A 202,087-nucleotide genomic window follows, 5' to 3' on the forward strand; every position below is an offset into this window, starting at 1 on the left:
TGCCAACAAAGGTCTGTCTAGTCAAAGCTATGGTTTTTCCAGTTGTCATGTATGGTTGTGAGAGTTGGAGTATAAAGAAAGCTGAGTGCCGAAGAACGATACTTTTGAACTGTGGTGTTGGAGAAGACTGAGAGTGCCTTGGACTGCAAGGAGATCCAACCAGTCCAACCTAAAGGAAATCAGTCCTGAATATTCATTGGAAGGACTGACGCTGAAGCTCAAACTCCAATACTTTGGCCACCTGATGTGAAGAACTGAGTCATTTGAAAAGACCCTGATGCCGGGAAAGATTGAAGGCAGGAGGAGAAGGGGACAACAGAGGATGAGATGGTTGGATGGCATCATCACCGACTTGATGGACATGAGTTTGAGTAAACTCCAGGAGTTGGTGATGGACAGGGAGGCCTGGCGTGCTGCAGTCCATGGGTCGCAAAGAGTCGGACACGACTGAGTGACTGAACTGAACAGAACTGATAAGAGCAAACAGCTTTGAGCTTAGACGTACAAAGTGAGTCCTGAGTCCCTTCACCTGCCTTTAGGTGCCGCTGCTCTCCTGAATTGCCAGGTACTCGGTTTACGCAGGCGCATTACCCTCCTCGTGCGCCCGCGCCGAGCTCTGCCAAGTGCGCTTGCGCGTAAACTTGGCGGGAACAGTGCTGTCGCGGTAGAACGCGTGTCGAAGGATGGCTGTGAGGGAGGCGGCGGCAGGCCTTTCCGGGCCCGGGAGGGACGAAGAGGCGGCGCTGCTCTTCGAGAACGCCCATTACCGGCACGACTCGCGCTGGCTGCTGCCCGTGTCCCCACGCTGCTGCCTGGCCTGCGCGCTGGAGCTGCTGCCGGAGCCCGGCGTGTCGGTGCGAACTGGGTCCCAGCATTTCCCTCACCAACCAGGCCCTCCCCTCAACGGAACAGGTCGCCTGAACCTGACGCACCTCCGGGGAAACTAAGCCGGGCCCCCGCCTGGTTAAATCTGGCTCCTACGCAGACCCGCCCCTCACCCTACCCCGCAGGCCGCCCAGCAGCCTCTTTCATAACGAGGCCCTGAGCTTGGCTCTGCGCCTCCTGTGGGCCCACGCTCTCCGCACTAAATCCAGGGCTCTCAGGGCCCTCCAAGACTCATTGGCACGCGTTGCCAGCTTTCCCTCTGCCCTCCTCTCAGCCGTCCCGCCCTTTGCTGTCCCTCCCCTTCTCGGGGGTCCAGCCTTCGCTCGGGCTGCCTCCCGCGCGAGCGCCCGCGCAGCCTGTGGGCCGGGCGCACACACCGCGGGGCCTTACTCCCTTCAGGTTTCTGAGGGAAATGTGAGGCGGGGGCGCCTTGGGCTCTGTGGCAGCAGGAACGACGAGTGGATGTTATGGGCGGGCGGGAGTGGGGTGAGGGGAAGACCTTTCTGAGAGGCAGAGCCGGCTGGAGCATGATCTGCCCGCTCCCTCAATGTCTGCCCACTTATGCTATGAGTTTTTTTGTCCGTGGACACCTCCAAGTAGAGTTCGGGAGATAACTTGTTTTTCAGATTCTCAGGAGCAGAATTCTTACCATGGGGTGGGTGGGGAATCAGCTAGATCAGCGGTCCTCAAGGTTTTGCTCTGGGGGTACCGTTCCACTTTTTAAAAGTGTTGAGGACCCCAGAGAGCTTTTGTTTATTTACTGTGTTGAAAGTAACAAAGTTTAAGATACTCATTTAAAAATAATAGTAAATCCATTACATATTAATGCAATTCTTTTTATTTTGACAAAAAAATAGGTAACATCCCATTTACCATTTTGACTCTTAAATGTACAGTTCTGTGGCATACATGATTTTCAAAATGAAAATAACTACTTTCAAAACAAAGCAGATAATGGAAGGAATGTCTGTTTCACATTTTTGCAAATTTTGTTAATGGCTGATTTAATAGAGGACGGCTAGATTTTTGCATTTTATCTGTTGTGATATATCTCCTTGGAAAAACTCTACTGTACACTCAGTAGAATAAGTGAAAAAGTCAAATAGCATCTCAGTATTATATGGAAATAATTTTCGTCTTGTGGATCTTCTGAAAGGATTTTGGGCATGCTCAGGGTCCAAAGACTATACTCTGAGAACCGCTGGACTATCTGATAACATCTATAATATCACTGAGGCTAAAGTTCTGAGACTGCCATTCTTGGACAGTGAGAGGTACAAAGATGAATAAGACAGTGAGGTATGGGAGAAAATAAGAGAACACATTTCTGGGAATTTAGAAGCTGGACATGTTTATAGTAAGTGCTGTTTGGTGGGATAAGGAGCGAAATTAAGGAAGTTTTTTTTAAGAGGAGGAAGCATTTGAATTACACTTGAAAAGATGGGTGATATTTGGGCCAGAGGAAATGGGGGAGCTTTTTCCAGGAGGTGGGATTAGCAAGGATGAGTTTGGGGAGGTCATCAGAATGTGTTTGAAGGGCAATTGAGGGAGGTGATATTGGAGAGCCAGGGTTGAGATCAGTTCCTTTAAGAGTTTGAATCCAAGCTAAGGCTTGGATTTAATCTAGCAGATGAAGGAATGTCATTGAAATTTTTTGAATAACTTATTTAGGTCACTAGCTTAATTATGTGGGAAGAACTGGTGAAGTTCACGAATAAGAGACTTGTAATAGCACAGGTTAGAGGCAGTAAGAGATGCAACTTCACCTTTTATTGAACGTACTTGTCTTAGCTTCATTTTTCACCAGCTGAAGGGGTTAATGTAGTCGGTTGTACCTGTGTTCATGTTCTATCCTCAGTACACCCTTTTTTTGATCTATCTTTTGTTACTGTCTTGAACACTTTGCACAGCTGCTCCCCAGTTCCCTGTACAGGGAGGCAAATTGAGTGTGAAGATTTATGTCTACACTGAATGGAAGGATGCATTTTTCTCTACCTACTTCAGTGAGACTTATGAGGGTCTGCAGTATCATTCTCATAGACTGTGGAAAGAGCCTTGGACAAGACCTGGTTGGATACTTAGATTTGAGTCCTTGGCAAAGTCTCTGACCCTCAGTTTTCTCATCTCCAAAACAGCAATAGTAGTACCTTTTCCTGCTTGCTTTACCAACTCAATTAGGCTTAAATGAGCTAGTAGACAAAAGAGTGATTTGTGAACAGTAAAGTGCTCTGTAAATATATTGTATTAGAAACCTTAGTTCTTGTATCATCCTTTGTTTGAACATGTGGATTCCTGTGTGTAAATGATGCCTCTTTTCATACTCCATAGTTCAGATGATCCCACTGGTGTAATCTTGTAGTTATATTTGGGAATTATACTTGTTTGGGTTCAAAACAACTGAGACTTGGTTGCTATTGAATATTTATTTCATCTGCCCCTAGTTGGTGCGCAAGAAGCACGTGCTGTCCGGCTTCCGAGATGCTCTAATGAAGCATGCCTCCCTGGTTGTGCAGCTGGTGGCTCAGGATCAGAGAGTCTGTATCCACTTCGTAAGCATGCTTTTCGGTGAGACTGAAAAGGAAACCTGGAGTGAATTTTGCCTGTATACTTTGTACATTTGTTTTTGGGGTCTTGGAGAAATGGTCTTGGAATGATAGTTTCCACTGTTTGCAATGTAAAAGTTTAACTTACTAACAAATTATTTTGTTATAATGGTGAAGAAATGTCCCCTTCCTAAGATACACGATGCATTGTATTGTAACTGGCTTTACTATAGCTCAGGTGTTATTAAAAGTGTGAAGGTGGATGTGTTCTTTTAAAAAATCTAGACTGTCTGGTCTTTGAACAGGATTAATAGTCAGATCTGGAGTCTGCTGATCTGACTGTGACCTTGATTGAGTGACTTCTTTTCTGTACCTTTAGTTTCTTCATGTATAAAATAAGATGAATTAAAAAGTCCCTTCTCTTAATACAGTTATAATGTCCTATGGAATGAGCCCTTTCAGGGAGGAAAGGAGCCAACTTAAATTGAATGCTTTTCTCTGCTAGAGGCTTTTCAGGCTTTCAACTGCCAAAATATTCTTTTAAGGGAGAGAGGATGATCCCCAAGGCTCAGGCAGGCCTTAGCTAACAGCTGGTGGAACTGGGATTTTACCCCAGGTCTGTTACAGACTCCAGAACACACAGTTTTTATACTGTGCCACACTGACTATTTTTATCCTTTTAAAGCCAGAGAGCTGTTATTGAAAATCTGGGGTTTGGTGCTGAGGATAGAATTTAGCTGGGACATTGCTTAAAGCTGCTATTAGTCTTAGAATTCATAGTGTGCCTTTCTGGATTTGTTTCTCTTTTAACTGTTAACCATCCCCCTCTTCCTTCTGCTCTAAGGACTGTTATGTAATGTAGAGGATGGGAGCATAACAGACCTCTGTATTGAAGGTAAGGTAAAACTCTGTGTTCTCAGCATTTGAAGCCGGGAATATTACCCTGAATTGCAGCTCTGACTATTTGAGACCTGGATGAAATTTTCCATTTTACAGACAGATAAAGAAAACTCAGTTTTTAATCATTAATTCTGCTTTTTTTTTTTCTTGGCACCTACTCTGTGTCAAGTACTGCATTAGATACTAGTGATATATCTGACATAATTCCTGCCATGTAAGAGTTTACAGTCTGGAGGAGAGGTTGGCTGGTAAATAGCAACGGCTGATAAGTGCTATTACAAAGACACGTACAAACTCTGCTTTTTTTTACATTAGTGTTGGGTGATTGGAAGTTGTCTGCACATAGATGGTATTTAAAGCTGTGGAAGTATCTGAATTTACCTGTAAGACTCAAGAAGAAGGAAGACGAGCATTGGGATGAAAGGATTCTTGCAGAAAGAACAAAGAACTGTATCAGTTAGGAGTCTAGTGAGGAAACACAAACCACTCAAGTTATTTGAACAGAAAAAAGAACTTTAAAGAATTATTAACTAGGTACCTAAAGGCAAAAAGAGAACCAAGTTTTCACCAAGGTAGCAATTTCTGAAAACAGCTGCCACCCCTGGGACTAGGGAAGCAAAGGGAGAGGTTGAAATTATTAAAACTTACAAGTTTGGAGGAAGGACCCCATATATGAAACTCAGACCACTGAGGAGAGGATGCTGCTTGGCTGCCGCTGGCTCCATGACCATACAGCCATAGAGTTAGCAGCTGTAACAGCTAGCAGTTGTAACAAATAAGTCAATATGATCTGTGTGTACTTTTGACCATCTCTCAGTATAGAGAGTGTGGATAAACAAATGTCTCACTTGAAGTTCTGACGGCATGGGTGGGGAGATCTCCCTTTGCCATTTTCCTCAAGGCTGCCCTGTTGTTATTATTTAGTCACTAAGTCATGTCCGACTCTTTGCGACCCCATGGACTATAGCCTGCCAGGCTCCTCTGTCCATGGGATTATCCAGGCAAGAATACTGGAGTGGGGTGCCATTTCCTCCTCTAGGAGATCATCCTGACCCAGGGATTCAACCCATGTCTCTTGTTTGGCAGGTAGATTCTTTACCGGTGAAAGTGAAAGTCGCTCAGTTGTGTCTGACTCTTTGTGACCCTTTGGATGGTACAGTCCCTGGAATTCTCTAGGCCAGAATGCTGGAATGGGTAGCCTTTCCTTTCTCCAGGGGATTTTCCCAACCCAGGGATCAAACCCAGGTCTCCCACACTGCAGGTGGATTTTTTACCAGCTGAGCCACAAGGGAAGCCCCAAGACCACTCTAGAGTGGAGCTATAATCCTAAAGCCATCTGCTTCTGGTAGATGCCAGCATAGCTTGGAATCCTCTGGAAACTTCATGAGGTGGTGAGCACTAGATGGATATTGCAAAGCTAGAGGGAGAAGGACTTGCTCCTTCCTCACTATTTGCTGTTTACTTCCTGCCTTCTTTCTGTTTCTCTCAAGTGTTGTTCTAGAATGCTTCTTTACTCTGGGAGTGGTAGAGTCTTCCCTCAGCAGCAGCCAAATCTAGTTTGCCACTTCCCCCACACTTGCAGAGCAAGCCTCTTCACTCCTCATCAAAGACACCAGCAGAAGCACACAAATGATTGTATAGAAGGATAGGTTTGGGGTTGAGTGATAATATTATTGCCAATTATCAGCACAATAATTAACTCATAACTCTTTTTTAGTATATGAAGTAGCAAATTCTAAGGAAGGAAAAAAGTGGAAATAATATAATGATAGTAGTTTTCAACCTTGGTTTCACAATAGACTTACCTGGGAAACTTAAAAAATATCCAAATGCTTAGACTCTTTCTGTAGAAATTCTAATTTAATTGATCTGGGATGGAATTGAGCAGTAGTTTTTATTTTTTTTAAAGCTTCCTAGATTATTGTAATGTATTGCCTTGTTTTGAACCATTGATGATAAAACAGTTAAGAATGGAGGAGATAGAAAAGACTAATGCCAATTAACACAAGCAGATGACTTTGATTAGAAGTCTGGGCCTGGGGTTGTCTTCTGGTAAGTAATGGTATTGTGTCTGTTCAGTCCTTATCCAGCTTACGACTCAGCTGAAGTTGGAGCAGACGATTCATTGCCTTCTGGATGAATGTCACAAAGAGGTCAGTAAGTATCCGTGGGTTCTTGAGTACCTCTTGGAATCCTCAGATGTCAGAGCTGGGACAGCCCTTCTTTGGATAGATTGGAAGATTGAATCTGGAGAGGAAAAGGGACTTGCCTGAGGTCACTGAATCAGTGGCAGAACCAGAGCTGGGGCCTGGGTCTTCTGCTCCAGTACTCTTTGTAGCTTCCTCCCTTTCACTTTTAGTCTCCCAAAGTCTACCTCCATGTTGGTGAAGTCCATTTTCTGGCATAGTCATCCCGTGGACATTCTCTTAAATATGAACAGATTTCCTTCAAAAATTTTTTAAGGAAATATGTTCACTATGTCTTGGCTTAGTATTTTTGTTTGGTTTAAGTTGTATACAATATTTTGTATTGAAGGCATTTGTTTGTATCAGCATGTAAAGTAAGCACTGAATAGTTATATTTAACCTGCTTTCTTCAATGTAGTCAAAAATATCAGTTAAACAAGCAGCTTTTATAGGAATAATATCAGAATCTTTTTTTTGCAAGAGAAAGACAGATGTTTATTCAACACCATTAAGAGCAACATTTAATTAAAAAGTGTTAAATTATCGTGTCATTATAATTGCTCTGCATGTGATTAATATATAAGATTACATTTATAAATTATATTTATAAATATCAATGCATCGTTATGTTGATGCCCCTTTATATACTGTAGGCATTGTGTTGGTGCTTCACATGTAATATCTCGTTCAATCTTCTCAGCAACCCATTGAAGTTGGTACTATTACTAAGTCCCATCAGAAGAGTTAAGAATTTTACTTAAGGTGCTATAGCTAGTCAATAGAAAAGGTGAAATAAATACTATTGACTCTCTCTGAAAAGCATCAAGCATGTATGCATGCTCAGTTGCTTCAGTCATGTCTGACTCTGCAACCCTATGGACTATAGCCCATCAGGCTCCTCTGTCCATGGGATTCTCCAGGCAAGAATCCTGGAGTAGGTTGCCATGCCCTCCTCCAGGGGTCTTTTCAATCTGGGGATCAAACTCATATCTCCTGTGCCTCCTGCATTGCAGGCGGCTTCCTTACCCCTGAGCCACTAGGGAAGCCCCAGGCATCAAGCATAGTACCTGACAAATAGAATGTTCAGTAATAGTAGCTATAATAATGATAATAATAATAATTTTTTGCAATGAACTAGAATTCCATTTTTATGATGTGTCCAACTTTCGCCCCTCCAGTTTCTGGCTCCAGAGGGGGCAAAATACGCTAATTTTAATTTAGTTTAACAAACACGTACTGAGCTATGTACTGAGGATTCTAAGAGAAATCTGATTCGGTCCCTTTCCTCTGGGGTTTCCCAGTCCAATAGGGGCAATTGATACTTAGCTAAAGAGGCTGGTTACTAACTATTGTGAGAGACACAGGCAGTACAGGCTTTGGTGTGGATAGGGCAAGATGAACTTTGGTGGGAGATCTGTTCTCATCCTAACTTATAGAAAGGAATGTGTTCACTTTCTGTAGCTGTGTAGCATGCCCTCCATGCGAGGCAGCCTGGCCACCCTGACCCTTCTTGGCAAGTTGGTAGATGCTGTCCCTGCTCTGGCAGACAAACTTGTGATGGAACATGGTGAGTGACCTCTGGGGAAGAGCTGCTTCTACACTTTAAAGAGCTGCTTTGATCACACTTCCATCTGGGAGGAACATTCACTGTGTACACCTGGAAAGACATTACTTTCCTTCCCTAGGCTTCAGTTTCCTCATCTGCAAAATATGCTTTATATTGGCTAATTGGGGAAAAAAAGTGTTGCTCAACTCTGGTCTTGGGCTGTTTCTATTCACTATTTTAACACAAAATAATTAAGTATCTACTATGAGTCTTTCAGATGGGAGGAGGAATTAATTCTGGAATGCACAAGCACTTTATCAGTAAAAGGAAATAAGTATCTCATAGAGGATTTATCCAAGGGTAAATCACTTAACTTCTTTATGCCTTGGTTTTCTCTTTTAGATTCCCAGAAATCATGTATTGTGGGGGATTATAGGGATTACCATGACTACCCCATTCAGGGCAGTAGTTTGGAGTGTCATTTAGCAGTTGACTTGTGAGGTTCCCTTGATCCCTTGGTTGTTTTCTGGATAGGTGACCTGATGGAGCATCTGTTGAGAGGTTTAGTGTACCCCAATGAGGGGGTGCAGGCTTCTGTCTGCTACCTTTATGGGAAGCTGTACTCCTCCCCAGTTGCTGCTGAGATGCTTTTGGGCCATTTCCGGGAGAAGCTGTGTCCTCTCTTCCTTTCCACCATGGATGGTGCCCAGACAAAGGAGCTACAGATCAACTGCTTGGGTAAGATGTGGGACTGGAGAGAAAAGAGAAAGCTTTTGAGATTTTTTTTTTTTTTTTGAGGATTTGAGATGCAGACTCATTAGCGGTGGGGAGGTTTGCTGCTTTGCACAGGGTAGAAGTCATGGATTTGGGAGATAAGAGGCACAGACTGTGAAAGATGCCTCATGTTGGTGTGGTATCTTAACAACGTCACCTTTGGAAGGAGAAGAGGAGGAAAAGTGGGACAGCAGTTTTTTTGCCTCTGGTCTTTACTGCCTGCCCTGGTGCATCCTGTACTTGCTGCCAAATTAATCTTCATACTGCATAGCTCGCGTCCCGTCAGTTTCCTATTTGGAAAATCATCTATGGCTTCTTCTGGCCTCCAGGGTGAAGTCCAAATTTCTCTTGTTATTTGAGGCTCAGTGTACCCTTTCAACCTCTCCTGTCAACTTCCTTACATAAATACACAAAATCTATCAAATGCTTTTGAGCAGGGAGCTTTCGTATTTTGGATAGAGGAAACGGGCACTGGTGATTGGGTGCAGACCTGTTTCAGAGCAGGGGCTACAGGGAAAAGCATAGTCTGGGCAACAACAATTTATTTACAGTTTGGGCCAAGAGCTCTGTTTTGAACAGCTCAGCCATACATAGTGTTCATTCTGATCCAGGACCCCTTCTGGGTTTGTACAGATGATTAAACCCATGCTCTAATCTGGAAATTCATAGTCCATTGTGGAGGGCAGATGTGGACAATTAGAATTAATTGTGATGTGCGCTGTCATGGAGATTGCAAAGAAAAAGGTGGGATTCTATTCAACGTAGTACTCTAAATCCTGCCAGAACAATTAGGCAAGAAAAAGAAATAAAAGGCAGAAGTAAAGGAAGGAAGTAGTAAAATTGTCTCTGTTTTCAGATGATATTACCTTATAGGTAGAAACCCCTAAAAACTACACTGAAAGAAAAGTGAAGTCGCTCAGTTGTGTGTGATTCTTTGTGACCCCATGTACTGTAGCCTACGAGGTTCCTCTGACCATGGGACTTTTCAGGCAAGAATACTGGAGTGGGTTGCCATTTCTCCCTCCAGGAGATCGTCCCAACCCAGGGATTGAACCCGGGTCTCCCGCATTGTAGGCAGACGCTTTACCGTCTGAACCACCAAGGAAGTCCAAAAAACTACACCAAAAACTGTTAAAACTATTAAATGAATTTAGTAAAATTGTAGGATACAAAATCAGTTGAATTTCTATATGGTAGCAGCAAACTATCTCAAAAATAAATTAAGAAAACTCTATCTACAGTAGCGTTAAAAATAATAAAATGCTTAGGAACATCTATGGAAAGATGAAGAAACTTCTAGCAGATGTGTGAGGAGCCACCTTGGGTGTGTCCTTGTACCCATGCTGCTCTTGCCTCACTTCCCCACCCCTTTGTTGTCTAGGTTTGCTAAAGCAGCTGCTGAAGTATGATCTCTTTGTGTCCATGCTCATGAACAAGTCTGCGCTGGTGGAAAGTGCTGAGAGTGTTGAGGGGCCACCAGGAGAGACCCCACTGCCTTTGGTGCTCAAAAAGGTAGTTGTCCTGTGACTCCTGGTCTCTGGCTTCAGGAACCTGAATCTCCTGGGGCTTTTTCCTTATCCTTCTACCTAGGATTTCCTAAGTACTTTCTCACTGGCCAAAACAACATGCTATTGGAAGACTCAACATTGGTTTTCTTTCAGTCGTGAATCTTTATGTTTGTATCCTCCCCTTTACATCTGGGTTGTCTGAGAATGGAGAATACACGCAGCTGTGGAAACAAAGCCACCTCGGTTGTTTTGGGGATTATTCAAGCTTCTCAGCTTGGTACGTGGAGCCCTCTTTCTCTGGGCCCAGCTTATCCCTTCAGCCTTACTTGCCTGTCTCTTCTGTCCCACAACCCAGCACTCCAGCCAGATGCAACTTCTCCCTGGTCCTGTATATTCTAGGACCTCCTGTCTCTGTGCCTGTGCAGATGCTCTTCCCCTTTGCCTTTAAAGCCTTTCCCCTCTCCTTGGTCTGATTCAGCCTTCAAGGCCTATAGAGCTCCCCTGTCCCCTGGCTCCTTTAGGTAGAATGTGCCCTTTTCACAGTGCTTACCTCACCATGTTGTGGTTGATCAACTGGGAGCTTCTTTAGAGCAGGACCTGAGTATGACTGTCTCTGTCCACAGTGCTCAGCACAGGGCTTGGCAGAGCTGCTTATCCTCATCTGATACCAGGGATATCACTCACTGACTAGACTGTGGGACTGCTTCTGTGGAAAGGAGGAGGTACCTTGGTTAGAAACGGGAAAGGGACAGTTAGGATTAGGTAAGGTAGGAATAAAAAAACCAGAGCAAACTGCCCCTCCTAACCTCCCTGGGACGCCTCTGGAATGGTCCACGCGGGGCCTTTGAACTCTCAAGAGCAAGTCTTGTGTCTTTGAACCACAAAATCTCATAGTGGGTTAATTTCTGTGTTCACTTAATTGCTGCTGTCCTGGAGTCCTTGGTGGTGTCTGGTTAGAACATTGCTGCTGGACTTAGCAGGAGCACAGTGTCTCGTGTCCTCACAGTGCACCAAGGCAGCATGAGAGTGGCGGGGACAGAGACTGGAGAGCACCTCCCTAGGGAGAGAGAGCTTCGTGGAGACAGGAATCTTGGTATGGAGCTCCTGTCCTCCATCCATACCTGGAGACTGTTTCTCTCTTAGCCATTTTGGATGATTAGTGTTTTATTTACTACAAGAATCAGCAAGTTTGGAACTTGGGTGAGGTGAGAAGGCACTTGCCTTAGGTGGAAAACTTAAGGGGGTGCTAAAAACTCAGCAATCAAAAAAAAAGTAAGAAAACCTCAGCAATCAAGATAAATAGTATTTTAATGCAGAATTTTAAAAAATCAAAGTTAATGCAAAAAATTAATGATGAACAAAATATCAAAATTTTAAATAAAGACTGGTCTGTATTCTTCTACTTCCATTCTTCTGTTTGGTTTTTTTTTTTGGTCAGTCTAATCCCAACACAGTAAGGAATATACGTTTTAAGCCAAGAATCATTGCTTTGCTTAATGGTTACATATCATTTTTCTAAGGCACTTTTAAAATACTGTAACAGCTCTCAAACTGGGAGACATTTTACCATTAATGGTATGTCATAGTTTAATTATAGCTCTTCTTAGTGGTACGTAAAATAATGGTTTGCCTTTTATCACTAGGCGTGACTGAAATACATGTCATTTCCTATATAAAAGAGAACAAGATAAAGATTAATATCTAGAAACTCCTTTATATGCAAATAGAAAGGCTGTTTATGTATCCATTTTTAAGTCTAACATAACTGAGATGGGTTTAAGTTTGTAGTCCTCAAGAAATGTGCAGCTTGGTCCTTTTCCTTTGAAGCTCTAAAATCATGCAGTGTCTCTTCTGTCTTGTGCTATGTTTTGCTTGTCATTTCCCCCCCCAGAAGGCCAGTTTCTTCTATACTTAAAATCTCTGGTTGCATTTAACTCTTTCCTTGATTTCTGAAAGTGTTGTTCAGTTCAATTCTGTCACTCAGTCATATCCGACCCTCTGCAACCCCATGGAAAGTGTTTTAGGGACTCCTAATAGCTATGGTGTCTAGTAGGAGTTTGGATGTTATTCAGAGTTCAATGGAAATTCATTGAAATATTTTAATTAGAGGAGTAACCTGATTTAAAATTTTGATGAGGGAGGCATCTCAGTTGTGGAAAGACTCCTAGATTTGGATGTGGCTGACCTGAGTGTCTGCCTGAGCTTTGCCACTTACCAGCTGTGTGGCCTAGCATAGGTAACTTAACTTTAATGAGCTTTCGTTCCTTCCTCTGTGTGTTAAGGGTCCCCGAGACCACTCTAGGTTCAATGACTCACTAGGAAGACTCACAGGATTCAGTGTACAGTTATATCCACAGCCGTGATCTATTACAGCAAAAGAATACCAAGCAAAATCAGAAAAGGGAAAGGTGTATGGGATGAGGTCTAGGGGAAAACCAGGCACAAGTTTCCAAGAGTCCTCTCCTAGTGGGGTCACACCAGATGCACTCTATTCCTCTGCCAATGAACTGTGACAGCACGTATGAAATGTTTAGCAGGAAAGCTCTTTAGAGGCTCAGTGCCCAAGGTTTTAATTGGGAGCTATCTGATTATGTAGGTATCCTCTGCCTAGCACATACCAAAATCCCAGATTCCCAGAAAGAAAGCAGGTGTGCAGCATAAACTGCATTGCTTGAACAAATGGTTTAGTAACAATGAGCCACTCTTATCAGTTCTGGGAGAATTGGGAACCCTCCTGAAATTCAGCTTCCCAGACTCAGTGCAGACAGGACTTTCTAAGGGTACAGTCTCAGGTCTGCAGTATTAACTCTTTCCTGCACACTCTGTAAAGTGAGGCTAATAGTAGAACCTTGCCTTGACACATCCCAGGTTTGTTACAAACATCAAAACTGGACGAGGGCTGTGAAAATACTTTTGTCAGTGAAGGCCAGAGCATTCTTGGGGACAGGTTTAGTGTTCTTGGAATGCCACTGTGTTCTTTTGTTCTATTTCACACCTGCTTCTGTTCATAGAGACTCTTTTCCATAATCCACAGCTGCTCTCCTTGAGTATCATGATTACACCTGATGCCAGTAGTGTGGGAGGGATTCAGAGACAATCAGGCTCTTGCCCTGAGGCACCCAGGTGCCTCCCTCTGGTCCTGTCTGTGTTGTAACTGGCACATTTTGCTGCCTGTTTCTCCAGCTTCTTCTCTCCAGAGATGAGACCCTGCAGGTGGCCAGTGCCCAATGTATAACTGCAGTATTAGTCCACTCACCAGCGAAGCACGCCCTGGCCTTCATCCACGCTGATATCCCAGGTGGGAGTCCCCTTCTAACTTTCTCCTCTGAGAACCCCAGAATTCTGACTGGAGATTTTCACGTAGCAGCGGCAGCAGCAGTTCTGTTGGGATTCTTTGTTATGCATACTGAAGGGACCAGCTGGTGGCATATTCATTATATATGACAGAGTCTAGGAAATACACCTCAGGAAATCTGAATCCTCTTTCGACAGATTTCTAACTGACCTTGAACAATTTGTTACTGATTTTTAGACCAGTCTAGGAATAAACCATCTAGAAATAAACATCTAGTGTGGGGTAGTAGAAAGACCTGTAGAAAAAAAGGAATTAATGTGTCTTGAAAGTTTGTGATGAGCCAGGAAATATGCCCTGAGGTGCATTGTAAATGTTGCCACATTTAGGTCCTCATCTTTGCTATTTTATGAATAAGGAAATTGAACTAGAGAAGGGAAAGTGAGCGAGTGAAGTCGCTCAGTCATGTCTGACTCTTTGCGACTCCATGGACTATAGCCTGCCAGGCTCCTCCATCTGTGGGATTCTCCAGGCAAGAATACTGGAGTGGTTGCCATTTCCTTCTCCAGGAGATCTTCCCAACCCAGGGATCGAACCCGGGTCTCCCGCGTTGCAGGCAGACGCTTCACCGTCCGAGCCACCAGGGAAGTTAGAGAAGGGAAACAGCTGGTTTAAATCAACAAGGCTCGGCATTGGCAGAGAAGGGATACAAAATCAAGCTCTCTGGCTCTAAAACCTCTTTTCTCTGCATCATGTTGCTGCCCATCCTGAGAATCAGGGGACCTAGGTTCTAGTCCCTCTTCTACCACCAGCTGTCTCTCTCTGGACCTCAGTTTCCCCATCTGTAAAAAGAAGAAGTTAGACAATAAGCTAGAGGGCATTTTCCAGGTTTATGTGTGAATTAATGATTACGTCTTAGGGCGAGGGTGTATGAACAGATGAAGTGACAGGTATGAGATGCTTAATAAATCTAAACCCTAGTATTAGTGAAGGGAGCATTATCACACAGTTTTCATATTGCTTCCTCCCTCTCTCCCTGGCCAGAGTTCCTCTTTGAGCATCTTTCCTCTTCCAGTGAAGTGCTCGTCTGGTCCTGCTACAACTGTTTGATACTCCTGGCAGAAGAGCCACTCTTCTTTTCCAAGTGCCACACGGTGTATGGTTGGTACTGTGGGTCCTGCACTAGCTCTGGCTTGGGTGGACAGCACCTTGAAGTTAGGTGGCAGCAGCAGTGATGGGCAGGCTGGCCTGTACTTTGGAGGAAGGTGCTGGTCTGGTCATTTCCATCAGCCCCAACTTGTCACCAGATTCCACAGGCAAGCAGTGATATCCAAACAGTTCTGCTCTCCATTAATTGGCGGAAGTATATGTTTAGCGAGAAAAGGACACTCCTGTCAGCCACGAGATGAATTCCTGTTGTACCTCAAGAACAACCTTACTCAGCCTTGGAGTAGTCTTCCTGTGAAATCTCCCCATCTAATTAGTCCCCCAACTTTGATTTAACCTTTCAAAGTTTTGTTGAAACTATCCCTTCTTCTTTCCTGGTGATACCTTCCTTGTCTGGAACTTTTTATATCACATCTAGATTTTTAGACTGGGGACATTCAATTATTCATATTCTGTGTTCCTATGCTATGCCAGGCATCAGGCTGGGAGCTAGAGATTTAGACATATAACATGGGACATATAAAATATAACAGGGACATATAACATGGTCCCTGTCCTCTGGAAGGGGAGGGAGATATAAACAAGGTGGTTAGGGTTATGCTCGAGGGGATGGACAAGAGGTGTAGGAGGCCAGAGGAGGCCCATACCTCTGCCTGAGTGGACCAGAGAAGGCTTCCTGGAGAGTGGAGGTCTGCGCTGATTCTTTGAGGAGAAATGGGAGTGTATGTAGTAGAGAAGGTATAGTAGCCCAGCCAGTAGGCATTGATGAAATACCTCAAATGCCAGGGCCTGTGCTGTGGGTTGTGCTGGGTTTGGGGAGACAGAGGTGAATCATACAAGGGCCTGCCCTCAAAGATCTCACAGCCCTGTCCCATCAGCTCAACTTGTCAGGACTGCTCCAGGAGGGCTGCCAGCAACTGTGTGCTGTCCAGAGACTCTCCCCTCTCCTGGGAAGGCAGGAAGGAGACTACTGGGCACTGATCCCTGGCCTCTGCTGTGTCATTTTGAGGCAGGGATCGAGTCGGTGGTGAGGAGCCTACAGGGAAACCTGAGGATGAACAACACCGAGCTGCACAAGCAGGGCCTGCTGCTCTTTGCTGAGATCCTGACTCGGTGAGCTAAGTGGCGGAGCATCAAGCCTGCAGGGGCCAGACTGGAGAAGCAAAGAACTGGAGGTATTTATTCCTGACGGGGTCAGTGATAGGAATCCACACGCTTATTCTTCATTTATAATTTCTCAGGCAGCCAGAAGAGATCAAGCTGTTCACAAGCTCAGCCATGTGCAGAGATGCTGGCCGTGCCCTCCGAGAGGCAGTGAGCAGCCCTGTGCTGGAGGTGGCTGCTGAGGCACTGAAGGCCATTTCTGCCTTTCTGAGGTGAGAGACCCAGACAGACTGAACTTTCTACCTCTGCGTGTACCCAAAGGCCTGTCAAGGCCAGAGTAGCTTCCAGAGGATACTTGTCCTTTAGGTCAGGGAAATTTCGTTGAATTATTTCTTTCCATTATCCTGCTTACTCTGTTGTGCCTTTATGAAACTGCCATTTGGATGTTGGGCATCCTGGATTGGTCATCTGATTTTTTTTCTTTTGTTTATTTTCTTTGTCTGACAGTTTTTCATCTTTTTGTCATTATGTACTAGTTTCCAGGAGATTTTCTTGACTTTATTTTTCAACCCTACTATTGAGTATTTTACTTCTACTTTCATATTTTAATTTGGAAGAGTTCCTTCCGATTCTTTGCATGTCTTTTAAAATAAGATTTTATTCTGTATTTATTTTGTGGATATAACTTTTTGAAACTCAGTCTTTTTTTTTTAGTCTGGACTTTGCTCCCACTTCCTTTCTACTAATTTTTCCTTTTGCCTAAAATACTGTTCCCCTTAAATCTTTGCATGACTGGCCTCTTTCCATCATTGAGGTCTCATTCAGAGTATCCTTTCCTAACTGACCCATTTGGCTATTGCAGCACCTACTTGAAAGTTCTTGTTTATTCATCTGTTTTGTGTCTTCTCCACAATATAACATGATCTCCAAGAATTAAGAGATCATGTCATTTTTTTTAAACTGCTATATATCTCACTCCTAATAGTCAGTATATGAATGATGTTAAAATGGATGGTGAGACTAAATGAGCCTAGGGTCAAATGGGAAATCATTCCTTAGTAGGGTGCTTGATCTTGAAAAAACTAATGGAGGAAACCAATATTTACTTATATAGAAAATTTTACTTTGTTTCTACATTCTCCCTTTTAAAAATCTAACAAAGTAATATATTTAAGCAATAAAAAATAAAACATGCACAAGTTTTATAATGAAAAGAAAAAGTCCTCTGTTCCTACTTTCTAAAGGAAACTAATTTTAACTCATTTTGTCCTCATTAAGTTCTGGTGACTTATTTCCCTAACTCTAAACAATAAGAGTGCAATGCTATTTCTTTGTCCATTTAGAACATTTCATTGACTTACCAATAGGAAAGACCAAGACTTAGCTGTTTTGCCTTCTCTACATTTCCTTGACATTTTTACTAGTTAATATTTTGTTTTCAAGCTTTTAAATAATATGCTTAAAACTTGTATTTCTTGTTCCCTCAACTTAAGGCAGTATCTCTTAACACCCTACTTGGTTAGCTAGGTATATTCACACCCCAACTCTTCCTTAGCTTTCTCTTTACCTTCTACTTCTCAATATCAGCTGTACCTTTAATTTTGTATTATACTTTTAATTTATATTGTAAAGGTTGTTAACATTTATAGTCTCATCTGTAACCATAATTAAGTCTTTGTCACTTGCATAAAATTGCTTCTAAAAATTGAAGAATAGCATTTATATTATAATGGCTTCAGATTGTCTCTTTTCCCCTTTTGTCCTTTCCTGGATTTGAATGTCTAAATCTGGGACATGAATCCTAACAAGAGTGAGATGAGTAAAACAACAGGGTAACAAAGGCCTAGAGTAAGAGCAAGAGTCAATCAGAAGTTCCCAGGCAGAGCTGCAAGTCTCCCAGGAGGTCAGTGTTATGGGGGACTGATAGCACCTTTCAGGCAGGAGGCAGGGTTTGAGCTGTGCTACGCGGGCTTCCCTGGTGGCTCAGATGGTAAAGAATCTGCCTGCAGTGCAGGAAACCCAGTTTTGATCTCTGGGTTGGGAAGATCCCCTGGAGAAGGGAATGGCTACCCACTCCAGTATTCTTGCCTGGAGAATCCTATGGACAGAGGAGCCTGGTGGGCTACAGTCCAAGGGGTTACAAAGGATTAATAACCTTATATTATTAACATTATAAATGTTAATTTTATTTTGTATACTAACATATACATACACAAGGGATGAGAGAGATAGATTTGTGGAAGGACTAGGATTGGTCAAAACATGTAGGTGGGAAAATTTAGGGATTACTAAGGGTACCGTAGTCAGTCTGGCCAGCAGGTTGTGTGAGGGTAAGTAGTACTTGAAGAAGCCAGAAAGCTGGTTGGATCAGAATTATGGAGAATTATGGGTAGGGAGCTTATTAGGTTATTAAGGTTGTTAATATAAGTTTATATTTATAAAGTTAATATAAGGTATTTAATTATAAGGTTATTAATCCTTAGATGCTTTTATTTTTGACTTTAATTTTCCTGAATGTTTAGTGAGGTGATCCCTCTGAGGTGGAGTGTTTCAGAAGGTCTCTGGGAAGCCCAACCAGAAGAGGGAATGAGGAGTGAGAACTGTTGAAAGAATTTAAAGATGGCAGAGCCAGACCTTGGCTATCAATGTAGGATAGAAAGTTAGAGCTTCCATTCAATATTGTTCACTAATTGTAACAGATGTGCCACAGTAATGCAGTGTGTTAATAGTAGGGGAAATTGCAGTAGGGCTGGGGGAGTATGGGAACACTGCACTATCTACTGTATTTGTTTCTGTAGATCTAAAACTGTTGTAAAAAATAAAGTCTAAAAAGGGGGGGGGGGAATGAAAGAGCTTCCAGAAGGGAAAGGGGAAATCAAGCCTTCACTATATACGGTTAACTGAGCAATTAGAAGGCCCAACAGATTGCTCTCAGAGTTCAAAAACAGCCCAGAGATGAGGGTTAACATAGGTTTCTTCTTAGTTACTGCATTGGGTTGAATTAGCATCCCTCTAAAATCCATGCCCTTGTTTGGAAATAGGGCCTTTGTAGATACAATTGAGTTAAGATGAGGCCATCAGTGTGGGCTCCTGAATCCAGTGGCTGATGCCCTTAGAAGGAGAAGGGAGTTTGGACACAGGCACACACAGAGGGCCATGTGAAGACTGAGGCAGAAATTGGAATCATGCATTTATAAGCCAGGGAATGATGAGGATTGCCAGCAACCACCAGAAGCTAAGAAGCAAGGCAGGATTCTTCCCTAGAGCCTTTGGAGGGGCTGACACCTTGACTGCAGACTTCTAGCCCCCAGAATGTGAGGATAAATTTCTGTTGTTTTAAGCAACACAGTTTATGGTAACTTATCATAGCATTTCTAGGAAATCAATACAGCAAACTATACCCTGTCAAGTAGTCAGTCCTTCATTTCTTTAACTTTTTTTTTTTTTAATTTAGCATCAATTTACAATGCATCTAGTTCTGTTAGGTAAAGTGAAAAGGCAGAACTGGCCCCTGGCCTCTTGGAGCTCACATTTAGACTAATCATGACTCTTGCCTCCTCTGAGTCTATACAAATATGAGACGCTAAGTATTACTTTTCACATTGTTGCACATTCTCATATTAATTGATTCTCCAAACATAGTTTCCAGTCTCTGTTTATAATCTCCAAGAGAGCTCACTTCCTCCTAGATACTCTTGTCTACCTCTATAGAGATTTTTTCAGCTCTAAAAAAATTTTATTGACATATAGTTAATTTACAGTGTTGTGTGCCTCTATAGCGTTTTGACTCTTAGAAAGTTCTTCCTTATATTAATTCCTTAAATAAAATCTGGGTCCTTGATAACATTTACCTATTGATCATGATTTTCCTCATCAAGGTAGCAGAAATCAAACTTGATTTCTCTTCTCTAAGAGAGCTTGGGATAGGGTGGGGAGGGAAGTGGGAGGGGGGTTCAGGATGAGAGGACACATGTATACCTGTGACTGATTCATGTTGGTGTATGGCAAAAACCATCATGATCAGATCAGATCAGTTGCTCAGTCGTGTCTGACTCTTTGCGACCCCATGAATTGCAGCACACCAGGCCTCCGTGTCCCTCACCAACTCCCGGAGTTCACTCAGATGATATTGTATAGCAATTATCCTCCAATTAAAATAAATTAAATGAAAAAATAAGAGAGCTTATCAGTTATTTGAGAATAGTGGCCATATACATCTCTTGATATACCTTCTGTTCTAGGTAGTACTTCTTTAATTGGGAGGTCTTTTTCAGTGAGAAAACCCTCTGTATCCTTAATAACAATAACCATAGTCATGTGTGTGCGTGCATGTGTGCTAAGTCACTTCAGTCGTGTGTGACTCTATGCAACCCTATGGACTGTAGCCTGCCAGGCTCCTCTGTTCGTGGGGATTCTCCAGACAAGAATACTGGAGTGGGTTGCCATGCCCTCCTCCAGGGGATCTTCCCTATCTAGGGATTGAATCCACATCTCTTACATCTCCTGTATTGGCAAGTGGGTTCTTTACCACTGGCGCCACCTGGGAAGCCCAGTCATAGTCATAGCTGTCATTTGTAAGGACTTACTATCTAGTAAGCACTGTCCTGAGCACTGTCCTGAGTTCTTTGTATACATTATCCAATTTGGTCCTCAGCATAATTCTATGAGGACAGTACTGTTGCCTTTCACTTACTAGATGAGGAAACTGAGGGCTGGAGAGGATGAGGAATGTGCATAAAGTCACGCAGCAGACAAGTGCTGGACCTGGGATTTTTGTCAGATCAGTTCCTGGACCCAAGTTCGGATCCACCATATGCCCCCTCATTGCCTGAGAACCTGGGGCTATCTTGGGGTACCCTGACCTCACCATAGGCCTACCTTTGTCTCCCTGCATGCAGGAAGGATCATCAGAGTGCGCTACCTGTGCTGTACAAGGAGCTGCAGGGCTTGGTCAAAGCCATGCTGAGCCGGTGTGCAGATCTGTCCCAGACGCCGCTGAACTGGAGGCCCCTGGTCAGTGCACAGCAGCTGCTGCTTCTGGAGATCATGCTGTTCTGTGTTTTTAGAAGATAATTAGTACATTGCATTATCTTTATATGCCACTTTGTAGCTTTTTCTCATGCACACACACCTACAACAAGATGTTATTTTTTTTTACCATAACTGCAGAGCTGTGAGGCTTAATGATTGTTATCCTCATTAGGAAACCAAAGCCACAGGGGTTAAGCAGTTTTTCTCTTAGGTCCAAAGTAGCAAGGACCTGAGTTTAGGTAGTAAATCCCAGGGCCTACTACATGCTTTGTCTTTTATACCATCCAAGTGGGTATGGTAAACATGCTCACAAAATTATTTAAGGCTGGATTCACTAGAATCTTAGAATCTGACGAGTGTGCAGTGTGTCATAATTGTTAGCTTTTAGTGGTCCAATCGGAGAAGGTGATGACACCCCACTCCAGTACTCTTGCCTGGAAAATCCCATGGATGGAGGAGCCTGGTGGGCTGCAGTCCATGGGGTCTCGAAGAGTCGGACACGACTGAGCGACTTCACTTTCACTTTTCACTTTCACGCATTGGAGAAAGTAATGGTAACCCACTCCAGTGTTCTTGCCTGGAGAATCCCAAGGACGGGGGAGCCTGGTGGGCTGCCGTCTCTGGGGTCCCACAGAGTCGGACATGACTGAAGTGACTTAGCAGCAGCAGCAAGCTTAAAATATCAGAGGATATATTATTAATATGAGTGCTTTATTAACTTTGGAAACTAAGCTCTTTGCACATGATACGGTGGGGGAATTTGTGTGTTTTGGAGCAACTAATATGGGTGTTACAGCCAGTGAGGCTAATGTCGACTAGCCTGTGACAGCTTTCTGCATATAATAGAACAAGAACCAGTCCTGTGCTTCATGGGGAGACAAGGGGTTAAGGTTCCCCTTTGTACCATTTTTTTAAAGGAGCTACTAGATGTCTGAATTTTTGAGGATATCCATAAGACCCCCTGGAAAGTGTTAGGTGTGTGGGAATGCCAGACTCCAGTGCAGGAGGAAGAGGTCTGTAGTCCTCTAAGCAAAGACTGGAATACAGAGTATGTACTTGACTAGTAGTTTCCCTCTTTCCTTCTCACTTCAGGGCCATGCCTCCAACAGAAATTCGGAGAGGGCCATTCTTCGAAGAGGGAAGTTCCTCTTGAACACTCTGGAGGGATTTAGAAATGCCTGCAGGTAAGGAGCTCTTTATGATCTGATGAGGTAGTAGTATGGAGGGTGGGTACAGAGAGGAATGGACAAAGGGTGAAGTTCTAGAAGCAACACTTGATTTCTGATGCTTTGCTGCATAGTGAGAGGACTTTGGCTGGGGTGGAGAATGGGGATGTTTGAGTTTGGAGTGAGTATGTGGAGGAGGTCTCTAAAGGTTCCCTTCTAGTGAAGTTTTTGTTGCTGTGCAATGAAGTTGTATCTCATTCAGCTTTGTGCCTCATCCCAAGTAACCTAGCTCTCCATGTGTTCACTGACTGCTTGTTGGATTAATTCAGTTCTCATCAACAAACATTTGTTGTACCTACTGTGTACCTACTGTGCCAGCCCTGATGCTAGATAGTGAAAGTAGAAAGATAACTCAGATCAGCTCTTGCCTAAAAGGAGCTCACAGTCTCTTGGGAACCCAGACAGTTTTGTGTATATGTGTGCAATCCGTTACATTGTCACGAACCTGGGGAAGGCCTTCCAAACAGATAGAGCAGCACACATAAAGGCAAAGAGATGTGAAGCAGCAGACAGCATGGTATGTTGAGGGAAGTATTAACACATATAGTTGGGTGGAGTGTCACGTGTTATGGGAGAGAGGGCAGGGAGCTCGAAGCTGGAGGGGGCGCCCAAGACCAGGTTCTCCCTCACTGAGGCCTCCGGAGTTTTCTCCAGGTCCGCTGGTGGGGATGCTTGCCCTGAGCCCTGAACTCAGAAATCCCTTTAAGAGGATGAATCTGACCTTGTTGCATAGACAGTAGTAAATATACTCATATTTATTTCTCAGGTTGGCTATGGAATTCCAGAGGGAGCCTTCAGCCCAGGAGAATCCATTCACAGCTCCCAGTGCTGAGAAAGAAGACACCTTGGAGGCCTTCTCAGAATTTCTCCTCAGTGCCTGTGACTCCCTGTGTATCCCCATGGTGATGGTGGGTTGGGCAGCAAGGATCTTGGGGAGGAGAAAGACGTGAAAGCAAGCCAGGCTGAGAGGCACAGGACAGTGACTCAACACTCAACTAGATCTCCTGAGGGTCTTAGCAGTGTTGTTCTTGCAGCTACTTTTCCTTTGGTTTTAAAATCACAGTACAGTGTTTTTTTGTAAACAATAGATTAATAGATGCCTCTTAAAAAGTAGAAAGTAGTAGCAATAAAATAATAAATCGGTAATGTTTCAGTTCAGTTCAGTTGCTCAGTAGTGTCTGACTCTTTGTGACCCCATGAACTACAGCATGCCAGGCCTCCCTGTCCATCACCAACTTCCAGAGCTTGCTCAAACTCATGTCCATCGAGTCAGTGATGCCATCCAACCATCTCATCCTCTGTCGTTCCCTTCTCCTCCTGCCCTCAATCTTTCCCAGCATCAGGGTCTTTTCCAATGAGTCAGTTCTTCGCATCAGGTGACCAAAGTATTGGAACTTCCTGTGAATATTCAGGACTGATTTCCTTTAGGACTGACTGGTTGGATCTCCTTGCAGTCCAAGGGACTCTCAAGAGTCTTCTCCAGCACCACAGATCAAAAGCATCAATTCTTTGGCGCATGTTAATGAAGTGATAAATGCCTTATATTCAGAACTTAATTTAACCCTCCCATTGACCCTGTGAAATAGGTCCTATAATTTCCCCCAACTTAAAGGTGATTTTTCTATGGCTGTAAAGCAAGTATATGACAGTGCTGAGGTTTGAACCCATGTATTTTGTCTGCCTAGTAAAAACGGCTGATGTTCTTGCCTAAAAAATCCCATGGACAGAGGAGCCTGGTGGGCTGTGGTCCAGGGGGGTCACAAAAGAGTTGGACATGACTGAGTGACTAAGCATGCAAAGAGCAAGTCAATGTAATTTAGGCTTCAGTAAGTAGCACATATGTGAGTTCTGTAACATGAGAGATGGCTACTCTCAAGAGACCTGGTTTTGAGCTGACTTGAGACAAAGATGGTAGGAAGAGCAGGGTCCATAGTGTTGACTGCCTGACCCTGGGTGAGTCTTGTCCTGTTTGAGTTTTGGACATCCTATGAACAGTCTGTTAGTTGGGAAAGGAAACCTCCAAAACACCCACTGGAGACAGTAGGTGGCAGCAGGGGAGCATCCTCTGGTTATGACAGGAGAGCCTCTTTTCCTTGAAGAAGCCTTTGAGCCAGCACACCAGGGTCTTCAGGAGGGTAACTCTCAGGGACCATGGGTTACAACCCTGATTGGCACACACTAACAGTAATAGTTGGGCCATTCACTTTGGTTTCTTTCCCTTCTCTGCCTTCCTCCTAGATTTATGAAGTATTAGAGCTAGATCTAGAATTAGATTATAGAATTGTGGCGTTATTCTTGCTTTCTACTTTTTGGCATTTTATACATTTTCTTTAATGATCTTGTATTACTTTTATAGTTGAAAAAAAACTTGGTTTGAAAACCAAATGAAAAGTATCTGTAAGAACCACATCCCTGAGGCCCTGGCTATTTATACATGAGGAACCGAAACAGTGAAAGGGGAGGGGGGTGACTGACCCAGGGCACACAGCGACCTTGTGCAAAGCTTGAAATAGAACCCAAGTTTCTCTACTCTGTCTACCACGTCAGGCTGCCTTGTGATTCTATTCAAAGATCACATGAAAAATAAACATGAAGGAAGTTTGTGAACCGTGTTATTATATGTTAGAAACATGAGTGTCATTCATGTCACTATAATGCATAGTTTAGAAAGTGCTTTTTACACGTGAGATGTCATTTGTTTCTGGGAGGTAGGGCTTGTGGTTATTCCTGGTTTACTCTTTGGTAGATGCCCAGAGCAGTAACGAATCTTGCACAGTTTATTAAGTGGCAGATGTAAGCCTTGGATGTAGGCTTGTGACTTCAGGTCTCTGAGCTTTTTTTTGTGTCCATCAGATGAAAGAATTTAGACTGTTACTGCTAGATGATGCAGTTTTTGCTGATGCTCTTTCTTCTTCAGAGGTTCAGTCCTAGTGGACTATGCGTTCCCTCTTGGTTCTTTGCAGAGGTACTGGGAGCAGGCCACTCACCCAGCCGTGATGGAGGTTTTCCTCTCGGTTCTGCACAGCCTTTTTGTCATCGTCCCTCACATGAAGGAGAAATTCTCCAAGAAGCTCGGTAGGCCGCAAGCAAGTATGGAAGTTGGAAGAGGGGCTGGGGCCTTAGGCAGTTGCTCAGGGTACTCAGAGAGAGTACAACCTGTGGGTGGAGGGTTACTCATTCGTTCAGAATCAACATCCACACTCTGCCTAGTGTTGAGTGGAAGGATATATCATCCAGCAATCAAAAGTCTTTAAAGGCAGTTCTCAAATTAATTGATACTTCTCTGAGTCAAGAAGGTTCCAGTTCAGAGCCATGGGTTAAACTGCTGTCTCAGAAAGTTGCTGTGAAACTCTGAGAAGTTAATTCCCTACCAAAAGCCTAGGAGAGAATACAGATTATCCTCAACACTAGCTGGGGCAGTGGTAGCTCTTGTCTAGAATCCTGCTCTTACAGAAGCCCGGGATGGGCAGGACAGTGGTCACTTTTAAGCAGGGTGGAGTGGGAGGGGGGAGACTGGGAGAGTCAGGCAATGCAGGGGACTGGGCCAAGGTCACCAGCTAATGCGGAAAGTTCATCAGAAAAGAAGATGAACTTTTATTCAGCACTTGCTCTGAGCTAAATATTTGTTAGATCTTCTATATACATATATCTTACTTAGTTTCGCAGCAGGCTTTGAGGTATAGATATCGAAACTGAATCTCAGAGAAGGTAAGTGTCTCAGGGTCACGTTACTAGTTAGCGATGGAGCATATTTGAACCGAGGTCTGTGTGACTCCAAAAATAGTACCACTCAGACTTGGGAATCCCTGTAACAAGCCTGGCTTAAACCACTCTCTGCTTTCTTCCCAATTCTTGCAAGCTGCCTCATCCTTCATACGACTGGCCCTGGAACTGAAGGCTAGGTTCTGCAGTGGCCTGAGGTATGTATTGTCCCAAGGGGCCAAGTGTCCTTCTTGACTGGACAAGTGGAAATTTCTGACTGGTGTGGTTTAGTTATAGGACTGTGGAGGGATTGACACAGTGTCAGAATTGCTCAGCACCTGATGGTATGAGGTGGATGGGCTTCTCTAGCTTTTACTTATCTGGTTCTGATAAGACTCTCATTCCATGCGATACTCAGAAGGGCACCTTTTAGCAGCGAAACTGGAAGGGCTCTTAGAGATCATTTGTCTAACTCTCATTTTACAGACCAGGAAGCTGAGGCCCTCACAGGGTAACTGATGCCGTGCCCATCAAGAGGGTCATGTCCTGTTTGCTGCCAGGCCAGCAATTCCAGAGGAGAAGCTCTCTTATACAGAGTAGAGAGGTTGCTGCTTTAATCTCTCTCATTAGGTTTCTGGAGCAGCCTTCTCATTTCTGACTTGCTACCTGTTTCTGCATTTGCTTGGCAGATTCCACTTGTTACTGCCTACAGTCCTCAAGGTAACCTCAGTGGAGTATCTAGCCCTCCTTCCATATCTCTGGATAGAACAACTGATGTTCAGGAGAGAATACAGGGATCCACCTGGGTTCAGATTCACAGTTTTGGATGTTTGTAATTCTCCTGAATCACCCATTTTGGGTTCAACAGTTTCCCCTTTTTCTAGTACTTGCTAGCCCCTTCCTGATCCAGGAGCACATTCTGTTTATATGTTTTATTAATTTGGAGCTTAGTAGCTCACTTTGACTTATTTTTTTCAGGAAATTTTTCGTGAATACCTATATGGGCCAAGTGACTAAGTTACACCTGTGGGCAGCAGGTTCCATATTTACTTTTCACAGCCACCTCCAGACCTTCGACCTTCTCTACCAGGGCCATGGTTAGAATTTCCTTGGTCTCTGGTACAAAGCAGTGGTGCCTCAGTACCTGGCAGAGATAATGCTGTCCCAGCCAGAGTAGCAATGTCCTCTCTCTTTTTCTGCCTTCCTCTCCTCCCACTAAGTCACTCAGCCCTGAATCAGGTGTGTTCCAGTTTCCTGTACTACATGTGCATCAGCCTCTTCTCAGCTCCAGAGAAGACAGGACCACCTTCCCAAGAAGGTAAGATGCTGTAGTTTGACCACTTATGACGTCCATGGTAGTGTCTTAGTGTCTGGATGTCTTGCTGATTGGCTGAGTCATAAGTCAGTACAGTAATAAGAAATCTTTGCCTAAAGCTACCCAGAAGAACCATGGAATCATGGAACGATGGACCTATAAGCTGCTTCCTAGGGAGGGAGGTGAGATAATAGATCAGCTCTCTGCCTATCCAGGTGTGGTCTGGCCTGCATAGGGAATGGCGTGATGACTTCTGCCCTGGTGGCAGCCACATCACAGCAGCCTCTTGTGCTTACCAGCACCAGTCCCCTGCTGCTGGCCAGTTCTCTCTCTTGACTGGATAGGAGGAGCCCCACTTCTGCCTCCTCAGACCCTGAGACCCAGATATCTTGTTATATCTCGGGGCACCAGGAAGAGCAGCCAACCTTACTTACATGCAGACTGCATCTTTCTTTTACATTTCAGGAGAAAGGGCAGGTGGGTGTGCGAGGCTCAAGGATATTAATTTTGTTATGATCACAATGATCATAGTGTGCTTTGGTGGGAAAAGCAATAAACTTAGAATTAGGAAACCTGACCTGATTGCTGCCATGTCTCAGTGGCACATTCCATCTCACGCTCTACTTGGCTATAGGCGCATTGCATTGGCAGGATGGACCCTTTCATGTGACCTCTAACTTGGCCCCCTGCTTTCAGTTTCTCATCCTCCAACCAGTCTTCACCGACTGCTGGAGGGTCTATCCAAAAGCCAAGTCGACGTCTCAACTCCCCATGTCAACATCTCAACTCCCCTGGCCTTCAGCAGTCATCTCCAATCAGCAGTCTATCAGGCATTGTTTGACAGTGATGGAGTTTTCTCTGGTCTGTCTGTGGTGAAATTTGGAAAATAGGGTAATGTAGTGAATTTTCCATGAAGTTGAGTTTATTCAAAACTTAAGCTCTTGAGGTCCTTTTCTTTCATATTCTTTTGGTATTCAAATGTTCTTTCTTGTAAGAAACAGAAGTTTCATAAGAAATGTAGGAATCTGCCCTCAGGTTAAAATCCACATTCTATACTCCTTGTTCAAGGTCTTTCACAGGCTACCTACAAATTACATCACCCAGTTCCTAAACCCTTGATACTCCACATCTTTTCACTGATGGTCCAGTCACATTGAACTCCTTGCCGCCCCCTAAACATGACGTCCTCTTGTGCTTCCAGGCTGCTGAACACCTTGCTTCCTGGCTTGGCAAACCTCTTCTCTCCTTTCTCTGCCTGATTTCTGTTCACCGTTCACGGTTCCCTCCTCTTTGAGCTTGCCCTCCCCATCACAGGTGGCATGAGTCACTCTCTTCCACACTTGAACATGGCACTGATCACATGTCCTGCAATTATCTGTCTCATTATCTATTTTTTTCCCACCAGCTGCCAGCTCCAGGAGGTAGGGCCTGTGTGTCATAGCCTGGCCTAGAATAGCCACTCAGTGGACATTGTCAAGTGGATGAATGTGTCCCAAGTCCTTCCACATGTTACCTTCAGTCTTTCCTGAGAGACTAAGAGAGGGAGAAGAGACTGATTGCCTTTTCTCCTGTGTGTATCCTTGCTGTCCTGTGCAGTACTCTGTATGTACAGACACGCATGTGACCGTTACCTGCTCTCCTCTGTCCTTTGTGTGATTTTCTCCGGCCTGTTCCCTCCCCAGAGCTCTGTGCAGTGTCTGAGCTCCTGCAGCACGGGCTGCCCCAGATAAGCAGCAGGGGCCCTGAAAGCCTTGCTCTCCTGTCGGATCGCCAGTACGTGGAGGAAGCTGCTCGCCAGAGACAGTACTGCATCCTGCTCCTCTTCTACCTGGCCTACATTCACGAGGACAGGTCAGTGCTCAGAGCTGGTGACTGACAGTTGGTTCTGGAAGCTACATCTGTAGCCAGGTTCAGTTCAATAACTATTTACAGAGGCATCCTCTCCAGGCCTGGTGCTGAGCACTGGGGACATGGAGATAAGTGAAAAATGGCATGTATTCCTGAGGGGCTCACAGTTTGGAGAGACAGGTAGTCTCAGGAGTGAAGGACAGAGCCTCGAATGCTGATGAGAATTCCTTGATATCCCTGAGGGTGTTGTTTATGCACCAAAAAAAAAAAGTCACTAGTTTACTTTGATTTTAAGAATTACTATACAATTTATTAAAATTTAAAATCAAAGTACTATTTTTCATTAAGCTTTTAAAAAATTATTGAGGTAAAGTTTACATAGCTAAGTTAACCATTTTAAAGGGGACAACTCAGTGGCATTGCGTATATTCACAGTGTTGTGCAACCACCATCTCTGTCTAGTTCCAAAACATTTCCATCACTCCAAAGTAAAGCCTCTTATCCTTTAAGCAGTCACTCCCCTTTCCTTCTGCTCAGCTTCTGGCAACTTGCATTCTGTCTCTATGGACTTATCTATTCTGAACATTTCTGGTAGATGTGGTCGTATGTATGTGATCTTTTGCACCTGCTCCTTCCACTGAGCATAATGTTTTCAAGATTCATCCAGTAAACGTAATGTTTGCAGCAGGAATTGGTACTTCATTCTTTTTCATGGCTGAATACCATTGTGTGTATACACTACAGTTTGTTTATTCCTTCATTCATTGATGGGCATTTGGGCTGTTTCTACCTTTTGGTTATTATGAATAGTAATGCTGTGAATATGTGTGTACATGTGTTTGTTTGAGTACTTGTTTTCTATTCCTTTTCTGTATACACCAGGTTTAGAATTGAGGAGTCATATGGTAATACTATGGGTAACATTTTGAGGAACTTGCAAACTGTTTTCCAGAGGAGCTGCAGCCCCACCAGCAATGTTTGAGCAAGGGTTCCGGTTTCTCCATGTCCTTGTCAAGACTTGTCCATCTTTTTGATTATAGCCATCCTAGTGGTTATGAAGTGGTTTTTGCATTGTGGTTTTGATTTTGTTCCGTCCAGTCGCTCAGTCATGTCCAACTCTTTGTGACCTCATGGACTGCAGCACGCCAGGCTTCCCTGTCCATCACCAAATCCTGCAGCTTGCTCAAACTCATGTCCATTGAGTCGGTGATACCATCCAACCATCTTATCCTCTGTCATCCCCTTCTCCTGCCTGCAGTCTTTCCCAGCATCAGGGTCTTTTCCAATGAGTCAGTTCTTCACATCAGGCAGCCAAAGTATTGGAGCTTCAACTTCAGCATCAGTCGTTCCAGTGATCAAGGTTGATTTCCTTTAGGATTGACTGATTTGATCTCCTTGCAGTCCAAGGCACTCTCAAGAGTCTTCTCCAACACCACAGTTCAAAAGCATCAATTCTCTGGCACTCAGATTTCTTTATGGTCCAACTCTCAAAACCATACATGACTACTGGAAAAACCATAGCTTTGATTATACAGACCTTTGTTGGCAAAGTAATGTCTCTGCTTTGAATACACTGTCTAGGTTTGTCATAGATTTTCTTTCAAGGAGCAAGTGTCTTTTAATTTAAATTTTGATTAAATCTAATTAAAGAAATTTTGGGGGGATGAAATTTGTCTATTTTTTCTGTTGTCATTTGTTGTTGAGCATCTTCATGTGCTTGTTGGCCATTTGTATATCTTCTTTGGAGAAATGTCTGTTCAAATCTTTTGTCTAGTTTTGATTCAGATTGTTTGAGTGTTTTTGTTGTTGAGTTTTAGGAGTTATCTATATATTCTGGATATTATTCTTTATTAGATTTGCAAATAATTTCTACCATTCTGTGGGTTGCCTTTTTACTCTGTTGATAGTGGTTTTGGATGCACAAACTTTTAAAACTTTCATAAAGTCCAGTTTATTTTTTTCTTTTATTGCCTGTGTTTTTGGTGTCATAACCAATAATTCATTGCCAAATTCAATGTCATGAAACTTTTGCCTTATGTTTTGTTCTAAAATTTTTTTTATAGGTTTAAGTCTTTCATTTAAGTGTGTTTATATTTGGGGTTAATTTTTTTCTATCATGTTAGGTAAGATTCTAACTTCATTCTTTTGTATGTGGAAATCCAGTTTTCCCAGTGCCATTTGTTGAAAAGACTGTCCTTTCCCCACTGAATGGTGTTGGCACCCTTGTTGAAAATCATTTGACCATATGTATGATGGTACAATACTATTAACTAAACTTTATTCAGATTTCACCAGTTTTCGTGTACTGTCCCTTTTCTGTTCTAGGATACAATCCAGGATACCACATTGCATTTAGTATTACCTATTTTAAAATGTTTATCAGAGTCTTAATCTGGTAGGTGAGACATACCCATGGTAGAAAATTTAAAAAGCATAAAAGGACATGTAGTGAAGTTGGTCTCCTCCTCATCCCCATCTTCCTTGCATGTACAAGTGTAGAAATCTCCCTTCCCCAGAAAGGAGCCCATTGAACACACAAATGTTTAGTGATAAATATGAGAAGAGAAGGGTGAACTGGCGTCAGAGCAGGGCCTTCTGAACCCCCAAAGTAGCACCCTTCTTTTTAACACTGCTGGTCCAGCTGCCTGATGCTTTACCTTCTAGGTGTGAGTGAGGAGTCTCTGTCCTCTAACAGATCCTTGCACAAAGCAGAGAACTACGTGCTGTGCATGTGTGACAGTGCTTTGTTAAGTATGTACAGCACCCTCTTTGCGCAAGATGTCATTAGGCTGTGGACATGCTGGGACAGAAGGGCAGAGGGAGGGTGTGGCCAGGCGGGACAGCCATCTCTGCCTTTTTCACTCAGACTGTCCTTGGTTGACAGGTTTGTCTCAAAGACGAAGTTATTCATGGCTGTGCAAAGCTTCCTCCTATCTCTGCAGGACCAGGGTGAACGCCCTCCACTCGTGGTCTTCAGAGCTTCTATCTATCTGCTTGCAATCTGCCAGGACAAAGATGATGCCTTAGATGAGGTATGGACCAAAACACCTGGGGCTTTTCCTCCTTCTCATGCTCCTCTTCATCATGGTTCCTCGGAAGACTGTTTTGGTGTATATATAGAGATGCTGGGTGGCAGAGAGACAGTGTGTGTTAGGGGACTAGAGGGAGACAAAGTGCTGACACATACAGAGCTCGTGTAACTTAGTCAGTTCTCTCATCAGTTCTGGGAGGTAGAGATTACTGTTTTTATTTTATTGATAAGAAAATCAAAACTTAAGGACTTCCCCCAAAGTCCAGTGGTCAAGACTCCATGCTTCCACTAAAGGGGGTATAGGTTTGATCCCTAGTTAGAAAAGAAGGATCCTGCATGCTGTGGACCTAAGTTAATTAGGTCCTAATTAACCTAAGTTATAAAGGTCAATTAGGTTAAAGGCTGTTTTCTTAGTACTGCCTCTGGTTTGTGCAAGAGGAAAAAGGTGTGAGATGTCTACAGATAACAGTTTATGAAACAAAATGTATTGCTGAAACCTACATCATTGTTAGCCAGGCTGCTCTTGGATTACTTTGATAAGGTTATATGTTACAGGTTTTCTCCCTCCAGCTTGTTTATAAACTCTTAGGGCTGGAGCAATCATTTCACAATATATACATTTATCAGATGATTATGTTGTATCTCTTAAACTTGAAAGTCCCTCAGTCGTGTCCGACTGTTTGTGACTGGACTATACAAGCTGGAATTCTGGAGTGGGTATCTGTTCCCTTCTCCTGGGGATCTTTCCAACTCAGGGATTGAACCCAGGTCTTGCGCATTGCAGGAGGATTCTTAACCAGCTGAGCCACAAGGGAAGCCCATACCTGAGCTATCAGGGAAACCTTAAACTTATACAATATTATATGTTAATAATGTCTCAATCCTGGAATGTGAAGTCAAGTGGGCCTTAGAAAGCATCACTACGAACAAAGCTAGTGGAGGTGATGGAATTCCAGTTGAGCTATTTCAAATCCTAAAAGATGATGCTGTGAAAGTGCTTCAGTCAATATGTCAGCAAATTTGGAAAACTCAGCAGTGGCCACAGGACTCGAAAAGGTCAGTTTTCATTCCAATCCCAAAGAAAGGCAATGCCAAAGAATGCTCAAACTACCGCACAATTGCACTCATCTCACATGCTAGTGAAGTAATGCTCAAAATTCTCCAAGCCAGGCTTCAGCAATACATGAACTGTGAACTTCCAGATGTTCAAGCTGGTTTTAAAAAAGGCAGAGGAACCAGAGATCAAATTGCCAACATCCGCTGGATCATCGAAAAAGCAAGAGAGTTCCAGAAAAATGTCTATTTCTGCTTTATAGACTATGCCAAAGCCTTTGACTGTGTGGATCACAATAAACTGTGGAAAATTCTGGAAGAGATGGGAATACCAGACCACCTGACCTGCCTTTTGAGAAACCTATATGCAGATCAGGAAACAACAGTTAGAACTGGACATGGAACAACAGACTGGTTCCAAATAGGAAAAGGAGTACGTCAAGGCTGTATATTGTCACCCTGCTTATTTAACTTCTATGCAGAGTACATCATGAGAAATGCTGGGCTGGAAGAAGCACAAGCTGGAATCAAGATTGCCAGGAGAAATGTCAATAACCTCAGATATGCAGATGATACCACCCTTATGGCAGAAAGTGAAGAGGAACTAAAAAGCCTCTTGATGAAAGTGAAAGAGGAGAGTGAAAAAGTTGGCTTAAAGTTCAACATTCAGAAAACGAAGATCATGGCATCCGGTCCCATCACTTCATGGGAAATAGATGGGGAAACAGTGGAAACAGTGTCAGTCTTTTATTTTGGGGGGCTCCAAAATCACTGCAGATGGTGATTGCAGCCGTGAAATTAAAAGACGCTTACTCCTTGGAAGGAAAGTTATGACCAACCTAGATAGCATATTCAAAAGCAGAGACATTACTTTGCCAACAAAGGTCCGTCTAGTCAAGGCTATGGCTTTTCCAGTGGTCATGTATGGATGTGAGAGTTGAACTGTGAAGAAAGCTGAGCGCCAAAGAATTGATGCTTTTGAACTGTGGTGTTGGAGAAGACTCTCGAGAGTCCCTTGGACTGCAAGGAGATCCAACCAGTCCGTTCTAAAGGAGATCAGCCCTGGGATTTCTTTGGAAGGAATGATGCTAAAGCTGAAACTCCAGTACTCTGGCCACCTCATGTGACGAGTTGGACTCATTGGAGAAGACTGATGCTTGGAGGGGTTGGGGGCAGGAGGAGAAGGGGATGACAGAGGATGAGATGGCTGGATAGCATCAGCGACTCGATGGACATGAGTTTGGGTGAACTCTGGGAGTTGGTGATGGACAGGGAGGCCTGGAGTGCTGCAATTCATGAAGTCGCAAAGAGCTGGACACGACTGAGAGACTGAACTGAACTGAAAACTAGGTAAAAAGACTTAATAGTGTTTAAATGGCAATACTCAAATTGTTCTATAGATTCAATATAATCTTGATCAAAATTCTAGTTGCCTTCTTTTTTTTTTCCTTGTCTTGAAATGGACAAGCTGATCCTAAAATTTATTTGGAAATGAAAGGGACCCAAAGTAGCCAAAATAATTTTGAAAAAGAAGATCAGGTTTGGAGGACTCACACTTCTTCATTTCAAACTTACTACAAAGATAGAGTAATCAAGACAGTGTGGTTCTAAATATGTCTAGGAGAGACATCCAGATCAACCGAATAGAGTTGAGAGTCCAAAAATAAACCCAGAGGGGATTCCCTGTCTGTTCAGTGGTTAGAACTCAGCATTTTCACTGCCGGGACCTGGGTTCCATCTCTGGTGGAAGAATTAAGGTCCCTCAGGTCAAAATTGAAAACAAACAAAAACCCCGAAAATAAACCCATATATTTTTATAAGAACAACAAGACAATTCAGCACAGGAAAAACTGCCTTTTTAATAAATAGTGTTGGAATCAGTTGCATATCTACATGCAACAGAATGGAGCTGGACCGTTAGCTCATATCATACACAGAAATGAACTCAAAATGGATGAAAGACCCAAGTGAAGAGTCAAAACTATGGAGCGTAAAATCAGGAGAGTAACACGCTCAGGAATTTGAGCTTTGTTATATGTGCAGCAGGGAAGAGAGAGGTTTAGTAAATGGTTTAACACACCTGCTCTTTGCTGTCTCTGTGCCAGGCCCTGTGCCCTCAGACAGCTGAAGTCTAGTGTGGTAGGTAGACACATCCACGCTGACAGTTGTGACACACTGTGCTAAGTGTCATTATAGAGTGGGGTTTCTCAGCCACGGCACTGGTGACATTTTGCACAGTCTTTTCTGTGGGAGGCTGTTCTGTGCATTGCAGGATATTTAGCAGGATTCCTGTTTTCTCACACTAGGTGCCACTAGCACTCTCCCAATCAAGACAGTCAACAATCTAGACAGTCTAGACATTTTTACATGTCCCTTGGGGAGTGAAATCACCCGAGTTGAGGGCCACTGTTACAGGGTAAGCACAGTGAGGTTTTCTTTTCGCTGGAGGGTGCCAGTGAAAATAACCTGGACCCCTGAGAAGCCAGTACATTTTTTCCCAGTTACATCTTGGCTGTCTCTATTTGTTGGGGATTGGAGTCTCTTGGGCCCTCTACAAGGTGTATTTATACTCTTTATTCTTTGCCTCCAGGCTGTGGTTGGTGCCATCAGAAAATTCCTAGAGGACACCCCAGACCTGCACCGAGTCTACACCCACCATCCGCTCCTGCTCAGGTTGTTCCTGCTGCATCCAGAGCTGATGAGGAGGTTTGGGCACCGTGTCCTGGAACTTTGGTTCTCCTGGGAAGAGAGCAGCTATGAGGAGCTGGACGGTGTCCCGTCTGCCGGGCAGCCCACCCTTCCCGCCAGCGTAGCAGCCCTGTTTCACATATTTAGGAGCAGCCCCAGCATCCTACTCATTTTGCTAGTAGGTGACCACTTGCTCATTTCTACAGTCAGAGGTGGTGGGAGCTGGGAGCTGGTTTCCTGAGGTCAGGAGGCCCTTGAAGCTGCTTCTACCCAACTCTGGACTTATCACTGTTTCCATGTTAGTAGGAGGTCTTTTCAGCTGGCAGGTGCCTGGTAAATCCATACCCTTTCCTAAGTCTGATGGATGTCTGCTCACTGAGAGATATGTGCCCCTCTAGTCCCCAGAGGATATACCTCTGAAATGCTGACCTTTGTCACCATTCCCTCTCACCTCCCTGTCTTAAGTATATTCTGTTAGCAAGGGTTTGATGTCACAGGGGACCCCTGGGGCATGTAGTGGCAGATGTCTGATTGGCAAAGGGACTCAGCCTCTTTTCTGTCATAACTCTCAAGATAATGTTAAACGTGCAACACTCTTCTTTGGGCATACCCAGAATTTTTTTTACCAGGAGTTTATTGCATATTCCAATGATTTTTTTGTGTGAAGTAAGACATTCCTATAATTTCTGTCAGGTTCATCAGTTAGATAAGGAAGCTACTTGTTTGCAGTTTCTCACACACTGGCTTTAATTCCATCTATTTTTCTTTATTATTATAGAGATAACTGCTATAATATATATTTTTTAAAAGTAAATTATTTACACAGTTGACAATTTGTATATAGTGACCAATTAATGTGACTAGTGGCAGATCCCAAACTGCCACTGTGGTTTAGAACCCCTGCCTTCAATGCCAGTTCACTTACTTGCCCCCTGTCCCTTAGTCCTAGAAGAATGACACAGCCCTTTAGAGGAGAGTGGGTGTTCTTTTGATATTCTTATCATCAATAAATATGATTTCCTAATTTTATTGGAGTGACTATGGTGGAAATAACACCTGCATATTGTATATCTCACATCCTTAGTCACCTTCTGTCCATATTCACACTCACACGTACACACCCCCACTCAGACTTAAATCTTCACCCTCTGTCCCTGAGATCTGTCATTTTGTGAAATCTCACATGTGTTGATTTGATAGGGGCCACATTCATGCTTTGGCTCAAATTCTTCCTTGGATAGGAAGAAAAGAGAATAAGGAATGGGTTAAAAATAAACCATTAATGCATAAGGAAAGAAAACAAGATAGGACACAGAGTAGCCATGGACAGAGCTAAGATGCTGGATTTTCTGTGCCAGATAAAGTATTCAGGGTCAGTTCCTCACACATAAGTATTTATAAACCTTTGCTGACCTGTTGAGTTAGGGATCTGAATAGATCTAAGTCTTTCAAAAAAGAAAAAATTCAGATCTTCTGAGGAAGATACTAATCATAGTATCTTATTTTTTTCTTTTTAAACAGATTAAGAAATAGTTTTGGAAAGATTTGCCCAAGGTCACAAGAGCTAAGATTAAAACCTAGGTTTTGATTCCCTATTGTTTTTTCCAGTAAACTGAGCTAAATCTAAGGACAAGAGAGAAACCAGCCCTGACTCAGGGTTTCATCTAATAGGAGAGCTGTTTGTTTGAGCACAGGGAAGAATTAGACCTAGTTCCTGGCCCATGGGCCAGTGAGGGACTCAGATATAACAAACACCTAACAACTGAAAGAAGTCTTCTCTAAGCTTTGGTTTCTTCATGTCTAAAATGGAGATAACATGGGGATAAATGAAAGAATATATAGGAGCACTCGTGGTATGCTGTACACAGTAGACTATCATTCACTGATTCCTGACTGACTCTGAACCAGATAAAGAATCTTAATCTCAGAAAGGCTTATTGAGGGTCTTCCCTTGTAGTCCATTGGTTAAGAATCTGCCTTCCAATGCAAGGGACACAGGTTTGAACCCTGCTTGAGCAACTAAAATCCCACATTCCACCTGACAACTAAGCCACAACAAAGACATGACACAGCCTAATAAATAAACAGTTTTTTAAAAAAGAAGGAAGACTTATTGAATTCTGAAGGTCATATAGCTAACAAAGGTCATGACCATGACCGGAGCCTAAATTAATGAGTTTTTTACTAAATTATATCCTAGAAACATCAGTGTTAAGAAAGAAGAACAAGGAACAACTTTGTTGTTTGTTCACATGTATAATTCCTACCATTGCTTCCCAGCTTCTAGCTGCAGGAGGGGAATGAGTCTAAAAATATGTGTTGGTACCAATTTCTGTTTCTGATGTGGGTAATTAACAGCTGAAAACAAAGCTGTTAATTGCCACTCTTACCAACGGGTGGTCTTTCACGTGGGTTGTTTGTATGTAAAAAACAGTGATGTCATAGAAGCTCTGTTTGTTCCCTGCTTGGGCCGTGTCCCTCTGGTCAGCCCAGTCCCAGAGAGTTCTGGACGACTCTGGACAGGAGAGGCTTCAGAGGGGGCCATGCTCCACCCAGAGCCTCCTCACTCACCTATAGGGTGGGGTGCACCCTTTCCCCTGGCATTCATCACAGCTGCCAAATATCTAAGTAGCCCCCTTCCTTTGGCACTTTTAACATTCACTAACTTAGGTTTCTAAGAGACCAGCTTTGGCAGTCAGGCAGCCATGTGCTGGTGAAGGAGCAGAACTAGGAAACTAGTTTGGCTGTGGGTCCTGTGACCTTAGACAAATCACACCTCATCTGGCTTCAGCCTCATACTCTATAAAGTAAAAAGGTTGATGGAAATGAACTGAAATTCCCTTTAGCCTTATTCTGAGAGCCTCTCCTTCCAGAGATGTTTTCTGAGTCTCTGTGTGTATGTGTATGTGCATGCTATGTCCAACTCTTTGCAACCCCATGGACAAGCTCCTCTGTCCGTGGAATTTTCTAGACAGTAATACTGGAGTGGGTTGCCATTTCCTACTCCAGGGGATCTTCCCAACCAAATCCCTACAAGGTAACAAAGATGAAGCCAACCTCATCCCTGCCCTTCCTTAAATCATAGTGGCTATAGAATTTATAATGCCCCTGCTTTCTTGACTGGCAAACTAGTTAATCTGTCCCAGTTTGCTGCTTTGAATAACTGGAGTGACACCTACTAGGAAGAGTTATGAAGATACAGATAATGTATAAACATGTAACTACAGTTTAAACACAGAACAATACCTGACATTATTAGGTCCTGATTGAGTGATTGCTATTGATGTTGTCAATAAAAATTAATCAACAGTCTATCTCAGAAGGAAATGGCAAATTTATTTGAGCCAACCCGAGAATTATAATCTGCTAGACAGTCTTTCAGAAATCTCTGAGGGGAATTCCCTGGCAGTCCAGTGGTTAGGACTCGGCTTCCACTGTAGGGAGCACAGGTTCCATGCCTGGTCCAGGAACTAAGATCTTGAAAACCATGTGGTGTGGCCAAAAAGATAAATTAAGAAAGTAAAATAAAAAGCTCCAAGGACTGTCCTGCCCATAAGAGGTCAAAGCACAGTGATTTAAGTTTTTGAGACAAATGGTTAAATGACATATTATTGATCATTTACACAATTTAAATCTATACATGCAAAGGTAGTAGTGGATCACAGGTCATCATGGTCCCTTGCAGAGTTAGGAAGGAAGTTATCCCCTAAAGACTTACGAGTTGTGACCCTTGATGAGATTGAGAAAGAATGTTATCTCCTAAAGAGGTCTGGTTAATTCAGATGCACAATACACACTAAAAGGGGAGGAAGAGGCCCAAGCTAGCAAAGAAAAATTTTATGTTCAAATGTTTCTCATTGTACCATAAAATATGAATTATTTCATCAGTATTATAGTTGTTTCTCTGGCAGCTGTGGGGGTTTTTAGAGAGCCAAGCACAGACACCCCCGTGCTACCCAGTGATCAGCACATCTGGGTTTGTCTGGCCGGTAGCCTGTAATCATGGTTCTGTGTGTCAGGAGCTAGGAGTCTGTGTGTGACACTGGTTTCGTGGCACCCAGCCCCCTCTGCCCTTTCAAAAGGAATTGGCCTGTTTGAGCTGGAAGGTGACAGGAACTCTCAATGGGATAGTCTCTGGTGTAGCTTTTGCTGATTTCCCCTTTAACATATACTTATTAACTCTGAAAGCAAATAAAAAGCAATGTTCTTTCCAGCCTTCTGAAACCAAGGCCTTTACTCCTTGGGGCAGAAATAGCCAGATGCCATGGTGGAGACGGGGCCTGATCTGGTCCTTGCTTCTCTTCCTGTGTCCTGAATCTGTCCTAACCCATCCTGTGCTTGCCCTGTGACATCTCCACCCCCACCCCCTTAGTAGAAAGATCTCTGGGCTTGGGGTTGGGAGTATGTTAGTCACTCAGTCATGTCTGACTCTTTGTGATCCAAGTCCTATCCTTGGGACTGTAGCCTGTCAAGTTCCTCTGTCCATTGGATTCTCCAGGCAATGATACTGAAGTGGGTAGCCATTCCCTTCTCCAGGGGAATCTTCCTGACCCAGGGTCTTCTGCATTGTAGGCAGATTCTTTACCATCTGAGCCACCAGGGATTCAAATCCTAATTGTGCCACTTACTAGTTTATGTGGGCTTTGGCACATCACACAATCTCTCTGAGCCTCTGTTTTTTTCCATTTAGGATGGACTTGTTTGACAGGATGATGTATGGTAGGTCCTGAGTAAGTGCTTCCTTCCCCAGGTTCTGTGACAGCATCATTTGGGGCCCTTCTCCAGCCCCTCTTCTTCACTGCTCAACTGTCCCCAACTATAATGCCCTCTGAGCTCTGGCTTCCTTCTCTCCTTCTCAGGACCTCATCTGTTCCAGTCCCATGGACATAGCCCGCAAGGTACTGATCGTCCTGAAGACCTTTCTGAGGAGGAATGAAGATGTCCAAGTGGGCGGTCTCATCCGAGGCCACTTCCTGATGATCCTACAGCATCTGCTGGTGGAGCATGGGTCCTCCCCCTCAGGAGGTCAGCCTGTAGCTGCTGGAGGCATGTTTAGACCTGAGGGAAGGTCATGCAGGAATGGGCAGCTCTACTGTGATGAGGTCTGCTCTGGGAGAGAGAATTGGCGTTTTCTCTGCAAAAGAAAAGTCAGGCCAATGGGGCATTAAGCGAGAAATTTTTATCTCCTTCCTCTTGTGGGAGAGTGGGTACTCAACATACTTGTTTGTGTGTGTCTGTGTGTGTGTCTGTGGTTTGAGTGTGCTTATGTTTCATGTCTGCATGGGTGGGTGTGTTTGATGCATGCATGCCTATCCCCACCCTGCGAAGCATGTGCTCAGAGCTATTTGTCACAAGAATGGCAGCCCCTAGTTGGGAAGAAAGAAGCGGTAAATGTTGGGGAGGTGTAGGATGCAGCAACAGCCAGCAGGGGCAAGGGAGGGGGCGGATCTGTGATGGATTGGAGCTCCTGGTGAGATCTAAAAGGATGGTTTCCAAATCCGGAATGGGACTCCCTGGAGTCACAGAAGCTTGATATTTGGTATAGTGTGAAAGGCTGGGATTAGTCTGTTTTTTTTCCTACTCTTAGAAAGTTGAACTTTTAAATTTTCAAGCAATTAAGAGGAAGTGGGTGGAGAACTATGGCTCATTTGGTTCATTTCTGTTGAGGACGGGGTTTTGGAGGCATGTTTAAGGGGATCTCAGTTCAGTTCAGTTCAGTCGCTCAGTCGTGTCCGACTCTTTGCGACCTCATGAACCACAGCATGCCAGGCCTCCCTGTCTATCACCAACTCCCAGAGTTTACCCAAACTCATGTCCGTTGAGTTGGTGATGCCATCCAACCATCTCATCCTCTGTCATCCCCTTCTCCTCCTGCCCTCAATCTTTCCCAGCATCAGGGTCTTTTCCAATGAGTCAGCTCTTCACATCAGGTGGCCAAAGTACTGGAGTTTCAGCTTCAACATCAGTCCTTCCAGTAAACACCCAGGACTGATCTCCTTTAGGATGGACTGGTTGGATCTCCTTGCAGTCCAAGGGACTCTCAAGAGTCTTCTCCAACACCACAGTTCAAAAGCATCAATTCTTCTGCGCTCAGCTTTCTTTATAGTCCAACTCTTACATCCATACATGACTATTGGAAAAACCATAGCCTTGACTAGACGGACTTTTGTTGACAAAGTAATGTCTCTGCTTTTTAATATACTGTCTAGGTTGGTCATAACTTTCCTTCCAAGGAGTAAGAGTCTTTTAATTTCATGGCTACAGTCACCATCTGCAGTGATTTTGGAGTCCAAAAAAATAAAGACTGACACTGTTTCCACTGTTTCCCCATCTACTTGCCGTGAAGTGATGGGACCAGATGCCATGATCTTAGTTTTCTGAATGTTGAGCTTTAAGCCAACTTTTTCACTCTCTTCTTTCACTTTCATCGAGAGGCTCTTTAGTTCTTCTTCACTTTCTGCCATAAGATTGGTGTCATCTGCATATCTGAGGTTATTGATATTTCTCCCAGCAATCTTGATTCCAGCTTGTGCTTCATCCAGTCTGGCATTTCACATGATATGTATTCTGCATAGAAGTTAAATAAGCAGGGTGACAATATACAGCTTTGACATACTCCTTTTCCTATTTGGAACCAGTCTGTTGTTCATGTCCAGTTCTAACTGTTGCTTCCTGACCTGCATACAGTTATCTCAAGAGGCAGGTCACGTGGTCTGGTATTCCCATCTCTTCCAGAATTTTCCACAGTTTACTGTGATCCACACAGTCGAAGGCTTTGACATAGTCAATAAAGCAGAAATAGATGTTTTTCTGGAACTCTTGCTTTTTCGATGATCCAGTGGTTATTGGCAATTTGATCTCTGGTTCCTCTGCCTTTTCTAAAACCAGCTTGAACATCTGGAAGTTCACAGTTCATGTATTGCTGAAGCCTGGCTTGGAGAATTTTGAACAGTACTTTATTACTGTATGAGATGAGTGCAATTGTGCAGTAGTTTGAGCGTTCTTTGGCATTGCCTTTCTTTGGGATTGGAATGAAAACTGACCTTTTCGAGTCCTGTGGCCACTGCTGAGTTTTCCAAATTTGCTGGCATATTGAGTACAGCACTTTCACAGCATCATCTTTTAGGATTTGAAATAGCTCAACTGGAATTCCATCCCCATCCACTAGCTTTGTTTGTAGTGATGCTTCCTAAGGCCCACTTGACTTCACATTCCAGGATGTCTGGCTCTAGATGAGTGATCACACCATCGTGATTATCTGGGCCGTGAAGATCTTTTTTGTATAGTTCTTCTGTGTATTCTCTTCTCTGTGCCACCTCTTCTTAATATCTTCTGCTAAGGGGATCTGGAGGAGCTGAATCCTTCCTTTTCAGGGAAGGAGAAGCCACAACTAACTGATAATAGTGTTTAAGAATCATGAGAAAAAAAAAAAGAATCATGAGATATCTTGGAAACCCATAGTGGAAAGACTTTGAGCCTTGGATTCAGATTTGAGTTCAAGTCCTGGCCCTGCCAGTGGCTGTGGGACCTGGGAGATGTCATTTAGCCTCTCTGGGCCTCAGTTTTCTTAACTATAAAATAGAAATGACAGTCCCTGCTTCCCATGATTTTAAAGAGGATTAAGTGAGATAATGAATTCTCTTACCCAACCCAGAGTTGGCACTCAGTCTGTCAGTTGCCCCTTTTCCAAATAAAGAAGACAGGAAATAGGGGTAAAGCCCAATGAACTATTTACCGCTGGTTGGGTGGTGGTGGTGATCTGTCTGTAAGTTCCCCTGACCAGCTCTCCTTGTTCCTAACAGCCTCTGGGAACTTGCCTTTGCTGTTGAACCTCCTCTCCTTAGTGCAGCTGAGGAACGAGTCAGAGCAAGAACTGGACAGCATGGCCATGAAGCTGCTTCACCAAGGTGCTCTGGTTGCTTGGAACAGTGCCTGAGGGCCCAGGGCTGGGTGGGCTGTGGGTCGGCCCTCATAGCACTGGCCTTGCTCCTTTCTTCCACCCTTTCACCTTTTGGAAGAAGCTGGTGGGTCAGTCTATTCCTGTGGGCTTCTCTCTCTTTTTTTGAGTAAGAAGGTTTATTGCAGGGCCATGCAAGAATGGGGACTCATGCCCCCCACAACCCCAGACTCCCCGAAGGATTTCAACATAGCATTTTTAAAGGCAACGTGAGGGAGGAGGGTTGCAGGGTATGTAATCAACTAACGCACAGTCCTCTGACTGGTTGATTGCCTATGGGCTTCTTGATAAAGGACCTTCCAGATCTTCTGCTCGTTCTCTGGGAATGTTAGGAAAACAAAAACCAAAACAAATCACTGCGACAAGCTCCAGAATCAAGAAGGCCTGATTTTGTTCTCAGCTTAGTCACTAGGTATGCAACCTTGGGCAACCTCTAGCCTTTGTGAGCCTTTGGTTCCTCAGAAGTAAGATAACAGTGTGTACTGATTTAGGGTTGATGTAAGGAGTAACTTTAAATGTAGAATGCCACAAGGTGCTTGACACAGAGTAGGCCTTCAGTGGGTACTGTCTGTGTATCCTTCATTTTTCCTGGCACAAGCTCTGTTCTCCACCTCACCCTGCAGCTGACTCAGGATCTAATGATCCAGTTCACAGATCTCTAGGCCTTTTTTCTCCCCATACCCCAACGCTTATTAGGATCTTTTATTGCTCGCTGATGCAGCCACCAGTTCATAGGCAGCACCCTCAGGAAGATTTGTTGAGGAAAGCTTGAAATTATTAGGAAAAATGATGTGTCTCCAGTCCCTGTGGAGTGTCGTGTCCTCTGGCCACAGGGTAGTATGGTTTTTCCCTGCCTGGAGCCCAGATCTCCTCATGAGAAGATCAGTGTCCAGCCTGGCCTGGTGCTGGTCATTGCCTGCCTGTCTTATCAGGCGGCACTCAGCCAGGAGGGAGGTTTGTGTGTGACAAAAACAGCTGTCAAAAGGGCCTCTAATAGGAAGACATAACAGACTGAAACATATATGTGAAATGAGTATATATTTACATATAACCCTTGAATAGTTTTATTTGAGAGCATTGAGAGTAGAAGACTGTGGTTCAAGGGTGGGGCTATGGTTGGGAGGGGCCTGGTTGTCTGGTTGATCATGAGCCATGTAAAGTCAAGTGTGATATGGCTGCCAAAAAAGTGAATGGAGACTTAGGTAGGTTTATATCTAGGATGGTGGGGGCAGGGGAGCAAGGTCTGGTAATTCCCAGGAGGAAAGGGTTGTGCTCTGTAGATGTCTACCCCACAGTGTTGTAACCACTCTGATGAGGCAGGCGGAGTAGAGGAGGCATTTAACCTTGCTTTGAGAGATTAAGGGAGAATTCATGAGGGAGGTGAACTTTGAGCTGAATCTTGATTGCTGAATCGGAGGAAAGGTGTTAGCTAGATGGAGGTGGTATGAGAGAGAGAATGTGGCAAGTTTAGGGAACTGCACATCGATAGCTACAGACCTCCCCTGGGAAGGTGGTGAGTGCCTGTTGCTGGAAGAATTCAGAGACTTGATCGTCTTTCTGCTGATGGTGGCAAGTTGGCCTACATAACCTCTGCAGACTCTGCAACCTGGAGTCTGGTTGGCACAAGTGCTGTCAGAGGCTGCCTTTTGACTTCCTAAACTTGTGCAGTCTATTCGTACATGCACCTGGGGGTGCTTGCCTGATGTTTGTTCTGATGGAGAGTGTGAACATGTCTTTGGGTTTGTCACTGCTTCTTTCCATTGGCAGTAACATCAGGGACACTTGGTTTGTTCTTGATCCCTAAGACTGACATCTGAAATTAGCCAGTTGAGGGGCATTAGCTGTAAGAAGTGTGAGTGCTAAGCACTGGGGCTCCCGAGGACTCTGATCTCTTGCAGTGAGCAAGCTGTGTGGGACATGCAGCCCCGCTGACTCGGACATCCTTCAGCCCTCCTTCAACTTCCTGTACTGCAGCCTTCACCAGACCACACTGGGCAGTCAGAGAAGAGGTACTGGGGCCCGAGCTGGCAGAGTGAAGAGGAAGGGAGGGTGCTGGGCAGTGCCTGTGGCTCTTGCTGCCCTGTTCTTCCATCTTAAAAAAAATAAATAAAGGTGTGTGTGGCTGGAACGAATGGTCATAAGGTCCTTTCTGGTTCTGATAACCTTTGCTTCCAAAACGAAGCTCAGACCCTTAGAGCCTCCCAGGTGACCCTTTTGTTCATTCACAGAGCATATGTGGAGCACCTTCTGGGTACTAATTGAGCACTACCTGCTCTTCCCAACCCTCTGCAGCCGCTGCAGTGCTTCTGAGCAGCACGGCCCTGATAGAGCTTCTGGAGAAGATGCTGGCGCTAACCTGGGCTGAGGAGGGCTCTCCCAGGACCGGGCTCCTCTGCTCCGCCTGGCTGCTCACTGCCTCCTTCTCTGCCCAGCAGCACAAAGGCAGTCTTCAGGTTAGTTTCTAACCCCTGTAGCTTTGGGTCATGGGTGTCACTCAAAGGAACGATGAAGATCCGAGTTCTGGTCTCAGCTCTGTGGCTTATTACCTATGTAACCTTAGTAAAGTATTTACCTCTTTGAGCTTCAGTTTCCTTGCCTACAAAACAGGAGAGTAACATGCAAGCCTGTTGTCAGGTTGATTTACATTGATCCATTTAGCACACGTGGATCACCTACATGCCAGGCAGTACTTTAGGAACAGAGGAATAAAAAATGAATACAGTATACACCCCACACTTGGGGAACTTGTGTTGTAATCTTTAAGCAAAGCCTTGAAAGGTAAGTATTTTGTGCCAGGCAAAGGGGAGAGCATGCTAGGCAAAGAGAATGAGATGAGCACAGGCCTGAAGCTGTGCAAGTTTAAGACATGATTTATGTATTTGAAGAGTGGTGAGCTATCGCATTGCAGGGTGTAGGGAGTGGACTGTCCAGCTGAACGGGAAGGCAGAATCCAGCCCGTGATCTTGAAGTGGTAGGTGGTAAGCTGTGACGTGCCATACACATGGGAGCTGTCACGTGACTGTTGGAGAAGGCGATGAGGGAGTGGCGGCGCCATGGACTTACCCACAGCACCTCCTTTCCTCTCAGCTCCTCCCCCTTGTATGACCTTGGCATCCTTGTGCCCTGCATGGGCTCCTCTGTGGGCTGCCCCACTTTTGAGTGTTTACCCTAAGGCTGGCTACTCCTGGTGGATGTAAACCATTGCCTAGCTCTTGAGGTACCCTCACTGTGCCCAGTTCTGTGCCAACCTGATGCCAGGCAAACACTCACTGGTATAGAATTGAAGTGAGTCTTAAAATTTTGGCTTCTAGACTTTCAGTAAACTGGCAGATCTACAGTATAGCAGATCCTCAGGTAGTTTCCAGTGGGGTCAACTTGGGATAGGAACCTCTCCTGCTTTTCTCTGTTGGGCCCACACCTGCCCCTGCAGTCACCTGCCTGGATGGAAGCCTGCACCATGTCATCAGTTCTCCCCTGGCCCTCAGCTCACACCCAGCCAATCACCTAACTGCCTCTCCTCCAAGTCCTCCCCTCTGCCCTCGTTCAGGCCTGATCATTTATCCTCACCACCAAGGTGGCCTGTTGACAATCTGCTGGCCCCAGCCTCTCCGTCCCCCTGCCTCTCTATCCCCACGGCACTGTATATCCACTCTTGCCCTCTGGCCACTCTCCTTCAGCACCTTTCTGTTCTCTTTGTGGCTGCTGAGACCCTTCCTACTAGGCCCCTCTGCAGCCTTACTTCCTGTCATTCTGCCCTCCTCTTCAGAGCACGTGCTTGCTCTTTTCCCAGTTCACTGTGCTCTTTCACATCTCCATACCTTGTTTTGTTTGATTCTGGTTGATTTTTAGTAGCTGTTATTTTTTGGACGGCTTTAGATTTACCAAAAAATTGAGCAGATAGCACAGAACTTGCACACAGCTTCCTCTACTAACAGATTAGTATGGCATCTCAATATCTTTATACAAGTTGGTTCTTCTGCCTAGAACCTGCCAATTCCACCAGCCAACAAGCATTTTTGAGGAATTGCTTTGTGGAAAACTGTGATAGATCCAAGTGGAGGAGAAGCTGCCTGAAGGCAGCTCATGTTCTGGGTAAGGAGAGCAGAGCACACACACAGCTTTGAGCCTGTTGCCTAAACTAACCCCTCAGTTTGGTCACTGCTTTGATGTCAAAGAGTTCATTCACAGCGCTGATCCTCAGCTGTTCTTCACAATGGCTCTGGCAGGAGTGAAAGCAGGTGGTACTGTTCCTGTTTCACAGGTGAAGGACGTAAGACAGGCTGAGAGAGGTTCAGGGCAGTGACTTGTCCACAGCCGTGGCAGGTGGCAGAGCCAGGATTTTGAATCTGGGCCATCTGACTCCAGGTCTGAGTTAGGTGGATGGTGGGCTGAGATAGAGATGGACCTACAGATAATGCCAGGATCAGTTCCTCCCTGGTGCAGATGCTTTCTGAGGATGGGGGAAATTTGGGAGAAGCAGAGTTCTCCAGGTCTGGGCTTGATTTTCCTCCTCAAGCTCCTAAATCCAGGTGAGGTTCACAAGACCCTATGTGGCCTTTTCTGTCCTTCTGGGTATGTGTATGAGATATTGTGGCAGGTTATTTTCTCCCCAGGCTCCCAGAAAGTGGGGGTTATGCCTTTACCCCATGCTCTGCCAGGTTCATCAGACATTGTCCGTGGAACTGGACCAAGTACTGAAGGCCCTCAGCGTCCCGAAGAAAAAGGCTGCACTGCTGTCAGGTGTGGGGCCAAGGGCCTCCAGCAGGGAGAAGAAAAACCTTTCCCCTATATCCTGAGATGGGACCACCCCGCCCCCCAGACCAGCCTGTGGTCACCCCACTATATCTCCATGGTCTTCCCCCTGTAACAGAGCTGGGCACAGGGAGGTGGGGAATGAGACAGGAACTGGGTGTAAGGAGTTTCCTACTTTCAGCTGCCATCTTACGCTTCCTGCGGACAGCCCTGCAACAAAACTTCTCCTCTGCCCTGGTTGCCCTACGGCCCTCAGGGGCCCAGTCACCGCCAGCCCCTGAGGACACTGTCCTAGCTCCACTGGGAACATCACAAGTGCTGTCCCTGGTCATCGGACTGCAGAACCTCCTGGTGCAGGTAAGGCCCTTGTCAAGTGGGACCCTGGCAGTGGAGCCTGCTTCTCCCAGGATGACGGCAGGAAGGGGTAACTGCCTGTCAAGATCCTGGTATTCCCACCAAGGCCTGGAGAGTAGATTGATTGGTTTTAAAGTTACAGTGACAGAAACAAAACTCAAAATTGTCTCATAACTGAGAAGTCCAGGGGCCAAAACTGGCTTTAGGCACATCTGGGATCCCAGAGGCTCAGACAGTATCATCAGAGCTCTATCTCTGTGTCTCCTGGCTCTGCATTTCTCTCAGCTTTCTTCTCATGGGATGGCAGGATAACCTAGAGCAGCTCTTGGCCTATATCCTTCTGGCAGAAAGAAAGTTTCTCTTTCTCAGTAGCCCCCAGAATTGAGTCTCGTGAGCCTGGCTTGGTAATGTGCTAGTCACTCTGCTTGAAACATGGGGTGCTCTGATTGGCCTGGCTTGTGCCTGTCCTGTGGAGAAGGCAGTGGCACCCCACTCCAGTACTCTTGCCTGGAAAATCCCATGGACGGAGGAACCTGGGGGGCTGCAGTCCACGGGGTCGCTGAGGGTCAGACACGACTGAGCGACTTCACTTTCAGTTTTCACTCTCATGCATTGGAGAAGGAAATGGCAACCCACTCCAGTGTTCTTGCCTGGAGAATCCCAGGGACGGGGGAGCCTGGTGGGCTGCTGTCTATGGGGTTGCACAGAGTCGGACACGACTGAAGTGACTTAGCAGCAGTGCCTCTCCTGAAGGATGGTGCATATGGTCAGCTCTCCGTAACTTACATGGACTGAACATAAGAGAGGAGTGTTTCTGCAAAATAAAATTGTTCTCAGAAGAAGGAGGAATGGATCCTGGACAAGCAAAAACTGGCCAATATTGAGTACCTGGGAAAAAGTTGGAAGTGCCCAACTCTTAACTGGTTAAGAGTTAAATTTTGATTGGAGAAGGAGAAAGGACACAAGGCCTAGACTTAGGGGTTGTTAGGGAGAATGTATCCCCTGTTATGCATTTCATTAAGATATTCACCACTTTTTTGTGCTAACTCAGTGCTTAGCACTCGTTAGATACTCTGTACCCATATCTCATCAAACCCTTTTAGCAACCCAAGGAATCTTTTTATCCCCACTTAGCAAAAGTAAGTAACCTTGGCCAGGATCCTGCAGATGGTAAGTAGCCAAGCAAGTATTCAAACCCAGATCTGCCTCATAACTTAACCTCCAGGTTGCTGTGTTCCAAAGGACAGCATGAGAAGAACATAGGATTTTTTTTGTTGGTGTATTACATTAAAAAAAATCAGTCTTATTGAGATATAACTTACATGTAGTAAAATTCACTGATTTAAGTGTAATTAGATGAGTTTTGACAAATCTATACAGTTCTGTGAAGACCACCACAATCATGGTATAGGTTTCCAGCACCACGGAAAGCTCCCGTGTATTGCTCTGTAGTCAGTCCCCTCCCCATCCCCGACCCTGGGCAAACACTGATCTGCTCTGCTTTCTGGCACTACAGTTGTACCATTTCTAGAATTCCATGTAAATGAAATCATACATTATGTTGCCTTGTGTGTCTGTCGGCTTCAACTTAGCTTAATGCTTTTGAAATTCATTCATACTGTTGTATCAGTACATCATTTCTATATATTGGTGAGTAGCGGCCTAATATGTGGCTATACCACAATTTGTTTATCCATTTACCTACTGCTTCCCTAGTGGCTCATATGGTAGAGTCTGGCTGCAATGTGGGCGACCTGGGCTCGATCTCTGGGTCGGGAAGATCCCCTGGAGAAGGAAATAGCAACCTACTTCAGTATTCTTGCCTGGAAAATTCCATGGATGGAGGAGCCTAGCGGGCTGCAGTCCACGGGGCCACAAAGAGTTGGACATGACTGAGCAACTTACACCACTGATACCTATTTGGGACTTCCAGACTTTTGGTTGTTATGAATAAAGACTGAAGTACAAGTCTTTGTGTGAATATCCATTTTTACTTCTCTTGGGTAAAATACCTAGGAGTGGGATTGCTGGGTCAAATGACATATTAGTTTTCTGTTGCTGTGTATCTACACACCACAAACGTAATTGCTTAACACAGCACGCACTTGTTATCTGACAATTCTTTATGTTGGAAGTCTGGGTGGGCTTAACCAGGTTCTTCACTTAAGAGTCTCACAAGGCTGAAATCAAGTTATTGCTCAGGCTGGGTGCTTATCTGGGAGATCAAGGAAAGAAACACTTCTTTCTCAGTTTGGTGTGGGGGGTGCTCTTTCATCTCTTTAAGGTTGCCCCTATTCTGTCTTACATGGCCCCTCTATCCTCTAACCAGCCAATGCATGTTGAGTCCTTCTCACACTTCCAGTCTCTCTGGTTCTTCTGCCACTAGCCAAAGAAAACTCTGCTTTTAGAGAACTGGTGTGATCAGATTGGACCAACCCAAACAATCTCCCTTTTGCCATATAATGTAACCTAATCACAGGAGTAACATCTGGGAGCAAGGTCATGGGACCATCTTAAAATTCTGCCTACAACATATGGTAAGTGTATGTCTATAAGAAACCATCAAACTATTTTCCAAAGTGGCTGCACCATTTCGCCTTCCCATCAGGGGTGCACGAGAATTCTAGTTGCTTCACATTTTTGCTAATACTTAGTATTTATTGTCAGTCACAATTAGCTATTGGTGAGCATGTGGTGTTATCTCAAGGTGATTTTAATTTGCATTTCCTTAATGACTAGTGATAATAAGGTCTTTTCATGTGCTTATTAGAGCATAAAATTTTGTTTGGTAAAAGGTTCTGCTTTAAGAAAAAACCTACCAGCGCTGACTTAGATAAACTGCAGGGCTCTTACAGCATCTGTAATTTGTGAATTGCTTGAGGGGCCCCAGGGCCCACTCTTTTCTTTAACAAAACAGTCTGTCAAACGTTGGTAAATCATCAGTATACACACTGTGATGTGTGTGTGAGTGAGAGGTGAAACCAACAAACGTCTTGATTTTCTACAGAGCCACATCCCCAATCTGAAATCCAGTTGTTTTGAAAACCAAATGTTTTTTCTGGGTTGGCAGCGAAATCTGATGTGTATGTCTTCGGGTTTTGTTGTTTCTTTGCAGAAGGACCCTCTGTTGTCCCACGCCTGTGTTGGCTGCCTGGAGGCCTTGCTTGACTATGTGCATGCCCGGAGCCCAGACGTTGGTACAAACCCTCCCCCTTCTCTGATGTTCCCATGGGGGTGGTTGGAGGGAGCCAGCACCTGCCGTGACACCCTCCCACCCCAAACTCCCATTCCCTGTTCTGTGATTCACACTCTTCATTTTTTTTGGCTTGCGAGATGTCAATTCCCCAACCAGGGATTGAACCTGAGTCATGGCAGTGAAAGCCCAGAATCCTAACCACCAGGCCACCAGGGAGCGCCGTGATTCACATTCATCTTGTTTAATTCTTTTTAAAAATACTGCAAGGGCACTGCTATGTCCATCATACAGATGAGGACACAGGTTCAGGGATGTCAAGCAACTTTCCCCACATAGCTCTTGCATGGCAGAGCTCCTCCCATATATAATGGGATATATGGTCTCCCTGTGCCAGGCAGCATGGGTGCATGGAAACCCAGGAAAAAAAGAAACCCCTGGAGTCAGCTTGTCCAATGCCTTGCCTCTAGTGGAGCAGCCCATTTTTGAGCCAATAGGAGAGTTTTCTTTATCAGTGTTCCACAGTCTTTGGAAAAGCAGCATTAACAACACGGTGACTGGTGTTTCCTATAGCCCTCCATGTGGCCTGCCAGCCCTGGAATCGGTTTTTGATGTTTACTCTCTTGGAAGCTGGAGAGAATTCCTTCCTCAAACCTGAAATCTTGAGACTTATGACCCTGGTAAGTGTAGAATGGATGTCTTGTGGTCTGAAGAATGTCATCCTCCAAGAAGGTAGAGGGGCTGGGGGGCCTTCACCCTACAAGAAACCTGCTTAGAGAATTCCTCTAAATGCCCACATCTCAGCCCAGAAGACCTGGGCATTCTTTCTTATTGAGTCACTAATGAAACATTGACCAGAGCCTGCCCACCACATGCCAGATCCTGTGCTAGCTACCAAAGATGTCAGTGAGCCAACTGTTCTTTCTTAAGGGTCCCTCAGTCTAGAGAAGGAGATAGACAAGGAAACTAAGACTTAAAATATGATGTTATTAATGGAAGACTAGAAGATAATGCTAAGTGCCTAGAACACAGTGGATATCTACTGAATAAACAATAAGGCAGTGAGCCTGTGAATGATAGTGAAACAGATCAATGAATAACTCAATGGTTGGTGTGGGAACCCAGAGAAAAGTAAATTTGTTGTTGCTGTTGCGCTGGGTCTTCATTGCTGCACGTGGGCTTATTCTAGTTGCAGCGAGCGGGGCTACTCTTCCTTGTAGTGCATGGGCTTCTCATGGCGGTGACTTCTCTTGTTGCAGAGGACAGCACAGGCTCTAGGCACACAGGCTTCAACAGTTGCACCTCGGGGGCTCTAGAGTGGTGGCTCAGGAGTTGTGGCACACAGGCTTAGTTGCTCCGCGGCATGTGGACTCTTCCCAGACCAGTGATCGAACCTGTGTCCCCTGCATTGGCAGGCAGATTCTTACCAGTGAGCCAACAGGGAAGTCCCAATAAAAGAGTAATTGTTTCTGCCAGAGCTGGGAGGGACAGGTAATACCTGTTGTTGTTCAGTCACTCAGTTGTGCTCAATTCTTTGCTACCCCATGGACAGCAGTATGCCAGTCTTCCCTGTTCTTCACCATCTCCCAGAGCTTGCTCAAACTCATGTCCATTGAGTCAGTGATGCCATCCAACCATCTTGTCCTCTGTTGTCCCCTTCTCCTCCCGCCTTCAATCTTTCCCAGCATCAGGGTCTTTTCCAATGAGTCAGTTCTTCATATCAGATGGCCAAAGTACTGGAGCTTCACCTTCAGTATAAGTCCTTTCCAATGAATATTCAGGATTGATGTCCTTTAGGATGGACTAGTTTGGATCTCCTTGCAGTCCAAGGGACTCTCAAGAGTCTTCTCCAACACCACAGGTCAAAATCATCATTCTTTGGCGCTTAACCTTTATGGTCCAACTCTCACATCCATATATGACTACTGAAAAAACCAGAGCTTTGACTAGACAGACCTTTGTTGGCAAAGTAATGTCTCTGCTTTTGAATATGCTATCTAGGTTGGCCATAGCTTTTCTTCGAAGGAGCAAGCATCTTTTAATTTCATGGCTGCAGTCACCATCTGCAGTGATTTTGGAGACCAAGAAAATAAAGTCTGTCACTGTTTCCATTGTTTTCTCATCTATTTGCCATGAAGTGATGGGACCGGATGCCATGATCTTAGTTTTTTGAATGTTGGATTTTAAACCAGCTTTTTTACTCTCCTCTTTCACTTTCATTAAGAGGCTCTTTTGTTCCTCTTCGCTTTCTGCCATAATGGTGTTGTCATCTGCATATCTGAGGTTATTGACATTTCTCCTGGCAATCTTGATTCCAGCTTGTGCTTCACCCAGCCCGGCATTTCTCATGATGTACTCTGTATATAAGTTAAATAAGCAGGGTGACAATATACAGCCTTGATGTACTCCTTTCCCAATTTAGAACCATTCTGTTGTTCCATGTCTGGTTCTAACTGTTGCTTCCTGACCTGCATACAGATTTCTCAGGAGGCAGGTTAAGGTGATCTGGTATTCCCGTCTCTTTAAGAATTTTCCACAGCTAGTTGTGATCCACGCACTCAAAGGCTTTAGCATATGGAGGGAGAGTTAATGCCTATATATCTTTAATAAAATTAAGAAACCACTCAGTAGTGAAGGTAACATTTTGCCCGAACCTTGAAGGATTAATTGATAAGGAGAAGGGAAAGTATAGCGGGCACCGAGGTGAGAGCAGCAGGTACACAAGCACAGGGTGGCGGGCGGGGGTGACCACACGCAGTCCAGTGTGAGAGGCAGGGCTGTGGGGCCCTCAGGGCCAGCTCTCAGTGACTCGCAGTCCTCCTGACTTCACTGTCCCAAGACAACCCCACCTGTGTGTACCAGTGCTGAGCTCCTTGAAGGCACAGTTCCGTGCGCTTCAAATCTGTGTCCCCAGCCCAGTGCTGGGCATGGCAGGGACACAGGAAATGTTTGTGAATGGAGGAGATGCCGAGTCACTGCATGCTTGGCTTCTCTCCCTGGCCCAGTTTGTGCGGTTCCGGAGCAGTAGCATCCTCTCCCAGGAGGTGGGTCATGTTCTGCAAGGCGCAGCTTCGACCGACCTCTCTACCCTCCCTGGCTCCACACTCCAGGCACTGCATGGCTTCTTCCTGCAGGTGAGTGGGGAGGGGATGCCATTTAGCCACTGGGATGCCAAACTCTCTATACCATCTTCTCTTGGGGCAGGGTGGGAAGGGGGAGCTCTAACCATAATAGCCAATGGGAGGTCAGGAGTGCAGGGGGTGGAGGGCAGAAAGGGCCTGTGTGGAGTGGGCACTGAGAAAGCCTGTCTTTGTTACCCTCTTTTTTCTCCAGGTCCAGAGCATGGGCCTCTTGACTGACCACAGCATGGCCCAGACCCTGCAGGCCTCCTTGGAGAGTCTTTCCCCCAGGGCCTCCCTGGCCCAGCCACCCCTACAGGACATGCTGTATCCTTTCTTGCATCTTGGAGCTTTGGCCTGTACATGGTCACCCAGGCTATGGGAGGCCACGGCATCATGCTTCCGAGTAGAGAGGTACCCTGTCCACAGCCCTGTCCTTTTAAGGCAAGTAAGGGTCAGTGAGAATAATTAACAATGGGAGCAGTGACAATGACTTGTTCTGTTTGTTAAGTTCCTACCAAGGACCAGTCATGTTACATGCACTGTATTGAATCCTCACGATAGCTAGGGGTGTTAATGCAGTAGTAACTTAGATCAGAGAGGTTAAATGACATGCCCGGATCCACACTGATAGCATCAGGATTTGACCCCAGATTTTACCATCTCCAAAGTCTTATCACCAAACCCAGAGGGAGTTACCCCTTCCCTAGGAGCTTTGGAGAAAGTTGCCTAAGCCCAGTTGGCACAGATGCTGCCCTGAGTGTGACATGGGGGAGGGTGCTGGGTGACTGGCAGGTCCCTGAGAAAGCCAGGGGCCGTGGCAGTGGTCACCCACCCTCTGAGGGTTTGCTCCAATGCTCCAGAGACACTTGGTCTGGAGGTGCGTGGGGTGGGGGTGGGGGTGCCTCTTCACGACTCTCCTTCCCCTTTCCATGGAACAGTTCCCTCCTTGATGTATAGTGACTACTGAGCTCAGGTATTCAGGTCCCAAATTTAGAGTCCATCCCATCATTCTCAGGAGCACCTCTGCTCTTGTCTATTTTTGCCCTTTTGGGCCCAAGAAGCATGGTTCTCCCGTGGTTGGCCCCACCTCCTTGCTGTTCTCCTCTCATGATTGTTGCCAGCTGCCTGGGAGAGGTGTCTGTATCCCTGTCCCACATCAGAGACTGACCCTCCGGCCGGATGCCTAGAAGCAGAGAGAACTGAGACCCGGAGAAGACAAAGTCAGGGCACAGTGGTTTGGGGGAAATGGGTGACAACTGCAGCCGTTCATCTGGGGCCATTTACTCCGTCACTGGAACAGAATCAGGAAATAAAGTGAAACACTCAGATGCCTGTGTGGGCTCTCCAAAAACATGTCACTTGGCACTTACCTGGGCTCCCTCCAGCTGGTTCCTCAGCCAGGATGGGTGGCCTCCTCAGGGAGAGGGGGCGGACTTGTTCTGATTACACCAGCTGGTCGCCTCAGTTGAAGACATCAGTCAGGCTATCTTTGGGGCAGGAGAGGCAGAGAGAGGCCACATGTTTGGTGCTGCTGTGATCCAGGTGCTCTGGGATCAGTTTATATGCTGCTTTACCTCAAGTCAAAGTGGAGAGAGGTACAATATCCAGGCAAGGAAAGTGAGCAGGTCAGAACTTTCTCAGCCTTCCTAACTAAAGAGCTGTTCCAGTTCATCTCCTTCCTGGCTGAAGCAGGTCCCCTGTGTGCCTTTCACTCCTGGATCTCCTTGGAGCGTGTAATTGTGCACCCAGTTCTTCCAATGTCTGCTCTCCACAACTTCCCACTCCTGTTCTGCGCTCAGCTCACCCAGAGTGTCAGCTCCCTTACCGACTGTCCACTAGGGCTCTCGTGGAAACTCAGCCACTGTTCATCAGTGCCAAATAGTAATAGAAACTCGGAGACAGAGTTTTGGGTGAAGTAGAAAAGGGTAGCTTTTATTGCTTTGCCAGGCAAAAGGGGCCACACTGGGCTAATGCCCTCAAGACTGTGTGATTCACCCTGGAGGGGGCTAGTGAGGAATTTTATAGTCTTCAAGGGGTGGGGCATGATCCATGGACAGTTCTCAGATCGGTTGGCATCAAGATGAAGTTTCAAGTATCAATTTTCTGGTTTCAGCTAGTCAACGGCCTATGGTTCTTGTGGGCAGCAGTTTTCATTTGGTGGGGTAGGGTGGGGCTGGGGTGGTCTGCTTCCTGTAAAAACAATTTAGAAATGTGGGTCAGTCGCAGCCAATTAAGCCGACTGTGCTCTTTTCCCCATGGGGGCCCAGTGTGCAATGGCTGCAGATAGCAGCCTCCTTGGTAGTGTATGCAACCTGTTGCCTGTACAGGTTGCCCTAAGGGACCTTGGAGACAACTCTTTCTAGTGGGCATTCATGACTGGCCTGCTGTTTCCCAATCTAGACTCCAGACAGGTATGCGCGGTGCCTTTGGAAAGCCCCAGGGCACAGTGGCCAGGGTCCACATTGGCCAGGTCATAATGCCCATCCGCACCAAGCTGCAGAACAAGGAACATGTGATTGAAGCCCTCCGCCGGGCCAAGTTCAAGTTCCCTGGCCGCCAGAAGATCCACATCTCTAAGAAGTGGGGATTTACCAAGTTCAACGCGGATGAATTTGAGAACATGGTGGCAGAAAAGCGACTCATCCCAGACGGCTGTGGGGTCAAATACATCCCTAATCGTGGTCCCCTGGACAAATGGCGGGCCCTGCACTCATGAGCATCAGTGCTGTCGCCTCCTTAATCATGCTCACCAATAAATGCTATTTCCTGTCAAAAAAAAAAAAGAAATGTGGGTCAGACCTTTATATCTTCCAGGGAACTGAGAGTTGGGTGATTCTGCTATGTGGCAGAATTATAGTCTAAACTGTTACCAGTTCCCTAGTCCAACAGCTATTCTTTGTTTATACATCTTCACCTTTCCCAATCATTAACGCTAGAGTCAGCGTTTTACTTCAAAAGACAAGGATACCGGGTTGAACACGGTTTCGGAGCTCTCCTCGGGTCTGTCTATACTGATGCTGTACAAAATCATAGACCAGGGAAGAACCCAACGAGCTTGGTTTAGAATTTCGTGGATCGAAGCGGCGAGTAGGGGATGTCCCAGCTCTGCATTGCACATTACTTAGAAAAAGGGGTTAGTCCCGACCCACTAAACTGATTTTGACAAATACAGTTTGAAAAACACTCAGCTGACAAAACAGTTTCAGGGAGGGCGCTAGGAAGACCGTCCGGCAGGGATCACGGCGTCAGTGTGCTGATGCGCCCTTTCAGGCTATTTTCTCCAAACCGACCTTAACACGCTACAAATGCGCTAGCGGACCGGCAAGGTGGGCGGGACCGGAATCCCACGGACCTCAGGCCGGGCAGATGCCTCCGCCTACTGGGCGGGGCCGGAAGTGAGGTCCAAGAGCGGCCGTCGCGGCCTGCGCTCGTTGGTCAGGAGTGGCACGGTGGGCGGGGACAGTAATCGGCGGTCCGTGTGCTGCTACTCGCGGGCATTCTATGAGAATCCACGGCTCTGCTGGTCGCTAGTAGACCCTCGAGTCGGTTGCTGCCTGACTCCTGCCCCCCCCGCCCGCCTGGCCCGGTAGGTAGGGCGAGGGCCGTGGGCAGGCAGACCCCTTTGGAGGGCGGGAGGAGGGACCGAGGGCCCAGAACTGGCTGCAGGGGGTGGGGTGTGGGATTCGCGGACCTCATTGGAAAGACTCCCCTCTAGGATCTCTAAAGGCACGGTGGCATCCTTGGTCTGCAAGCCCGAATGGCCCGCTCAGAACCCACCACCACGTCACCTCGCTCATTTCCCACTTCTTCCCCGCTTCAGTCATTACCGGCCATCTGATATTCCCTGACTCCCAAGTTTCGCCTTAACCAGGGTTTGGTTCCCTTGAGTCTGCAATATGACGGTGGAACGTAGGGCTCTGGATGAGCTTGAACTATTTCCTCACATTCTATGGGCTTCAGTTGTCTGATCTGCACGGGACAGAGTTGGTTCCCTGGTTGACCTCTGTGAGCGGTCACTGTCAATAACTGAGCATCTCTCCCCTGAGGCAGGTGTCCCGGTAGAACAGTGGCCAGCTCTGAGATAGCCTGTTCATTAAGACTCTTAGTTTAACTGGAAAATCTATGAGTGATCTAGAAGTGATTTGGGCAGTCACCTCATTTTTCTGTGCATTCATCTCCACGTTGGTAAAATTGGGCAGCTGTCATCTGAGTAGAGGCCTCATTTGACTGCTGGTTTTAATATCACACTTATGCCGACTCCCTCTTATCCTTCTGTGCTTGTTTTACAACTTTGTTGGCTGTCTCTTAACCCTACTAGGGATAGAAGGATGCAGGGAATGTTGTTCCTGCTGTATTCCTGGCTCCAGAACATTCAAGGAACATGAAAGTTCCTCAGTAAATAGTTGGGGGATGTTGCCTAGATAGAAACAGGTGTTGCTTGTGGTGCCTGTGGTTCCTAGGAGAGTAACAGCCGTCTTACCCCAAAACTGCCTTCCCTCCCTTCCCACCCTGCACCCTTCTTCCTTTCTGATGACAGAAGTCAGGAAAAGCAGGAAACCCTACAAGTTTCACGTTTTTGACTCCCGGGGCCTCCTGGAAGGCCAGGGTGGGGGAACTGAGGGGGAATGATGTTGACCCTCCTTCCTCAGGCACAGTGCCTCACCCAGGTCTCTGTCTCTGCAACAGGGAGATGACCTCCTTATCCTCATTTTGCAGTGAGGAAGATGAAGCTCAGAGAGGCTGAGCAGTTTGCCTTCTGTAGGTCCTGAAGTCAGGCACAGCCAGGGCTCCAGCACAGGGTTCCAGACCTGTTCTCTGAGCATCCCTGCTGTGCTGACATTTATCTTTCTTCCTCCCATCATTCCATGTCTTCACCATGTGTCTCTTGGTCCCTGGCCCTGGGCTAGGGACTGGGGCTTCAGGGATTCCGAAAGCTGGCTTCCCGGTATTTGGAGGCTGTGTCATGTCAGGGGAAGTTGCTTTTCAGTTCACTTTCTGTATTATATAACACCAAGCTCTGGATCTCACCTTCTTTCACTGGGTTGCTCTCTTAGCTCCAGAGTCTTGGATATGGACCTTCTTCAGTTCCTGACCTCCCTGTCTGTCCTGCTATTGTCTGGAACAGGAGTCACAGACACCCTGAGGACCTCCCTGGACCCGAGCCTGGAGATCTGTATCCTTTGGGGTTGGAGGTATTTTAGAGGGATCTATAAATGAGGTCTCTCTGTACCCACAGTTGCTTGGGGGATTCCAGGGTAGAGGAAGACCCGCCCCCCTCAACCAGTAGAAATCGAGGAGAAAAAGTAATACACTCTAACCAGATCTTGATCAAGTCAGTTCTCTTCTGAGCCTCAGTTTTCCCATACAATTTGAGAAGGCAAGGCATATATTTCAGGACCATGAGGACCCTGAGGATTTTACATGTACCTAGCACTTTCTGTGTGAGACCCTAGGTGGAGACCAAATCCTGGCATTTTGGGCTACCACTAAAAAACTGGGTCTTGAAAGAGTGGAAACTCATAGAGAAGGGTGGGAGGGCACCCCAGGCAGAGTGTACAGTGTGAGCAGAGGAGCGGAGGTTCTGGGAACAGTGAAGGGTTGTGGGAGATGGTGGAAAGACCACAGGGAGGGGAGGGGAGGGCAGAAGCCAGGTCCTGACAGTTGTATTCAGGCTGTTGGATGTGGAATCCTCTGTGAAATAATGATATGTTGCAGGATTCATATGCTTCTCAGACAGCTTATTCATTCTCTGGGAAGTCCCAGCCATGCACATCTATGCCCCTTGCAGAGACTTGCTGGCCAGGAATGGGCCCTCTGGATCAGGACCACGGGATTGTCCAGGCAGGAGAATTGGTGCCAGCTCCTTAACTTAATGGTGCTCAGACAAGAAGATGTTTGAGGTGAAGCGGAGGGAGCAGCTGTTGGCACTGAAAAACCTAGCACAGCTGAACGATGTCCACCAGCAGTACAAGATCCTGGATGTCATGCTCAAGGGGCTCTTTAAGGTGCATGCAGGCAAAGGGCAGCTCATGGCAGGCCTGGTCTTTGATCTGGGCACTGATGGATGAGTAGGAGTTCCCCACGGGGATGGTGTTCAGTGAAGGGGAAGCGAACCCACAGAAGATTTGAAGTAGGGCCTCAGTAAACAGGGCTGGGGCTGGTCTGGGAAGACCTTGGCAAAGCCACTCAGCCCAGGTGGGCTTCCCTCAGGTGCTGGAGGACTCCCGGACAGTGCTCACTGCTGCAGGTGTGCTCCCAGATGGGCCCTTCCCCCAGGACGAGAAACTGAAGGATGGTATGGTCTTCCCTACCCTGCAACCTTGATCTTCTCCAGCTGCCCCTTCCCTCTTGTTCTTGTCACTCTTCTTTTCCTCTCTGGGAATGCCCTCTTGCAGCACCTTCAAGGAGTCTCTTGGGTGGTTGGGCACTCAGTATGAGATTCTCCGAGTGTTTCTAGGCTCGTTTCAGAGCCAGGTTCTGTATCCCTGACACACATACATTATGTAGTGTTGTCCTGTGCTTGGGGCAGGAGAATCAGGGAGGAGCCTTTGCCCACTTCCAGTCCCGCAATCCTTGCCTTCACCACCCTGACCCTTCTGGTAGAGATGGCAAGGGTTGTTTCCATTTATAGAAGAAAAAAACTGAGGTCTATTGAAGTGACTGGTCCACGGGAGCAGTTACCAGCACTCTTTACTGCTGTTCTAAAAGCCTTGACCTCCTTAAATCCTTTTTGAGACAAGGTGGGACCAACATAAATAAAAGAATATTCTATATCCCTTCATCTCCTCTTCCAGGAATTTCTCTCCAGTGGTAATTTCTCCCCATTAACTGGTTACATTCTAACAATAAAGTGTGTTAGGTCACACTGTCTGAGACAGGACAGAAGTAGCCTTTACATATTGAATGCTGGGCAGATACCATCTCTAATCTCTACTGTAACTGAGGAAGGCACCATCAACTCCAGTTTCCAAGGGAAAGAGGACAGGTGGTTTGCCTGGCTCTTACCTATAAACCTGGTGAATTCCTGAGTTCTTTGTGATCCAGGATTGTTCTGAAGCCCAGAGATCCCTGTCCCACTTGTCTCAGACCCAGCCTGGCATATCTTTGGAGGAGTCCCCTTATCTCTTTGTGTAGTCTGGCCAGTGCTGGTAAGGACGTGGGCCTTATCTGTGGGGGTCACACAAGTAGACCTCCCCCCCTCAACCAGGGCTGGGTGTATAGTTAGTATTCTTCACGCTAGCCTGGGTCAGGGGAACCTGCCACTGTAATGGACACTAAACTCAAACTGATCTGTTGACTAAAAGATATTGGTGGAAAAACTGACCAAAATCAAATAAGGTCTAGGGATTAGTTAATAGTATTGTATTGATGTTAATTTCCTGTCTTAGATGGTTTGTTCAATGGTTATATAAGGATGATAATATTAGAGGAAGCCGAGTAAAGGAATTGTGTGGTGTATTTTGTAAGTCTAAAGTTATTTAAAAATAAGAACTTAAGCATTTAAAATAAAATTGGACATATACTAAAAAGAAAACAAGCCCTGATATGTTCCCTGGCCATCCTAACAGAACTGACCCCTCACAGACACTAGTTAACACCAGGGCCCAGCTCTGGACATTATGGTACGAAGTTGGGGAGGTTAGGCCCAGCAAAGCCTCATGGGATGCATATGCCTCCATCTGTGCAATGGCACCCCTCTCTGGTCTCCATGGCAAACGAGTCTTCTGAGCTGCAAGGTACGGGGGAAGAAGCATGTCCTTTGGAGTCAGGCAGACCTGGGTTTGCAGCCCAGGTTTGCTGCTCAGTAGCTGTCAGCTTCAGTTTGCCATGTGTGAAATGGGAATTACAGCCACATCTCACTCTGAAGGTGGTTTTGATGATTCGGTGACAGGAATCCCTCAGTACTCACTGCACATGTGGTCAGCCTGTGTGCAGCAGGCACTGTTCCCTTCTCTGGTTAGTGGGCTTGTCGCTGTCCTCTGGAGGGTGTGTAGGGCTGGCCAGGAGGCTGCAGAGGGCCATCTCTGCCAGCCGCTCACCAGAGTCCTCTCGCCAGCTTTCTCCCAAGTGGTGGAGAACACGGCCTTCTTCGGCGACGTGGTGCTGCGCTTCCCAAGGATCGTGCACCACTACTTTGACCACAACTCCAACTGGAACCTCCTCATCCGCTGGGGCATCAGCTTCTGCAACCAGTCGGGCGTCTTTGACCAGGGCCCCCACTCACCCATCCTCGGCCTGGTAAGGACTGGGGCAGAGGAGGTCCGGGAGCCCTCTATGTGATTGCACCATGAGCCTGCTTCAGTGGGGTCTGAATGTCAACCCTTGGTTGCATTTTCTGTGATAAGCCTCGGGCCACCTTGAGGTGCCATTTCAAGGGCTTCTGTGTTGACCTTGGTGCCTGGGGGTCATCACCTGGCCCACATCCGTCCCAGCCTTGGAGGGAAAGGCCTGCGGGTGAGCAAGATGCGGGAGAAGGCAGAGGATGACTAGCTTTTCCTTATCCGCAGATGGCCCAGGAGCTGGGGATCAGCGAGAAACACTCTGACTTCCAGAACCCATTTAAAGTAGACCGCACAGAGGTGAGCTGCTGGGGCCTGTGGGCCTGTCTGCACTGTGTCTGCTGGGCCCTGGGAGGCCAGGACCAGCAGGAGCTGCAGCACTTAGAGTGGAGTGTGAGGGCTTTGGACTTGGAGCCGGAAGTGCCTGGGTTTGGGTCTAACCTACCTCTCACTCACTGGTACCTTTGGGCAAGCTGCTGGCCCTGTCTTAGGCTCAGCTTCCTCTCTGTCCATGCAGGGTGAACCTCAGCTATGAGGGGCAGTCAGGGGCTATGAAGACGTCCATCCCAGGACACAGTAGGCACTGTTCATGCCAGGTGAATGGTAGGGAAGCCATGGGAGGTCAGGCCCTGCTTCTCTGCCCTTGAGCCTCTGAGCACCTAACCAGCTTTCTGTCCCACATTTCTGCACATGTTCTCATCCTAGAGCTGAAGTGGGCTCTGAGGGCTGGAGGCCGCAGGGGGAGCAGGACAGACAGCAGAGGGGAGGGTGGGGTCAGAGTGGCCGGGCAGGAAGGGCTGGAGGACTGGCCTCCACAAAGGACAAGCTCTCCCCAGGTGTTCGGGGAGTACTGCTGAAGGTCTAGGATTTTGCTGCTGTTTCATGGATGCTGACAGGTTAGAGACATCAGAGTTCATTACAGCGAAAGCAGTTGCTGTTAACCTGGTCGTACGTGTTTGCCTTATTTCCCAAGTCTTGGTTAGGGGAGAGAGGTGAAGCAGAGGGGTCCAGACAGATGCCAGTGGGTTTGTATCAAGTTGAGGAACACCAAGCTTGGGAAATCCACCACCTTTATAGTGAACAGAAGCAAACCTGGTCTTTGTTTGTAGACAGACATCACCTCATCCTTCAAGGTTGCTTTCTGTAAGCACGACCTGAGAAATGGCCCAGGTACAGAGGGGTCAGGTGTACCCAGCAAGAATGCAGGGACGCTCAGGGCCATAGAGAGGATTCTACACACACTCCCACCACCACCACACACACACACCAGTCCATCCACCAGCCCTGTGTGTCTTGGCTTAACTAACATTTCTACATGAATGCCTTATTCTGTATCATAATCTGATCAGAAGAGATTAGGACCACGTTTGTTTAGTTCGTCTAAGACTGCTGTCAGTAGGACTGTAACTAGCAAGATGAGGCCACGTGCAGTGTTGATCTTAACCATATGCTCCAGGGTCCTGAACTCAACCAGCTCTGATAAGTGCTAGGGGATCAGTAGATCTTATATTAGAAAATCAGGATGTCATCTGAGACCAATCTATTATCTCTTACTACCCACACAAGAGTTTAGACTGAGCTGCTGATCTTCAGTGTCATTGCTAGTGGCTACCAGGGCCAGTTTGTGTGTGTGTTCAGTTGCTCAGTCGTGTTCGGCTTTTTGCGACCCCACGGACTATAGCATGCCAGGCTCCTCTGAGCATAGGATTTTCCAGGCAGGAATACTGGAGTGGGTTGCCATTTCCTTCTCCAGGGGATCTTTCCAACTCAGGGATTGAACCTGCATCTCCTGAGTCTCCTGCATTGCAGGCAGATTCTTTACCACTGAGCCATCGGGGAAGCCTGATACTGGGGCCAGTAGGTAGACCCAAAGCCATCTTCATCTGCATCGGGGAGGCATTCCATGGTCCACTGTCTCCCACTTGATTTGGGTCACCATTGCATTGTTTGAGCTAAACAATGGGGGCAGTGTTACCATGGAGTTGCTCAGTTGCCTCGGTTGCCCTGTGTGGTATAACCCAAGGTCGATCAGGGATCAGGACAGGCGGAAGGATTCATACCAAGGTTGGATTGAAGTAAGGTTGTACTGGACTGTGTGTCTGCGCAGAGTTACTTCGGGAGCTGCCTTTGATGGCAGCAGGCAGAGCCAAATAGTTTAGCAGTGACCTCGTCTATGTGAATTTTCCTGTCACGTGGTTGAGAATGACACACTGGACAGTTGGTCTGACTCAACTGCAGCTGCCACTTGGCTTGCATGAACCCTAGGATTGTTTGGCCAGGCGGCAGTGCTGGCCTGTAAGGGACAAAGAGAATTAATTGTTCCACATGCCTCCTGGGGGCTAAGGCAGTCCCTCCCTAGAATATTGCTGCAAAATCAACATGTCACATCCCAGGACCTATAATTTCACTTTTCTCCAGTTATTCCCTACTTTCACCTAGACTTTTTGTCTGAAAGGGTTAGAAGTGAGTGGGACAAGAGCATTTTTTGCAAAATTTTCACAGACACCTATTTCCCGTCTTGGCCCACATGGGCCACTATAAGGGGACTTGGCAAGGAGTGTACTTAGCCAAGTGGTCATTATTATTTTTTCGGAGAAGGGGGGTGTGCCATGTAGCATGTGAGATCTTTGTTCCCTGACCAGGGATCGAACCCATGCCCGCTGCAGTAGAAGTGTGGAGTCTTAACCACTGGAGTGCCAGGGAGGTCCCCCAGGTGATTATTATTCTGATGATCTTGGGCCATACTGTTCCATCCAGGGTCTCTAGGTGGTTGAATCAGAGATTCAGAGTCCTCTGCTTTATGTCAGTCTGTGGTGGTGGGTGTACTGCCATATCTAGTACAGGGACACGTATAGGTGGCAGTGCCAGTCAGCTGGGCAGTGTCGGCTGATCAGCAGTTTGATTCTGGTCAGTCTCATCAGAGAATTAGCTATGGGCATCTAAATGAGTGACCCAGACTGTCCTGTTGTCAACCACGGTTTGTTTCCACAGGTCATGGCCCCCGAGAGGGATGGCCATGTGTGACCTGCCAGTTTGCAGCCTGCTTATCTGCCAGACCAGATGGCTAGGACGCTGACAACAGTCAGTCAGAATGCAGCATGCCTGGTCGCTAGAAATACCATCTAGGCAAGAGTCACAGCTTTTAATTCAGGTTGTTGTCTTACTGGACTTTATGACAGTTGGTCTCCCAGCATCATCCCTGGGGCTGGATGGCTGCTGCCACCCATAGCAACCCACCCCCAGGTTGGTGATTTGCTGGGAAGACTGAGTCCTGTGAGTCACTGGTTAATACTCCTGTGTGTCGTTGTCCTCAAGGCTCTGATTTATTGCAGTGCAAGGATCCACAATAAAATCAGCAGTAAAAAAGGTAAAAGGCTCCTGGGATGAAGTCTAAGGGAACCTGGACACAAGCTTTGATGTGTCTCTCCCAGTGGAGTCACACGGGGCACACTTTATTCCCCCAGCAACAGGTTATGAAAACATGTGTGAGAAGTCATCTATTAGGAGAGCCGGTTAAAGACGCAGCACCCAGAGTTTTTACCAGGGAACGGTCACATAGGCACCCTCTGCCTGCTGCTGCTGCTAAGTTGCTTCAGTCGTGTCCGACTCTGTGCGACCCCATAGACGGCAGCCCACCAGGCTCCACTGTCCCTGGGATTCTCCAGGCAAGAACACTGGCTTGGGTTGCCGTTTCCTTCTCCAATGCATGACAGTGAAAAGTGAAAGTGAAGTCGCTCAGTCGTGTCCGACTCTTCGCGACCCCATGGACTGCAGCCCACCAGGCTCCTCCGTCCGTGGGATTTTCCAGGCAGGAGTACTGGAGTGGGGTGCCATCGCCTTCTCCGACCCTCTGCCTAATACATACCAAAATTCCACACTCCAGAAGGGAAGCACGTGTTTGTGGCATAAACCACACTTTTGTATGGTTTAGGCGCAGGGCGCCACTCTTATCAGTCAGGGTAATGGAAATCCCTCCCGGAATCCTGGTTCCCAGACACCAGCCAAGGGCCAAGTTCCGAGATGCCAGCCGAGGGCCGGCCTTAGACGCAGGCCCTTCAAAGGAGAGCAGTCAGGCCAGCTTGGTTAAGAGCACCATTTAGCACTTCATTCAGGTGAACAATCAGTGGAGTTCCTGAGTAGAGGAACCTCTGACTCGAGGGCCCTGTTGAACTAGTGGCTTTGCTTCAGGTGATGGAGTGGGTGATACGGTTTTTCACACTAGCATAGCTGCCTCCCCTTCATGTGAAACCAAGAGGACACACCCTGCACGGCGGCTTGCTGCCACCACAGCCCTGATAAACAGCCTGGACAAGAGCAGCAGGACTGATTCTTGGTGAACTCAGCAGGGACACGCAGGCAGGCTCCAGGCTGTGGCAGGTTGCCTTTCCCAGCACGGGCTCTCATGGAGATGTTTTCCTGCTGTGATGCTGGCTCTCCTTGCCCTGCAGATCATGAAATGAATGCCTCTCCCACAGGAGGTGGGCCTCAGAGAGAACAGGCTCCAGAGAGGTGTGATTTAGTGTCATCGTAATATGCTCTGCTTGGATATAGCCATACTGAAGCAGCACACTTCCCTTCTCATCGGCTGGGGACGGTCCCAAGATTTTACTCACTTTTCAGTATCCAGTGTAGACCCCTCCAACAGCAAGTTTCTGAGATGACCTTTTTTTTTTAAAGGTCATCTGTGCTCTATTGCGCAGCACCGGCCCCTCACAGAACCTGCATTGTAGGGCTCCTGGGAGGCCAGCCCCTGCCCCCACCCCAAATACCCCAGTCCTGCCTGGCTCCCAGCCCGGTGCAGGGTGGATGGGCTGGGGGACCAGAATTCCTGTCCATGAAGTCCATGCTGGGCTCAGTCCTGGCCTCCTGGGCCCCTGGGGGCTGGACAGGGTGGGCGAGGTGAGATAGGAGAGCCCCCATCAAGTTCTCTGGGGCCCAGGGCCTATCCTGGCAGTTTCTTTGAGGTATCCACTTGGGGAGGCCGGCAACAGCCCAGGTTTACTCAGCTCCCCCCATGCACTGCCTCCATACCAGTAGGTATTCTGGGAGGGCCCCTACTTAGGATACTAGAGCCAGCTTGTGTCAGGCTTTGGGCTGGCCACTGTCCCCGTCCAGAGGGATCTGGCCCTCTCCCTGCTGTTCAGATGCTTACAGATTGCTGGGGAAGGTACCGGAGGAGCACAGTCCCAGTCGAGCATGATCATTGGAACCAGTGGGAGAGGGACGTGTCACGAGCCATGGGACCCATGAGAGGAAACCTGTGGAAGCAGGTGGCCGAGGCTCTGGGACAAGTAAGAGTTGCCGGGTGGACCATCTCAGGGAAGACCTTCCAGGGAGAGGGACTGGCTTGCAGGAAGGCTCAGAAGCAGAGTGTATGCCTTCATTCAGCGTTTAGTGAGCATCTGCTGAATCCCAGCCACCAGAGAAGCCCTCCAGCTCTGCCCACCTGGGAAAGGCATTCTGGTTGGAGGAGACAGACAGTCAATAAAAAATCCATGGTAGATGGTGACAAGGGCGACGGAGGAAAAGGCAGAGGCACGTGGTTAAGGAATTCCAGGGATAAGGTGAGGATATCGTTGCTGTTTCATGTGACTTGGACACAGCAGGTTCTAACTGCAAAGACCTGAAAGCAGCAAGCGAGCCAGCCCTATCTCTGGGGGAAGAACTTTCCAGACTGGAGGGGCAGCGGGTGCAAAGGCCCTGAGTTGGAAGCGTATTTGGAAGGGCAGTAGCATGGGAAGGGGAGGTCAGAGTCGTAGTCCAGATCATAAGATCCCTTGCAGGTCTTCTCCAGGGCTTTGGCATTTACTCCAGGACACAGAGGAGCAGGGCCAGGGGCTCTGACTTAGCCCTTTTAGGGGTCAGCCTGGCAGCCGCGTGGCAAATAGTGTGAAGACCAGAGTGGAGATAGATCCTGGTGAGGAGACCGCTGTGCTGGTCCGTTTGGAGTTAACAGTGGCTTGAACCAGGGTGACAACAGTGGGGCTGTTGGGAATGGTGAGATTTTGGTTCGGTTTTGAAGGTAGAGCCAGTACAATTTACTAAGGAAGCAAATATGGGGTAAAAGAGAGGCATTAAGGATGACTTGACAATTTCGGAAGATTGGGGTTGCTATTTTCCACCAGGTGGGCAAAGTGGCGGGGCGAGTTTGAGGGCTGGATTGGGGATCAGTGCCTTGTTTCTGGACCTAATGGGCATCTGAATGAAGGTGTCGAGGAGGTAACTGATTTTGACTTGACTGATGTCAAGGAGGAGGACTAGATTTCAGGGGAGAGCTTATTAAAGCCAGAGCTGCAAATGTGAGAGTCGTGCCGATGACAGACCATGTGCCATCACTCTGGGGGGCAGGGGGACGGGGCAGATAGAGCGGTGGTCTGGGATGTGCCTGCAGTTAGAGATGGGGGAGTGAGGAGGAGCTCACAGAGCACCCCAAGAGGGATCAGTGGAGTAGTAGCAGACCCAAGAGAGAATCAGTTCCCTGAGGCCATGTAACAGGAAGGAGAGTGGACGTGCCATCGGACGCCGCTGGAGGGTCAGGAAGGTGGGGCTGAGAATCGGCCGCCGAACTTAGCAGCGTGGAGACCAGCCCTCAGAGAGCTGGGTAAAAGCTCTTTTGGTCAAGTGGTGGGGATAAAAGACTGAGTTTCAAGAGAAGGAGATGAAAGGAAGTAGACTCATCCCATCAAATACAGCTGACTCTTTTGAAAAGTTACTCTTTTTTTTTGTTTTGTTTTTAATGTTAGTTTCAGGTGTGCAGCATAGTGATTCAGTATTTTTACAGGTTCTACACCATTAAAAGTTATTACAAGACAGAGGCTGTAATTGCCTGTGCTGTGCAGTATATCCTGGAGAAGGCAATGGCACCCCACTCCAGTACTCTTGCCTGGAAAATCCCATGGACAGAGGAGCCTGGTAGGCTGCAGTCCATGGGGTCGCTAGGAGTCAGACATGACTGAGCGACTTCACTTTCACTTTTCATGCATTGGAGAAGGAAATGGCAACCCACTCCAGTGTTCTTGCCTGGAGAATCCCAGGGACGGGGGAGCCTGGTGGGCTGCCGTCTATGGGGTTGCACAGAGTCGGACACGACTGAAGCGACTTAGCAGCAGCAGCAGCAGCAGTGCAGTATATCCTTGTTACCTATTGTAAAGAGATGTGTTTTCAAGGGGAGCAGACCCAAAGGGAGACTAACTGGAGGAGGGCATGGGTTCCAAGGGATATCTTAGTCAGATGGGAGAGCAGAGTGAACAGCATTTGCATGTTGCATGTTGAGGGGACCCACCCATGGCAGGGGTGGGGAAGAACCCCCGGTGTAGGGGTAGGAGAGTCACTGGAGTCTCATCCCTGAAGAGGTGAGGAGGGAGAGAGAGGCGAGCTATTGCCTGGGGGAGGGGTGGCCTCGCCTGGAAGAGCAGCGTGGGCACAGCAGCATGGGTCTGTGGGTGTGGTGGCGGGGGCTCACGGAAGCTGTCTCCTTAGCGTCTCCATTCTCTGTGAAACAGGAAGCGAGGTCACGGTCTGCGAGTGAGGAGGTGAGGAGAGATGGAGGCTCGAGGAGAAGGTCTGTCTAGGAGAGCAGGACAGGGAGTGGACCAGGGCAACATCCTGGGTTTCCAGGCAGCAGGGAGGGCCCACTGGAGGTCAGCATCCGAATTTAAAGTAGGCATTAGCCAGGCCCAGCTGGGAGGAGAGCCAGGAAAGGACTAGGCGTTGTTTCTCTGCAGACCCAACCTGCTGGGGCTGGAGGGGCCAGGATCTCTTGACTGGTCCTTCCCCAGCCAGAGCCAGAGGATGGGGTCCTCTGTGGCCCGAGGGGTCTCCTGGCTCCTCCTTGCTTCCCAGGAGGATCCGAAGTAACTTGTAGGGATAGGAGGCAGTGTGATCGGGGAAGCACCGGGCAGGGAGCTTGGGAGGCTTGGGGGCTAGTCCCAACTGGGACTAGCTGTGTGACCTGTGCAGATCATTACCCTCTCTGGGCTGCACTTCTCTGGCTTCATCCCATCTTCCAGACTTGTGGTTCAATCTAACACAGTAGGTGGATTACTCCACAAGGTGGAGCTCCTAGTTTGTTATTAACGTCTGCCTTGACCAACATCATATGGTAAATCAGATTTACCATATGAACAAGTAAAAGGGGCATATTTCCCAACGAGTTATCTGAATTGTGGATATTACTGTATTTCATACTCTAACATGATTCATTCATTCATTAAAAAAATACATACTTAGCACCTCCTGTCGGCCCATCAGACCACACTGGGGCTTGTGTCACAGTGAGTGGCACCCCACACTATCCACCTGTCCTTGGGGAGAGTGTGATCCAGTGGGGGCAACAGGTGTGAAGCAGGTGTCACGGAAGCAGGTGGTCGCAGGGGAGAAGCACTGAGAAGGAACCGGAGGAGACAGCCCAAGCCGGGAAAGGGCAGGAGTCACCCCAGGGATGGGGACCGCTGAGCTGCAGCTACTGTGGCAAAGAGGGTGGGGGCCGGGAAGAGCGTTCTGGGCCTGGGGCACAGCATGTGCAGAGGGCTGGAAGTGGGCACAAAGGAACCCAGGAGCCAGAAATGAGGGGGGAGGAGGGGTGGGCAGGGTGGGCCTGCAGATAGAGCTGTGTGGAGAGTCAAGGAAGGGTTTCAGCAGGAGTGCAATTTACATTTTGAAAATATCTGACTGCAGCGAGGAGAATGGCTTCAGAGGGACCAAAGTGGGTGTGGAGAGACCCCGGGATGTGCCGAGGTTTATCAGGAGAGGTATAGGGGGTGGTGATGGGGTTAGCGATATGATAGGTGAGACAGAAGAGATGGGTTTGAGACTTAGGGGTTAAAATGGGCCAGACCTTGGCAATGGACTATAAAGGGTTTGGACCTGCGGCTGGGGAAGTGGGGGGCAGGTGGGGGTGATGCTTGGTCTCTGCCCTACTTGCTGACTGGGATGTGGGACTCTGCTGTTCATGAGGACACGGACTCTGGAAGGGGACTGGGTTTTGGGGAGATGGAGCCATGCTGAGTTTGGGGCACATGTGCACACACGTGGAGGTGTCAGACAGGCATTAGATAGGGAGATGCAAATCTGAGGGGTGACGGACTGTAGAGGTGCGACAGAAGCCCTGGGTTCAGATGAACCAGTCTGGAGAGTCGGGGAGGAAGAGCTGAGGGCCTGGGGGTTGCCCCGGCCAGAGTCCCGTCCTCCTCCCGCCCAGCACACCACATGTTCTTGTCTTCTCACTGGGTACCACCCTGCACCCACTAGGGAAGCCACAAGCCTGGGCATCACTGTCATCTTCTTTCCATCTCTCTCCAGGTCTGGCAGTTTAACCTCTGATCCAGCTGCTTTCTATATACTTCCTTGCCTACACCTTGCAGCTTGTCCACAAGCAGTAGGACCCCTGTTGCCTTACGCTCACTGACTGCCCCCTCCCACCAAAGGTTCTGGGGGCCCATGATGGGTCTTGGGCACTCAGCCCCCTTTACCCTGAGTGCAGTCTGTCGCTTGTTTCTCAAATGTGCTGTGCAGGTTCCACACCTGTCCCTCTTCCTGGAATGTCCTCTTCCCTCACCCTGTTGGCTTGGCAAGCTCCTGCTTAATCTTTTGAGACCCATTCAGCAGTTTTCCCTGAGCCCATTTACTAGCTCCATGTCCGTGGGCTTCCCCCAAGGCCAGGGCCTGTGTCTCAGTGACCTTCCTGTACCCACAGCCCACAGCAGCCTAGCTCAGAGCACAGTCTTTGCTGCCAACTGACCTAATAGACCTCTCTGCTTTTCCCCTCAGTTCATCTCCAGCACTGACCCTTTCCAGAAGGCCCTGAGGGAAGAGGAGAAACGCCGGAAGAAAGAAGAGAAGCGGAAAGAGATCCGAAAAGGCCCTCGGATCTCAAGATCACAGTCTGAGTTATAGCCCTGGAGCGGGCCAGGGCTCACAGGACCAGGAGACGGCCAGTTGGGAGGAAAAGGACATGGCAGAAGCGTAGCTGATGGTGAGCACTGGTGCCTTCAGAGAGGAGGCCAGAGTCTGCTTGGCCCCCTGGGGCTGGCTCCGAGCCCTCACTGAAGGGACTGGGCCACAGAAGGCTGGACTTCCTCCCAGGGACCTCCTCGGAGGGGTGCCAAGGGATCTTCCAGAGAGTGCTGTTCTGCAGACCTAACCCTGTGGAGATGCTGGGGGAAGCAGGAAGGATCCTGGGCTGGACTCCCTCCCCCACCACCGTGGGTTAGGACCGCTGGCCTGCTGGCAGCCACTCCTCATGGGGAGGCTGCAGAACTAGGCTCTGAGCCATGTGCAGAGGTGTCATGCCTGCTGCTGGGCCCACTGTGTCACTGAGTTGCCAGGCACAGATCCTAGCCCCCTGCAGAGAAAATAAAAGCCAGCAAATGCTCTGGGCTGACCGAGGCTGGTTTGGGCCCCAGGGAGATGTGAGCCTCTCCACAGAGCAGGTAAAGGGGGCCTGGGCAGGGGGATCTGGGGCCCTCAGCTGTAGAGACCACCTTAGAGAATGTTCTGCCTACCCAGGAGGAGCCTCAGGCCCTGGCAGGGCAGCAAAGCAGAGGCTTGGCTTTGGTCTCCTATTCCCTTCTCAGCACCGTCCTTGATGAGGGGTCAGTGTTGGGAAGGGACCAGAAGTACCCTTCCTGGGAGGGTGTTTAGCTCAAGACAGTCTTGGAGCAGCCTGATCTCTGTCCTCAGGTATTGAGGGACAGTCATTGAGCAGGCAGGCCCAGGGAAGAATCAACTTGTCCTCTCTGGCAGTTCAGGGAGCCCCTGGGCCTGTTGGGGGCGCTGTTGGGGAACAGGCGAGAGCTCTGCAGGAGGCTGTACTTTGTAGCGGAAGGGCTGCTCCCAGGATGGATGGGCCAGACAGCAAGCCCCCTGTGTCAGGAGGCCTGTAAGCAGAGACCAGGGCCAGGGGGGTGGGAAGCTGCAGAGGGACTCAGGCCCTGAGTAGGCAGCCGCCCTTCAGTCATGCCCCTCCCAGGCAGAGAAGGGAGGGGCTCTGGGGGGAATTCTAGCTCTGTCTCTTGACTTTGCCAAGCCAGGGAAGAGACACACAGCTATCCCCAATATCCCACCACTAACGGAGCCCAAGGGAGACCCAGGGTCTTAGCCCATCAGACTTGCTGAGTGACCCTGGCCCACCCCTTCCCTGTGCTGTGGCTTCATTGGTGTAATGAATTTGATAATGCCTGAACCCTCTGCCCAGCCCTAAACTGCTTCTCTGAGGTTGGGGCCTGGTTTCTCAGTGACAAGAGCCCTTCTCTGATGGTTCTTCATTCATCCCAGAGATGTGGTGAGCGCCCACTGTATGCACAGCCAGAGAGAGAGGGGCCCAGTCTTAACCAGTCTTCACTTCTGCCCCATTTTAGTACCTTTATCCTCTGGAACTCCTCCTTCTACACCTTCATTTCTCTCCGGCTCAGTTGATGCCTTCCTCTCCACCCTCCAATGAGCCCACGTTTTCCCCTCTGACACCTTGAAAGGTACAAACAGAACCACTCTGCTCTCTTCCTCCCTGGGCAGGTCTAGCTGGGAGCTGAGGGAACAGCTGCAGAGTGGGAGGCACTGTGCCCACTTACCTGACCTGGTGCTCAGGCAGCCCTCTGCGGTAGCTTACTGAGGCTCTGGGATGGGAGGGGCATTGAACCAAAGTGAAAGTACACGGTGTGGTGTGCCAGCAGACTACCCCCTAGTGTGGGAGCCCTGCGAGAGCCACTGGTGGTGGAGTTGAAGGTGGCACTGTCCAGCTCAGTGCCTGGCCAGAGCAGGGCAGCAGGGTTTGGTTTTCTGTTTCAAGGTGAGACTTCTATCATCTGTATCAACTCTCCTGCATGTAAACAATGAAAAGAACATTTGTGTCTCCCCTACCCTCCCCATAAGGTACTTTGCTATACATGTTGATTATAAAAAGTAATTTTAAGTAACACTGATATGCCAAGAAGAAAGTATGATTCACCCTAATCTCACCACTCCATAACCATAACTGAGGCTCAACTGTTGGACCTTCCATCCTTTTTGCCCTTCATGTGCACACAGATCACATGTGATTTTCAGTTACCGATACAGTAGCTACCTTGTATGAGCACTGTGTGTCAAGCCTTATCCACGTGCTGGCTTGCAGTAGCTCCTCTTGCCTCAGGGCCTTTGTTTGCTTTGTGTGTTCCCCTGGCTATACCAGATGCAGTTGTCACCACAGAATTTTAGGTTTCCTCTTAAATATCAGTGTCTGTTTAATTCAACGGACTGGAAGCTCTCAGAGGGCAGGAACTGTGTCTTTGCCTGCCACAGAGATACTCAATAAATACTGTCAAATGAGTGTGCAAGTGATCTCATTTCATCTTCACCACTCCCAGGGGGCACTGTTCCCCTCGTTTTTTAGAGATGACAAAAATGAGAAGGAAAACAAAACAGAAGTTATTTAACCAGCCCAAAGTCACAGGGTTCATAAGTGGATCCATATGTCCATATGGTTATCTCCACCCAACCTGTGAACTCGATTTTAAGTTTTGACCACCAAGCAACTGCTCTCACCGACTAGTGAGACAGCTTTTCCCTTTTAACAATATATTGTGAAAGTCTTTGTCAAGAGATATACATTTGATATACAATAGATATACATGGCATACGTTTACCTATGCCATGGTATTACATTGTGTGGATGTAATGTATTCATCAGGTCCTTATTGAGCTTCCCAGTTTTTCCAGGTTACAGGGGATTCCGTGATGAACACTTTTGAACACATGTGCTTGCGCACTTCTCGGAGCACTCGTCCTTTTATTCCTTAGTATAAATTCCTAGAAACCTGCACATTTGTTTACACCGTGACCAGCTGCGAGGTGGGGAAGTGAGGTGGTTGAAGAAGTGGGAATCCGTGGGTAGGTTGCGCCTCAGAATCTCTGCGGAACTCTTTGTCAAAATGTCGTGCTCGCACCGCACCCCAGAAACCCTGTGGTGGTTCCGGGGCACTGGCACTATCTTAAAGGACTGCAGGAGATTCGGAAGGATCCAGGGGGAGACCGCTGGAGTAAACACGTGGTCGCGGCAGATGCAAAGGCGCAGAGTTCATAAAACAAACGCTCCGCACTCGGGCAGTTCGCGAGTCTCGGTAGAAAGGCTTGGGAGGAACGTGATTAGAGACCATCTCCAAACTCCTTGGGGTGGGGGGGGGCCCAGTGTTGGTGGTTCAGTTTTGATTCTGCCCGCTCCAGTGGGCTGGGCAGCGAGGCGGGGGTTGGGGGGAGAGGAGGATGACAGCTGGGAGGATGACGTAATGTGCTCCGGGGGGCTCCGAGCGGACGTGGGGCGGACGGCATTAACCCTTCCACCCCTAGCAGGTGGACCGAGTTAGCTCGCGGAGCGAAACCAAGAGAAAAGGGAACGGTTCCTTTAATCACGGGAGTAAAGGAGGTTGGTCTGAGGACCCGGGGGACTCGCTCTTCGTATTCGCTTAAGAGCCGCCAGAGGTGGGGCCTCGCTATGCAAATCCGAGCTGCTGATCGTCGACGCGCCATCACCCCACGCGCCGGCCCGCGCGCCGATTGGCCACGACCAGCCTGGTCCCATTGACAACAAACAAGGGGGCGCCCGGCCCGGGGGGCGGGGCCACGGAGGGCGCGGGCTGGGGGCGGGGCAGCGCCGCCCCGCCCCCGTCCCGCGCGGCGCAAACATGGCGGCGGCTGGCACCGGCCGCTGAGGCGGTAACCGGGTGGGGGCTGTTGGGTGTCATGGGCGGCGACGGCGGCACCGCCCCCGCGTCTCCCTGAGCGGGACGGCAGAGGAGGTGTGGGGCGCGGGGGAGGTGGTCTTCTGCGCCGAGCCGGGCGATGGACGGAAGCGGCGAACTGGGCGGTCTGGAGACCATGGAGACGCTGACGGAGCTGGGCGATGAGCTGACCCTGGGGGACATTGACGGTGAGTGGTGGGGTGGGGTGGGTGGGAGAGCGGGGGGCGGGGGGCGCGCGCGGGGAGGAAGGGGTTACGGCGGCGCGCGCGGGTGCGCGTGCGCCCACCTTCTCCTCACACACAGCCGCCACCGGCCAGCCCCGTCTCACGCGGGAGGAACCGGCGCGCGCGGTCGCCGCGGCCGTCCGCAACCCTTCCGGGCGCTGCGGGCTTCAGCCCCGCCCGGCGGCTGGGCTCCGGCAGGCCGCGCGGGAACTGCTGCGGGGGGCGCCTCGTGTCCGGAAGCCCAGCGAGGGTCGCGGGGTCGGCGAGGGGCGGGGGGGCCTGAAGGGAGCGGCCAGCGGAGAGCGCGCGGCCGCTGCCTCCGTCGCGCGGCGTCCGAGGTCCCGCTCTGCCTGCTCGCCCAAGCGGCTCCGTCGCACCTGTCACTCCCCACCGGGCCGCGTGGGCGGCTCTGGGAGATTCCCGGGGCCGGGCCCCTAGGCTCCGCGTCCTCCCCCTCCGTGGTCTTTCCGGGGTTGAACCGCGGCCGAATTCTCCCGGCACTTGGGAAAACTTTGGGGGGCAGCGAGAAGCTTAGTCGCTGATGAAGCGAGCGGTGGCGGCGGAGTGTTGGACGCATCTCCCCGCGATAGAGACCCGGGCGCTCCTGCTGTCGCGCTGCAAAGAGAGTTGAGCCGCAGGAATTTTGAGTTGTGCTCTCCCCGACCCCCTCGGGGACAGGTTGGGGAGTCGGGTGGCCTTTGTTCCGGCCACTTTCACAGCGGAGTGGAAGAGCTGTAGGAGCCCAGGGGATCATTTTGTGATCACGGAATCCAAAGTTTGGAGGTCAGAGACTTGCCCAAGGTCACCCAAGCTGGTTACAGAACACAGTTACTGGGTCAGTGTTGCCGTCGCTGCTAACATCAGTCTTTTCACCTGATCTTTGGGGGTGAGAGGTCCAATGAGTGGATAAGTCGTCTTAGTAATAATAATAACTCCCAGCAGAAGGCAATGGCACCCTACTCCAGTACTCTTGCCTGGAAAATCCCATGGACAGAGGAGCCTGGTAGGCTGCAGTCCATGGGGTCTCGAAGAGTCGGACACGACTGAGCGACTTCACTTAAACTTTTTACTTTCATGCATTGGAGAAGGAAATGGCAACGCACTCCAGTGTTGTTGCCTGGAGAATCCCTGGGACGGGGGAAGCCTGGTGGGCTGTCGTCTATGGGGTCGCACAGAGTCGGACACGACTGAAGTGACTTAGAAGCAGCAGCAGCAGTTGGGCTCTTCTGATAGTCTAGGCCCTACTTACTTATATTGTTTCACTGGTTCCTCATTACAATCCCTGAAGTAGATATTCTTACTGCTCCGGTTTTATAGGGGACCTAAGTCAGATATGTTAACTTGTCTCAAGTCACTCCCTCTAGATTCTCCAGAACCCATGCTCTTAATCAGTCAGTGACTCAGATGCATTGTGCTTTCCAGTTTACAAAGTGCTTTCTTGTGCCAGGATCTTACTACAGCCCTACAGGCAGGTATGAAGGCTTCATCTCATTATACAGATGAAGAAACCGAGGCAGCAGAAGATTCTCTTCCAGGGGAAGAGACAGTGGCAGCAGCTAAATGAAGAGGATCCATTTCTCATTTTGCTTCTGTAACAACCCTGTGGCCTGACCTTGTTTTCCTATTTTGGTCATCCAGGCAGTGTGGTAAGACTCTTAAACGAAGCCCTAAATCTAACCACAGACTTTTTTTGTTGGATGCTCCCAAATACAGAGATGTGTTGACAAATGGAGGGAGGGAGGTTCTTGGAACTTAACAAGGACAGCTAACATGTTGTGAGCACTTGTGTGCCAGGCACCGTGTTAAGCAGTTAGTATGCATCAATGTTCTCAATCCTTAACAAGTTCCATCAGGTAGAGACTGCTTGTTATACTACATTCATCCCTTTTTTATAAATCCTGAAACTGAGGCTCAAGGCAGTTGATTAACTTACCCATAAGGCATACACAGCCAGTAAGGAATATGTCTGTAACTGCCTACCAACAGCCTCACACAAAGAAATTTGTGTGGATTTTGCATTCCCATTCGGAAACTGATCCCTGTTTGTTTTCATTTATAAATTTATAATGTGTTAAAGTGTGCTTGTGCGCATGCTAAGTCACTTCAGTCGTGTCTGACTCTGCGACTCTATGGACTATATAGCCTGCCAGGCTCCTCTGTCCATGGGATTTTTCCAGGCAAGAATACTGGAGTGGGTGGCCATGCTCTTCTCCAGGGGATCTTCCGGACCAAGGGATCAAACCCACATTTCCTGTGTTTCCTGGATTGCAGGCAGATTCTTTACTGTTGAACCACTGGGGAAGTGCACTGTGTTGAAGTACCTGGTGGTTAAGTAGTAACCTTACACCTATAGATGATTGAGTAAAATGAACATTCTGGAAACTCCCACAGTGGTTAAGTGGCTTCACAGGGCTCCATGTTAGATTTGGGATAAAGTGGTTCCCTGTCTTCATTGGTCAACAAGTATTCACATGTCAGCTGTAGTGTCTGAGCTATAGGGAACATAGGAAGATAGGATTTTATGGCTTTGTGGAGCTTGAGATGAATGATAATAAAACTGTAGTGTGTGTGTGTTATATGCATGCATGCTCAGTTCTGTCCAACTCTTTGCGACCCCTTGGACTATAGCCCGCAGGGTTCCTCTGTCCATGGAATTCTCTAGGCAAGAATACTGGAGTAGATTGCCATTTCCTCCTCCAGCGGATCTTCCCGACCCAGGGATTGAACCTGCATCTCCTTTGTCTCCTGCATTGGCAGGCAGACTCTTTACCACTGGTAAGCATACTGAGTATGCTTTACCTGGTAAGCATACTGAGTATAGAATAGCTCAGTTATAGAGGGCAATTAGTGAAAGTCAGTGAGTATGGATGGAGCTTGGTAAATACTGGCTTACCAGGAAGACCACACCGAAGAGATGGCCCTGCACTCAGGTCTTAGAGCAAAGTTGAGCGGGCTGAAGACTGGTGGTCTGCAGATATCCTTGAATACTCACCCATACACCCCCTCCAGAACATCAACCCTATGAGGGCCAGGACCTTTGTTTTGTTTCCTTCGCCTAGAATTAAATATTTGTGGAATGTTTGAAAGAGTCCAAGGACTTTGAGCTAGGCAGGAGTAGGATAATTAATATTAGGCTCAGCCCTTGGTGTTGGATCAGATCAGGGCTAGATGCTTCTGGGAGCCAGTCAGCTGAAGAAGAGACTCTGTGGGTATGAACACATATATTTTTTTTGTTTGTGTGTGGTGGGGGAGAGAGGGTTTCTACCACCTAGAGAACTCATTCCTGCCTCAAGGAGATAGTCATCTGGGTGAGTGATGACAATCCTAAGAGAGTGACGGGATGGGGAGAGGAAGTAGCCATTGTACAAGGTGCTGGACATGACAAGACTTGGCCTCAGTGAAACTTGGTCCTGAAGACAGAGCAGAGGTGGAATTTAAGTTCCCATTTAGGCTTTGATGTAGGGCATTGGGAGGATTCAGAAGGTAGCAGGAAGAGCTGGTTTGGGGAGATGATGAAAATTTGTCTTTAAATGGACTGAAATTGAGGCACTAGTAGGAAACGGGAGACAGATACTCAGGAGAAGGTCAAAACTGGGGGTGGAGATTAAAGACTAGTCACTCAGATTGGTGAGTTGAGGACACAGGTGAGAGGAAAAGGTGGAACCAGACAGGCGAGGAAAGTGTAATAACCTAAGGGGAAGTGAGCTTTTTGAGGAACAATGGATGATGGAGACAGGGCTGCAGAAGACAGCAAGGATGACGAGGCTCTGAAAGGACTCGTGGGATTTGGCAATTAGGAGATCCACTGGAGGAAGCGATTGGGTGAAGTGGTCCAAGGCTAGGTAAACGGAGTCAGGAGGGCAAGTAGGGGCAGCGGTTCTCAGTGGAGAAACTTTTCAGTGAGCTAATATACATTCTCCCCTTGTGAATTGGCCTCTTCTGGACATTTCACATGAATGGAATCATACACTGAGTGGCCTTCTTCACTTAGCATAATGTTGCGGTTCATCTGTTGCACCAGTGTTCCCTTATATGGATACTCCGTGTTTTATCGGTTCATCACTTGTTAGACATTTAACTTGTTTCCACATTTTGGCTATTATAAATTAAGCTGCTGTGAGCATTCATGTACAGATTTTTCTGTGGGCATGTTTTCTTTTCTCTCGGGTAGATCCTCTCCGGTTTTTGTCGCTCTTTGTTTTTTCCTAGGGTTTATCATAGCCCCATTTATTCACTTGCTTACTTTCCGTGTTCCCATAACTAAGGTGGCCCTAAATCTTATGACAGGAGCTCAGTTTGGCGGTCGGTTCTTTTCATTCCCCTTGTTGATATCTCTTCTGAAACTTCCCCTCTTTTTGCTGTGTCTGATGGTTGTTCTAGGTCTATTGTTCCTCGTTTATACGGGGACTACCCTTGACTATCACCTGGGGTCAGGGACATGTTGAAGCCCTTATTCCCTTGTTTTGTGTGTGTGTGTGTGTGTGTTTTTCTCCCTTGATTTGATGGAGCACATCCTCCAGTAGCTTACTAAGAAAGAGTACATTAGGAGTAAATTTGGGGGGACCTTACCTCTCTAAAAATATCTTTATTCTAACCTCTCCGATTTGATAGTTTGGGTGAATTTAGAATTTCAGGTTGAAGGCATTGCCTTGTTGTTTGCTAGCTTTCAGTAGTTGGGCATCTGATACTGTTTTGACTCCTACCCTCTGTGTGTGACCTGTTTTCCCTGGAAGTTTGTGGGCTCTTGTCTTTATCCCTGGTGCTCTGAACTCCACAAGGATGTCCGCTAATGTGACTGCGTGGTCGGTGTGTGCCTGCTCGGTGGGCTCTGAAGGGCTCACAGAGTCAGATACCTGCCTGCATGCAGTCCCCCTGCTGGTCACCTAGCCTGCCCTCCTGTCTGCTGAGAAACCTGTGGTTCCTGAGCCTTTGGGTGGCACTGTCTCTTGGGCCTCTCCTGGCTTCTCCCAGCAGACAGTTCTGTCTTGGGCAGAGTCCCTGGACACTACCTGGCACTAAAGAAGCACTCTGTAAAGGTGTGTCTAACGAGGAGAGGAAGGCACTTCAGCTTCAAGGTGTTGGGTGGGCCCCTAGCCTGTGTGTCCACGTCACTGGGAAGGCTGGAGTGGCCAGCCTGGTGTGGGGGAGGAGGTGAGGAGAGGGGTAGAAACTGACTCCATGTCTCTCCAGTGAGTCATGCTTCGGAAAAACTGCTCAGTGAGGTGGAGCCTCGATCTACCTCGTACCCCATTTTCAAGATGTAAGCTTTGTCTTGACCCTGAAGTATATATCACTGGTGCTAGTGTCTGGGTTGAAAGAGCTGCTGTTGCTCTTAGCTTGTTTATTTTCTATGAGTTTTTAGCTCCTGGTCTCATCCAGTTCCATTTCCTGGGATACATCTTCTGGGCTTGCTCACACCTCCGAGCCAGTCTCTGGGTTTCTCCTCCTTCCTGGGTCTGTTTGGTCTCGCCCTTGACAAACATTGTCACACTCACACCCGGGCCTATGGCCCAGTGTTCTGAGCGCTGCCTGCCTCTCAGTCTTTTCTGTCATCCTCATACTCAGCCCAGGCTTGGCTTTTTTTTTTTAAGTAAATTTTTGCTTCTATATTGAATAGATCTTTTCTTTCCTCAATTACATAATTAAAAAAGGAACTTCTTAAGCGACTTTATTCAAATAGTGCCCCCTGAATATCAAATTGTCTCTCCTGCTGGGTTTGTGTATGAACTTTATATTAAAGTGCACATGAAACATTATAGCATTTTCACTTATGGATTGCTGTAGGTGGAGACAGTTGAGGTGTAATTGTCACAGTGTCCAGTGTAATTCATCTGAGGCGGCAAACGCCTGTTCAGGTCCCTGTGGAACATTTTCATCATTTGCAGTTTCATTAGCCTAAGCATTGTTGCCCTGAACACAGATGAGCAAATCACTTGGAGTTAGCTCGTTTGGTGTGTGTTTCTCATCAAGGACTCTTCAAGTCAAGAGCTGGGTGATAGCTCTTACACACTGCCAGCTGTAGCCCTTTCATTAAAAAAAAACTTTTTCAATATGATAAATTACTGTGGTGATTGGAACTTACCACTTGGAAAATATTTTTTTAATGATACATTCATGAAGCAAGATAAAAAATATGAAAGGGGTGCTATGGAAAGTCTTGCCCCCGGCCCTGTCATCATCTACTTAGGGTCCACACCCCCCAGGTTATTCATTTTTTCATTTCCTTTACATCCTTCAAAACTTAAGGCAGATAGAAGCAAATAGCATGTATGGATTTTCACTTTGCTCCCCTTTTGATTTTTCACAAATAGCTCGCATGCTATAAGTTTTGTTTTTCTGCCGATGTTGATGTTAGAGATCTTCCCAGTCTTCTTCACTGCTGCATGGTTCTCCATCCTCTGTCGGTGGGATTCTCCAGGCATGAATCCTGGATTGGGTCACTGGTTCTTCCCCAGGGAATCTTCCCAACCCAGCGATTAAACCCTGATCCCCAGTGTCTCCTGCATTGGCAGGCAGTCTCTTTACCACTGAGCCACTTGAGAAGCCCGTGTGCAGGTATAGGTGCAGGATGAGTGACTAGAGGTGGGTGCTGGCTCCAGGTGGGGTGGTGAGAGCTACATCACAGATGCTGCCAGAGTCAAAAGAGAGAAGCATACGAAAGGAAGGGGCAGGAAGTAACATTCTCTTCTGACTCCTCTGTGGTTTCGATAGGTCCTGTCCAGTGCTCTCCACGATGGATGGACCAGTTTACTCCCCCGCCACAGTGGAGGAGAGGGCCTGTCCTCCTTAGCTTCCAGCTAGAGTTTGAAACTCTGGCCCCTTTATCCTGCCTGTCTCTATGCCAGTTTAGGGCTGATGCCACCCAGCCACCCACAATGCACAGATAACAGGCTCCTTCGTCCTGGCCTCCTGGTTCCTCATTTGCCTTTCCTGTACTTGAGACCACTGGACAGTCAGTGAGCAGCCACCAGCTTCCTGAGCAGTCCCTTCCTGTGCTTCTGATGTCCCCTTTGCTTGCCCAGAGCCCTAGTGGTTGCGACTCTCTTACTCCTTTGCTGCACTTGGTTTCTTGCAGTGATCCTTCGTCAGGTTGGCTTGCTCTCCGTATGTTTAGACTTGCTCTAAAGGTGCAGCAGTTCCTTATTTTCAGCCCTCCTCTGCCTTGGGGGACTTGATAAATGACTTCTTGTTTTACGCTGTTTCATCGGGGCTCTCTTCTGTCTAAGTTCCCTTTTCTTCAGTGTCTTGGTGGCAGCCCTGTCTTCTGCCAAAAGTCTGTGAATCCTCTATCCTTGCATAAAAGTTCTTCGGGACTCTGTATTCCTATAGTGTTCTTCATTCTAATTCTCTTATGACTACTTTTCACCAAAATCTGCAGATATTTTAGGAAATGCCCTTTGGTTATGAATAGCCTCACCTCTCACAGTACTTTCCTTTGAACTGTTAAAAGTCAATGGGGGTTGTTTTTCTGAGCTAGATGGGTGGATTTTCTGTGATTATTTGTTGGGCAGGACTGAAATAGACATGCAATAGCTATTTCCCATCGTGTGATTCTTGCTAAGATGTACACCATCTTTGATAGTGAATATGGGACCATTTCCTCTTGATCCTACAGATGTACTGTCATTTATCCTGAGGCGCATCGGTTCTCTAGGTAAATGTGACTGTCTTATTCTTTATTAATTATTGACTCTCTCTGCAGCCGCCACTTCTTTTCCATCCTTCATCGGGTTTTGAAATCACACTGTAGGCAGCATCCACTGTGTGCCCAGCACAGTGTCTGGATAGCTCTGCAGTCGGGACCCTTTGAGAGGGCCTGTGTTGTGCTGGGCTCTGGGTATAGCCCTGGCAGGGTGAGCAAGGTCCCTGCCTTCACTCGGTGTGTGTGGCCTTTTACCTACACTGTCTTTGCTTTTAATTCTTTCTCCAGTTGCATGGTATGTTACAGATGAAGACACTGAGGCCCAGATCAGAGCTAGTAAGTTGTAAAAGGGTGACCTCAGTCCAACTCCAAAACCCATGTACTTTTCCACCCCTGCATGCCAAGCCCCCATCTGATGTAGAGGGCTTCAGAGTTGTGAATACAAGGCGGGTGGTGGGCTGGGGCTGGAGAGACCAGCCTCCTCTGCGCAGGTTTCCCTTCAGTCCACATGTGTTTATCAGGAAGGGTCTGCCCTGTGCTGGATGCTTCAAGTGACTTCCCTGGATCCCACAGCACTTCTCTAAGCCTTCTGTCCTGCTGCAGAGCAGGGACTGGGGCTGTCTGCGTCTCAGGTGCTCTGAGACTTGCCTGAAGCTACAGCACATGCACGGAAGAGGGCAGGGAGTCTAACATTCTCTTCAATTCTTATCTGAGAGTGAACGAGGAGCTACAAGTTGCAAGTGGACTCTTAGGACCAAGGGCCCTTTTTTTAGAATACAGTTTTGAAATGTTTATTCTTTCCTTTTGAAAGGGCTTCTGTAGGTGTGGTGGGCGGACACGAGCAGTTACAGAACAAGGTCAAGTGTTCCATTTCTGGACCACAAGCCTCACGGGTTAAACTTTGTTGACATGATGGAATTTTTTAAAGAATAGCAGGATCCCAGAGCGAGGCCTCAAAGGAAGGCTCTCTGGGGAACCTGTTTAGAAACTAATCCTCAACCATTGAACGGCTTGGAAGCTGGAAAACAGAGCTCTTTCTGCATCTCTCAGGCCTTCGGAATTGCTAATGAACACATGTCTAAACGTCCCTTATAATGTGGCTTCTGCATCTGTCCTGTGGAACTGGTCTGCTGGGTTCAGGGACTAGACTGGATCAGTGATGAAATTCCGGCTGCTGAACCAGGTGTGGAACTGCCTTGTTAAACTGGAGTCTTCTTGGCTCAGGCCCTCATCGTCCCATAGCAACTCATGGAAATACTGCTTCTTCCTAAGTGTAAACGTCCCTGCGAGGCCTAACACGTTACAAAAATTCCTCTGATACATTTGTCTTCCTGATAGTGCTGGGAGGTACTTGATTTTATTCCCATTTTGCATATGAAGACGTAGAGACAGATAAAATGATTTGCCCAAGGTTTACTGTGCTGATGAAGTGGCATTAGGAGTGAACTTGGGCCTTCTGACGTGAGCTCGTACTCTTCCCTACCCTGTGGGAATGAGGTGGGAGATGCCCTGACTCCGGAAGCCTGTCTGGGGACCCCTGTTCTCGTCAGAAGTTGTTTTAAGTTTTTTAAATTTAATTTAAGAAATTTGTTCATTCCAGTTCCGCATGAGTATCCACTATGTTCCTGGCTCAGTGCTATGTATCTGTGCTCTGTGCTGGGTCCCACACAAGCTAGCATATTGTTAGACTCAGGTATTAGAGGTGAATGAAAAAGTCTGAACTGTCAGGGAGCTGACATCTAAGCAGCCTGTCACAATACAGAGCAAAATGCAACAGAGGCCAGAACAGAGGAACAAAGTCCCAAGTTTTTGAAACACTAAGGAAGGGGAGTAGGAAAATCTTCACGGAGACTGGCGTTTGAGCTGAGTTGTGAAGGATGAGTTGAATAGTATTTTAGAAAGGAGAATTTGGAAAGGCAGGGTGTTGGGAATAATTTGACATGTTTGGGAATATGTGATTCCTTGTGGCCAGAACACTGTGTGGGACCGAGGGTCTCAAACTTTAATGTGCTTAAGAGGCCCACCAGGGTACACCCCCAAAGATTCCAGTGTGGAAGGTAAGATCTGGGGTAGAGTCCAGGAGGGGCACCGGCCAGGGGAGCAGGCATAGTAGTGTCCCAGGCTGAGCGGACAGCCGCTTTGTAAGGCTTGACCACCGTGCTCGGGTGATTTGCAGGTTGTCCTCTTGATAGCTGTGTTTTGTGGCCTTCCTCAAACTTAGTTTTGATCAGGTCCCTCTCCTGCTGTGCTGTCAGTTGGCAGGCTTGGTGATGAGCCACAGAAGCTGGCTTTGAGTAGCTCGAGTAGAAAAGGAGTTTATTGGCAGGATAGTGTGTGGACTGATCAGAAAAGCAGGAGAGCCAGACCGGGAACACGAGCCAGAGCCAAGGGCAGCTTGGCAGCAGAGTCCTGCTAAGAAGAGGCCGGAGCAGCCTGTTTAGGACCCGCTGCCTCGGTGGCCTCTGCTTGTCCCCGCTTCCTAGAGTCACGTTCCTGGTGGCAGCATGCATTCATCAGAGCCGCCTGGCAGGAAACCTTAATGCTGAGACCACCCAGCATGGGTTCTCCAGAAGGAAGATCAGGGTGCATGGGAGGTACAGCTGGAAGGACGGCAGACAGAGCAGGAATGGCAGATGTCCGTGGTGCTTTCTGTGCCACTCCAGGCAGCTTCCGTGAGGCCTTCACAGCTCAAGTGCAGGCAGCTCCGTCTCTCCACTCTGTTCCATGTGCTCTGCGGAAGCTCCTTCCAGAACATTTCTTGGTGCTGTGCTTTTGCTCATACCATTCCCTTTGTCTGCAGCACCTACCCATGCCTCTCTCTAAGTCACAAACGTCTCTTCACTCTTCAAGGCTCTGCTTTCCCTGCCTGCCAGGACGAGTCAGCCCTTTCTCTGCCTTCTGACAGCCCTTCCTCTGTGAGGCACCTGTCTGTTCACCCTTGTCACAGTTTCTGGGGTTGGTTGGGTTTCTTTCCTGTGAGGTTGCTGGGTGGGAAGGGAACCGGCACTTTGGAGTCTGTGCTATATGCAGGTTCCCCGAGCTCCAGCACCGCAGTGCACAGTGGGTATGAACATGCTGGGTGGTGATTTGTAGCAGGGGTTAGTAACCTGCTTTGGAAGTATTATTTTTGTCCTTAGTCTGAGGGAGATTTGGGGGTGTGGTAATGATTTGGGGAAGGGTAGGTTGGTGAGTCACTGAGGTCTTTCACTTTTGCCTGAATGACTTTTTTAAAATTAATTTTTCTTGGAGTATAGTTGCTTTACTGAGTGGTTTAAGGACTGGGAAAGGTGGAGATCCCCAGCTTTGGAACTTTGCCCCCCAGGAGGACAGTTAGGTGGAAGGAGTGGCTTTTGCCAGACTTTGTGGACACTCGGTTACCTGGCACTATGCAGCGCCAGCCCCTGGAACAGGCTTGTGCAGGGGCGTTCCTGAGCGTCTTCCTCTCTGCCTGTTGTTCAACTTTCAGTCTCTTTGTTGCAGGAGAGTGAGAGAGACACCAGAGAGATGCAGGGTGGGAGCAGATGAAGGGTCAGGAGATGCAGGACACCCGGGATGACACCCTTTTCCTTCCTGAGCTGGGGATGTTTGTTCCCATTAGAGAACGAGGCTGTCTGGTGACATCCACACAGTAACAGAAGCAAAGCATCTGTCCAGGGTGGTGGCTGAGAACTTGACTCTTCAGTCCCAGCGCCGTCACCTGCTGACTGAGTGACGCTGGACAAGTTACTTAACTTCTCTGTGCCTAGTATTCCTTGTGTGTGAAGTGGAGGTGATGAAGGCACCTACCTCAAAGTGTCATGGAAATTAAGTGATGAAATCCATGTCAAGTGCTTAACGTAATTGTTAACATGTGGTAAGAGCTCAGGAAATGTCAACAACTGCTATACTGCTTTTATTATTACTGCTAGTCATTGGCTTGAGTTTTCTCTTAATTGTTGTTCTCAAAATCTGTTCTTGATCTGTTTCTAAAAGCATGCATTTCAAAGGAATAAAGAAACAAGATGGACAGCCTATCAAATGTGGATGGTCAACAGATCTGATGCCTCTAATGTGGTCTTGGTAAGACCTGGGTTCCCAGCTGGGACCCAGGGTGAGGCTCTCCCATGGGTGGGGACAGTCACTGCGAGGTGGGACAGTCCCAGGGGTGGAGGGCTCCTGAGAGGAAGGCCCCCTAGCATGCTTGTTGGAGTGACGTCTGGAGCAGGATGGAGCCTTCGTGAACTTACCTGCCTAAGACCCCTCATTGGACTTGGGCTTATTTCTTCCTGTGTAACGACCCCCACCACCATCACCACTTTCAAGCACTCTGTGCCAGACACTGTTCTAAGTGCTGTGCATATATTAACTCATTTGAAAGAGTGCTTAAAGCTGCCTCCCAGGGTGATTTGAATCGTATGCCATGATAAGTGGAAGTTTGCAAGGCGTTAAAAGCAGACACAACTGGGTGACACTGCTGATGAAGTTCTTTTCTAGTAAAAAGAGAAAATCACATTTAACCTTTGTCTCTAAATGCTCACACACAAGCATGGGATGAATTGCAGTAAAAACAACAGAAGCTTTTTAGGAAATGTACTCCTACAGGGTCCTCTTGCGTCACGCGCCTTTATCATCCCAGCACACGGCACCTGGCCCTGGCAGGTGTTCACACGGGGTTTCTCCGCCAGAACATGTGCCTCTTGATGTGTTCAGTTTTGTGTCTGGCACACTGTAGGCTCAGTTAATGTATGTTGAATGCAGGTCTTAAGGGTTGTGTCTTTATTGGTTTGTTCTTTATTTGAAGAAAGAGGGGTGTTCTGGAAAGGAGCATCTTGTCAAGGCAGAAGGTCTCATCTGGAGAAAGTTTTAATACTTTGGGAGGAAAGTATGCTGGCAAAATACAGTCAGGCAAAAATCTCTCTCATCTACTCCCCCTTGAGTCAGTTACATGTGTGTTACCCTGAGATGGATCTTCTTTCATTAACATTGAACTTAGTATTGGGGGTCATGAGATGGGTTACATTAAGTGCCCCCCCTCCACCCACACCCAGATTCCCCAGACTTTATTGTCGCTCCAGGTCCATCTTGCATCTTTCTCCCAGGTTGTAAAATCCAAGAAATGTTTGTTTTGTGGGGGGAAATAGAGTGCATGGAAGAGATATGCAGACCTCAATATGGATATAAATTCAGATCTTGTAGCTTGTATGAAGGGCTTGAGCAAATAGTTTAACTTCCCTGAACCTCATCTTCATGACCTGTAAAGTAGAATAGCAATACTAGCACCTGGGTTTGTGTGAAGTAGTACGTAGGTATTAGTGACAGCTATTATTATGTGTCCACATGGAATCAATAGGAAGTGAATTTAATTTCAGTCATAACCACCTTCTCTGCATTTGAATAAAATGTAAATATGATTTCTAGTTAGAAAATAAGTTTATTAGCTTTGTCACTGAGTTGTTGCTTTTAAACATCAATAGTGTGACTACTGGCTTTTATTCAAAGGTTAAATTGGAAGCTAAGCTACAAATAACCCTTTTTCAAATGTTAGGTTGAAAAAGAAACTATGAAAAAGTCAAAAGACATTTTAGTATGTGCTGATCATATCCCTATATATTAATATATATCCATTGGAATTTGGATTGTTCCTATATTTATAAGTAGGGAAACTGAGTCTTGGAGAGATCAATTAATTTCCCAGAGGCAGCACAATTACATTATGAGAGTTCCAACCAGCCTTCTGATTTGTCACACAGAAAGCTGTGTTTGAATTTAAACTTGGGAATCCCCATTCTCTTTGGCCTTCCAGGTAATTCTTGGTTTAACTTTTCAACATCCTGCTTTTCTTTTTTAATATGATTGTTTGCCACGCTCCCTTCACACAACCCCTAAGAGATAGGTGGCCTGTTTCCCAGTTTTCATACATAACTGGAACTTTCCTTTGGGGACTTCCCTGGTGGTTCCAGTGGTTAAGACTCTACATTTCCACTGCAAGGCATACAGTTTCAATCCCTGGTCAGGAAACTAAGCCCTCATGCTGTGTGGCACAGCCAAAAATTAAAAAAAAAAAAAAAAAAAACTTCCCTTTAATCAATTTTCAGAAGTCTCTTCCTCTGTTGATGAGTTACCCTAACTTTTGTTTTAGCTGTTTTGATATTCTCTCAAGTCAGAACTCAGCCCTAAGTCTTTGCTCAGAATGATTCTTAGTGAGCATATGGTGTCTGGGGACTCTGGGCAAGCCAGTAGCCCCCTATACAAACCAGAGTGAGCAGGGCTGAGGTGCAGGGCTCCCCTTCCTAGAGCATTGCTGGATTGCTGGCTGTAGCTTTTCCTTCTTTAAGAAGGAGAGAGACCAAGTTCATTACCATGAGCTGCAGACCCCTTCAGGATTTGGTCCTGACCACCTGCCCAGCCTGGTGCCCTCCCGCTGCCCACCATGCAGCTCCAGGCCTCCAAGCCGTGGCTTGCAAGATTCCCTGGGCCTAGAATTCCCCCGGCATCCTGGTCAGCCTTCATTCCAGCTTCTTGAGGAAGCTGCTCGACCAGCTGGAGTCAGTGATTTTATCACATCCCCTGTGTTGTCCTCACCTGCTGTGACTGTCGCCACCAGATCTGTCACTCTCACTAACTCCTTGAGGTCGAGGGGTGTTTTTTCTGCGCCAGCACGCAGTGGGTGTTCAACACATTTAAAATCTTGCATTTATATACCTACTTCACCAAAAGTGGAAGCTTTGTGGAAATTACAGAAATTTGTCCAGATTTTCCTGGGTAACCCAAATTTCAAAAATATCTTGTCCCATCATGAGGCGGTGTCCCTTCCACTTTTGGTTCAGAAAGCGTGTTTGCTGTTTTTATAGAGTGCATGAAGGTTGCATGTGAGGGCATCTCAGTGAGTTGATACCAAGTCGTTTAAGTACCAGAGCGCTGAGTGCCTAGAGAGGCCCAGGGAGTGGAAGGTTTTGTCTAGGTGCTTGTGGAGCACAAGATCTAAGGAAAGTATTAAAAAATAGGTCTTACTGGATGTAATATGACAAAAGAAACTTTTTAATGTTTGAAGCATACTCTTATACCAGTATATCATTAGTATGTAGTGAAAATTTATGAAGATTACTGAGGAAAACAGCAGGATGACAAAGGTGGATTCAAGGAGAATGCAAGAAACTGATACTCACATAATAGGAAAGAAGTAAGATTGCAAATTCAGATATATAACCGGCTAATGTCCTGCAGGGCAATAAAGACAAAGCTTTCAAGGTTATCTTTTTCACCAGACAAGTCATTTGCTACTTGTTTATTTTCTACATGAACATCTCATGTTACAGAATGTGTACCTGATGAATAGTAAAGAGGAAGTCAGACCACTCTGTGTTTCCGGAGCGCGTCAGATGACCTTTAGGTAGACAGGTAGGACTTTTAGAGACGCTGTACTTCCCCGCCCCGGCCCCCGGCCCCCGGCCCCCGGCTCCCGCTTATTTTCAAGTTTTGGACAATTTTTTTTTTTTTTTAAACAAATCACAGTTGGGTTCAGGAGTTAAAAGATGGCTAGACCTGAGGTAGAAAAGTGTCCTTGGTGAAAGAAATTGTAGGTCGTTTTGAAATGGAATTGTGCAATTAAAAGGAAGAAGGCTGTAACAAGCAGAAAGGGTGAGGCAGGTGATCGCATTCAGAGAAAGAGCCCCTCCTCCCCACCAAAGGCTTGTGCTGACAAGGAAGGGAGTGGGTGGATGATGAGCTAAAGTGAGTGGAAATGAAATCCCTTGAAGTCGGAGGGAGCCATTGGTGGGAAGCTATGAAACTCCTGTTTGAGAAGTTTGATTTGCTTTGAAAGATTGTTGGCCCAACAAGGTACTCAAGACGATTGTCACCAGGTGGAAGCTGCGGTTGAAATCAAGGCAAGAGGGAGGGAAGAGATAACCCTGTGATACTGTGGAAGGTGACCTGCCAGGAATTCATAGCGAACTCACCGCAGAGGAAAGAAGAAGAAAAGAGCAACTGAAGGTAGAGCCGCAGGTCACTGTCTTTCGATTGGAACTCAAGAGCTGGCTCAGGTTCTGTTGGCCCAGAGACAATGGCACCGGTCACCTGAGCTGGGTCCTCTGGGGCTGCCCCTGATGCCCACCCTGGGCAGGTGGCGAGAGAGCCAGGGCAGACCAGAGGCCGTCCAAGAACGACTTGGTTTCCCTTTGTCTTTTCTTTCTTAATTTTTCAATGTATTATTTGATTATGTAATACTTGATACGTGCAGAGGAGTGTGTGACACATTTGTGTGTGTTATGAAACACAAGCATTTGAGAACCTCCACCTCCCCACCTAATTTTCCTCTGTGGTTTCTTTGCCAGTAAAGAGTTCACTCATCCCTCACTTAAAATATAGGATACCTGAGTTACCCGCTTGTCATCCTGTGTCATTCGGCACCTCCTCCAGCCTCCCTTTCCCCAGGACTGTGACCCAGGATTCCCCTGAAGTGCATGATTCTACCCCTGTGCTCTGAGCTTCTTAGCAAATAAATGTGTCTCCCGGTGTTTGAGTGGATCAATTTTTTTTTTTTTTTTTAGTTGAGCAATCTCTAGAATAATTTTATCTGTAGAGCTGCCGTAGCATATAATTTCAAAAAATATCTTGAGGATATTTCATTTCTTGAGTACTTATTTTCAAGAAATTTCATAAGTGGTCACATTTTCTATGGAAATATTGACTCCAAGTCACTAGATTTGGAGGGTACTTGTTGTCAGATCATACATTTACACAAAATAATAGTGTACAAATAAAACAAACCTTATTAAATTTCTCTAACAGTCCTGATATTCCCTTGGGTGGGGCAGGGGGCTCATTCCACTAGTTGTCATCTCTCAATTATTCTAGTTTAAACTCTCAATTTTTCACAATTCAGTCTCTTTTTTTTTCCCACCTCCCTTTGGGTCTTCTTAAATGCTACATCAAGGAAAGAGTTCTGTGGCATATGACCCAAATCCTTAGAGACTCTATTCTTGAATTATTAGTGGGTTTTGCCATGGGTGACTTGTCTCTTCTGATTCCTGGACCGGTATTTGTTGAGGTGCAACTGGACCTGCCTTGCTTTCTGAATTGTCTTTCAGGGTCTAATTGTTGGCCCCTGCCGTAGAGCACATTCAGGCTTCCTTATCACATGTTCAAGTCACTGCCACACATCTGTGAAACACAGGGGAATTTTGGCATTCTCCAGAAAACAGAAGATCTTCAGATTTACCTTGTGCAACTGCTATCTTTCCAGTGCACATTTGATAAGACACCATGGATACAGGAGGCTTTTAGAGAAATGCCCTGCCCTTATTGCTGCGCCTGTAAGATAGACCCCACTCATCCTTCTCCTGCTGTTATCAGATTCTCTGATAACTATGTGTGCTCAGTCTCTTAATCGTGTCTGACTCTTTGCAACCCCATGGACTGTAGCCTGCCAGGCTCCTCTTTCCATGGAATTTTCCAGGCAAGAATACTGGAGTATTGCCATTCCTTACTCCAGAGTGCATCGATTTTTAAGGCAGCAGTTTGCCTGTTGTAGCTGTCCCTCTGTTCCTTCTGGTCCTGTTTGCATTTCAGGGCTTCCATGTTGAGGGGAGTGGTTGACAGCGTAGCTCCTTTACTGCTCCTCCAGGTGACCTGAATGGGGATAACGGATGTTTCAGGTCCTGAGAAAGCAGGGGTGGTCACAAATAGCAAAATGGTGGACAAATGAACAGTCGCGTTACCACTAACCCTCAGGTTTGATATGGATCTACGTTGGACTTTTTTTTTTTTTTTTTTAAGATTCTTTAATTAGGAAAAAAATCCTAGGAGGGGAGACAGGTTCATCAACTTGAAAGCGGGATATGTTTTGGGGATTAGATTTTGTGTTTACCTGCCTCTCCCCCACTGGTTATGGTCTCTCTCATTCCACACACATCACACACCATGCTTCTGTGTTCTCAAGTCTGTTGGGCAGGTCTAATGTGAAAGATGAACAAAAGTAAGTGAAGAAGGTTTAGGTCAGTATCCTTATGATGTTGGGGATGAGGAACAGAAACCAGGTAATTTTACTACACAGGATTAAAATTGTTCTGCTGTAATGCAGCGTACATGTTACTGAAAAGTACTGCACTATGCAGAATTACACAGTAAAAATCACAGAGCTTATGGGGAAAGTGGGGTTAGGTTCTCAACACTCAGAAACTTCATAGGAGACCAGAAAATACAGAGAAAAAATAAATAGGCTTTCTGAAAAAAAAAGATAGGTACAAAGTACCATGTATAAAATAAACGAACTACAACGATATATTTATTTATTGTACGGCACAGGAACAATAGCCAATATTTTATAATAACCTTAAATAGAGTATATATAATTTATAAAGATCTTGAATCACTGTGTTGTAAAACTGAAACTAACATTTTGTTAATCAACTATAGCCCAATAAAAAAATTCAAATTTAAGTGCTAAAAATAAATAAGATAGCAACCCCTAAAACAGTTTTACAGATGTTAAGTGGCTTGGAAATACAGCACTCTACCTTGAAAAAGACCTGAGGTTTGCTTGTGGAAGTGGGTGTTGGAAAGTTAATAGCTCATGAGTTACTGTGAAGTGATAGAAGAAGGGCTATCTGAAGTCCAGTGGAAATTCTGACCCCAAATGTGGATGGTTATAGCTCATAATACATGCAAGTGACCTGACGAAGCTGGTAGATGTTTGAGGTATGTGCATTTTTTGTTTTCCTGTGTGGCTTATTTCAGCTGGGTGTGGTTTTATGCATTTTTTAGTGTTTCTTTAATGCATAAGTAAACACAAAATTTATGCCCAAATTATTCCCTAATATATCCAGTTCATCGGAAAAAAATCTGAATTTTCCAAAAATAAAGTCAAAGCAAAACTATCAGAAACTGCTACGTATAACATGTACTAGTGAGTACTGAGTGCTGGGCGCTGTGCTGTAGGTTCTGTGTGAGCTATCTCCCAACAGCGTGACAAGCTCAGCACGCTTGTTAGCCGCATTCCATAGGTGAGAAGACTGTGACTCAGAGAGGTAAACTTACCCAGGTTACAGGGCTAGGACAAGGTGACTCTCATGACTGTGCCATTCTCTTTCCTGAGCAAAAACGAATAAGCCAGCAAAGTGGGGCAAATGCTTAAGAAGAGCAAAATCCATAATATATGAAAGTTTTTCAAATCAGTAAAAAGAGACAAATAGCCCAGTAGAAAAATGAACAAAGGTCAAGAGCAGGCAGTTTGCAAAGAAGGGATACAAATGGCCAGTGAAATGAGGGGAATGACATTTAACCTCAGTGGCACCCCACTCCAGCACCCTTGCCTGGAAAATCCCATGGATGGAGGAGCCTGATAGGCCACAGTCCATGGGGTCTCGAAGAGTCGGACATGAATGATCGATTTCACTTTCACTTTTCACTTTCATGCATTGGCGAAGGAAATGGCAACCCACTCCAGCGTTCTTGCCTGGAGAATCCCAGGGACGGGAGAGCCTGGTGGGCTGCCGTCTATGGGGTCGCACAGAGTCAGACACAACTGAAGCGACTTAGCAGCAGCAGCAATACTTATTCATTCAGTCAGAACAATTAGCTGTTTTTTTCCCACTATCAAATGGACAGAAATAAATGTGGGAAAACACTGGCAGGAATATAGATTGTTATAACCTTTCTGAAGTATATATAGAATACATGTCTGTTGACCCAGCCATCTAATTTCTAGAACTTTATCCTAAGGAAATAAATAATCAGATAAGTGGGAAAAGATCCTTGTTCAAGATTTTTGTAAGAGTTGTTCATCATACCAAAAAGATGAACGCATTCATTCATCATCACCAGGTGATTAACCAGGTGGTTGAATCCTGGTCCCTTAATGCACTGTAATACAATGCAGAAGAGCACACCACAAGGCAGTGTGAATGCAGGACTCAGAAAGGATGACACTCTGTCCGTAGTGGTTGATACTACATACTCTTCGTGTTTTATTAAGTGAAAGAAACAGGGACAAAATAGCATCTCCCCAGTGTGATCCCATTTTTGTAAAACCATCCCATATGTGTGCATGCTTGTGTTTGCAAGCAAACCTTGAATGGGAAGAAGTGTGGAAAGATACACATCAAAACATTGACGGTAGATGTCTCTGGGTGATGGAATTGCTGGATGACTTTTTTTTTTTTTTTAATTTTTTTCTAAATTTTTCTGTAGTGAATATTTTACTTTTATGGTTTAAAAAAGAAAATTATTTTAAAACATTGTCTAGGGACTTCCCTGGCAGCCCAGAGGTTAAGACTTCACCTTCCTGTGCAGGGGGTGCAGGTTGGACTCCTGGTCAGAGAGCTATCCCACATGCCTCATGCCAAAAAACCAAAATATAAAGCAGAAGCAACATTGTAACAAATTCAATAAAGACTTTAAAAATTGTCCACATCTAAAAAAAAAATCTTTAAGAAAACATTGTCTAACCCAAGATCCATAATAAATACAAAATATAAGAATAAATGACCTTTGTAAAACAGTTCTAGCACCTAACAGGGCTCAGTAACAAACACCCACAGAAAGGATTTTTGACCAGCTGCAGTAATGGAAACGACATTACCCCGTTTGGAGCTTCAGATTCTTTATTTCTGACTGAAATTAATCTGATTGGATTTCAGGTTACCTCATTCTCAGGGCTTCCCTGGTGGCTCAGATAAAGCGTCTGCCTGGAATGCGGGAGACCCGGGTTCGATCCCTGGGTCGGGAAGATCCCCTGGAGAAGGAAATGGCAACCCACTCCAGTACTCTTGCCTGGAGAATCCCATGGAGGGAGGAGCCTGGGTGGGCTACAGTCCATGGGGTCGCAAAGAGTCAGACACAACTGAGCGACTTCACTCTCACTTTCATTCTCAGGTAGATGCCACTGGACCGAGCCAGACACAGTGGCTTATGTTACCTCCGGGTCCCAGGCCCTGTAAGGTACACGTGAACTTGGGATCTCTTTGGATGAAACCTGGGACTGTCATGCACAGGTGACAGCCGAAGCCTCTAATTTTGGTTACGTGATCAGAACCCACATGTAGTTTCTTAGGGCCCAGCTTACTTTATCAGGCAACTTGAATCTTAGTTTATGAAGCAGCTAAACACAGGAGGGTAGCTTGGTGGGGAAGGTGACTGACAGGAGCGCCCCTCCACCCCACCCAGTGAGCTGGGCTTTGCAGGCCTCAGGCGGTGGCCCAGCTCCAAGGAGGCCCGTGTCTGGTCCTCCATGTCTCGCCCAACTGCTTTTTCAAAGCTCCATAAAAATACCCAGACTTCCCAGTGGCTCGGTGGGAAAGAATCCACCTGCCAGTGCAGGAGACACGGATTTGATCCCTGGCCTGGGAAGATCCCACTAAGCCCGTGAGCCACAGCTATTGAGCCTGTGCTCCGCAATAAGAGAAGCCACTGCTGTGAGAAGCCCATGCACCGTCACTAGAGAAAAGCCCACACAGCAAAGAAGACCCAGCACAGCCAAAAAGAAAGAGAATTATTTAAACAGAAAACAACAAACTGCCTTCTCTTAGGCCTCCCTTTTCCAGGTTTCATGGCTCTTTGCGGACACGGGAGCCTGCGCGACCATGGCACACGAGTGATGGGAACAGGGAAGCACCAGGAGATGCAGGGCGCTCCCAGGGAGTACCCTGAGGTACAGAGCAGATCTGCGCCTGCACGGCCTCCCCTCTGTCACTGCAGCCAGCTGGGTCCAGAGAGGCCCAGCGGGCCTGCTGCAGCAGTGGCTCCCAGAGCCTCTTCCTTACTTCTTCCTTCAAGTGCTCAATCTCAACAGCCCCTCTGTGCCCCTCAGCCCAGTGCCTGTCTGCCTGGCTGGAGATAGCTCTGCTGGAGCTCATCATGTGTGGGTTGAAAAGGATTTTTTTTTTTTTTTAAGCAGTCACATTCCATCTGCCAACACACCCTGCTTTGTAAGCTAAGCTGTGTGGCCTCTGCACGTGACTTTTCCCCAGCCAGCCCAAGTGTCCCCCCACAAAACTTTCTGGAGAGCATTCGACAGGGGAGTGGAGCCAAGCACCCGTGGACTAGGGCTTCAGAGGCCCCACTGACAGGGATCTTTGTAAGGGTCAGCCTCTCACCAAGCACTTTGCATACATTATCTTATTAGTCCTCACCACAAAGAAACCAAGTCTTCTTGAGGCAGCCTCTTGTGAGGAAACAGGGATGTGGAAAGAAGTGACTTGCCCATGTTCACACAGCGGATTAGATTCGAGATCCACTTGGTGCCAAAGCCTATGCCCGTCTGCCCTCCCGCCTCTTTTGCCCTCCTTCCCTTTCCATGGATTAGGGCAGTTAGTGGGGGAGTAAGAGTCTTACGGCTCACAAAGTAGCCCTCTGTGTTGATTCCCCAGTGGGGAGATCTTACGGGAAGGCTCAACAAATTATTAGGTTTCTCTTAATCACTGTCTTAAAGCATTTTAAGAAATTGTGCTTGGAACGTGTCAGCACTGAATTGTTTTGTTTGAATTTTGTGCTAATTTGAGGATATTGCTCAATAATCACATATGACAAATTGGAATTTGTTGGTGCAAGTTACAGTTATCTGTGGCATTCTGCCCACTCCTCCCTCCCACAGGTGACGGGCTGAGTCGGGACGGAGCTGAGTGTCGAGGTGTTGGTAAATAATGCCACTGTGTAGTCATTTAATCTTGTGAGGTGCTGTTTTTCCAGCAGGTTGAACTGACTGAACACAAAAATGTGCTGAACTGCTAGGTCACTCTAGAAACCCCTGGGTAGCTTTCTACTCGCCTAACGTAAGACTCTTCATAGCCCAGATTCACACACGCATGATGAGCACACGCACACACACCCAGTTAGAGACCTGGGAAGGACTTGGGGTGGAGGTTTGGAGAATGATTAGAGATAGTGCTTAGGGGCCTTTGTTTTTCTTTCTTCTTTGTGTGACCAGATCAGAGCATCCTGCCGCCTTGAGGGTTTGAGAGGAGGGTGCCACAGTTTAGGAACAAGCAGTAGCTTCTTGGGAATATATTGGAAAGGAAAAGGGAGAGGATGTGAACTGGGTAGAGGATTGTAGATCTGAAAATACCTTGGACACAGCTGAGGCCCCAGAGTCCCAGTGGGAAGCAGCCCTGTGGGGAGGGAAGGAGTCATGAGAGATGAGCTGTTGGTCGTGGATTAAGTTTGGTTTGGGTAAACCTTTAGGAGGACGAACCAGGAGAAGAGGCCCTGGAAGCAGGCTTGCGGCCCTCAGGGCTGGGAATTTAGGGTCCCGGGTACTTAAGAGCACAATCTAGAAGAGGGGCACAGTCTCCAGTGGACACATGCCCTTGGCCCCACAGGCTACTTGCACAAAGGAAAGGGGCACAGCTAGGGGAGTCCAGGGCCCGGGTTGTTCTGCCCTGACCTTCTGACGGTGCAGTGGAAAAACTCGAAGGTGGGAGGCCAAGAACTGGTACTAATCTTTGCTGTGCCCTGATGCGCTGTGTGACCTTGGCTTGGTGATTGCCCTGTTCTCAACCTTGCGTAAGATCTTTCCTTTGGGGCCATCACCTTCATCATCCTTTCGGGTTCCATTGCCCAGGATGGAGGGAAGGCCCAGAGCCTGCCTGTGGTGAGGTGAGTCAGGTCTGGCCGACTCCTGCTTTGCCATGGGGAGCAATGCTGGCCAGGACTGGAGGTGGCCTCACAGTGCAAGGCTGCTGAGCCCCAAAGACTTAAGGCGGCGACTCCCCCAACTGTAATATGGGGCCAGCAGCCCCCTCCAAAGGCAGCACTCACCCAGCACAGAGGCGGCTCCTGTTAGACCTGATGCAGACAATGAGGAAAGCAGGCAGGGCAAGCCTGGAGATGGTGCGGAGGGAGAACAGGAGCCACGTGAAGTCCTGTCCCGCTCACCCATGGTCGGCCATGTTGTCCCCATTGAGCCGCCACGCGTGAGAGAGGTCACCCGTCTCTGCCCTGGTCTTGGGAAAGCTGTTGGGTTTTCTCACGCCTTAGTTGTTCAGCTGCTAAGTCATGTCCCCGTTTTCGTGACCCTGCGGACTGCAGCACACCAGGCCTCCCTGTTCCTCCCCATCTCCCAGAGATTGCCCAAGTTCTTGTGCCTCAGGTTCTTAAGCAAATTTAAAAGTTAATCAACATTTTGTTTGTTTATGATGCTAAATACTTTTCACGTTTATTTCCTTTTTTTAGATCCAAAGCTACACCACGAACAAGTACAACCAAGATGTTGTATCTCACATTTACCCACTAAACGACGTTTTGGACGGCAGTAAAATTCCCCCTTTCCATGTGTTCACAGAGATGCTGCAGTTCGTCAGCAATCAAGTGGGCGAGTTCCCTGACTTGTTCTCAGAGCCTCTCTGCGGCTCCTTCCCGGGCGGTGGCGGTGGCAGTGGCAGTGGCAGCGGTGGCGGCGGCGGCGGCGGCAGCAATGGTGGCGGAGCCGGAGCCGGGAGCGGGGACCCCTCCGGGCAGCGGCCCTTCAGCCAGGTCCCGCTGCCGGCCTTCTCCCCCTCGGCCACCTCCTCGCAGGCTGCGACCCTCCAGGTCAAGGCGCCCGCCGCCTCGGGTCCCACCCCGCCAAGGGCGGCCCCGGTTCTGCAGCCCCGCCCCCAGCCGCAGCCCCCGCCCCCCGCCCCGCTGCCGCAGCAGACCGTCATGATCACCCCGACCTTCAGCACCGCTCCGCAGACGAGGATCATCCAGCAGCCCGTCATCTACCAGAATGCAGCTACCAGCTTTCAAGGTGACTCGAGAACTCAAATGCCATAGCCTTTAGTGGGTTCAAAAGTTTTCAGGCCAGTCTGCAGACACTGTGGAGGCAGATGGAGAAGAGTTCTGTCTTCCCTGGGGATGACAGAATCTTAGTGACCTGGCCTGTTCTGAATGAGGTTTTGGTTAACTGAGCCTGGTGGTGCAGGATCAGGTTCCCGCTCTTCAGATACCTTAATGTCTGTTGGGCCTGCTTCAAGGATTCGTGGTCACAGACTCTCAACAGGCACTGTAAGCTCAGGGCTATCCTGAGAACTAGAGGTGGAGGCTTGCATGAAATGGGTCTTAACCCAGGCCCCAGGAGGATTGCAGCTCCTATAGGTTGAGAACCTGGCATCCAGCCAACATCTGAGCATCCACCACCAAGAGGAGCGCACCTTTGACATGGGCACCCTGTCTCCTGAAGTGGCAGGCCCCGGAGCGAGCCCTCGGCTGTGTGCATAGTGAACCAGCAACTCTCTGTGCTATGTAGTGTCCCAGCCCCTTTTCGTGGGTGGGATTTCTCTCTGACCCTGTGGAGAGCCCAGGGTGTGATTAGTCCTGCTGTACTAATTTATTTCATAGGATCTGCCAGCTCTTCAGTGGGCTTCAGGGGTTTCAGGGCTGGGGAAAGGCGACAGAGCAAAAAGCCAAAACAGTCATCCCAAGTACACTTTGCATTCGTTTCCTGGGAGCCAATGAAGCCCCAGGAGTTGGTTCTAACATTTGTTAATTCCCTCACAGGGGGCAGCCATTTGCTGTTTAGCTCCCCTCACCTCCACTCCAGCACCTTGAGTAATGAAATAGCTTCTACTCGTTCGATCGGAAATTGAGGCAGCCCTCACAGGATCTTCTTGTCCACTTGACCACCTTGTGGACGGCTCTCCACATCCTCTCCAGAAGCAGGGAGGGAGCTGGGGTCCTTCCGAGGCACTCGGTTACAACGCAGCTCCCGTGACAAGATGCGCTCCTCGCCCGTGTGACTTTCTCCTCTTCTCCTCCCAAGTCCTTCAGCCTCAGGTCCAGAGCCTTGTGACCTCCTCCCAGGTGCAGCCGGTCGCCATCCAGCAGCAGGTGCAGACTGTGCAGGCCCCGCGGGTGCTGACGCAGACGGCCAGTGGCACGCTGCAGACCCTGGCCCCGGCCACGGTGCAGACAGTGGCCGCACCCCAGGTGCAGCAGGTCCCGGTAGGTGGCTGGCGGGAGTTCCAGGAGGCCTTGGTAGGGGCTCTTGGCCAGTCTGTGATGGAGGATGGGGTCTACATACCAAGCAGGCCAGCAGGGGGTGAGGGAGCCGCGGGTGGGGGCAGGTTGGGGCCACTGGACCTCACGAAGCACCAGTGAGACCCAGTAGAGATGACGTCTGTAGGTGGACACTGGCACTCATATAAACTCAGTAAATGCTGGTGTATTAACTTATTTGCACTTGTAATGGGTATAAAACTGAAAACAGATGTGCTAAAATGTCTTTAAGACATGCATCACAGTGGACTATATTTCTAACTAATGAAATAATTTATCTTAAAAAATCCAGGTTTACCATATTTGCTTCTCAGCCATATACCTGGCATTCCGCAGTTTGTCCATAATCAGATCTCTCTCCCCTCCACAGTCCCTCTGCGCCACGGCTTCTCCGCACTAGCTAGGCTCCTGGCACTGCTCACATTGAAGCCTTTCAATCTTCCATCCCAAGACCCTCTTTGTTTTTGTTGGTTAGTCGCTGAGTTGTAGCCGATTCTTGCGACCCCATGGACCGTGGCCTGCCAGCCTCCTCTGTCCATGGGATTTCCCAGGCAAGAATACTGGAATGGGTTGCCATTTCTTTCTCAGGGGGATCTTCCTGACCCAAGGATCTAGCCACGTCTTCTGCTTGGCAAGCAGATCCTTTACCACTGAGCCACTCCAGAAGCGAAGCCCCAGACCCTCTTTAGCTGTGCTGTTTCTCCCCCTCAACCCAGTAGTCAAGCTACATTCTCAGTTTTATGAAAATTTTATCATTCTTTTCTGGAGGGTCTTTGCAGCAAGAAGTAACACAAAACAGAAAAATAGCACTGCCAGGACTTCCTTGGTGGTCCAATGGTTAGGACTTTACACGTCCACTGCAAGGGGTATGGGTTCCATCCCTGGTCTGAGAACTTAAGGTCTCATATGCTGGATGGTGCAGCCAAAAGAGGGAAAAAAGAAATACAGTGCTAGCTTCCTTTTCCTTTTCTTCCTTTTCCATGCAGGTCCTGGTACAGCCTCAGATCATCAAGACAGACTCCCTTGTCCTGACCACACTGAAGACAGATGGCAGCCCCGTGATGGCCGCGGTCCAGAACCCCGCCCTCACTGCCCTCACCACCCCCATCCAGACAGCCGCCCTGCAAGTTCCGGTAAGAGCTGTGCCCCCTCTTTCTTGGGCGTATTAGGCCTCAGAGATGTTAACAAAGCCTCCAGACCCTGAATAGATGCAGAAACTCTATGAAATGTGTCAGTCAAATTGCAAAATTGTCCCTTTTTAGTTTTTTTTTTTTCTCCTTGAGAAGTACCAGCACCTCGTGTTATGTGGGAGTCCTAGGGTTTATGAGGAGCAAGGGAGGGACCGCAGAGGAGCTGCAGGTCCACACAGGACCATCTGCCTCTTAGGTCCTGCGTATGGGGGTTTAGCTTCTGAAGAACCCTAGGCAGGGAAGGGCTTCAAGGTGGGTCGTGCAAGGTCCCTTACTTAAGGTGTAGGGTCTTGGTCACTGTCCACATCTTGTGGCTGGAGAGTCTGACAGAAAAAAGTAATCAGAAGTCAAAAGTAAGCATTATTCATAAAAGCCAAAAACCAGAATCAACCCAGCTATCCATCCAAAAAGAACTATTGATATATACAGCTACATGGCTGGCCTTCAGAAATAGTATGCTGAGCAAAAGTTGCTGATCACAAAGAATTCATGCTGATGTTTCCAGTGTATGAAGTTTAAGAAGACAGTGATTGAAGTCAGAGCAGTGATTACGAAGATGGGGAAGGGGCGTGTGGGAACTTTCTCGGGAAATAGAAAGGGTCTCTGTCTTCATCAGGGTTACGTTGGTTACACACACTGTATTACGTACATCACAATTCCGTTAAGTTGTACAGTTGAAATGTGTACTTTTGACTGTGTGAATTATTTCTTGATGGCTCATGCATTTGAGAAGCGTTTTATCTGCTCATTGGTCATTTGGATATTGAGGCCATTTGTTGAAGAAAATAAAACTAAAATCAGTGAAAATAGAAACAAAGAGAAGGAAAAGCAGATCTGAGGGGAAAACAGGGGGATGCCTCCATAGTTGGTGTGTTTATTTAATAAAATGGCTCTGATTGTCACTTCTGCCTTTGAGGTTTTTGATGGTCAAATTGTATAAGGAAATCCAATAAGTTCATTCTCCGTCACGCGGGAGGAAAACGTGTGTCACACACAGGAGGGAGTTTTGTGGTTGGTGCGGCATTGTACACGAGCTCAGAGGTGGCTGACGGGTTGACAGCAAAGCAGAAACTAGACATTTTCTGGCATCCTTACACCAAAGGTTGGCATTGATCCACACTAATGCTGTTGTGGCACAGACTAACCAGCAGTGAGTCTGAAAGGGCACAGTGCCCAAGATACCATGGCTCCCAGGGCTTCCAGACTTGATTATCCCAAGCAAGGCGTCAGACCACACAAAGCATTTTCAGGTGATGCTACGTGGCCAGGGCCAGTGGGTTCATGTCCTGAGGTTGCTTTTCTCACACTAACCAGACGATCATTCTGCCCTTGTGTCTGTTCTAGACCCTGGTGGGCAGCAATGGGACCATTCTGACCACGATGCCTGTGATGATGGGACAAGAGAAGGTGCCCATTAAGCAGGTCCCCGGGGGAGTCAAGCAGCTTGAGCCTCCCAAGGAAGGAGAAAGGCGGACGACACACAACATCATTGAGAAGCGGTATCGCTCCTCCATCAACGACAAAATCATTGAGTTGAAGGACCTGGTCATGGGGACTGATGCCAAGGTGGGTGCCAAGCAGAATTTTGTCTCATGCCTCGTCATCTCCCCTCTGTCTGTGTTTGCTCTGGGAATTTAGGGAAGACCCAGGCCCAAGTGAGTGAATGCAGGAATAGTTAAAGGTGCTTCTTATTAAAGCATCTTGGTGTTTTGAAATTCTGTAAAGTGTTAGCTGTTGGGAGTTGTCAGGCAGTAGTTTGCCTGGACCTTTGATTCTGCTCTGCAGTGGTGGCCACTCACTGCCCCCGACAACCACCGTTTCCCAGGCTCCTGCTGCTCACTGATGGCCAAGTACAGGACCATGTGCACCTCTTAGTCAACCAATGGCATTTTTGGCAAATGTTTAATCATATTCAGGGATGGCTAGCGATATTTTAACCTTTTAGGGAGGAAATAAAATGTAGATTGGGTCTTTGACCAAGAACAAATAAGAAGAAATTTATTTTTCATGTATTTCTGGTGTTTCAATTAATGTATCTTTTGGCTTTGGCATGTAGATTTTTACATCCATTATCTGTTTATCTTTACCTCTATTTTCAAAGAAAATACAATTTTCTTGGTAGCCCTCAAATCTGAAAGGTACTGATACTCCTTTATTTAAGATAACCAACCAACAGTGCTCTGGTTTTTTGTTGCTTATTTTCCTTAAAGTTTGTTTTGGTGCTAGGATTATTATAAGAAGTAGGAATAACAGCTCATATTTAGTGCTACTATGTGCCAGGCCAGAGGCTAAGCTCTTTGCATATATTATCTCTTTTAATCCTCATGGCAAGCCTATGACTCATATATTGTCATTATCCCTATTTCACAGAGGAGGAAAAGTGAGGTTCAGAGATGCTGAGTAACTTGTCCTGGGTTACACAGCTAGTTAGTGGAAGACTTAGGACCTGAACCCCACAAGGACCTCCCGCTCCAGAACCTGAGCTCTGGGCCTCAGCTGCCCTCACTGTGCAGGCTGGTCTGATGCCGCTGTGTTTCTCACCCGTCTTCCTTCCCAGATGCACAAGTCTGGCGTTCTGAGGAAGGCCATCGACTACATCAAATACTTGCAGCAGGTCAATCATAAACTGCGCCAGGAGAACATGGTGCTGAAGCTGGCCAATCAGAAGAGCAGTGAGTGTGCTCGTTATAGGAGGGGTCCTATGCTGGGCACTGGGGCGGGCCCATGGGCACGTGTGCGAGACGCCACCACGGGCGAAGCCGCAGCAGGGGCTGTGCGTCCCTCCTAGCCCTGCCCTGGCGCAGGCCGAGTGTTATAAAACCGACCGTTTGCCAGGTAGGGTTTTCTTTACAGAACTCCTGAAGGGCATCGACCTGGGCAGCCTGGTGGACAATGACGTGGACTTGAAGATCGATGACTTTAATCAGAACGTCCTTCTGATGTCGCCTCCGGCCTCCGACTCAGGGTCCCAGGCCGGCTTCTCCCCCTACTCCATCGACTCAGAGCCAGGAAGCCCTCTATTGGATGATGCAAAGGTAATGAGCTTTTGAAATCCCTAACCCTGGGAATCTCTCCCATCTTCCATAAGTTAATAGTGAGGAGATTGCAGACAGAGGTCCAGGCCAGGTGTTCAGAGGCCTCAAGCTGGAGAGGAGCAAGAATTCTGTGAAATCAGGCACATACTGAAAACTAAAGAAAAAGAAGACTGACTCTATGTGGGGAGACAGCCCCTGGTTTTATTGGTCTTTGCTGAAAGGGCCCATCAGAGAGAAATAAGGGCCAAATCCAGAACGGGGACACACAGCAGCTGTCAGGCAGAGCTAGGAATTGCTGGAGGCTCCTCATTGCTTTCCTCGCCTGTAATGAGCCTGGCAAGACTGCTTTGTGAGGTTGTTCAGTTGGGTTAGGATGAAGCTGCCTCTGGGTCCTCTTCGGGAAATGTTTACAATTTGCAGTCTTAACAGATAACATTCCTACCAGGGGCCTTTAATTGTGGAAGAAAGCCCATGGCAATTGTTTAATGGAGTTAGAAGAGACTCAAGCCTAATGATTTTCCTAGGACCGTGTGGAGACCACTGGGGTTTGTGCTGTATTTTGACACTGGCAGTTTCTGGCTTCAAAAGCACAAGTTTCCTTCTACCATAAGTTGTTGATCAGACTATTTATTGTAGCATCTGCTTAATTTTATTAAGGAAGCTCTATTTTTGAAATATTTTATAAGTGTGATTCTGTTTGGAAACACAAGTCCATATGACATATACCTTGAATTGGATAAGTGTCTGAATCATCAGAAGAAATTTTCAAGTGGCTTAAAAATGTTGAAAAGGAATGACATGTATGTACACACCAGGGGAGAGCCGACTCTAGTCTGGTTCCCCAGGCCGGCAGAACCTCTGCCTCCAGTTCTTCTGTAAAATGGGGAGAAAACAATGTTATGGGTTTAGAATAGGTAAGCTTCTGAAAATAGGTTCATACTAAAGTATGGTGTTTAATCAACTTGGAGGTATAATTTAAATATGATAAAATACACCTATTTTACTGTATTGTACAATAAGTGTTTTAATAAATATGTACACTTACGTCACTCACAATAATCATGATACAGAGGAAAGAACTGGAAGTATTTTTTCTAAGATCAGGTGGAAGACAGGAATGCCCAGAGGAATTCCCTGGTGGTCCAGTGGCTAGGACTTGACGCTTTCACTGCCAGTGGCCCAGGTTTGATCCCTGGTCGATGAACTAAGATACCATAAGCTGTACTGCATGGCCCCCCACCCGGCAAAAAAAAGACAAAGATGCCCACTCTTGCCACTTTATTCAACATAGAATTGGAAATCCTAAAAAAGAAGTTAAAAGGAATCCAAATTGAAAAGGAAGAAGTAAAACTGTCACTGTTTGCAGATGGCATGATACTATATATAGAAAATTCTAAAGATGCCACCAAAAATACTACTAGATTAATAAGTTTAGCAAGATTGCAGGATATAAAATTAATATACAGAAATTGGTTGCATTTCTGTACTAACAAAGTACCAGAAAGAAAAATGAAGAAAACTATCTTATTTGCAGTTGCATCGAAAAGAATAATGTTATCTAGGAATAAATCTGACTAAGTGGCTAAAAGACCTACTAAAAAAAAAGTATAAGACACTGATGAAAGAAACCTCTAATGGTGATGGACACAGATGGAACAATATACCGTGCTTGTGGACTGCAAGAATTATACTGCTAAAATGATCATACTCCTCAAGACAGTCTACAGATTCAGTGCAATCCCTATGAAAATACCAATAACATTTTTCACAGAACTAGAAAAAAAAATCCTAAAATTTATATGGCAACACACAGGACCCCAAGTAGCCAAACAGTCTTGAGAAAGAACAGTCGAGCTGGAGGTAGCAGGTTCCCTGATTTCAGTAATCAGAACAGTGTGGTATTGGCACAAAACAGACACGTAGATCCAGGAACAGAATCCAAAGCCCAGAAATACACCTACTTATGTGGTCAGTCAGCCTGTGACAAAGGAGGCGAGAATACACAAAGCGGGGAAGTGACGGCTTCGTCAGTAAATGCTGCTGGGAAAACGGGACAGCTCCATGCAAGAGAATCAAATGTACTACTTTCTCACACCATCTACAAAAGTAAACTCAAAACAGATTAAGGACTTAAATGTAAGACCTGAAACCATAAAACTCCCAGAAGAAAACAGGCAGTATGCTCTTTGTTACCCGTCTCAGCAATATTTTTTTGAGTATGTCTCCTCAGGCAAGGGAAACAAAAGCAAAAATAAACAAATGGAACTACAGCAAACTGAAAAGCTTTTGCAGCAAAAGAAACTATCAGCAAAATAAAAGGGCCACCTACTTGAATGGAAGATGGTATTTGTCTGACAAGGGGTTAATATCCAAAATATGCAAAGAACTTGGAGGATTCAACATCGGAAGAATAAACAATTTAAGAATGGACCTAGGATACACACATTTTTCCAGAGAAGACATACAAATGGCCAACAGGCACATGAAAAGGTTCAACATCAGTAATCATCAGGGAAATGCAAATCAGAACCATGGTGAGATACCACCTCACACCTCTCAGAGTGGCTATTATCAAAAAGACAACAAATAACAAGTGTTGGCGAGAATGTGGAGAAGAGAACCCTAGTGCACTGTTGGTGGGAATGTAAACTGGTGCAGCCATTATGGAAAGCTTCACTGGTGGCTCAGACAGTGAAGAATCTGCCCGCAGTGTGGGAGACCTGGGTTCATCCCCTGGAAAAGGAACTGGCAGCCCACTCCAGTGTTCTTGCCTGGAGAATCCCATGGACAGAGGAGCCTGGTGGGCTATAGTCCGTGGGGCCAAAAAGAGTCCAACACGACTGAGTAGCACACACACTATGGAAAGCAGTATGGAGGGAGGTTGCTAAAAAAAAGGTTTAAAGTAGAACTGCCACCCAATTCAGCAGTTCCCCTTTGGTATTTTCTGAAGAAAACAGAAATACCAATTTGAAAAGATATATGTACCCTTGTGTTTATTGCAGCCTTATTCACAATAGTCAAGGTATGGAAGCCACCTAAGTGCCTATAAATAGATGAATGGGTAAAGAAGATGTGGTATATATGCAATGAAATATTAGCCATTAAAAATAATGAAATCTTACCATTTGCAACACTGTGGATGGACCTAGAGGGTATTATACTAAAGTGAAATTAGTCAGAAAATGACAAGTGTTGGCAAGGATGTGGAGAAAAGGGAACCCTCACCCAGCTGTCGTGGGAATGTCAGTTGGTGCAGCCACTATGGAAAGTAGTATGGAGGTTCCTCAAAAAGTTTAAAAGACAGCACCATCCAGTTCAGCACTTCCACTTCTGGCTATTTTTCTGAGGGAAAAAAGCCATAAAAAAGAATGAAATTTTGTGACAACCTGTATGATCCTAGAGGCTATTATGCTAAGTGAAATGAGTCAGACAGAGAAAGCTAACCACACATAATTTCACTTATCAGTTCAGTTCAGTCACTCAGTCGTGTCCGACTCTTTGCAACCCCGTGAATTGCAGCACGCCAGGCCTCCGTGTCCCATATCCATTGAGTCGGTGATGCCATCCAGCCATCTCATCCTCTGTCGTCCCCTTCTTCTCCTGCCCCTAATCTTTCCCAGCATTAGGGTCTTTTCCAATGAGTCAACTCTTCGCATGAGGTGGCCAAAGCATTGGAGTTTCAGCGTCAACATCAGTCCTTCCAATGAACACCCAGGACTGATCTCCTTTAGGATGGACTGGTTGGATCTCCTTGCAGTCCAAGGGACTCTCAAGAGTCTTCTCCAACACCACAGTTCAAAAGCATCAATTCTTCTGTGCTCAGCTTTCTTCACTGTCCAACTCTCACAACCATACATGACCACTGGAAAAACCATAGCCTTGACTAGACGGACCTTTGTTGGCAAAGTAATGTCTCTGCTTTTGAATATGCTATCTAGGTTGGTCATAACTTTCCGTCCAAGGAGTAAGCGTCTTTTAATTTCATGGCTGCAGTCACCATCTGCAGTGATTTTGGAGCCCCCCAAAACAAAGTCTGACACTGTTTCCCCATCTATTTCCCATGAAGTGATGGGACCGGATGCCATGATCTTCGTTTTCTGAATGTTGAGCTTTCAGCCAACTTTTTCACTCTCCTCTTTCACTTTCATCAAGAGGCTTTTTAGTTCCTCTTCACTTTGTGCCATAAGGGTGGTGTCGTCTGCATATCTGAAGTTATCGATATTTTTCCCAGCAATTTTGATTCCAGCTTGTGCTTCTTCCAGCCCAGTGTTTCTCATGATGTACTCTGCATATAAGTTAAATAAGCAGGGTGACAGTATACAGCCTTGACGTACTCCTTTCCCAATTTGGAACCAGTCTGTTGTTCCATGTCCAGTTCTAAGTGTTGCTTCCTGACCTGCATACAGGTTTCTCAAGAGACAGGTCAGATGATCTGGTATTCTCATCTCTTTAAGAATTTCACTTATATGTGGAATCTTTAAAAAAAAAAAAAAAAAGTACAAAACAGAAGCAGATGCTTAGATAAAGATAACAAATGGGTAATTGCCAGAGGGGAGAGGTTGGGGAGGGTGAGTGAAATAGGAGGGGAAGACTTAGAGATACAGACTTCCAGATAAAAAAATAAATGAGTCAGAGGGAAGAGCTTTACAATATTGGAAAAATAGTAATGTTGTGATAATTTTGTCTGGTGACAGATGGCAGCTAGATTTATTGTAGAGATAGTGTCATGTATGAAAATAATCCAGGCGCTGTGTTGTGTACCTGGAGCCAACATAGTGTTTGTAGGTCAATTATACTTTAATTAAAAAATAATAATAATTGAATAAATCCTTTCTAGTTTTTTTAAAAAAATGATACAGAACATATTTATCTCCCGTGAACGTATACTTTTGCAGGAAGTTCACCCATACCTCTCCAGGCTCAGGCTTAACTTCTGATTTTGCCTTCAGTCGCTTTAGATCAGCTTGCCTGTTGTGGAATTACGTGTCGGAGCACTGTGGTAACAGCAGGGCCCCTCTCCCTCCGGTCTTTAGACCATGTTATTCTCCCAGGTGGCAAGGGAGCGAGGGCCCCCATGTCTGAGCAGCAGTGGGAGAGGCGTGAACCTCTTAGTTCCCTCCTGAGTTTATTCCCATCCACCTTCATGGTCTTGAATTTAAATCTCAGAGTCCTGATTCTGATATATAAAAAGTAAAATGCTATAAGAACTCGCTGAAGTCTTCCTTCTCACCTCGCGGCCCCCTGTTTCGAAGGTCAAAGATGAGCCGGACTCTCCTCCGGTGGCGCTGGGCATGGTGGACCGCTCCCGCATCCTGCTGTGTGTCCTCACCTTCCTCTGCCTCTCCTTTAACCCCCTGACCACTCTGCTGCAGTGGGGGGGGGCCCACGACGCAGACCAGCACCCACACTCAGGCCCTGGCCGCAGCATGCTGTCGCTCGAGTCAGGTAGGTGGAGGGCGCCTCGGGCCATCTGGGCACGAGTGGGCTGCTATGGCAGGAGAAGGTCCTGCCCACAACCCGCTTGGTTTGTCATCAGGTCCCAAAGGGCTTTCGCAGTGGGCCCCATCTGCTTGCTTCTGATAGTGACCAGTATCAGTTGCATGTACAAGTCACAGGGCAAACCTAAGTTCAGTCAGAAATAGCGAAACAAATCAGGACCCTGCTCGGCTGTAGTTGGGGGTTTGCGGGTATGCCTGTTTGGAGGAGGATGTGGTCTTACTGCCTGAGTTGTCAAACCAGCTGCGAGCCCTGCCTTGGCCAACAAAGATTTGTGTGGCATTCTGCCCCATGGTGACAAGGGCTCCAGGGCTCTTATTGAGGCTGTGGAATTGTCCCAGATTTTCTACAGTGTGGATTAATTGCATGTATTTATTCCTGACCTAAGCACTTAGACATTGTTACTAAATGAAGCAATCACATTTGTTTCAAACATGACAGAGGAGGCTGCTTCCTTTAACCTGAGGGGTGGATCAGGTGCCCTGCAGCACCCCCAGGGCTGCCCAGGGTGGGTGGGTGGGCCCTTCGTCACGGGCTCAGCTGAGACGCTTCTCCGTAGGCTCCAGGGGCTGGCTCGACTGGATGATGCCAACGCTCCTCCTGTGGCTGGTGAATGGCATGATCGTGCTGAGCGTCTTTGTGAAGCTGCTGGTTCACGGGGAGCCGGTAATCCGGCCACACTCGCGCTCTTCAGTCACCTTCTGGAGGCACCGGAAGCAGGCAGACCTGGACCTCGCCCGGGTGAGTCTGCGCACGGGCTCAGAGACCATCATGCTCAGAGCGTAGGCATCCTCTGTCCCTCTTCTTCAGGGTCCTCTCTTCTTAAAGGTACAGGAAGGAAGGTTTGGGTGTCATACGCATTGCATGATGGGAAGGGAGAAGAGCATTGACCCTAGTTTCCCAAGTGTGGCCTCCAGGAATGAGAAAAACACAGACAGGGTCTTCAGTACAGGGCAGTAGACTGTCCACTAGGTCCTCTCAGGTTGGCAGAGACCTGTTCAGATCCTCGGTCAGAGTAGGTCCACTGCAAATTTGTCTAAAACTGTGGTTCTCAAACTTCAGGGTCATAAGGACCACCCTGAGGGCCCATGCCCATCCCAGAGATTCTGAGTCAGTAGGGGGGAAGGGGTGGGATGGAAAACCAGGAATTCACATTTCTAACAAGATCCCAGGGGCTGATGATGCTCCTGGTCTCTGGGAACCACATTTTAAGAACCTACAAGCCTAAAAGATCACATGGTTCATCGTCTCGATCCATGTTATCATCTTATGTGTGAAAGGTACCATGGGAAATTCTGGATAGAATATTTGCTTAAAGATAGAACGTGGTACAATCCCAGTTTAGCAAAAAGGCTGGGAGGAAGTATATCAGAATGGCAGCAGTCATTCTAGGGGATAAGATTCCAGGTGATTTCTTTGTACTTTTCTGTAGCTTTCTGAGTTTTCCCAGATTTTTCTTCACTAAGCATGCATTACTCTGATAACCTGGAGTACTGAAGAGAAAGAGTTTTCACTAAACCAAAACTAAAAGGCTGCCCCAAGGCCAGCGAATGTTACACCTTCTCGCTTCCCGCCAGGGGGACTTTGCGGCTGCTGCGGCCAACCTGCAGACCTGCCTGTCGGTGCTGGGCCGGGCCCTGCCCACCTCCCGCCTGGACCTGGCCTGCAGCCTCTCCTGGAACGTGATCCGCTACAGCCTGCAGAAGCTGCGCCTGGTGCGCTGGCTGCTCAAGAAGGTCTTCCAGCACCGGCGGGCTGCCCCAGCCACTGCTGCGGGCTTTGAGGAGGAAGCGAAGACCAGCGCCCGGGATGCAGCCCTGGCCTACCACAGGCTGCACCAGCTGCACATCACAGGTGAGGGCTGGCCACCGCAGCCCGGCCTGCCTCCCAGTGCCCCACAGCGTCACCCCGCCCAGCCTCAGTTTGCCAGTTTTCTGCCCCAGATGAACGAAGTCCCCTTTACAATGCTCGTCGAGGATGGTTAGACCAACCCTCCACCCATGGCTGTGAAGATTGCCGTTCATCATTACGTGTGCTTAGTCGCTTAGTCGTGTCAGACTCTTAGCGACCCCATGGACTGTAGCCCACCAGGCTCCTCTATCCATGGAATTCTCCAGGCAAGAACACTGGAGTGGGTTGCCATGCCCTCCTCCAGAGAATCTTTCTGACCCTGGGATCGAACCCAGATCTCCGGCATGCAGGCAGATTTTTTTAACCATCTGAGCCACCGGGGAAGTCTTTCATCATTATAAGACACGTGTTTTTTTCACTTTAACATCTCTGCACCAGGCTGTGTCCTCTACACATTGAGTGTCATGGTTGAGTTGGCAGTGCTTTTTCTGTGGTGGTGCTTAAGTTAATGGAGAAACTTAAAATTGATGGCGTCTTAGAATCAGTGAAACATGATCCTTTATTTCATTCCACAAAGTCCTGCTCTAATAGAGAAGCAGATTGGTCAGTAGGTGAATTACAGTTCAGTGTGGTTTAGGGGTCACAGAAGAGTTGGGTTTCAGCTGGGAGGGAGGGGTCCATGTCGGGTAGGGCCCTGAAAGGCTTTGTGTCAAGTCTCGGCTTTGCGTGCAAGGAGGCGTTTGAGTTCACTGGCTCTGCTGAAGGGATGTGCCTTCCAGGCTGAGGGACGTGTTCCCAAGGAGGAGCCCCCCCACCCGGTGGTGTCCCCAGGTGGGCTGTGTGAGGGGAGGGTGACAGGAGCCAGCACAGTGGGGGCGATGACGTCATCAGGCCTGTGCTCTGAAGCCAAGAAGATTCACTCCGATGGAGAGGCTGCCTTTAGGAGGCCCCGCGGGAGCGGGTGCAGATGCCGAGAAGACAGACAGACAGGAAGGAGCAGGTGGTTGACAGGCCTTGGGGACTCATTGCATGGGAAGGGTAAGGAAAATTGGGTAAGGGGCTTCTCTGGTTTCTTGCTTGAGAGTCGGGGTGAATCGTGTTGCCATCAACAAAGGTGGGGAGAACAGGAGACACGCAGCTTTCTAGGGAGGAGGTGAGACATCCAGCTCGGGACCCTTGCCCATGAGACACTGAGGAGGGCTATTCAGTGGTGGGGGCCGGGCTGGATCTGTTGTCCACGGAATGGAGCTGGGTCTCTAGTCTGCAGGTGAGGATAAAAGCCATGGGTGCTGATGAGAGGGCTTGTGATGAAAGGGCCCCTCCAGGGCATGTGGGAGGAGACTTGCACGGAAAGGATGGGGCAGGGACAGGGAACGGGGCAGAGGCTGACCTGAGAGGTGGCCAGGCAGGAGAGGCCGAGAGGCTTGGTGTGTGGGGAGGAGAGGATTCAAGAAGGGAGGTTGCTGCTGGGATGTGGGTAAGGCGAGGGCAGAGAGCAGCCGTGGGCACAGCGACGGGAGGCGGCCTGATGGCTGGGGGAGCTTCGCCTAGGAGTGGGGCGCTCCCAGGCCAGGGGGATGGAGATGAGACTCTAGGGCAGCTGTGGGGCTGGAACACCTGCGGCCTTGTAGAGCTCTCGCAGCAGGGCCCCATGTGCAGACCTTCCCTGCTTCCCCATCCATCCTGACCCCCTGGGGATGGAACAGGCTCCATCCAGGTCTCTGATCCGGAAGCTGCATCTGTTCGGGAGAGTTCCAGCTGAGATGGTTCACACTGCTCATGCCCCACACTCACCCAGCGCTCGGTGGGCCTGGCCCTGAGCAGGGCCCCGAGAGGACAGTGACCAAGAGATGACATGGTCCCCACGCTGCCCTCCGCCTGCCTTCCCCGCAAAGGAGAAAGCCAAGGTGGTGGTGCCTCCTAGGAAGACCAATATGTAAAGGTCTGCCGAATGAAGTCTGGGGCCTGATATGAGACTAGAGAGGCTGGGTGAGGTCAGGCCTGGCTGGCCACACCCCCAGGGACAACCTGCTCCCCCCCCCCAAAAAAAAAAACAAGGCAACTGCTTGTGCTGACCACCTCCCCTCACTGTAGTGAAGACCAAGGCAGGTGGCAGTGTGAAAGCCTCGGAGCCTTTGACGTGCCTTGGGGTCTGGTCCCCGAAGAGCCGTGTGGCCCTCATGGGAGGGTGCGGTAAGCCTCTCCTGGCCGTCCACCTCCCCGCCAAGATGTGTCCGGCCGTCACGGCTCAGTTTTGTGTAACTTCCTTCCTTCAAAAGTGTGTGTGCTTATAGACTGTGGGGTTTTGTTAAAGCAAGATAAATTCAGATCAGTTTTTATTTTTTTAACCTTTCTTGCACCATTTGGAAACACGGGACTGTATTAGCAGAACACTGCCATGCTGTTGACACTGTTTGGGAAAATGCTGCAGCTCACCCCCTGAGTCCTGTCCACTGACCTGCAGTCCTGACCACTTCCGTTACCCAGGGCTGGGGCCGCAGGCCAGGCTTTGGACCTGTGCTTTCTCTTGTCCTCAACTACCTGTGAGGTAGAAAGGAGCACAGAGCTACTGGGTCACAGGGCTGGCGCCCTCTCCAGGGCTGTCTGATCACAGAGTCCATCACCTTCCCCGCCATGGTTCTGCTCTTGCTCTGCTGGTGCTGGAGGAGGCAGGAGAAGGCGTGGGTTGAGGGCCTCTGTTAACATTCATCATCCCGTTTCTGCCGCCGTAGGCAAGCTTCCCGTGGGATCCGCCTGTTCCGACGTACACATGGCCTTGTGCGCAGTGAACCTGGCTGAATGTGCCGAGGAGAAGATCCCTCCCAGCACGCTGGTGGAGATCCACCTGACCGCCGCCATGGGGCTCAAGACCAGGTGTGGAGGCAAGCTGGGCTTCCTGGCGGTGAGTGTCCTTCACTTCCCTCCCCTGGACCTTCTCAGAGCGCCCTTCCCAGCCAAGTGAGTGAGTGAAAGTCGCTCAGTTCAGTTCAGTTCAGTCGCTCAGTCGTGTCCGACTCTTTGCGACCCCACGAATCGCAGCAGGCCAGGCCTCCCTGTCCATCACCAACTCCCGGAGTTCACTCAGACTCAAGTCCATCGAGTCAGTGATGCCTTCCAGCCATCTCATCCTCTGTCGTCTCCCTCTCCTGCCCTCAATCCCTCCCAGCATCAGAGTCTTTTCCAATGAGTCAATTCTTCGCATGAGGTGGCCAAAGTACTAGAGTTTCAGCTTTAGCATCATTCCCTCCAAAGAAATCCCAGGGCTGATCTCCTTCAGAATGGACTGGTTGGATCTCCTTGCAGTCCAAGGGACTCTCAAGAGTCTTCTCCAACACCACAGTTCAAAAGCATCAATTCTTTGGCGCTCAGCCGTCTTCACAGTCCAACTCTCACATCCATACATGACCACAGGAAAAACCATAGCCTTGACTAGACGGACCTTTGTTGCTTAGTCGTGTCCAACTCTGCAACCCCATGGACTGTAACCCGCTAAGCTCCGCTGTCCATGGAATTCTTCAGGCAAGAATTCTGGAGTGGGTTGCCATTTTCTTCTCCAGGGATCTTCCTGACACAGGGATTGATCCCGCATCTCAAAGAATTGCAGGTGGATTCTTTACTGTCTGAGCCACCAGGGAAGCCCTTCCCAGCCAGGACCCAAGATGTAAAAATTAGTGTGGGCGCTGCCCTCAGATGCTGACCACCTTGAGGGGTAGATGTCCACTCAGTGGGCCATTTCACAAATACTTGGCAGTAAATAAAACAGACAAGAATTCCTCCCCCCAAGGCATTTTAAGCAGAACAAGGCATTTTAGTACCTTGAGGTATTGCTTCAGTGATAAGAGTGACCTTGTATTCGAGAGGCTAATGCTTGACTCTTCTGCTTAGAGTCTGCTGGCTGTGTCTCCTGGATCTATTATTAACTGAGAATGCCTTCTGTTTGGTACCTTGTGTTGATCACAGCTCTGTGGGTCTGGAAGTGGAAAACACTGTATGTCTTGTGAGGGGCTCGCGTCAGACTCCGGGTGGAGACCGTGGTTTCCTCCAGTGTGCCTGGCACAGGGCCAGCCTTGGGAACTCACAGCTGGATAATTCACAGACCGTGTTGCCAACTCGTTCACAGCCTCTGCTGACCTCAGGCTTTCTCTTCTTCCAGCAGACACAGGCATGTCTTATTCAGTGTCAGCTTTGGGTTGGCTGCCTAGCTGTGTTCAGCATAGAATGATCTTATCCCCCCATCCGTGTCCATATCTCATTAATAGCACTGATGTACTGAGAATGAGCAGGAATGTGCCCCGTGCTGACACTGATGTGCTTGAAGTGTGTCACCATACTCTGGGTGACAGAAGGCACGGGAGAGGAAGACCATGTTTCCAAGACCCAAATAAGAGGTTCATTCAGCAAAGGTTACTGAGGCCAGGCACTCCTGGGGAGGACGTGCAGTGGCAAGCAGGACCTTCATCCTGTGGGGGTGGCTCACAGTCGGACAGGAACCCAGACCAGGCCCAGGCCTTGGAGGCAGCAGGGTGTGGTGGGGATGGCTGCCCGGAGAGCACGCTGGGCTCCCAACCCTGTCTTAGAGGAAGTCAAGGTGGACTCTGGGCTGGTAGCAGTCCTTGTGCCCTGGGCCAGCGTCATCACACTCGTCACTTCTCTGCACCCCCAGAAGTTTTCAAGGCATAATCAAAATACAACATACACACAGAAAAATGTGTCCATTTTAACTTAGCAACTTGATACATTTTCACACAGTGAACTTACCTGCTTAACAGCCACCCAGATCAAGAAGTTGTGTGTTCCCATCACCCCCAGAGGCCTCCCGCAGGCCTTCACCTGTGCTGCCCCCACAGAGGGGACCATTGTTCTGAATTCCATCACGACAGGTAAACCTCCCTGCTGTTTGTTGTTCCTAGAAGCTTTTTATTAAAGTACAATATGCCTGTAGAAAAGTATGCAAATTATAAATATACAGGTCAGCGACTTCCCAAAATGAACACACGCTTATAACCAACAGACAGATCAGAGTTTCAGTTCTGTACCCTCAGCAGACACAGGATAGTTTTGGGTTTTTAGCCCTTCCGGTGGTATCTCATGGTTTTCATTCGCAGTTCCCAGGTGGTTAAAGGTGTGAGCCCCTTTTCATGGGCCATTTGGACGTAGCCTCCTTTGTGAACACCCTGTTCAAGTCTTCTACCTGTTTTTCATTTGTGACGTCTGTCTTTCTGTTGGTTCGAGGAGCTCTCTGCTCTGACCCTTGATGAGCCTTGCATGTGTCTTCTCCTACTCTGTAGCTTGCTTGTTCTCTCAGTGGTGTGGATCAATACGCACAAATTCTTAATGTTCATGAAATCTAGTCTGTTCTTTTCCTTAACAGATATATCATGTCCTGTTTAATATTCCTGACACTACCTCAGTGTCATGAAAATACTCTACTAGGTGTCTGATAGACCCATTATTTTTAAATGTCACACATGGGTCCATAATCCACTTGGAACTGGTTCGTGTATGAGTTGGAGGCAGAGATGCCAGATCCACTTTCTTCTTCACATGTCTGTCTCCCTGTCTCAGAATCTGTTGTTAAAATGACTGTCCACTCCCTGCTGCACCCAATGGCCCCTTTTGCATAAATTGAATGTCTGCATGTGAGGACTCTGCTTCTGGACCCTCCGGTCAGTTCTGTTGTGCACCACCAATACCACATACCCCTGGCAACCATATATCTAATACGTCTTGATGTCTGGAAGAGTTGGTCCTCTGGCTCTAGTGACTAGTGTCTGCTGTTTACCTTCCCGTATACATTTTAGGATCATTTCCGTCAGCCCGGAAATCCCAGTGGGGTTTTGATTGTCCTTGTTGCTAAGACGCAGCTGCTCTGTGAGAGGGACTCATCCGTTTGAGGAAGGCATGTGTGTAGCAGCTGAGGATGGGGGAGATGGTCCCCCAGTGACTGCCCCACCCCCCTGAAAACGTTGAGTGTGCCTGACAAGCAGTGAGCAGTGTTTTCTTACTGCTGTTGCTTTGTTTTTTGGGCCACACCACGCAGCATGTGGGATCTTATGTTTTTGTTTTTCTCTTTTCTTCTGGACTGTACCACGCGTCCTTTTCTTTTGGATTCAGGCAACCGTATCCAGTTCCTCTGAGAGAGCCAGTCTCCTTGGTCCACATCCTTTGAGTGGCACTTTGGCAGGGCTATTTCTGACCCTGGCATTCAAATCTTCTGAGACCGTCACATTAGATGATGGTGCTCAGAGCCAGTAAAGGTCAGACGCATCAGGCTGGACCAGCAGAGGAAGCAGCCTCCCGGCTTGTGAAGGCAAGGCTGAGTGTGATGGGTGAGGCCCAGCCCAGCAGCCGCTCCTCCTCCAGGCTCCCTGCACTGCGTTCTTCTCTCACCCCTTCATCCTTCTCTGCTGGTTTCTCATGCAGATTGTGCTGTATCGAGTGGTTTTATGGGTTTTAGAATACAGATTCATTGTTGTTCAGTCACTATGTTGTATCCAGCTCTTTGCGACCTCATGGACTGTGCCCGCCAGGCTCCTCTGTCCTCCACTGTCTACCGGAATTTGCTCAAATTCATGTCCATTGAATCAGCAGTGCTATCTAACTATCTCATCTTCTGCTGTTCCTCTTCTTCTTTTGCCCTCAGCCTTTCCCAGCATCAAGGGTTTTTCCTCAGAGAGTCTGCTCTTCACAGCAGGTGCCCACAGTATTGGAGCTTCAGCATCAGTCCTTCCAGTGAATATTTAGGGGTGATTTCCTTTAGGATTGACTGGTTAGATCTCCTTGCAGTCAAAAAAAATGACACAATTTCTGAAAACATGGATGGACATCCTTGTCCCTGCAGGTTTATCCCTGGGCCCTGGAGTGATGTTATCTCGTGGGCAGAAGAGGGACTTGGGAAGCAGGGGCTCGGGCTCACCCAGGGATGGCAGGAGGGGTCTCTCTCTCTCTCTTTTTTTTTTAATATTCATTTATGTGCTTGGCTACGTTGGGTCTCAGTTGTGGCACACAGGATCTTCATCACTGCATGCGGACTCTCTAGTTGCAGCGTGCAGGCTCAGTATCTCTGCAGAATATGGGCTCTTAGTTCCCCAAACAAGGATCAAACCTGCATCTACCTTCACTGCAAGGCGGGTTCTTAACCACTGGACCACCGAGGAGGTCACGGGGTTCTCTGGAGGGTGGACAAAGCCCTTGCCAGGCCAGCCTTGAGGGAGGGGGATCACGCAGGCCTGCTCGCATCCGGGATGAGCCTCAGGGTAGCCCTCTCACTCCAGCGCTTTCTAGGCTGACAGCGATGGTAAATGACAGTCGCTGGCCACTTGCTGGATGCCTGTTCTAAACTCCACACTCGGAGGTGAAAGAGATGAAAATGAGTCAAAGCAGAACACAGTTTTACCTAAAAATGCTCTCAAAGATACGTAATGAAAATGGCAGATGAGAAAAAGTCTCAGGACCCAGGGGGCCGCCTGGCTGGAATGCAGGGTTGGACAGGGTTGAGGGTGGGCATGCTGTGGGGGGCGGGGGGGCCCGGGAGAGCCTGGCTCAGCTCGGCAGATTGGACGCCAGCATGGCCAAGAACATGATTCAAGTCCAGTTGGGCAGCCCAGTAGGACAGGATACAGCTGAGTCTCCAAGGGTGCCTTGAGCCCCAACCCCTTCCCTCTGGGGTTTGTCATTGAGCTCGGCAGGTTCCCCCGGAGCCATTGCCCTGGTTTCCGTGGGGGTGTTTGCTTCCAGGCGTGAAGGGTCCCAGCCCTCCTGCTGGCCCCCCTTCCCTAGCCTGCCTCCACCCGGTCGCACTTTCTGACGGCCTCCAGCTGGCTGCAGCTGGTGTCCACCACCCTGGTGTCACGGTGGTCCTTGTCCTTCCACAGAGCTATTTCCTCAGTCGCGCCCAGAGCCTGTGTGGCCCCGAGCGCAGCGCCGTCCCCGACTCGCTGCGCTGGCTCTGCCATCCCCTGGGCCAGAAGTTCTTCATGGAGCGGAGCTGGTCAGTGAAGTCGGCTGCCAAGGAGAGTCTGTACTGTGCCCAGAGGAACCCAGGTGAGAATGCCTTGCCCCCTGGGGGCCCCCTGGTGCTGCCCCCAGACACGTGGAGACACTGGGTGCCTCGGCCGTGAGTTCCTTACACTCAGGAGCTCGTGAGCCTGGTTGCCAGCAAAGCTGGGTTTGCAGCTCGCTGCTGGGCCACTCAGAGCCCATGGTCCTGGCATCAGTCACCCTGCCACACGTCCCCAAGGGTGACTGAGTGTGAGCGGAATCTTGCCCTTGTGCGGGCGCTGTGGAGACTCAGAGGGTGTAGAGGAGCTACGGGTTGGCCCCACTCTCCCACTTCTGCCAGAAAACAGGCAGACATAGACGGAGCAGTTAGGGAACAACAGGCGACAGACGGTCGTCAAGTGCTCAGGGTGGCGGCAGAGACAGGGCTCCGGGCGTCGGGAGGAGGGGCTGGCTGGCTGTCCCCCGGTGTCTGATGGTGATCTGAGTCGACTCGCCCAGCCTCGCAGCGGGCGGGAGAGGCCAGTCGGGTTGGCCCAGGCTTGAGCAGCCATGGCTTTGAGCTGTCCGCACTTTTACTCTCTCTGAACCAGGAGTGTGGGGAGTCAGACATGGTTGGCAGGTTCAGGAGTGTGTGTCAAGCATTTTGTGGGGAAGGCGGGGTCCACTGTCGTTTCTTCTCAGTATCTGTTGTTCACAGTAAGAATGACGCGCAACCCCAGAGAGGAAGGGCGAAAGCAGAAGCCGTCATCAGTCTCGGATGCGTGGCCAGGCTGCTCTGCCTGCAGCGGAGCCTGCCCCTGGCCCTCATGCCTCTGGTGGCTCTGGTTCTAGGCCTTGTCGCCCAGAATATATTCCTAAGTGTCCTGCCTCCCTGTCCTTGTCAAATTGAAGCCCACACGTCTGTGGCATGTGAATGAAGGGAAGGGCCTGGTGATGCCGTATTTGGGGCTTGCCAGTCAGGGGACTTGGTGACAGGCAGCTGTCATTGCCAAGCATTGCCAGGCCTCTTGTTTAATCGCCTCGGCCAGACAACTTCTGGCCACCGGTCTTGTGCGAAGGCTCTTAAGCGGGAGCTGGCTCTTCTCACCCTGTCAGGTAGGAGCCTCGGTGGCCGTGCTCCTGAGCTACGGGAGAAGGGGGCGGCCTCTGAGACTTGGGGTGGCTGTCCACCTTCCCGGTTTCTGTTTGCTGACAAGGGTCGTGGCCACCACCTTACTGCTCCCAGCCTTGAATGAAAGGACTGAGGATTATGCTAAGAGACACAGTACCTCTCACGCCCCCCGCCCCCCCCGCCCCCCCGCCACTGGAGCCAGTCCAGAACTCATGTAGTCTTGGATTGACCACCCTCCCCCCCGCCCACCCCCTACTTCTGACTGTTCAGCAAGCAGTTCTGGGGTGTGGTTGGGGAGGTTTGGCCCCATTCAGAGGGGATATCTGTTCCTTGGGTTCCTCCCCCACACCCTATTTTCTCTGTAGGACAGAGCTTCTAAGTGAGCCCCACTCACCCCTCTCCTGGCTTCCTCCTCTTCTTCAGCCGACCCCATCGCCCAGGTGCACCAGGCCTTCTGTAAGAACCTGCTGGAGCGAGCAGTGGAGTCCTTGGTAAAACCTCAGGCCAAGAAGAAAGCTGCAGACCAGGAAGAGGAGAGCTGGTACGGACCTTGGATATGCCCCCCACCCCTGCCCCCGCCTCAGGCTACCTCCCTGGGTAGCGCAGACGGGGCTCTGAGATCCACCTCCCTTAAGGAAACGGGCCCCACTGTGGGGGTTGCAGGGAAATCCAGTGACTCTTTGGTGTTGATGCCTCAGGCCTGGCAGCCCCACGAGAGCCCTCTGTGGGCTCAGAGCTGACTTCTTTGCCTCTTGCTGCCCCACCAAGTATATTACTTCCCCCTTTTCTCATTTCTACCTATCTCTATATCTATGTCACCTATATACATACCTATATCACTGAGTGGAGTCAGTTCTTGGAGCAGGTCGGGGATTTGATTTCTTTTGCTTTGCCCTTTGGCAGGGGAAGGGTGGCCTGTGGAATGGAGCGTGGGAAGCTCAGCAGAAGGCAGACGCCTCTGGCCCAGACATCTTGGGAACCCAGACCTGTACCGAGAGGTCAGGCGGTGTCTTATTCTTAGGGAGTCACCAAGCACAGTCTTTCCTTCACAGAGTCAGACCTGAGAGGCAGGCAGGTACCAGCATCGCTCTCGTTCAGGACCCAGGTCCTGACAAGAGTGCACCTGGGCAGAGACGGGGTCTCCTGCCTGGGGGATCAGAAAACTTCTGGGCAGAGACCACGGTTGAATTGGGTCTTGAAGGGCGAGGGATGAAAGAGAAACCTTGCTTTTCCCACAGAGAGAAGAGTGTCAGGAACAGTGTCGGGGCGGCCTGGGGCGAGCCGGAGTGGTTGGTGGGGGCAGTGCTTGGGGTGTGCCTGGCCCTGTGGGTCTCAGAGCTGGGGGCTGACCAGCCAGGCTGTGAGTGAGGTCCTTGTGTACACTCTGATGTGAGTGGGACCCTTTCTTTTCTTTCCAGTGAATTCTCCAGCGCTCTTGAGTACCTGAAATTACTTAACTCTTTTGTGGACTCCGTGGGGATTGTGACCCCCCCCTTCTCCAGCAGCTCTGTGCTCAAGTCGGCCCTTGGTAAGCACCTTGCGGGCGGCTCCACGGGTCTCAGGTTGCTTGACTCAGTCCTCCACAGCCCTTGTGTCTTGGGGTCCCAGGATTGGTTACGAGTCTGCCACTCAAGAACCTTCTCTGGCTCTTACGTGTGTCTCTGCGGTCCCCACGTCAGCCCCACCCACAGTTCCCCTTACTGGGCTGTGTTTTGGGGGCAGGAAATCATGATGCTGCCAGAAGCGGGATGACGAGTGAGTCAGGGACGCTGGCCGGAGCAGGCCAGGAATGCTCCCAGGTGCTCAGAATGGGCAGCAAGTGGTTCGGGCCCGGGGGCGGGTGGGGGGCCTCACCTTTCAGCACACAGTGGTCCTGGGGCTGCTCTTGGGTTGACGCCCTCTGCCGGAGAGGCCTTTCATCCGGCGTCCCTACTGCTCCGGCACCCGCTGCCTCGGTGGCCACACAACTGCTGACCGAACTGGCTGACCGAACTGGCAGCAGGACACTCTGCTTCTGTCTGTAAACCGTCATCCAGGTGACAACATGAGAGCGGCCGCCTCTCGCGTGGCTGAGGCTGCAGGAGAGGGCATGGAGCTCCCTCTGACGGCTCTCCCCATGGAGGGCAGGATCCCAGAGGAGCAGCCTCCCCATTGTGGCCTCTGACCTCATGGCCTGTCTCATTTCCGAGCTGAGAAAACAACGCGCTCTTAGGCATTTCACATGCAGGTTCACTGAGAAAACTAGGCCTCAGGAAAACACTAGAAAGATTCTACCTGCACCATTACTACACATATTCTGGAAATACTGTTTTTCACAGCTGTTGGAAGTTTGGGTTGTTTGCAGCTTCTTCCTTAAAAATAACACCACAGTGAACGTCTTTTTTTTCTCTATTTAGGCTCGTTTCTTTGTGATGGATTTTCAAAAATGAGATTCCTAGGTTACTAGGAGTGAACATTTTTAAGGCTGTTAAGGCAAATTGCCAAACATGTTCTGAGATGGGGCTGGTGGGTGTGAGAGGGCGGCCCACAGGCCCCAGCCTGTCATCGGGAGGGAGAGAGAGAGCACGAACAGGAGGGCTCTCGTTTCTGCAGTGCTGGAGCAGCATTTGGTTCTGTTCGCCTCTAGGCCCAGACGTCATCTGCCGGTGGTGGACGTCCGCCATCGCCATGGCCATCAGCTGGCTCCAGGGAGATGACGCTGCTGTGCGCACTCACTTCACCGAAGTGGAGCGGGTCCCCCAGGCCCTGGAAGTGACAGAGTGCGTAGCCCTCCTTGACCTCTTGCCTGCTTCTCTCCAGGGAAGCCCCCGGTGCCAGCAGGTGCCAGGCTCGCTGGGTTAGTAGGGGAGGGGAGCAGGTCTGCATGGCCATCAGCATGAAGGGTCAGGCAGCCTGGGGACTACACGACAGATGGAGAGATGAAGTGAGGGGACAAGGGCGCCACGGAGACTCCAGACGTGGCGAGCCGTGTATGTGTGTGTGTGTGTGAGAGAGAGAGACCCCAGCAGCCGTCATTGCTACTCCCAGGGCTCCACAGGCTGACAGGCAGGGAGAGCCGGTGGCTCCTTCTACTACAGAAGGTCCTGGTGGAGCCTGGCAGGCCAGCACTGGCTTGTGAGGCCCGGGGATCCTCTCGTGTGCCAGCGCTGAGTCCTATTTCCTCTCGACCAGCCTCCACCCCACCAGCTGAATCACTAGAGAGCTTTTGACATTCCTCTTGGGGACTCATGCCTGCTTCTTGGGGGCATTTGGTCTGTATTGGCGGGCAGCCTGCCAACACCCTGGCTGCTTCTGACTGGATCTGAGTGTCCCTGACATCTTCTGCAACTTGCAGAAATTGTGAAACCCCCCAAGGCAGGAAGGCCCCGCTGGGTCTTTCCTCAGAGCCAAGGCTGTCACGTTTCCCGCCAAGTGGGCCTTTACCCGGGAGAGCAGGAGGGAGCCGAGGAAAGCAGGTTTAGGCAGCTTCAACACTCCGAATTTCATTTAAGTAACCCCCTATTAAGCTCTGACCAGTGAATGCCCACCCAGGGTGTGTTGTCTCCCAGCTGACACACCCAAGCCGACTGAGGCCCAGCGGGTAAACCGTCTAAAGTGTTCTCACTTGTAAGAACAGGCCCTGGGGTACAGCTAAGACCCCCGCAGGCATTCCTTCCCCCCAAATTCAGCCACCTGGGGGCCCCTTTGCTCTTTAGTTGTGGCAATGCTGTGGGACGCCACCCCACCCCAGCCTCCCCACTCTGTCCCTGATCTGCTCCCTGAAATGAGGCTGTTTCTCCAGAGTTGAGCACCCGGCCTGTGCACCTTAGCGAGTGAGTGCAGATAACAGGGCTGATACGTATGTCCCCACAGGGAGTGGCGAAGTGGTACTGTGGCTTCTGTACAGATGAGGAAACTGAGGCATGGGTTTTTTTTTAACTTTTTGCTCTTCTGCTTTTTTTTAAACTTTTTATCTTGCATTGGAGTATAGCTGATTAACAATGTTACCGCAGTTTCAGGTGAACAGCAGAGGCACTCAGCCACACACAGTCTTGTACCATCCTCCCCCTGAGGCACAGATTGTTTGAATGACTGTCTTTGGTGGCTTCTCGGTGACTGTTGGTGGTGGGCCCACCAACAATCTCTGTGGCCGGGATCTCTGATCCCTTCTCCTTGGTCACATGCCACATTCGGGGGTCTCCTGCACCCCTCCACGATTCCATCATCCACTCAAGCGAGTGCTTAGCTGAGGGCGTACTTGGTGTCAGCCAAATTCTAGTCTCTGGGAGGCCGCGGTGAATGAGACAGCAGGTTACAGCCATAAGCAAATAGACAGCAGCCTGCCCCGCTCAGTTCTCCGTTCTGGGAGCCGTGGCCTCTGCTGGCTCCAGTCTTGGCTCTCAGGAAGCAGGCAGCACATCGCGGGGAGACGTTCCAGGCCAGAGGCAGGTCAGCCTCCAGGAGTTCACACAGAACCTGGTGAGGGCAGGAGGCTCACAAACAACAGCTGGTGTCGGGGGCTCAAAAGACCTGACCCAGGGGGCAGCCAGAGGAGGCTTGCTGGGGGCAGGGCAGGAGAAGGCAGACCGGAGGGCCAGCCAGTGAAACAGGTCTCAGGAACAAGTGGGGAATGGTGAGAAAGGGTATTCCAGGCAAAGGCAGCCACGTCAGCAGAGGCGAGGAGTGAGGAAGGGAGCGGAGATGAGCTCTGGTTGCCTGGAGCCCAGAGTGGGTCAGAGGCTGAGAAGGGCCTCGTTCAGCACCTGCCCTCCTCCCTCCCCTCACTTCCTCCTGCAGCCACACTCCCGCCTGGATGTTCTCACATGTGTCAGACACTCAGGGCCTTTGCATCTGCCACGCCTCTTTCCAGAACCCTCCTCCCTAGAAATCCCCGTGCCTGCTTCCCTCGGGTTCCTTCTGCGTGAGTGTCACCTCTCCCGTGAGGACATCCTTGGCCATCCTTCATAATAAACGCCACCCGATGGCTCCGGGTGACTTTCCTTCATGGCTCTTGCAGCGCCTGGCATTACACAGTCAGTATCTAATGTGTTGATCATCCGACTCCTTCACTAGGACGTGAACGCTGTGCACATTTCTGGAGTGAAGAGGATGCTTAGGGCCAGGGAGCCTCCCTCGCTCAGGGCTGGCAATTCCAGTCTGGAGCTGGGACCTAGAACCATTTTGGTGGCCTTTAGTCCTGCAGACCCACTTGTCACAGCGGTGTGAGGGCAGTGGTTGCTGGCTTGGGCTCCCCACCTTCATTCTGCCCAGGTGATGTGCGCTGACCTCTTGCCTCTCACCTCTGTCACCACCCAGGAGTCCCCTGGTGAAGGCCGTCTTCCACACCTGCAGAGCCATGCACGCCTCACTGTCCGGGAAGGCGGACGGGCAGCAGAGTTCCTTCTGCCACTGCGAGAGGGCCAGTGGCCACTTGTGGAGCAGCCTCAACGTTAGTGGGGCCACCTGTGACCCCAACCTTAACCATGTGAGTGGGGGCGTATAGCCCCGGGGGGCAGTGCTCATCTCTGCTGGGAGATAGCACTCTGACCCGTCATGAGCCCACCCGGCCTGTGGGGCTGCGCGAAAGGCAGGCCAGGCAGCAGCCCCTCCCCTAGAGCCTGGCCCAGTGGTCCGGGGGTTTTCCTTTCCGTACTTGGAACCAGCATGTTCCCACCTTGGCCCCAGGTCCTGCGGGCCCTCAGCTCGGTCAGCCCCAGGTGGACCTCGGCTGGCCAGGGCACGCATCTGCTCCGCCCCCGCCCCTTGCGTGCACACCCTGGAGCGGGTGGCTGCGGTGCATTGTAGTTGCATTGCATGTTCTGGCGGTACCCGTGCAATGTTTCCACAGTGCATCACAGAGGCCTGCCCGGCCCTCGAGAGACCCTCCTGTGCCTTGTTAGAGGGACTGTGTCACTGCCGGGGCACGAGGCAGGGCCGTCCGGGGCAGGGGAGGGGAGGCGTGCACACAGCTGAGGGGGACACGTCGTTTGCTCACCAGGAGGAGCCTGGTTCACTCCAGAAAGGGAGGCAGGAGGTGTGTTCTGAGGGTCAGATTCCGAGGCCCTCACTAGGGTTGGTCTGGCACCTCTGGCTGAGGTCATCCCTGGACCCGGACCCTGCAGTGAACCCGGGATAACATGCCAGCCCTACAAGACAAGTGTGCCCGCAGGGCCCAAGGCTCGCTCTAGGTGGTTCCTCTGGTGGGTCCAGTAGTGTTTGTCTTCATGGAGAACCAGAGAAGTTTGAGGAGGAGAGAGAGGCTGCAGGCACCTATGTAGGAAAATGGGCCTGGAAGAAGGGGCCCCCACAGAGGCTAGCGTCCCTCAGAGGGCAGAATTCAGCCACAGGCTACTACCTCACCTCTCAGAAATGCTACCTTTGGTTGAGGAGAGGGGTCTCATCCACATTCTCCACCAGTGCTGTCAGCAGCCAAAAAACCACTGTGCCTGAGGGTCGGGCAACATACAGGTGCGAGGCAGGGTCGGCAGGGGGATGGGGGATGTGGGGCAGCACCCTGGAGAAAGGGATGCCAGGCTGGATGAGATGAGGAACAGCCTGGAGGCGTCCATTGGTGCCTGAGGGCAGCACATGACCCACCTTGAGAAGCACTGTCCCTAGCACTAAGGGCCCTCAGGAGCTAGGCAACACCAGTGTGGGCTGAGGCCAGTGCCCTTTGTGATTCTCCTTTGTGACACTGCAGCCCTGTGTGGTGCCCATTTTTTGGGTGGGGAAACAGGCTCAGAGGTGAGGTCATGTGTCAGGGCCACAGAGCTATGGACAGAAAACCGTGACAGATCTAGACTGGTGGATCCAAACCCTGGCATTGAGCCGCTCTGCGGGTCTACCTTCTTGGGTTCCTGTCTCCCCCGCCCACCACAGAGGCCACTAGGGCCAGACCTGGGCCCCATCCTTGGAAGCGAGCCTCTGATCCCTGTTCCTCCATCTCCAGGCTCTGATTCCCCTGCAAGGACAGGGCCTCTAGGCCAGCCATGGGCTCCCGGAGGTGGGAGGGGCTCCTGGAGGTGGGAGGGGCCTGCAACTTGCTGTCAGAACCTCTAGAGTTTTATTCCTACCCTTCCTAGTGTCTCCTCCATGAGGCGCTGCCCCTCTCTGATCCTTGGCTTCCTCACCCAGTCAATGGAAGAGCAGATTTCCCTACAGGGGCTGTGGGAAGGACTAGATGTCAGGAACTGAAGCTCCCTCCCTGGCGGTTCTCTTGCTCCCTGATTTTCTGGGTCTCCCCTTTAATCCCAGAGCTGCCAGGTGTCCGGTCGGGGAAGACCTGGTGCGTGCAGGGACCCTTGCCCTGGTAACCGGCCAGTCACCTTCTCCTTCCTCATGGCACACCACACAGGTGGTCCAGCTGCTGACCTGTGACCTGCTCCTGTCGCTGCGGACGGCTCTGTGGCAGAAGCAGGCTGGAGCCAGCCAGGCCCTGGGGGAGACCTACCACGCATCGGGCGCCGAGCTGGCTGGCTTCCAGCGGGACCTGGGCAGCCTGCGCAGGCTGGCACACAGCTTCCGCCTGGCCTACCGCAAGGTAAGGCCCAGCCTGCTGCTGGGGAGGGTGGATCGAGGTGTCAGAACCGAGCCTAGCTCTGGAGTGGGGTCATGGAGTCGCTGACCGGTCAGGCCCTGAGCTGGGTGCCATTCATCCCTTTGTTTGGCTCATGCTGTGTGTGCCCAACCCTGGAACGTGGCAGTGAGCAGTCCACACAGCACAGACAGGCCAGCAGAGATCTCGCCTTACCAGTTAACACGAGGGAGCACTGCTAGGTTTTCATAGTGGGTGTCAGAATCCCCTAGAAATGTGTTGAATGCTTTTTCTGGGCCGTGCTTGAGAACTCTCCACGTAACATCCCCTGGGCAATGAGGGCAGTTGTATAACCCACTTAGTGGACTCAAACTGTTCCTGTGTTTACCTTTATTGCTAATTAAGAGTAATACAACTCAACATATTTTCCCTGAATTGTTTTCCAAAAATTCAAGTGAGAAGGCCAGTGTTAGGGGTGGGGAAGGGCTGTGTTTGGAAACGTGTGAAAAAGAAGGGCTTGGGGTACGGCTGCCCTCACCCTCAAGTGCTCTGGGACCCTCACGTGGTTGCATTGTAGCCCCTGTGTGCAGCGAGCCAGGACAGACACTGCAGACGAAATACAGTCATGTGAGAACCACCCCCTTCACGGTGGAAAAGAGGAAGTGCGCTCAGGGGCGGCGGCCTCCTCACAAAACATCCCCACCTGCCTCTCCCTTGCCCGCCTCCACCCTGGCCTTCCAGGGCAGCACCACCCTCCTCACACCCTGATGTGTTCGGGTGTAAAAGAAACTAGAGACCTAGGGAGACCCCCTTCTCCCCTCCCCCCTCCCGTCAGTGACGCGTATTGACAGAAGGGCTGCAGGTCTTCCTCCTGAGACCTTCTGAACTCTGAAGAGGAGACTCTCTGAAGAAACCAAACGACACAGGCCCCGAGCCGCCTGAGCTGTCCCCCTGCCTCTCTCCCGTCCCTGCCTCTCCCCTGTCCTGCTTTCGGGCTGGAGGCAGCCTCCGGCGTTGTGAGGGTCCACCCGCCTACTGTCCTTACAGCCCGGAGCGCACGCCGGTGCTCTCAGTCACCGTCAGCGGAGGTGGCCCTTAGCTTCCCTCTCAGCGTGCTAGCTCGCTCCAGCCCCACCAGCGGGCCTGTGCTCTTCCCCTCTCCTGCTGGGTGTGTGTCCAGGGTCAGAGTGAGGACGGGAGAGGCTGTTTTCAAAGGGTGAGCAGGGCAGGGTGTTTAGAGGAGAAGGGGTGTGGTCAGCGGGCAGATGGCGATGGGATCATCCCAGGGAGGGATGCCCCCAGGGACACAGACAGGTGAGGACACCGGGCTTGTGTCCCCGGGCTTCCAGGTGTTCCTGCATGAAGCCACCGTGCGCCTGATGGCCGGAGCCAGCCCCACCCGCACCCACCAGCTGCTGGAGCACAGCCTGCGACGGCGCACGGCTCAGAATGCCAAGCACGGTGAGCCCCCAGCGCTGGCGCCTGGGCGGGCCCAGGGGAGGGGAAAAACCCAAGGCTTGATTTGGTGGGTGGCCAGGGAGGGTCCGTGAGGCATTGTGGGGCTGGACTGGCCTCGGTCAGGTTGTCGTGGGTCCAGCCTCTCCAGAGTGAGAAGGGGATGGTGGGGGGTGTTGTCCCAGCGCAGGATCTGGGGCCCCGCTGATGGGCCGCATCTCAGCCCCATCACAGAATGATAGCCAGAGTAATGTGTGTGGCACTCGGCTGGGTCAGCTCATCTGTCTGTTGAGCTGAACCTCCCTCGCTTGGGGGCGGGGGGCTTAGATACCCAAGTTCTCACCAAGCCGGGGGACAGCACCTGCATCGTAGCGGGCTCTCAGCGGGTATGTGTGTCTCCTGCTTCCCACAGGAGAGGCGGACGCCTGGCCCGGGCAGCGAGAGCGGGCCACTGCAATCCTCCTGGCCTGCCGCCACCTCCCTCTGTCCTTCCTGTCCTCCCCGGGACAGCGGGCCGTGCTGCTGGCTGAGGCTGCTCGCACCCTGGAGAAGGCGGGCGACCGGCGCTCGTGCAGCGACTGCCAGCAGATGATCGTCAAGCTGGGGGGTGGCACCGCCATCGCCGCCTCCTGACCACGGGCTCTGCCCACATCAGCCGCCGCCTCCCTCCATTGCTCCCCAGCTCCCTCCGTCTCTGAGTCTCCTCTGTCTCTGAGTCTCTCCCTCCTCCTCTGTCTCCCTCCCTCCTCCTCCCTCTCTCTCTCTCCCTCCTCCCTCTGTCTCCCTCCTCCTGTCTGAGTCTCCCTCCTCCCTCTGTCTCCCTCCTTCCTTCTCTGTCTCTGAGTCTGTCCCTCCTCCCTCTGTCTCTCTCCCTCCTCCCTCTGTCTCTCTCCCTCCTCCTCTGTCTCTGAGTCTCTCCCTTCCCTTTGTCTCTCCCTCTTCGTTTTCTCTCAGTCTCTGCCTCCTCCTCTGTCTCTTGTGTCTCTTCCCTGTGGGAGCTGAGGGATGAACCTTGGCTTCGGAGCAGTCACCCGCCGAGGCTTCTGGACCACGGCTAGCGGGCCCCTGGGAGCTGCTGCAGAGAGAGGCCCCCAGCCTGGGCCCCAGTGGGCCTGAGCAGGGAAAGACAGGGAGGGCAGGAAATGGGGGTTCCCTGACTTGAAAGTGGCAGGGGGAGCTCCCAGGCTGCCCAGTCCCATCTCCAGCCCTCCCAAGACTCTGAAAATCTCCCCGCTCCCTTTTCCTGCTTGTTTTTTTTTTAATCAGGCTTTCTCTCTGGGGGACATAGGTCTCTGGGCACCATGCGCTCCACCCGTGGCACTGTGCCCAGCACGCCCCCCTTTTATACGAATGTTTTTATATCCGTGTGCTTGGGGTTGCGGTGATGCAAGGCTGAGTTGCTGTGGCATCTTTATTTCTCTCCCCAGGTCCGCGTCCCCTCCCCTGTACCTGACAAAGCGAGTTCATTGTTTTCTCTTCATTACACCGGACAGCCAGGGGAGGAGCGAGCCCAGCCCTGGGGAGGTGGGTGGGAGGCAGGGGGCAGGCTTGGGGATGGGTGAAATCGTGTTGGCATTATTTTTTAATTTTTTAAAAAAATAAATGGTCTTATTTAATTGTCCTGTTCCTTCCCACTCCCCCACCCCCTGGGATGTCAGCCCAGACTCGGGGTAGGCCCCCGGGGGGCTGGGAGAGATAAAGCCACCCACCAGGACTGAGGACCAGGGGCCTTCAGCGTGGGTTCCCCACTCTCTCGGGCTCCCTCCCACCCCAACTCCTACCTCCACAGTCTATTTTTATCCCTAATTCTTGGCCTGAAAATAAGCCAGGCTGGCAGGGACCAGACCCCACCCCGTCCCCAGACAAGCCGCCTTTTGAGGTGGGCACAGCGTTGCCCACGATGGGCACTAGTATCGAAGCCCCCTTCCTGAGGGGGGCCTGTGAGGGAGTGTGGCCCCGCTTTCCCTACTTTTCTGGATGCCCAGGCTTGGCGTCTACCTGAGGCCATTTCTCCTGGGGCCTGCGGGGAGGCCGAGGGGCTGCCCTCCTCCGTCCCTGTGCCTCTCACCCCCTTGGGCTGGTTGGGGCAGAAAGTGGGCAGGGGCCCCAGTACAGACTGAGGGGACATGCAGCAAGGGCTCCCCTCATGCCGAGAGCAGGCCTCACCCGTAAGCTTGGGCCTCACCCACTTCTCTTCTGCCCGCACCTTGATGGCCCTGTGCCCTGGGTGAGCCAGCCTTTGTGTCGTGTGTATATACTGTGCCTTTTCTCGTTATGGTTCAGGGTGGGAGGGGGTCGGTTTTTCACTGAAAAGGGGGCTATGCCTGTGGCTTCCTTGATGTGGAATCATTCACTGTGTCCTGGATGTAGGTTATTGAATAAACACAGATTGGTACCACCCGGCGTGAAGTGTGTGGGGTCTGTGGCGTGACCAGCCAGGCAGCCGCGTGGCTCGGCCTCAGTGGGTCCGGAACCAGGGGCTGCCTATCCCCCTCTGCCGAGAGGTCCCAGAGGCTTCGGGCTGACAGACCTTCCTTGCCCGCCCATGCTTCTGGCCCCGTCCTCCCAGCGCTGGCTGTCTGGCTCACACTTCAGGGCTAGGACAGACCTGGGCGAAAAGGGGTGTTGGTGGTGGTGTTGCTGGGGTCAGAGGTCACCGTATGCAGGACGCAGCTGGCTGCTTAGCAGACAACACCAGTTCTTTGCGATTTGGGGTGCTAAACCCTCCTGGGTTCACCCTTGAACCCAGGTTCACCTGGTTGGGTTTCCCCATCTCCCTGGAGGCAGAGAGCTTCTCAGATGTGGCCCGCAGGTCACATCCGAGTCCAGCTCCTGTGCTTTCCAGCCAGGTCCCCTTGGGCGGGTGGCAGGAGTCGAGGGCGTCCCTTCAGCCTCCACATGCCTGTGTGCAGACAGCCAGCCCCTGCCTGTGACGGCCTGCTGGCCAGTGTGCACCACCCGGCGCATGTGAAGTGCCAGTTTGTGGGGAGGGCCCGTGAAGCTGGGGAGGGGCCCAGGCACAAGCAGTGCAGGGCCGTGTGGGCAGGCGGGTCAGCAAGGCCCGTGGGGATGAGGTCTGGGGGCCAAAGTGCATGGTCCATAACCCGGCCCCTGGCTGAGAAATGGGCCAGGGCCCTTGAGCTGTCTAAGCCACTCCCTTCTCTGAAGGACATACAGCAGGCCACTGTCCCGAGGGCCAGAACAGCCTGTGGGGGTGCGGGGTGGGGGCCGGGGGGCCACTGTAGCTGGTCCTTGTCCAGTCACTAGAGCAGCATTTCCAGCGGAGGCCTAGCCCCTGCGATGGAGATCCAGGGCCCTTGGGACTGAATGAGCAAAGAGGTCACACCCACCTCCCAGCCCAGCCTCTCCAGGGCCTGTGTCACCAGGGTGGGTGGCTGTGGGTGGCTGAAGTGTGCCCAGGAACCCGATGCTTTTGTGAGTCTCTACGGGATCTGTGACTCAGCACCCACCCTCCTCCCCCAGCTCCGTACAGCTGCAGGATCGTCTTGGGGGCACCCCACCCCCACCCTGGGTCGAGGGTGTGAAAGCCATCTTCCCTGTGAGCCATGGGGGTCCCCACTGCAGGCATAACCATGGACCCTGGCCTCTGTTCTGACCTGGGGCTTCTGGGCCTTGGTTTTCTCAAGAGAACGTAAGAAAGGGCCAGGTGGACCCTCCTACAGGTGAAGAGCTGGAGGGTTTGGGGGCCTCGGGCAGCCCAGCCAGCAGGAGGAAGGCCGGAGACTGGCTGGGAGCAGGGGCCCCTCTGCCAACACACGCTGCCATTCCACCACCAGACCCACAGTGCCGGCAGAATATGGAAGAGTCCTAAACTGCCTAAACTGCGTCAGTTGGGTGACCTTGGCAAGGTACTGAGGTCTCAGGACCTCAGTTTCCTCATCTGTCCAGCCACATGCTCATGGGGCTTTCATGAGGACTAAAAGAAGAAATAGCAAATGGCAGCCATTGTTATCGAAACAGTATACCGTGCCTAAGATATCCAGTGAGGGGCATAACCCAACCCTCAACCTCCCACCAGTGCATGGCACAGAGGAACTTGATGCATGCAGGGTGTTGGCAGTGCCCTGGGCCACAGCCAGGAAAAGGGAGAGCTGGAAGTGCCAAGCCTGAGGGGGGGCAAGCACCCTGGTGGGGGCACTGCCAAGGCTCTGGGTCCAGCAGCCCCATCCCCGTTTCCCCCAGAGCAGCCACTGGGAGCAGGCTCCCCCATCCTGAGTACCAGCTGTCTCCAGGCCCACTGCCCACGCCCATCAGGGGGGTGGCCCCAGGCCAAGCTGGCCAAGTGGCCTGCAGCCCAGGGGCCGGCCCAGGGCCAGACAATGTCAATGAGGATCAGCCAGGCTCAGCGAAGTCAAGCAGGTGACTGGCTGGAGGGGCTCTCCTCCATTCAGGGTCATGGACCCTCGGGGGCCCACCAGCTCTCTCCCCTGTGCCAACTCCAAGATGGCTGGAGCCTAGCTGCCCCCTCTCCCATGGCTCCTCCTGGTGTGGACATTCCGGCTGGCATTCAGCCCTGACCACCCTCTCCAGCTACTTCTCCCCAGCTCCCAGAGCACTTGCCCACCAGCTCTCAGTCCTCTGCTCTTGCACATGCTGTGCCCTCTACTGGCACTGCCGTCTGTCCAGTCAATGACCAACACCTCCACCATCAGTGCCTCACAGAGCCAAGCTGGGGCCCCTTTATTCTCAGGGATGGGAGTCACAGAAAAGGGTTTATTTACACAAGGAGCCCCCAGGACAGAACCACTGGCCTTACCCAGTGTGCCATATCCCTACAAGACTCCAAGGCTCCTCCTGGTCCAGTCTGGGCAGGCAGAAGGGCTGGACTTCAAGGCTGGCACCCCTCCTTCCGCGGCCTGGGCGCCCCCCGCCCGGTCAGGCCCGTGGCAAGTCCCCCTGGCAGAAGAGGGCTCCCGGCGCTGCAACGCCTCGAGAGAATCGGCAGCTCCTTCTTCACACGGTGACCTCAGCTTTGCTGTTGGTGCTCAGGTGCCGGGTTCCGCGCCCGGCGCTGCCGTAAAGGCCAGGAGCCTGCGGGCTGAAGGCCTCGGGCAGCTTCTCCACGCTAAACTGGCTCCGGGGCGCGTGGCCCGGCCGTCGCGGCGCGGGAGAGGCGTGAACCGCCAGGTGGCCGCGGGCTGCGGGCCGGACGGGGCGGCCGGCGGTCCAGGCCTTGTAGTGGCCCGATGGGGTGGAGCCGGCGGGGGGCGGGTAGCCCGGGGGGCCCAGGGGCAGGCGTCGAGCAGCTCAGGCAAGTCCTCGGGGGGCCTCCGGGCTCGCGACGGGAGGGTCAGCGGGGCGGGTTCCGTGGCAGGAAAACGCTGGTAGAAGTCCGGAGCCGAGGCCTCTGCGGGGACAGAGAGCCGTGAGTCGGGGGCGGGGCCAGACCTCGGGGGCGGGGTCAGACCTCGGGGGCAGGGGCAGGTCCCGGGGGCGGGGCTTCAGCGCCTCCCGGCAGGTACAGGCTGCAGAGGCGGGGATCTCAGGCCCACCCGGGAAGGGTACAGGCTACGCCCCCCGGCTCTAGATTCGGCTACCCGGCCCCAGAGCAGCGGCCTGATCAGAGAAGGGTGCGGGGCGGCCGAGGCGTGGGAGCCGATCGGCGAGGGGGCGATGCGGACGCTGGCTGGAGCGCCGGGAACTTTAGAACTGGGACGCCGAGCCTCACAATCCAAGCGCTTGCACTTCCGGGGGTGCAGTGGGCCCGGAGCTCCCCAGCACAAACCCGGCCTCTCACCTGCGGCCTTGAGCCCAGCTGCCTTGAGGGTGGTGTACTTAGCGAAGTCGGGCTGCAGCGTCACGTTGCCGCCGCCCTGCAGCCGCGGGGCGCGCGGGGGCCCCGCAGTCACCGAACCCAGGGGCACGTTGTTGGGGCGTTTCTTGTCTGGAAGGAGGAGATGAGACTCGGCTCGCTGACCGAAAGACATGCCGCACCTCTTTTGCAGCCCACTCCCGGAGGGCAATTAAAGATAACTTGTGAGATGACTTTGGAACTCATTCCTTCTCTGTCTCCTGACGGCAGAATCTCCAGTACCTCGGACAGGGCCTGGCTCAGAATAAACGTGAATAATAGCAGCCAGCCCTGAGGGGGTGCTCATCTAACGGATGACTTGCCAGCTTGTTCGATTGGAGCCTGGTGCTGGGGCTCAGGATCAGCTTCTCCCAGAGGGGAAGAGAATGTTTGAGGATTGGAACCCATAGTGGGGGGAGGGGAGGTGCTGTCAAGGCTGCATCGCCAGCAGGAGTCCAAGAGGGAGGCACCAGCCTGAAGGAAAAGGCCCACGAGAGGCCACAGACGCAGGCCAGGGCTCTGAGCCAGAGCCTAGAACCAGGCAGACCCAGAGTCTGAACTGGGCATCCCTGAATCTGGAATCTTCACAGAGTCCCAAGGCTGGAGGTTGCAGGACCCTGGAAGGGACCCCTGTCCACCACGAGGAGCTGACTAGTTGCCCACTCCCCCCTCACAGAGGCTGACTAGTCCCCTCACAGAGGCGGGCAGCTCACTTCCATCTGAGAAATGGCTCACAGCCTCAGCGCTCCGGTCCCCTGCTCCCAGGCCCTCCTGACAAGGCGGCTCTGTGCTGTGGATCAACAAAGGCCCAGCCACTAGCCGCCTCACCTGTGCTCTTGTGGGGGGAGCCCCGGGGAAGGCCATCACCCATCTGCACCTGGACACAGCTACCCAGAGGTGGGCCCAGAGACGGAGGCAGTGGCTCCTGGGGGCTGGGCTGCTTCAGGAGTTCCGTCAGCGTCCTGTGGGGAAAGAGTGGTGACAGGCAGCCTGTTTCCCTGTCAGCCAGGCTTGGCCCATCAGAGGCAGCGCCCGCCATGACTTCTCATTGTCTGGCCCTGGGCAGCTCTTTCAACCCTTCTGGCCTCCCCTCTCCCCAGTGATTAGCCCCAAATATCTAGTTGCTCCTCCCAGACATGACCTGTAGCCCAAACATGGCCAACTCTCAGAGCAGGTCAGGAAACTAAAGGGGTCACGTGTAACCAGGGCCACCTTATTTTCCAAAGGCTCTCCTCCTCCCCATTCTGGAGTCTACTCCCCAAGACCCTCCATGTTGAGCCCCCTCTCTCAACACAAGCATCTGAGCATCTCTGGCTCCTGGACTTTGTGCCACTCCTTCTCCATCTCCTCTGGGAAAACTCCTACTCATTCTTCAAAGCCCACCAGAATCCTTCCTCTACCAGGAAGCCTTTTTTTTTTTTTACCTGCCTACCTTCCTCCCCTCTTGCCACAGGGGTTTCTGCTGTGTTCCGGGACTTAGCTACCAGCACAAGCAAGGAGGATGGACAGTGTGGGGAAGGAGGAGCCAGGAGATCCCACAGTGCCAGCCCCGCACCAAAGGCTGTGTGACCTTGGGTACCAGGACACCCAGCCCCCACCCAGCTGTGACGGGATCTGACTGAGCCTTCCCCACAGACAGCCAAACCCAGCCTTCAGCCCAGCTGCCTTCAGAGTCCAGAACCCATGATTTTCTCCTCGCTGGGGCCTCAAATGACTGATTCATGCTGAAGCACACTGGAGATGGGACACCTGGGATGGGCGCAGTTTGGCTGCAATGTGGCAGGAGCTGAAGGTCTCCTAGCGCCTGCCTGAGCCGATCCACGTGCCCTGCTCACTCCTTGGCTGCTCACCCCCGTGGTCTCATCTCTGAGCACCCACCAGACAGCTCTCCCAAACACCTGAGCGATTTTCATGCCTCTGAGCCTTTGCACAAACTTTCTCCAGAGATGGACTTGGACGCCCCACCAAGCCGTCTGAGAAGCCTTTCCTGACCAGCAAGCTCAACAAAGCAGAGGGTGTGACTCGAGGGGAGGAGGGCAGGGGTTCAGAGCACACCCACACACAGCTCCCCAAATAAGAAATCGGAGTCAGGGAACATGGGAGCCTAAAGGCCAGACAGAAAACAGCACTGGCCCACGGACACAGCACAACAGGGGTGGCCCAGCTCTTCCTGAAGCATCACTAGACCTGCTTCCTGGTCCCCTGAGGATAAAGTGGGTTCCGGGTGAATGTGTCCCTAGGCTGCCGCAGCCACTCCCCTCCACCATCATGGGCCCCCAGTTCCTGCTGCCCCGCTCGGATCAAGGACAGGCCCTGTCCTCTCCCCTCATCCAGCTCCAGGAGGCTCCAAGCTCAGGAGGCCCAGGCCTTGCTCCTGAAGCATCCAGCACCCAGGGTGAGAGGCACCAGATCGCACGCAGCACAGCAGCTGAAGCCAGGGTTCCAGTCCCGGCTCTGCCTACAGCTGCCTTAGAGCAGGTGGGCTGGGTGGTCTGGAGAATGAGGGGTCCCATAGAGTGCCAAGGAAGCCCTCCTGCCCCTGAGGGAAGTCTAGGAGTGGGAAAGCATTAACACCTAGCCCCACACAGGCATGGGGGCCTCTCTCCACAGTCACTTCTAAGTACCAGCCTGTCGCACACTGTGTCAGCAGCCCACACACCCAAGGGAGCCGGGCCTGGATGAGCGAGTGAGGAGGGCCCAGGCCCCAGGACATGGGGGTGACTGGGGGCATGTGAGTGTGTATCGGGGTATGGGGTGTAAGTGAAGGTTTAGGTTTGGGACACCGAATCCCAGAGTCCCTTTCCCAGCTGAGATAGGGAACCTGGGTCCTGTGACCCCCACTTAACACAAAACTCAGAACTCAGCACCTGTCCAGACCGCAGCCAAAAGGACCCTGTACCGCACCCAATGCGGATCCCCTTCTACCCAAGGGCACTGAGTGGGGTGAGATGGGGAGGTCTTCTAGAAACACTAGGGAAATAAGGTCAGCCCTGAGTCACAGCTTTGGGGGTGGAGGGGGGAGTGGGAAGGGAAGCAGGAGGGGAGAGAGCCAAGGGAGCCACAGAAAATGTCCCCTCCCTGGGGACCTGAGATGCCTGCCGCTACATCAGTGCACGCCCCCACCCCAGCGCTAGTTGGGCTCGGGCCCTGGCCCCCTCCCCTAGGCACGGATTTTGTGCCCTCAGTCGGGCGACCTGCCCTCCCTCCAACTCCGGAAGAGGCCGGAGCCACGGGGGAAGGCGGCTCAGCACCCAGCTCCCGCCGGAAGGTCAAGGGGAGACGGAGCGGTATCGGCTGTCTCCCTCCGTGAAGGGGGTGTGGGGAGAAACAGACCTGGAGATTCAGAAGCGGGGAGGCAAAACCTGGAGGAGGGGGCTGTTGAGAGGACCGGAGGTTCCAGAGGGTCAGGAAGAACGAAGGCTCGCGAGGGGGAGCCCACCCGGCAGGCTGGCCATCCAGGGGGTTGGGAGGGGATCCCGGGCCCCGGCCCCGGGCCGCGCGCGCTCACCTGGTCACGGCGCGCCGCGCGCGCGGGCTGTGCGCCCTCTCCAGGCCCAGGCGCGCCCCGATGCCGGCTAGCACCAGCAGCGCGGCGACGCCGCACACCGCGTAGACGGCCGTGTGGCTGCGTTCGCGGCCCGGGTCCCGGGGCGCGGCGGCGTCGCGGGCGCGCGCGGGCGGCCGGCCAGTCTGCACCCAGGCCGGCGTGTCGTAGTTGGAGCAGCGGCTCTGGTCCAGGCGCCGCGGCCCGTCGTGGCAGCAGAAGCGGTAGCCGCACGTGCCGCAGCAGAAGTTGTAGGCGCCCGAGCTGCAGTTGAAGGGCGGGTCCCACTGACCCATCACGTCGTAGTAGCCGCGGCAGCGGTCGCCCCCGGCTGGGGCTGCTGTGCCGGGAGCCGCCGGCTCCTGCGCCTCGGGGGCCCCCGCGCGGCCCGACGGCGGCCGCGCCAGCAGCAGCGCCAGCCCGAGCCCGAGCCCGAGCCCGAGCCCCGGCGGCCCGCGGCGGCCGCGCAGCCCCCGCGCACCGGCCCGCTCCATCGGGCCCGCGGCTACGGCTACAGCACCCGGCGCATGGCGGCGCGCCGCGGCTCCGTCCCGCCGCGCTCCGGGCCCGCTGGTCCGCGCCCGCTGGGATAGCGCCCGCCTCGCCGCCCTGCCGCTGGCTCCTGGAGGACACCGCCTCTGTCGTCAGCTTCCCGCGAGGACCCCAGACCCTGGGCCGGGGTTCGGTCTGGGCCTCGCGGGGCCGGGTCTCCAGTGGGCGCGTACTCTTCGCAGGCTCACCTCGGACTCGAGCCGGCCAGTTGGCGCCCTGGGACTGCCCCCCACCCCCGGGCCGGGCGGTGGGTCCTCTCCTGCGCGCGGTCCCGGCCCGGCGGGTGTGCGGGTCCCGGTCCTAGCGGGGGCGGCAGGCCGCCGGATTCCGCTGCCTTCCCGCCGCCGGCTCCGCGCTGCCCGCGCTCTGGCTGCGGCTCCGGCTCCGCGCGGGCTCGGGCGGGCGGGGGAGGGAGAGAGCGGGGGAAGGAGGGCAGGCGGGAGGGAGGCAGGGCCGGGGGAGGAGCGCGGCCGCGGCGGCTGGAGGGCGGTGGCACGGCGGGCCCCGCACCGGCGGAGCGCCCCACCGAGACCCTCCCCGAAGGCCCGCCGCCAGCGGTCCTCGGAACGGGCGCTCCAGGGCGCTCAGCCCAAGGCTCTCGGGACTGTTCCTTCGGACACGAGGCCCGCCGCGCGAGCGCTTGTGTTTACAGGTGCGGGGACTGAAGGGACCGGGCAGCCCTGGCGGGTCGCTGTTGTCCCCCATCCTCCCCGCGCCCTCCGCCAGTTCCGATCCAGACACAAGTGTGGCTTGAGGCAGGGCCATTCCCTTCTGCGCGCCTCGATGTTCTGGCTGTTAAATGGGAAGGAAACTTCCAGCAGAGCCTCAGCAGAAGGCCAAGTTTAGGTCCCCTCCTGGCCGCCTCGGGTTCAGTGTTAACCCTGGGACATGAACCTGGGTCCCAGAACTTCCTGGACGCTGGGCTGGGGTCCTGCAGTGGGTGGCCACACGTCTATGAGCGATGGACATGGCCTAGTCCGGAGCTCCCTGGATCTCTCCTGCCAGCCCAGGTGAGAAAGGGAGGAGATTGGTTTACCCGCAGGGACCCCCCTTGGGGCAGAGCCCTTGTCAGACACTGCGCCCTGGTCCCCACTGGACCCTCAGGTCCTTTCTCAAGCCCCGGGGTAGGGGTAGGGGCTGGGAGGGAACCTACTCAGAGCACTACTCAGTTATGATTCTGAAGTTGGTTTTAACTGCAGAATGTGATCTGAGCAACCCAGGTGAGCTGCCTGGCTTTTCCCTGCCTCAGTTTCTCATTTTAACACCAGGAACTGCCTCTTCTGGTGGGGAGGGGTCAGTGTGGGGCCTCCCACTGTCTAGATGAGAGCATTAGGGGGGTGCTGACTGCAGGCGTGTTTCCTGGTGTCCCCACACATCTGCTGAATGAATGAAGTGACTCTAGCCTCTGGTTTCAGATGAAGAATTTGGGCTCCTTGGGTCCTTCCTGCTCCCTCTTGCATCCTGTCTTCACTCAGTAACTGGGATCAGCTTATAAAAATGGAGGAGGTGGAGGCAGGAAGGAGACAGATTTACATTTAAAGGAGGATCAGGTTTTCTGTTGATGAGATGAGGGGCTGACAGACTAATTTCAGGGCTAAGACAGGAAGAGGGTGACCTCCCTTCAAAGCCCTCCCCCATTCCTTATGCCCTGGCCAAAAACAGACTGCTCCTCTGTCCTCCACCCACAAATATGCTTTGGATCCAGCCCAGAAGACCCTACCCTACTAAAAGGCTTTATTACAATTTTAGAGAAAAAAGAAAATAGATGAACAAAGGGATCTTAATTCCATTACCTTAGTCCCATTACCAGGGAAAACTGATGCTTTACAAACTGCTTTATAACTGGTTTTTCATTTACTTTTTGCTGTCAAACTTTGAGTATATTATTCTGCTTTAGAACTATATTTTCTGGTGCATCCTTTGCTGCTTCCTTAGCTGGTATTCCTAGAAATGGAATCCATGGCACAGACTGTCTAGTTTGTATCAATGCCCCCAAGACACACTGCCAAGCAGCCCTCTGGGTCACTGAGTCTCGGAGGGTAGCTGCTTCTCCCCTCTTTCCCACCCTATTACTGGGCACTAGGTTTCAAGAGGCTTGTCGCTGCTCCCTGGGACTGTGACCTCTTCCCGGGTAACATGACCCTGTTGGACCCAGAGCAAGTCTTCTAATGCTCTGCTTCTCCCTGGTCCCCTCTCCTGACCCTACTTTCTTCGCATCATTGGATGCTCTGCCCAGCTTCCACCCCAAGTTTACTGCAATCAGGATATATGTCTCTATTTAGCCAATGAAGGAGCTGGATTCCAGGCACCGCCCTACCATACCCCCAAGGAACTGATGTCTAACCTCCAACTCCTCCCCACATCCATGGCTTCCTCCCCATCTCAGTCTGGTTCAGTGGTCAGCCAGGAACCATAGATGCCCACATCTACTGGGTCCATGCCAGGCACTCAATGCCGTCTCCATGTGAACACTCAGCCTTGGGGTGAGGGATGACACAGAGAGGGCAAATGCAAAGAGAGACCACAGCTGACTGGCTGAGCCCTGGGGTCTGACCATCCACTCACCTGTCCCCCAGGTGCCCAGCCACGTGCTGGGCAAGAGGATCTAGAGACAGAGTAGTCCAGTTAAGGGAAGACCCCTTTGTCCAAGCTGCCCTCCCTGGACCCTGGGATCTCTCTCCATGACAAGGCACCAGAGCACCAGCCCCTTGTCTCCACTGCCCGCCACCCCCAAGCCTGTATCACCAAAAGTCATCCATTGATCCAGGCTTAAAATAACCCCTGGCATCTGCAGCAAGCCCCATGGGGCAGACAGAGGAGCCGAGTTGCCATTCATGAAGGGCACCTGCCCTGCCCCCAGCTCCGAAAGCTGGGATCTGGAGTATGTGGGTATCTGAGTGTGCTCAAGAACATGAGTGAGAGTGTACACGTCTGGGGCTGGCACAGCTGTGAGGGCCTTCATTGCACGTGGACATGTGTGTATGTGTGTGTGGCAGTGTGAATGTACCTGTGCACAACCCTCCCTGTTGAGTACTCGCCTGGTGCCCAGGTCTGGCTGGGCAGGGCTCAGGGTCCTGAGAGGAGAGATCGGGGACGTACATTAAGAACCTGGCTTGGGCCTCATCATCTGGATTCTAGGTGGTAGGTAACCAGTCTGCCCAGCCTTCCTAGAGAGAAACCCAAGACCCCGGGACGGGGAATGACTTGTGGTGACTGGCACACAGCCTGGAAGGGCCGGAGTCTGGCCTGGAACCTGCACTGCATGCCCCAAACCTACCTTCTGACCAGTTCAGTACAGAGAAAGCAGCTAGAGGCCCCTGACCCAGAGGCCTGGCAGCAGTGCCAGTGCCTAACACCTGGCACATCAACTCCTCCATGAAGCCCTGGGCCCTTCCACGCGTTGTTTCTTTCTGGAATGCCTTTCCAGCCCCCTCACACTGAGAACTCCTATCTATTCTTCACTTCGGATCCAGACTTATGTGAGTTGGAATTCCGGCTCTAATAAGACCGATGAACATTTCTGGGCCTCAGATCTCTCATCTGCAAGATGGGCTGCTAGCTCTTCTTCTGCAGGGCTGCAGGGAGAGGTCAACGGGTCTCCGGTTGAACAACATCGGAGCCTGCAGCCTTTTGGGAGCCCCCACCACAGCTGTGCTAAGAAGACGGTGATTCCACCGTGGGTGCCCTCTGTGAGTCATTGCCAAGCCCATCTTGCTCTCATTTCGTCTATGGTGGAAGGTTACCCAAGAAGCAGACGTTGCAGGGGACCATGGATTCCCTGCTAGTGCAGATGCCGAAGAATGTACGTTGGGGGGGAGGTCTGCAGGGGAGGACCCGAGGCTCCTTTGTCTCCCTGAGAGGCAGTTCGTGACTCAGGCTCCAGCTGCCTGTGGGAGGGACCGGACGCGCGCGCGCTCCTGAGGTCGCGAGGGAGCGGTGGGGGAGGAGGGGGGAGTTGGGAGGTGGCGCTGGGTGCTGGAGCTCAGCTTCCCTTCTCTAACCCGCGTGCACGTAACCAAGGTGCAAGTCCGGAGCTGCCCACCGTGACCTTAGCGCGGAAACAGACCCAGAGAGGACAGTGTTCGGCGGAGGTCATCCCGCGCCTCCACCCTGGACAGGTGCGCTCTGCCCCGCCAGCCTGCCGGTTCCTAGGACATAGCTCTGAGGTCAGCTCCGAGCGCGGAGCGCCGAGCCGGAGGAGGGGGACAGAGCGGGGGAGGCCATCTCTCCCCAAAGTCGGGGCCAAGCCCCTGCATTTGGTCCCCTCCCGGCTCGGGTCGAGGTCCTCGGGCCTCGTTTGAGGACAGGGACCGCGCGTGAGCGCGGCGGTCCGGAGTTTGGAGTCTACACGTGATCTCGGTGCCTTGCTGCTACACGACCTCCCGTATTCCCTGCAGGTGGGCCTTGAACCCACCCCTTCTACCAGCTCCTGGCCCCGCCCCTTTCCTGCTACCCCAAGGCTTGGGGTTCCTCGGCCCCACCTCCCTCCTTGACCCCGCCCTCGTCACGCCTCTGGCCCTGGCCCCACCCCCTTCCTCCCGCAGCCCGGCCTTCCGGTGCCCGAACGCAGGCGGTCCAGGTGCCCCGGGTCTCGCTGACCGCAGGAGCCGCCGACATAGACTTTCACCTGCGCCAGAGTCGTCGGCACCGTCCTGGATCCATGCAGGACGCCCGGGGCTGGTCCTCAGATTCTCTGCAGCTCAGGGAAGTGAAGAGATGCTCAAGAGGCCCGGTGGGCCCCGGGAACCCATGCAGAGTCCCCCGAAGAGTACGAGCCAGAACACAGGCGTCTGTGTCCTCCTGGCTTCTCCTCGATTCTCCGTGTGACCCTGGGCAGTTGTTCCTACCACCCACCCCCCTGCAACCCCCCTTCCCCACCCCCAGGTCTGGATCAGGCAGCTGGGGAGCCGGCAGAGAGGGGAGAGAGGTCAGATTTCGGTTCTCGGTAAGGGAGAATTTGGCCTGAGTCACTGACAACAGAGAAGATGGGATTGGGCTCCCACCTTGTGCCCAGGGGAGGGCTAAAGGGTCTGGAGGTGACAGAAAGGGTGAGACCGAGCAACGGAGCTGAAGGAGCGCGTGCTCCCAGAGGTGGGTGCCCCTGGGTGCCACCGGGCGGGAGTGGCCACAGGGAAGGTTCTGACAGCCTCACCTGGCACTCAGCGGCCGTGTGCCCAAAGTCTCCAGCCCCTTCCCCTGCCCCGACTTCTCTGCACCTTTGCACGCAGCTCCCTGGGCCAGGAACGCCCTTTCTCTGCTCTGTTCCAGCAAGACAGCTCTGCAGGACTCAGGGCATATCTCCTACTCTCCAAAGCACTCTAAATGCTGAATTATCACACACAAACACACCGCTGTCCCTTCTCCGTGCCCCCACCGCACCTGCTTGGGGCATTCCCTGGCTCTGGCCGGGATCACCCTGTCCTGTTGTGTCCCGCTGTCTCTCCCACTGGAGTAGGACCTAATGGCGGGGTCTGAGGCTGACCTCCTGGCACTGACCAGCATGGTCCTGGCACAACACAGGCATGCTGGGATCTGGGATCAACGGGGGCAGTAAACAGATGACAGTGGGAGATGGGAGCGGTAACTCCTGAGACCAGCGCCTCAGGCCAGCTCTGGGAAACTCACATGGGGCGGGGGCAGAATTTCTGAGGGTTGGGGGGCTCTGGGCAGAAAAGTATCTGCATCCCAGGGAAGGAAGTCAGTAGAGGCACTCATGAGGTGGAGCCCCTACTTGCCAAATGGCCTCTTTAATCTTGGACAGTTGGTTGGCCCGCAGGTTCCGTTTTGCATGTAGCAGACAGGACCCAAGAGATGCCACAGCTTCTAAAGGCAAGGGCTGTGTGAGACCATCCCTGCTGAGACAGAGGGAGGTTAGGGGTCACATCCCTCCTCCTGGCCTCACCAGCTGGGCCTCCCCACCCCCACCTTGAGCCAGGAGCCAGGGCTGCCAGGCAGGAAGTGAGAGGTGCCTGCAGGAAGCCCCAGGAGGAACTGAGACTTCAGCCAGCCCCGCCCCCACCTGCAGGGCCCTGGGGACCTTGGGGACACCTGACCCTGCACCAGGAAAATCTAGCCAGAAACAGGCTGGGGAAGGGGGGCTACTTCCCTGGGTTCCGATCTGAAGAAGCAGCTTTGCCAGTCTATCTTGGATCCTTCTTACTGCAGAAAGAGACCAGTTGAGGAGGGAAATCTTTGAGTCGAGATGAAAATAAAGAGCAAAGCCTGGAACCAATGCCTGGAGTCTGCAGCTCCCGGTCTGCTCCTGGGACCTTCTGGCCAGAGGGTGCCCAGGTCTAGCCCAGCTCCCCCACTGCTGATTGTATCTTGGGCCAGGTCCCTCCACCTCTCTGGGCCTTTTCTTTCCTATCTGCAAAATGAGCCATATAATCCCTGCTCAGAAACATGAACTGGTCCAGATTTTCAGGAAAGCAGTTTGACCAAAAGGGCTCTAAAAAAGGTCAAGGCCTTTTTAAAGCAACAACTCTCCTTCCAGGAAACAGAGACTCAGTGTCCTCATCTGTATACTGGAGGTGAGGAGTGGGGATCCTCTAGGTTCCCTTCCAGTCCTTGGAGGGCCACAGGCCAGGAGGAGAGCTTTGCATCCAACCCCCACCTCCGTTTTTCAGAAAAGCAAACTGAGACTGGACTAGGGGTTCAGTGGGGACACAGTGGTGCCAGAGGTTTGCATGTCTGGGCCCCAGGGGGCTGCACCCACTTGTGTCACCGCCAGGGCCCACCCCCTGGCTGTGGTAGCAAAGGTGGGGAGGGAGACGGGGGTGGCCGAGAACAGCTCAGGCTCCCCCAACTCTGAGAGGCAGAGAAATGGAAAGTTGGGCCCATTCTGGGCCTGCCCCGACCCTCCTGCCTACAGCCCTCACCCTGACCTCACCTCAGCCACCTGGTGGCTGGGGGGATGGGGGGAGGCATCTGAGATGTGTTCAGGATGGAGAGAAGAGACTCAGATGTGGCTGTCCGGTTCTGGGGGGCGCCAAACGGCGCAAGCCACTGACTATCTTCTGAGCTGGGAAAGGGCTGGGCTGGAAGGGCAGGTGTCTACTGGGCAGCTCTGATGGGCAGGTCAGGAACAGATGGACAGAGAGCTGATGCATGGAAAAGAGCATGGTCAAGGTGGGAGTCCTCTGGCAGTCCAGGGGTTACAACTCCAAACTCTCACTGACAAGGGCATGGGCTCCATCTCTGGTCAGGAACTAAGATCCCACAAGGCGTGCAGCATGGCCCAAAGAAGAGAAAATAATATGGTCAAGAGCCTACAGAGGGGACAACATGGTGCTCAGAATACCGTCTTCTGACTTCCCAATCCCTCGCCCCTTCCAAAGGTGCTAAACTGTGACAAAGTCCAAGGCCACAGTCCAGGACAGAGTCCAGGTCAGGAGGATCTAGCCCTCCTGATCGCAGGAGGTTTGGCAGGAAAGCCAGTAGCTGACTGAGTGCACAGCGTGGTCCAGAACTGGAAGGGAGGGTCTTGATTCCAGGCCCCAGGGCAGGGGCACCACGGTCAGAGGAACAGTTCCACTGGGATGGTGGATGCCTGACTTGGGGAGGACAGGCCACAGAGCGAAGGGCACTCAAAGGACATCAGGTCCAGCTGGTTCAAGGCCACAGGCCTGCCCTGGCCTCCTAACTAAGGCGCCTCCTGCAGGTCCTGGGCCCCGCCCTGTATACAGCGCTGTGTGCCCCAGAGGCCGCTAGCACTCCAGGTGGGCTCATGCCACTGTCAGCATGCCACCAGTGTGCAATTGCAGTCCAGCCCCACAGGCTCCAGACTTCCTCCCAAGCATGAGCCTGGGGCTCTGGAAGCTGCCACCAGGGCAAAAATGGCATCACAGATCTTAGCAGATAGGCCAAGCTCAGGGGTGACCCTAGGATACAGATACCCAAGAACCAGCACAATTCAGGCTATTTCTTAAACCCATCTTGTTCTAAATCCCAAAGCAAACCGGTCAGTTGGTTACTCACTGCTGCCATTTGCATCGGTTTAAAAGCGGGACAGCTCCGAGAGCAAGTATTAAATACAACCCAGTACAAATTAAGCATCCTCCTACTCAATGCTTTCCTAGATTCATTCTGGTTTATGGTGGTTTCCCCAGCTTAAAGGAAAACTCTACTCAGAGTATCCCAACCACTCAAAAAGCACAGAGCTCAGCCATGACCTTTGAGGACTAGGACAGATGGTATGAGTTTATTTTGTGTATTTGTGCTCACTCAGATCAGATCAGTCTCTCAGTTGTGTCCGACTCTTTGCGACCCCATGGAATGTAACCCACCAGGCTCCTCTGTCCATGGGATTCTCCAGGCAAGAGTACTGGAGTGGGTTGCCATTTCCTCCTCCAGGGGATCTTCCCAACCCAGGGATCAAATCCGCCTCCTTAATGTCTCCTGCATTAGATTCTTTACCGCTAGCGCCACCTGGGCAGCCCAGTCTGAGTTTAAGCCAATGCTAACATGCGGTACAATGCCATGCAGTCCAAACCCTGTGGTCTGGGTGCCTGTAGCTCTGCAGGGTTAGCTGGGGAGCAGGTGGGCTCCCAGAAGGGACAGTGGGCACCAGAGTGAAGAACTGAATTCGGCCTCCAAGTCCGGCTGGTGGCCCATAGAGAGGGTGGGGGCCACCTCCTGCCCTCCTCGGTGGCTACTGTAGCTCAGGCCCGGCAGTCTTGGTGGTCACCAGCTCAGTGGAACCCAGTTCTGTGGCTGGCACAGGGACGCTGTGGGTAGGTGGGGTGGCCGCTGGGTCTTCACTGGGCAGAAGCCAGATGGGAGCCGTGGCATCCAGGGTTCCGGGGGAGAGTGTGGTGTCAACATCCAGGGACTCTGGGGTGGGGGTGGGGGGTTGCGGGTGGTGCAGGGTCAGGATTGGCTCGCAGCCGTCCCCACCCACTGTTCTAGAAGCCTCCCTGGTGGGACAGCCCTCTGACTGATGGGAGAGAAGTCAGTTGATAAAGCCCCACTGGTGGGATGGGGTGGGGTGGCACGTGATGGGCCCTCAGGACGGGAAGTTTCTAGAGCTGGTTGGCAAAATGCCAGTGCTGACAGAGGGCAAGGAGAGGTGGGAACCAGTCTGGCTGTCCCAGAGAGAGGGTAGGATAGGCCACTCCCCCCCCAACCCTCAACTGGGCTCCCCAGCCTTGGGTTTCTTTCTCACACAGGTCTGGGACATTAGAGCTGTGTCCCTCGCCTGGACTGGGGTCTCTGGCCGGACTATTTCTCTCCATTCGGCCTTGCCTCCTTCACACCATCCCTACCCCTTCACCCACCCCTCCTCGGACCCCTCAAGGGCCATGCCTCCCCTCCGACGGCCCCCAACCCTCTCCAGTCCCCTAGACGAGGAACTTACTGTCTGGGCCTCCGTCCGGGGCCTCCGGGACCTCCGCGGCCTCCGGAGCCTCGGGGACCACCGCCGCGCCCGGCTGCCGCCGCCGGCGCTTCCAGGTCACCAGCCCGAGCAGGGCCAGGGCCAGCGCAAGGCCCAGCAGCGCGGGGGCTCCGAAGAGCAGCGCAGGGAGCGGCAGCGCCGCTTCGGCCTCCGCGGGGGTCCCCGGGCCCGCCGACTCCTGCGGCTGCAGCGCCGTCCCGGGCGCCAGGCTGCTCCGGTCGCCTGCTGGAGGGGACGGGCAGGGGGAGCAGGGGGCGGAGGGAAGGGGGGTGTGGGGAGGGGGAGGGCCGGAGGAAGGTGAGGCTGGGCCGCGGAAGAGGGGGACGGCCGGGCGGGGCAGCGCAGGCCGAGGGGGCGAGAGAGGGCCGTGAGGGCCACGCGCCGACGGCTGGGCCCCCTCCAGGCCCCCGGCTCACATTCCCCACCCCACCTTGCCAGTTAACCCGAGGCCCCCGCCCCCTCCCCACGTCTGGGACAGGGCGGCGGCGGGTGGGTGGGGAGGGCATGCCTGCGACTCCGAGCATCACCCTCCTTCCCGCTCCAGGGCTGCCCCGTGCGCGCGCGCCATGCGTCGGCGCGGCTCGACTCTTACCCAGTCTAGGCCCCGTCGTCCGGAGGAGACTGCAGGCCACACAGTTGCGGACCAGCGGGTCGAAGCACTGGGTCTGCAGGCACTGCGTGGGTGCCGGCCGGTCCTTGCCCCGCAGGCTTCTCCGCCCTCGCTGCATGCTGCCAGAGCCTCTAGCCTTCTGCGCGCACCCCCGCCGCCGCCGGGACCAAGTCTGGGCTCTGCTGCCCCGCGGGGAGGAAACCGGGCGGGGCGCCACCCACCCCGCCCCAGCCCGCCCTCCTGCCTGCTGGAGTGGGACCACTCTTAGCCCGTGGACCAGCACCCCAGACCCTCTGTGGTTTCTCCATTCAACCATCACCCCTAGACAGCCATGGGGCGGGCCCTATTCTGGGTGCTGAAATCAGGCTGGGACTGAGACCCAGGGGCTTGATCTTGGGGCACAGAGATGGGCCCCTTAAGCAGGACACAGAGCTCTGGGGTGGCGTCCCCAAGGCCAGCCTGTAGTCCCAGGCCATCCTCTCCAGTCCTCTTCCCCTTCCTGCCTCCTCCTTCAGGGAGCCCTCCTGTCCTTCTCAGGCAGCGCTGGTCAGTTTGTCAAACACAACCGGGGCGCCCACATTGTCCCAGGCCCCCTGGGGGACTCCCACACCAGGAGGTGGCAATGGGGGAGGCAGTGCCTCTCCACCACAGCATCACTGAAGGTGATCCCCACGGAGGGGACAGGGAAACTTCATGGACAGGGCAACTTTATGGACAGAACGAGCAGGTGTTTGCTAGATGGAGTGAGGTCCACTGGAGCAGGCAGTTAAACAAAGGCCTTCCGCCAAATCCAAAGGCCAGGTAGTGCTGGGACCAGAGGGCGGGGCTGGGTCTTTGACTGAGAGAAGCCAAGACTCTGGCTGCAAGGGCACTGGGGAGCCATGGAGGGCTTTCAGCAGGAAGTGTCCCAGTCAGACCTGCCTGTTAAACACTGGCTGGAATGGAGTGCGTAGATAGGGTGGTCCAGGGAGCTCAGTCTCTAGCTCTCAAGCAAGAGGAAGACTCAGACCAACCAATAAATAGATAGACAGACCAAGGCCCAGCAGGCGGTAGGCAGCCCACCCACCTTGACTTCTTTTTCCCAGGGCTGTGTGTGTTCAGGCTGCTCACCCTTGTGTCTCATCGAGGCCCCTCCTGTCTGTCTCTTGTGTTTGGGGCAGCCCCACCTGACTCTCACCTGTGTCTCTCGGACCGAATCTCAGGCAGACACACAAGCCCCCTTGGCCTTCCTGGACAGATGCTGGACCCCCTACTTGGAGCGGCGGGGGGCCAGGGCTAGCAGAAAGCCTCAGGAAGGAGCATGGACTTGGTGCCCTCGTGGTGGGCCTACCAGACCCCGAAGCACTCAGGGCTGGAGGTGCACAGAGGAAAGAGTAACTGTCCAGGGGGCAGGGAGGGGGCTCAGGGCCAGGACTAGATCTTTAGCGGCTGAAGCAGGAGGGAAACCTTCCAGACAGAAGGTGGGACGGACAAGTTCACAAGCAAGAGAGGGGCAAGGGGAAGCTTGCCCTGGGGACCAGCTTGGCTGCTGCCTTGGGGGTCCAAGGCTGCGGATGGGCAGGGCCAGGCCTCGCCCCGCAGGCCCTGGGGGAGTGAGGAGCCCCAGGAGGTACTAGAGTGGGTGGGATTCTCTGAGCTGTGCCTTCGACGGGACCCTCTGCCTGCTGCTGTGCAGCTGCAGCCTGGCCAGGGTGGGCAACGCAGCAAGGAGGCTGGCACCATAGCCCAGGGCCGGGGAATGAGCCAGCAGTTGTTTCAGAGGAAAGAGGGACGTGATGGAATGAGGGGAGCAGGGCTAGGCCCCCCCCAGGTTTCTTGCTCTGGAAACCCTGAGACAGCCGGCCTGCAGGAGCCCGGGGCCCACTGCCTCTCCGTCCCCTGCCCATGGGCCAGCAACTCTGTGGCAGGAAGGTGTAGGCGGTGGGGCAACTGCAAAGGAGAAGTGGGTCTGGGGTGGGGGTGTGGGTGTGAGTGTGGGTGTGTGTTGAGCGGGTAGGGGAGCCAGGAGCCTGCACAGGAGCCAGGGCAGGGCAGGCCCTCCTAGAGGGCAGAGGGGCGGGGGCAAGACAAGAAGACTGGGTCCCCCTCCCCACCCCATCACTACTGATGCCGCTCTTACCTGTTAGCTGTGGGACAGCCGAGCCCTTAATAGCATTGGACATCTCTTCTAACCTCTGTGTGTGCGTGCTCTTGGCGACCCCATGGACTGTAGCCTGCCAGGCTCCTCCGTCCTTGGAATTTCCCAGGCAAGAATGCTGGAGTGGGTTGCCATGCCCTCCTCCATCCAGGGGCTCTTCCTGACCCAGGGATCGAACCTGCATCTCTTGTGTCTCCTGCCTTGGCGGGCTTGTTCTTTACCTCTGTGCCACCTGGGCAGCCCCTTCTTTGAAGCTGGGTGCCGGACAACTGGGCAGGGGGAGCTGAGTCTCAGGAACCTGGGGGAGAACCTATGCCTGGGGGATGGGAGGGCCAGGTCTGGGGTCGTGTACACAAGCCACCCCTGCACGGGCGGCCCTGGGCCTCTGTCTTCCTGCAGCCGCTCTGACCCTGGCGGAGAGCAGAGGAGGTGACCGGCAGGGCCTCGGGCCATTCGGGGAGAGTGGCGCCTGGTGGTGCAGGCCTCCTGGAAGGAAAGAGGTCCTCGCTGGACACACAGGCTTCCCGGGCGCCTCCTGTGTGCCCGCAGGGGCCTGACTCCAAACCTTTTCACTTTTGCTTCCTAAATAGGGAAGCCGGGAGACCTTGAATCTCTGTTTGGATGACTTAGGGGTTAAGAAATTTCGGGACTTTCCTGGTAGGCCAGTGGTTGAGACTCTGAGCTTCCACTGTAGGGGGCACGGGGTTGAATTTCTGGTTAGGGAACTAAGATCCTACATGCTATGTGCTGCCAAAAAAAAAAAAAAGAGAAATTTCACCATCAGACCATATGGTAGAAGTTTATTCCTCAATGTATTTTTTCATATCCTCTGAAGTCAATTTATTACTTTTTAAAATTCACCATCTGTATCACTTTTTAACTGTGAGATTTGACCAAGAGGGAGGGTTAAGTTTCTAAAATCAAATGTGGTTCAAGCAAATGTCCCCTGTGCTCTTGACAGTTTTTACTTTAACTTGGTATCATTACTCTATGTATGCACAAGTAGAAAATTAGGGACTTTGTTGCTGAAAAACCCTTCTAATTGAATGTATTAGTGTTCTCAAGTTTTAATTCATCGAGTTTTTTTTTTTTAATGATTAATTTGAATCTGTCAGGGAAAACAGAGTCTCCTTTGATCTGTCCCCCAAAATACCCCCCAAAACACCCTCCCCATGGTTCTGACACAGGTGCTATCATGATGTCATTTTTTTTCAGATGGGGAAATAGGGACTGTGAGGGGCAGAGGGATGACCCTGCACCTACGGGGGTTGGAGGGGGGTGCGGCTCTGGCTGGGGTCTGTGTCCAGCTGAGCATGAAGTGTGGCCTGTGCCCTTCAAGCCTCAAGGACAGGGTGGGGAAGTGAGGACATTCTGCCTGGTGGATAAGCTCAGTGTCAGGGGTGTGGAGAGGGGAGGCCCCAGGGGCAGAGAGGCCCAGCCCCCAGATCTGGATGTGAAAGTGCTCTGAGACCTGGGATGCCTGTGTTCTTTACTTAAAAATTAGTTTTATTTGTAATTTTGTGACTAATATCTGAACATGTTCTCATGAAAAAAACCCTCATACAATACCGAAGTCGATGAGTAAGAAGGGGCATTTCTCTGCCGCTCCCCAGAGGGGGTGTGTTTTCACTTTGTTGAAGCCTTTCATCCCAGTGTTATTTTTATGCCTTTACATTCTCGTGTACAATCAGGTTTTGTGTTTCATAGAGAGAGGGGCCACGGGCTGTGATGGCCTGTCGGTCTGAGTGCTTGTGTTGGCTCTCTAGTGTCATCTTCTTTTTTGGGGCCAAACCACATAACATGCAAGGTCACGGGCTGTGATGGCCTGTCGGTCTGAGTGCTTGTGTTGGCTCTCTAGTGTCATCTTCTTTTTTGGGGCCAAACCACATAACATGCAAGGTCTTAGTTTTCTGACCCGGGATCCAATCTAGGTCCTGGCAGTGAAGGCGTGGAGCCCTAACCACTGGACCACCGGGGAATTCTGTCTCACTCCATCTCATTTTGTCACAGCGGCCAGGGCCCCCAGAGTCGAGATTCCCTTTACCTTTCTTTATTTTGGGGCTGCACCAGGTCTTCTCTACTGTGAGAGGCTTCCTCTAGTTGCGGTATGCGGGCTTCTCACTGCAGCGGCTTCTCTTTTTTGTGGAGCAAGGGCTCAGTACTTGTGGGACGCAGGCTTAGTTACTCCTTGGCGTGTAGAATCTTCCTGGACCAGGGATTGAACCCATGTCTCTTGCCTTGACGTGGGGATTCCTATCCACTGTGCCTTCAGGGAAAGCCCTCCTTTGCTTTTCTCATGTATTGGGTTGGCTAAAAAGTTTAGTTCAAACTTTTGGCCAACAGATGTCATTTTAGCTCTGACATCCAAGACACTGCCAGAAAGTCTCCTTTCCCACCAGGGAGAATGGGAAGGGTGTGATGTGGGGCCTCTGGACATGGGGAAGTGTTGGGAGAGGCAGGGAGGTCAGCTCAAAGTCCTGGTGAGGCCAGAGGTCCCTGGGACCCCTCTCCCCTTGAATCCAAGTTACACAAGGTGAGACCTTGGAACAGAGGGACAGAGGTGGGAGTGCTCCCTGAGGCTGCCTGTCCAGGAAGCAGTTAGGAAGTCCTCGCCCAGGCTCCCAGGCCCCTCTGCCTATCCTCAAGGCCCCATCCCTCCCCCCGCTACCAATCACACACGTGCAGCCCCAGCAGATCTCTCAGCCTGGCCCCAGGCTGGGGGGTGTGGGCCTCCATGTGAGGTCCGAAAGGAGACCCGGCCCCTCAGCCTCACAGGGAGAGGAGGCCCGCACCCTCTGGGGCCAGGCCTACAGGTACGTAAGGTGGACAGAGATGCTGAGACTTGGCGGGTGGGGCAGACGGGGAGCAGGACCACCACCCAAGGGGCCAGCTGTCCCCAGGCCTCATTCAGGGCACCACCCAGGAGGGACCGGGGATGTACCATGGGTCAAGCAGTGTTCTAGGTTCTGGGGCAATAGCAGGGAACCACAGAGACACAGACCCAACAGTGAGACCACAGAGGAGGCGAGGAGGTGAGACATGCTAGGGAGGAAATGTCAGGAGCGCAGGGCGGCCGGGAGGGCCGGAGCCTTGGCGACCTTGGAACAGGAGGACAGAGGTCCGAGTGACCCTGAGGATGTCTGGGGAGGAGCGGGCGAGGCCCGGGGACCAACGGGCCGCAGCAACCAGGGAGACGGCGGGGTGCATGCCCACCGTGGCCTGGCCCTGTGCCCCCTGCCTTGACCTGTGGGGGAGGTGGTGGCCTCGAGATCCTTTGCAGAGAACAAAGCAAGCTCAGGAGGAGGGATGAGCCAGGCAGCCCCGGGCCCTAAGCCTTCCTGCCACCGCCCCTCCATAGCACTTCTGCCGGTTGATGACATCGGCGGTGGGCGGGGGTGGGGGGTCTAGTCCAGCACAGAGGAGGACCGAGAGCTGGGGTCCCCTCTCAGCCTGGCCGGGCAAGGCTGTTACCCAGTCAGACCAAGCACCCGCTACATGTTAGCTGCAGAGGCCCCCCCAGATGTCTCTGGCACCGCCCCCCCCCCCCCCGACACCACAGGTCATGGGCACCAGGGATGGCCACGCGCTGTCCCGCCCAGAGCAGCTGTTCAGGGACCCCAGCCCCATCCCTAGGGTCACACTCGATTGGGCCTCACAGCTTCGGGGTGCAGCGAGCTCCGCAGCCCACCCCCTCAGCCTCCCCAGGCCTCGCCCCGTGCCCCATGTCTGTGAGAAGTCCTTTCACAATGATTCTCTGCTTGCACGCTTGCAGCCCCAGGGGAGACTGAGCGGGGCGGGGGTGGCGGGGGAGGGGTTAGGTGAGCAGGCATCTTCTGGAAAGGGTCCCTTTGAGCTGGAGTCCTTCCAGGTAGGCCTGGCCCGGCACCCGGTGTGTTTGGGGAGGGACATCCCGCAGCGGGGCTTTAGTTCAATCACCTCCTGCGCTCATCTCACCCTCCACACCCCTGGGCACAGCCAGCCAACCACTCCCCCCGCAACCCCTGGGGCCACCATCTGCGGAGGGCGTGGAGGGCCAGACCCTGGCAGGTGCGGTGCCTGGCCCTTGGGTTTCTCTGAGCCTCTCGAGGACCTCGCCAGGCTGCGGGGCCCGGGGGTGGGAAGTGAGCCACCCCAGGTCATGCTGCAGGTTGGCCGCAGACCCCGAGGCAGTGGGACGCAAAGGCCGGGTCCTTTCCCACTGCATCACTTCCCCTCTGTGGCCAGGCTGCTCTGTCTTAGCCACAGCCCCAGGCCGCCCCTGCCTCTGCTCGCTGAGGGGTGGCAGAGACGCAGGTGCCAGGCTCGGAGCCCCCTCCTGGGCTGGGAGGGGAAATAGTGTCAGCCCGGGCCCGGGATGCCTGGGTCTGGGTTGCCTTCTACAGAGAGCCTGAGACCCTGGGGCCTGGGCTCGAGGGCTGCCCGCAACCAGGTGGCCTGAAGACCCAAAGAAACCTGTGCCCCTGAGCGTGCCCTGCCCCTCTGGCAGCCTCAATGCCTCACCCTCGTGGTGTGGGGCCCCGATGCCCCCCTCCCTCCCCTGTGTTCTCAGGGAGCATGGAGCCTCAGGCTGCCCACTGCCTTGGACCTGCTGCCCAGGGGTCCATGCCCACCATCAGTAACCACCTCCGACGTGACCGCCTGTGACTGTGGCCAGCCTGAGGTCTTTGAATAGCTTTGAGGTTTTTTTTGTTTGTTTAACATCACAGCTTCTCGCTCTCGGTCCTCACAAGCGGTTGGAAGAGAGGCATCAGTTAGCCTGACCCCAAGCTACAGACGAGGAAACGCAGGCACATCGAGCATGAGAGTCAAGGGCAGCCTTTCCCATCTCCCTCCCTGGCACCAGGCACCTGTGCTGGGCACCACAGGGGCGTCAATACAGGCCCTCCTTCACTTCCCTCCGTCACACCGGCTCCCAGACAGGGTCGCTGACCTCCACTCGCTGGCTGGCTCCCGGGCCTGAGGGCTCAGCTCCGCTGTGAGGCAGAGGCAGGGTTCCAGGGTTCCGGGGCCCCCTCTGAGCTCGCTGGAGCCTTGACAGCATGGAGCTCCCCCAGCATTTGGAAGGCTCCCAGGTCCTCGGCTGGAAAATGTGATGCCATTTCTCTTGTTAAATGGCACCAGGTGGCGAAGAAAATGTGGCACAGGCACCAGAGAGAGAGAGAGGGAGAGAGAGCCCCGTGTTGGCTGGGGGCGGGGAGGGGGTATGGAGGACCCTATTTGACTCCATCCCAGATGTGGCAGGCAGGGCGTACCCACACCCCTGCTCGCTCCTGCTTGGACACCTCGGCCCGTCACCCTCCGCTCCCCTCCAGCAGACCTGCGGGGCCCCAACCTTTATGGCCCAGGCTCCGAGGGGCTGAAGACAAGGCTGGTTTCTAGGACCCCAGGTCCTTCTGGGAAGCTGACCTCCTGAGCCTCAGCTGATCCTGTCCATCCCCGCGGAGACCCACTCCCCACCTCGGCACAGAAGGGGGCCTCCCTCCCCAGATGCGGAGGGAGTTCTGGGCTGGAGCCCCAGGCTCCTACCCTGCTCCCCGCCCTCCCCTCCACGAGGCCTGCCCGCCCCTGTGCTAACGGGCCCCAGCAGGTGGGAATGGCTCTTCAGGGCGCTTTCTCTGGCACAAGGCCCGCGTGTCCACCATTTCTGGGTTCTCACTGCCCAGTAGACATGACCACACCTCTGTTCAATGATTGGGCGCACAAGAGAACCAGAGAGAAAAAGCAGAGCACTGGGCCCAGGGCTGGGCTCTGCCTTCGATTACCTGTGTGGCTGTGGGTATGCCTCTGATGACAACAGTCTCGGTTTCATTAAATGTAAAATGGGGAAACACTGTCAACTTCACACAGGTCTGCGGGGAGGGCGGGTGGCAGGAGCGACTGTGAGAAGCGCTCGGTAAAGCATGAAGCTCTGCGGAGGTCGGGGTGACGTCTGAGACCTGAACCGAAATCACCGCAGCTGAGGTTCTCGATGGGGGGTTGCCTGGAAGACCAGCCAGGCCTCGGCAAACTTTACTGAGCAAGCACAGGGGTGGAGAGGAGCCCAGGGAGAGGAGAAAGGTGGGTCCCACCCTCATGACTCCTGCACCGAGGTTCAGGTTGGCCCATCCGTCAGTGAAGTGCGTGAGCTGCGGCTGCCATGGCGACATCAAAACAGAGGCCCTGCGGCGTTGGCACTGCCCAGGGCATCAAGCAGGGCCCGTCCTGAGGCCTGAGGATGGAGGGGGGCTGGGAGGGCACTGGCATGCTCCAAGGAAACCAGGACCTAGCTCTCTTCCTCTCCCACCAGACCTCCTCCTCACCCAAGCTCCCACGGGAGCGTCCAGCTGGCCACAGGGGCATGGCTGCAGCTCACACCTGGCTGCCAGGGTTTCTGCAGCCTCATTCAGCATGGCCACAGATTCTAATTAGACCCCGAGAAGAAGGAAAGCGGCCGTCTTCACACAGTCTCTCGCGGCCAGCCCAGAAACTCACCCTCGGTCAGGCTCTCTCACTCAAGACTTCATGGTGTAATTCCTGGATGTGCACCAGCTTTATAACTTAGCTCTGCGTGATTTCACATAATAGTTCAAGTGTTCGTGGAGTGCTTACCTGGCGCCGTGCAAGCATTCACACATTTATTATGAAATACGTGGAGCACAAACAAGCGCAGGAGTTAACACAATACACCTCAGGCGCCTCACCTTTACCACCATGTCCCTCAACCCTTACGACGCCAGCAAGGTAAGCTGAACAATCTCCATCTAACACCTGGAGAAACTGAGGCTCCGCAGGTCCCATAAGAATGGCAAGGCCAGGATGTGCTGTCGGACTAGGCTCATCGAGTTCAAGCTCCCACTGCCCAACTCTTTTTAAAATATTTATTTATTTGGCTGCACCGGGTCTTAGTTGAGGCACGAAGGGTCTTTAGTTGTGACATGTAGGATCTGGTTCCCTGACCAGGGGTCGAATCCAGGCCCTCGGCACTGGGAGCGCAGTCTTGGCCACTGGACCACCACGGAAGTCCTTACCCACTCTGACTCTTAACTGTTTGGAGTCAGTTTCCTCATCTACAAAATCAAAGTGGTGGATGAGTTCAGTGATGTTCAAACTTTTAGCCATGGACCCTTTGTTCAAACGAAGTCTCGAGAGGAAAGACGTCAGATGGATGAAGACTTGGGGCTCTGCTGGGGTGGGCATGAGAGGGGTGGGGGGCCGGAATCTGACCAGCTGGACTGTCCCCACTGCCTCCCCGGCACTTCCTGTTGGAACACGAGGACTCTGGGCCCTGAGGGAACTGCCCGATGACCCAGGCCTGCCAAGCCTTGGCACCGTCTCCAGCAACAGTGACTGTCAGCCTGGGCACCCAGCCGTAGGGGAGGGTGGCCGGGGGCTGGGGGCCTCACAGGTCCTCCAGGGAGGGGTTCTCGGAGCCCCTCATCAGGGACAGCAGGTTCAGGGCCGAGACGCCGGGCACGTGGCCCGCGCAGATCTGCAGCAGGCGGACCAGGCGCTGCGCCATGGCAGCACGGAAGTCTTCTATCTGCAGAGGAGGAGACAGGACCCCGGTGAGGCGGTGGCCAGAGGGGAGCTGGGAGCGGAGACACGGGGGCAGCCATAGGCACTGCTGCCCCCAGGGCCACCCCCTGTCCGCGCCACACCTCACCGAGCAGCTTCCAACCACCTCAGCTTATGGAAACCCTTCAGACACCCTCCAGGGACACCAGAGACGCTGACCCCTACTCCAGAAGAAACGAAGGCTCAGCAGGCGGGGCTGGCGGGGTCAGCGACACCGTCCAGAGGCATGGTGGGCAACTGTCAAGCTGGGGTCTGAACCAGGGCTACTCCCAACCAATGCTGAGGCGGCACCCCCTGGGATGTCTCTGAGACAGACACGCCCAGGTTGGAAAGGAGGGGTGGGGAGAGTGGTCCTCACGGAGGACAGGGAGGTGCCATCAACAGATGGTCCCTACCCGGAAGGGCTAGTGGGCCCAGAGGAGCCGTGGGATTAGGCAGAGGTAATCAGACTGTATGATGTGAGAGTTGGACTATAAGGAAAGCTGAGCACCGAAGAATTGATGCTTTTGAACTGTGGTGTTGGAGAAGACTCTTGAGAGTCCCTTGGACTGCAAGGAGATCCAACCAGTCCATCCTAAAGGAGGTCAGTCCTGGGTGTTCATTGGAAGGACTGATGTTGAAGCTGAAACTCCAATACTTTGGCCACCTGATGCAGAGCTGACTCATTTGAAAAGACCCTGATGCTGGGAAAGACTGAGGGCAGGAGGAGAAGGGGACGACAGAGGATAAGAGGATGGCATCACTGACACAATGGACATGGGTTTGGATGGACTCCAGGAGTTGGTGATAGACAGGGAGGCCTGGCGTGCTGCGGTTCATGGGGTCAGAAAGAGTTGGACACGACTGAGAGACTGAACTGAACTGAATCAGACTGTGCGAAGGCCCCAGCTGGCATGGGCGAATGAGCTGCTCCAGAAAGGTAGAAGAATAAACGGTGATGCTCAGATGGCGTCCCCCGACCAATAAGTGGCCTCAGAGAACCTCCTCCTCCTCTTCCTGTTCCCTCTCTAACTGGGGAAAGGGCGCCACCATCCGCCCAGTCACCCAAGCTAGAGCCGGGACATCCTAAAGGCCCCCCTGCTCTTACTCTACCTTGTCACCTGTGAGTCCTGGGTTCCAAGTCCAGGGGCGACATCTCAGTCCTCACACACTGGCCTCATTCTCAGCGGGGTCTCCTCTTAGTGGAGTCTGAGGCAGCTGCTGCCTCCCTGGCAGGCCATTTCTCCCTGGCTCCTGGGACCCACCGGCCCCCAGCTTTTCCTCCCACCTCTCAGGTCGCTCCCTGCTCTGTGTAACACCTCACGACTGGGGCGGGGGTGGGGAGCAGGGGGCGGGGCTTCTCAGGCTGAAAACTCCAGAGTTGACTCTGACTCTTCTTCCTCTCCTGTCTCACAGGCAGGCCATCCACACACCTGTAGCCCAACCCTGGAAACACCCAGCATCAGAGACCATCCCAACTCCCCCTTCCCTGGCCACCAGAGCCCAGACCACTCTGAACCCAGTCCCCAGGCCCCTCTCCCTATTTCTGCCCTTGCGTCCCTTCAGTCTACTCTTCTCCCAACAGCTGGAGGGGACCCATTCAAAACCCAAGTCGGGCTGCGGCCCTCCCTGGCCCCATACCCCTCCGCTGCCCCAGTCTAACTCAGAGGGAAAGCCAGCATGCCTTTACTGCGACCCACAGAGCCCTGCTGTCTGGCCCAGTGTCAGTCCCCCGGCTCTGCTCCAGGCGCCCATGGCTCCCTGTGGACCCTGAACACGGCAGGCAGCGTCCAAACTCAGGGCCTCTGCACCTGCAGTTTCTCCAGCCTTGTGGGCTTTTCCACCAGGAGGCGCCTCCCTTATGTCTTCACTTAAAGGTCAGATTTTTAGGGAGTCCCTTCACCCCCTATTTAAATCCTGTTGCTTTACCACCACCTGACATGTCACATCACCATGCCCTAACACATCACGCACTCTACTTCCTTACCGTGTTTCCTCCACTAGAACAGGATTGGGAGTGTTAACACTGCTTTGTTCTATGCTGCCTCCCGAGAGCCGAGAACAACACTGGACAGGCTGTAGGTTATGTTAAGAAATATCTGTTAAAGAAACCCTCTGGGCTTTGTGGCCTTGGCCTCCGAACAGTCCCTCCAAATGGCAGCTGCTCTCACTCAGGCTCCACGGTCTGCTTCCTGCAGCCTTGTCCCCGGCCTCCTGCCTCTGGCTGGGCCTCCTCCCATCCACACACCTTACTCCAGAGACGTGACCCCCAGAGAGCTGAGCCCATTGTGACTGCCCCGATGCCGATGGGAAGGAACGGGTGGACTCACTGCCTGGCTTCCAAAGCCCTGCGGATCCTCCTGCCACAGCAGGTGTGACGTGCGGTCTATTTCCCTCCATTGAGGGGCAGGGCCAATGTCAGAGGCATCTGGTTCTCAGGGACTCGCACAGGGCCTAGTAGCAGAGCTGGAAAATAACTGCCCTGGGTGAATCCTGCACCTCCCTGGGTGTGTTTCCTGTCCTGTAAAACGGGGCCAGTGTTTCTTGCCATGCAAAAGCCTCAAAACACGATGAGGCTCCAGCTCATGACGTGGGGGAAAGTGCCCCGGACAGGACCGCACAGGTACCAGGCACGCTGGCTGTCCAAACACTGGGTACATCGGATGAGAGGATGCCAGGCTTAGGTTCTCAGCCCGCCAGCTCCAGGCTGGAAATAGGAAGTCAGCCACAAACCTTTTCTTGGTGGTTCAGATGGTAAAGAATCTGCCTGCCAATGCAGGAGACCCAAGTTTAATCCCTGGGTTGGGAAGATCCCCTGGAGTAGGGCATGGCAACCCACTCCAGTATTCTTGCCTGTAGAATTCCATGGACAGAGGAGCCTGGCGGACTACCGTCCATGGGGTCGCAGCAGAGTCAGACACAACTGAGTGACTACTGTTCTCAGGCTAGAGGGCAACACAGGACCTGGTACAGCCTGCCACCTCCTGGCCGCACGCAGAACTGCACCACCACGCACCCGTCTGCTGTGGATTGCCATTCCCCTTGAGAGCTAAGAAAAGGAAGGCCGTGCGAGTTATCAGTGTGTGTGTGTGTGTGTGTGTGTGTGTGTTGAGGGGAGGGGCTGACTTGTTCAAAGCCATGCAGGCAGCCCGCTAAGCCAGGAAAGAGTCAGCGGCACACCAACCTGGCTCTTCTGCTGACTTACTCGCTGTGTGACTGTGAGCGTGCCGCCTCTCCTGTTGTGAGCAAAGCCAGCAAGGACGGGCACCTCAGGGTGCCTCAGGTCCTACCTGTGAGGTCAGAGCCTTGGTCAAGTCGGGGTTCTTAAAACAGTGATCAGATGTGAAACACAGACCTGTGGCAGAGCAGTATGTGCATCTTAAGCAACACACTGAGTAAGAGGCCCTGCTGCTGCTAAGTCGCTTCAGTCGTGTCCGACCCTGTGCGACCCCATAGACGGCAGCCCACCAGGCTCCTCCATCCCTGGGATTCTCCAGGCAAGAACACTGGAGTGGGTTGCCATTTCCTTCTCCAATGCGTGTGAAAAGTGAAAGTGAAGTCACTCAGTCGTGTCCGACTCTTAGCGACCCCATGGACTGCAGCCCACCAGGCTCCTCCGTCCATGGGATTTTCCAGGCAAGAGTACTGGAGTGGGGTGCCGTTGCCTTCTCCAAAGAGGCCCTAGAACAGGTCTAACAGCTTCTGCAGAATCGCAGAAGCTCATGGGGTCCACCGCGTCCCCACAGGACGTGCCAGTGTCTGCTGCTTCTGTTGCTAACAATCACAGGCTCTGCTAACACTACTGTCACCTCCCATCTACATTCATAATGTTAAATTCCTCCTAGAGGTTAGTGAAAACAGAAGTAATTTTTTTTCTTGTCCAAAGCCACAACTCCCCTGAATTCTTCTCCCTTCAGAATAGAGGGGTCCATAGACCCTGAAATGCTTCTCCCTTCAGACCAGAGAGGTCCATAGACCCCGGTGTCAGCACTTCTGGTCTAGATGGTGAGGACGGACCACACGCTGACTCAGCTCCTTCTGCACCACATCACTTGGCCTTTGGGGACAGGCATAAGACCCAGAACAGAAACACAAATCTTTAAAATGAACCTCAAAACCAGTAAACCTAACTTATATGGGGAAAGAGTCGGAAAAAAAACGGATACATGTATACCTGAATCACTTTGCTGTACACTGAAACAACACAGCACTGTAAATCAATATACTCCAGTATAAAAAATAAACAGACAGAACCCTAAAGTAACTGAGCGGGTCTGGTGTGCAGGTGGGGCAGCCCAGGACCCGGGAGCCCTCAGCAGACCCCCAGAGGGAGCAGAATCAACTCTTGCCGAGAACCCTTTAGCAAAATGTCTTCAGGCTCCACACTACACACAGAGAGGCTGGAGAGCAAAACTCATCAGCAAAGCAGAAATCTGCTGTACCACCCTCACAGCTAGGATTCAGCTTGTGAGAAACCCCAGGAGAAGCGAGTCAGGGCAGAACCAACATCACATGTATCCATTCAGCCATCCATCCACCTACCCACCCAACTTCCACCCTTGCTGCCTGCTGGACCCCCTGCCCCAGGCTGGGAGCAGACAAGGTCTGCGATCCAGGGAGGTAAGGGGGAATGGAGGGCATTCTGACTGCTGGTTAATGAGACAGACAGGATGCCTGGCCTCACAGCTCTTACATCCCGGCAGGAAAAGTGAGATATTAACAGGGACCCATAGACACACACACACAAGACTTGGTCATGAGTACAGAGAAAAATGTCAAAGCATTGGCACCTGGTGCACAAACGGAACTCAAGATGTCACCCTACTTTACAGGGGTGCACCCAAGGCTCACGGTGACCCACCCACAGACAGTGAGTGGAAAAGCCAGGATTCCAACGAGGATCTGGCCTCCACATCAGGAGCCCCTTTGCTCGGGTACTCATGATCCTCCAAGAAGCACCCCGCCATGCCCTCTGTGTTCTGACTGTGCCATCCCATGGCCCACGTGAGCAGGTCCTCACCTCTAGGTCACAGAAGAGCAGAGGGCTCCGGTAGGTGTGGGCCAGCTTGACCACGGTGTTCCGGTGGATGCTGCAGTGGCTGTCCCGCCCAGCTGCAAAGAAGCCACGCCGGTCACCTCCACCTCATGGCTATGATGGAGGAGGCACTGGGCCCAGGAGGTCACGTCCCCTCTCTGGGCCACAGTTTCTACCTTCTTTTCAGGGCAGTCAAGATCATCAGATCAGAAAACAGGCTAAAGGGACTTGATAGAGTCGGAATAAACCCATGAGTTTCCTCGTCTATGAAATGAGGAGCATAACAGCACCTACTCTGCTGAGTTACTAGAGAAAGCCCGTGAGCGAATACAGAGAAGTGACCTGGCATTCACTTCTCCACCAAAGCTTACTGAGAATAATGGGAGCCAGGCCCTTCACGCCAGGAGCTCGCAGTGCAGCTGGGGGAGGCGGGCAGACACACCATCAGTGTAGGCAGAAGGGTGAGGAGTCTGACAGAGGCCTGCATGGACACCCCGAGGGCCCAGACAGCAGGGCTGGTCAGGAAGGTGTCCCCCAGGGGGCAGAAAATGGGGGTCAGGCACATAAAAAGGAGGAAAAAGTATTTATGAGAAGCCACATGGTATAATCATTAAAGGCGTGGGCCCTGGAACATGACCAGCTAAGTATGAATTCTGCTCTACCACTGTCTAGCTATGGAGCCTTGGACGAGTTACCTAACCTCATGACCAGCTTCCTTCGCTGTAAAAGAGAAACAACAGTACCTACCTCAATAGTACTTTTTGTGAAAATTAAGTGATACAGAAACAAAGCACTTCGACAGAGTCTGGTCTATAGTGAGTACTCAATATAGGTTAGCTATATTTTTTTAGGTTTTTTTTTTTTTTAATGTGGATCATTTTTAAAGTTTCTATTGAATTTGTTACAATATTGTTCCTGTCTTATGTTTTGGTTCTTTGGCCAGATGGCATGTGGGATCTTAGCTGCCTGACCAGGGACTGAAGCCTCACCCCCTGCACTGGAAGGCAAATTCTTACCCACTCGAGTGCCAGGGAAGTCCCCGAGGTTAGCTACTATTATTTCCACTGTTAACATTACAGAGTCTCGGAGAACTATCTGAAGAAGAGTAACAGGAGATGAGCCACCAGGCACCCCAGGGCAATGATCTCGGCAGAATTAACCTGGCAGAACGATCAGCTCCGACTTGCTTTATGGAGACAGACAGCAGTCAGATTCCAAAGCCCACGGCCTCCCCATCACCCAGGCTGCCTCTGCACGGAGTCTACCACGGGCACACCCACGGCAGCAGGCAGGGGAGGCACTCACCCCCCGTGGCGAGGAAGGCCACCTTCCCCAGGAAGAAGGCTGCGTCCAGGTGGCACAGGGACTCCTCCACGCTCTGCAGGCTGGGGCGGCCAGGCCAGGGCAAGAAAACAAGCAGAGGACATACCTCACAACAGAGAAGGCAGAAGAAACCCCCACGCCTCTGATCCCAGAGAGGCCAGGGCATAAGACGAGGGTGACGGGAGACAGCCCTGGAGGAACACTTTGTCCTTTTGTAGCTTTAAACTGCTTCTAATTACAAAGTGAGTCAAGTCTGTGAAATGATCAAATAGTAAATACTGGTGTACAAGTAAAAAGTAAAACTCCCTGTCTCCAGCACCACCTCTAGTTTTAACTCCCCAGAGATGACTGCCACAATAGTTTGGGGTGTGATTCTTCTGGAATTTTCTTCATATGCAAATCCAGACAGTGATATGTATAAGCAGCCAGTTAGGTCTAATTGGGTTCGATGTCTCTGTTACATTCTTTGGAATGACCACACTGTACCCCAAACTAACTGCCTGCCCTGTGGTGGACATTTAAATGGTCTCTACTTTTTCACCTTCACAAAGAGCGCTGCATGAATATTGTTTCCTACGTCTCCTACTAAGCAGATGTTTCTGTAGAACAGACGCTGGAAGTAGAAGGGCTGTCTTTTTAAGTATGTGTCTTTTTAAAGTGTGGATAACTATTGCTGAATTGCTTTCCAGTAAAATGACAGCTATTTTAAGTCATATCAGTTGTATGAAAACACTCTTTTCCTCTAAACAAGGGCACCTTGACCTGCTGGGTTGAGGCTTTCACTCACTGGTGTCCAGGGAGTGATGAAAGACTGTTGTCTTCCAGGCCAAAAGCCATCTCAGTAGGGCTTCATGAATGAACAAGGCCTGAGACCAACAGCCCTATGGCGCAGACGGTTCTCCGGTGTCCCTTCTGGTAAACAGAGAGGCCTCACCCAAACAGCAGCAGACCTGTGAGCCAAGGGAGCCCACAGCAGGTCTCAGCCCTTTCTTGCCCCACCTGGGCCTAAGTCCCTGCTGACTGGTTCCCAGCGGTCAGGTCGTGTGGTCTGGACCCAATCCTTGTGTCTGCTGTCTCCGTGCCCCCCGGTTTTCAGGCGTTTCTCCCACAGCCTTCCCTTATCCCCCACCACAGGACTAGGTATCTGCCCTGGTTTCTGTGCTGGACCCTGTGTCCTCAGCCAGCTGTCTCCAGGAAGGAGGGGAGACCTTCTACCTGTATTCCCTAGATCGGCTGCAGTCCTGACCCCAGGGCTGCCAGCACTGTGGGGAGGCCAGGCCAGGCCACAGGCATGAACATCACCCACGCTGCCACTGCCCCAGCCCTAGAGTGGACTGGGCTCTGACCCCGCGCAGGCCTGGACGGTCCTCCGCACATGCTGTGCTCCTGCCTTTACACCAGCCCTCCACCTGGGACATCGCTCACGGTCACCCTTGCCTGGCTAACGCCTCCTCACCTCTCAGGTGGTTTTTAACTGACTCATTGCCGTGTGTGGCTTCTGTGCTCTTAGTTCCCCGACCAGGGACTGAACCCAGGCCCCCACAGTGAAAGCGTTGAGTCTTAACCACTGAACCGCCAGGTAATTCCCTCCGGTGTCTATGTAGATGTCACCTCCGCCAGGAAGTCTAGCTTGACCTAAGTCCTCAGAGGCAGAGGTCTTGTCCAGGCTCTCACAGTCCCAGGCTTCCCCCTTTGACAGTACACTTCACAGGTACTGTAAGTGTCTGTTCAAAAGTCTAGATTCTCCCCTAACAGACCTTGTTCTCAAGGTCCGTCTCACTCACATCTGTGCTGCTCTCAGGAAGGCAGAGTGGCCCCAGCGAGCATTAGACAAATGACAGGTGACACCGCTGGCATGTGTCAGCGTCTTCTAAACATCTGGCGTTGGCGCTGGCTCCTCCCTCCTCACCGTCTAGGCTGCCCCCAGACAGCCTCTCCCATTCTCCTCTCCTTCCCTTGACAAGTGAGGCCACCATCCCAGCACAGCCCTAAGGCGCCCCTGAGCACTGACAGCCCCATCCCCTGGCTCTCACCTGAGTTTGCTGTGCAGGTTGACCACGAACACAATCAAGTCAATTCGGGGCCGATTCACGCTGCACGGCAGAGGGAGGGACCTTGCTAAGTGGCTGAAAAACAAGAGATTGCAGGACTCAAGGTACATGTGCCCACATCACAATGACCGTTCACACGCTACCCTTTGTAGGGGAAGAGGCTGTAAAAAGCTCCTCCCCTATTCACCTGAAGCTTCTATGTGTGTTTTAAAAATATTTATTTATTTGGCTGTGCCAAGTCTTAGTTGTGGCACGCAGAATCTTCGATCTGTGTTGCTGTATGTGGGATCTGTGTTGCTGTATGTGGGATCTGTGTTGCTGTATGTGGGATCTGCGTTGCTGTATGTGGGATCTGTGTTGCTGTATGTGGGATCTGTGTTGCTGTATGTGGGATCTGTGTTGCTGTATGTGGGATCTTTGCATCCTGCAGGAATTTTTTTTTCTTAGTTGTGGCTTGTGGGATCTAATCCCCGACCAGGGATCAAACCCGACCCCCCTGCATTAGGAGCATGGGGCTTTAGCCACTGTACCACCAGGGAAGCCCCCACAGGAAGCTTTTGTGGGCAAGACTCCTCAAGTGAGCACAGAGGCAGGGCAGAGCTGTTCTTATTCAGATTACCCCTGCTTTACTCTCCCTGCCAGAAAGTTTAGTAACTGCTTTGGCAAGACGGGGTTTGGGATATAAGATGGCATCTAGCCATCTATCCTGAATGCTGGGAGGGAGGCCAGGCTCAGAAGGGGAGGGGAAGGTGTTAGACTATGAAGTTTAGGGGTTAAGACTGAAGCCCTTTGGAGTGAGATAGAAGTGGGTTTAAATCCCAGTCTGTCAACTATCAGCTGTGTGACACTGGGAAGTCACCCTCAACATTCTTGTAAGTACCTGGTCTCAGATTGTCAAATACCCACCTGAAGCGGTTTTTTTTTTTGGAATCCTCTATTTCTGCCCATTTCCATTTATTCCTATTACTCATCTGCCCCTACCCCTCAGCTTCTAATTCAAGAATACCAAAAAGTATACAAAATATAACAAAAGTTAAAACACACACACACACTCCTAAAAGCTCAGTTACCTAAAAATTACTACTATTAGTGTTAGAACATTTTTCTAACTATCTTTCCATGTACAAATGTATACACATTCAGACACTAGACTATAGTAGATGGAATCTAGAAACAGGGTAATAGGATTTCCTTTTTTAGTAATGATTTCCATCTTGCTCAAGGAAGGCAATTTGGTCCACATTTTCCTTTAACTCTGATGCCAATTATTTTTAATCTTTTCCTGTTTCTGAGCTACGGGATTGAGTTTATCGGTGATTGTGTTTGGTGTTCTATAGCCTACGAGCCTGGTAAGACAGGTGGGGCACAGATGGACCCATAAACAATCTTTATCTCGAGGGAAAGACGATGTTCTCGCCAGGAAAGGGCGTTTCCAATTCCCATAAAGGAAACGCCCTTTAGATTTGGATCATTCAACACAGACCCTTGGAGTTTGTCTTTCAATCAGGGAGAACGACACCCACATATACTCAGTCACTTGACTCCTGCCAGCAGCTGTTTCTACTCCCTATCAGCTAGAAAAATGAAAGCAAAATATACTTTAGTCATCTTTTCTCCAAATTTGGGAAGTATCTGAGTAACTGTTCTGGGCCAAGTACTGCTCAAGGCAGTGGGGCTTCTTCACCAGTCAGTAAAAGTGAAAGTCCCTGCCCTCAAGGGGCTAACCTCGGGGTGCCTCGGGGCGGCAGACTGGAAACAAACAAATATGTGAATAAGGAAATTTCTTTTTTTTTTTTTAAACAAGCTCTGGACAGTTTTATTAAAGAAAAATTGTACATGGTTTACTTTTCACCAGTCTGTTCTGGCATGCTTCTAATATCAGAATCACCTGGATCAATGATAGCCAGTGTGCATACTCTGTAATATTTTCCACATGCTGTGCCCGATTCAATATTATTGCCACTGTAGTGATGGACATCAGTTTTGGCCAACGTGGCATAATATGGAAATTTCTTTATAGTGACAAGTGCTAGAGGGAAACAGAAAAACTGGCGTGACAGAGGATGCTTTACACGGGGACAGATCACGCGTCAGGACGGAGACTCCGAGCGGTGGGTCAAAATTCGCCCCACCTGCGTCGGCCTCTCTGACCTTCCGCTCCACCCCTCCCCGCTCTCCCAAGCCAGCGATTGGACATCTCCAGGGCAGGCTACTTACACCTTCAGCTCCGAGGTGCAGTCCGCCTTGAGCATCGAATCGGCCAGTTGCTGCAGAAGAGCATCCTCCGTGCCCACCAGCTGCCCAGAGAGAGAAGGCGGCCAATGGACCTCTGGATACAGCAGCCCCGCCGCTGGGCCCGGACGGCCGCGATCCCGGGATTCTGGCTGTAGCGCGCGAGGCACTTTTTACCGAGGGGACTACGGCAGGCATTGGTGAGGGTCTGAGGTTTGCATCCGCTCCGGTTCCGCTCACTACCCGCCCCGCTCGCCCCCGAACCCTCCCTGGAACAGCCTGGTTTCTACCGGAGGCCTGACACGGATACAGGGGGAAAACCACAACCGCGTCTTAGACCGCCTGCATCCACCCTGCGCGCGGGCTCCCGGCCCAGCCGCTCCACCAATCGGAAACTCAGAAAGAGCACTTATTGGTGGAGACATCCCACGGCGTCAAGAGGGCAGCGAACTCTGATTGATTCAGAGAGAGGCTCTCCCGCCCACCACACTCCCGCCGGAGCAGCCCGGGCCAGAATCTCAGAGAGCCACAGAGGGCCTGGCCGCTGAAGCGCGGCCCAGGAGGAAAGGCGGGCGCGGGAATCCGGGCTGCTGACGCCTACCAAGATGGTGGCCGTGTTCAGGCCAGGCAGCTTGTCCAGCGGCCGTAACGCCGACATCCCCGGTGACTGACGGAACTGCGGGTCGCAGGGTGCGCGCCGGGCTTTCAAACAGCCCTCCGGCCCGGCCCTTGTGCGTAACCGCGGGTCACGTGACACCGTCTGGGCGGGGCTTCCTGTGGGGCGGGGCCGGTCAGGGCCTTCTTAAAGGAGACACTACCGCTGGGGGATAGCCGATTAACACGGAGAAGGCAGTGGCAACTTACTCCAGTACTCTTGCTTGGAAAATCCCATGGACGAAGGAGCCTGATAGGCTGCAGTCCATGGGGTCTCGAAGAGTCGGACACTTACTGAGCGACTTCACTTTCACTTTTCACTTAAATGCATCGGAGAAGGAAATGGCAACCCACTCCAGTGTTCTTGCCTGGAGAACGGAGGAGCCTGGTGGGGACGGCGGGGCCTGGTGGGCTGCCGTCTATGGGGTCGCACAGAGTCGGACACGACTGAAGCGACTTAGCAGCAGCAGCCGATTAACAAACCATGTTGTGATAGTTTCAGGTGAGCAGAGAAGGGACTCAGCCATAGAAACACATGTATGCATTCCGCCCCACCCCCAAACCCTGCTCCCCTCCAGGCTGCCATATAACATTGAGCAGAGTTCCATGTGCTAGACAGTAGCTCCTTTCTAAGGGGAAGTTTTCCACTGCTGGCCCTAGGCACCAAAGGTGCTGCCTTCGAGACAGGACTTTTATTTCACTCCTGGGAGAAAGACGGTATTCAGTGATTTGTTTACTCATTTTTCCTTCACTCATGATCATTCCAGGTGCTCTTGTTCAGTCACTCAGATCAGATCAGATCAGATCAGTGGCTCAGTCGTGTCCAACTCTTTGCGACCCCATGAATCGCAGTACGCCAGGCCTCCCTGTCTATCACCAACTCCCAGAGTTCACTCATACTCACGTCCATCGAGTCAGTGATGCCATCCAGCCATCTCATCCTCTGTCGTCCCCTTCTCCTCCCACCCCCAATCCCTCCCAGCATCAGAGTCTTTTCCAATGAGTCAACTCTTCGCATGAGGTGGCCAAAGTACTGGAGTTTCAGCTTCAGCATCATTCCGTCCAAAGAAATCCCAGGGCTGATCTCCTTCAGAATGGACTGGTTGGATCTCCTTGCAGTCCAAGGGACTCTCAAGAGTCTTCTCCAACACCACAGTTCAAAAGCATCAATTCTTCGGCGCTCAGCTTTCTTCACAGTCCAACTCTCACATCCATACATGACCACTGGAAAAACCATAGCCTTGACTAGACGAACCTTTGTTGGCAAAGTAATGTCTCTGCTTTTGAATATGCTATCTAGGTTGGTCATAACTTTCCTTCCAAGGAGTAAGCGTCTTTTAATTTCATGGCTGCAGTCACCATCTGCAGTGATTTTGGAGCCAGAAAAATAAAGTCTGACACTGTTTCCACTGTTTCCCCATCTATTTCCCATGAAGTGGTGGGACCGGATGCCATGATCTTCGTTTTCTGAATGTTGAGCTTTAAGCCAACTTTTTCACTCTCCACTTTCACTTTCATCAAGAGGCTTTTGAGTTCCTCTTCACTTTCTGCCATAAGGGTGGTGTCATCTGCATATCTGAGGTTATTGGTATCTCTCCCGGCAATCTTGATTCCAGCTTGTGTTTCTTCCAGTCCAGCGTTTCTCATGATGTACTCTGCATATAAGTTAAATAAACAGGGTGACAATATACAGCCTTGATGAACTCCTTTTCCTATTTGGAACCAGTCTGTTGTTCCATGTCCAGTTCTAACTGTTGCTTCCTGACCTGCATACAGATTTCTCAAGAGGCAGATAAGGTAGTCTGGTATTCCCATCTCTCTCAGAATTTTCCACAGTTTATTGTGATCCACACAGTCAAAGGCTTTGGCATAGTCAATAAAGCAGAAATAGATGTTTTTCTGGAACTCTCTTGCTTTTTCCATGATCCAGCGGATGTTGGCAATTTGATCTCTGGTTCCTCTGCTTTTTCGAAAACCAGCTTGAACATCAGGAAGTTTACAGTTCACATATTGCTGAAGCCTGGCTTGGAGAATTTTGAGCATTACTTTACTAGCGTGTGAGATGAGTGCAATTGTGCAGTAGTTTGAGCATTCTTTGGCATTGCCTTTCTTTGGGATTGGAATGAAAACTGACCTTTTCGAGTCCTGTGGCCACTGCTGAGTTTTCCAAATTTGCTGGCATATTGAGTGCAGCACTTTCACAGCATCATCTTTCAGGATTTGGAATAGCTCAACTGGAATTCCATCACCTCCACTAGCTTTGTTCGTAGTGATGCTTTCTAAGGCTCTCTTGACACATTCCAGGATGTCTGGCTCTAGGTCAGTGATCACACCATCGTGATTATCTGGGTCGTGAAGTTCTTTTTTGTACAGTTCTTCTGTGTATTCTTGCCATCTCTTCTTAATATCTTCTGCTTCTGTTAGGTCCATACCATTTCTGTCCTTTATCGAGCTCATCTTTGCATGAAATATTCCTTTGGTATCTCTGATTTTCTTGAAGAGATCCCTAGTCTTTCCCATTCTGTTGTTTTCCTCTATTTCTTTGCACTCAGTCGTGTCCAATTCTTTGAGACCCCATGGACTGCAGCACGCCAGGCCTCTCTGTCCATCACTAACTCCCAGAGTTTACTCAAACTCATGTTTGTTGTGTGATGCCATCCAATCATCTCATTCTCTGTCGACCCCTTTTCCTCCCTCCTTCAATCTTTCCCAGCATCAGGGTCTTTTCAAATGAGTCAGTTCTTCACATCAGATGGCCAAAGAATTGGAGTTTCAGCTTCAGCATCAGTCCTTCCAATGAATATTCAGGACTGTTCAGTCGCTAAATCATTTTTAATTCTTTGCGACCCCATAGACGGCAGCATGCCAGGCTTGCCTGTCCTTCACAGTCTCTTGGAGCTTGCTCAAACTCATGTCCATTGAGTTGGTAATGCCATCCAACCATCTCATCCTCTGCTGCCTCCTTCTCCTCTTGCCCTCAATCTTTCCCAGCATCAGGGTCTTTTCCTATGAGGCAGCTCTTCACATCAGGTGGCCAAAGTATTGGAGCTTCAGCTTCAGCTTTAGTCTTTCCAATGAATATTCATGGTTGATTTCCTTTAGGATTGACAGGTTTGATCTCCTTGCTGTCCAAGGGACTCTCAAGAGTCTCCTCCAACGCCACAGTTCGAAAGCATTGATTCTTCGGCACGCAGCCTTTTTTATGGTTCCAACTCTAACATCCACATGTGACTACCAGAAAAACCATAACTTTGACCATATGGACCTTTCCTGACAAGTGATGTCTCTGCTTTTTAATATGCTAAATTTGTCTCCTCCAGCTCAGTTGACTCATTCCTTGCAGCTGCTCAGAACAAAATCTTGGGTCATTCTTGGCTCCTTTTCTCTGCACCTCACAGCCAATTTCTGGTTCTGTTCTTAAAATGCATCCAGAAGCTGACCATTTCTCACCACTTCCACCCCCCAATCAGGAGAAGACGCTGGCATCTCTCATTGGGTCTACTGTAATAGACTTCTCACAGGCTCCCTGTGTCCACACTGATCTCCAGGGCTACTGGCTATTCTCATACAGCAATCAGAGTCTTCCTTTTGAAAGAGAAATCCGAGCAGGCCACTTCTCTGGTCAAAACCCACTGGTAGTCCCCCTCTCACTCAAGAGAACATTGCAAATGCTTTACATGACCTTTGAGGCTCTGTGTGTTCTGGCCCTTGACAGATTCCCCAGCCTCATCTTATGCCTTTCTCTCTTTAACACCTGCTCCCGGAGGCTTCCCTGGTGGCTCAACTAGTAAAAAATCCACAATTTTTTGCACATTCTGCAATGTGGAAGACCTGGGTTCTATCCTTGGGTTGGGAAGATCCCCTGGAGAAGGGAAAGGCTACCCACTCCTGTATAGTCTAGTCAAGGCTATGGTTTTTCCAGTGGTCAGGTATGGATGTGAAAGTTGGACTTTGAAGAAAGCTGAGTGCCAAAGAATTGATGCTTTTGAACTGTGGTGTTGGAGAAGACTCTTGAGAGTCCCTTGGACTGCAAGGAGATCCAACAAGTTCATCCTAAAGGAGATCACTCCTGGGTGTTCATTGGAAGGATTGATGCTGAAGCTGAAAACTTCAATACTTTGGCCACCTCATGCAAAGAGTTGACTCATTGGAAAAGACCCTGATGTTGGGAAGGGTTGAAGGCAGGAGGAGAAGAGGATGACAGAGGATGAGATGGCTGGATGGCATCACCAACTCAATGGACATGAATTTGGGTGAACTCTGGGAGTTGGTGATGGACAGGGAGGCCTGGCATGCTGCGATTCATGGGGTCGCAAAGAGTTGGACTGAGTGACTTTCGCTTCATTCACCAGGACCTTTGCCCCTGTGGTTCTGGCTGAAACGCACTTCCAAATAGTCACTTGGCTTGTTTCCTCACTTTATTCATGTATCTGCATCAATGTCGCTTGAGCAGAGGAGGCTTTCTGAATGACGTCGTCTAAAATATCGAGCGTGGGACTTCCCTGGTGGTCCAGTGATGAAGACTGGGCTCCCAAAGCAGCGGGCCTGGGTTTGATCTCTAGTCAGGGAACTAGAGCCTGCATGCCGAGACTAAAGACTCTGCGTGCCTCAATGAAGATCCTGTGTTCTGCAACAGAGACCAGACACAAATAAGTAGAAAATAATAATAAAATAAGGTAGCAAGCCCTGGGATTTCCCTGGTGGTCCAGTGGTTAAGACCCCAATGCAGGGGTCCTGGCTTCCATCCCTGCTTGGTTAACTAAGATCCCACATGCTGTTCAGCTCAGAAAGAAAAAGAAAAAAAAAAAAAATATAGCAAGCCCTCCTATAATTCCTCTCTCCTCTTTTCTGCTCAGTTTTCTCAAAAGCACTTCACATTGCTTACAAATGTACAGCATCTGAGATTTTGCAAACTAATAAACTGTTTCTATTCATTACGGTTTAGCAAAAGTCTTTTCATGGATGCTGCAGGAGACATGGAACTCCTGGGTAATGGACAAAGGCCATTATTATTACTCATGGAAAAAGCAGTCGCTGATCCTTTATTTTTGTGTCATTTTCCCCCATGTCCCCCAAGCCCTGCAAAGGACCCATTGTGTTTGTCTGTCTACCTTGTGCTTGGCATTATGGGAGAGGAGCACAGAAGTTAATACTGCTTTTATAGTGAGTGATAAGCATGCTTGTTCTTTTTCCAGGAGGAAATGTTACCTCATCCCTCAACATTGCTTGTTATAAACACAGCCCTGAGAAATGGCCTGGGTAGGCAGCTTTCAGGGCCTTGCTCTCTTGGCTTGCCCAGCAAGAACTTGCAGGGACTCAAAGCCCATGGCAGATTGCTTCTCCTAACAGTTATATAGTTACCGGCTCATTGTCTCTCCAACTAAAGTATAAAATACAGAGGACAAGGATTTTGTCCATTTGTACATCCAGCACTTTAGAGAGTGCTTGGTGGGGACTTCCAGTGGCTAAGACTCTATGTTCCCAGTGCAGGGGGCCCAAGCTGGATCCCTGGTCAGGGAGCCAGATCCCACATGCTGAAACTAAGGATCCTGCACTCCTCAGTGAAGACTGAAAATCCTGTGTGCAGCCAAGATCAATAAATAAATATTTTTAAAAGGAAAGCCTTTCTTATTCATATAATAAAAATACTTTTTAAAATAAATAACTAAGAAGTACCTACAACTACAGAGTAGTTGCTCAATAAATATTTGTCAAATGAGGCCCTTAGAGAGTCAAGGAAAGGCTTTGGACCCTGCTCATCATGTTCCAGGGAGGGCTGAGCTGAGACCCATTCAGTCCCACCTGTGCGGAGTGCCTGCCTGGGCTGGGCCTGGTGCTGGGCTGACCCGGGCACAGAGGTGTCCTTCCTGTCTCTGGAGTTTTCAGGGTGGACAGGCAGATAACCGCAATGAAAGGCAGCATAGGGGCTGAGAGTCACCCTGGCAAGCAGCTGGAGCCCCGATCAAGGTGCGTGAAAGCCCCCCTGGCAGAGCCCCCCCGGGGAGAGCCCCATTACACTTTGCTGACTGTTGGCTGAGGCATCAAAGCAAGTTGATGCTTGTCCCCCAGGTAGCGCCATAGAAAATGGTGTGTAAGATCCATCCTGTGATGAAGGGTAAAGATTGGCAGGAAACCCAGATCCAGGCCTGGAAGTTCTTGTATTAATATCATCAGAACCCAGAACTGGAATGGCCATCAGAGACCCTCTGGGCCAGTGTGTTTTGAACTGACTTTTGTGGAACCCTAGGAAGATGCTGCCTCGGTGTGGGTGGGGCACTGTGAGGGGCAGGGGGAAGCTGAGTGGGTGGGATCGGGCAGCCTCTTCCCACATTTAACAGAAGCAGCTCTGGCTTTATCTCTATTGCATGCTGAGCTTCCCACCAACTTTTGTGTGGGACTTCCCTTGTGACTCAGTGGTAAAGAATCTGCCTGCCAATGTAGCCAACAAGGGTTTGATCCCTGATCCGAGAAGATCCCAGAACTAAGCCCGTGTCCCACAACTGCTGAAGTCCGTGTCTTGGAGCCCATGCTCCACAACAAGAAAAGCCATCCCAATAAGAAGTTTGTGCACCGCAAGTAGAGAGCAAGCTGGTGCAGCTACCAAGACCCAGCACTGCCAAAAATAAATGGATAAATTAAAATTATAAAAACCTTTTGTGTGAATAAAGAATCACATGACTGAAACAATATCCAAGGCCCATAGATCACTTTAAAAAAAAAAACAGATTTATTAATGCGTCATCGACACATAATAAGCTACACATATTTAAAGTGCATGATTTAATAAGTTTTGACATAAAGATACACCCAGGAAGGCACCATCCCAATCATTTTATAATGAGCATATCCATTACCTCCAAAGTTTCTCTGTGCCCCTTTGTCATCCTCCACCACCTCCTCTCTGCCCTCCCACTCTGAGATGAACAGCACTTTGGCAGCTTTGCTCATCAGAGTCCAACATTGGAAATGCCCCAAACATCCTTCCGCGGTGAACAGATAAACAAGCTGTGGGGCGCTGATACAGGCAGCAGCATCAGCGGACTGAGCATTGTGCTGAGCAACAGAAGTCAGACACAAAAGAGCATGGACTATGAGATCCCATTTATGTGAAGTGCAAGTCCAGGAAAAACTGATCTTTGGTGACATAAATCAGATCACTGAGTGCCTGTGGGAAGGTGGTGTTGACTGTCAAGAGGCAGGAGGGAACTGTCTGGGATGATGAAAACACCCTAGACATGATCTGGGTGCTGATTGCAAAAGTGTATACACAGGTAAAAATTCATCACTATATTTTACCGGCTTCAGTTGGGCTTCCCTGGTGGCTCAGATGGTAAAGAATCTGTGCAATGCAGGAGACATGGGTTCGATCCCTGGGCCTGGAAGATCCCCTGGAGAAGGAAATGGTAACCCACTCCAGTATTCTTGTCTGGAGAATCCCATGTGGAGAATCCCATGTAAAGAATCCCATGTACAGAGGTTGCCTGGTGGGCTACAGTCCATTGGGTTGTAGAGTCAGACACGACTGAGCAACTAACACTTTCATACCTTATATCTTAATAAAACCCCTCTGGAGAACTTCCTTGGTGGTACAGTGGATAAAAATCTGCCAGCCAGTGCAGGGAACATGGGTTTGACCCCTGGTTCAGGAAGATTCCACATGCTGGGAGTAATTAAGCCTGTGTGCTGCAAGTACTGAAGCCTGTGTGCCTAGAGCCTGTGCTCTGCAACAAGAGATGCCACCGCAATGAGAAGCCTGCACGGCAAGGAAGAGTAGCTCCTGCTTGCTGCAACAAAGACCAAGCAGAACCAAAATAATAAACATTAAAAATTAATTTTAAAAGTCTTTGTAAAGATGTGAAAGTCGCTCAGTCGTGTCCGACTCTTTGCGACCCCATGGACTATCCAGATAAAAACGAAGATCATGGCATCCGGTCCCACCACTTCATGGGAAATAGATGGGGAAACAGTGGAAACAGTGTCAGACTTTATTTTTCTGGGCTCCAAAATCACTGCAGATGGTAACTGCAGCCATGAACTTAAAAGACACTTACTCCTTGGAAAGAAAGTTATGACCAACCTAGATAGCATATTCAAAAGCAGAGACATTGTTTTGCCAATAAAGGTTCGTCTAGTCAAGGCTATGGTTTTTCCTGTGGTCATATATGGATGTGAGAGTTGGACTGTGAAGAAGGCTGAGCACCGAGAATTGATGCTTTTGAACTGTGGTGTTGGAGAAGACTCTTGAGAGTCCCTTGGACTGCAAGGAGATCCAACCAGTCCATTCTGAAGGAGATCAGCCCTGGGATTTCTTTGGAAGGAATGATGCTGAAGCTGAAACTCCAGTACTTTGGCCACCTCATGCGAAGAGTTGACTCATTGGAAAAGACTCTGATGCTGGGAGGGATTGGGGGCGGGAGGAGAAGGGGATGACAGAGGATGAGACGGCTGGATGGCATCACCGACTCGATGGACGTGAGTATGAGTGAACTCTGGGAGTTGGTGATAGACAGGGAGGCCTGGCGTGCTGCGATTCATGGGGTCGCAAAGAGTTGGACACGACTGAGCGACTGATCTGATCTGGACTATCCAGTCCATGGAATTCTCCAGACCAGAATACTGGAGTGGGAGCCTCTCCCTTCTCCAGGGGATCTTCCCAACCCAGGGATCAAACCCAGGTCTCTCGCATTGTGGGCAGATTCTTTACCAGCTGAGCCACAAGGGAAGCCCAAGAATGCTGGAATGGGTAGCTCATCCCTTCTACAGCAGATCTTCCCGACCCAGGATTCGAAGTGGGGTCTCCTGTATTGCAGGCAGATTCTTTACCACCTGAGCTATCAGGGAAGTCTGAAAAGATGTCAACATCATTAAAAATAAAATCCCTCTGGAAACTCAAACTCACTCCCCTTGGATATAGGGGAGAGGACCGTTGCAGGACTCCCAGGTGGTCTCAGAGCTGGCAGACTGTGTGTGGAATGGGGTGGGGGACCCAGAGACCCAAAGCCACCTTACCCATGGCCATTCCCACCTGCCTGTCCTCAGTTTCTGGGAGTGGACTCCCCAGGGAGACAGCTCCTCGGAGCCTCTTCCCCGCCCTGTGGGCTTCCGGGGCTGCTCTCTCCTCCTGAGACAGTAACCACTGCTGTTCATGGAACGCTCACCGGGCACATGAAACTCTGCACACACTCTGTCTATAGCACAGGCGGGAGGACCCAGGCATGGGCACGGGACCCCCTCCCACCCCCGGCCCCTCTGGCTTTGTCACTGAGAAGGAGAGGGTAAGCCGCTGCACCTCTCTGGGCCGAAGCTGTGTCATCCCCCAAATGGGCTTTAACACCCACCCAGATGGAGGAGCAAATGAAGTGATGTGGGGGCAAGGCCTTGGCATGGCCAGGGGGGGTTCGGTGCCTGAAAGCCATGACCACCTCAGGCTGCACCCCAGCCCGGGGGCTCTGGGGCTGGTGAGGAAGAACCCAGCCCCTGCGAGGGAGCCTGCAGCCCAGGCTAGGGCTCTGACCCTGGCATTGAGACTTTCTTGCCATGTGACCTTGGAGGACCAATAAATGAGTTAATATAAACAAAGCACTGAAGCAGTGCCTGGCATACGATAAATGCTACATTGGACCAGTGTGTCCAGACTCTCAGTCTTGGTTCTTCCCTCTTTAGCACATGACCCTCATTGGCTCTATTTGCTATTGCTTTGGTGTTCCGCCCCCATGCCAGGGACCCCAATCTCTCCGTACCCTCAGACGACAAGCCTCCCAACCGTCCTAGTTATGATGGTCGGGGCCGCTTCCTCTTGGGGCCCAGCAGCCTGCTGGGTGACTCCTGTCTGTCCCAAATTTATCCTGCCCTGCCTGTCATCTCTGCACCACGCGCACAGTGCAGGGGATCCAGAAGAGAAGGCTGGTTGCCAGGGCAACGGAGGATAAAGCCCTTGCTCTGCCAGGCTGCTGATTGGCTGAGGCGGGTCCCACCTCCTGCTATCCTGAGGGTGGGGGACAGAGGGAAGGGTCTCTGATGGGCGGGGAGAGGTACAGGCTGCCCAGCCCAGGACCGCCCCCCAGCCCAGGCAGAGTCCCTGGGCCTGAGAAACTGTCTCCCGTGGGGGGCGTTGGCCTCGCCCCTTTCTCTGCTTCCCACACCCAGGGCGGCTGCAGACGGCAGCATCTCTGGGGACAGCAGCTACGACTGAGTCCACGGGCTGACACTGAGCTGCTTGGGCTGAGGCGGCGCGCTCAGCCCAGAGCCCCCGCCCGGAACAGGCTTCTGCAGGGCTTGAGGTGGGTCTGCGGGCGCGGGGGTTGGGCTGCCAGGTGGAGAGGTGCCAGCGGCTTGAGAGGCAGGGAAAGGAGGTCTGCAACCCTTGCACTGTCCTGGATGGGACTTTCGCTGGAATGGGGGCTAGAAAATTCCTTATAGGTCATCTGGTAACCCCCATCCCTACCTCGTCATTGTGCACGGACATGCTGAAGTTCAGAGAGAGTGAGGAGTGACCCAAGGTCACACAGAAGGCCAGTGGAGGTTTTGCTTCAGCTGAGCCAGTCCTCTGAGATGCCAGGAAAAGGTCTGGGGTCCTCGGTTGCCCCAGAATGCCTGGGATTTTCTTTACAGGGCTGGAAAGGGTGGGAGGCCCAGACCACTGCTCCACGGGCCCACAGCACTGCGGCTGAAACGGCTCCTGCTCTGTCCAAGTCCCCCATCCTCTTGTTTAAGCTCAAAGGAGCCTGGGGTCCTGGGTGGGCCAGGGGAGGGGTCATGAACCTCTCGGCCTCGGTCAGGCTAGTTTGGAGCAGCCTTCCTGCTTGTGGGTCCCCTTCTCCACCTCCCCCAAACCCAGGCCACACCAGCAATTCAGAACCCTCTCTTTGGCTCTCCAGAAAGGCAGATGGTTAGGAGGACAGGCTCTAGCTCCGACTCTGGGCCGTTAGCACACTCTTCCTTTTATTCCCCGGTGGAGAGAATAGGGCACCTCGAGCCACTGCGGTTCGGAGCAGCCAGTGGGGACCCTGGAGGGCACGGGAAGGCTTCCAGGTGGACGCAGGACTGGGGAGCAGCACCCTTCCCTCCCCTGGGGTCACAGCCCTTCTCGGAGACCCACCTGGCAGTGGAGGGACAAGAGGGCTGGGGTCTGGAGCCCGAGGTCTGAGAACCTGGGGCTTCTCCTCAGCCAGCCCTGGAGGTCATTCTTCCCTCCCTAGAAGACAAGGTGGGCCTTCACTCATTTCATTCAGTTCAGGTGTCTTTCCCCATCAAACCTCAGGACATCGCTGGGGGACTGGAGTCCGACTCCGTGACTCGGGGCAAGTTAGCGAGCTTCTCCAGGTCTCAGTTTCTTCATCTATAAAATGTGGACAATGATACTTAGCCCAGAGACCTGCTGTAAGATCCGTGACTCCATTTTGACCGTGGCCTCCCTGCCCGGCAGGCAGAGGTGGGGCTCCTCACCCTACCCCTTTCTCACACCTCAGGAGCCATCCGAAGGTGGATGAAATGGGTCCTGATTTGTCCCATGTCTGGAGAAGATAGTCTGTGGTGTGGCTTTTGAAGTATGTATAGGAGTTTGCCAGATGAACATGAACACAAAGGACATTCCGGGAAAATGAAAGCACATGCAGAGATGGAGACTGCATAACATGCAGGCACACGCAGGTGACTGACAAGTGGTTCCCTCTGGTGGCGTGGCGTGCAGATGAGGCTGGCATGGTTGGCAGAGAGCAGGGGTGGGCCACTCTAAGGAGCTGGATACATGGAACACTTGTGAATCACCTTAAACCTGCCAGCTTCCATTTCCTGCTCCCCCTCTGGTGCCCTGGAAATAACATCAGCTAGTATTCATCGCCTGGAAAATCCCATGGATAGAGGAGCCTGGTGGGCTGCAGTCCATGGGGTTGCTGAGGGTTGGACACAACTGAGTGACTTCACTTTCACTTTTCACTTTCCTGCACTGGAGAAGGAACTGGCAACCCACTCCAATGTTCTTGCCTGGAGAATCTCAGGGACGGGGAAGCCTGGTGGGCTGCCGTCTATGGGGTCACACAGAGTCGGACACGACTGAAGTGACTTAGCAGCAGCAGCAGCAGTGTTCATCGAGTGCTGATTCTGCACCAGGCAGCATGATGCTAAAGGAACTTTAGGCACTGTCTTGTTAAACATTCACAGAGACCTTAAGAAGTGGGTCCTACTTCTATGCCCATTTTACAGATAAGAAAACTGAGGCTCAGAGAATAGGAACAAAGTACTATGTAGCACTCAGTAAGCATCAGACACTGGTTCTTAGCACTTTATATAAATTATCTCTTTTAACAGTCACAACAGCCCTATAATTTCCCATTTTTATGGACATGGAAATCAAGGCCCGTCTTTGGGGGCTGCTGCCTGTGTCCACACTCTTATAATTATGACATGGGGCATGGGCCTGAATTCGGGAGCCTGTGCAGACCTTGTTGATATCAACCAGGTCCCCTGGGGATGGGTGGCTGTTCACCACGCTTTTATCAGGTGACACCTGGCCAGGATGTGCGGGTGGCTGGGGACCCACTCATCTGTGAGGGGCCTGGCAAGTGGCAGCCTCTGCAGACGTCAGAGCCGGGAGAGGGGGCTCGGAGGACCGCCCGAGTCGTCCTTTAGTGAGAGCTCTGAGAGGTCAGTCACCTCACCCCGTCCCCTCAAGTCTCTGGTTGCTGTCCCCCCTTCTACCCGGGACAATGCTGAGGCCCGGAGTGGTTAGGCAACCCCGGCTGGCCTGGGGCCACACGTTCTACTGAGGGACTGAGGCATAGTGGGCCCTCCGCTATAGGCTTCCTTGTAGAGGGGTGAGTAGGAGCTGGGTGGGCCCCTGGGTGTGCCTGCTCAGGGGCCGGGGTGCTGAGTCACTGCCCTCCACTCTCCGGGTGTTGGTCTGCCCACCTGCGAGGTGATCCTCTGGCCGCCTGGCTCAGTGAGGACCGCGGGTGCCCTCTCTGGGAGGGAAGGTGGGTGGGTCGGTGGGTGGGAGGATGGACAAGCCGCCCCTCTGCTGGTTCTCACCGACCGTGTCTCAGCAGCCAAGGCCGCCGCGATGCCGCACTTCCTGGACTGGTTCGTGCCTGTTTACCTGTTCATCTCTGTGCTCATCCTGGTGGGCTTCGGTGCCTGCATCTACTACTTCGAGCCCGGCTTGCAGGAGGCGCACAAGTGGCGCATGCAGCGCCCCCTGGTGGACCGCGACTTCCGCAAGACGCTGATGGTCCGAGACAACCTGGCTTTCGGGGGCCCCGAGGTCTGAGCTGTCCTGTGCTGGTGGCTGTGGGGGATGCCCTCTCCCTCGCCATCCAGCCTGGAGACCCTGGGGCAGAGGGAGGCCACCCCTGGTCCTCCGGGCGATCGTTCTGCAGCCTGGCTTCTCCCAGGAGGAGGTGCTCCGGGAGGACCCCAGCTGTGCAGGGATGGGGCACCTGGAGTGCCTTGAGATGTCGCTGCTGCTGATGGCCCTGGGCTTGCTCTCCAAGTCAAGCCGGCTCACCCCATGCCTGCCCTCCCCAGCTCCGGGGACACCATCCTGCTCCTCCCAGTGCCTTTGTGCTGCCCGGTGCTCCTGGCCCTCCACCCAGAGCCAGGCACTCTGCCTGTCATGAGCCTCCAGGTCTCCCATGTCCCTTCTGGATCCTGGGTGATATTCAGCTCCCCACTCCAGCTGATGGTCTCGACCCTGCAGCTCCACAGGCCAGGCTTCAAGGCTGCTGCAAGGAAAGGGCCCGCTTTGGAGGGAAGTCAGCTTAGGCCAGCCCAGCTCTACAACTCTGGACCCAAACTTAGCGTGGATGAGTGTGTGTGATGGGGTGTGCCAGGGGCAAGACCACAGAGGAAGGAGGTGTGTGTGTGTGTGTGTGTGTGTGTGTGATGGAGAGAAAGTTTGGGAGGAGTGAGCAGCCTTGGAGACGGCAGGGTGGTGGGGAGAAGCATGTATGTGTGAGAGGGATGGGGGCCCCAGGCAGGGTGGGAAGTGGGGGATGGAGTGAGTTCCGTGGGCATTATGGGGGCCACCAGCAGCAGTTCCCGCCCCCTCCCTTGGCTGGACTCCCCCCTTTCTCTCCTTTCCCAAGACTGAGGCTGCCGGCAGGCGCCCTGCCTTCTCTCCTGGTCCTGTGCTGTTCCCCCCAAGCCCACCCTGGAACCCCCTCCTACGTGGAGCATCACCCTTTCTTTTTGGACATCTATTGGCCACCTGCCTCACTCCCCTCCTCTGGGGCTTCCACCTTAATTTATTGCAATAATAAAGACTCCATGACTATCTCAGCAGGACTGTCTCATTTCCTAAAAGTAGGGTCATGTCTATCATCTCACCGGGTCCTCATAAAAAACATAATAGTCAGGGACTTCCCTGGTGGTGCAGTGGATAAGAATCCTCCTGCCAATGCGGAGGACACGGGTTCAATCCCTGGTCCCGGAAGATCCCACATGCCATGGAGCAACTAAGCCCATGCACCACAAAGTCTGAGCCCACACTCTAGAGCCTGTGAGCCACAAATACTGAGCCTGAATGCTGCAACTACTGACACGTGCGTGCCCAGAGTCTGTGCCCTGAAACAAGAGAAGCCATCACAGTGAGGAGCCCAAGAACCACAACAAAGAGTAGCCCCCAGTCGCGGCAACTAGAGAAAGCTCATGCCCAGCAATGAAGACCCGGTGCAACCAGAAACAAACACAAACGAAAAAACCCACGATCGTTCAGTATCCCCCATTTGGGGGATGGGAACTGAATCGCCAAAAGGAAAGAGCAGTTTCTCAGCGGGTGCACCGTTGGCTTTTTGGATGAGATCAGTCTTAGCTGTGGGAGGTTGTCCCACAGCTAGGGTGGGTGGTGAGCACCTCTGGGCTCCATGCACTAGAAACCAGTGGCCCTGTGCCCTCTCCTGACCTGGGACAACCGAAAATGCCGACTGGAATCCCTGGGGGTAGAGAGCCAGTGAGGATACAAACTCAGGCACAGAGATGCAAAACAGCACGGCCTGGCACCAAATAGAACGTCTTTTCTTTCTCCCAGTTCTTTCCTGTGGAGGTTATCCAGACTGGTCTGGGGGCTAGGCCCACGCAGTGTTCAGAGACCCGAGTTGCTCCTCTCTTGCTGAAGGGATGTTGTTGGTTGGTGCCCCCCACCCCCAGGGGGGTCTTCTGCATCCTGAGGAGCAGGGTGGACGGAGGGTGGAAGGCTTGAGGGACACTGTGGCTGGCTGGACCCTTGCTTCCCTTAACACCTCACTAGCCAATACTTAGTCACATGGGTACTCCTAGCTGCAAGGGAGGCTGGAAAGAGCTATATGTCCATTAAAAAAGCCACTCCTTTGGAATTTTGGTTCGACATGTACACACTGCTATGTTTAAAATGGATAACCAACAAGGTCCTACTGAACAGCACATGAAGCTCTGCTCAATGCTATGTGGCAGCCTGGATGGCAGGGGAGTTTGGGGGAAGAATGGATTCATGTATTAATATATGTATGGCTGAGTCCCTTCGCTGTCTACCTGAAACTATCAGAGCACTGTTAACTGGCTAAACTCCAATATAAACTAAAAAGATAAAATAAATCCTCCCTCTTTGAAAGGGGGAGAGCACATGGAGGCAGATGGCATTCCATCTTTTCTTTTAAATTTTTGGCTACACCCCACAGGATCAGGGATCCTGCAACCAGGGATCTTAGTTCCCTAACCAGGGATTGAACCCATGCCCCCCGCATTGGAAGGCAGAATCTTAACCACTGAACCATCAGGGAATCCCTGCCATTCTGTTTTCATAGGGATTTGCCAAGGGCACAGGGCAAGGGGCTGAGATTTGGACCGGATCTCCTCACCCCAGGCCCAGGCTTGCTCTTGAACAAGCCCCATCTTAGGAGTCAGCCAGGACAAAAGCTATCTTCTCTCAGCTTGAGGAGTGGGGCTACCCTCCTCCCTGGAGCAAACCCGGGAATTGCAGGGGCTGTCTTGCAGAACCAGGTTAGAGCTAAGCAAGAGAGGCACCAGTGCTGGGTACCTCTCTTGTCTCAACCCGGCCCGGCTCTGTTATTTCTGAGTCTCTCCGCCCTGACCTCCGTCTGACCCAGCAGAGCGTTCTGTAGCTTTCAGAGATTCTCCCACACTACCGCCCAAGACTCTTGCAGCCACAAGGCACCAAACTGAAAATAGCTGCAATAAGAGGGTTTGCTCCTGGACTCAGGCTTGGCTGGAACCCGGGGCTCAAGGATGTCACCAGAGCTCCATTGAGCCATCCTTCTCTCCCCCCGTCTCGCTCAGCCCTGCGGGCTTCATCCAGGTGGATTTTTCTTCTCCACGAGGTGCTAAGTTGCCCAGACAGTCCCAGGAGCACACATCGTGTTCAAGCAAAAAGTTCCCATCAGCCCCCAGGCTCTTGAGCTCAGCAGATGGGTGCGCTGATCACCAGGCAGCTCTGGCTCTAGCCACAGGGGACAGGGCTGGAGTGGCTCTGCTGATCTCGTGGTCTGAGGGGGTAGGTTGCAGCTGTTACCTAAGGGAAAGGGAGGGGAGGGGAGGGGAGGGGAAAGGGAAGGGTTGTTGGGTGAAAACCAAGAGGGACTGAGACTGCTGCTTTACGGAGGCAGATACAAGGGTGGAGAGAAGTGAACCAGGGTGACCCAGGGGGTTGCCAGCGCCTGGGTTTGAGACTGGGAGTCTGGGATGGGCAGGATGGACAGAAACCCTCAGAGTTTGGTGGGTATGTGAGTCGGGGCTCTCTGTACGGACTTTCAGGGCACGCAGGCCTCGGCGGAGGTAGGTGAGCAGGTGAGTGGGTTCTGTAGGGACCCACTGGAGGGCAGGGCCCTTCCAGTGTCTTCCATCACCCAACACCAGAATGCGGGGGGAACCAACACCACCCACACCACCCACTCGGTAGCCAGTTCCATACGCCTCAGTGTCTCGGGCAGCGCCAGCCCCAATGAGTTTTGGGCTTTCTTCCCCTCGAGGGGGCAGGACAGGGCGGGTAATGAACTTCTTACTTTACAAGGCTGAGTGGGTAGAGGTGTGAGGCGTGGGGGAGGGGGCTGGGAGGCCAGAACTAGGAGCTGGGTGCTGCCCCTGTTTATCAGGAAAGTGGAAAGTGCCCTAGCAGAAGCCACGTGCATGAGTTAGGACCAATGATTGCCAGGGACAGAAAAATCCCAACTCACTAACTGACTTGGGTAAGAAGGGGAAAGTTATCACAAAGACAGTGGGGTGGTCCAGCCCTGTAGGACAGGATAGTGGCAGGGACTCAGGACAGCTAGACCAGGCATTCCCTCCTAGGACTCTCTTCCAAATCTCTCTCTTTTTTTTTTTGGCTACATCACATGGGATCCTAGTTCCTCAACCAAGAATCGAACCCATGCCCCCTGCAGTGGAAGTATGGACTCTTAATCACTGGGCCACCAGGGAAGTCCCCTCAAACCATTTTTTATTCCTGTTTCTGTATACCCATTTCACTAACCACCCCTGCTGCCCCCATCATGGAAAATGCAGTAGCCAACTGCTGGCAAATTTTATGTCTTACAGCTCCAGGCACTGGAGAGTTACCCATCCCTCGCTCTGGCTGCAGGGCTTCCCAGGTGGCGCTAGTGGTAAAGAACCCTCCTACCAAAGCAGGAGACACAAGAGATGCAGGTTCCATCCCTGGGTCAGGAAGATCCCCTGGCGAAGGAAATGGCAACCCACTCCAGTATGCTTGCCTGGAGAATCCCATGGACAGAGGAGCCTGGCGGGCTACAACGACTTTGCACGCACGCACATACTCTCTGGCTGCAAGCACAGATATCTCAGGGGAAGGATTCATGGCTCATCCTAGGTCAGACGCCCATTTTAAACTCACCACTCGAGGCTGGGGCAGGATCCTCCGTAAGGTCCAGCTTGGATCAAGGTCCTCTGGACCAGCCCAGGTGATCTGGGCTCAGGTCCTCTCAGCACCCGCCTCTGACTCTTGCTGTCAAGTCTCTTGGGATGTTACGGAAGGAAGTCAGGGCTCAGAAGGAATGACGAAAATTTCTCCCTCACCCCTAGTCCAGACTCATCAGACAGTCCCTCTTGGACTATTAGGCTTAACTGGCCGAGTCAGGGAAGGCCTCAGACTAGATCTGGCCTGCAGCCAAGTTTGAACAAATGCAAATTAATTGGCAACCTTTTTAAGTCAGGAGATTTCGCATGAAAGTCTTTTTCTGACTCCTCTTTTTTTTTTTTTTTAAGCTGCATCACACTGCTTGCAGGATATTAGTTCCCTGACCAGGGATCGACCCCATGCCTCCTACGTGGGTGGAAGCATGGAGTCCCAACCACTGCACTGCCCGGAAAATCCCCTGATTCCTCTTTCAAAATAAAAATTCTGGCCATACTGGATCTAAAGTGTGAAGATGTTCAAAGTTACGAGCTTCACAGCCTCAGCGGGGTTGGGCGGGTAGTGAAATGGGTGTACAGAAACAGGGGGAGGTTGACTGTGACCCTACCCGAGGCCTGAGCAGTGGCCGGTCTTCTTCACAGTAAGGCTGGCTGTATCCAGGAGTCTTGGCAGAATCTACCATCCCAGGTTGCCAAGGAGACTGAGGCTGAGAGGGTAGGGGATTTACCCAAGCCTTCTGCTCTTAAGCCTGGATCCTTTCCCAGTGCTCTCTCCAGGCCTTATCATATTAATGTTTATTTATTTAGTCTTTTTTTTTTATTGGAGGACAATTGCTTTACAATGTGTTGGTTTTTGCCATACATCAATGAGAATCAGCCATAATTATGTGTGTGTGTATATATATCCCCTCCCTCTTTTTGTTGTCATTCAGTCATTAAGTTATGTCCAACTCTTTGTGACCCCATGAACTGCAACACGCTAGGCTTCCCTGTCCTTCACTATCTCCTGAAGTGTGCTCAAATTCATGTCCATTGAGTCGGTGATGCCATCCAAGCATCTCATCCTCTGCCACCCCCTTCTCCCCTTGCCCTCAATCTTTCCCAGCATCAGGGTCTTTGCCAATGAGTCGGCTCTTTGCATCAGGTGGCCAAAGTATTGGCGCTTCGGCTTCAGTCCTCCCGATGATCATTCCGCCCCTCTAGGTCATCACAGAGCGCCGGGCTGGGCTCCTCGTGCCAGACAGCAGCCTCCTGCCGGTTACCGATTTCGCACGTGGCAGTGCGCACGTCAATGCCACTTTCTCAATTTGTCCCAGCCTCTCCTTCCCCTGCTGCGCCCATCAGTCCCCTCTCTACATCTGCATCTCCGTTTCTTCTCTGTAAGTAGCTTCATCAGTACTATTTTTCTAGATTCCATGTATATGCAAATGTTTATTTATATGTGCTCTTCCCATAAAGACCTAAGAAGTTTCAGAGGAAGGAGCCACGTACACGGTGGTGAGAAAGAAGGAAATATTCTGACTCTGACTCCTGCTATATTATTGCTGCTTGTCTCTGAGCTTCCTGGCAGCCAGAGGGAAAGGGGAAATACAAAGAGCTCATTTTATTCCCATTAGGTGATAGACGGGAGAGGTCGACCCTTAATGAAAGACAAGTTATCTGGCTCTAAATACTAAAAAGAAATGTCTCAAATGGGATGTTAAGAGCAAAACAGTAGATGGCGCCTTCAGCATCAATTTTAGGAGGTTGACCCAGATGGCAGAGGTGACAGAAACGGGACAGTGTCCATGGAGGCAGATTTTTCCACCTGCCAGGGCTTACCAGGGAGCAACTTGATGTCAGGGGCCGATAATAGCAAATCCTATAAAGCTGTTCATTTAAATTGTGTTTTTAGGGGGACTTCCCTGGTGGTCCAGGGGTTAAGAGTCCGCCTGCCAATACGGGGGACACAGGCCCAATCCTTGGTCCCAGAAGATCCCACATACCAAGAGACAAATAAGCCTGAAAGCCACAACTACTGAGCCGGTGCTCTACAGCCTGTGCTCTGCAACAAGAGAAACCGCTGCAGTGAGAAGCCTGGGCCCCGCAACGAAGAGCAGCCCCTGCTCACCGCGACTAGAGAAAACCCATGCACAGCATCAGAGACCCAGTGTGGCCAAAAAGAAAATAAATACAAATCAGTTGCAATTTGGGGGGCACGTTTCCTGTTCTCAGACACACGACTGAATTCACCAAGCATTTCTGTGTACCAGGCCCAGAGATTTCATAGATGATTAAAGCTCAGAGAAATGCCCCCTGCCAGTGCCTGGCATTGTGCTCAGCTCATGTCAGGTTCTTGTCGCACCCTGGTTGTTTGTATATCGCTTTTGCTTTGCCTGCCTTACTGGGTTGTGGCAAATGTCAAAGGAGATAGTTAGCAAGAAAGCAGTGTATGAATGGTATGCAGAACATAGTTCTTCTCCTGAACCCTGCAGAGGCATGTCACATACCTGCTCCATGCTAGCACCAGGACTGGCACCAAGAATTCAAAGACAAAGAAGACATAATCTCCCAATCAAAGGAACTTCCAGACTGGAGGGGCAGATGGATATGCAAATAAATAACAACAGTGTAATTGTAGCAAGAGAAGGATGTGTGAGAAACTGAAAATAGAATGGAATCCCAGGGAAGGGGTTTATCAAGGAGGATATGACTGCATGTGGGTTTTGAAGGCTGAATAAGAGTTTTCCCTGTAAAGAGAAGAGGAGCGGGCAAGTGCAAAGCCGTGGAGGTTAGGGAGGACCCAGTCCTTTTTGAGGATTGTGAGGGGTGTCACGTGGTCCCAGCACAGACTACCAGTGCGTAAGTGGTGGGAGAGGAGCCTGAACAAGCCAAAAGTTGTGTTTCAAGTAAGGCTTAGGTCCAGGGAGAGAACCTGATCACTCTCTAGTTGCCACCTCCTCCAGGAAGCCTTCCCTGACCCCACCAGCAGCTTTCCCCTTTTTGGCCCCAATCTTGTGCTGTGATTTTGTGCGCATGTCTGTGGAGAGCCGGCATGGGGCATGCTTGTTGGGTGAATGGCACCTGTCTGTCTTGCCAGAGACAGCCCAGCTGCTGAGAGACAAAGATTTAGAGAGGCTTGGAGGCTTCTTGAAGGTCAGGTTATTATGCAGGTTTTAAAAGTACTTTGGGAGGTTTTGAAGAGCCCCGGGAGCTCTCCTTTCCCACCATCTGGTTGCTGTCGGGATACGGTGGGTGTGACTGGGCTGGGCCCAGGACAGGAGGCGGGAATGTGCAGGGTCCCTGCGTAGGCTTGGCTGCAATGTTCGGACTCTGGCCCCGGAGGATGGCATAGGCTGCTCATTGTTCTACCCCCTCGCTCTCCACTCGGACTGAGCAAGCCGGCCTTGGGAAGGCTTGAGGGATCAGCTTTGGGAGGAGGGTGGCAGCTACCCCCACCCCACAACAGACCATCACACGGTCAGCCAGCATCCTTACCGAGAACGCTGGGAACGCAAAGCCCCTTCTCCTACACCCCATCAAGTGAGGGATGCAGGGCTCAGAATTTGGAGCCCTGGGGACGGGTGTCCAGCTACTCTTTCATTGGGTAAAGCCTGGCAAGTCCACTACCCTCTCTGTATCTGCAGCTGTAAACAGCTGGAATTGATGCAGAGGCCCCTGGAAACCACAAGGGTAAATAAAATAAGAAATCAGAATTACGAGGAATTATTTCCTTTTTTTTTTTTTTTCGGAGAAGGCAATGGCAACCCACTCCAGTACTCTTGCCTTGAAAATCCCATGGACGGAGGAGCCTGGTAGGCTGCAGTCCATGGGGTCGCTAAGAGTTGAACACGACTGAGCGACTTCTCCTTTTCACTTTCATGCATTGGAGAAGGAAATGGCAACCCACTCCAGTGTTCTTGCCTGGAGAATCCCAGGGACGGGGGAGCCTGGTGGGCTGCCGTCTATGGGGTTGCACAGAGTCAGACACGACTGAAGCCACTTAGCAGCAGCAGCAGCAGCAGCAGCAGCAGCAGCAGCAGCATTTCCTTTTTTAAAGAGTTTTTTTTTTTTTTTGATGTAAACTGTTTTGTGAAGTCTTTACTTTGTTACAATATTGTTTCTGTTTTATGTTTTGGTTTTTGGCCACAGGACACATGGGATCTTAGCTCCTCAGTTGTGCATTAAACCCACACCCCCTGCATGGCTAGGTCTTAATCACTAGGCCACCAGGCAAGTCCCCAAGACAGTAATTTCAGTGGCGAAGGACTGAATTCATTGTATGATGGTCAATGCGTTGGCATTTCTCACTGCGTTCTCACAGCTGTGCATGTGGGCCAGTTCTGTTCAGCTCTTGCACACGGTAGGGTTAATCTCTTTGCTTCCTTGTAATGGCTGGGACCATTCGACTAGTTCTTGCCGGTGAGTTGTGATCGGAAAAGTCCAGGCCGATGCATTTCATAGCTAGTGCGTGCCTCACCACCGTCTCCTGCCTTCTGCCTCAATGACCAGCCCAGCTCCAGAAGGTGGCTGCTCCATCAGCCTGGGTCCCCAAGATGACATGGAACAGAGCCAAACCGCAGTGGACACGAGGCATGAATCAGAAACAAGCATTCCGTATTACAAGCCACTGAGATTTTGGAATTGTTTGTGACTACGACAGAATTTAACCCATCTTGACTGATACAGTTTCCAATTCACAGGTGAAGAAACAGGAGCCCATAGAGATGGACTTGTTCAAAATTGCACAGCTGTAACACCCAGGTTGGAGACTCTAGAGCTCGTGTCACTTGTCTGGGAGGCTACCACGAGGATCTTTTGCTTGGGTGGAGGTCTGTCCTTTGAGGCCACTTTCAGACCTGTCAATCTTTCTTTGGCGGCAAAGAAACTCGGGTACAGACACAAGAGGGGGTGGTCATTGCCACTTTGGGCCACTAGAGGGCAGCTGAACCCAAGCTTGCAATTACAGGGCAGGCAGTTTTCTCTGGCTCCCCCAGAATGGAAGAGAGAGCTGGGGAAGATGGGCAGTAGGAATACGAAGATGAACAGGACTCATACCTTGTTTTCAAGGCCCTAACATTCTGGCATGGAGCAAGATGGAGGAGTTCTAGACCTTCAAGAGGCCACATGAAGGCATCTGGTCCCTATTTAAAAAGGCAACTTGAGGCCCAGATGGGCAAGAGATCTGATAGAAGCTGCACACCGAGTCTCTGGCCGAAGAGAGAGAAGCTAAGGCCCCTGACTCCAGCTCAGGGTTTCTGCATCTCAGAGATAATGCGATCCAGTGGGGTGGGTGGTAAAATCTCCCCCTCAACACAACCTATCCAGAAAGAGCTGTGCCAGCCCCTCCCCCAGCCTCCTCTGTTCTTCCGGGAACCAGGCTGGTCCTCAGGCCTCAAAGGCAGGGGAGAAAGGAAGAGAACTTCAGGCAGATCCCCTCCCCCACCCAACTTTCCAGCAGGTTGCCCTGGCAACCCCAGCACAGCCAAGTTTGAAAACCTAAAGATGGAGGGGGAGAGAATGGATAAGAAGAGGGACAGTTCCTAGGTCCACATATCCGCCATTCATTGAATCATTTTTTTTCCTTTCATTCATTCATCCTACAGAAACTTAAGAGGCTAGTCCTTGCCAGGCCCTGGGGGAAGACTCAGAGAAGAATAAAATCCAGGCCCTTCAGAACTGTGCTGTCCAATATGATGACCATAAATTAAAATGAAACAAACATTCAGTTCCGGGTCACTGTAGCCCCATGGTAAGTGCTCACTAGCCGCGTGTGGGCAGCAGCCATCACATTGGACAGCACAGATATAGAATGCTCCCATTATCGCAGAAAGTTCTATTGGCCAGTGCGGCCCCAGAAGCTCGCTGGCTAAGGAGAGCAACATGTGGGAAAATGGACCAGACCATACAGCATGGTGTGGGCCGCCATGACCTCATCAGGAGAAAGCAGGGGATGAGGCGAAGAGCGAAGGAGATGCTGGAAGAATGCTGAGTCTAGTTCCTGGCTCGGGTCAGTGCTCAGTGTCCGCCGTCACCACACTACAGTTCCTGTAAGGATTGTTTACATCATCTCTCTGAACAGGCTGCATGCTCCTCCCCAGCCCTGAGGTAGTGCCGGCACATAGTAAGTGTTCAGTAAATGGTAGCTATCATTCGCACCATAATTATTAAGACAATTCCTATGACTCATTGGAAAAGACCCTGATGCCGGGAAAGACTGAAGGCAGGAGGAGAACGGGACGACAGAGGGTGAGATGGTTGGGTGGAATCACCGACTTGATGGACAGGAGTTTGAGTAAGCTCTGGGAGTTGGTGATGGACAGGGAGGCCTGGCCTGCTACAGTCCATGGGGTTGCAAAGAATCAGACATGACTGAGCGACGGAACTGAACTGATTCCTATGAAACAGACAGAAGAGGACACCCAGCCCAGCCCAAGGGCCAGGGTCTGCAGACAGCCCGCAATGCCAGTGCCGGGCTGGGAGGCCTTGTGGGTTTCCTCAACCCCATGGAAGGGTCATCTTCGCAGGCTCAGGGGCTCAGTACAGGGTCTGGCTGGAGTGAGCACAGGCTCGGGGGACAGTTGTTGAAGCAGACAGCCCCTGCTTTAGTCTCTAGCTTGCTCCACGAAAGACTTCAGGTGGGTGGGCAAGACGGTCTGAGGGTCAGAGAGCTGAACAGGGCGCGCGGCGATGCAGAGGGCAGGCGCAAGGGAGGTCAGCTCCGGGACACCAGAGTACGGCTGTGTTTGGAGTCTCCCTGTTCTTACTGCAGACATCTCTCCGAGGGTCAGAGTCTGGGGGAGACAGAGGAGATTTGGGGAGGGTAGACAGCAGGGCACCACCCCCCAGGTGCTCTTGAGTCCAGGGCGGCCCAGCTTGGCCGTTACGAGCCTCCCATGGCCCTTTGGGATTCCAGAGGCTCAGAGCAGCCATTCACTGACGCCCACTGCCGAGAAGCCAGCCCCTCCCTACCCTGGAGCCCAGCCCAGCTGGGGACATCGCTGGGACAGGTCAGGAGAGGGCCGGGCCCTGGGCCTAAGACCACAAGCCTGGATGCTGAGCGAAAGCCCATGAGGGGACCAGAGGGATGAGGCCCCTGAACCAGTCACCACCTGAGCTGGCCAGAATCTGGGTGTGGAGGCGGTGAGGGCCCTGCCCTGGAGTCCGCTTCCCGGACCGAGAACCTTCAGACCTTTCTTGTTCTCTGATCAAGGCGGGTGAGTCTTTGTGGCTGGGGGGAGGACAGGACCAAGTGATTGATGGGGCGTGGGGGAGGCTCAGTGAGGGGAAGGGATCTGGGGACGTTAGAACAGATTCAGAAATTCTGTCCTCCGGCCAGCTGTGTGTGCGCGTGTGTGTACACCGAGGGTAGATGTTTGTGGTTAAGTGCAGGGTAAGCGCACCTGTGCCCGGGTGCGTGTCGTTGTGAGTAAGGGCTCACAAGCAGGGCTGCGGGGACATGCCAAGTGGGGAGTTGATAAAGGCCGGGACAGCCTTGGGGACAAACATGCGACTGGAGGGGGATGAGGGGCTGGGGTGCCGCCATGAGGGATGATGAAGACCCTTTGGTGTCCTGCCTGGTCCCTGCTCCAGACTTTAGGGCTTTAGACACAGAGTCACACTCCTCCGTGAACCCTGCTACCAGCCCTGCACCCACCCCCCCAGCATCACATCCCTGCCTGCTGTGTTGAAAGCAACAGAAACAACTTTGTTCCAGGAGGGCTCCATGGAGCCCAGCGTGTGCACCAGCTGGCCGTCTGGGCGCTGGGGAGCTCCCCTTGGGGGATGGCTCACCCATGCAGACCACCAGCCAGATTCCTAGACGCCCCCGCCTACCCCTGCCCCGACTCCCCATGGCCAGGTGGTCCCTTTGCTTCTTCCTCTGTGCTGCTCAGCCTTCTCCAGCCCCACCCCAGCCCACAGAGTGGCGGCTCTCCTTGCCGCACAGCTTGCAGGATCTCAGTTCCCCCTGATCGGATTGAACTGGGGCCACAGCCGTGAAAGCACCATGTCCTAACCATCAGACATAAGGGGACTCCCTCTTTGCCTCCCCCTCTGTTCCCCTGGTCTCTCTGCCACACAGCCGCAGAGTGACCACCTGCAAGATCCCACCAGGTCCCCTCCCAGGGCCTGAGCATCATGGTGCCTGGCCTGAGTCCCAGCACACCTGCAGCCTGGTCTCCCCTCTCCCCCAGACACAGCCTGGAAGCCCCACAGAGGGTTTTCACAAAGACACCACGTCTCCTCGCCCTTGGGCCCTCCGTATGAATTCCCCCAGCCCCAGGTCAGCCTCCTTGAACCCCAAAGGCTGAGTTAACGCTTCCACCACAGGGCTCACCTCTGATGTAGCTCGACCTGCTTTGCTGCCCTACGACTCTGGGGACCACAGGTCCCCAGGGGCGGGGACAGAGGTGAGTTCACTGAACGAGTCCCCTGTGAACACTCGTTACTTCTGCACTTCCCAAGCCTCCCCTTGTCCAGGGCCTTCTTCAGCTCCAATTCCACTTCTGCTCCCACTTAGGCTCTAGCAGCAGGCAGCCCAGGGCTCTTCCCTGGTTCTGGGAGGAGCCCCAGATCTTACCCTGTTCCCAAGCCAAAGGGGTCGTCTCTCAGCCTCCTACCTGGATGCTGGCATTCCTATTTTGGGGGCTGTGGGTGGGAACCCAGAGTCCTCTGGCCCCTTATGGAAGAGGCAGACAGGCCTCCAAAAACCACTGTCTTCCCCTGGGGTCCTCAGACATATATATGTGAACTCCACGGAGTTGTCCACAGAGACAGGGGCCCAGGTAAAGAGAGAGGTTTCATCCATCATGCCAGGCAGCCTGCTTATTGGGTGCCACCTTCACCTGGCGTCCAGGTAGGTGTGTGTGTGTGTGACGTGTGCAGGCATGCAGTGGTGGGAGCTAGGAAGGGATGCGTGTAGCCCACTGAGGACCTGACCGCCCCCTCCAAACAAGGCCCCTTCAGAGGAGGGCTAGTGGCTCGTCAGGTTGGGGAGGGCCGGCACCTCCAGGCTCCATTGCCTCACCCCTGCTTGGTCTCTTTACTCTGTTGATCAGGGGAAGGTGGATGACCTGGATGGACCACGACTTTGAGATGCAGCCACATGGGGCCCCCGGCCCCAGAAACTCTTCCCGCAGCCACCCGCTGGGCCGCCCGACCTGCCCCTCGAAGCTCCCTGGTGGGGTGTCGCCTCTCATCCCTGTTCTCAGGAAGACCTTCCATCTGGATGCTTTCTCCCCAAGCCACATCCCACAGGCTTCCAGCCGGCCAGGCCTTGGAGCGAGGGCCTGGAGTGTGTCCTCCCAAGAAACTGGCAAGAGCCTGGCATCCAGGAAGTTCAGTTCCATCTCCTTAACAGTCCATCCGCACAGCCAAGCACGGCCCCTGGGCCCCCTGCCTTCTCACTGGGAAGAGCTGTCCAGCCCAGGCAGGGAGGCGGCCACCCACGGAGGAGGGAGGCTGCCCACAGTTGGCTTGTCATCGGTGACCCTAGTGCCAGGGGACAGGGTCCACTCCGAGGGCCCAGGGAACCCAGGTCTGGCCAAATCCAGCAGGATGCCCACAGCTGAGAAGCCCCTGGTGAGCTCGTACCTGACCCTACCGTTCCAGTCCCGCTTGGCTCCAAGTCCACCAGGTTCTGCGGGGCCGGGCTCAGTGGGTCCAAGGCACCCCGTCCCAGTGACTGCACACGTGCCTGCCAGAGCTTCTCCAGGAAGAGGCAAGCCCCGGTCCAGGGGTATCCCGAGACCACGGCTGCATCTCCAAAGGGCCTCCCCTACCACGGGGCCCGAGATGGCCATGGACTTGGCTGCTCTGGATACGAGGCCACGCACAGCCAGCCGTTTATCCACAAGGACTACCAACAAACCCGGCTTGACTGTCAACTTGGCTACACCAAATCCATCCAGACTGGACACAGGCATTGAGTCCCTTGATCTGGATACCAATCTGGGCTCTGCCGTGGACGTGGCTATAGTAGGCACAAGCAAGCCTGGCAGGGGCATGGACTCAGTAACCCCAGACCCAGACAAGGTGGGCAAAGCCATAGCTACAGAGGGCAGGGCCAAACCAGAATTCACCACAGCGGGTGCAGTCATGGAACGGGCAGCCCCAGATCCAGTCAAGCTGGGCACAGCCAGGCCGGACACAGTCATGCTGGTGAACACAGCCAAGCTGGGCGTGACTACGAATTCTCCAGCTCTGGACACAAGCAGGTTGGTCATAGCCATGGGTCCAGCTGTGCCAGTCACCCCAGACCCGGCTGCTGGTGAGAGCACACTGGACAGTGTCATTAACCTGACGACCTCAGATGTTGCCACCCAGCCATCAATGCTGAGCCAAAGCACAGACGCAGCCCTGAGCCACCCTGCAGCAGATGCTGCTACGGACTGGGCCACAGAGCTGGACCGGGCCAGAGAAACCAAAGGTAAATGCAAAGAGCTGGGCTGGCGAGGCACTGGACTGCTGAGGGTGGGCGGGCAGGGGTGTAAGAGCCTGGAGATAGATTATGCGTGGCTAGATCTGGAAAGGGAGGGAAGGTTTTTTTTTAAGGTGAGAATGCCATTTACTTTAATATCTATGCATTTGGTTTATTTATCTGGCTGTGCGGGGTCTTACTTGTGGCACATGCAACATGTGGGATCTTACTTCCCTGACCAGGGAGCCAACCCGCGTCCCCTGCATAGGAAGGTGGATTCTGAACCACTGGACCACCAGGGAAGTCCTGGGAGGGAAGATTTT

General features: G+C 51.2%; 9 protein-coding genes and 2 non-coding genes across 21 annotated transcripts in view; 8 read left to right on the forward strand and 3 right to left on the reverse strand.

The window, feature by feature from the left end:
* Nucleotides 1–268: 268 nt before the first annotated feature.
* On the forward strand, nucleotides 269–56,467 carry MEI1 (meiotic double-stranded break formation protein 1). 2 transcript variants are annotated; one of them, NM_001308660.1, is given in 31 exon segments: nucleotides 610–854; nucleotides 3,327–3,450; nucleotides 4,273–4,323; nucleotides 6,408–6,481; nucleotides 7,976–8,081; nucleotides 8,595–8,798; nucleotides 10,216–10,346; nucleotides 13,526–13,640; nucleotides 14,679–14,795; nucleotides 15,815–15,914; nucleotides 16,043–16,177; nucleotides 20,804–20,918; nucleotides 22,029–22,120; nucleotides 22,929–23,070; nucleotides 25,126–25,237; nucleotides 26,022–26,082; nucleotides 27,085–27,182; nucleotides 28,862–29,030; nucleotides 31,912–32,059; nucleotides 35,702–35,977; nucleotides 40,659–40,824; nucleotides 43,602–43,706; nucleotides 45,655–45,765; nucleotides 46,049–46,209; nucleotides 48,415–48,496; nucleotides 48,690–48,865; nucleotides 51,978–52,059; nucleotides 52,629–52,735; nucleotides 55,061–55,189; nucleotides 55,389–55,501; nucleotides 56,299–56,467. In NM_001308660.1, coding segments are annotated over 31 exon segments (3,819 nt in total). In that variant the 5' UTR covers nucleotides 610–683; the 3' UTR covers nucleotides 56,345–56,467.
* A 930-nt stretch (nucleotides 56,468–57,397) lies between these two features.
* Nucleotides 57,398–57,532, forward strand: LOC112446857 (small nucleolar RNA SNORA70). Its single transcript, XR_003034943.1, has one exon. It is a non-coding gene; the product is annotated as a small nucleolar RNA SNORA70 (small nucleolar RNA).
* Nucleotides 57,468–57,964, forward strand: LOC785386 (large ribosomal subunit protein uL16). The gene has a single exon (XM_005207448.4). The coding sequence runs from the start codon at nucleotides 57,483–57,485 to the stop codon at nucleotides 57,891–57,893; it is 411 nt and encodes a 136-aa protein (XP_005207505.1). The 5' UTR covers nucleotides 57,468–57,482; the 3' UTR covers nucleotides 57,894–57,964.
* Nucleotides 57,965–58,627: 663 nt separating this feature from the next.
* CCDC134 (coiled-coil domain containing 134) lies at nucleotides 58,628–73,829 on the forward strand. The gene is made up of 7 exons (NM_001205826.3): nucleotides 58,628–58,763; nucleotides 60,232–60,350; nucleotides 61,061–61,182; nucleotides 61,388–61,472; nucleotides 63,234–63,415; nucleotides 63,685–63,756; nucleotides 73,225–73,829. The coding sequence occupies exons 2-7, from the start codon at nucleotides 60,248–60,250 to the stop codon at nucleotides 73,348–73,350; spliced, it is 690 nt and encodes a 229-aa protein (NP_001192755.1). The 5' UTR covers nucleotides 58,628–58,763; nucleotides 60,232–60,247; the 3' UTR covers nucleotides 73,351–73,829.
* Nucleotides 73,830–77,268: 3,439 nt separating this feature from the next.
* On the forward strand, nucleotides 77,269–135,039 carry SREBF2 (sterol regulatory element binding transcription factor 2). The gene is made up of 19 exons (NM_001205600.2): nucleotides 77,269–77,356; nucleotides 101,290–101,736; nucleotides 102,748–102,929; nucleotides 103,970–104,116; nucleotides 105,518–105,739; nucleotides 106,731–106,845; nucleotides 107,027–107,208; nucleotides 112,461–112,653; nucleotides 113,264–113,445; nucleotides 114,282–114,558; nucleotides 117,288–117,457; nucleotides 122,430–122,598; nucleotides 124,091–124,208; nucleotides 125,086–125,195; nucleotides 126,294–126,426; nucleotides 128,963–129,131; nucleotides 131,001–131,186; nucleotides 132,530–132,641; nucleotides 133,048–135,039. The coding sequence occupies exons 1-19, from the start codon at nucleotides 77,269–77,271 to the stop codon at nucleotides 133,266–133,268; spliced, it is 3,423 nt and encodes a 1,140-aa protein (NP_001192529.2). The 3' UTR covers nucleotides 133,269–135,039.
* MIR33A (microRNA mir-33a) lies at nucleotides 129,436–129,504 on the forward strand. The gene has a single exon (NR_031206.1). It is a non-coding gene; the product is annotated as a microRNA mir-33a (primary transcript).
* Nucleotides 135,040–137,304: 2,265 nt separating the features above from the next.
* Nucleotides 137,305–142,485, reverse strand: SHISA8 (shisa family member 8). The gene is given in 5 exon segments (XM_024992799.2): nucleotides 137,305–137,840; nucleotides 137,843–138,003; nucleotides 138,394–138,540; nucleotides 139,276–139,409; nucleotides 141,956–142,485. Coding segments are annotated over 5 exon segments (1,203 nt in total). The 3' UTR covers nucleotides 137,305–137,609.
* An 8,230-nt stretch (nucleotides 142,486–150,715) lies between these two features.
* Nucleotides 150,716–152,690, reverse strand: TNFRSF13C (TNF receptor superfamily member 13C). Of its 3 annotated transcripts, none has more exons than XM_010805773.4 (3): nucleotides 152,530–152,690; nucleotides 151,899–152,159; nucleotides 150,716–151,375 (listed from the first exon to the last, which is right to left on the reverse strand). In XM_010805773.4, the coding sequence occupies exons 1-3, from the start codon at nucleotides 152,663–152,665 to the stop codon at nucleotides 151,194–151,196; spliced, it is 579 nt and encodes a 192-aa protein (XP_010804075.2). In that variant the 5' UTR covers nucleotides 152,666–152,690; the 3' UTR covers nucleotides 150,716–151,193. The 3 variants fall into 3 exon arrangements, with proteins under 3 accessions (XP_010804075.2, XP_002688013.4, NP_001180121.1); XM_002687967.6 differs by having other exon boundaries at nucleotides 151,899–152,162; NM_001193192.1 differs by having other exon boundaries at nucleotides 150,719–151,373; nucleotides 151,921–152,162; nucleotides 152,530–152,665.
* Nucleotides 152,691–161,527: 8,837 nt separating this feature from the next.
* On the reverse strand, nucleotides 161,528–173,591 carry CENPM (centromere protein M). Of its 3 annotated transcripts, none has more exons than XM_015471417.3 (6): nucleotides 173,036–173,538; nucleotides 172,844–172,923; nucleotides 170,609–170,701; nucleotides 168,558–168,637; nucleotides 167,238–167,329; nucleotides 161,528–162,203 (listed from the first exon to the last, which is right to left on the reverse strand). In XM_015471417.3, exons 1-6 carry the CDS (start codon nucleotides 173,054–173,056, stop codon nucleotides 162,063–162,065), a joined length of 507 nt encoding a protein of 168 aa, XP_015326903.1. In that variant the 5' UTR covers nucleotides 173,057–173,538; the 3' UTR covers nucleotides 161,528–162,062. The 3 variants fall into 3 exon arrangements, with proteins under 3 accessions (XP_015326903.1, NP_001033775.1, XP_059742714.1); NM_001038686.2 differs by having other exon boundaries at nucleotides 161,553–162,203; nucleotides 173,460–173,527; XM_059886731.1 differs by lacking the exon at nucleotides 161,528–162,203 and adding an exon at nucleotides 162,210–164,293 and having other exon boundaries at nucleotides 173,460–173,591.
* A 9,871-nt stretch (nucleotides 173,592–183,462) lies between these two features.
* On the forward strand, nucleotides 183,463–187,786 carry SMIM45 (small integral membrane protein 45). 5 transcript variants are annotated; one of them, XR_009494702.1, is made up of 3 exons: nucleotides 183,463–183,792; nucleotides 184,981–185,161; nucleotides 186,011–186,559. XR_009494702.1 is itself a non-coding variant. In XM_059887170.1 (3 exons), exon 3 carries the CDS (start codon nucleotides 186,570–186,572, stop codon nucleotides 186,774–186,776), a length of 207 nt encoding a protein of 68 aa, XP_059743153.1. In that variant the 5' UTR covers nucleotides 183,492–183,792; nucleotides 184,981–186,324; nucleotides 186,556–186,569; the 3' UTR covers nucleotides 186,777–187,786. The 5 variants fall into 5 exon arrangements, 4 of the variants coding, with proteins under 4 accessions (XP_059743153.1, XP_059743152.1, XP_010804077.1 ...); XM_059887170.1 differs by having other exon boundaries at nucleotides 183,492–183,792; nucleotides 184,981–186,324; nucleotides 186,556–187,786; XM_059887169.1 differs by having other exon boundaries at nucleotides 183,492–183,792; nucleotides 184,981–186,154; nucleotides 186,556–187,786.
* Nucleotides 187,787–196,763: 8,977 nt separating this feature from the next.
* SEPTIN3 (septin 3) overlaps nucleotides 196,764–202,087 on the forward strand; it is a 27,827-nt gene continuing 22,503 nt past the window's right edge. Inside the window, exons 1-2 of one of the 2 annotated variants that reach the window (XM_024992236.2) lie at nucleotides 196,764–197,468; nucleotides 200,404–201,773. In XM_024992236.2, coding sequence (XP_024848004.1) covers nucleotides 200,414–201,773 — 1,360 coding nt within the window. In that variant the 5' untranslated portion in view covers nucleotides 196,764–197,468; nucleotides 200,404–200,413. The remainder of the gene's footprint in view (nucleotides 197,469–200,403; nucleotides 201,774–202,087) is intronic. The other variant, XM_024992235.2, reaches the window with a different exon arrangement.

This window comes from Bos taurus, chromosome 5, assembly GCF_002263795.3.
Source record: "Bos taurus isolate L1 Dominette 01449 registration number 42190680 breed Hereford chromosome 5, ARS-UCD2.0, whole genome shotgun sequence".
Taxonomy (NCBI): domain Eukaryota; kingdom Metazoa; phylum Chordata; class Mammalia; order Artiodactyla; family Bovidae; genus Bos; species Bos taurus.

What these genes read in the sequence shown, in the direction of transcription:
- CENPM (NM_001038686.2), bottom strand. Translation starts at nt 173,516, where the DNA reads ATGTCGGCGTTACGGCCGCTGGACAAGCTGCCTGGCCTGAACACGGCC. An exon ending in AACCTGCACAGCAAACTCAG is followed by an intron (nt 168,638 to 170,608) that starts GTGAGAGCCAGG and finishes TGGCCGCCCCAG; the next exon opens with CCTGCAGAGCGTGGAGGAGT. An exon ending in TGCTCTTCTGTGACCTAGAG is followed by an intron (nt 162,204 to 167,237) that starts GTGAGGACCTGC and finishes CCTCCTCTGCAG; the next exon opens with ATAGAAGACTTCCGTGCTGC.
- SMIM45 (XM_010805775.4), top strand. Translation starts at nt 185,122, where the DNA reads ATGCAGAGATGGAGACTGCATAACATGCAGGCACACGCAG. An exon ending in TAACATGCAGGCACACGCAG is followed by an intron (nt 185,162 to 186,555) that starts GTGACTGACAAG and finishes GTGTCTCAGCAG; the next exon opens with CCAAGGCCGCCGCGATGCCG.
- TNFRSF13C (XM_002687967.6), bottom strand. Translation starts at nt 152,665, where the DNA reads ATGCAGCGAGGGCGGAGAAGCCTGCGGGGCAAGGACCGGCCGGCACCC. An exon ending in GACGACGGGGCCTAGACTGG is followed by an intron (nt 152,163 to 152,529) that starts GTAAGAGTCGAG and finishes CGTCCCCTCCAG; the next exon opens with CAGGCGACCGGAGCAGCCTG. An exon ending in CCCGGACGGAGGCCCAGACA is followed by an intron (nt 151,376 to 151,898) that starts GTAAGTTCCTCG and finishes CCCCCACCCCAG; the next exon opens with AGTCCCTGGATGTTGACACC.
- CCDC134 (NM_001205826.3), top strand. Translation starts at nt 60,248, where the DNA reads ATGGACCTTCTTCAGTTCCTGACCTCCCTGTCTGTCCTGCTATTGTCT. An exon ending in TGCTCAAGGGGCTCTTTAAG is followed by an intron (nt 61,183 to 61,387) that starts GTGCATGCAGGC and finishes GGCTTCCCTCAG; the next exon opens with GTGCTGGAGGACTCCCGGAC. An exon ending in TTAAAGTAGACCGCACAGAG is followed by an intron (nt 63,757 to 73,224) that starts GTGAGCTGCTGG and finishes TTTTCCCCTCAG; the next exon opens with TTCATCTCCAGCACTGACCC.
- MEI1 (XM_059886399.1), top strand. Translation starts at nt 684, where the DNA reads ATGGCTGTGAGGGAGGCGGCGGCAGGCCTTTCCGGGCCCGGGAGGGAC. An exon ending in CATCCACGCTGATATCCCAG is followed by an intron (nt 13,641 to 14,678) that starts GTGGGAGTCCCC and finishes CTCCCTGGCCAG; the next exon opens with AGTTCCTCTTTGAGCATCTT. An exon ending in ACTGGGCAGTCAGAGAAGAG is followed by an intron (nt 45,766 to 46,048) that starts GTACTGGGGCCC and finishes AACCCTCTGCAG; the next exon opens with CCGCTGCAGTGCTTCTGAGC.
- LOC785386 (XM_005207448.4), top strand. Translation starts at nt 57,483, where the DNA reads ATGCAACCTGTTGCCTGTACAGGTTGCCCTAAGGGACCTTGGAGACAA.
- SREBF2 (NM_001205600.2), top strand. Translation starts at nt 77,269, where the DNA reads ATGGACGGAAGCGGCGAACTGGGCGGTCTGGAGACCATGGAGACGCTG. An exon ending in CCCAGGTGCAGCAGGTCCCG is followed by an intron (nt 102,930 to 103,969) that starts GTAGGTGGCTGG and finishes TTTTCCATGCAG; the next exon opens with GTCCTGGTACAGCCTCAGAT. An exon ending in TCCGCCTGGCCTACCGCAAG is followed by an intron (nt 131,187 to 132,529) that starts GTAAGGCCCAGC and finishes CCGGGCTTCCAG; the next exon opens with GTGTTCCTGCATGAAGCCAC.